Raw genomic sequence first — 242,257 nt, 5'->3', positions numbered from 1 at the left:
TGCACGCACGTGAAAATCGTACCTGAGCCACATGTATCATACAGACCAACATCCAGGTTTCCATCCGATGTTTTTATCTGTACCAACCAACGGTGAGGCCATGGCTTGTAGGTACCACCATAACACTAATTATGAGTAATAATAGCTTGCCAAGCCCAAGCTCACAGCTCCAGCGTGACACACACGCTTCCCAACTGCCTAATGGTACTGAAGAGAGCAGGAGTTATTTTGTGTTTATTTCCACTGGGGGCAGCCCATCCTTGTGTACGTATGGAGGAAAACCACCCAACACTGCAAATACGTGACTAATCTCTGGAACAGGCATCGTAAATATACCCAGGAAAAAGACCTAATAAGCTAAGCAGGCCTGATTCTCCTCCACTCAGTATCCTCCACAGTCATTTGTGTTATGACATGGACTATCAAGAGTTCATCACCTTTTTTAACCTCTGTTTTGTTCTGCACCACAGGTACATATAGAAATCAGAGCTACGCCACTAGTAAGCCCACTTAAGCTTTTGTTAGCCTATGTAGGAACTGCATGTGGTTCCTTCCTGCTACAGGAGCTAAGTTTCCTTCAGCAGCCACTCCTCATGCATAAGTAAATGTGGCACAGAATATTTGTGGGGAAACATGAAAAAGAAGTAAACAGGATGCTATTCTTAAACAAATTCTGATCACAGATTGCCAGTGGCTATATTTTCTTCCTTGCTTTCTTCCCCAAATCCTGTAAGATAATGTGATGACTAAGAAGATCACGAAACCAGCAGCAGGTTATTAGGCCCACTTACTAAGGGAAAATAAATTTAAAAGCATAAATTTAAGTTACTTAAAAAAATAAATGAGCTCAGCAAGCAACTCTAATCCTCAAAAACTGTATAGGAAATCCTCCGTTTCCAAAGTGTTTCCCCCTCCTTAGCCTTCCAGTTTTGTTTTGTTTTGTTTTGTTTTTTACCAGCACAGCTATTTGCAGGTGTTGAGGGTGAGCAGAAATGCAGCTGAAATCACTGCTTTGTATGGGCTGAGGAATGCTTCTAGCAGATTCCAACTAGAGAACAAGTCTCCTGTCTGGCCAGGCACTGTCAAATCAAAGACTCTGCTGTTTTACCTGACAAACTGTGTTGTTCTGCTGCCAAAACCTCCCTCTCCTTCCACACTGACCCTTTCCCTTCTGACTGTCCCAGCCTACCTGTCCTGTTCTTCACCCACTCCAAATAGTGGAAGAGAGCCCACCCAGTCCAAACAAGGAATTTGGATTTTCTGCCTAATTCCCAGAGCATTTTTTCAAGCACATCCAGATTCTGGTATACAAATCAGGTAGGTAAACCCAAGACTACCAGAGAGATTTCCCTTTTAGGTCCACTCTGCAAACCACTTCCCAAACCAGCTAATTAAGTCTTGGTCTTCGTCATATAATACTAGAAAATTAACCTTTTGTAGACTTACAGGCACTACGGAGAGAGTGGAATTTGCACTTGCCCTGGACTTACCAGCAGACCACGTCAAGCATTCAGTCACTCCATCCAGTCATAGCCAATTTAGCATATCCAAATCATGCAGGCCTCAAAAAACAAGCACAACCTACACACATGCAGTGACGACATCCCGACATCTGCTACTCCTCAACCCAGATGGAACTTGGCAAACCCAGGATACGGTTCGCCCCCTTTGCTGCTTACCTGCACGTTTTCGGCGAGTCTTTTCCTTTGCAACCTGTTTAGTTTGACGTAGATAATGTGGCACAAAACCAACCGGTTTAACGGGCTCACGGGGCACAATCATGAAAAATCCCAAGTAAGTAGGGAACTTTGAACTCGCCTGTTTACATCACCATTCTTACCATAATCCTCACTTTTGCCCGTTTTGACTCAGTTTGCTTTCTGGCAACACGCCAACTACTTCACTGAAGTCCTGAGAGATCACATTTTTCTTGTCAAAAACCAGTTATTTTACAAAATAAGAATATACCCTTATTCTGATACTATCTATTTTGGTTAACTCCTTTTACTTTTTACCTGATCTCCACTTGCCTCTAAATTCACCGGATTTGTTGTAAAGCTTCCACTTCCATCAAGGCCAGATTAGCGGGTCTGAGAGGCTTACTGGCTCAGCTGCGGTTTGCTGGTTGCTCTGCAGGTTGGCCAGAGAAGAACTAGCACACTTGAGACCTCTGTTCCACAGAGATTTGGGTTTTCTTTAAAGTAATTTGCCTTTTTGCTTGCAATGCAATCCCAAAGACAGCATTATATAGCAGCGAAATCACAATGTCAAAGTGTTACTTACACTTGGATCGCAAGAGAACAGTTTTGATAAGTATGCCCACTATTTTTGTTTGCTGTGGTGTCACCTTCTGTGGTGGGGGGGGACGACACACATCATTAGGAACATCTACACTAGCACTTCTCCCTTATGTAACGACGTAATCATTTAAGGTGTGATCACTGGTACTTACTGCAGATCAAAAGAAGACAGCTGATGAAACCGAAGTTTGTCTGAGTGCGTGAGATGACTTTTCTTGTTATTTCAATCGGAACGGAAAGTTTTGATCCTGCAGTTCAACCACATGCCTGCGAACTAAGCCAAACTCTCCTGTCAGTCACAAGTTTGCCACACGCGTTACACCAGAGTCACTCCAGGTGTAACTCTACAGACTTCCACGCAATCAGACCACAACAAATTTAACCCGCTGTTATCTTTTTCTTTAATTTTAACTAAATCTTTTATCCAGGCTTTTAGGATACGGCAGACACTTAAGTGGACATCACAACCTCCCTGTATTAAACATATCAAATAAGTTTAAAGAAAGGGAAGATGGAGCTGCCAAAAAACGTACTGACTTTGAAGAGCTGCACCGGGAGACCTGAAGACGGCTGGAGCAGAACGATGGCTGGCATCCCCAGGGAGTGAGCTCCACAGACAGTCCTGACCTGAGGAAGCTCTATTTTCCCAGCTCAGTCAGAGGGGACCACAGGATGAAGAACAAGACAGCCAGACTGTCCTTGACCGCCTGCCTGCCTGCCTGAGGAGATGAGTGATGGTCACTCGAGCGTTTGCAGGGAAGACGATTCTAGCTGTTTAATGTGTTACAAAACCAAGCAGCTTATCTAAGAAATGCAGAGAAGCCAGAAACTTTCACGGTCACTACTGCGTGCCCAAATCATTCTGAGCTCTGTGGGAAGGAGAAGAATGGATGTCTTCAAAACCACAAGCATTTACAACGAAACAAAATGACAATCTGTATTGTCTGTTAGCAACACTCAGCCCGCAACATCCAGCTGGGAAGTTCTGACATGCCCCAGTGAGGCTTAAGGATTTTAAAAGGTTTTACGTTACAAATTATTACCAACCATCTTTATCACCACAGAATTGAGAGTCCTAAGGTGCTAGCACAGGACAGTACAAATTGTTCAAAGATAACACGTCTCCGGTTCTGAAAAGCTCACAGTCTAAATAGACAAGTCTGGGGCTACACATCACTATTCGTGTTCCCAAAACAAAGTTCATACATCTCAGTTTTTTTCAAATTTGGCGCAAGTCAGTAGTAATGGAAACATAGGGGCTTCTGACAGCTATTCCATGTTGTGACTGCAAAGCCTGACAATCCTTGCCTAGGGCTTCCAGGCTCTACCTCTATACAAAAAATACACAACATCAATTAAACACACAAAAAGGACGAGAAAAGAACACTAATGAAATTAGCAAATCCAAGCATTCAAAAGCTAGGAAATACCAAAGCGAGTGTCAGCTGCACCACCTTAATTAATGCCCTTTGCATATATACCTTATAATGGATTTTAATTATCTTGAGTTGGTGCTGGCTTTCCACAGATCCCCGCTTCCTCATTTGGTTCACAAAAAGAACAACACTCACTCAAGGAGAGACTGGTGTCATTTTCTTTATGCATCAAATTTAGATAGTCTGAGTCTTAAGTGAACTGGAAATACAGATCTTACCACGACGCACAAACTCATAATTTGGATATCTCAGGGATGTGGCAGTAATCCAGCCTTTGAAGCAACAGCAGCTCAACTCCTTTTTTCCTCCTTGTTTCATGCATGTTCCAATGCCATATTCACTGCAAGCTGGCCAAACCTGAAGAAAGAAAATATTCATTTATTCTACATTTTTCTATTATTTTCATCATAATAGAACTTCAGCATGTCTTTCTTATTTTTATAATACCCTAGACAGGGGAGAAGTAATCTCTCCAGTCCTATAGGGAACATCTCTTGCTCAGTCTCAGTTTCTCACTTCCTATACATCCTGTCATTTCTGTTTGGTTTGTCCGATATATTTGTCCCCACGCACACCAGACTGTTTAGGTAAATCTGTCTCTACTCCCCCACAGCCAATCCAACACTTTCATAAGGCCAGTCCTAGTTTCCTGTTCATGTCCCCTCTCTCCCACCATCTTCTCATCCAGTCTCTGTCATTCTCCCACCCACTGTTTTATTTTGCTGTTGAAGTTCAGGACAATCTCCCCAGAACATGAGAAGTGAGACTCTTTTTCAAAGGCTTCTGACTTGGCCAAATTTAGGTCAATTTTCACGGGCACAAGAGGCGCAGTCCTAACACAAAGTCCATCCTCTTGCCAAACTGAAGAAACACAAAAGCATTTGTGTTTCTAAGATGTTTTAAAACTGAAAACCAACCTATTCTTCTCTTTTCATGCTGGGAAACAACTGAACAGCTCTGGCTGAAATTTCAGGGGGAGGTAGGGATGAGTCAGTTCAAGACAGAACCTTGGATGAAAAACATAAACGTTAATTAAAACTAAATAGGGAGCCTCAAACAGAGGCCCCATTACAACTGGTTAAAGGAAAATAATAATTTTTATTGCAAATTATGCTTTTTTGTGGTCTCCACATGAGCTGTGATTACCCTGGTAAGATATCAGTCACATTTCTGAAGAAATTTCACTGAATCACAGAATGGTTCAGGTTGGAAGGGACCTTAAAGATCATCCAGTTCCAACCCCCTGCCCTGGGCAGGGACACCTCCCACCAGACCAGGTTGCTCCAAGCCCCGTCCAACCTGGCCTTGAACCCCTCCAGGGATGGGGCAGCCACAGCTTCTCTGGGCAACCTGGGCCAGGGGCTCACCACCCTCACAGTCAAGAATTTTTTCCTGAAATCCAATCTAAATCTACCCCCTTTCAGTTTGAGGCCGTTGCCCCGTGTCCTATCATTACACTCCCTGATCCGGAGTCCCTCCCCATCCTTCCTGTAGGCCCCCTTTAGGGGAGTGGAAGGCCGCTATGACGTCTACTCGGAGCCTTCTCTTCTCCAGGCTGAACAACCCCAACTCTCTCAGCCTGTCAAATTTGCAAAGTTACGGTCTACTGACTCTTGACATCAGTTCATTAGATTCATCTCAGATTGCAAACACCAAGAGAGGGAATTAGGTTTTCACATGCACAAATACATTTTAAATACGTCTTGAATGCATTGCATCCTTTAGCATACAAAGGCTCCCTTTTTTTAATTTTTTTTCTCCACACTCTCTTTTCATCAGAACCAGCAGGATTCGTTTTCCATGGAGTATTACCAAGTCTAGTTTCTTGGTTCATTATAAGTCTGTGTCTTGGAATCTTAAGTATTCGTTATCCTTGTTACTGGTGGCTTACCAGTTTGAGATTGCGGAATTGGACTGGAGCGAGCGCTTTCACAAACAGTGACGCAGAACCCTACACAGCCAAGATTTCTTTCAAGTCCTAGCTCATAAAAAAGAAGCTCAGGCTCTGTCTCTTTAAGGTATATTTACTTATGAAAGAAAACATACATCTGGCTCCCTTTGCTGACCTTCAGTTTCAGTTTTGCTCTAACATGCAAGTTGGTTTTCCGTATCCTAGCTAGGCCTGATTTTCTTTTGGGGGGTTGGGCTGAAGATTCTGCCAAAAACAGACTAACCAAGACATGGCATTTCTGAGATCCTCTGTTTGATCCGCAGCTTAATTAAAATCCACTCTTCCCATTTATATTTATTGTTTAGACAAATTACGTAGGGTCAGTTTTCCTCTGGCACAGCCTAGTGAGCCCTGACACAACTGGTAACTTGATTTTGGCTTTTCTTTAAGATTGCTTCCCAGGTTTCTTGGAGGTTGTTACATTACAGCAAGGAAAAGTATTAATGAGAGCAAATAAGCCCACACAGGTTTTAGCTGCAATTCTAGTAACGTAACTGACATCATGACTGGAAATGAAGCCCCGAATCATGAATGCTACTAAAAGCATGGGAATCAAAGCTTAAAATAAACGTGTTTCATTTTTTTGCTTAGAAATCTTCTCCTACTTTGCATTTTACACTTACGTCTTTCCATTTGTTCTTGTGTCAACATTGTCTTTTACATTAAATAGGTCGTCTTTCTGCAGAACATTAGCTTGCTCCATGTATTCTGAGACAGCAACCAGAGACATTTTAAGATTTCATTTGCCTTCATCTGGGCGCATCTTAGCGCTGGTCCACAGTACGCTAGCAGCTGGCAACTGCATCCAGATGTTTTACCTCCACTCTTTCTGCAAATCTCCTCTTTTTAATCAACATTTTTTTCCTTAGGCCCCAGTACCTGCCTTTGTGATTCATACTATCGAACTTCACTTGATTTCTATCACCCCAATGCTCAAGGTTATGCAGTGCTTCCTATAGGAATTTCCATCCCTCCTTTGTTTTGATATTGCCTTCCAATTTTATGTCATCAGTAAATTTAATTAGCAGATTGTGTCTTGCCTGAAAATTAGCCCTGAAAATATTGTTCATTTATTGTTTTCATACATTTTGTTTGTATTATATTACTGCTTCTGGCTTCCTTATAAGCACTTGACAAGCCTATAACCACATAGATCTTATAAAAAAAAAAGTGTTTATCTAAGCGGCACAGTTGTTACTGCTCCTGTCACTTTTTCCATCAGAGATCTTCTATCAATCAGCTTTAAAATCGTCATTGTTCAGAGTTACAAGGCCACTAGCCAGACCGGGAAATTGTGATGGCACATTAGTCCAATTCCAACTAAAATGAAACAAACTCATTTGTCAAGTCCGTAATACTACCCACTGAGAAGAAAGGCATTGGTTCATGTTTCTCAGAACTATTTTTTCCCAAGATTTCTGAAAACTCATTTCAGTCACATACTGAATTGTTTTCTGAAATCCTGAGGGTTAGAAATCAGAGAAGGTGGGAGAAAATGGGTGTTTATAACAAAAAATTCCAATTCTGGGAAAGCAGTGGCATCACAGAAAATTAGCAATCGTCTGCAGTTATGCACTGGCTGAATCTGGCCAATTTTTGTTTAAAGGTGACATGGAAGTTCAGGCTTCAGAGCCTTTAATGTGGCACCTCTTACCAGGCTAAAACTCATACAAAGGTAGAAACAGAATAATTGGGAAGTGGCAGGCTTGTCACAGAAGTCGTTTCAAAGATACGGTGTCTCGATGTTGTCTTTATAACAAGTTCCCTCTTATTATCTGTCTTGAAGGATGATTCCTAACATCTTACTGAAGAAAGAAAGTCTCTTGATACTCAGCGCCCTCATCTCACCCTCATGAAAACTTTCAAAGCTTCAGCTGATCAACGTTGGGTCCAGCATGTCCACAGCAAACAGCAAAGCCATTGCCCTCCTTTACGGCACACCCAAGAAACAGCAACTGAAGGTAGAAAAAACCAGCCAACAAAATCATACCCAGTGACCTGAGCACAGACTGTGTGCTCTCTAGACAGCAGCTGGGTTACACTTTCTGGTATCACGGTTCTCAGGTTTACCAATAACTTGAATTGGCTGCAGGGGGCATCCTGGGGGGGTCCGTACTTTCCTTTGATCTCGTGACCACGATACAAACTTGGGAGCCAAGAGGCCTAGATGCTGCTTAGTCGCTCCACATAATCCACAGCCTTCCTGTCATCTCAGGCAAAGCATTTAACTATCTGTTGATTTACGACCCAGTAAAATGAGTAATTTTCTACTGCATCATGTAACAGTGCTGTGAAACATACTTTTAATGTTCATGTAATATTGCAAGATCATTGCTATTACTAATTCTTTGTATTACATTAGGGTTAGAGATCCCATCTGAGATCTGATTGCTTGCCACACTGCAATGATAATCCATACACCCAAGTGTTCACGCTGTAAATTGACCAGTAGAAGGATGCGGACAAGCAGAACAGGAATCAAATCAAGACCACAACACAAATAATTACACAAAAAGGATTAGATTGCACTTCTCAACTAACATACCAATGTTTTGCTACCAGATTATCTCATCTCTCTCAACTAAATTATGACTACTGTATAGAAGAAGACCACTCAACACCTCTTCTTACACTGGAAAAAAAATATACATTAAAGTACAAAATATAAGCGAACAAAAGATGTGGTAATACCCCATAGAAAAAGTACTGTATCTGCTTGAGTGAAATGAAAGGAACACAGTTCTGTTTCATAAGATTTAATCTTATTAAGCTTTCAAAGCAATTACGTGAATGCAATGATAAAGAGTCATGAGATGTCTCCTAGCGCTAGAAGCAACAACTTCACTACCATCAACTTCTGCCATGGGGAGCTAGTCACTCAAATTGATCTTCCTGTCTTAACGCTTAAGTTTTTCTTTGCTTCAGCTTCACGGCATCAGGAGCAGACAAAGAACAAATGCACCTTAGCGACAGGGGCTCCAGCAAAGATGAGCTTACAAAATGCTCTCTCTGAAGAAAACCACAACAGACACAAGCATGGTACAGCACAAAGGGAACACGTAAACATAAAACGAGGCATAAGTCAGAGTCATGTTCCTTTTCCACAGTTCCACAGTTTTTCCTTTGGCATCAGAAGCAGACAACATCAGGGCCAACTAAAAGCTGTGATCGTTCCCTTTGTATCTGTTTCTTCACTCACCTTTGGTCAAGCTTGCTGCCGCAGCTGTCTGATTCAAATCCTAAGACGGGTTGCCTTCTTTTTTCTCTTAAAATCTTTCATCACCTGTTCATAAAGAAAAGCAGAGCTCCCATTTGCTTTCTGAACTACGGCTATTGTATTTTTGAGGCTATAAGCAACATATGAGTCATTATCACTAACAACTGAGAGAGGGAGAACAAAAGACCTCACTTCTTTCCCACAAAGAAGCTTCTGGCACACTTGCTAACATACATCTTTTGATAAATGCTTTCATACTTGTCAAGCGAATGTGATGTCTGATAGCAGTTCAGAAGGGCACTTGGCAGGTGTATTGCCATTATCAGTGAGACGATTTATACTTGAATACACAGTGTACCTACAATTAAATTTTAATGCAAGAACTGCTTTGCCTGGGCTAAAACGCTGCTTTGGTCCAAAAAAGAACTACTGCTAGTACAAGCCCCCCTGCTCACACAGTACAGTGAATGCCACTCACAACCCAGGACAAAATCAAAAATGAGCGTGAACCAGGTTGAAAAGTCTTCACAGAGCTTCAGTCTTTCGCTAAAAGCAAGACAGCGTACTAAAGGACTGCTGGACCCCAAGTCTCTAACTCAGCCCAGCAAAAGACAAATACGTATTTAAATATATTTTAGTGCTACATGAAACAATACAGTCCCTCTTAACCTTCTTCCTAGCCTTGAAACCAGATTTGTACAAAAACACTGATTTGAGCCGCTGTAAATTGCAGTGGCACTCTCCGTGTTGGTTTTGCTCCGTGGCACTTTACAGAGTCAGGGAAAGCTAATTATCAGTGACAGCAACTGGAATTCAGTAACGTCTCTCTCTTTACAAGTTCAGCAGAATATTGTGTTTTGCTCTTACATAATTATTGTTCTCAGAAACACCCACAGGTAAAAAGATAACACAGCAATGGTAATTTTTGTTATCTATGGCACTATGCATAATAAACAGAGAATTCAGTTTGTTGTTTTGGAGACTGTTGTTCTAAATACGCTTGAAAACCAGCCATTTCGCCTCAGGGCCTTCTACTGTGTTTACAGCATTTACAGTTCTTAGAAATATGGTTCTAAGTTATCTTAGATAATTAAGTAAGGTATGTTTATAAGCAATTTAAAAAATTGCACGCTGATCTCCTTCAGGACATCTTTACACTTCTATCAGGTATAACTTATTTTTTAATATTAAAATATTATTTCAAACTGATGGTGCCCTTGCAGGAGTAGCAACCTACTTGAAAGGAAAAAGAAAAGGGGATACACAGAGCGCAGAATTACAACAGAATTACTACAAACATACCTGAAGAAATATCATTAACAAATAGACTTCCGAGGCCACACGAGTAGGATGCTACCTGCTTTTAAATGCATATATAGCCCACGAAAGGCGTAAAATAATGATCGGAGGAGCATGATGAGGCAGGGCATGTGATCCTGAAAAAAGAACTTGGGCTTGAGGAGACGTATCACCAGTGAGGAGACGTATCACCAGTGAGGAGACACACTACCTTGAAGGCCTGGCTCATTTCTGCAGACCTGGAATTTGGAAAAATATTTTGGAAGTTGGGTGCAACAGATATACTAAGACAATAAACCTTCACTTCATGGACTCCCTGTTCAATATAGGGACCGTGTTTTAAGGCAAACGGTTTGATTCCGGAACAAGCTTCAAAAAGATGGAAAGCAACAGTGTGTGAACAAAAGATGAAGGACTGCACACTGTGCAGTTTTTGTTAGCAAGTGCCACTTTACTGTCACGAATGGGGCTGTGGCAGCTAACAGCAACGCTTAACAAAGGCCAAGCCAAGGATGATTTTGTATTACATCACCCAGAGTGGGGAAAAAAAAACCACCCAGAAATGGGCTTAAAATACAAGAGTCTTGAAAAAATGTGAAGCTTTTTTCTCTGCCTTTAGCTTTTTGTTTGCTGTAGCTTTTAGCCTTTTGGATTATGGCTTTGAGCTTGTCTTCAAAACCAGGAAAGTTATGTGCTTCTGGTTTTAAATCAAAACTGACAGATATAATCGCGTGAATTCAGGATCTTGGTCTGAGGGGGAAAAGAGAAATGTAGTGATGCTAAGAAATTTGAGAGCTTTGGCAGCATCAGTTAACGCAAGAGTCTTTTGTCAACAGGACCTGCCTTCAAATCATCATTTACTTAAAACTAATCTATTTGTGCTCCGGTTGTATTCAAAGTTTTCTTTAAAATCCCAAGTCTACGCACTTCAGTAATTACAGGTAAGTTCCTACAGTAAAACATCTGGTTTTGTACAATGTTGAAAGATGTGTCTATTATTATGGAATAGTGATTTTATTTATATTAAATTGTGTATGTCTTGTGACATCAAAGATTATGAACTCCAGGTAGATGAGACTTCCTTTCTCCATGATTCATGTCATCAAATAAGATTGCTTGTTATATTTTTAGGAAAAAAAAGTGCTCCCCATCAAAGCTAGCAGCATGATCAGAAAACAAAAATCAGTGGGAGAACTCATTTACTGAGCGGGGTCGGCCAGACATGACTGAAGAGAAAATAAACCTTCTGGCCCTTTGGTAGGAGGCAGTAACCTTCGGTAGCAGAGTGGGGGAACAGACGGGGGTAACCCCCCTTCAGTTGCTGTTGCCTAAACCCAACAGGGTTTGCAAATCCAGATTTTCAGTCTAGTGGATGGTCTAGTCTAGTCTCTGAGATTCCACCCACATCAGTAAATTAAACAAGTCTGGGACCATTCTCTGCCCCTGAGGCCAACTGGCAGAGGCCATCCAACGTCTGTTCTATTACAGCCTCAAAAAGTCAGTGAAAGCACACAATCTGCCTACTGGGGATGGCAGGATGTATCCCTCAAACCATGCCCTGGAGCATTTTTGGAAACTGCTGATGGGCCCAGGCTAAAACCATGGAAGGATTAACGAGAATCAGGAGAAACAACTGAGTACCAGTGCTCAGGAACATCCCTGATGCTGTTTAATTTGCTGGTATTGGCAGAGCTTTAAAGAGCCTGTACATTTTTCACACTTTGATCTGCACTAATACCCTCATGGGGTCCTTACAGCAATAGCCCACACATGCCCTATTTCTTGCCCTAATATCAAGCACCCTTGGAAATATTGTCTAAAAGCTCACACTCGTGTCTACTGAGCAATCCCCCCAATGTCATCATCCCCGAGTCTTTCCTATCGCCCAGGCACCAGGATTACTGTCTGCAGAGCCGTATAGGTACAGCGGAGCTTCAGAGTGCCCTCTGGTGCGAGTCTGGCACCGATCTTCAACCGCTGTGAAAAGCAGACAGAAAGTGGTAATGTCATAGAATCATAGAATGGTTTGGGTTGGAAGGGACCTTTAAAGGCCACCTAGTCCAACCCCCTGCCATGGGCAAGGACATCTTCAACTACATCAGGTTGCTCAGAGCCCCATCCAACCTGGCCTGGGATGTTTCCAGGGATGGGGCATCTCCCACCTCTCTGGGCAACCTGGGCCAGCGTCTCACCTCCCTCAGCATAAAAAACTTCTTCCTTAGATCTAGTCTAAATCTCCCCTCTTTTACTTTAAAGCCATTACCCCTTGTCCTATTGCTACAGGCCCTGCTAAAAAGTCTGTCCCAATCTTTCTTATAAGCCCCCTGTAAGTACTGGAAGGCTGCAATAAGGTCTCCCCCGAGCCTTCTCTTTTCCAGGCTGAACACCCCCAACTCTCTCAGCCTGTCCTCACAGCAGAGGGGCTCCAGCCCTCGGATCATTTTTGTGACCCTCCTCAGGACCTGCTCCAAAAGGTCCATGTCCTTCTTATTTTGGTGGCCCCAGAGCTGGAGGCAGCACTGCAGGGGGGTCTCCCCCGAGCGGAGCAGAGGGGCAGAATCCCCCCCCTCGCCCTGCTGCCCACGCTGCTGGGGATGCAGCCCAGGATACGTTTGACTTTCTGGGCTGCGAGCACACATTGCCAGCTCACGTCCAGCTCTTCATCCACCAGTACTCCCAAGTCCTTCTCGGCAGGGCTGCTCTCAACATTCTAAACCTCCACAGCCACTTGCTAAGAGAAGCTGCGCTGAAGCTCTGCTTGAGCTTACCAGGGCCTGTGCTCAAAAAGCTTTTCCTGTTTGGAGGCACTACTTCGAGTTTCTGTATCTAATTGATTTCCAGTGAAGTTTTAAATGTCAGTGGAAAGCTACTGATTTGTGGGGGAAACCAACTAAACCACAACAGGGAAAACGCAGGCACATGGATTCCCTGACACACAGTTAGCTGAGCTACGGACTCAGCTCCTCTGCAATTATTCATTAAAGTGGTTGGAAGCGTTTGCCAGCACCTTCCAGCATGATAATGCCCAACTTCATCCCTGCGAAACCCATCCAAGAATTCTTGGCATGTTGTTACCCTCTGAATGACTCAGCCTCCCACTGGAAAAGAAAGTAGCTCAGGGAATTTTAGGAAGGAAGAGCTCTGAAACCATACACAGAGCTAAGAACAGTTTGCTGCATAAGTGCTACAGAAAGAGCAGGAAATAGGGGAGCTTGGGCAGAGAAGGAAAGTAGGAATACACACAAACAGGAAAGAAAATACAAGCACCGATACATGTGTAAGGGAAAATGGGAGAAAAGGATGTGAAGTGACTCTGAGAAGGGGAGAGAAGAAAGTGGGGAGTGTCAGAGAAAAGGAAAACTCTATACGTCCTGGAGTAGAGCAGGCAGGAGCATGAGGGAATCTGGTACGGAGGGGAGAGCAGACACGAGGATGACTTGGAATGAGACACAGAGCCGGCAGTGCCACGAGGAAGAAGAAACTGATGAGCTCCACTCGTTCAGTTACAAAAAACTATATGTTGTAAACTGAATTTTAAAATACATTCCAGGCTTGAATATTCGTTTTTACAAATTGCAAAATTATCTGGAAGTCCTATATTCTCACCTCTCAGTGGCAAAACACACAATAAAGCTGCTATAGGAGCGCACCGAAAGCAATTGTTTGGAATGACACTACCCTCTGCTGGTCAAAAAATACAGTTATGCATACACCAGGAAGGTAAAATATTTGGAGCTGGTCATACAGGTAACTATGGCTTGCTGACCCCTTATTCATGTCATTTGCACCATCTGTCCTTTTTTAAAAAAAAAGTAATCAGTTCCAATCCGCACTTCAGTAATCCACCTCGAGACCATGCTGTTAAACGACACACCCACCTTATTAGTCTGTGCTTTAAAATGACACATTCATGACTGGTCAGAAACAGCCTGGCAATAATTTTTATGTTCTCGGGCAGTCTGCAAGAATAGGAACAACACGCATGTCTGTGCTTAGCTCTGTAAACGAAGGAAGTAACGCAACACTAAATTCCCAAATTATTCCCAAATAAAACATAAAGCTATTACCAGCAATTTTCTGCGTTATCTCTCTGGAAAATAAGCTCTTCAGAACTGACACTCACTTTTCGTGTGTGCAACATAGCTCCTAGACCAACAGACTCTAGTCTCTAGACGTCACTTCAATGCAAGTATTTAATAAAAACCACTATACAGCGTGTAGGAAAGAAAAATGGAAGATAATTTTTCCAAGTTAGTGCTGACCACATCCATGATGGTGTACATTGTCTCCAATTAATTCAAAGCAGAGTGCATAAAGCTGTGGTCAGAGAAAAAAAAAAAAGAAAAAGAGACGCCTATATATACATATTAAAAGCCAGCTTTCTTAGCCTGATCCTTACTTCTAACAGGACATTCCTTAATTTCATCTGGAATCTTAAATACCTAAAGGATAACTGTTTTGTTGGGCTTTTTTCTTCCATATTACAGTTACAGAACATCACTGCTGAGAAAAGCAATTGCCTCTATTCAAGGTTTTCGTGAAGGTGCTTCCAGACTTACGTAATGAGTTAACACAGTCATGATGTCTCCTGCCTTGCCTCACTCACATTTCTTGACATCTGATCTTGTACAAACAATAAAAGCCAAATATTAACCACTCTGCCATTTTCTCCTTTCCTCTCTTTACATTGTCACTGTTCATCTGCTGGGGTTTTTTCCCCCCTCCTGTTAAAAACATCCCTATTTCTTATAGCCAAATGACCCCCTTGGAAGCTGAGCCTCTCAGATACTCTTTTAGCCCCAGAATTCTTAAGACCGGATGGTCTCAATGGTTCTATATTCCTGGAAATGACGAAGAGCTTGTCATGTTGCTCCCTCCTAGAGAAATGATTCTGTGTTTTGCAACTTTGATCTTTATGGTAGGCTGACCTTCAGCTAGAGGTAAGGGTTTGCTTTCATTGCTTGGAAGCAATGTATCTGTGTGTTACCTCCTTGCAAGAAATACACCGTGCAGACCTTGATCGGGCAAAAGTCGTTCTTGCCAGGCCATAAACTGTCATCTTTGATGCCACCTTGTGGCAAAAATACGGGATCCTAGAAATACTCAGCATTTGTCCCTCCTTGCAGGTGCATTTAACTGCAGCACAGCGGGAACTGCTGCCAGCAGCGCGATAGTTTTACAGTTCATAAAAGCAGGATTTTGGCACTCCTAAGAATGCGGCACCAGTCAGTGATGGAGAGGACGAAAAGCAGGAAAAACCACCATAAACCACATTTATTCTTTCCGCAGGGTGGAAAGTAAAGCGGTACCTCAAAGGACACATGGCACAACCTTTCGTGTGCTCAGAGCCCATGCGTTTATTTCTCTCTATCCTCCTGCAAAACGCTCGCCGTGAGAGGTACAACCTGCCTCAGACACGTAACTGCAAAACAGCACTGCAGGGAGAGACGGAAGGAAAACTCAGCCACAGCCTAATAAGACAGGAAGCATTTATGCCAATTACCTCACACTAAACTCACCCTTTTCAGTTACTAGGCACAAAAAATTATCCTAAAGGAGGCCATGCCTATTTTTCAGGGCCGTCCCGAGGCCATTTGGCGCCTGCTACGAACACCAGCGTTACCACCTTCTGCAGCATGAGGACGCCGCCTATTTTTAGCGTTACTTCCCCTGGAGAAGCCCCAGAATCCCCCCCACCCGCCTCCAGCACGGCGAGGCTCCCGAGGAGAAGGGAAAACATTCCCAAAGCCTTCAGCCGGGCTGAGGCCCGCGGCAGCCGCCAACACCACCTCGGTTCTGCCCCCAGGGTGACGGGCAGGGGCCACTCCTCACCTCACCGCCTCTTACTTCATAGAATCATAAAATGGTTCGGGTTGGAAGGGACCTTAAAGATCATCCATTTCCAACCCCCTGCCCTGGGCAGGGACACCTCCCACCAGACCAGGCTGCTCCAAGCCCCGTCCAGCCTGGCCTTGAACCCCTCCAGGGATGGGGCAGCCACAGCTTCTCTGGGCAACCTGGGCCAGGGGCTCACCACCCTCACAGTAAAGAATTTCTGCCTGAGATCTCATCTAAATCTCCCTAAAGTATAAAACCATTACCTTGATCCACAGTCCCTCCCCACCTTTCCTGGGGCCCCTTTAGGGACTGGAAGGGGCTCTAAGGTCTCCCCGGAGCCTTCTCTTCTCCAGGCTGAACGACCACCTTCCCTTCCCCTCAGCACCAAGGGCGGGAAAGCACCAGAGGCTCCCCCGCCCCGCGCCCGGCTCCGTTCGCCCCCCGCCGGCCGCCGGGCGCATGCGCAGTCCCGCAGCCCGCTCGCCCGCTGCCGGCGGCCGCCCCGGGCCGCGCAGCGCCCGGCAGAGGAGAAGGAGGAGAAAGGAGGCGACACCACCGCCTCGCCTCACGCCGCCGCGGGGACGGACCTTATTCACCAGCCGCTTTCGCCTGCCCGCCCCCGCGGAGAGGGCGCGCTACCAACCCGGCCGAGAAATTGGCTCGCCTCCCCTTCCCCCGTGCGCTGAGGGGAGGAGGGGAGCTCCGTCCGTCCCACCGCGGAGGGGCTGAGGGAAAGCGGAGCCCCCTCCTCGCCCCCCTTCCCCTCCCGTCCCTCTTTTCCACCGCAGGGAGAGACCTCCCTTCTCCTCCCCCCTTCCCAGGAGGGGAGAGGGACCCCCCTGCCCTCACCCCCCTGAGGCCGGCCTCCCCTGCCCTTTGCTCCCCGTCTCGACGGTGAGTCAGAGCCTCGCAGGTGGGGACAGAAGCTGGCTCCTACCTCGAAGGCAAAGGGTGGTCATATTCCCTCCCTCTCCCGCTTTCTTTCTCCCCTTAGGTGGCGGGGCTGGAGCAGGGCGAAGTCCTCCTTCGAGCTCTTCGGCCTGTCAGACTCTCGCCATGGCTGGCGGTGGGCTCGGGACCTCGCTCCTGCTGATGGCCGGCATCGTGGTGGCGGTGGGGCTGTGCAGGAGACTGACCCGCCGCCGGCTACGCTCCCACCCGCGCCTTTGCACTTTCCTTCTGGAGATGTTTAGCACCTTCCAGATCTGCGCCTGCACCAACGAGCTCTGCCTGCTCGGCAACGCGGAGCCGAAGCCGCACACCGGCCTCACGCTCACCTACGGCTTCACCGTCCTGCACGGCTTGACCCTGCCCGGCAGCACATGCAACCCCTGCGGCACCCTGCAGCCCATGTGGGGCGGTGGGACCTCGGTCAAGATGGGTGGACTCAAGATCGGCGCGCAGTTCGTGGCCGCGGTGCTTGCCAGGGTGTTTATGCACTTTCTCTGGAGGCTGGAGATGGCAGAGCCACATTATGGAGCGCTCTCGCAGGGCTGCGGCGACCCCATGCAGACTACAGAGATGCAGGCGTTCTGCATCGAACTGCTCTTTTCTGTCGTTTTCCAGCTGACCGTCCTGCGAGTGGAAAGTATTAATCCCAAATACAGAGTCCATTTGATTGCCCTTCTCATCACCATGCTCGTCTATGCAGGTCAGTCTTTTTTTTTTTTTTCACTCTCTTCCTGCAATAAAGTTGTAACAGAGGTGGTTTTTATTTTTCTTAAAAGTGTTAAGATGCAAAATTATTTTTCTCGGATTACAAATAATGCGTTAAGGAAAGCCTTTCGCCCTACATATACAGAGTTCATTGTGGAGTTTATGTAAAGTTTGCCTGGTTAGATGCCAGGGAGGTGTCGGGTTAAGAATGAAATGAGTTTTCAATTTAAAAGGATGTCAAATCTGCAAGTAAATACAATTAAGAGTTTCACAGAACGCTGTTCAAATATCTCAGTGAAGGATCATTTCATAATCCGACTTTATATAGCATGGGAGATTTCACACAATGTGCTCTGATTTCTAAGTGGCGTTGCGAGAGAACACCACTGTCTGAATCAGGAGAAAATGCTGATTGTGCAACGGCAGGGTACGGACCGGTAACACGGAAGTTTGGCTTTAAATAATGCATAATTCATACCAATGCAGCTTATTTAACTACGTTAAATCCTCTAATCAGAAGCAGGTATGGTTATTTGTGGAATGCATGCAGAATACCTCATGAAACCGCATGTAAAAAAAAAAAAAAATTAGGTGCCTGTTGTATCATGGCATTTACAAGAGTTTCCTGTCTCTGTGATGCCCTGTGTGGCAGTGTCCTTGCCTGATTGTCACCTTATGCTTCCCAGAGCTGGGACGCTGTCACTTGCGCAGCCTCTCGGGACCAGTGGGAAGGAAGAAGGGAGAGGAGTCAGTCTGAACTTCCTTCTGCTGACTGTTGATGCTGCTTGTTGTCCCCAGTGAAGTGCCAGAGTCATGTCACTTGTCACTTAAGGACTGCCCTGCAGGGCACGGGTTGTACTGGAAAGGAGATTCTGTAGGTTGGGATACCGGGAGATGAGAGGGAGATGGTTCCAGAGCTCTTTGCTTGTGCTCCAGCCCCCACCACAGAGGCAGTCACCCAGGAAATGATCAAATCCATTTATGAGAGAGGGAGATTGATTGCTCTTATCCACAGACATCTGGGATGTCACTGATGTCTTGTCCAAAAGGTTTAACTGTGTTATGCTGTCCAACATAATAGCATATAGGAGAATAAAGTAGAGTCGAATTTTCAGATGTATTAATGAAAAAACCTTTACTCATTATGTTTAGCTGAAATTGGCTAATACCTGAAAGATTAAAAGAAGTCCATGGAGAATTTTGAGAATTAATTTAGCAATTTGAACTACTTTCTAAAATTAATTTTTGAATGCAGAGGCACGGTGTCAGTCCATTTGAGCACGAAAAATATATTTCTGAATTGCTCACTGAAAGTGTAGCCAAAGATTATCCTGCCTCTTCTACAGGCATAGAAAGCTGGATTCCCGATTCTTAACATTCCTTTCCTGCTTAGCAAATAGTCACATAAAATAACACGTGTCACATTCCCTTTCTCTTCACTAGTTCATACAAAGGATTTATGCCCAGTGTCGTTGGCCAGGCTGGCCTCGTATCTTTTTCTAGCAGGAGAAAGCTGTGTACCATGTCCCCTTCCTTGTCATAAACTTGGACTTCTACAACCATCCAGTGCAGTCCATCTACCTGTGCTTCTAGGAAACATCAGACCAGCTGCGCCCAGGCCTCTTTCACATGCACAGTTTGTGCTGTTTCATGTGCAGAACACCCTGTGCTACCTGGACATTTTTCTTTCCATTTCTTTTAATCTAGACTCAAGTCTACTGTAAAAATATATATGCATTTCGGGGAGCACATCCTGAACCTACTTTCATCCCCTGCTTAGTGGAACATCCAGTTCTTTCTTGTTCACTCTGCTCCAAGCTTCCTAAGGGTTGCGCTCTTTGCTGTACACTCAATTTAAAAAAAAGAAAAATAAAGAGGCGAGCGGTCCTCCCCCTGCAGTAGTCCTGAGCTGTGTTTAGTTTACTGAGCACTCTGAAGATGTGGATTGAAGCCTCCTGAAGTAGAAGAGGGTGTAAACCCCCAAGATCCCTCTCGCTGAGCGGGAGCAACCTCCTGCTACTAATTTCTTTCTGTGATGAAGTCCCAGAAAGAAATTAATGGATCATAATGGATCTCTCTCTCAGTGGAAGGTTAGGTCAGTACACATAGGACACCTTGGAGGTTCTCAGACCTTTCTTGCTGCTTCTTTCCCTCTGCTCACATCTACACACAAGCATTCCCTGGGATATCCTCCATTCTCCTGCCCCCGCTCCGTTTTGAGGACCCCCTTCCCACCGCCGCCCAGCACATCCAAAGGGCTAGGCAACCAGTGCAAATTTAGGCCAACTGGTAATATTCTTCCTTTTTCCTACAAAAATAGCAAATAGTTTAGAATATTGTATGAATAATGATTTTTCAAACTTTTATTCAACGGATACAATGTTCTGGCTAGGAACTCAGAAAAGTGCATTATATTTACAAAATAAAACTCATGCTAATGATTTCTTTTTAGACTCTGATTTTAAAAACCAAATCAATTGTGCCTTCAGGATCCAGGTTTATCACAGTTCCGAATGAAGCAGAAATCTTAGAAAATACATCTCGTACATAGCGTGTCATATTTCATTCCATGAATTATGTTCTGCTATGAATTTGAAAGCTGTATCCTGTAAAAGGAATGATTGCTGTCTAAAAAGGGACTGGAAGAAAGAATAGCTCTTATTCCAGTTTTGTTTGGGTAAAATTTAGAAGGAAAGCCGTATCCCTCTGGCTTACACCCATCTAAATGTATTGATACACACACAGGGCTCAGAAACGTTGAATCGCATTTATACGGTTGACTAAGTGAAGTTGTCAGAAAAAATAAATGTGGATAGGTCGCTGTTGTGTGTACCCCATAAAAAGATACTTAGACATGCCATGCAGCTTACTCCAACAAATAACATCAGATTATAAAGTATTTTCAAAATTACAAGATGTTCATTTCGGTTTTCTTCTACTTTCTCATAGTTAAAAATATTTGGATTTTTTTTTTTAACGTTTAGTCTTACACAGATCAAATTTTTATAATAGCGCATACTGTACGCAAAAGCTCCAATACTGCATTCACTCTGTTTCTTCTATAAAATAGATGGGAAAAGGGAACATTATGTCTTTCCATATCGAGGGAATGATTCAGAAACTAAGGACACAGACCATATACATGTTGGTAAAGAATATTTCTGGGTATTTCCTTTCGGAAAATATGTAATTAGGGGAAGAAAAAATACATCTTTTGAGGGCTTTTTCATTTACAGGCAATATTGCAATGAAGTCAGAACTGGTTAGATGTTTCTGAGCCTGACATATCAAGGTAAAAATGACATACATATTTTTAATTCTGAGTTCCTAACTTTGCCTTTAGTAATTTCATTACCTCATCTTTTTAAGTTTTTATGTGTACAACAGCAAAGATGTTACACTTCTTTTGCCACGAAGTCACTTATCTTTTCTGGTACATAGACTGAAATGTTTAATAAATATTTTTAAATAAGATTATACTAGTGGCCCTGGCCTTGGTTGACATTCTAGTAGTTATTAGTAATGAATATTGAAGAAATACCGCAGTTAAAACTCTGTCTCATGTTTAATGTTCAGAAACAGCAACTGCCTCCTGAGAGTGAAATTCTGCTCTTGAATGTGTGTTTGTGGCTACAAAAGCAGAAGCAGTGAATTTATAAATAGATTAAAGCAAAGTAAATTATTGTAGATGGCCTTCCTGGCAACAGTGGGAGTTGTTAATGTGTCAGTGTGCAGAATAACAGCCGGCACAGTAAATCTGCGTGGCTGTTGAGAACAAGTGTAAAAACAGAGCAAACTGAGTAGGTCAACAAAGACTAAAACCTTCCCCAACTGTAATGACGATAAAAGAAATAATGAGTATATAGAAAGAGAAATAGAGGAGAATGACAAAGACCTCACTAAAACTTGCGGTAAATGATTGCGTGCTGATCACAAACAAGGATTGCAGCAGCATGATATTTGTACAAAGCATAAGTTCAAAGCTCATGCTAGCTTATTTGGGAAAAATCAAGAATAAACTTTAAGAAACTAAATAGACACAATCATATAATATTTTACGGGCAGAGATTAATAGAGAAAACAGATACGGGGTGGGTGGTAACTAGTAGTACAGAAATACAGATAATTTTGCTATGAGTAATGCTTTTTCTGCAGGATTGCCATGAGAGGAACAACATATGTCAGAATCAAAAACACTTACCTCCAGGTTTATCTGCAGCATAATTACAGTTTAGTCCCCACAATGCAATAGGTTTGGGTCTAGTTATTTAGAGAATGTTTAGGCGACTTCATTTACATCTGAAGTCGGAGGCAAGGAAAGATGCTTGGCTGCTTTCAGCTTCCTTTTTAAAGGGAGTGGAGAGGGGTTTGCTTTTATTTTGTTGAAATAACATATAAAATGATTGTGACGGGTTTTCCCACAGTTATTACCACACGCTAGAAATTGATAGCGTAATATTAGTGTTTTATTAAGAAAGTACAGAGGTCAGTTTAGCAAGAACAGCGTTTGACAGGTTTTTCCATTATCTTGCACGTGTGTTACGCGCGACCCGGGGATGTAATGAAAGCTCAGTATTTGTTTCCTAACATTTGTGCAATTTCTGTCTCTTCTAAAAGCGTGATACAGACTGCTACAGATAAAGCAGCTTATTGTTTTATCAATAGAAACATTCACCGTTAGCCTAACCCATCTCCTCAAAGAATATTTGCCAGAAAGAGATAAAGGAAGTTATAGCCTACACTTCGCATATTTTAAAGCATTTTAGAAAACAGTTAAACTGTTAAACGTATCATCTTGTAAATAACTTCAGCAGAGTTCATCTGTTCAAGCGGTTTCTACTAATCCGTTTTATTGCAGAGTGTGCGTTTCTTGTAGTATTGTGGATGTGCATTTCAATATTCATTTAAAATAAACATTAAGAAAGATGGTTTGATTTCATATTGTTTGCATTTTATTGCAGGTGGAAATCTCACGGGAGCAATATTTAACCCAGCACTGGCTTTTTCATTACATCCAAATTGTTTCTATGAGAAATTTTGGAGTTATTCACTAGTATATTGGATAGCACCATCCTTAGGTAAGTTCTTACTATTTTATGTATTTGAGAAAGTACATGGTTCAAAAAATAGCTGTTTTTTATTTGACAGCCTGCTCGTTTTCTGTTTTAAATAAAATCCAGAAAATAGTCCATTATAATTTATGTGTAGAAGTCATTCAGAATCATGGTTTTGTGTCGCAAATGTAAGCTACGTATTTTAAACTTGTTTAATACTGCTTGTAGAGCATGCGTAACACTCGGTTTTGTGAATCGAGCATCTAATACTGAGTCTTAACAGTTTTATTCACAAAACAATACCTACTGTTTTGATCAGGAAACAACCATATTAGGTTATATCGTTGTTTAGTTTAGATGTCACATTCAGAGTCTAAGTACTTTTGGGATACTTTGAGCAAGATAATGTACCTACCAAAGAACCACAACAGTCCAATTCTACGTGGAAAAGGGTTAGCGTTTAAGTTAGGGTTAACTAGTTAGTTATAAACCAACAGCTGTTTACTCTGGAGCGCGATCCTTTGGAGGCTGCCTGTTGTTTGGGACTTTATGTTTTGGTACTAAAATCCAGCCCGTTTGAGGCATGCTGCGTATTCACTGACCAAAGGCCCCCTTTAATATTCTAGCAGAATATGAAAAACGAGAAAAGGCTACCTGAAAGTAAATACTAGCCTGATTAAGTTAAAAAAGAGAAACATACAGGTTAGCATGCAGTTTCTGTCTCGCTTTGTGACAGTATGCAAGGACATGGAGATGATTAATTAAAAAACTCCCACCCACAGGTATTAGGACAAATGCTTAAAATATGCTTTCTCAATTATTACTATTGTAATATCACACCTTTTGTATCTGTATAGCGTCTAAACTTTGCAGTTCCCATTCTATGTTTTTTCCCCCATCACTGTTGGAAACAACCTGTTTAAGAATAAGGAATAGTGGTAACTGGATTTTTTTCTAACTTAAATTATGGTTTTAATGTGGAAGCTATTGATTTTAACTTCTAGTTGTGTGCAGATGAAAACGCTCCATGTTGATTGTTTACAGTTAGCCCATACAAATCCTGAGCTTTCTGCTTTGAGGGTATATAAAGCAGCAGCCTGCTAATCCCGAGTTCTTTCACGACTGTTAATCCTATTAGAAGGTACAGCAGCGACGAAGGTACAACAGCATGTGAAACGCACAGGGGAAACATCTGAAAGGGCTTCAGTTATAACAAATAACCTCTTTTTGTTGTTTGCATTAATGTCTGTGCATGTCCTACTTGCATTGACTCGCCGTCAAAAAGGGAGACAGAATTTTTAGTCTAACAAAACTTCACTTTAATACAGTTTTTTTTAAGTTAAGACGTCCAAACAGGATGACTGAACAATAGAGTAAGCGTGATAAAAGCCCATGCACGCTTCCAGTTGGCAGCTAATGAAATGTCTCAGGCAAAGCTGATGAGGATCACCTGGGTCCTAACAGAACAGGTGATGCTTCTCAGAATTCTGGTTTAGCTTTCTGGTATATTAACTGATTTCAACCTGATAACCATTTTGACATTTTCTAGGTTATAAACACTTGGGATTTAATATTTTGGCTGGGAGGCACTCTGAAACACCAAGTTCTGCTTATTTAGCAAGATGCGTCCTGCAGAACTGCTCTGCAGAAAGCCTTTAGGTGATTTCGGCTTGAGTAAGATAATCAGCAGATGTCAACACAAATGCAACCACGACCTGAGGAATTTAGAATGTGATCAGGCATTAACGTTACATTTCTGTGGAAATTCATAACCAGCAGTTTATCATTAGTTAGCATATAGAGAATACATACAGAATATATTGAATGCTGTCTCTTAATTTATGAGAAAGGAACCGCAGCCCAAGCAGTTGTAGAAATGTGAATGTTGAGGACACATCCCTTTTTGTGCAGTGTCACTACTGTAGCCAAACATTCTGTTACAGGTCTCAGGTCTGTGGATCACCTGAAGGGCCGAGTAGTCTATTGGTAATACTAAGTTTCTCATTACAAACCCAGGGCGCTTCATGGATACATACAGACCTTATCGTAGAAACCAAGAGTTGTAAACCAATGTACGGTGTCTGTGGTGGAAGTATAGAAGAGAGAGTTACATTTGAAAACTGAACTGATGAATACAGGAGCGCAGATCTGCAAATCTAACATGAAAGGACATTTGTCTGACACTTTCTGAAAATAAGATAATAGCAAGAGATTTTTTTTTTCTTTCAAAATTGGACCAAATGATGAGGCATCTAGAAAAAAAATACCTGTTATGATGATAATAAAATTCTTGTGAAAAACATTTCTGAGCAGAATCATAAAAGTAGACGATGAGGGAAGGGATAATTTAAACTTAGTTGTAAAAATTACTTTCAGAATCTATGTCAGCAGAAACACTGTTTCAGGCTTCCTAGAAACTGGCCGAGTCATAGTGATACGCTAATCTGATGTCTCACTTTTCCCAGCATCAGCATCTGAGATGGTTACATTACTTTGTTCTTATTTTGGGGAAGTCTGTTAGGGGTTTTTGTGATTTGCTGTGGTAACTACCGCATGCAGAACCATGGGCTAGCACTAGAAAGTTCAAATTGCCTGAGCGAAGAAGCGCGATATGATCTCGCAGCACATACCCACGAGGACAAGGAGACCGAGACCATTCTGTATAGACTGGATACCCTGATCTAGCTGTAAGCCAGTTCTTAACCATCAACTTTAAAACAATTTTCTTAGAAAGGACACTTAAAACGTGAGGGAGATTAATTATCACCTTCACAAGGGGAGGAGGAAGGGGAAGTTTACTTTTAGGGTAAACAAATCTGCTACTCGTTTATGATCTTTCATGACTATAATCTTGGAGCTGTAATTAAGAACTTACTTTCCAAAATGGCTTCACTGAAGTTTTGGTGCAGGTGATTCTCCAGTAGCACTAAACCAGCTAATTCCTGTAGTGAATATAGATGTCAGCAAGTGTTAACGACTTAGCATGGGCAGGCCTAAATTCTGCGCTGTGAACACAGAAGCAGGAACAGTGGAACAAAGACAGTTTCTGTTCTACTGCCAGAGGAAATCACGGTAGTTGTGTCCAGGCGCGATTATACCGTTAGCAGTGATGGGGACTGAGCTAATGCTTCTTTATGAGTACCAGGGAGATGGCAGTTACGAGTGGAAGAGTTGGTGACAAGATACGGGACGTGAGGGCAGAAAAGTGGGATGCTCTTTCCTGGACAGGTGCCAGCTTAGCGTTCTGCTAGGCTTCTAACGCTATAAAAGCAGCATCAGTGCCCGCTTCTCTAGATCAGTTTTAAAAAAGACTAATACTGTTCCTTAGAAGAAAATGCTTTTTCACCATCAGGATAGAAAATATGTGCCACAAAAGTCACTTAGCAGTAGACGTAAATAGAGGTGAACAAGGGAGGAGACTTCAGGTGAAACTTTCTGCTCAGAGAAGGTATTCAGAGGTTCCCATCAAGTTCAGCACACTTAAGTGTGGAACTTAACAAAGAAATCCGAATTGCAAGTCCACGTGCACTGAAGTGATCGGCATCTCAGGGACTTGGTAGCAAAGGAGGGGCTCAGCAAACAACTAGCAGAAGTCTCCTCCTCACAGACCCTGGTCCTCCGAGGGGCTTTCAGCTATGCAGACATCATCTGACACAGCAAAACTCTTCTGCGGTGAGTGAACACAATCCAGGAAGTTCCTAGAAACTGTCACTGATGAAGTCTAACTCAAATGCTAAAGGGCCAGTGAGTGGTAATCCTGTGCCTGACCTGCTCACAAACAGGGAAGAACTGGTGGTGAACGTGGCCTCTCGGGTTGGAGTCCTCACAAGAGTTCAGGGTCCAGAGGAAGACTGGGAAGGTACATAGCAGAGCTGTTTGCACTTTGGACTTCAGGAGAACAAATTTCTGCTTATTTAGGAATTGCTAGGTCAGTAGTAATTCCCTCAGAAGCTGCCACAAATGGCAGCAGTATCCCATGGGAAGGTGATTTTTCAAAAAAGCTTCCCTGAGAGCTCAGGAACACCTTTTGATGTGCAGGAAAACTTTTGAGGTAACTGTTCTCATTGGCAGACGATGTAACAGCAAGGCCACAAGTCGTGGCTTGGGGGGTTCAGAGTGGACCCCAGGAAAAGCTCTGGGAGAAGTGCTGCCCCATCCGCGGAGGTTTTTCAGGACACTGACCTATCTAGTAGCGTAGGCAATCGTCCTGCACCGAGTGGGAGATCCAACTAGAGAGAACAGAATCGCTTTCAGTAAGCATTTTTGTGATCTAGGAAGCTTCATAAAATACAGGCTATGGGTGAGGAACGCTGTCAACCAGAATCCTCTTAATTTCTGAAACGGAATATACTGATTTTTTTCCAGGAGAAAAAAAAAACAAAATGTGTCTCAATAAACTGTATTTAGGTGGCCTTCTTTGGACTCGATGATCTTTATGGGTCCCATCCAACTTGAGATACTCCGTGATTCTCACAGAGAATCTATAATCTCTAACTTTACCATTTTTCAGCTTCAGAATAAACCTTGAACTAGAACGATCTTCAAAAAAAAAAAAAAACCCCCGCTGTGCTATACCTGCTTGCAGCCCCTAAACCCCATGTGGTTATCAAAACAGACGCTGGTTATCAAAACAGACGCTGGTAGCAAACTCAGCCTTATCCCATCCTCTGAGGAGTGGCGGTTTGGCGCCTGGTTCAGTCACTTCTACGTCCAGCTACGGGGCAAGGAGGCTGATACCGCAACGGGCAGGTGCACACCTGGGATTCACCTGCTCAGGCTGCTCTCCCGTTGGCTTGGCTTATACAGATCAGAATTAAAACATTAAATATATAAAGAAAACCAAGATTAACTCCTAAGGATCACTGGCAGGGTCTGTTGAGGCTGTCTTTGTGAAAAACAAGGTGTTTGGAAAAGTACTGACCGCCTCGAGCCCTTTTAACAGAGAATTCCATTTTGCTGCAATTCCTGCTCTATTGCGCATCACACACTCAAATAAACATAATGTCTACTTTCAGTACTGTGTCCTTCTCAGACACATTTAAATAAAGGTCCTTTTTCTGTAATTTGTCTCTTCAGGTACAATACTTGTGGCTTTTATATGGGATGAAATCCTTCCTCGGATATCCTGAGACCTCAAATGCTGAAATTTGGCAGTACTACATTAAAAATACTTCCAACATCTGCAGACGTGAAGCTTTCAGAAAACTGTTGACGTTGACTGCCATGCCACCTTTCAGTTGTATTTTCAGATAATCACGTTTGAAATATTTGACTTACAGAACTTTGTATTCAAATACTTATTTTGTAATAGCGTATCGGGATTTTGAGAATATCTATCTGCCGACATTTTCAGTTAAGCCATCTGAATGTGAAGGACTGTTAAAACATTGCAACTTTGTCACTTTAGCCATAAGTGCCATTTGCTGACCTTGATTACAACAGCGTGCAACACTAATTTTAGACAAATACCAGCCCTTTCAAGGTTTGATTTGATCGGATTTCTTCCCATAGAAGGCCCCTGCAAAAAAAAAAAAAAAAAAAAGGAGCTGAAGATGTCATTGCTGTAGTGACCTCATCATATTCCTACTTGCAATGTACGTACCTCTGGCAGGACAAAAGGCTCCACGACTCCCTAGAAGAGTCTCCACAGCTCTATTCCAGAGGTACCCTACACCAAAATTAAAAGTCTGTAGGACCAGCATTGTTTTAGTAATACCCGAGTGCAGGTAAGTAACACCTCGCTTCCTTTCGGCAAGGCTCTACCCCATCCTGTCCCGCTACAGTCTGCTGAATGTTTGTCTTGGTTGGAAAGAGCGGTAATAAAGTACCAGAAAATTGTGTAGACGCACACACATAAAAGGGCTTTTTAGGCAACCCCCCCCTCCTGTTTTATCCGAGATTATACTGCTGCCTCTTCACAGGGTAAAACGGACACAGCGTATACAGATGAATCACGTGGAACTTGATTTGTCCTTGATTTTATGTCACTCTTACCAAATCTTTTTCTTACAATAAATGAATTTGCAACACAGGAGAATAAATAAAAGAGCTAAAACCACGGGAAAGCTGCGTACCCGAAGGGGCAGGACCATGCCCTTCCCCGCCTCAGCTGAGGAGGACACCACCCAGAGGCACCAGCCTCTGAAGTGCCATTTCAAACATCAGGTTTCTTCTTCCGGACGCATCTGAATTTTTATATATGCCAAAATGTCTTTTCCAAATTTCAAACTAAAGTCAGTTTTTCGTTCTGTAGTTACTAGGTTTGAAAGGAGAGAGAAGAAGGTCTCCAAAGATCCTAGGAGTAGGCCCCTTGACTCATTTCCCGAGTCCCCCTGGAGACCATACACTAAGAGGAAGGGAGGGAATGGGACAGGGTTGGTTTTTTTCACAGTAACATTATGAACCACTGCTGTTGTCAGCTGTCTTTTTTGCAAGAGTTTGGGAAGTAAATACTTTCATGTAATTTTTTTACTTGTTGCAATAAACTCTTTTCTCATTTTAATTTTCCAAGGTATGTTTAGGATTATATTGCAAAAGGAGATCAACTGTTTGAACATGCTTTTCATAGAAGAGTCTTAATCCACGACCCTGTATTCAGAAATTAAAATAAAATTGAAAAAAAATAGCTTGCTAATACGCTGAAGGGAACTGGAACTGCTGGGTTATCACTCAGCAGCACCGGGATGCTAGCGGGTGTAGGCCTGCTACAGGAAACCTATCTTTGGTAAAACTCTTCAGGGCAAGGGACCGGGCAGCGCCACGCTGAGCCTGATGAGGTGCCATCCTTCAGCTGCTTTTACGTTCAGCCGCTGATTTGTAACTCTGCCACAGAGAGCGGCGAGAACAGAAACCCAACGCACAAGACCTCTAAAACCACAGAATCAGAGTCTTCCAGTGCCGGAAGACTGCGCTCACAGCCCCCATGAATCACAGAATGGTTCGGGTTGGAAGGGACCTTAGAGACCATCTCGTTCCACCCCCCTGCCCTGGGCAGGGACACCTCCCACCAGCCCAGGTTGCTCCAAGCCCCGGCCAACCTGGCCTTGAACCCCTCCAGGGATGGGGCAGCCACAGCTTCTCTGGGCAACCTGTTCAGGGTCTCACCACCCTCACAGCCAAGAATTTCCTCCCGATATCCCATCTAAACCTCCCCCCTTTCAGTCTGAAGCTCTTGCCCCGTGTCCTATCATTACACTCCCTGAGAGGGTCCCTCCCCGTCCTTCCTGTAGGCCCCCTTTAGGGACTGGTATTTTTATACCACGTACTGCTTCTAGAACAGATGTTTTGGGAGGCTTCTACCCGTCACTTTCTTGCTTTACTGCTTTTTATCGCTTTTACCTATTTTTAAAGCAATCCATACCTTATATTTTTCTTCTCCTAGGACTTTGCCTTTACTGGTGTCCTCAAGTTTTTAGCCTCATTTCTTACAGAAATGAGCCTGACGTCATGAATTGATCCACAGGTCTCCTTTAAACCCATGAGGCCCACAGGGTAAAGGTCTCAAAAATAAACCTCAAAGAGCATAAAAACAGGCTGCCAGGGAAAAGAGAAAGCAGAGATACAAACCTACAGGCAGGCAAGGTCTGTTAGACTGGAGGCCCTACTTCCACATCCTTTCCGACAGCCTGCAAAAGCAAAGTCCATGAACCAAACGCTGGCAGCTCTGACTTGTGTCTACATTGTTTATAGTGGCATAATACAGAGTTTAAAAAAAAATAAAGATCGGTACAAATCTGGGCAATTAACAAGCAGTTGCTTTATTCATAGCCACCAGAAATAGAATATAAAATAAATATAAAAAAAAACCAAAACCAAACCTGTCTGTTTTAACAACGAACGGTGACTTGAAATGGCATAAACCTTCTTTCCTAAACTACGGTGCCGGTAGAGTTTTTTTAAGTGTCCCAAAATCTCACTGTGCGAAGGTTCTCCAAATCCCAGCACAAAAATTAAAGCCTCGCTTTGTAGCCTCCTTTGTTCCGCTGTATCCCTCACAAAAATGTGCATACATTTACATAAACAGATATCCGTATGTAGATACAGGGGCTAGTGAAGGCATTCTTCTAGAATGCCCCGTCGGGTAACACGCCGAATACCTCATTTCTTCAGCAACGTCAATAGTTCTCGACGCTATTACATCGCCACTAATTGGACTGGCATTCCTAACGAATATTCCACAAAGAGTGGTTGTAATTTTCGCACAGCTTGAAACCAACGCACGTCCCAACGTGCTACGCGAGACGGGACCGCTCAATACGATTCCGAGAGCGTAGGGCTGGTAAAGAAAACTCTTCATATACCAACATCATAGTAGTGAAAGAAAATTCACAAATCAACGTCAGATCAAATGAAAATGGAAAAAAGTTTACTACCACACTATCACTTGAATATTGGGGGGGGAAAAAAAAACACCTTGAATTTGCTGCCGTTGCCCCATGGCAAAACCACCACCAGCGAGATGGAACGGTACATGCGCCAGCAGGACGAAGCTCTTGGGAATCTACAGCTGGGTTCCGACCTTTGGGATGTGCCAGACTAATTCTATCTTACAGGCGCGCTCTGCGAATGTCCTGCCCTTTTATCCTCACGTGTCGGTAAATGATGAAAATTACTTCATTGGACTTTTTTTTTTTTTTTTTTGGTGATAGAAGAGAGTGGTAAAGCTCAGACGACGTCAGCTCAGGGTTGCCAGCCACTTGCTGAAGTAAAGGACTGAGAACTGCAACACGGAGTTGGTTGTGAGATACAAAAAAATCTTAGTTTATTTAACAACGTTGTTAAACATTTCATACAAAGACACAAAACAGTTCTCTTTTTCCGGACTCCGCAGACTGGATTCCATCTCCTCTACCACCCAAACTCTGCTCTCGGAGAAACGAAAGGGACAGCGCTGACACGATAAAGCCAGTTACTCAAGGGGCATTAAATTTAGCTTTGCTTTTAATCCTTGGCCAACCCTATTTCCTTTTGGTCAAACTTTGTAACATTTCTATTTCCGTTCTACTCCACCGATGCAATGAACAGGTACAAAAATACGGAAAACCCTAGGGCAATCTAAAATTCTCTCCTAATTACAGCTTCATTTCTGAAGTCCCAGAATTCCTACAAAGGCTTCTTTGAAATGACCCCTGATTAGCCCCATTCAGGTGTTAGATGCAAGAGGTTTTATTGTTTTTTGTTGTGGGTTTTGGGTTTTTTTGTGGGTTTTTTTGTTGGTTTTTTTTTTTTTAAATAACCCCATAGTGGTCAGAAATGTCAAACCCTGTTTTAAACATCTATAAAAGCATTTATAGACCTAGATGTCTAAGCTTAAGATCATTAAAAGAAAGGTTAACTCCCGATAGTCACTGCAATGCCTTCAGTTTTACAGCTTATTCTGGAAGTGCCACAAGAGGGATCTGAAAGATACAAAACACCAAGTTTACAGAATTGGCATGAAAATAAAAGCTTATTAACCTTTACAGAGCAGTTTGCAGTCCCAGAGGACAGCGCTTGACGGCGAACCCACTGATTTTCGGGAGGGTGGAGCGTCTTTGCCTGCGACGGCAGCTCTAAACTGAGGTCAGCTGAGGACAGCATGCGACGACAACCCGCAGCTGCGCCCTGGAAGACCCCATCGCGCCACCACGCGCAGACCACACCGGTTGCTTCGGAACAATTACGCAACCGCCCGATGCGACAGACAAAACGCCGCTTATTACAAGACCAGTGGAAACGTCCCACATCAATTGTCAGCAAGTCTTCCAGGAGCTTCAGCAAGCGACTGTCACATCTCGTTTGGGTAACGAGCGGGAACATGCAACACGAGCGTCCCACAAGGGCATCGCTTTAGGGGCAGGGCGGTGCGTTGCTCTCTAAAGGATCGCCAACAAGATGTTCCTGTAAATCGTTTTTGCAGTTCAGAAGGTTAAAAGGGCTGAGCTGCTCCACAAAGTACCGAGAGGATCACAGCGCGCTCCCCCTCTGCCCCCTTTTCAGAGCGCAGACCCACGCCAAAGTTGTCAGCAGGGTGATTAGCACAGACCTGCAAGAGCTGTTCTTGTCACTTCGCACCTTCAGTTGTTTATTGCTGCCCTACACCCTACGTTTTGAACCTACTTAAATTACATCAGCGCACAGGGGCTGGGGAGTGCCCGTCACACCCACAGCTCCCGAACTGCCACCTGGAGAAACGTCACCCCAACACTTGACGCTGCACTCGCCGACGGCTTGATCTGCCCCAACAGGCTCCACAGCTCTGAGCAGCGCGAGCAGAAGGACAGGGGGACTCCCTACACAGTCACCTCCTAATTAACGAATCTCCCACGGCCACCTGCCGCGCCGTGGAAGGCACGGAGTTAAGCAGCAGGAAGAATTCCACTGACCAAAACTACTTCTTTCAGGGTGTTTTCCACCAGCACTTTCAGGCTCCTCAGAGACCTGCCACCAGCCTCTAACTCTCCGTTATCCGGCTCAAGTTTAAACCGGGACAATACGCATTCAAACTGGAATTTTCAACAGCACAATTTAATTTTTTTAATTTATTTTTTTTTTATAAACCGTGGACCAAAATCATCTTGGAGATGGAGACATCAGAGCCAAGCTTTCCATTCACTAAGAGGCACTTCATCTACAGCTGAAGAGGTTTCCCTAATTTTAAAATATGCCCTTTATCAAATACGATAGCCACCCGGTGGAGGGGCAGCCACTATCTTGACTTATTTTTGTAAGAGCTCTTCCTAGCGTAGGAAGAGCAACTGAAGAGAAGTTTGAGCTCTTACACCAAACAAAAAATACTAATTCAGGACCGGCGGCAGTGGTCGAGATCAGAAATCTCAGACAAACGGGATTTCAGAAAGTCAGAAACAAAGTAAACCAAGCAAGGGAGGAGGAGAGCAGATGTGCATCACCCCTCCGCAACAGCCTGTTCTCAGTGACACTCTAATCCCTAACCAACTACTTCTGACCCATTTCCATCAGCTTTTTTCGGCATGTCTTCTCATTTGTGGCCCTTTCCTCCCCTGCCCCTCTCCTTTTTCCTCCCCCGAGCTTTTGGCTGGCCACCTCACAACTGTTTTCTCCGGCATTTCACAGTCCCACTTCCGAGAGAGGCAGAAGAACTGCGACAAAGCACCAGCCCTCGAGCAGCACGTGCCAACTGGGCGCTAGCGAGCACTGCTGAGGCAGGGGTGGAATCACAATCCCGCTGTGCCTCTGCAGCGCTGCAAACGCAGTCCCAGAAGCGGCTACCCTTCCTCTCCCACCCAGCGCCAGCGAGGAAACGCTGGCACATCTTGTAATGCCACTAACGGGAGAAAAGCAGTTCAGGTGATGGCAGGCAAGAGGGGACGCTGGTACAACCACCTCGGCAGGGTGCTGTCTCTCAGTAGCGCGTTTCTGACCACAGTCACATCCAGATTGCTCAGGAACTTCACCAGGAACTGTTCCTGCTCCGCTTACAGTGAAGGAAGAGATGGACTCGTGGCACTGTGAAGTGTTCTGCCCCCTTGAAAGGCCTGGGAAATCTTGCACACTAAGGGCGAAATAACGGATGCTAAGGACAGTAACTTCCCAGCAACGGCTCCAGCATTTATATATCAGTATCTAAGAGCCTTTGAGATCGGATAATTCTTAATTTACCAAACAGCTACCCTGTCTTCCAGAGAGACACGCCCGTGCGCATGACGGTTTATGCCGATAGGCAATTTTGGACAGGTCATTGAACATCTTTCCATACTTGTGATAACTACAGCCACCTTTTCCTTCTCTAAATCGCCACCATCCTGGCACCACAAGATACTTCCTACAGGAAGTCTGGAATTAAGCGCATCACACAAGTTACAGAGACAGAAGGCTCTGCAGGACTGAAAAGCATTGCTGTTGGAAGACAGAAGAACTTACAGCAGCGTACGTCCTCCTCAGTGATCCACTTCTGCGTCTTCAAACTGCCCCGCAACTATTGGTGCTATGTCCACCTCCATCCCATCTGGAAAACAACAGCCAACAGTCGGTAACGCTGCAGGCTCAAAAGCGGACGTTATCGCAGGAGAGAGAGCGAGTGCCCTCTGTTGACAAGAGATGACCAGAGCAGAAAACTCCTTTGCTGAACTGAAAGCGGCGCAAGGAAACACCAATGTGCTCACAAGTTTCTGGTTTTGTTCCAGCTCTCTCAGTCGGTCACTTGAAGAGTCACCACTTCCTACAAACTCATCTCACCCCGCCTTATTGTTAAACACCAGATTTAAACTATTTCATTTTTTTAAATGAAGTTTCAACGTAACAAATGCCATGATTCCTTTTAAAAGCTTTAATGACGTTCCACCAGAAAGAGGCCGGATCCTGTTCTGAAATTACTCTCAGCAATCATAAATGTGAAGAAAAAAAAAAAAAGGAACAATCGCTCTATACTACAACGTCAAAAAATAACAGAATTCCGAAACCGAGCAGCCCTGGGGATATCAATAATTGTAACAAACCAAGAAGCAGCACCGTAGCAAATAAGATCAGGAAGGCAATTAAAACTGATGAAGATGGCTTTGAGACACGTGACATATCTGTGGTTCAATTTATGTTAATTTTCAAAATTTTGGGGCTCAGAAACCTGACAAAATTTTCAAGTGAAGGGCACTGCTAAAAGAGGAGTATATCACACCCAGGGTTATCTTTACATTATATAAAGGTATTCCAAGTTGTGGAACAAAGAGAACCTGTAAACAACTGACAAAGCAAATAAAGATTAAAAAAAAAATCATCCATGTGGGATCAGAACAGACGAGTTATGATTCTGTTGATTACTCTAGGCAAGCTGATAGCTAGAAATCCACAACAGCCACACCATTTTTCATCCTTCAAAAGTGTCAAGCCGTACTAAAACACTGAGATTTATATAAAAAAAAAATAAATAAATAAAAGCAGCAATGCTACTAAACTACTTCCCTGTTCTTCTCCCAGGTAATATATCGCTCCAGTGAAAACAGCACGGAGAAAAGGCAAATTTTGAGAGATTAGGGAGTTTTCTGACAAAAGGAAACCTTACTCCTTAAACGTACGTTTGAACAACCAGCAGCATTAAGAGACAGTATCCTTCAGAAAAGCAGATTTTTTAAAAAATCTGTTCCAGTGTATTTCATCGATTCTGAATTCACACTGAACTCTGTAAAGACAATTATTAACTTACAATTTAAGGTATTAAAAAAAAAATACTATTGCCTGTTTAGAGCGGAAATTGCTTCCTAATCCCAGTGTAGACTGACAAGTTTAATTTTTTTTTTTTTAATTCTAAATCAACTTCGCCCTACCACTGTTCCAGGGAATCATATCAGGAAAGCCTGGCCAGAGTGGAGACCCACTGCTTTCACATCTTTTAGTCAAAGAAAAGCATTTCTTACCTTCAAACTCCCTTATCGAGTCTTCTGTTCTCACTCCAGCCATGTTGTACTGACTGCTGACGGACTGGGCTAACATGCCTTCTAACCTCTCCAGGGTGGCCTGACCTTCTGCAGTTAAATGCGACAATCCTTCTTCGTAAGTGTAAAAGCTGGGGATGTCACCTTGTTCTAGCTCTGCAAAAATACGTTCGTGTTTATCAGACCGGAGTTTAGGAGCCTGGATCAAGCAGGGGAGGAGGAACAGGACAACAGCTAGGCAAATTATGCTCCGATTAATTGACTGAGATTAAAAGGCTGCTTGTATCAGCTATGGAACATACAGAGTGACGTGAATTGACCACGCCATGGCAATGGCACTGAACTTGTGCTACAACATCCAGTGGGAACAGGAAAGGCTGATATTTGTGTCTTGGGCCTTTTGAATCATAGAACCATTTAGGTTGGAAGGGACCTTAAAGACTAGTTCCAACCCCCTGCCATGGAGGGGGTTGCTCCCCTAGAGAGACACCTCCCACCAGCCCAGGTTGCTCCAAGCCCCGTCCAACCTGGCCTTGAACCCCTCCAGGGATGGGGCAGCCACAGCTTCTCTGGGCAACCTGGGCCAGGGGCTCACCACCCTCACAGCAAAGGATTTCCTCCTAATATCTCATCTAAATCTCCCCGCTTTCAGTTTGAGCGCCTACCCCTTTGTCCTATCACTACAAGCCCTTGTAAAAAGCCCCTCCCCGGCTTTCTTGTAGGCACCCCCTCAGGTACTGGAAGGCTGCTATAAGGTCTCCCCGGAGCCTTCTCTTCTCCAGGCTGAACCCCCCCAGCTCTCTCAGCCTGTCCTCCCAGCAGAGGGGCTCCAGCCCTCCCAGCATCTCCGGGGCCTCCTCTGGACCCGCTCCAGCAGCTCCATGTCTCTCCTGTGCTGAGGTCCCAGAGCTGGAGGCAGCACTCCAAGTGGGGTTGAGAACGTTTTTGCTGAATTCCAATGATTTATGACAGCTAAACTACAGATTTTCTGCAGATTTCTGAGGTTTTACACTGTCCCTGTGTCACAAAGAATGATTCAGCAAGATGAATAATACAGAAGAAACTTCTTAAGAGACCAAACCATTCTCATGACAGATACCATAGGAGAAGTTCCAGGTATCCAAGAGCTGGTAGGGATTTCAGAAGAAACAACTGTTACAAACCGCGGGCCTCGACATCGTACTCCTCCCCTTCATAATCGTTGTCTGAATCTTCATCGTCTGGGTCTGGGTGCAGAGCTTGGCATTCACACATCGCTGAGAACATGGCTTCCACTGCAGGAACACAAACGAACACAAACCTCCCTCATTTCTCCACCAACACCCCACAACAACAGACAAGAAATCCTGGCCTGAGTGATCAAAGAGACTGAGAATATTCCTTTACCAGAACCACCGCTGAATTTGTATTTGAAAACATCACCCAAGCAGTCATGCAAGAAACAAACCCGGTTTGTTCAAAGCCTGATGTTTTACCCTCTCACCAGCACTTTCCATTATTTCACTGATGAAAAAGCCTTATCTCTGGACAATTCAGCCTGCGGTCACCCGCTGCAGGATTCCCTGCCGCTGCAGGATTCCCTGCCGCTGCAGGATTCCCTGCCGCTGCAGGATTCCCTGCCGCTGCAGGATTCCCTGCGGCATCTAATACATAAAATTCTTAAAACTTGGATCCAACTGCAAGCTCCACACCAGACGGGATACGAATGCTTTCCAGAGGTAGTGTCTGGACATTAGCATGTTCCTAATAAAATTGTCGCTGACTCACAATATCACTGAATTTTGTAATTAAAAATATGTTTCCCATACAAGCTCTCTACAAATGTATATAGATAAGATTATCTATGTCATGTATTTACATTTAAAAGACCCATTTTAAAGCACTGGAATTTCCCTTGAGAAGCAGCTGCTTGAAATATTCCAGCTTCAAGCAAAATAAAACAATTTACTTTGTTCTTCTCAGCACACAGAAATCAAGTAAATAGAGAAGGACACTAAAAGATCACGTCGTTTACACCTCCCTACCCCAGCGTCTGCCACATATAGCCAGGACTTTAAGCTAAAACGCGATTTCCTTCTTCACTTACAGGCTGATTTGTCACTAGGTACAAATCTGAATTCCGCAATGGGTTCAACGTCGTCATCACTGTCTTCCTCCTCCTCTCCTTCAGCCATGGGAGCCTCTTTTGTCCCCTCTTCTTTAGGAAATTGAAATATTTAAGAGAAACATGTTTATTTTGTCAAAGAAGTCGCGTTTGTTTATTCTTTCAGGAACACACAGGTAATCAAATCAGAGACCTGGACACAACCTGAGAGAGGCAGAAACACACCCACTCCCATCCACGCTATGGATATATGAGGCCCTCTCACAGCACCTTGACAACACGTGCAACACACACAAGAACTTTTCCATTTATAATTTTAGGACTTTAGATTTCTGCAATGGTCACATGATGTATTCAGGCACTTTAGGAAAGCTGCCTGACTCTTATTAAAAACAACTGCTCCAAAACCCAAAATTCACAATTGTTATCATTTACTTGCACAATGCTCTATATGTATTTTTTAAAATCACATGAATTTAACAGATCCTTAACACTACTGTCATGAGATCAGGTCGCTTCCAGTGTGGCCTCTCACAGAGGACTCTGACATTTACAGAAGATCTCGACTCGGTTTCTGACATTCCTAGCCAGCCAGCAAGATGTCAGAGGTAGAAAGCGCACCCACAGCCAGTGACAATCGTGGGCAAAACTGCGCTTCCCAACTTCTGCACACAAGCGAGCAACAACGTGATGTTTTACTTTCCATAAATATAAAAACCACAAAGAAGATGGCTTCAGTTCATCGCTTTGTGGCTGGGGACACGACACTGACAGCCTCAGAAGTGCAGAATTCTTTTCTGCAGAAAAAGAGGCATACAGTTAAGGCCGTTCCACCGAGAGTGGCTTTTATCACAAACAAAACTGGCACCACCAAGAATACGAAGAAGCCAAGAAGCTGCCAACCAGCTGCCCCCAAAAATGAAGTGTCCAAGGAAGCTGCCCAGTCCTTTTCCAACTGACACCCGCGGGCACAGCTTGTTACTGCTGAATCCAGCTCTTTGTTTTCAATGAAGTCAAGCTCTGACCGCCTTTTCTAAAAAAGGGGCGAGGACAAGGCACATGCCCACAGAATGCGCAACAAAAACTTTCAGAGGAAAAACAAAATGTACCCTGCCCAACTGAAAGAAGGAAGACTCCTGCAGCCAAAGAAGTGGGGAGGTTTGGGTTTAACACTTTAATCCAGCAGCTAAAATCCCTGGCCAGGGATGGACTTGAAAACTAAACAAACCTTCTACTTGCTGTAGAAGATTTACTGTAGCCAGAGTTCATATATTTAAAAAAAAAAAAAACCACAAAACAACAAAAAAAACCCCACCACACAAAGAACTCCCACAAACAATCAGTTTATTTAGGATTTCTAGATAAGAACTATCACAGGATATCCCTCTTTTCAAACCCCATTATCAGAATGAATTAAAAGCTGTAAACACCTTTCTTCAGACTAGGCTCAGGTCACTTCAAAATAAACACAAAGGAAAACGCGGAGGAAAAACCAATAGGTGCATGTACACATTCTCTCATTATTTGTGGTGACAGACTTTCAGAGAACATTAGTAACACGAGAGAAGGAAAAAAAGGAGTATTAATAGCTTAAAAACGCCTCTGCCTCCTCAGAGTCTTGTCAGTGCTTTCGGTATATAGACTATTTAAAGAAAAATTAAATGCCAGACTTTAACTACAATGACTAGTAGGCATGAAGGGGAAAGGAGACTTGCTCAATACTTAACACCCGCTACTCTTAAATTGAGACGGCAGTTTATCACACTCTTAAAATATTAACAGGTCTGCCAGAAGAAAAAATCAACGCATCAAAAATATAGAAAATCTTCATACAAACAATGGAACAGAAAGCTTGTTTGCTCTAGGTCAAAGCAAGACTAGTCAAAAGGTTGGATCTGTGGGAAATCTACGAAGATCCATTAAGCCTGGTAACATGAGCTGTTGCATTTTTTTTAAACAAGCTGCGGGAGAAAATGAATGAACGCTTGCAGGCTAATGGGAATCAACAGGAATTCATAAAGCCTGGAGAGGGTAGCAACATTAACATAAATTCAATAAAGCAAATATGATACTTAAGTTGGAATCACAGGGAGAGAGCAGAGGAACAAAATTATTTAAAACAAGTGTAAGAGAGCAGAGAATTGATTTTCAGCGGCTCCAGCTGTACGTATTCCCATGCTGAGAGCTCAACAGTACAGAAGCGACTCTGAACAAGGGCAAAGCTACACTTCTAAAATAACTGCTCTTCAGAGAAATGAAAAAGCAAATACAAGCTATTACTTGAATGAAGCATATAATTTTTAAAAACAAAATTTACTCTTTTTGAAGAAGAAATCGTGCCACTCGGGACCACATGGGAGCACTAAGCAACACTCAGGGTATACCTTCGAATTTGGCATTCACCATGACGTACAAGTGCTCACACGGGTAGGCGCTCAGGTCTCTGGAGACGGCATGTAAACTTATGGTGGGATAATCCAAGGTGAAGCCAACTCCGGAGTTTTCCAGCCAAGACAGGCGACTAACATGGAGGGGGAAAAAAATAAGAGACAAGTTAGAAACCAACAGAGGAATCTAAGGTACACAACTCATGCCTGCAGAAATGCACACCAACCCCAAGAAGTGAGTAATTCCAGTCAAGGCACTTACCCCACTCTCAGGTAATACAGTCCTGGACCTGCCCAAACAGGACCTGGCAACAGCATAACTAATGGCCGAGATAAAAGAAACCTTTTCTTAAAGAACGTGAAGCTGAGCACCCCAAACACATTTCAGCCTTATCACATTTACGCTAAACCCTGAATTTCCCTCCCTGCCTCTTCATTTTCTCCTCTCTGTGGGTATCTATCATCCCAAAGCTTACTGCAGAGGTTCCAGAGTGTGACCGATAACTCAAACTATTAAACGTTCTGTGGTTTTTCAAGATAAAGTGAATACTGAAAGGAAAGTCACAATGGTAATTTCTGGAGGATTATAGATCTGATGCGGGTATAGCCTGTATGTAGAAAACCCACCAGTTCTGTGACCAGCAGCGCTAACAAAGCCAGGTTATGGTTTTCCCCTCCCTCACAACTTATGTGCTATAACCTCTGCTTCCCCCCATTTTCACGCTGATCCCTAACCACATCAAGAGGCAGCACGGGTTGTCACCGCTGGGCTGCTACCGCCTTCCTATCAGAAAGATCAATGTCTTCCTAGCAGCTGAGAAATCAAACCCAACCCAGTTTTGGGTGTCTGTGATCAATGAGGTCAGACAGCAAACGGGAATACTGAGAGGCAGAAAGTGAGACCCCCACCACACGCAAAACTCAGCCTTCACAAGTTTTTCTGGAGGGACAAAACCCACCCCTGAAAAGGTCACAAAAGACTCCTCGCCTCAGGAAATCAGCCTGAGAGCAAGAGCTAGCGCAGTGGGAGCAAGGAATTTCTTTCCTAGCCTCACTCAGCCAGTTCTCAACATTTACAGCTGCTGACGTACAGTCAGTACACGGACCCAAGGCCGCATTGTCCGCCCAGTTCTCCCACATCACAGCACTCCTGCAGATGCTGGCGGTTTCTATTCATTACCAGCAACTGACTCTGGTAAAAGCTCGGCGACACGCTCGAAAACATGTTGGGAAGAAGCTGGCAGACTTGTACGTGCCTCACACAAAGATCTACTGAAAGCAAGTTACAAGGAAACTCAATATTACACGTGTTGAAAGCAGATGCTTTGTGAACAGAAACCCTTGTGTCTGCAACCAAACAAAACAGTAATTCCAGAGAGATTCCTCTCCAAGAGGAACGCAACATCACTAACAAGTTCAGGTGGGGCAAAAACGCCTCAAATAATATTACCTGGCTTATAAACGTTTCAAGGTCTAAAGGTTTTAAAAGACAATTCAGCCCTTGGTGCACATTTTAGATGACGTTTTTGTTCTAATATCACTCTAACACTCTTCCACTGCAGAAATATATTATAACTAAAGCACTCTTCCATGGTTAAAGAAAATTATGTTGCCTTTATCAACAAGCTGTCGTCTTGAACTGTGCAATGCAGGGAGGATTTAAAGGACATTACAGGGTTCAGATAACATCTTCCAAGATAACTTATTTCTGCCTAGTAAGAACACAGAGTGTCTATGTGATTAATGCGATGTGAGAGACTTCACAGAACCACAGTAGTTAATGACAGCAGAAAACCAACAGCCCTGTTCACTCCCCTGTCAACGGAAGAGAGGTGCCGTGTGTTTTTCATGTGCCAACCATCAGGGCTCCCTGGCAGTGCTGTTCCCTCCTGCGTTGTCTGAAACACCATTTACAGCAGGAATAGTGGGGACCCCCCTCAGAGCCTGCCCCTCACAGCTCTCTTTAAGGGCCTTCCTCACATGACAGCCCCCCTCATCCAACTCACAGAATTGTAGGGTTGGAAGGGACCTCTGGAGATCATCTAGTCCAACCCCCTGCCAGAGCAGGGTCACCCAGAGCAGGTGGCACAGGAACGCGTCCAGGTGGGTTTCAAGTATCTCCAGACACGGAGACTCCACACCCTCTCTGGGCAGCCTGTTCCAGTGCTATGGCACCTTCACAATAAAGAAGTTTTTCCTCATGTTGAGATGGAATTTCCCATGTTCCAGTTTGTTCCTGTTGCCCCTTGTTGTGCCACTGGGCACTACTGAAAAGAGTCTGGCCCCATCCTCTTGCCACCCACCCTTTAGATATTGATGAGATTCCCCTCTCAGTCTCCTCCAGGCTGAACAGCCCCAGGGCTCTCAGCCTCTCCTCATAAGAGAGGTGCTCCAGTCCTTTGATCGTCAAGGACGTGGAAGAAGGGGGATGTGGAGTCCCCCAAGTCCCCCTTCGGGCAGGTCCCGTCAGGGTGACCCCACAGTCCCCTCAGGCGACAGAGCCCCTTAGGGTAGCCCCACACTCCCCCCAGAGGAGAGGATCCACCCCGCCTGGTCTCCACCAGCTCCAAGGGGAGGCCCCTCATAAGCCGCCCCCGTCAGGAGAAGCCATACAGTCCCCTCACACAGCATCCCCGGTTCCTGCCGGGCAGCCCCCCCTCAGGGCAGCCCCCGCACCCCGAGGCCTACGGGGCTCCCACGAACCGTCACTCCCCACAGGCTCAGGTTCCGCTCCCCTCACCTCTCGGCGATGTAGAGGGTGCCGGCGCCCAGGGTGCGCCCCGCCAGCACCGCCTCCGTGTCGGGCTGCCGGTGGCGAACGCCCTCGGCGGGAGGCGGGAACCGCTTGAGGAAACTCATGGCGCCGCCGCCACCTCCCTCCTCCACCATGGCCGCAGCCGCCGCCTCGTCCGCGGCCGCCGGAAGCAGACCTCCTCGCCCCGCGGGGCCTCTCTAGGCACGTCTCGATGATCCCCGCCCGCCGCCATGTTGGGGCCGTTCCCGCCTTGACGGCGGCCGTCGGCGGCCCGCAGGGGAGGGGCCGGTGTTTCGGCTCAAAACGTCCGTGTTCCGGAGGGGGAGTCGCGGTCCCCCTCCAGAGCGATGCGGTCTGTGATTCAAGAGCGTCTGCGTCGGTCAGTTTTTTGAGTAAAATTTTCTTTATCTGGAACAAGAGAAGCACAGAGGAGTGCTGAGGTGGTCACTGGCAGTACTGCCCAATGACAGCTGGTGAGCTTTAGCCTGTAAATCTCAAAGGAAAAAACAAACGCAGCAGCTTTTTGGTGAACATTATTAGATGCTGGAAAGGGAATTTTAGGTGGATGGCCAGCACCCGGTGCCTGGTACGCATGGTACAGGGGTAGACATGGAGAAGAAAAAGAAAGTCACAATGACCTGATTTGCTTAAAGGATATCCAGCTGATTTCCCTCAGGAGTGACCAGCTTGAGGTCAGGAGCCCCATGCTGCTGCGGTGTGTACCTGGTGAGCCTTGGCACAAAGATTGCAGTGACAGGAGGGCTGCCATCCCCTCAAACGCTGGCCCCGCTTCTCCCCCTGGTTTTACACCATTTCTGCAGAAGGTTTCTCTTCTGGCACGTGCTACTGCGGTGAGAAACAGGGATTATACCAGTACAGTGTGGGTAAACAAATGGTAACATTCAGTCTGCACCAGTGGAGTATGTCACTGTCAGGGGATACTCCTGATAACTCCATCAGCGAGGCAGTGCCACTGCAGACCTCTCTTCTCCCTGACTTTTCAGGTTGGCACATGCTCCCGCCATAGCCACGTACTCACCAAGAGCCCGTGCAGATGTTACCTTGTCATGGGTTTCAGTCTTCCCTTTCATCAGTTTGAATTTACTTTTATGGAGTCATTTACCTACCTGTGCGCAAACCCAGGTTCTCACAAACACAAACCGATAATCAACAGAATTAGGTCTCCATCTTTCTCTTCTCTGGACTTTCCTAGTTAACAGTCATTGATAGCAAAGAGCCAAAGCAACACCTTTTGGGAAAAGAAAACGTGTGAAGAAACCAGGGGCAACAAGAACATAACGTGGTTCCATTAGGCTGAGCTTTCTAAAATGTTTTGGAAAGCTTCTCAGCCACACCAATCCATTTTGGGTTCTAATTATGCAAATAATTATTCATACAAATAACCACCTTAACCGAAATCAAAGCACCTTCCAAGATTAAGCGATATTTAAACACTGCTGAAATAGCTTGAAAAAACCATCAGAGGCAATAGGAGATGAGGAAGTTTCTTGACGACCTTCAAGTTTGCCATGCCAAACAAGTGCACACCTGGAAACAAAAATCTACGATTCCTCTGTGAATGCAGATCAGACTGTGGCAGCTGCTGGGAAAAGAGAAATACATGTAAGCACTCCCTCACCACACTTAGTGGTTATAAACCAATATTCGTGCTCGTGTCCATCCCCTAACACGGCTGTCCAGGCCAGCCATGGAGACCCCTCACAATCTCTGTAGTTAACTGGAAATCACACGACAACTCCTTTAGATTGTTTCAAATTGAGAGTTCTGAATGAAGTGTAATTAAGCCACTGCAGCGGAGCAATAGAATCATAGAATTGTTAGGGTTGGAGGGGACCTTAAAGGTCATCTAGTTCCAATCCCCTGCCATAGGCAGGGACACCTCCCACTGGATCAGGTTGCTCAGAGCCCCGTCCGACCTGGCCTTAAAAACTTCCAGGGATGGGGCTTCCACCGCCTCTCTGGGCAACCTGTTCCAGTGTCTCACCACCCTCATGGTGAAGAACTTCTTCCTAACGTCCAGTCTGAATCGACCCATCTCTAGTTTTAACCCATTCCCTCTAGTGAGAGGGAATACAGAGTTGGTTTCTCCTCCTGCACACAAATGCGAGTCTTTCTTGTGTCACGTAGTGCTCTTCCACAAGAAGACAGGAAAAAAGCTGGTTTAAACCCAGGCTGGGAAGATGGTTTTGAGGCCAAAGCATTAGGGAGGAGGAGAAATCTGCATCTTCCCCGTTTACAAGATCCAGATACTTCATACCCCAGTACTGAGTCTAGAATCTAACAGAAGGTCATGGTGGGTAGGCAGACATTTCCTGTCAGTTCACCAACAAAACACAATGGCGCTATTTGAAAGCTTTTTTCCTCAGCTTTAAGAGCTTTAAAAAGTAACAGTCCCCACACCAACACCTGAATGTTGGATGTCCAAGAGTGATTTAGTCAACCAGAGCTGTGTTTAGAGGCAACAGGGAGAAGCAGGTGCCTTCACAGGGTTAAGAGTCATCTTAGGACACAAGGTAAGACCCACCGCTCCCGGAAGACTCTCTCTCTCCACTGACTGCAGGGCACTGCCTGCTCTAAGGTGGCCAGTTCAGACTTAATAAACACCCAGAGTCCATCAAAAATGCAAATGTCAAATTTTGGCTCTTCATTCGGAGCAGGAGGATGGTTTTCACAGCGATTTCTCATCGCTACAGGAACACGCAGTAGCTTGACTATGACCACAGACACATTCAAAGAAAAAAAGATTGATGGGCCTCAGTGATTCACACGGAGGGAAATCACCCTTTGCTTTGATTCACTTCCCTCTCCCTGCCTTTTTCCTGCTAAAAGTCCTGAAGCATCGCGGGTGGCCATTGCTGTAGCCACATGTCAGAACATCTACATCTTCAGTGCTTCTCTGCAGGCTTCCGTCTAGTGGTTTTACACATCTCGGCCTAAATAAATGAACCTAGCTCCTCGCATTAGCACCACGGATGTGTGCTGGAACAGCCCGGGTATGGTGCCGGCTGCGAGTATGACCCTTGCACACAAACACGGGTAACAAATGAGGCACGTTTTCTCCCCGCCTGTAAGAATTCACCACGAATTCCACAATCACACGACTCCCAACAGCAAACGAAACGGATGCTGTAGCGTAAGGCAAGCACCGAGCCCTGTTCAAGCTACTGGTTTTTGTCGAGTGACTGCAACATCGCTATGAAATTAGATATGAAAAACAATGTAGAAGATGATAGAAAATTACCACAACTGCAAAAATAATTCCATCAGGTCTTCCCCGCTGTCAGCCAGAGCTGGTGAAAGAAAGAAAAACTCTGTCAGTTGAGCTGCCGTAACAAAATCGGCATAAACCATGGAGTTCTCCGTGCCCGTGGCAGGCAGCGTCACCATCGCAGGCTGGAACGATACGCGGCGGTCAATGCTCCGCTTATTTTAAAAGTAAAAAAGAAACCTCTCCTGTATGTGCACACGTCGCGACCATTAAAATTCCCTCGTTTCTTCAATACACATTATACTTGGTACATCAAGTTATTTCAATTTTTTTATTATGACAATTTACATGTCATATTTATATGAAAGAAATGACAGTAGATATTATAACAAAAACATTATGAAAGAAAAGTTACACAATTAGGCCTACAAGCTATAAAATGGCTTCAGGCCCAGCTTATACACAAAGAGTTCTGACCAGACTGTAGTGAGAGACAACGCTGAACAATTCATTAACAAAAATATTGGCACCAGCCTTAACTTTTTTTTTTTTTTACTTCATTTACAAGGAATACAGTATTTAAACAGTTGCGTACTGCAAATCTAAAAACGTTAGCTGTTAATAAACTGCAGTTAACCCTTTGAGCACTGAGGCCGCCATGACTTCCATTTAAAAAAAGTTTTTAACGCGTCGTGTTTTACATGCACGTGGTATTACTGGTGTGCGTGGGGGGGGAAAGACAGTGAAAGCACCACCCAATTTATGTGCAACAAGAATAACACTTCCAGTTTTTTCAACGTTATCCCCCCCCCCGCCCTCCCCCTCACACACACAGTGTGTGTCCCCTCAGTCCCTTCCCTTTGATATTGTAGCAAGTCGTGATTGAAGAGAGATTGAAAAACCAAAGTTCCGGACTCGAGAAACGCAAGGGTTAAACTCTACAGAAAGAGCTCAGCTTGTGGAACTTGACCAAAGAAAACAAAAACCGAGGCCGACTGTGAATGGGACCGTTTTTAAGGAACTCAAGGCTTCTTTGCAAACATACAAACAGCACACAGGAGCAAGACAAAACTGTATTTCGTGTAAGCGTATCTTCAACTTTACGAGACCTATCTGGCAGGTTGGATCTAATTCTCACAGGATACCGGAGGATAACCGTTCTGCGAGCAAGTAAGGTGTTCGGTGTTACCTGGGAGAAGGAATATGCCCGATGTCCGTCTCATAAAGAGGATCCGTGCCTACGTGAGAACCGTCGGGCATACCGAGAATGGTGACGTTACGCTTTTGAGTCGGCCACGTGCCGTCTCCTGCCTGCCGTAGGAGGGCTGTGAAACACAGGTAGGAACTAGCAACCGCCTTGGCGCTAACAACAACAACTCATTTTAATGCGAGTTAGGGGGAGGAGTACCATTTTAATGAATATAGCATAAGATACTGTACAAGATTTTAGAGTCCATATAACGAGTATGAGATGTCAAACTAAACAAAGCGAACAGTTTTATGATTTGATTTCCTTTTCTACCATTAACTTGAGTAGCAGATTAGTATCTATTAAGGACTTTTAACTGCTCTAACTAACAAACGGTGCACTGGTAACTAGGCCTATCGTATGCTTTAGTAGAAGGACTTTATCCCCATAGAATCATTTAAGTCAAGTTCTGACCGACTAATCTAGGTACTGCTAATCGGTTTAGTTGTGTGGGACATCGTAAGAGGAATAAACAAAGCAAACTGTGCGGACTCCGACCGATGCCCCCAGAGGCCAACTTTGTCATAATACTCTATGGACTGATCCAAATTTTCTCCACATAGCACTGATGGAACATTACCGATTCCCTCAAGGAAAGAGACCTCAAATAGATTTGCCTGTTGCTTCGAAGGTCAGGATGAGAAAAGGAGGGCATCAGGATGATTCCCCGAAACGGAGAGACCTTCCATTGGAAATACAGTCTTTAAAGGGCGAGTCAGAAGTCGGGTTTAGGCCTGCCCAAGACCTGTCTTGCAAATGGCATGGGTTTGCATACACATCTTTTCCGTTCCACTTCCCTCCATCCATTCCCCGTCTCCTGCTGTCGTTTGGAAGAGCATTCAAACAGCAGGAGAAAGCGACTCTGTCTGCACCCGGGGAACCAGTGAGACTGACTATACACAAAGTGCTGCAAAGTGCACAAAGTAAACCAACTGAGCGAACGGAGCCACTCCATCGTTCAGTCCTCCTTAGTAACCTTTGGGGTTATAAGTAGCAATAGTAGATATATTCGCAGACACGCGTGCCTTCATTAAGCACGTGTCCCCTCTCCTGCTCCTCAGCTCAGGTGCGGGGTGCCAGCATTTACAAAATGATAGTCAAAAACCCAAGTTGTAGGACTTCCGTTTAATTGCAGTTAAATCTGAAGCCTTTACACCGTGTATTCAATTATAAAAACGTCTCATCTACTTTAGAGTGTTCTATTCTTTCCCCCAGAACCTGTACACAATCATTTTTTATTTTTTTTTTTTTTTTTTTTAAGTGTCATACTAAGCAATATACATCTTTTGCAATATACAAAATAAGTTAAATTACTCTGAAGCGTTGGGACAATCAATTCCCAAGCACACGTTTTTGCTGTTTGGAACTACCCCGGTTAGTTACACCTAAGCTAAAATAAGAGCTTGGTCAGCGGTGCGCGTTTTCAGAAGTGACTAGTAATCTTCGATGCCTCCTGGGTTTTCAGAAATAGTTTTCAATTGACAAACATTTCTGAAGCCAGAGCTCTCCACTAGGTCTCAGAGTAGCAGGTTTAGGTCTCTAAAGCACAGACAGAATTTTTCTTACATCAGTATATACTGGGAAAAAAAAAATAAGGATCGTTTCTGTTGGATTTATTTTCTCTCTTCCAACATTTTAAGTGAGATATAGTCCCCGCCACAACTGTTAGGGAAGGGGAAGAAGAAAAACAAGACTACCAGGAAATGTGGGCTTCATCCTGCAAATCCTTATTTCAGACAATAATCTAAATGCTTCTATAGAAGTTACTTCAGGAATTGCAGAATTGTGCTCTTTCACATAAATTGTTAAGAGTTTCCCCCACCATATTCAACACACAACCAACTGTTTTGGTTGAAGATAGCTGACCTTCTTTATATATTGATATATTCATATATTTAAAGATTTTATATACCCAGTGAATTGGAAGCATACGTCAAATGTAAACACACGTGTAGGGTGTGCGCTGCACATTATATCCATGTTACAAGCCTGCGAATAGTAGTCACTGCACATGTACCCAAACCAATTTTCAAGGCCTACGTATCACCATTTTGAACTAGACGACACAAATCTCTTCGTCAGACCAGTTCCGGGGGCTAGCATTACTGCCACGATTTATTTAAATTGCTGTGTACAAAGTGAATTAAAAAAAACACAGGTGCCATAAAAATTCCTCGTTTCATTTTTATAAAAGAAGTCTGCGAAAATACCCAATTTGAAACAATTATTTGAAAGTTTAGACCAGGCCTTCCTATTGACGAGTATTGAAAACCAAGGCATAAGCGCCTGAAAACAGAGGTATAAAATGGACACCCTGACGATAAACTATCAAAATTAATCAACAGTTGAAGCATCTGGGTAACAATGTAGTTCAAATGATGGATGCGAAGACAAATCAGAACAAGTGTACCGCTACTATACAATTTTTCTTTCGTGAACATACTTTTTTTGTTCCTCCCGTGAGGTTCTTTGAGTCAGGTCTGTCACCAAGAGCTCGGACACAGCAATCGGGAAACAGAAGCGAACAGAAAACAAGTCCAACTAAGTCATAAGCTCCCGCTACACGACGAGGAACTGAGACACTTTAATCCAAAGAAATCTTGAAGGCGACGTACTTCAAAAATGAGCAATTTAGAAAAAAGCGTCTCGGTTTCTCTCAAGTGCTGTTAAAACAGAGCAATCTTTTCATTACGAAAAAATCAGGAAGATGGGGTAATTTTACAATGTAATTCAACATGTACGAAGTCAAACTGTCAAAAAGTTGATTGTTCAGGACGGATCTTCCACCAGATTTCAACACTAAGGGTTTTTTTTGGTACTTTGGTGGTGTCATTTTCCGTTTTGAAATCAAGAATACGCTCGGGTTTAGAAGATTGGATAACTAGAAGAGCGTGGTGAAACCGAGTTCTTAATTCGACCACCCTTCTGGTTAGATTAACACATCGCACTCGTTAATTCCAGAGCGGACCTACTGGGCCTTTCGTGTCGTGGACAGTCACACGAGCTGCACGCAGGAAAGCAAACAGCCATCCTTCATCTTCCCTCCGCTTGATTTACAGGTTCTTCCCCTCACCAACGCTACCTACACCGCACAGAGGAATCAATTCACTTTCTTCCCAATCAGTTACACTCTGAAGAGTTTGCAGTTAGAAAAGACAAAGCTTTCAGCGACAACCTGTGTGGAACGAACAAGAGTTTGTTGAATAAATGCCGTGTACATTCAGCCAACAGCTGCTTGTTCTTTACTGTTAAATCCACTACGTTAAGAAATTCCCTGGCCAGCTTTACTCCGTTTCTTCTATGGTTTGAGCTTCCTGTTCACCCAAAGCCACACTGAAAGACATGGAACTTCTGAGCTCCTGATGAGGACAGAAGAGCACAAGATTGTGAGGACACCAAAGCACCCAGAGGACGTTCCCACTCTGGAATCCCGTACACGTACTAGAACACGTAGCATGAACTCCGTGCGGCACAGTCAGCTGGCCTCACGTCAGAAAATGGCATCTTTCCAACCGGGAGACTGCACGTTTCCCACCAAGCAGGAAGCCTCAGAAAGGAGAGAAATACGAGGTTGAAAACGTTACGACTTTCTAGGGCACTTTTTGCAGTTTTTTACTTGCACAACATTCCCAGGGGTCTGCGGGGGAACTCTAGATCCTGGGGGATGAGGCTGTCTCGGATACCAAAGGTGTTTTCGTAGAAGACAGAAAAGTTGTTTTCGAAAAGTGACCTACAGAAAGTAAAACCTGGTAACAACTTGTCATTCCGCATTTTTAAAACGCGACGCTCCTGATGTAAGCTTCAACGCTCCAATTCTGCTTCCTGGTCTTTTCTGCTTTGACATCATTCCCTGCGTCAGTACTCAGTTTTTTCCCGGTTGGTATATTCCGTATCGTAACCCTTTTGTATTTTCCTACATTCACAATTACTTGCCCACTAAATATTTAACATTTGGGGTTGACTCTACAAGCAAGAACGTTTGCTACAGCACTGATCAGATGCTACAAGTCTCCATCAGGCAGCGGAAAAAGATTATGGCACCTGCCAAAACAAAGGAGAAACCATCGGCTGCACAGCGCGGCCGCACGCGACTCAGACCGCTTGCACTGCAAATATGAAAAACGCTCAGCAGTTATTAACATTGAAAAGTGGAAGCTGCATATTCCTGCTTGGTTCCAAACACGAGTGTATCAGAAAGGCAGAAGCGCTGCATTTCTGCATCACCTAGGCAAAGAAAACCACCGTAGTAGCTTAAAACACGACACATGCTTTTTAAGCACTCGTTCTAAACTTCTGCATCTTTTCGCTACCCTGTTTTAATAGCGGCTCATGAAAACTGTTAATCGTTAACATCGCTAAGGTGGAAAACTATTTAATCTTTAATGGAATTTAATTCTCATTTAGAAAGAGAGCGATTTCTCATTGTTTTGAATCACAAGGTTCCTTAGCAGAGCAGCTAATGAGCGAGTTCCATCTTTTTGCGCCTGTGCTGATTCTGGTTCGGTAGCAGGATACGTGCACTGCTACGGAGTCACGGAGTGGTTCCGATAGAACTCGTGGAGAAAGAGGTGGGGAAAGAAAAACAAGACTTTCAAGGCCAGAAGGTAGGTAATTTTTGGATCTAGGTTTCCTAGAGAGGTATTTAGTAAAGGCCTAATGCCGGTTTTATTACAAGAAAACAGAAGTGCTTAATGACTGACTAGTAAATACAATATAATGGAAGGGAATCAGGTGGGGCAGGAAAGGAGAACTCACTCCTCGGTGGCAGCAGCAGTTCTGGTGCATCCATTGCCGGCAATGGACATCAACACCAGTCAAAAATCCAAATCTCAGAGCAAAAGGATTAATAGATGTGACCTTTTTGGATTTCAGTGCTTGGCAGATCTGTTTGAGCTGTCCGTGAGCTACAACACGTACAAATGCTACAGCCTGCATCTGAATTCAGAGCACAGAGAAAACTGAATGCTACCCAAAACAAATTTCAGCTCTGCTTTTTATGTGCCCCATATGATTGGGTTTTTTGTCTTTTGTCATCCTTTTTTTTTTTTTTTTTCCTTGAAGAAAAGCACATATCACTTCATGCCTACTCAAAAGTTGATGAGATGTCTTGGAGTCAAGCGTTTTCTCTCAGGAATACTGCCTTCTTGAAATCAGTTGGTCACATGACAATTATTAAACTGTATTTTAAGAAAATTCTAATGGCCAAAGGCCAACACTACATTCAAAACCTGCTAATACATCCAGGCGGATAAGTAAAATCAAAACAAAAAACACACACAAACCCCAAACAGAAAACCTCCAAAAGGAAAACTGTTCCATTTGTTTACTTCAATTTGAAGTAGATATTAAGGACATGAATGGACCAGTCACGGTTTATTTGAAAATCCCTCAATCCTCTGATGCACTGTCATTCTGTGGTCAATGCCGTTTGTACAAAGGTATTTCGTTCAGAATGCTCCAACAGATGGTGAAACTCGAGTGGCCGGGCAGCTACCGCAGGGTCCTTTTGTCTGTAAAAGTTTTGCAGCACGTCAAGATGCCAGCCAACCTACAGAGTAACGTCACTTCCGGACGTCCTCCCCCTAGACACTGTGCCTCGAAGACCATCCGATGACCTGTGCATGAGATAGCTTTAGAAATTCATGGCTAGCGTGTTTCGACTGTCAAAAACTTCATTACAGTACACTTTACTGTACAAACACTTTAAAGGATGTTTATTAGGAAAGTCTGCAAGTCATAATGGATAGTAGAGTTCTTGTTTATGGTACCTTCTTGGCCTCTAATAATTCTCTTTGCCTCCAGTATTAAAATCAAACTGCTTCCATGAAGGTGATTACTAAAATGAGCTATGGTATGTTAACCTACAACTCACAAAATGCAACAGTACAGACATTAATTTTCTTTTTAACTGTCTGTTAAGTTGTAATCTAAGTTGTGAACATTTAAATATAATATATATCTCATATGAAAAAGCTAAAGCACAAGTGCTTCTGCACACCCCCCCCACCCCCAACCCCTTGAGCCAAACCCACCCCAGTTCCGGTTTGGGCCCTGACCGATTTGGAATGCTTTCTTAGGCCACCCATTTCCACAAATTTGTATGCACTCAGGAAATATAAAGTCAAAAATATACAAATCTCTTGTTGTTATAAGGTTTTTGTGAGTGAAATTACCCAGGACCATGGACTTGGAAGGAGAAGGGGAGGGGTAAGAGAGGGAATTTACAGCAATTCATCTTCAAAGTTCAAAACTGGTCACTTCACAGAAAGACTGCAGGACTGGTGAAATTCTTGCTTCTAAAAAGTGATACTGTAGTGGAGAATTTTCTAGGAAAAATAAAACAGCTTTTAATAACTGGCCCGCTGGTATGAGCTACCGTGGAATAAATTAGCACAAAAATGGAAGTCTTATAACTGTTCACTGTTACAGACGTAATCAACAAGGTCAGTCACTCTCAAAAGTTCATCTTCATCTTCCTCCGGCCCTACGGCTTCCTGCCCGCTCCCCGTCCCGTTGGGCGCCAAGCTGGCGCTGGCTGTGCTGTCCTTGGGGGCCTGGGTCTTCTCACTTGGCTTCCCAATCAAGTTCTCAATGGTTTTACCTGGGCTCTGTCCGTTGGTGGAAGGCAAGTCCACCAGGCTGTAGTCCAAAGGGCTCTCTACTTTCCCTACGTTATCAAAGTCATCTTCGTCATCGCTTTCTATCCGGTAGCAGTGCTTCTTGGTGTTGTCTTGGGGAGCTTGCGGTGCTGGCAGCTTATTTGCAGGAGCGGGGTTTTCCGCGTCGTCGTTAGCATTTTCGCAGTTATCTTCGTCGTCTGTTTCGATTCGATTCAGCCGTTTGCGGACGGGCCTCCCTTCGTCTTCCTCATCCTCTCCTTCTTCCTCAGAGTAGTCGTCTGTACTTCGCCGACGTTTTCGAATCAATCGCTTTGACTCCTTTGTGGATTCGTCATCTTCCGAGTTCTTAGATGTGTAGCTCTCTGGAATAAGCAGCAGACTTAAAGCCATTAGCAAATTTGCATGCAAAACAATTACACTTTTATATTTTTCATCTTCCACACTCATTAAAAAGCCATCTCTCTCTCTCTCACCACACACGTTTCCCTCTCCATCCCCAGGTTCCCCAACCATGTCAAAACACTTACATTCTTTTTACTTTTTAAATAAACTGCTCAAGTAGCAAAGACCAACCATTTGTTGACGTTCTGTTTCCAGCCTGAGGATTACCAGAGGCTTTGGAGGCAGGTGTATTCCCCCCCCTCCGAAGTGAAAACTGCGTGCTGGGAATAACGCAGAACTGTATCCCTCGTCTCACAGCGCCTTCCTTACACCCTTCCAGAAACTGAGATCCCAAATAATGGCTGCACTATCATAAAAAGATATATAGAGATATATATATAAACACACACACACCTGTGCTATAGCCCCGCCACCCCAAATTGTATACAACTTCTTCCAAAGCATAGGAACGCTGCCTAAATGTCCCTTAAAGTTTTGCTGCCCTTTAATGGGAGGCCTTTTTTTTGGCAAACTGGAATATTGCCTGTGCATTGGCAGCTTCTACGCTGACCCTCGACGGCTTAGGTGAGAAAAGACGGAGTCTGAAAAATCCAATGGCAAACGCCATTTGCCACCTCCTTGTGATTTCCTTTAGAAAGGCATGTGAATTGTCATTTTAAAAGGTATCATTTAATGTAGGTTCACGTTGACAGAGACTCTGTCAGAATTCCTGTGTTTTCAACATAATTCCATTCCCAGTAACACTGTTACATACGTTATAACACACCGCGGGAACTGTGGGAGAGTGCTGCAAAGGTACTAAATGGTGCGGATTTTAATATGCAAAAAAAAACAGTACCAAAAATAGCTGAGGAAACGGGATTTCATGGAGAAAAGACACTGCCAATCAGGCACTGTTTGAAGTCACCAGTGCAGGCAGCAAAAAACCTCAGGCACCACACAGCAGGTTCTCAGCACGGAGCCTCGTGGCACTTCTGCGAACAGGCTGTACTGAAGTATGAGATCAAGTTTTCAACATACTATATGGCTGCATTAATTACTTTGAATCAGAGAATGGTTTGGGCTGGAAGGGACCTTAAAGACCATCCAGTCCCACCCCCCTGCCCTGGGCAGGGACACCTCCCACCAGACCAGGTTGCTCCAGGCCCCGTCCAACCTGGCCTTGAACCCCTCCAGGGATGGGGCAGCCACAGCTTCTCTGGGCAACCTGGGCCAGGGGCTCACCACCCTCACAGCCAAGAATTTCTGCCTGAGATCTCAGCTCAATCTCCCCTCTTTCAGTTTGAAGCCATTACCCCTCATCCTAACACTACATGTGCTTCTAAAAAGTCCCCCTTCCGAGACTCCTGTAGGCCCCCTTCCGATACTGGAAAGCTGCTGTATATAAGGTCTCCGTGGAGCCTTCTCTTCTCCAGGCTGAACCCCCCCAGCTCTCTCAGCCTGTCCTCCCAGCAGAGGGGCTCCAGCCCTCCCAGCATCTCCGGGGCCTCCTCTGGCCCTGCTCCAACAGCTCCGTGTCTCTCCTGTGCTGAGGCCCCAGAGCTGGAGGCAGCACTGCAGGGGGGTCTCCCCCGAGCGGAGCAGAGGGGCAGAATCCCCCCCCTCGCCCCGCTGCCCACGCTGCTGGGGGCGTTTCTGGGCTGGCAGCGCACATTGCTGGCTCAGGTTGAGCTTCTCACCCAACCAACACTTGTTTCCCTTCATCTAAGAGGATCCTCTAACGCTCTGTAAACTCGGGTCAACACTTCCAAAACTCACCTAGGAATCAGAGGCCTGTCAGGCGTGGCTGATTTTCTGAGGAGGCCTGGCATCCACCGCAACCCGCACCGCTCAGCCCCTCTGAGAGCCCCACCTAAGGTCTCATAAGCTGGGCGCCCAGAAGGCAAAGCACCCAAAGTCAGTGGTCGCTTTTATAAAAGCCAATTTTACATCAAAGTGCACACCACGTGGCGTGACTGACGTCACTGAGAGCAGGCTTCCTCTGTACTTATCAGAGCTCCTTCAAACAGGAGACTGAGTGAGTCTTAACCACCAGCGCAAATACAGGCAGGGCACCAGAAGTAATACTCTTTCTCTTACAAAAGAGGGTCTTTAAAGACTCTTGGGATGAAGTTTAGTGACCTCTTAGCAGAAAAGTGGTGAAACAGTTACATTAGTGCCAATTTTGGAATCCCAGCACACCGTGCCAGACACAGTAAATTCAGACCTGGAAATCAGCATTAGGGACGAGGACGACTTTAAGAAGTGACTGTCACAGTGCATCATGAAGAACCCCTGGACTGTTTCAGAAGGAAACAGTTTCTGAGAAACGCCAAGAAGATTCTCCAAGATCTCTGAATTATAGACAGTTTTCTCTTCGTGCTAATGCTGACATACACCAGCTCCTGCGAACGGCGGACTGTTTATTTTACCTTCACTATCTGAAGTGGAGAGCCTGCGTTTATGAACTCTTCTTAACTCCTTCCCATACCGGACACTTTTCTGTGAGCCATCACTTTCTGAATCTTCCTTATAATTAACTTGTCTCTTCTGATTCCGTCTTGATCTTCTCCTCCTAGTTTCCAGGTAATCGTCATCACTGTAATCTGTGTAATCACCACTCTCTGTACAGAAGAAAACAGTGACGTCCATTATTCCATTAAACCAAAACTGCACAATTTAGATAAGCTTTAGACCAGCACCAGTAAAATCATGTGCTCTTCCAGCACAGGAGAGTCTCAACCATCATGCCGCGTTGCCCTGACCCGTTCCAGACTCATGCGTATGCTCCCCCATTCGTCACCTGTGTAGAATTCCTGGATTTTAAAATCTTCTCACGCTTTTCCCGTCTCCCTCAACTCCTCCAGAAGAAGGTTTCCTTCCAGTGTTTTTGTTCCCTCAGCTCTACTGGTGCCAAAGATGCCTCCTCTACGATCCCTTGTTGATTGGGGATCAACAATCTGTTGATCTGTTTGTCTACAAACCCCTTTGTTGAAACAGCCTTACTGAACTGGAGTTGATGATGCACGTTACCACTGACACTGGAAAATCCTTTCTGTTTTTAAAATTTAAATGAATTGTACTCTATTCGAACATTTTTACGACGAGGCAGATGAAAAACTACCAACAAGATGATGCTCCAGGTAAGATCGGAGTTATAGAATTTAAATTAGCCACAAAAATCACACTCACTTGATTGTAAGTTTGCTTAAAACAGAAACCGTATAGAAAAAAAAAAACAACTTACCACCGTTCATAGTTCTTCCTGCACCAGCTAGTGGCTTAAAGAGTTACATTTATTTACATCAGCTGAAAATAGCCTCGAATCAACTTTAGCTGCTTTTTCACTGAGCTGTGCCAGAACAATTATCCCAAGACACATTTCTATACGGGTCCCATACTGTTCCTAAGTTAGTGATTGACACGAGTCGCAGATGAAAGGGGCATCCTCTTTACTTCCTAAAAGTATCGGAGAAAGGATCCGAGCAAGTCAACGAGAACAACCACCTTCAGAAAGGAACTCCACCTCTGGAGACTGAAAACAAAGCCACTTTGTTTGTACCTTATTTCCTTAGCTCAAAATAGGGTTAAAGCAGGATCCTGAGGAACAATAACGGGGCAAAAGAGAGAAACACGTAAGACTACACTCTTCGATATGTATGGAACGATACTGGAATCAGCTGATTTTATCACAGATGTGTGTCCACCAAGAAACAAACAGTTGCTCCTGTGCGTTACAGAACAGATGAGCAATCTCTGTAGACTTCTGCCGGTATCTGCATTGACAACAGCTTACGATTAGTGCGATGATGCATTCAGGACAGGGAGACGGCGACTATTTTAAGTGCATATAGCTGCCTTCGTCTCTCCAGGCATGAACCCTCCCCTTTCGGAAACCAGTACTTCAAAGCAACTTACTCCAACGTGTTCATCATCTATATTCTAGAGAGACAGATAAAACACTGGAAAGGTAACGCACTGCAATAATTTAACACTCCAGTGTACTTAGTACTTTAAATTCACAGTAAAAATAAGTAAAAATAAGTGCTTATATATCACAGAATCACAGAAACTTCAGAGTTGGAAGGGACCTCTAGAGATCATCTAGTCCCACTCCCCTGCTGAAGCAGGATTGCCCAGAGCACATCCCTCAGGGCTGCATCCAGGCGGGTCTTGAAAGTCTCCAGAGAAGGGGACTCCACACCCTCCCTGGGCAGCCTGTTCCAGGGCTCTGTCACCCTCACTGCAAAGAAGTTTTTCCATGTATTTGAACGGAACTTCCTATGTTCTAACTCGTGCCCGTTGCCCCTCGTCCTGTCACTGGGAACCAATGAAAAGAGTCTGGCACCATCCTCCTTCAACCCACCCTTTAGATACTCGTATGCCATAATAAGGTCTCCCCTCAGCCTTCTCTTCTCCAGGCTAAAGAGTCCCAGCTTTCTCAGCCTTTCCTCATAAGGGAGATGCTCCAGTCCCTCAATCATCTTGGTTGCCCTACGCTGGACCCGCTCCAGCAGTTCCCTGTCCCTCTTGAACTGGGGAGCCCAAAACTGGATGCAGTATTCCAGGTGTGGCCTCACCAGTGCAGAGTAGAGGGGGAGAATGACCTCCTTTGACCTACTGGCCACGCTCTTCCCTATGCAGCCCAGGATTCCATTGGCCTTTTTGGCAACAAGGGCACATTGTTGGCTCACGGATAATTTACTGTCTACCAGGACCCCCAGATCTTTCTCCTCAGAACTACTTCCCAGCAGGTCCACCCCTAACCTATACTGGTGCTTAGCATTCTTCCTCCCCAGGTGGAGGACCGTGCACTTGCTTTTGTTGAACCTCATTAGGTTCTTCTCTGCCCAGCTCTCCAGCCTGTCCAGGTCACGCTGGATGGCAGCACGGCCCTCCGGAGTGTCAGCCACCCCTCCCAGTTTGGTATCATCAGCGAACTTGCTGAGGATACACTCTCTCCCCTCATCCAAGTCATTAATGAATATACTGAACAAAACTGGACCGAGTATTGACCCCTGGGGGACACCACTGGTTACAGGCCTCCAACTAGACTCTATGCCACTGATCACAACCCTCTGAGTTCTGTCACATAGCCAGCTCTCGATCCACCTCACCGTCACCTCATCTAGCCCCTATCTGGCCATATCTGGCCCCTTCTAGGACTGGGTCTCAAATGAAGAAGAAACGAGGACAGTATTCAGAGGAAGACGCTAATCACGAAAAGGTTTAAGTATTGCAGAGGTACTATTCTCTCACACTTCAAACCGTGCTAACAGAAAACGGACTGGCTGAAGGAGAGGTAGAATAAAGTGAATTATTCGGTTCTCCTGTGATGCAGGAGTCTTCAGTTATTAAGGATCAAAAAGGATAATTGTAGCAAGGAGAGAGTCAAGGTGTTATCGTTTGCTTTCAAGCCTGCCAGAGAACACAGAATGCTGTACAACTGAAGGGACCTTCTTCCATAAAACGTCAGGGAAAATGTCTCTTTCAGAAGCTTTTTCAAAGGTAATCGGAAAGTCTTCAAGTAGCTATAAAGAAATGAATTTCTGCCTCCATCCTCTCTCTTCCCTGCAACCACGGACGAAACAGGAAGGTACAGGGTAGCTGAAACTATCTACAGAAGTGGATATTTAAAACATAGCACAAACATTAATTTAAACACATCATTACTTAAAATGCCCAGAACCTAGTACTCAACACCAGTTTCCTGCAGAATATTCACAGCAGAACAAGTAGCAAACTGCCTTTACAAGCAAAGATGACATCTGATTTGACCAAAGCAAGCAAACGAGTGTCGGTCGTGACATGAAACAGACTTCCCCAGTACAGAGTATTTAATGTATCGAAGACATCTTACACTCACCAGATTCTCTGCTTGAATTGTCCTCAGAATCTTCATCTTCGTCATCTTCAGAATATTTTTTCTTGACTGTTTTCCTTCGTAACCGCCTGCTTTGCCTCATGGGCCTGGAGAGGTGTCTCCTGGAGATGCGGGCACAGAACTCGGAATCGCTGTCTTCGTTTGATGGTGGGTCATCTTCGCTTTCATCCAGATTTTCCTCTGATATAACAAACTCATCCTGCGATCTGTTCAACGAGAGACCCACAGGCAACAGAGATGGATATCGGAAACAAAGGATTGCAACATTTTACAAGCGATATATGCACAATAAGTATTGTCTTACACAGAAAAAAGCACAAATCTTACAGTAATAATGCAGAGCAAAGATCCAGAGAGAGCAAGCTGCCATCCCTGACGTTAGGTTTCAGTTGTACACTTGGGACAGAGCTTTACAGTGCCGTACACAGCAGATGGATATAATCCTCCCCCTCTGCATGCCCTGCTGAGGCCGCATCTGGAGCACTGGGTCCAGTCCTGGGCTCCCCGGTTCAAGAAGGAGAGGGAACTGCTGGAGAGGGGACAGCAAAGGGCTACCAAGAGGATGAGGGGACTGGAACACCTCTCATGAAGAAAGGCTGAGGGATTTGGGTCTTTTCAGTCTGGAAAAAAGACGACTGAGGGGGGATCTTATCAACGCTTAGAAATACTGAAAGGGTGGGTGTCAGGAGGATGGGGCCAGGCTCTTCTCAGTGGTGCTCGGGGACAGGACAAGAGGTAACGGGCACAAACGTGAACATAGGAAGTGCCACCTCAACATGAGGAGGAACTTCTTTACTTTGATAGGTTCTGACATAGGACAGATTCTGGAGCATTCATAAAGTACACTGCAATGGAACATCTGCACAGCAATAACTATGGATGAGCCTCCCCTGTGGAGGGGAAAGTAACACCCACCACGTTCTGGCAGAGATGAGCTGCCCTTCACGAACCCAGCACCATCCTACGCAATTTCTGAGAGTGAGAGTATCGTGTCTTAACACAAAATTGTCGCTCTCATGCAAAAGACGCATCTCGCAAACTCATCCCCTTGTAACACTCCCGTCGTGTCAAAAGGGAGCCAATGCTTTTTTAAAAGCCGTTGAGCGCTGAAGGTACATGGTCACTTGCATTTGTCCGCCAGTTGAATGTAAATTCCTCTATAACATCCAGAAGGCATTCATTCAGCAGAGGCTGGAGTTGAAAAATGCATGAGCACACTTTAACAGATCAATGTGCTATTAATTCTGGGAGATTTCCGCAAGCTACGCTCATTGATTGGAAATTTCCAGCACATTTAGCTCAGCTATTCAGGGCGTCACTGAAATGGCCTCAGCATGGTCACAGGTGAAAAGCAAAGCTCAAAATTTGCTTCTACGTTGTACAGATTATCCATACACTTAGGCAATTGACTCAGCGACTGGTGTAAAGCTTTAAACGCGGATGGTAAAGAGCTTAGACCTCACGTTCCGTTATGTTTCTTCACTGAGGCATAAAGGACGTCTAAAATTATTATTAAGTTTTTTAACGTTAGGAATTCCCCAGACCGAACGATGAGAAATTCCGTGGAAAGAGAGTTTCAGTTAGCCAGAGCAATACTCATTTAGCATTTAAAGCTTCACGCGACGCGTATTTGTTTTCTACACTATAAACCACTCCTTCGGCTGTTTTCAAACGCTACCTCCTAGAGAGCAGAAATCAAGAATTCATTTCAGAACCCGCATGTCGAGTTCTGTATGCTCTAAATGGGGACATTTTACTCTTCCAATTTCTAAATGACAATTAGGCCCATCAAAAATTGCACAAAATAGGACAAAAGGGAACAACCAGCCTCATTTTAGCTCCATCTTTGTTAGGGATTTCTGCTAGACACTCACGTCGGTCAGAGAACTGAGCCCCTCTGGCTCCATCACTAACATAATGGTGTTTAGAACCCCGCGGTGTGGCCTCAAACATACCAGTAACATTTCCACAACACGTTTTGCTTAAAATACAGATTGGATGATTTCAGCGCATGGATCCGGAGCGCAGTTTTTTCCAGTACAATGACGTTTCCCCTGGGCCGGGAGGACTTTTGCTGGCCCCGCGCAGTGATGTCCCCGCACTGGGCACATGCTCCTAACGATCGTTTCAGGGGCACTGCAGGGTCACAGAAGCCCGTAGCGGTCTGTGACTCGTGGTGGAAGTTCAATTGCAGACCTACCCATCGCTGATCTTGAATTCATCCTCACTCTCCTCTTCATCCAGATTACTGTCACTGTCCAAGTCGTTTAGTCGCCGTCGTTTCTTGCGCCGTGCTGCAGCAGCCCTTTGTGGTCGCTTGTTTTCTTTCCTTTCTTCCTCCAGGATTGTGGAAATGTCTTTTCCACGGTGACCTGTGATATTAGACATGTCTTTGCCTCTGCCGATGCCTGAATTCAGTGACAGAAAAGGGAAAAAAGAGCAAGTTTATTTTTCATTTAACTTTATACACATCTTTCTTCCGTGCCTCTCTAGCTTCAGTTTATTTTCTGTAACACAGAATATTTTTTTGTCATGCAAGACTCTCTCTGGAGTCATTCCCGACATCCCCCACTCCTAGCTGTGGTCACTTCGAAATACATGTGGTCCATGGAGAAGACAGTGGATAAGTGTCAACCCCAACCCACATTATCACACGCCAGTGCCTTTTGAGTAGGGCAGATATCAGAAAACACACTACACACCCACAGACACCCAATTTTCAGGTTGTCTGCGTAGATGCACCAAGCTGCTGGAAGCTGGTGTCTTTACGGAGGTGCCAAAAGCCAAACAACTGAGGGAGAATCCTCTTGGTGGCCGGTCACCAGTGGTGTCCCTCAGGCCTCAGTTTTGGGGACAGTTTTGTTTAATATCTTTACCAATGATCTGGATGAGGGGATTGAGTGCACCCTCAGTAAGTTTGCAGATGACACCAAACTAGGTGGGAGTGTTGATCTGCTTGAGGGTAGGAAGGCTCTACAGAGGGACCTGGACAGGCTGGATTGATGGGCCAAGGCCAACTGTATGAGGTTTAATAAGGCCAAGGGCCGGGTCCTGCATTTCGGTCACAACAACCCCAAGCAACGCTACAGGCTTGGGGCAGAGTGGCTGGAAAGCTGCCCAGCAGAAAAGGACCCGGGAGTGCTGGTGGACGGCCAGCTTAACATGAGCCAGCAGTGTGCCCAGGTGGCCAAGAAGGCCAACAGCCTTCTGGCTTGTATCACGAATAGCGTGGCCAGCAGGAGCAGGGAAGTGATGGTGCCTCTGTACTGGGCACTGGTGAGGCCTCACCTCGAGTGCTGTGTTCAGTTCTGGGCCCCTCTGTACAAGAGGGACATTGAGGTGCTGGAGCGTGTCCAGAGGAGAGCTACCAGGCTGGTGAGGGGTCTGGAGACCAGGCCATATGAGGAGAGGCTGAGGGAGCTGGGCATGTTTAGCTTGGAGAAGAGGAGGCTGAGGGGAGACCTCATTGCCCTCTAGAACTCCCTGAAAGGAGGTTGGAGAGAGGTGGGTGTTGGCCTCTTCTCCCAGGTGAATAATGACAGGACCAGAGGAAATGGTCTGAAGCTGCGGCAGGGGAGGTTCAGATTAGATATTCGGAAGAATTCCTTTACTGCAAGAGTGGTCAGGCACTGCAACAGCCTGCCCAGGGAGGGGGTTGAGTCACCATCCCTAAAGGTGTTTAAGAAACATTTAGATGTGGCACTTCAGGGCATGCTCTAGTGGCAGAGATTGTAGGTTGTTTGGTTGGACTCGATGATCTCAAAGGTCCTTTCCAACCATGAAGATTCTATGATTCTACGAGAACATTTTGTGGCAGTTGTCTCCAGGCAAGTTAAGGTGATGCAGAAGCACAAACCCACCTACATCCCTCAGATACTGCTGAAGATCTCTCCTTTGGTCCCTATGTTGCCTTAACAGGCAACAAAGAACATAATCTCACTTTATTCACGTACAACTGAGAAGTGCTGATGGATCTGCATTAATATTTTTAGGACAACTTTGTAGACCCGGTCTTTAAGGGTCCAACTGTGGACCAATTTATAAGCCAAATTTTTACAGGGGACAAATGTCAACAGCGCTAGCTGCCATTCCAATCTCAAACCCAAAACTTAGTAAATTAATTAATTTTAAGAGTTTTCTTGTCATGCTTATTCATTGCATTCGTATATCAAAATACATACAAGCAGAATTTAACTATCACGACCAAATACTTATTTTGGCAGCCTGGGATGGCCATTCCCAAGGGAAATTATTTAGTTTGATTCCGAAAATACCACAGTAAAAACCGTAAACTACAAAGTTTAAGGCAGAAGATTATATTTGTTGCCTCTCATATCAAAATAAATTTGGTCTCAATCTTCTTATCACCATCGCAATGAAAAACAAGTAACAGCAGAAACGTACCTCCTCCATCGGCCTCCTTGATATCGTCTTCAATTGCCTCATCAATTGCCTCATCGAATTCATCAAACCTAAAAGTAACAGCTTTCATTTACCACTTTGAAGCCAACCCGGATTAAATTATATTATGAAAACATACCTCAAAATATAAAACTGCTCTAAGAAATCACACTGCACAGACAATGGGCTGGATATATAATAAAATACCAGATAATGGGTCGGATTGATAATAAAATAGCCATTTTTTAAAAGGTGCGTTTCTTATTTCTACTCGCTGGCAGATTATTTATCGTCGCCTGGCTGCCTTACTATTGATTTATGGGAATAGAAACCCACTTTCCTTTTACATGACATAGCACTGCATTTAACAATATATAATTTGCAAGTTCTTTAAGATGGTTTCGGTGGCGTTTTTCACACAAAGTATTAGTCATTTTTTCCACCCCTTTTATTAGGTGACATACACACTACCAATCTGCAAAACAGACTTTCGGAAAAGCACCTATTAAAGTCAAATTATTCACCCTGTCTAATTTTTACTTGAAAACTTATTTCAGATAGCTTCTTCCTCCTCTTCTAGCTCATGGGAATTATACTTTATGGATCTGCAACATCCTAAACTGAACAGATAAAACATACTGCACGCAGTAGAGACAAATATACATATACACGGATAACTATAATGTAACGTCACATAACAAAAGCAAAATATTTGAGTATGTTTGTTCTGTGTCAGCTTTTATAAAACTGCTGAAGTCTCTACACACTGAACTCATTTAAAGGGAACAGCAATTGGAGGAAAAAGGATCCAGCCCTTTTACGCCAACGACTTCAGTTTGTTTCTTCAGTTATGAATTCCAACCCCGTAAGAAAGGATTGTTACCTGTATCACCAAATAGATCCCTTGAGACGTAACATGCAAAAGTACAAATTTTATTAACTATATAGGAAAGGCATTTTATCTAGATGCAAGTTTTTCTTCCTCGCCTTTTTAAAAAATCAGGTTTTTTGGTATTATTTTAGATACAAACAACTAACAATTGGACAATACGTTCATTAAAGATTCAGTTTCTCAGCCACAAAAGAAAGATTACAGTTATATTTATCTTGGTCCTCCACAGTAACCTCCAGCAGAACAACAACAGATCTAACTCCGCATTCCGCTAGTAAGGATAAAACACTTCCTCCTTTAAAAATGAGGTGATGGATTTCTGGTCTCCTTATATTCCTGCAGAAAAACCGCACGCTGGGTTCAAGGCAGCTCTACACAGCATGGAAGTAACTCAAATTATTCCATCAATAAGATCAGTTCCACGTTACTCAAACGCTATTTTCCCTCCACACCGCTAAAAAAAAAAACAAACCCTCTTTAAAATGTGAGAAATGACTTAACGCTTTCAAATCGTCGCTAACAAATAACCTGAGCTCAAACAGGGGCTGGCAACTGCTTGTCCCTTAGGTGTAACGGAACAGAATTCCTTCTGCTGCTGCTTTATTCGTAACGCAGATTTCCGCTAACCTGCTCACGGGAGGACTCAGCAGACGACTCGGGTGATACGAAGGGATTACAGATCCTTAGAGAACCGGAATGCTACACGACGCACATCTGTCTGTACGCGGAATAAAGCATTTAGCATTTATTCCCCCCCGCCGCCGAAGGAAAGCATACACAACTCTCAGTGACACCAGCGGGACTTCACTGCGGACATATACATTTGAAGTGACAGACTGACACCTGTAATATTTTCACCGGCTCAAAGTTATGCGTGTGACGGAGTCTGTAAGAAAGACTCTGTCGTTTTGTATCAGGAGACCGATTTTTTTCCAGAACAACATTATATGAAATGTTATTTCCAATAAAAATTATTGTCTTTGCACAACATGTGTCCTGCTGAAGTCGTGCCAGATAGCCTACGGGCAAGGGGTTTTTTTTCCTCCTGGTCAGATGCTGCCTGACCTGTCATGAACATAACAGCAAATCTATATGATCTTGCCTGGGGCATACTGTTCCTTACAGAAATACTGAATTTCCCGAAGCAGCAACGGCATTTTCATTAGCGTGACTTCTGCTGTTAATTTAAAAAGTCACCGAAAATCAACGGCTAAGCAAGGTCAGACTGAGTTTTCCGAACGGGCTGGAAAATTCAGCGTATACAAACACCGTGCCTCCCCTCAAGAGCAAAACCAGACTGACCATGAGTTTAGTCACGGTTATTGTTGGAAGGTTTTCAAAGTTGTAATGTTCTAATTTTTCATGATAAAGGTCTACATAGAGCAAGTACAGGAAAGGTAATACTTTTTTTTTTTTTTTTTTTTTTTTTAATATTCCTAATGCAGCTGGGACAAAAACCCTACAAGCTCTCAGGAAACCACATTCTTCCCTAATTCCCAAAGGCAGCCTGCTTGCCTGGCGGACTGCGGAGGGTACGGAGCATCTCAAGGTATCATTTAGAAAATAGTTTATAAAACATCTTAGTAATACACTGAGAACAAAAGATAATATTAAGATCACGCTGAATTTTGGAAACTTTAGTGACCTGTTCTACTTTCAGAACGCACAGAGCCTAAATATCTTGGAATTTTAATCTACTAATTGCATTTTTTTTATCACAGTTTCTTTAAAGAGTTACAGACCAGTTTTAGACGTACTGTCTCATAATTGAGTATTGTATTGAGAATGTATAATTGCGTTTTAAGTTTCATGCTCATTTCATGTAAAGAAGCCGTAAGGTGGGGGGGGAAGAGAGGGAGGAACGTAAGGCCTTTAGACACAAGCGTAAGTCTCCCTTTCATCAGAAAGCAGAGGCGTGATTCGCCTGCTTGAACTTACCTCCAGAAACTGCAGTAACACCAAAACCTTCTCCGGTATTCCTCAACAAAGCACCACATACATTTCATTTTTGTAAGGCATCATCCCTTCATTATACCACCTAATTTGCTTTGATAACCACAAGGCATAACCAGCATTCAGAGGGAAGAACAAAGCTCGGCCTCTCTTTTAAATATAAAAACGTTCACGAGAAGTGGCGGGTCGCTTGAGAAAGAAAGCGACAGTATGACTTTTTCTTTTACGAGGTGTTTAAACAAGCTGCTGACCTGTAGCTTATGCACTTTCGGGTTCTGGTAGACCTCCTTTCAAGCAGCTTTGATTTTGGCTTTTTGGAATCTTTCTTCTTTTCTTCCTGACCTTCAGGTATTTCTGGCTCCTGGTCACATAAGACAGAAGTGTCAAAAAGCTTCATCTGCCCCCTCCCTCCACGCTCATTATGGCTGAGCTCATGATACCGATACCCTCCAGGAAGCTCAAATGCCCAACACAACACATTTTGCCTTCTAATATAATGACTTGTTGCAGCAGAGTTGACGTGAACACTTGCACTTATCGCCCTCACTGGCTAGAAAAGTTCACAAATACAGAGTTTAAGGGTTCAGGCTGTTGCATCATCGTCTTTATCACCACCGAGATGATGGTGATAACCCCAGGACTATTAAATGCAGCAGCTGAACAAATTGCCTAGCACCTCTATATACCGAGCATGGGGACACCTTTACATGGTGCAGTTTCAATAAAGTTCCACGCAGGTTAATTTTATGATATTTCTACCCAGTTATTAATTAAAAAAAAAAAAAAAAATCTGCCCCCAGGGTGAATTTTTCGAATATTTGCTCCCAGCCATAGACTTTTTTGCAAGTTTAAATCTGTTATCATTTTCCTGTTATCCAGAGACAGGGGGAGAAAGCTGGCTTTATTACAGTCAGTTAGAGCGGAAAGTCTACGTTTAAAACAAACAAAAGCTTCATTTCAAACTCTCATGCAAGGAACAGATTATACAATTGCAGACGAAGGCATTTGGCTAAGACTTCAAGAGAATCGCTTTAAAGTGTATTTAAGAAGTGAGAAGAGGCTGTTCTCCGCACGAAGAAAAACATTTTCCTCTTCTGTAAAGGGAAGCCATATAAAAGCATCTGTTAATAAAACACTAAATGTTTATAGCTTTTAACCACATGTGACTTCAATATACATTTGTGGGAGGCAAATGTTACACTTCTAACAGATACTACATATTCCCTACGTACTGCCATAGGCCAGAAACATTTGTTTGCATCAGTTCCAAAGGAAAGCTACGACAGTTAGCTCGGACCTAGAGAACTATACAGCCGACACCAGACTTAAATAAACAAACTACAGAACGGTAAAGGACTGCGCTCGAAACCCAGGTGCAATGGGTAGGGAGGCAATTCTGCAATCCGTCGCTGGCAGAGGACTCTGGCACCCGGTGGCTCTAATAAAGACAATAAAGCTCCCCTGGTTTCTCTGCCAAATTCACTCCCAGACTAAAACGAAAGGTCTAGAATTATTTCTGACCTGCATATAGATTGATTTTTTCTTTCCAAGATGCTACTAGCACTTCTAACGTACCACTGAGAAACTTCTTGCCCGAGAAGTTTGGAAAAGAAAACAATAATACAACACGGTAACTTACCTGAGGTGGAATGATGTTCTCAATACTGATACCCACATACACCAATCGCTCTTTTCTTTAGGAGAGAAAAAATGAAAATAAGTTTACAGAAAGACTGCAGACTTCTAAAATAATGCTGTAATTAGCACCGATTGAAGCTCTTATCGCTAGGCAGAAGCGTCCCAAGAGGATGTTCCAACTGGAAACCGTTGTTTTAGTTGGAATTATGTGCTAAATCTCACATGATTACATTTTCCTGCATGTATAATGTGAGAGATTTCACAGAATCACAGAGTGGCAGGGGCTGGAAGGGACCTCTGGAGATCACCCAGTCCAACCCCCTGCCAGAGCAGGGTCACCCAGAGCAGGTTGCACAGGAACGCGTCCAGGTGGGTTTGGAATGTCTCCAGAGACGGAGACTCCCCCACCTCTCTGGGCAGCCTGTGCCAGGGCTCTGCCACCCTCACAGGAAAGAAGTGCCTTCTCATGTTGAGGTGGAACTTCCTATGCTCAAGTTTGTGCCCAAATTTCCAAGGAGTTCTAACAATCAACAGTACTTGAAGATTGCAGGCACCACAGAAATGATCGAATTCGGGTGTAAAAAGCAATTAAAAAACAACTGAAAAATAATAATGTTGTGATCAAGATTATGCTGTCACATCCATAACTACGACCAACCTTAGTGGCGCTGGAAGAAAAAATGGGCGTTCAAAATTACACTGAACTGGGAAAATTATGCAAAGATGGGATGCAATCCAAAATGGACAAGTGCCAGATTTTAGACCCAGGCAGGAACAATCCACTTTAGAAACACCAGGGAACAAATAAGTGCCTACGTAGCAATTCCTTGCCGGAGTAGAATAGCCCAAACAAAGATCAACAGAGTCAAGCTGCTGCGGAAACAACTATGATGACAGATGGACTGGTGAACAGAACAGCCGACAGGACGACTGAAGGGAGCTTGCCAAGGTAGTAGTCAGCCCTGTTCACACCCAGCCGTAGCGCTTGGTGCCATCGGACACCACACACACTTCAAGAAAGATGGGATCCAGCTGAAGAGTTCAGAGCCAGCCACTAAGAGTTACTGGAGGGCAGCAGACATGCCCTGGTGAGAAAGGCTGAAAAAAGAGGATAGATTGGTCTAGAGAACACCAGACGGAAGATGGGAGAGAGAACAGAACTCAAATACAACAAGGACACTTGTAAGGAGAAGTAGGCTCTCCTCCTCATCCACAGTACGTTACAGGATTAAATCAAAGTAAAATTCAAGTTTAGACTTCACTTGCCTCAACACTAGCATCCTGTATCATCTGAATTGCCCTGGGCACAACTCGGGCTCCTGGCCTCTACTTGCGGCTCCTGAAGGACACAAGTCTCCCATGGGTCTTGTCATATCTGTCAGTCCCAACTAGAGATGCCTTGGGTATCCAAGCACCTCGCAAACAGCACTGGGTGCTCGTCTTCGGGGTACTCAACTGAGATGTCAAAAAAGCGGCCTGTCAGGAAGAATAGCCAGGTACTAAACCAGACCAGAGTGGGAATCCAAACTACCATCACCATGGGTCCCTACTAGCCTTTTTCTAGGAAAACAAGGGATAATTTAAACAAATTAAGATACCAAAGAAAGTTGGTGGCATTTATTGGTCTCTGCAAGGACTCTAAAAGCAAGCCACATCTCTAAAGATTTTAAAATTATTGTGAATAATGGTATTTTAGACCATATGCTCTAAAGAAGAATCCCGTGGGGGGAAAAGGTATGAACTAGACATTTGCCAGCAGACCTCCAACTTTCAGGATCCAGCGAAACACGGTTAGAGTTGAGATGAAATCACCCAAGAACCAATCTTAACCTCCTCCAGGTTCCTGAGCTAAAGAGCCTCAATCAACCAGAATCAGACTTCAGAAGTTACAGCGGGTGGTTGCACAAGCACATACCACATGGACTTGAGTTGCAACAGGACGCGTCACGTACACAACTCATCTCGACCTGTACACAAACGCCTGAGATGAGTATTAATCCCAGATGCGTTTACTTCAAATGGGCATTATTTTTTGCAAATAGAGGGGTGTAAAAATTTTGTTTCCAATACCTTCATTAATTTCTAAAGGATCTAAGTAAATTTTCTGACTAGCCTTCTGCACTATCCAAACTATTATCCAAATAACCTCCTGGAGAACTCTTTACTGAAAGAATCTAGTATAATATTACTTTCTTAAATAACATGAACAAGCATGGTTCCTAAAGTAATACTAACAAGCGGATTTTAGGCTGTGTTACAGCTAAAAAGACCGTGAACTTTGACAACTCAGTATCATTAGATCTAAATTGAAATTCTGGCTGTGTATAGAAGTATTTGGTTTTGTCTCCTAATGCCAATTCTCCAAACTGATGGATCAAAAAAACCCCCATCTTCATCCATCTGAGCACCACAAGATTGGTTGGATGAGGAAGAATTTTGTCATACACTGTGCAAAATCACTACGATCTTGAAAACGAACTAAAATAACATCTTAAGGCAAGGCATGCAACTGCTAAAATGAGAAAGGAACTAGAAACGTAAATATTGTAGTATTCAGCAAGTATCTTTGATAGTTTCCTCCACTTCTCATTTCTTGTAATGCAAAACATCAAGAGACAAGAGAGATGCGAAAAATTCAGCTGTTTTTAAACACGATCAGTGAGGTTTCGAGACCTGCTTTTCTTCTGCCTGGCTTGAGCACACGCCGCTGAAGAAACCAGCAAATGAAACAATCCAAGTGCGGTAAAGGTCTTAAAATGAAACGCAAAATGAAGTATCAAATGCATTCTTTATGAGTGGGTAGCACACAGAAGCTCAACACTTTACCCAAGAGTTTAAACATTTGAACCAAGAGGGCTCCAACGGGAGGTGCAGATAAGCACTGACTGGTTACAAACTCTTCTGAATGAATCCAGAAAACATTTTCTCTCACGGAAGCAGCTGCAGAAGTCGCTACAGGGAAGTCATGAATGCGTGGATGAAAGGAAGTACTTATTCCACCTGATTCGGCCTGGGAGAAGCAGCCAAGGAGTCCCTAGAGGGATTTTCCATCAAGGAGTCGGAGAGTCTCTAACACGAAGTAAAGGGGAATCCATAAAAGCTTTAATGGCCACTCCCTCTAGCTGGTGGTAGGACATGATTACAGAAGTGAGCGTGTACGTGAGAAACCTGAACTTCAGCCAGGCTGGTGCGGTAGCACCTTGAATTCATGAACAGGGGGGGAAAAAAAAAGAAAAAGGTACGACTGTGATCTATGTATTTGTAAGTCAACGTAAAACCTAAAGTTTTCATTAAAAATGTCTGTGATGTAACGCTTTGGGGATGTGTAAGAATGTAGCTGAGCAGCTGAATGAATTTCAAGGAGGTTCCTGAAAGCTAGAGAATAACTGAAAGAGCACGACAGTATCACTAGTTCAAAAAGCATGATAATAACACTGGTTCCAAGAATCTATTAAGTGTGTGTGCCCATGATGAGCCAGTTGGTTTTCTCCTCTTCGCCAAAAAGACAGACAACACGTACCGCGATTTTACTGAAAACATTACATTAAAATATTTCCGTGCCCCAAACAAACAACCTGCTTTAACTTTCCCACCGAGCTGTAATAAGGACTATCATTTCTTCTAGCATTACAATTCTTCAGCCTTGTTACCTTAAAATTTGCTAAAACGTACCCCTGTGAAGCTGAAAGACTTCAATATTCAACTACTGTATCACAAAATCTTTTATAACCCAAGCTCTTTTCTCTTTTTAAGAGACAAAAAAAAATAAATTAAAATCAGTCTGATGATAAACAATCCAAAACATTAGGTTTATTTGGTATGAGGATCAGATTGCAAAATGCTTGTTAAACATCTGTTTCAGACACTGAAAAGTGCGATAATAGCAATTGTGCGCTCTCCTGTAACCGCTAAAAGATTGTATTTTTATGCAACACTAGGGATTTCAAGAAAGCAAGACAGACCAGAAAAAGCTGGCAGTCCATGTAATGTTTGCCAGCAGAATATTTACCAAAGTAGGTCCAAAAACATTGCTCACTAGTAAATGAGTCCACCATAAAGCGGAGCAGCAGACACAGTTCCTTTGTGTCCTCCACAGATGGAGGCTGTGTGTAAGCTGAGCTCGCTCATAAAAATAGCTAATAGTTTCATTCCCAAAGCTGCAAATTCAGGGGGATTGGCAAGCCGTGGATAATTTTACCACGGTGTGATCTAGCTCCACCCCGAGAAGCAGCCACGTTAGGAACAGTCGGAACCTGATCTGTCACTATCATTGTTGCTGCTGCAACAGCAATAAACAGGAGACTTAAAGAAGCTGAAAAACAGACTGGGATTGTGTTTTGGTCCTCCCAGCACCGAATTGCTACATCCCATGGGATATCACTGTACCTGCTGCAAATACCAACCTGCTCAATTACTTTCTTTGAAAGGGACTCACCTTCTGGTGAAACTTGCCTTTTAAGATCCAATTCGTGCACAGTTTTGTTTAATAATGCATACAGATGTTATCACACTTTGCAAAGTAGTCAATATATGTCCTAAAAGGTGTAAATTATGCAGACTGTGTTTCATGTCCCTCGTTTGCGGGTCTGAAAACTGCCGACAGGATGTTCCAAATATTAAGAATGTTGTTCATGGTTTGCATTTAGCCTTCAGAAAGGCAGGGGTGGACACAAAATTTCATTCAAAGTTGTAATTCAGCTGACCCCCTGCACTGCCGCAATTGCATAATCTTGTAAATTCGGCAAAGTTTAACAGAATTTAAAGCAACAAGACTCAAAAAACCCACATTAATCTGGATGACCTTTATACCAAAGTCAGGACTTAACCTTGCTTACAGCAGGAACTCTACGCACGGCTGCCAGCATTACTAACACGTGCAGCTGAACCAGTGCTAAAAACCACTTCCCTACTGGTACAGGAAAGCCAAGTTTACGTTCAGTCACCTTAACCATATACAAACGTATATAATAAGCAAAACAAATATATTTGTTTATAAGCAAAACAATGTATTTGCTTCTCTTTCCCAATTACTGGATTTTTCCCCCTCTTCTTGCAAGCTCTCCCAGCACTGTGCCACTGGTAATTAGTGGGAAGTCAAAACCGCTTTCAGCAATTCCCAGTCTCGTCGCGGCTTTCCCCCCCAGTCCCCAGTTATTTTAATGCCTGGTCAGTTATAACTACCCCTCTGCTGTGAATGCAACCAAACAATAGTACCTGCGTTCTGCGCGCTCCTTCTTTTTTAAGACAACATCCAGATCTTGTAATTGTTCTTCCAATTTCTCGCAGAGTAATTTCTAAGGGAACGAAACACAGTATTAGTTGTGTTAATAAACCAACTGTTTTCGTGTTGAACTAACGTTCAGACAACTTCATTCGCTATATTTGTCTGGAAGAAGGGGGAGTGGGTTGCTACACTGGAAGCTTCTCTTCGATGAAGAAGTCTTTACAACGAATACTGTTCTTCCTAAAACACGTGTGCTTCCCCAAGAACTGCTAGAGAGATGCATCCTCCCAGTTACTGGCATTTACTGTCGGAAGCAATGTGCCTAAAGCAAGTATTCAAGATGTTTAGAAGAAACATACTTGTAAATTAGTACCACGTTTTTGTTGGTATTTACAACTTTGCCTCCGAGAAACCTGAGGATTTCCCAGACACACATAATACACATACAGAAAGGCGAGCGTATACACACAGGGCGATACCGGGTTGTCCCTTATCTTAATCTTTGGAAAACGCGCGAGTCTGTGGACACGGCAATAAAAAGCAGAGATACGCTTCAGCATCATTTTCTTACCAAACGTTCCCTATCTTAAAACACCACTTAATACTCGAGGAGCTGTATGTAAAAATGACTTTTTTAAGGACAAACGGTGCCTTATTCCATGCTAATGCCCTCATCGTGCTATTTCCAAGGATGATCTTCCCGCTTTTACAAATCTGTCATTTTTCATATTAAAAAATTACTGAACAGCAACAGAGCAAGGAGATGCTCTACAGGCTGCAATCCCAAACGGTGCAAAGAAAACATTCTCACGTATTCAAGATCATCACTACTGAAAAACGCTCCTCAGATGACAACTAAAAATCAAAGCTGGGTACAGCCGTAGCAAGCCATGTCCAGCGTGGCTACCTTTTTGCAGGGCGACAGCCCTTCTGGCAAAGAATTTTTCTAAAAGCAAGGAAGGGCTTTGGGATCAGGCAGATTATTGTGAAAATGCGCATAAATGTTTCCCCATGAATTTAACAAGAGCAGCATCACACACTCTTCAGGCTTATCCTCCCTGGCACCATCCCTGCAAATCCTGCTATCTTAAATGTACGTTAAATGAAACTGGACACGTGTACTATGCTTTGGGGTTGTTTTGGGGAAGAAGCAGCTTCTAGCCTTCAAAAAAGTGTTCATACTTGTTTATTACTTCATAGTATCATAGAATCACCCAGGTTGGAAGGGACCTTTCAGATCATCGAGTTCAACCATCAACCTAACACTGACACAACCCATCCCTAAACCATATCTCTAAGCACTACGTCTGCCCGGCTCTTAAATCCCTCCAGGGATGGTGCCTCAACCACTTCCCTGGGCAGCCTGTTCCAATGAATTGACAACCCTTTCCGGGAAGAAATTCTTCCTAATATCCATCCTAAACCTCCCCTGGCGCAACTTGAGGCCGTTTCGTCTGGTCCTATCACCAGTTACTTGGGAGAAGAGCCCGACCCCCCTGGCTACCCCCTCCTTTCAGGGAGTTGCAGAGAGCGAGAAGGTCTCCCCTCAGCCTCCTTTTCTCCAGGCTGAACACCCCCAGCTCCCTCAGCCGCTCCTCACCAGACTTGTGCTCCAGACCCCTCACCAGCTCCGGTGCCCTTCTCTGGACACGCTCCAGCACCTCAACGGCTTTTTTGCGGTGAGGGGCCCAAAACTGGACACAGCACTCGAGGTGGGGCCTCACCAGTGCCCAGCACAGGGGGATGGTCACTGCCCTAGTCCTACCCACCACAAGGACAACGCTGGCTCTCCCAGCAGGGGAAACTACACTGTGAGGCTCATTAGAAATAGCGGCTTTCTCTAACCAGCTTCTGAGCAAACGTCTCTGAAGAAGGAGCAGCACTTCAGAAACAGCTGCTTGGCCACTGATCCATCCCTCCGGGATAACAACATGGTGTTTCTTTTGGGAAAAATTAAAACATTGTATTTTTAATACTATGTTAGTCCTGAGGCAATTTAACCAAAGATGGGAGAAGACCGGTGTGGTTGGAGATTCCCATGTACACGTCAGCAGAAAAAATAAAGGGAAAGGAAAAACACCTCACAAAACTCAGTTGTGCTAATGGACAAGAGGGAAGATCTTTGTCTTTACTAATGACCAAGATCTTGTTTTTACTAACTTTACATCTTCCTTTACTAATGGACAAGATCCCTAAAATCCATCGCTGCCTATTTTTAAACAGAAAAATGATAAAAGAACTAATTAAAACTCTCAACAAATCCCCACAACCGCAAGCAAAGCTGAAAAGGAGAAGAGCGAAGCCGAATCGGAACCGTACGTGCTGGCAAGGCGGGCAGAACCACTCTCCGTCAGGGATTATCATCAAAGGCGGGCGAAGGCAGGCTGTGTGGTATCCGCTGTCACACGAGTCACACAACAAAATCTGTGCAAACAAAATGAATCATGAGTACCTTTTGGCATTCGTAACGTGGAACAAGCTCCAGAACTATTCCTCCAGCCAACACAGAAGCGCTTTATAAATACTTTGGACTGTGCCAAACCCAAAACACCCCTGTATCGCTTATCACTAGATGCTGCCAGAGCCAGGGGTGGTTTTTATGGGGAAGTTTATGTGTCACAGTTTTATATTTTAACACCAGATTTACTCTTATTATCTGTTCTCAGGCACCTCGTGCTACTGGACTACGTAGATGGTGTGCCCATAATGTGCAATCTGGCAGAGCTTTCCAGATCCCGGACTAAGTGGAAAACTGCATCTGAACAAGAGGCGGTGTGAATTGTTTTCCCTGCACACTCATATCCACGCGAAGGAAACCTGGCCATTCCCTCAATCAGGATGATTTTATGTCCCAGACAGTAGAGACAAAGCCTTGCAGAGTCTTAGAGGTACCCAGAACTGGGCAACCACCACAGTTCATACTTAGCTGGGTAAAGCTTGAGACATCCCTTTCCATTAACAATGAGGAACAAAGCTGGCATAAGCTGTGTGAGCACCTACTGGAATATTGATCTCCAACATCCTAAATTTCGAACTTTGCCTCAACTACGCTAGGATATCTGTCACACACCTGAGAAGACGCTTGTTCTGCGGGCTCACAGAAGGACTGCACGTTACAATTTCACAGAATCACAGAATTGTAAGGGTTCCGAGATCGTATACTCCAACCCCCTGCCAGAGCAGGGTCACCCAGAGCAGGCTGCACAGGAACGCATCCAGGTGGGTTTTGAATATCTCCAGAGAAGGAGACTCCACCACCTCCCTGGGCAGCCTCTGGCTCTGCCACCCTCACAGGAAAGAAGTTTTTCCTCATGTTGAGATGGTATTTCCCATGTTCCACTTTGTGCCCATTGCCCTTTGTCCTGTCACTGGGCACCACTGAGAAGAGTCTGGCCCCATCCTCTTGCCCCCCACCCTTTAGCTCTTGCTGAGCATTGATGAGATCCCCTCTCAGCCTGCTCTTCTCCAGGCTGAACAGCCCCAGGGCTCTCAGCCTTTCCTCAGCACAGAGATGCTCCAGTCCCCTGATCATCTTTGTAGCCTCTGCTGGACTCTCTTCAGTAGTTCCCTGTCTTGTCTCCTCTGTGTTCATTGAGATTGTGGGCACAACCTCAAAGCCTCACCCAGATGAATCCTCAATGGTCTAAGATATACCTCATAAACGACAACACTTCAGAGGCGGGTAAACAGAAGAAAAAAGTTCCTTCTCTCCTTATTAAACTCATCTACTCCTACATACAGCCAGCTCAAAGGATGATGTACCTTCATATGCCACCAAAGCCCATCCACCACATCTGACACAACAGATAACAGAAGCTTTCCCCAAACGCCTACCAGCTCGGGGTGATTGGGAAGGCCACACTTCTTGCACGGCTCATCATCATCAGCAGGTGCGGCTTCTTCTTCCTCCTCTTCTTCCTCTTCCTCCTCCGAGTTTTTTTCACTCTCCGAGTCCTCACTTTCTTCATTACTGGAGTATTTCCACCTGCCACGTGTCCGCGTACCCGTCCACCGAACTTTGCTTCTCTATGAGACACACCATTTCAAAGAGAAAACAGAAAGGGAGCTTACCGGGTTTCTTCCCAGACCTTAAAACACACCCTTCCCTACAGTGAAGCGATTCATTTCAATCAGAAAAATTGCAGAAAATTTACAACAGAGCATTTCAGCGAACCGATAATCTTTCAAAGAGCCTACAAGTGCAACAGGATAGGTAGAGGGAGAAAAATTCATATCTACCAGTAAAGAGAAACTTTCAAATACAATTTAAAAGTAGGAAGTTAAATTTGTCACTCAGGCCTTTTTTTTTTCTATTTTGACAAAGTCAAGTTGCTCTAAAAATCCAAAGAGAATATTTTTTTTTTTTTCCTCCTCACGTACAGTTTGTGTCCTATATTTCACTTTAGGAACCATGCTTGCACTCTAACAGGCATATTAAGTATTTCTGTGCTTTTCTCTAAGACGGGCATACTTTTCTGAAATAAAATCACTGCACCTTTTAAATACGTAACTTATATCCAGGTCTTCTTTCAGATCTATAATTTTCCATCCTTTTTCTAAAGTGAAAACTGATTCAGGTGATGCTCTTTTTTTGCTAACCAAAGGGGCATCTACCCCTTTGTACCGTATCTACCTCGGTAAAACAACCGTATCTCTTACCAGGCAGTTACATGAATTTTCCACCTCTTTATTTTACATGGTGGAAAATGACACCTCTTATTCTCGAGATGTGTTAAGTTTTACCAGTGATTTGTTTAAAATACACTTTGAATGAAAAACAGAGTTCAATTAAAATTCAGAATATTATTTCGTATTCATTAGAACTACTTTCTGCAACTAGAATATTTCATATTTCAAGCAAAAGATGAAACAGGAGAACCTTTTCTTCCCATTAACTGTTTCTTGTGGACATTCTCTCAACTCCTTCCCTCCCCAGGCACTGAAAAAGGAAAATAACTTTTCTCGCTTTTCCAACCTAAAGCATTTTTTAATTTTGACTAAACAACTCATTGACCTGTATCAAGCTGAATAAACTAAAATGTACAAAATATTCTATTTCTCCTGCAGGACAGACTCAACCAAAGGAGTATTTGTCGTACTGGTACGATTTTGTTTCATGTTCTTAACATTAATTTCCAGCTCTTTATTCATTTTACTGTTCAATAAACTTTAGTAGCAGTACTACTACGGTACTTTAAATCCATGATAGTATTAGTTTAACTTTAGGCTTGCCCATATGTCATCATCATTTCAAATCTAGTTTTTAAAAAACCCTTCTTTAAAAGAAAACAGATATAAAATAGCCTATTAAAGATTTGGGTACTTTTCATCTCAAAATGACAGAAGCTTACTACTTTCAAACTTCTTCCTCTATCATATTTATTTTAAAATCTATCTAGAAAAGTCAGTATTTTTAGATCTCTGTGTCCTTCAAAAAAAGAGATCAAGTTGAAACTCCTTTACCAACAGTACTTCAAAATTAAAACTACTTGTAGGACTGACAACCACTATGATTTTATTTTCTTAAATGAAAATTTTAAAATTAATCCTTGACCTTTTTTTCTCCATTATGTGTATGACAACACTTTTCAGTCTAAATGTTATCATTCCTTGTAAAATCAGCTGCTCGTTTTATGAAGATTATTCAGCTTTGCTAAATAAATGAATGTCTTGGTAGAGCTACAAAAAAAAAAAAATCAGTACGGAAATGGGTAGCAGCGGAAAAATTAGTAGGATTTCAAGCTGATATAAAACAAGTACACTTAAAAAGGTAGATTTTTTGTTACTCGTTTCTCTTTTGTACTCCATATCCAGAAGAAAAAAGGAAGATAAATTAATAAATGGTGTTTATAATTATATAAACATAGAAGCAAACTATACGTATGCAATTTTAACTTATGTTATATGACACACTTTTAAGACCTATGCTGCATAAGCAAAAGTTTATCATGAAAGAAGACACCTCCACCCGAAGTAAAATTTATATCCCATGTATGAGAAAAGCTACACCTATCACGAACTCAGCAAAACAATAACTTTAGCTTCACCTAGAAACAGAAGTCATCATAAAATTTTTAATTCTTCACCATTTTTTGGTTCCTTTGTGGCTTAAGACCATCCTGACCAACCAGCCACCACCAAGTATCCATCTAGTAAATCCACAGGAGCTGGGAGTCTCCGTTCAGCCTCTCAGCCAGACTGACCCAGCTCTCAGCATTGCATTGCCTAGAAGAATCCACTTGAGATGACTTGGTCTACTTAGTTCAAGTTAAACGATAGATTTTATAAACTGGTAAGTCAACACTCTCTTAGGGGGTGTATTTACAGTTCTCGAGTCCGCTAACTGGGTTGCAAAGCCAGTTCCTTGCAAAAGCTGGCCAAAGGAACAAAATCCTCAATATTCCTACGTAAGTGTACATTCTCCTTATAAATAAGACTGCGGGTACTCTTTATTCCTGGGTAATAAAACTGTATTACCTTGTTAACCTTAGAATTTGACTCCTTCTCTTGTTTTTTTGCATCTTCCTTGCGTTCCGGTTTTTGTGCTGCTGCAGGTTTCTCCTCTTCCTCTTCGGGTCGTTTTTTGTCAGGTTTCTGATCCCGAGTCTCCACAACTTTTGGAGTAGGCTTAGATATTCTTGGAGATCGCCTTAATGTGCGGCCAATGCCGACCTCTTCTGGTGGTGTTTCTGTCTTTCTCTTCCGACTGGAGATCCTGATTGTTAATTTAATTCCTTCTTTCTGTCTTTCAGAAGTTATTTCTTTATTATCTGTTGCGCAGCTTTCTTCTTCAGAAACTAGCTTATATTTAAATTTGCTTTTAGGTGGTGGAGATTCCTTTTTACTCTCCGAGGAGTCCTCCAGATTAGAAGCATGGGCATCATCCAATGAATGTGGCTCTGCCTTGGCAGCTTCTGGCTCTTCCTCTTGTTTTTCAGAGCCGGATTTTTCTTCTACTTTGCTTTCCTCGGGTAGAGCCGGTTTACTATCGGAGCCCTCTTTTTCCAAAACAGGCTTCTCTAAAGTCACGGGAGAAGCAGATGATGGGGGCGTCTCAGCAGCTTTTGGAGAATCAGGTTTCTCCTCAGACTCACCTTTACTTTTCAGAGTCTCTTCATCAGAGAGCGCAAGCTTGGGCTGGTCTGCGGGAGCGGATGGATTTGTGGACTTCTCTAACTTCTCTAAACATTCTTTGGGTGGCGGTAGTCTGTCCTTTTTGCTTTTCATGGCTAGTGTCTCTTCAGTTGTTTTGGCACAGTCATCAGGGTTTGAAGACTCTTCCACTCCCGTTTCAGTAGCTGTGCTGTCAAGGGATTCTTTTTCCACAGGACTAGATTCCTCCTTTAAAGGCACTTTCTGATTAGAAATCTCAGAGACCACAGCCCCTACCTCTTTCACCACCGTTACCGCGTTTTTCTCAACCTCGCACGCTTTTATAATTTTGCTAACCGAGTCTGATACCTTTTCCCCACTTTGTCCATTTTTCTCTTTCAATGAGCCGCTGTCTTCCTTTGCGCTAGCAGAGTGTTCCGACTTATTATTTTGTATGACACTTGGGGTTATTTTTTCACAGCTAACCTCTCCATTTACTAGCACTTTCCCATCGGGACATAAAGCAGTAATTGTAGGGACTCTCTTAAAAGCTTCTTCTTCCGGTTTCCCTTCTTCCTTCAAGACATCCTTTGTAGGAGTAACGCATTTACATAGGGGCCCCTTTATTGGACTGTCGTAGTCATCCGTCAGCTTGATCTCTCGCTTTTTAAGCGGTATTTTTGCCTGCTGGTCATTTTTAAGTTTCTCGCTTTCTTCCACAGATTTCTCCACCATTTCTTGGGGAGTTTTGACATTAACACAAAATTCTAACCTCTCCGGCTCATGAACTGCTATTTTGTCGGTACAACTTTTTACTTCTTTTAAGTCTTTTGGTTCTATTTTGTTTTCCTTCACCTCTACTTTAACAGGCTTGACATTTTCTTTAAAGGAGTCACTTTCTTCTTTGACAGTTTGCTTTTCTTCATTGTATTCTGAAGGTTTCTCTAATTTTACTATTACTGGCAATTTTATAATTTCTTTTTCTTCCACCTTCTCCACTTTCAGCGTATTTTCATCTTCTTTGACCTCAGGAAGAGGAAGGCTTTCCGATTCCATTGACCGCTCCTCCACCTCCTCTTTTTCTTCTTTGATTTTTAATTGATTTTCTGTTGACAGAGAAAAACAGCTATGAAACAACCAGGGCACCTATAGGATTACAAAGAGCATCCAGCAAAATAAAGGCCTATCTATCTGAAAAACCCAACAACCCAAAGGCCCCCGCAAATGAATCTTCTCTCACGGAATTACTAGCAGTCTAGCTTACCTAATACCGTCATTTAATGAGTGAGTTCTCAATTTTTAGCTACAGAATCACAATTCTCTTTAATTATCTATCAAGAAAAACCTACATTTCAGAAGCTAGCAGAAGAATTCTAGTTTTATCCTTCTTTGTAGAGACATCTCAGCCTCTTCTTTAGTAGTACCACAGTACTTTCAGAGGACACATAAAACCTAAGTTCTCGGCGCACAAAGCATCAACGTGAAGTCTCACTTGAGTTTCTGGATTATTTCACAAACCAGGACATGGTGGAAGATTCCACGCTCTTCAAGTGAAATTCCACATAGAAATCAGTCCCCTGTTTGTACCCGTTTTTATTTCAAGCAATACTTAACTATTGTATTTCAATAGTTCGGAGAAAAGAGAAGACATCCAACATTATTCACCTAGATTCTGTAGGCAATGACTACATCTCCTGTGTGCTACCAAAACACAAATAACAGCCAATATTCTACATTCACTTCAACTGCCGTTTCTAAAACAAGCACAGACAGTAGCATATCCCAGAAAAAACTGCAGAGCTTAAGGAATTAGGTTATGCCTACTTTGCTAAGTCAGTTTTAGATCGTTAGGGCTTAAAGTACAGTTCCAGCGTTCAGAAGAAACCACGCATCTGTTTTCTTACTATGGACTTAAGCCTATTATTTATCATTACCGCAGCCTTTTAATGTCTCTGTTTTTTTTTTTTATTTTACCATACTTTTTGAGTCAGCTAGTGATGGAACTAATTAGGAAAAACCCAAATATAACAGCACTCCATAAAACATAACAGTATCTTCTGCCATCTGGAAGATGTTATTGCAAAGGTGCCACAACTCCAAACAAAAGGATGATTTTTTTCTTCTATCTCACCCCTCTCCCTCCACACAAGTGTAATTCTCTTCCAAGATGAGAGCCTCCCAAGTGGTTAGAAACACACAGGGGCAAGTACTTGACAGCTAACTTGGTTACATTAAAGAAAATAAGCATTTTAGAAACTCAAAGAGCAGTGAGGAAGAATGCATATATTTTATACTATTTTCCAATACACAGCATGTATCCAAATAAGCCTCAGCAATTAGTACAGCAGGGAGAGATGCATCTCTAAGGCACCGGGAGCGATAACATTCTCAAGGCTCACGTCTGGTTTTTCCCCCCTTCACAGAAGTGGTCCCCAGTCTCAGCCCTTGTAACGTAAAAGCTGCCTCTTTAAAGACATTTATCCGTATGGTGAGAATGAGATATTTTTTTCCATGTCTGTTTTCTTCCACCTTCCTTTCGTTTCGTTCTGTCTAAACTTTGTACAACCATTTCTTCCCGTCACCTGCTGCTTTCTCCCAAACTTCTAACATCAAGGATGACCAGGATCCCCAAACTTCTCTATACCGAAAAGCAACAGTTCTATAGTTCAGCTCCCCGAAATGCTCGTAAAGCATTTCATAAATACAAAATGACTCAGCCAATGCACAAGTTGTCTTAACACTATTCAAGTCAATCAACCAGCCTAGTAAAAAACCATGTAAGCTTTGGTTCAGTTTACCTTATTTTTATATTTATGCTAATTTAATGCTGTTTGGGAAGTGGCCAAAGCGAACAGGTACCAGGTCTTCCAATATGTTTTCACCGTACCGTAGAAGGGCTTTGAATGCAGTCCTTGGACTAACGGAGAGAAATACTAAAGCTGTTCAACTGAAAGTAGTACTCTCTGAATCCACTGACTGCACTTAAATCACTGCACATGGAAGTAATTCATTATTCACTACATGGAACCAGTGCCTAGGAGTGATTTTGCATCCATACACAGCCTAATGCAAGTACTGACCCTTCTGAACGTGACATCGGATTTGGGGACTTATCTACAGTGGGGACATTTATTAAAATGTTTCAAATGCCTCCTCCTGAATCCAATGTAAAGTAAATCCACATCTGAAGTAGAGATCTCGATTAGATGATTTAAGCCAGCTTGACCAATTTCTAGTGAGACAAAGATCAGTACTTGGAATTAATTCTGCAGTGTCAGTAACCGCACGGGTTATGTTGTCACTTATACGCACAGTTAGATACTGGAAATGCCTTGGACTGACAGACAATTCTGCTGGTGTTCATCATTTACTGCAATTCCTAGAGTAGTCTCTTCATGCTTCCACAACTCAAATTTTATCTAAATATTTTATTTATTTCTTCTGTTCTACACCGTTTGTTGCAAAGAACGAGAATAAAGCAGCGAGTCTTTCTCTTTGATGCTCAGAACCAAGATGGGCCTTGGCTAATGCCATATATCAAATTATCTTCACGAGATTTGAAGAAACACGTACTAACACAGTGGAAACCTTAAATCTTGTTTCTGATTGTGAAAATCTTTTCCCGTATTTTAACAAAATGATAATACCGGGTGGTAACTGGGGTAAAATTACCTGGGATAACAAATTTTTAGCTTTTCATAACCTGGAAAAGATCAGATTCTTGTCACACAAAATACTTCAGGCTAACTGATATTGATAGTAAAACCAACGCACAAACCAACAAGTCAAGTAAGTTGTTAAATATGTGCAATGACATGATAATAAGGAAGGAAAAAAGAACAGTGGAGGCAGCTAAGGACCACTTCACTTCTAAAATACTTTAGTATTTTAAATTGTTTTAACTTAAGCTCATGTCTTCTTGAAAAATCCTGTAGATTACGATACATTTGAGGAAGCAACCTGTATTTTTTGATTCAAACTCAAAAGCAAAAATAAACACCACACCCAATACTGTATTGATTTCAATCATGGCATTGCACAAACAGATTTCTTTTCTTTTTAAAATTTTAATGTTGCTAGAACAGGAAAAGATTGGCAACAGTTCAATGCTCCATAATAACATACAATGGTGACTATTTACAATATTATACAAAATGTACAGCAAAAATAATATTACTTAGAAAACACTTTATACACAGCTCTCTTCTTATAAATACTCTTGAGCCTATATATACACTAAAAAACCTCCAATAAAATTTATAATTTCAAAGTACTCAATATTTACTTGATTTACTTTGAACAGAAACATTTTTTGTGGTTGTCTTTTTTTTTTTTTTTAAGCCCTAATCTAACACAGTAACTTTTCATGAAGTTGAAAATTCTAACACTGCCACAGCACGACATTTAAAATTTGAGAAAAGAAGGCAGAAAACCTTGTGTAGGTGCTTCTTCACCCTTTTTGGTGTCTTCATCTTCTATGCTTGGGCTTTCACGCGATGAATTCTCCTGCTGAGAATTGCTGTTTTTCAACAGGGCAGGATCAATTTGTGCTTTCAAGAGCTCAAGGGTCTCGGCAAGCTCATTGCGGTTTCTAGATGACAGAAGAAAAAACATAGTGTCTGATAAGCCACTTAATCACCCCAAAGGGATTCATAAAAAATAAAACAAACGCCATCTGCTGAAATGAATGCTGCCCTGAAAACCTGATATACGAGCGTAGTTAAATGCCTGTCCCACCAGAGCGGCTGCAACTTCGCCATCAGACACCTTCCAATTTATCCGCACCAAAATCAAATCACTTTTTTTGGAAGGACCTTATCTATCTCAACTCAAGTTCTGTTGCGTCTGGATCCAAGCTCCTACTATTATTCTTTTATTTATTACCCTCTTACCAGTCCTCACTGCCTTTTCTTTGCAATTTCTTTTTTTCTCCCAGCAGAGAGGAAGCTGCAGTTTTCCGCTCATGCACCAAAACAGCAACCACATCATTCAAGTGAAATTTTCAAAGGCGGTTAAGTAATTCAGACACTTTTTGCAAGCATCTATCCTAAACACACGTAGCAAACAATACAAAGATGTCTAGAAAACTCCAGCTACTCGGGTTATGAGAAACTGTCTGTGCATCTCTACGCGTGTGAACCTCAGTGCACTGTAACTCCTTATTTAAACTGGAAATCTAACTATAAAAAACAACACCTTAATGTAGAATGAATTTAAGTGATGATTAAACTGACATTTTTTTCCTAATAGACCAGAATAATAAGGCTCTCGCATTTATTTTCTCAAAGTCACCGTTCAGCAATTTGTTTTCCCCAGGTTTACAGAAAAAAAAAAAAAATGAAGCCTGGAAGTGCAACAACCCTGAGATGCGGAATCTCACGGGTGTAAAACCATTTCAGATTTTACTACGCATTACCGTGTTTTTTCGGCTGTGAGCATGGAGCGTCAGAACTTTTTCAGCAGAAAAATTTCTGATTTCTGCTTTTGGCATTGATCTCTGGAGTCTATAACGCGTGAAGAGAGATAAACACCGCTCAGCTCCCAAGTGCTTTGTTTAGATACATTTACTTGATCCACCCGCAACAGCTGTCTAAACTGCACTGCTGGTGGTGCTTATCATTTTATGGCCCATTGATAGTGGTTTAAACAGTTTTGCATGACTCCCTTGGTTACTAAAGTTATGGATAGGTAAAGAAGCTGCAGGTATAAAAATTAAAATTTACAAACAGAAAAAAATCCACCTATGATTGGACTTTTTTTTTTAGATTTTTTTTTTTTTTAGATCTTTTTAAGTCAGAGTTGATTCTGCTGAGTCCAGTTTAAAATCCCCTTGGAAGTAAGCAAATTTAAAAAAAGAAGTTTACATGGAGAGAAATTAAAAATGGGTAACTGGGAGATATGCAAAAGATTTCAAACTAATTCTTTTTCCAGTAAGAAAGACCCCATAAGCTTTGCATAGAGTAGGACAGTGAAAAACAAAATACGTAACAAGAATCACAAAACCCATAAATTTGAAGCTAAAGTATCTTTAAAATATTAACAGACCAAACTGCAGCAACTGAGGCACTGAGCCACGTACGTATGTCAGTCTGCATCAACGTCACGCCCCTCATCTTTAGTGATCTGCGAGCTGAATTCTACTCCAGAAGATTTTTCATGCCTATTTGTTATTGTCAACAATTTTGTAGTTCCATTAAGTCAGAATTGCAATGTAATTCCCCCAAGATCAAAACTGTCCCTTTGTAATTGTCTTAATAGAGCAGAAGGCAGAGAAGCAAGAGTCCTCCTCCATCTCCTAAGGCATTTAGCTGGCCAGCGAGCAATGCGGAGCCATCGTCCTCTTGGTACCCTTTCCGTATATCCGCTGTAGCTTGATTATGCAGAAAACAAATTACACATTGGCTATTACCAACAAATCAGTGAATTATTTCTTTATATGGTTTTTCACTAAAACATACACGTGAAGGCAGAAAAATCCCACTGTCACGAATCCTACTCTGTGAGAAATGGAGATTTATTGAAATAAATTTCTGAATCCCAGTCACGAATAGCTAAAACCCCTAGAAAATAAGAAAAAAAAAAAAACACAACAAAAAAACAGGGAATACCTAACAATGCACTTCCACGTGGATCCATCCTGGTCATCCTGTTCTTCTATGTACATCCTGACATTATGCTCTTGATCCAGCTGATACCAATACATCAGGCCATCCTTGTCTCGACCAATGGGCTGAAGACGCATGGCATCGGCATCCTCCTCGTTAATGATATTCTTAAACTTTAGATTGTCATCAAACTGACATTCGCAGAGATACTGAAAGAGTGAGAACGTAGAAAGACTGTTAAAATATCAAAATATAAACAGAAATAAGAAAATCAGCTCATTTCTTTTCAGTGTAATTTGGAACTCCTTTTTAGGCGCCTCTGTTGGATCCACGAGTTAGCTATAGCTACTGGGTTTTTTTTTCCCAGACCATGTTGCTTTTAAATGAGAAAAATTTTAATTTTTTTAATTTTGTTTTCCTGGCCAGCTTAGAAAGTTTATTTTTGATTTTATTTTTTTTTTTACGTAGTACAAATGATCTCGTTCTAGAATAACGCACATATATAACTTGGAACCGACGCTGACAGTTTTCTCAAGACTTGAAAAGATGAAGTCCCACCTTTGCCTTAAGAATTCTCATAAACTTATTTAACTGCAAGCTAATAAACATTTTTAAAAGTGTACTGCATAGGCAAATAGCCACTGACAGTAAGTCCAAAACAATTTTCATACAAAGGGTGAAAAATATGCAAAGTCTTACATTCAGTTTGGGCCCAACCCACTACCACGAGCATCGTGCCCATGACCAGATCAGCTCCGCATTTAATACATCTATGGTTCAGTCAAGCTAAACTTGCAAGATGTTTCAGTGGGTGAAAAAGCAAAATCTTCAAGATATTTAAGTGAATATGGAAAAAGTCATTTAGAAACTTAATTGATGAACACGTACCTTCAGAATCCCCAGTTTGCATTCAACACTCATTTCTAGGTAGCCTTTTTTTTCCATCTCCCAAGCCCAAGTGCTGTTGAATTCTTGGCATATCTGTCACAAACGAAATAAGATTGCTAGGGTTAGTGGATAAAAGCAACTTTATTTTTTTTATTAATAGTACCTTACTGTAGTAGCAATGATACACGATCTCTGCAGGACTGTAGGTCAGAAAGCCTCACACAAAAATAAAAAATAAAACTGGGGTAGGTCAGGAAGCACTGGCAAATCTCCATGGAAGAGTATATCATCGAGGTCCTGGTCACCACCAGCTTCTCTAAACCTCTTAAACTCTGAACTGGGAAGGTGTCCTCGTCTTTGCTGGACAAAAATCTCCCATTTTTCTATTTCTGACTTGCCTATTTAGAATATAAATTCTCTTGAGTAGATGTGATATTTCTTATTAACGTGTCTTTACAGCAATTAGCACGTAAGCTGCCAAGCTCTCCTGGGGCCATGAAGTCCTACAACTGCACTGCAGATAACAAAGGCAACTGATACTCACTCCACGCTGTGGAACTATTATTCTTTAGAAAACGCTAAATATCTTGGGCCTCAAGCCATTTGATAAATATTTTAAAATATTCTAAGTAGAGTCAGTTTCAATTTACCTAAAGCAAATAAATTCCGTGACACCAATATGGGAAAAAAAAAAACCCCAAAATACGGAAAATAAAGTGGCAGTAGAGGATAAATAGATTGAATCAGCAGGAACTCCAATAATAATGGTGGAGAAGAAATTCCCTCTCCTCCTAAACAACTCAGATGTGCTTAAGACAACTCTTAGGAACAGAGAAGAGCTGCTTATGAACTCAGGACACATAGTGGGATCTCCAACGGATGAGGCTGTTCTAGTGGAAATGCCCATTACAAGGAGGCAAAAGCTAATCACAGCTCCAGCTCCAGTCGAGATGATTTTCAAGTGCCAGCTTTGAATCACGACTGTTCCAATTAGCACACGAGGTACTGCTGCCCTTCAGTCTGCAAGGAAGCGAAGCTCTGCTGAACGGACTCAATCCAAACAGCTTAGCCTCCCCATCACCTGGTTATTAAACACAAGATACGGTCACTAATCATAGAATGTGTTGGGTTGGAAGGGACCTTTAAAGGCCATCCAGTCCCACCCCCCTGCAGTGAGCAGGGACATCTTTAACTAGATCAGGTTGCTCAGAGCCTCATCAAGCCTGGCCTTGAATGTCTCCAGGGATGGGGCCTCCACCACCTCTCTGGGCAACCTGTGCCAGTGTCTCACCACCCCCAGTGTAAAGAGCTTCTTCCTAATGTCTGATCTAAACCTGCCCTGCTCTAGTTTAAAGGCATCGCCCCTCGTCCTATCGCTACATGCCCTTGCAAACAGCCCCTCCCCGGCTTTCTTGTAGGCCCCCTTCAGGGACTGGAAGGCCGCTATAAGGTCTCCCCGGAGCCTTCTCTTCTCCAGGCTGAACACCCCCAACTCTCTCAGCCTGTCCTCACAGCAGAGGGGCTCCAGCCCTCAGATCATCTTTGTGGCCTCCTCTGGACCCGCTCCAACAGGTCCGTGTCCTTCTTGTGCTGAGGGCTCCAGAGCTGGACACGAAGCTCCAGAGCTGGTCACTAAGCTACTTAAAAACTTGTATATTACATCTGAAAGCACCTTTCTCTGGAAATAGCAGCAAAAATAACCCTACATTTCACCCACCAGAAGTACAGATCAGCCGATTTGTGCTGTAAAACTCCACGTGGGCTACAACCAAGACTGATGCTGCTACCCATCCTCTGTCCCCAAGGCCACCCTCCGCCATCTCTAGAACTGACCCAAGGTTCTTAAGTGACCCAAGGGCAAGCCTGCAATTACATCGGCTCAGCCACAGCATGAATTGTACTCTGACATACAGAGAACGGTGAGGAGAGTGCTCTCTGGTCACAATGAATCCCTCTGGAGAGCAGTTTTTCCTGCTCCGAGGTTAAGGGACATTACACTGGTACTTTTCTGAAGCAAAGCCGAAGCTCACAGCGAGGGACAATCGCTCCTTGCTCACAAAACGAGGTTACTCCGCTTTCTTTCTCATTTTCAACGATGAAAAATGCTGGGAAACTGAATATGAAACCCCTTGCTAAGGGCACATGCCAGTCGCTGTTCATTACTTACTCATTAAGTATGAAAGCAACGATGAGAAGTTTCATGTGCTGCAGAAGGGTATGATTGTCAAAGCAACAGCTCAGAGACATCAGAGCTGATGAAGCATCTGTTCCAACTGAAATGACTACGTTTTGACAATTAAAAACCAGATGATTGTGCTTTCTCCTGACAAGTTCTGTCACAACCCTGAACTACACATCTCATTGATTCGGGCTGCGCTGAAACGTCAGTCTCTGCCTTCCTAGGGAGGGATGTTTCACACTGATCAAACACCTCCTGCTTGCGGGAGCAGCTGGTTTCTGCGTGCTAAAGAGCGGTCAGCACCTTCCCACCCTGCAGAAGAGACGCCGAAATGTGTGTATCTCCAATATTTCCAAAGCAGCTACGATGGCATCCGACACTTACTATTACCATGCTCCAAATGCTCACTTTAAACAACAAAAGCAGGGAGGTGACAGACACAGCAGAGGACTCTGCGTGGGTGGGACTACAAACACCTGAATTCTAACAATCAGAAAAGACAACGTGTTGAGAACGTGCCGATTTTGGGGTTAAAGGTTCCAGACAGACCAGTCCAGAGAAATCTCATCTGTACAAAAATGCAAAATACGTTTGACAATAAGCAAACAGAAAGCATTTTGTCAGGAGACAGTGCAGCCTGAATTAATTTGTCTACTTGTTTTCAGAAAACAGCTAAGCTGGGCAGATGTTCTTAGTTGTTAAAATATTTAGGACAAGCCATTTCTCTACCTCGGTCACATATAACCATGTACATTATCTCCACAAAGGAGAAAAGTCAGATTCCTGGAGTCCTACAGCCATTTTTTGTTCCAAAAAAAGACTAGTGTGTACACTGGTGAGCCAACTTGGGTGATTCACCAACAGAAGCGGGAAGGGAAAGAACTCTGAACTGCCATGTTCAGTTCCTATCCCAAAATATATTCACAGAATCACAGTATGGCAGGGGTCGGAAGGGACCTCTGGAGATCATCCCGTCCAAGCCCCTGCCAGAGCAGGGTCACCCAGAGCAGGTGGCACAGGAACGCGTCCAGGTGGGTTTTGAATATCTCCAGAGGAGGAGACTCCACCACCTCTCTGGGCAGCCTGTGCCAGGGCTCTGCCACCCTCAAAGGAAAGTTTTTCCTCATGTTGAGATGGAATTTCCCATGTTCCACTTTGTGTCTGTTGCCCCTTGTCCTGTCTGAAAAGAGTCTGGCCCCATCCTCTTGCCACCCACCCTTTAGCTCTTGCTGAGCATTGATGAGATCCCCTCTCAGTCTGCTCTTCTCCAGGCTGAACAGCCCCAGGGCTCTCAGCCTTTCCTCAGCACAGAGATGCTCCAGCCCCTTGATCATCTTTGTAGCCTCCACTGGACTCTCTCCAGTAGCTGCTTGTCTTTCTTGAACTGGGGAGCCCAGAACTGGACCCAGTATCTCCAGATGTGGCCTCCCCAGGGCAGAGCAGAGGGGGAGGATGACTTCCCTTGACCTGCTGGCCATGCTGTTTTTAATGCGCCCTAGCAGACCGCTGGCCTTCTTGGCCACATTGCTGGCTCATGGCCACTCGTTGCCTACCAGGACTCCCAGGTCCCTCTCTGCAGAGCTGCCTTGCAGCAGTTTGGCCCCTAACCTGGACTGGTGCATGGGGTTCTTCCTCCCTCAGTGCAGGACTCTACATTTGTGCTGGTTCAGCTTCATTAGGCTCCTCTCTGACCAACTCTCCAGCCTGTCCAGGTCTCGCTGAATGACAGCACAGCCTTCTGGTGTGTCACCCCCTCCTCCCAGTTTTGTGTCATCAGCAAACATGCTGAGGGTACACTCTGTCCCCTCAGCCAGGTCATTGAGGAATATATTGAACAAGACCTGGCCTAGTACTGACCCCTGGGGAACGCCGCTAGCTACAGGCCTCCAACTGGACTCTGTGCTGCTGATCACAACCCTCTGAGCTCCACCATTCAGCCAGTTCTCAACCCACCTCACTGTCCACTCATCCCTCCCACACCTCCTAAGCTTCCCTATGAGGATGTTATGGGAGACAGTGTCAAAAGCCTTGCTGAAGTCGAGACAGACAACATCCACTGCTCTCCCTCTCTGTCAGAATACCAGCCACAGCTTAAAGACGATTTTTTATGATGCTCTTTATAAGCATGGCAGTCAAATAAACCATAACTTATAAACAGCTGGTATATAAACAAAACATATTAATAATATATACATGCATAAATATTAAGAGCATGTAGGTTTCAATGTCCTCCACTTCAAGTTTCATCCTAAATAAAAAAATGGTCACATCTAGAATATATGTTGTTTATGTAATGTACGTATGCAATGTTTTAGCAAAGCAAGACATTATTAGTTTCTAACACAGGAAAACCAGGTCAACATCACCTCTCAGAGCATGCCAACGATACGCTGAACAATACTGCAGGCACCGAGGAAGAATGGTCTCAATGGTTCCAAACCTTTTCAGTTTTTCCTGCCTTTTGCGGCATTTCCCAGTACTCTTCGTTGTTTTTCTAAATTAATTATACCCCTTTGAAATGGGGACGATATTAGCATACCTCTCTAGTTATATTCAAATTCCTTTGTTCTTTGAGGTTCCTTTGAACCACTGGCTAGAATAAGCTTCAAGTTAGCTCTGGAGACTGTTAAACGAAGTTGAATTTATTACCGCTTACTTGGTCTTAACAGGAGCGTGTGGGAGGGTTCCCTCACCGCTTTCCCATTCTTTCAATGCCTGCTGAAGGAAGATTTTCCAAACTACTCCCTCAAAAACTTGTTTTCTCCCTCTGCTTTCTGCTTACCACGCCAGTGGTAAGTGGCGTCAGTGGGGTAGGTAAGTTCACTAGTCAGAGCTGGGTTTTCTCAGCTTGCTGCTTTACGGTACATTACGGAATTGAACACAACTCAGTAAGCGCAGTACTCGGTAATATACACAGTACACAAAGTTATATAAATTATTGAATTATTATTTTACAGCATCATCATAAATACTTGACAACTGGTTAAGAGGTTAGATTTAACCTAAGGCCCTTCGGCAGGTTATTTCCTGACGTGCTCCCCCTCCTACAAACATCCTCATCTTAAAACTACACAAACCTCAAGACAAATCCCTCTCTCTGTAAAGCTTATAGATGGCACTTCAGGGGACAAACTGCAACTGGATTTGCCACGTGCCATTATTTGTATCGTTGTTATTGCCATAATGTGGTAATTTCTAAATAAGATGCGATCGTGGCTGTACAGACAATACCAAGACTACATTTTTGTGGATTAAAAGACACATGGAATATATCCAGAGGGGAAACGGTAATCTATTAATTTTGAATATACGCATATTTTTATTTTCGGAAGCAGCGGAAATTCTTTAAACTGAAAAATATTTGCACATAAGCTGCCAACAAAGGCATAGCCACAATTAAAATATCAATATAGAATTAGGTAAAACAATGGGATGCTATATTTTTATGGATGCATAACTACATTTTCATTTTAGCTGTGCCATTCTAAGCATGCAGATATAAATCGCGGCGATACTTCCACTATTAACACATGCTGCAAGAACTCTCTATGGTTAGTCCCTGGTATGAACACCAACGAAATCACAATAATTAAATCATAGCCAAATAACTGATACACAAATGAATTGTTCTGTGGAAATCTCTCTGCTTAATTTAGCCCCTTTGCAGGCTACTAAATCTTCTTCATTTAGGGTCTTAATGCTCAAACAAGTATTTTATTATCAGGTATGATGGTAGACAATCGTTTACATGCAGAAGATATTGTCTATTTTCAGAGATTTTTTTTTTCCCCCCAAGCCTAGGCAGACTGAAAGTTAAGCTGGGACCTTACGCAACTGAAGTCCGGGCACACACATGGATGTTGGCCACACCACCGCCCCAGGCTGACCATAATTCATACCAGGGGATTGCTGACACGACAGCTCATCATCACCATATTCCAGCATCGCAGAATAAGACAACGCGCATATTGTACCTTGATCAAATATTTTTCCCATCTGTCTGCTGTGACAGACTTCCCAATCTTTCTCATCAGTTTCAAGTGAAGCTCCACCAATTCTTTTGGAACTGCAGTATTGAGAGAGAAAAAAAAAAAAAAAAAAAAAAGAAGTTATGAAGTCTGGTGCAAATATACTTCAATACTAAACACTGATAACACTGAAACACTGGGACAAATTGAGAAGTTTTATTTTATTTGAGGAGCCCTGCAACTGAGAGATGGAAGAAGGTTAATTTAATCACATGGGTCTTTTTGTTTGGAATTACATTTACAATGACCGATGATTGCCCTTCCTTAAACTCAAGGAGACAGAGCTCAGTGATAAATACGTAAAAGTTTTGGCGGCATTAAAACAACACCTGGACAGGAACTACACCAGTCCAACACCTACAGATATACTACTGCGAGCAGCGCACCTGCGGCTGCCTCCAGAAACCCCAAAGCCATCTTCTGCACCATGCCTGGAATATCGCCGAATCCAAGCTGGTTTTGCCCGGGCGCGTGGTATGGGAGAAACGTCCCAGAAACTCTGTCCTCACAGATGCAGCTTTGCCATGTACTTACTCTCTTTTGTGCTGGAAGGACAGAGAGGGACTCAAGATTCAGGGCTTGAGGGATGGAGGCCAGACCTGCCGCACCGGTGCCATCTTAGAATTACAGTTTTCTAGCCAAATTTTACTTATCTCTTAGTGTACACTCCTCAATACAACTTCAACGTCTCGTCTTAGCTCACAGCTGTGATTTATAAATCAATCTGGCACCACCAAGTGGCAAATCTGCAGAACATCAATTTTACAAGCTAGAGAACAGTATAACGTATTAAAAACATGCAACTGGTAATTATTAATGCAACTCTACATGTCGAGTGACATGAGCCTCCTTATTTGTTATGTGTTGAGAAAAACTTCAAGAAATGAATTTTTCAAGTATTTTTATTTCTACACTCTTCGCACACAATTTTATTTTCTGAAAGCATTTTCATTACTCTATGCACACGTGCTTTAAAAGTTAAAACCCAAGAACATTCATCATCATAATTTATGATCAGCTGGGACACCAAACGTGTTTGTTCTGAAGTAGGCATTACCGAGACGCTATTTCTTTATACATTTGAGCACCTCTGTGAATCTTTTCAATATTTAACTTGAATTCTCCTAACTGATATTTGCCTTTCAATCAAACCCTTCTGTTTTCAGGTGAACATAACGAGTTGGTAAAATATCACTTTGATGAAAATGTTTGTGTCATTTCAGAAGTACATCATCTCTGCTGGTTCACAACCGGAAATCTAACACACAAACTCACTTCTTCAATAAATACACAAAGTAGCAGCCCGGTAAATGTTAAATAATTCCTTTAAATGTAAGTAATTTGGAAGCAACTCTAAACCAGCCTGACTGTTTCCCTTTTATTCCATTCATAATTTCCATTATCATCGTATATTGAAAAAACCTAACACATCTCCTCCTTCGTCTTCCGGAAAATTGATGCATTTCATAATTTTAAAGGGCCACATATTTTAAAAGGAACAAGATCAAAGGTCTTAACCCAGATAGGCGCCGAGCACTTGGCACTAACAAAATTAAGCCCAAAGCGTTTCATACACATGAGCAATTCTATCAAAGTCAACTCATATAATTAAACCTCAAGCTTGTGTTTGTGTGACATGGAACTGAGCCAGAGTATTCAAAAATCTCGCTGGATCAAAGCTCTTGTTCTGCATCTTTTTGTTTGTTTGTTTTTAATCAGATCTCTTTTTAATGGGTACATGCTGATTTGAAACCTAAAGATGCCTGGGTGATTTGTTTCAAACAATCAAATCCCCAGTCGCCACAAAAATCTTTGCTAGAGTATTAGTCTGCGAAGAAAAGGAGAATGTTAAAAATTAAAAAATTGGAAAATAACTTTGCAGACTCTTGGTCAGCACTTATTGTGATTTGTGTTAGTACCTACAGAAACCCCAATTCTTTTCTGAGATTCCAGCATTTCAGCTTTTGCATTTCTAGGATCCTGATGATGTACCGCTGCGGTTATCTTCACAAATAAACATCACAAAACATTTCAAATTCACTTTCCATTCACTTATTATCCTTTTGAGATGTTTTTCGTGTACCGTAACAGTATTAATGACTGGATCTCTTGGCTGGCTTTTCTCCAGTAAGAGCTTAGAGGAATGGTGTTGCGCTTCGAGGAATCACACACTATCCTCCTTGCCCTAAGGACCGAGGTGGGTGTTTCGGAGAAGAAAACTGGTGTCCAGTTTGCAGGCAGAAACCAGGGAGTGTGCGACGCGCAGCCTGACCAGCCAGGGCGCCTGAACTACAGCAGGAGCCTATGGGACTGAGAAACAAACTACTGAAACCAAAGGAACCGTAAATAACGTATGGATCACACACAGCAGCGTATACCTGACTTGCCCAGAAATACCAGCTCAGGGAAGGGTGGTAGGAAGGCTAACGAGTGGTAGAAAAGCCGTCCTTCCCCAGAACGCTTATTTGGCAAGGAACAGAATGCACTAGTAAACACGACAAACGTTTCAGTCGTCTCAGGAATGCTTGCATCTGCCTAACTTTAAATTAACTTATTTTGTTCAGAATAAATAGATAATTCTTGACAAGAGTTCGTTGAAGTTGGACATCAATAAGGATCATTTTTACAACACCCTTCTAATCCTACTTGTAACATACCAAAGATAATGAACGTGAGATGTAATTACTCTTGGGTTGTGTTGTTTGCCCTTTTTAAAATAACAACGGTGGACTATCATCTCCTTTGTAAAATATCATCTCCATTCAAGTGGGACCTGCATCGCTCATTTCACGAACTCATATAATAACCTAATAATGCTTTGTATTTTTATTTTTTTTTCAATTTCACATAAGGGAAGGAACAACACATAGCATCTTTCTTGCATAACAGCCATTCTGTGTAATGTTTTGGCCAAAAAAGTGTAATGGAACTTATGCAAAAACCCCTAAATCTGAATGATATTCTCAAACTTTTATGAAACTTTGGTCTCTGTGGAAAGTCATACAGTAGCTCTCTAAAAGCTTCACAGAATACACTTGAATGGTGGAGAAAATGCCAGGACTCTGCGCACAGCGCTAATAAAAATTGTACAGCGCTATTTTAAGAGAAACTGTTTCAAAGAATCAAGTATAATTAAACCGTGGTGCCATCTGCTAGATATTCGAAAATATAGACTTTTTATAGGAAGAAGCCATGAGTCAGAAAGAATGAGTCACTGTATATACAATTATAGGGCTTCTGGTGGAGTTTAGTTAAGTCCTGCACTTTCCTGGAGGGCAGGCTCTTGTCTGGGCATCCCACTAAATCCTTTGAACACTGTTCTATCTACTCCGGCATTTCAGGGAACGTCCCATACATCAGTCACACAGGTCTAATACATTTGGGAAAGACAGAAAATTGAAACGGAAGAGAAAAAGTATGAACACGTGGAAAGCCCATCATCTGGTCAGAAAAGCTGTAACTTTCAAACGCCTGCACAACCGCAGATTAAAGGGCCGGTTGTGGGTATCCATTTACACCTTCCCATATAACCATAAGCCCATTTCACCTCTACTTATTTTCCCTGACAAAAATTAATATGCTCACAGCTGACCACCCCCCTAAACAAAACTGAAATAAAGGAGAAGAACAGAAAGTGTAGATGACAGACAAAGCCCTGGGTCAGGAGGGAGGAATGGTGGAACTTCTTGTTTGGAAAATGATTACAAATTAAAAACCTCGGCATCAGAGCAGATCTGGAGTGCTGGACACAGAGGAGAATATCAAAATGATGCATGGAGTCCCTGGTACTGATGGGGATTGCAAAGCCTATGCCTCCTCTCCTCCTCATGGGATAAGGCAGAGGCACACTGAACCCCTCCTGCTGTGGGGATTTATAGGGAAGGAAATGAGAAGCAATATTTTGGGATGCAAAAGCTGCTGGCAGTTGTCATGCTTTACGAACACAAACAGGTCTTCCCAGTTACATTAGTAAAACCTTTTTCCATGCTAACTTGTTTTGGCAAGTGGAAGAAAAAAAGTGACTCATAAGATACACAGAGCAAATATTTCTGTTAACAGTTTGCTCCTTTTTATCTTTCTCCCTTGACCAAAATTACCTCTGCACACTATGGCTTCACTGTCAAATAAAACCATGCTAAGCAGGTGGACAGCAGAGACCGACGGCATCATTTTATCTCCCACCAATCTCTATCCTACTCTTATGTGTATTAGCTACTGGCATCAGTTTTCCTACTTCCACCACATTCAGTTCCTTCCGCTGTCAATGCTGGAGGGAGTTGAACTAGAAGCACATGCAAAGGCAAGAGCATCCACTCAGGCACTTGGTGATGAAGAGTTACGAACGACATGCCAAGCGTACCACTTAGCCCACCACAGACTCACCATGCACTTAATTCCCTTTACAGACAAGCCCTTAGGCATAAATGTGCTTAAAACCAGTCGGCTGCATCCCTTATGAAAGGCACAAGAATACTCAATAGACAAGTGACCGCATTTCTAACATCTTTATTATTCTCCTCCATTTTTGTGTGCAAGTCTGAAGTCCCAAGAGCAATCTGAGGCAGCAAACACTTTGTCTTCTAGATTAGTTTCAACAGGAAGGACATGGACCTGTTGGAGCGGGGCCAGAGGAGGCCACAAAGATGCTCTGAGGGCTCAAGCACCGCTACTGCGAGGACAGGCTGAGAGAGTTGGGGGGGTTCAGCCTGGAGAAGAGAAGGCTCCAGGGAGACCTTAGAGCCCTTTCCGGTCCCTCAAGGGGCTCCAGGAAAGCTGGGGAGGGACTCTGGATCAGGGAGGGGAGCCATAGGACGAGGGGGAATAGTTTTAAACTGAAAGAGGGGAGATTTAGATTAGAGATTAGGAAGAAATTCTTTGCTGTGAGGGTGGTGAGCCCCTGGCCCAGGTTGCCCAGAGAAGCTGTGGCTGCCCCATCCCTAGAGGGGTTCAAGGCCAGGTTGGACGGGGCCTGGAGCAACCTGGTCTGGTGGGAGGTGTCCCTGCCCAGGGCAGGGGGTTGGAACTGGATGATCTTTAAGGTCCCTTCCAACCCAAACCATTCGGTGATTCTACGTTTTTGCATCTGGTTCATTAAACAACTAGTGAAACACGTGGGAAAAGAAAGGGGATGGGAACAGCAGCACCACCGGTTTATGGTAACATAAATATTCTTCTCTAGGAACTATCTAACTCATTTCTTATCTCAACTCCTAGTACAAGGAAAATGGGAGATCCTATAGCTGGGATTAAGAAGTTTATAGACCACAGAGAAAAATGATGGCCTTGGTACAAACTTGGCAAAATAAATAAATTGAAGGACAAAACCTCTAGTATGAACCAGGCAAGGAGTTAGAATGAACCTCTGACAAATAACTGTGAAAATAAGGAGCCCCATATTCAGGCAAATTTGGCATTAAAAAAAAAAAAACAACTGCGAAGCATTTGACCTCTTACAGTGTTTCCCAACATGAAAAAGCAGTAGTTTCTCTTCCAAAGGACAATTTAAAGATGTTATTTTTCTAGCTGACTCCCTTGATGAGTGTTATCATCCTAGCAAGTTGTGTGTCCATAAAACCAAAAAAGACATGCAGAAAAGGGGAAAAAAATGCAACCGCTCTGCCTCCCCAGTGAATGAAAAGAACAATCAAACATGTTGTAACTAAACTGAAGATCAAAACAGAAAGAACAAGTCACCAAGTAGCAGTTTTATATCCCGTTCCTAGAAAGATTTTGGCAGGCATTAGAAACAAACAAACCACGCTCACATTTAAACGACATTGTTATCCAAGGAAAGTACTTCAAAATGTGGATGCTCAGCAGCGAGATTGTTTTCATACAAATATCCCAGTACCTTTATATCTCTTATCTGTACAAATACCTATTAGAAGACTCTCCCGCTTGCCCGGGCTGTTGGGAGCACATGCCATTCTAACATCACTCAGCACAGTTAAGATTATCTTGCTGATAAACCCCATCCCAGCCATCCCCACGGATGTAACCCAGCACATCACCTCTTTCACTGCCGCTTGCGGATGAACTGTGGATAGTGCTTTGAACTGGGACTGAAAGGCCTTTTCCACCCCCAGTTCTTCTGGTAAGTTGTGTCGCCAACCTAACAGACCTTGCTATCAGAGCTGCGTACTGACTTCACTGCATTGGTCCTTGTTGCAACCAGGACAGGATATTAAAATTCAGCTCTAACATTAGCTATGAGGTTATTTTCAAATATTTAGAATTTATCGCCTATTTGTCAAAATTGTTACTGAGCACCCTTCCCTCCCATTTTTTCTTTTTCATTCTGCCTTCTTCCATTGCCCACAAATCAATCTGATTATGCTTGTGCTCTCTAATAGTCACGCTACCATCAGTCACCCTCTCACTCTACCTGAAACTGAGATTAAACAAATTGTATGTATTGTCATCAGCGTAACTCTTGAAGCTGGATTTAAAGACAACACCGATCTAAACAAAATCCCCTACACAGCTGTTTTTCAAAAACCCTTTAGCAGCTAGAAGATGGTTTAATCTTTCGCAAGTCCCCTCTGTTTCATTCTCTGCCTATTAGGTTTCTACCAATGTTAGAAGCCTTTTAAGCTAATATATTAAGCAACAGCAGAAAGGTTAACAAAAGCAAGATTGATGTTAGAATAAAGCATAAAATTTAGGAAGAAAAGCATGCTGTACTGCGCAATGAAAAAGAAATGGAGGCAGGAAAAAAAAATAAAAAAGGAAAATTACTTTGAAAACAATGCAGGAAAAAATAGTACATGATCTATTTTAGAAACTGGAAATAGCCCGGGAAAGGAAAGACAGCAAATAAAAGCCCAGTTTACTGCCACAAAAAACGTACTGAATAAAAAATGGGATCCAGTCCACAAACTCTGGACATGTGAACAGCAAGTGAGAAAAATCAGGCTGTGGCAGCAATGTGGAAACAAGCAGATTGCACTGAAAAACAGGTACTGAAAACACTTGAAATTTTACCAGATTGCTATTGTTCACAGTTAAATCACTTGCAGTGACCACACCGTGCATTTCAACCATCTAAAATCAACGGCACTTGACTTGCTGATCCCTAATTCATGCATAGGCAAGCACTTGACTCCGAAACTGCTGGGACCACAGCCTATAAAAGCGAAGACATGGCAACACAAATATCTTTCATTACGGCTAGTAAAAATCAGGAATTAAGATCTTCTAAAATGACTCTGGGATTCTCTTACCTGCTGAGGCATCTCAGTCTCCAATACAACAAGACTTTCAGACTAGGAGCAGAAAATCCTCATTTCCCTCCTCAGCGCTGAACTGTGTCATTTTAATTCTCAAATAAAGAGCGGGTGTGACAAAGGGGAAAGGTAATCACAGAGATTACACTTTAGTATGGACTCTGGAGTCCTCTGCAGCTCCTCAGTGCAAGTATGCACCCCCACAGCTTCCCGATACACTGGAGTAAATCCACTCCAGAGAGATTTTTAGTAGCATGGTGGTTTTTTTTTTCCCCTGGAAGACCCAGGCAGAGAAGAGCTGCAGCTGATGCCACCAGCATGCCCAGTTTGGGCACTGGGAGCCAGCCTTTGGAGCGTGTTGCAGAATACACTTACCCACACCGCAGAGATGTAAGAAGATGCAAGGTGCCCTGTTTTGCCTGTGTTAGGCACCAAGGTGTCTTACAGAAAGCAGAGTTAGGAACCCTAGTGAAAAAAAAAGCAGCTTGATCAGATGGGATTCTTCAACTCTACCACAGGAAATGCTGAAGAGGCACATATTCGGAAATGCAACCCCTCCCTGGAACGATCAGCAGCACAAAAAAGTCAATATTAAAAAAAAAAAAACAAAGAAAAAACAGAGCAGGTTTAATAAAAATTCAATATTTATTTAGCCTGGAGAAAAGGAGGCTGAGGGGAGACCTTACGGCTCTCTACAACTCCCTGAAAGGAGGGGGTAGAGAGGTGGGGGTCGGTCTCTTCTCCCAAGTAACAGGCAACAGGACAAGTGGAAATGGCCCCAAGTTGCACCAGGGGAAGTTTAGATTACATATTAGGAAAAAATTCTTCACTGAAAGGGTCGTCAAGCATCGGAACAGGCTGCCCAGGGAAGTGGTGGAACCGCCATCCACGGAGGTATTTAAAAGCCAGGCAGACGTGGTGCTGAGGGACATGGCGTAGTGGTGGTTTTGGCAGCATTAGGTGGTGGTTTTGGCAGCATTAGGTGGTGGTTTTGGCAGCATTACGTTAATGGTTGGACTTGATGATCTTAAAGGTCCTTTCCAACCTCGACGATTCTATGATTCTACAAAAATTAAGATTTACACCCAGATCTCAGTCTGGACTGAGGCATCTGCTGGCCATTACAGTAATGGAACACCAGTTAACGCTTACGAAAAAGGACGCGAGTGAAAAAAGTTGAGAAGGCAACATTTACCTTTTGATCTAACACTAGGTAGTCACACAGCCATTCAAGAAATGGTAAAATTGAATTCAATGCCTTCGTTCACTTTCAGAAGGTTCAAAATTACAACTCCCACTCCTAGGCAAGCAGCTAAAAAAGAAATGCAAGATTAAAGGGCCCAAAGAAAGAAGAAAAGGAAGAGCGAGATTAATTCCTGTGAAAAAAGGAGCCCGAGCTTCAGCCCCTATTCCTGTCTCCCAGAATTTTTTTTAAAGTATTTTGCCATTAAAATCTTGGAAAAGGCAGCAGCATAGCAGTGGGATTCATCTAAGACAATGCAGATATTTACACCTGAGCTGCTTCCATATAATCCATTTATAGCCCATGGAGAGAAAGACACTTTTAGGAAGAATCAGCTCATCCTAAAGTAAATACCTGCGCTCTGCTAAATACATTTGGTGAGATTAATTTTGTTGCAGAGTGTCTGGCAAGTTTTTACCAGTGAAAACCGACGTACGCAACGTCTTGGAAATACAGGAGTGTTATCAGGTACCGGGGGGTACGTGTCATTCTTAAACCATTACCTACACTCTTATGCTCCCCTTTAGGCACAGAATTACCATTGCGGATCTGACCTGAGTTCACAAGATTTACCCAGGCACAGACATTTCTGGCAGATAAAATCAATTCTCTAAGCATGGCAGTATTTAACTTCAAGAGAAAGAGCATGTATCCTGTTACATTAAACTAAATTAAAGTATCCTCAGTGCAGTGAAATAAGTGAAAATCAAGATTAAACATACGAGCGCAGAGTTGCATACATCAGTAGTTAAGGACGCTCCAGCTTCATTTAGCTTCATTCACGTAACAAATGTAACAGGCTTCTTTTAATGTGTTCTGCTACAGGATAACTTGAATGCAAGTCCTTTTTTAGTTCATTACATGAAAACAAGGACAAATTTAAATGCGTTTCAATTCCTTGCTTTGTTTAGTTACTACAAACACCACTCTGCTGTCAATTTTGCTAAATTTCTCAGGTACCGTCGGAGAGTTTTCTTTGGCATTAAGAGAAGAAGGATGTTGATTATGCTACAAAAATCACTTTCCCCTGTATATCTCACTTGAATAAATAGATGCTATTAAAATAATCAGAGCAGGCTGAATAAAAATCACTTTTCTAAAACAAGTTTCATTATCAAGGTTAGAGGAAATCATTCTTCAGTCTTCACTGGCGGGGTGGAATAAACTGAAAGATTTATGCTTTTTCATATACCAGATGAGAACTTCTATAAGAGAAATTTCTGCTCTTTTTTGTGTTCAACTTGAAAAATAGTGGGTTTTTTCTCCAGTCACTGGTGATCCAACCTGCACTTTAAATAAGTCTCATTTGTACTCTGGGATTCACCATTTCATCTTTCATTTACACAAAAACTTTACCGAACAATATCCACTAGTGAATGTTTCTTGGCAGTTTCTCTGTAACTGTCAAATATCACAGACACCTTTCTTGAAAACCTGGTCTTGAAAATGTAGGTCTCCCAATTAAAAAAAAAATAGTTTACTGGACCCTAAAGAAGTGCAAGAATGTAACCGTGCTACAAAGATGTACATTTTATATCTCACAAAACATTCAGTGGTGACCAATTTTCTGTAGAAAAATTGAGTACCACTCAGTAAGCATTTGGTATTCTACAAAAAGCAGCATTACATAGAAATATAGAATCACAGAATCATTGAGGTTGGAAGGGACCTTTAAGATCATTAAGTCCAACCATCAACCTAACACTGCCAAAACCACCACTAACCCATGTCATAAAATCTTCATGGTTGGAAAGGACCTTTGAGAGCATCGAGTCCAACCATACACACACCAAAACAAAACAAAAAAAAAACCCCACCCCACCCCCCCCCAAAAAAAAACCAACCACAAACAACCAACCTATAACCTCTGCCACTAGAGCATGCCCTGAAGGGCCAAATCTAGATGTTTCTTAAATACCTCTAGGGATGGTGACTCAACCACCTCCCTGGGCAGGCTGTTCCAGTGCCTGACCACGTCTCTCCAGTGCCTGACCACGTCCCTCAGCACCACGTCTGCCCGGCTTTTAAATACCTCCAGGGATGGCGATTCCACCACTTCCCTGGGCAGCCTGTTCCAATGCTTGACAACCCTTTCAGTGACGAAATTTTTCCTAATATCTAATCTAAACCTCCCCTGGTGCAACTTGAGACTGTTTCCTACGAGCATGAGTTTTCTTTAAGGATCAGCACAAGCAAACTTTGAAGTTGAAGCCAACGCCTGTCATTCTGCAACACAGAACACACTTCCCCGTCAGCTGGAAAGAAGTAACCACACATTTGTTCTGCTCTAAGGTAATGTCATTTCATTAACTTATCAGCAGTGCAAATGAAAATTTAAAATATTTTAAAGAAATACCAGAGATCCAGAAAAAGATGCACCCTGTTTCAGAGATTTGGGCTAAACAGTCATAAGAGCGCGACGTTTCTAGCAGCTGATGAAGGGGCCCGTGAAAGGTGGCAGTCACACAGCTGGATGAAAGTCATTCTACAGTTGAATTTGTGATCACAAGCCTACAATTTTACAAGTTTAATCCAATTAGCACAGAGTTTAAGGCTTCTTTTAAATGGTTTCACAGCTAGTAGCAACAACTTCTCCATTATTTGCTAAGAAACCCAGGAAGCAAGTGAGAATAGAAATTTAAGAAGCAAAACTGTCCAAGACAATTGCCTGACAAAGTGCTAGTAGTACATAAAAACACGCTGTGGCTTTTCAGCAGCTTTCTTAAGCTTAGGACTAAAATAAAGACTTACTTAGACTTAAAGAAAAAGCAAACCACTTATGTCGTTGTGCAAATTGATATCTGAATCTCACACAAAGAAGTTTTATTCCTTGAAACACCCAACTCTTGAGTATAAACTTTTATGAGCAAACTCATGTTTTGACCTGCTAAAATATCTACCCCCATTAACATAATCCTTTTAATTGCAAGAAACGGTTATAACTTTGGGGCTGTTGCAGCTTCACAGGGGTAGCCAAGACTGTTAGCTTTGGGGTCAACATTATCTACTGTCTGCCTAGGCAGACTCCAAGCCCCAGACCAGTTTGCCAGACTGGGAGTGCTGCCAGCGCTGTTACCTCTCCGTAACTCGGTCTTGGTTGCCGCCAGCCACCTTTTACACAACTTTTAATCTGAGCGAGAAAGAAAGATGAGTGTAACAGCCTGAAGGGACGATGAGTTTCTCGCTACCATTTGCATACTGCCATCACTCAAAACTCGTGTTTTGAGATACAAACCCTCCAACCCAAACAACCATGCGGAGATGCTATCAGGACTGGGAAGAGCCCGGCAGCTCCCGTTGTGGGCAGAAGGAAAGTGCCACAATATAATGCGCACCTCTATCTTCCCACTGAAACGGCTTCCCAAAAATGCAACAGTATCTGAAAAACACTAAAATTTGTGAGATCAGAAGATCCTTCCTTCCCTGTACAGGTAGAAAGAGAGGAGAACAAACCTTGGCAGCAGAAAAGGTGTTTATACATAGCCGTTGGAAAAGAAAACGATGAGCCACACACAGCGAGTATAATCCAGCACTGGGTTTGACAGTGACCACCATCTGCTGTTTCAGAACAAAACCCCACAGCACATGTATGAAATTACCTGCCCCCAGGTTATCTTTAAATCCTCTTTTTAGATACAGCCTGGCTTAACTTAGAAGCAAGAAACTTCACGCTCTTAGTTTTATTTTTAAATATTCTCACTACAACTCAATATCCACTAGTACCTAAATCTTTTTGAGCTCTGGCCTCAGTAATAATTTGCAGCGATTAATTGTAATTACGGAACATATGAAAGGCACTTAAATGTGAATTAATTTTAAATTTCATTCAATACACCATTTTCTGGTTTTAAATTATAAAAGGAACGCAAATGTCTAGGAGCCTTGCTTTGTATACTTTTTAAAATCTCCTCTGAAGTTAAAAATACCCTTTTTTAAACCCCCACCCACCCCCCAATATTTATACAGTCCTCCCAGTCCTACTGATCTGTCTGCATTATCTTTCAAGATGGAGCAGCCACAACTGAGCACTAAAATCAAGACGAAGGTACACAACCAACCAACAAAACGGGAGGTAGGCACACACCCGCCGAATAAAATATCCTCCAAGTTCTACACATGATTCTCAGCCCATTCTTCGTGCTACCTGGTGTTTTGTTAATTTTTAAACTCCAGCTCCATGTTAATAGAGGCGCTTTTCTCTGACCTGTCACAATATACCTAGAATATTGCGTTGAGCTAACAGCTAATTTAAAATATCCTGGAATGTATCCATCATAAACAGTTTTCCTTCTAATATATACTTATAACTCTGTTTCATTTGCAGTTTTGTTGCCCATTCACAATACTATTTTATCCACAGCAGTGCCTCCCCTTTGGCTGGATTAGCCATCTTTCACCTTAATCTTTTTTTAAATGACTCCTCTCCTTTCTGTTTTCTTGGCAAATAAGATTAACTGCCCACGCCATAAAGAAAAATTGAGGAATTCTACTTTACTTACACCACAGTGACCAAAAAAACCCACAGTCTCTCTTTCTAACCAGCTTCTTGCTGGTTAATCAGTTTAAGGTGTACGATGATGCTTTCCCTCTCAACCGGTGACCGCTTTGGATGCTGACTCATGTTCAGTACGGCTGGAACTGTTGGGTGCTGCATTCCTCAGTGTTCCTCTAACCCTCTGCCAGGGAGGGTTATCAGGGATGAACATAACGCAAATTCACTCCTCAGCCAATCCTAACTTAAAATCGACAGCATGAACACAGACCACGGCAACATCAGTTTGCATTAACATGTTGGGCTGTAGACTGCAACGACTAAAAACATCCTCTGTGGCTCACCTGACTCCTCCTGCCACAAAGAATAATGTCAAAGAAAGGGCTGGGCATGAAAGTTACTATTTTGGTCCTATCAGGTAAGGTTGCCGTGGAACACAAGTCAACCATTTTAATCAGTGACCTCCTTCAAAGACTTTGCCTCTATATGTATGTATCTGTCAAGCACGATCCATATAGCCATGCTTCAAAAAAACTATCCTTGCTTTCAAATAGGTAAATTTATTCAACAGCAGAGTATTTTTCTTCAGAGAATAACTAATACAACTATGAAAACTATGAAATTACAAGTTCATAAAGTTTATCAAAACCAGATGTAAAAGCTCCTTGCTTTTGATTCCCTAAATCTTTGTTACACTCTTTAAAATGTACTACTCACTTTGTCTTCCACTTCTGTGCTCTAATACGAGTTTGTCTATTTTTACCAGCTGTATTTCTAACTTTTTCAGAAAGCCAAACGAGTATTTAGATACTCACCCAGGCTTAGGCCCAGCAACTCAGTATGACTTCACATTATTAGCGTGTTCCAGTACCTCATTTCCGAACACGTCAGTTTTATCATATTTCATCCTTATTGCCAGACAGGCAGCATAACTAGAATAAAGATATCACAAATTAGCCTAATAATGACACCTTATGCAAAGAAGTTATTTAAGTTCTCAGCAATGTACTTATTTTAATCCTGATGATTTTAGACACCCACGTTTCCTAGATTTTTTTTTTCTTTTTACACAAGACAGTTCTCTGTCCACATGCTCTCCAAATCCACCTTGGACCTTTTAGTATCCTTCTTTCTGCTGCCAGCTATGAGTACGTTCTCCTGAACTTCACCAGCGTTAGACTTCCATCTTTCAAACAACTTCTACTCAGCATAAAAACTTGGGATATTTAGCCCTGACACTTATCTTCGCCATCCTACTCCGCTTTGTCAGACAAACACACATTCAGAGACCTCTACTAGCTCTGCAAGCTGCATCTAAGGCACAGTCAGCATTTTTACTCCTTGACTTATGGCTAGTCCTTCTGGTCTCCCGTCTTATAAAGGTCAGGTCTTCCAAAAGCTCCCTTCTTATCATATCAGTTTTTCTTACCTGCTGATAGCCTTTCTTAACCTTCACACAGATTGCTAACATGTTATTTAGGAGGTCAGCTAATACTGTCTGCTACAGAATTTGTCTAAGCTTAAATATGCATTTCAAGGGATAGTTTTGCCACTTACTAGAACTACCTTTTTGCAAAGCAGAGCATTTACCCGTTCACTTTAGGCCCAGCTCCAGCTAGTTTCCTTTTAGCTACCACCTCCAGGCAATACCGGGGGCATTTGGGTGTATTTTTTTTGTTGTTGGATCCTGCCACGCAGCCCTCCACCTTGGATGCTTTCTTGCAACGTATTGTTGATAACTGCAAGAACACCACAAGCTCTGGGATCAAACTAAAATTTCCACACTTCTATCATCTACTAATTAATAGGGCTTTTGTGAAGTATTGCAGTTTGTTCTCAGGAGGAAACCATTATAATCCTGCTAGTCATTAATACTAAAAGGCAATGAACGTGCCCTGGCACTCGTGCTACCAGATAGCTGTAGATGAGCTGGAAAACAGCCAGGGCAGTACCAGAGGGACACTGAGAGGAGTAGGCAATGAAGTGATTACTCACACACAAACTTTAACACCCCATTTCATTCAGCGTACTACCAATTCAGGACTTCGCCAACCAGAACTGACCACTAAGACAGAAAAACAGTAGAGCCTAAGACAACCAAAAAAGCCGCAGAGCTTCAGGCTGATAACCACCACTTTCTTGGAAAAGGAGATTTGCAAGGCTGGGACTGGTGAGGTGCAGCTTACTTGTTACTCCTTCTTCAAATATCAATCAAGCCTGCGAGTTCAAGGGTAAGCAGTGCTTTTCTCCAAGGTACTACAAGATTTAAATGATCATAATGGAAAGACATCTAATACTAAAGCACAGCTGCTGAAACACAGGAATCTTTAGAAATAGGCCTTCCCTCACTTTGAGAGATTGTTTGCTTTCCCCAGACCATTACAGACATCAACAGGGTCACAATTTCTCCTGTAGTTCTGAGAAATTCTCCACCACTTGAGCTTTAAGAGCTTTGTTTGGCTCTCGGTGAAGAGAAACAACTGTATCAGGCTGATGGCAAACTGCATATATGAGAGACTGACAAATGCTAGAGGTTACTAAGAAATACTTGTTAATGCTAAAGTGTTTGTTGAGCTTTTTAGAACAAGTAAAGCAAAGGAGAGTTCACTGAAGGGGAGAAAAGGTAATGAAATAGGGTGGAAAGATCACCCTAGTGTTATGAACAGCCACAGACCCTGCTGTTCCACACCTGGAACAAACTCTTACTGCAAGGCTGGAGGAAACAAAAAAATATACACACCTTTGTATGAGTTATTATTTCTCAATGATTTTAACATTTAGAACCAACTAGATGATTTTTATTTTTTATTGAACTCCACAGCCAATGCATTATTCTGCCCCAGCACCAGTGGCCAAGAAGGGAACGCTGAAGAGAGCCTGCAGCGCAAGGGGAGGGTGCTCTGCACCGCTGCAGCCTTGGCACCTTCTCCACCAGGGGACGGGTGATCTCCGCAGGGCACCGTGCAGTCCTGGTGCGGACTGTCTGCACCAGGAGGTGCTCCCGGAATGCAACTGCAGCTCTCTCTCCAGCCGTACACCTGCATTTCCTCCCAGAGGAGCGCAACAAAGGTTGTTCTATGAGGATACCAGAGGACGCTTGTCCCAACTACAGCAGACACACATAAAGCGCTGAATATCTCCACCAACTCCAACTACCATAAACCTGGAGGAAGGCAGCTGTACCACTAAGCGTTGTATGGCCCAAAGAGAGATCTTGATGTAAAAACGGATACTTTCAAAGACAACTGGCTCTGAGGCAGCAATGAGCCACAGTATTCTTCAGCAGGATATTTATTCATCATCCACTCTCCCATCATCTGCCCCTTCTTGCCAGTTCAGTCTTTCCGTAGCTCCTGTCCTCTCCTTCACCCCACACAAAGGAAGTCTTTATGTCATTGCCTTCTGCCTCCAGTAGGCTATTATTAACAAGTCACTAAGTAGGTTCTCTTTCCCCCCCTAAACCTACCAGGCTTCTGCACGATGGATGCAATCTATCAGCTACTGAAGAGCACAGAAACACCACAAATAGTTATTCTGTTTTGATCTTCCTATCAACAATACTATGAGTTTTCCAGAAGTTCCCATGAGCTTCTCAGTTTAGTACAGGCCACAAACAAGCTAGTCTAAATGTCAGCTTTGGGACAGGCTCAGAAGTGTGTGTACCAGGCAGTGGGCACTAATAATTGCACACATGTACCTGCCAACTGATCTTACACTACATAATACTAGCTTGAAGTGATCCCAAACAAGAGAAAAAGTTGCATTCACAGAAGGCGTAGAAAACTCAGGAAGCCCCTGGGTGACAAACATGGATGCAGGGAGAGTATTCTGTGAAACGCTTACAGCTTCTGCAGACCTCTGAAGTTGGCCAGGACAAGGTATAGCACTAGACAAGTATTGCTGGACAAAACGTAACTTCCAGCTTACATGCTATGATGGTGTCACACACAACTCACTTCGATGTTTATGAAGTTCTCTGATGTACCACAATACAGCTTCTTTCAGTAAACATCATCTTGCACTGGACAGAAAAATTTCCACCAGCATTCCCGGATCTTACTCACTTGTTCTGAAATCAGCCTTAAGACTGTGACTTGGAAGCAACGTCACAAGTTTTCCCTGCGGTTCTGTGCCATCCAAAGTGAGCTGGAATTCAACAAAGCCACGGACCAAAAGCCTACCGTTCTTCCTCGATGGAGGCACATGGTCCAGCAGAACCTGCATAACGCCTAGGAGGGCCGAGCTTTGGCAGAGGGCTCGGATATCCTGCCACAGCTCATCTGTGCCTGGAGAGCGGCATCCCAAGTTCCTTTTTTCCATTGCTCAAGACATTCTGTCATCTCTTTCAGATGGGCAGTGCTACTGGAAATACACCGAACTGCTTGTCTCCCCAGAAGTGCAGTGTTTTCCCGTCTCCTACATAAGATCGTAAGATGATGTGGAGTCTAGTTAAAACTGGCATTGCCAGGCTAAATACGAGAACACTCGGCTGAGCTGACATGGCAGCTCAGCGCATGTGAAGAAAGGAAGTCTCACCACAGAAAAACTAATAAAATAGGAATAGTTAAAGATATGCATCCATGCTTTATTATGAGATAATTAATTCCAAGGTAAACTTAATTCACTTTGTAAATGAATAACTGAAAAGCACGTGTGGGTAAGACATGCTGACCTTAAAGTCACACTAATCTAAAGTGACTGAAGTGTAGAAAAGAGGAGTTTATTCTGCATTAGAGATTTATTTGCCATGAAGTCGTCACAAGAATGATTACCCCTGCTACTTAGTTTCTCAGAATTTAACCCTGTTATGCTGTTCGAGAATTTCAGCTCCAAGCCACTGGAGTCTACCTTCAACAAATCGGTTAATTTGATGGCCAGAAACATTAGAGGTGTGGAACTTCCATCATACTCAAAAATGAAACAAGCATAGAAGTAATACACTGCGTTCTAAAGTTTACTAGATACTCTTTTATTCTCCAACAGCTTGTTGCTAAGTTAAAAATATTGCATTTCACTAACAGGTGGCGGATTAATGACATTGACATAAATGCTTTGGTTCAGTCCCTAGGTGCAGCGGGAAAGCAGCGATCTACTTATATTCCACAAATACACAAGTAAGTTCAGCCCGCATTCAGGTGATAACTACCTGACTGATTCAGAACAGCAGTTAAATTTCTTACTCATAAAGAAATGGGTGTGAAAAGATATGAACAGTCAGACCTGCGGAGCAGATGAAAAGTGTTACCTCTGACTAGCTGATACAGCTTTATGGCAGAAGCAAGCTTGTAATATCAACATATCCACGCACTTTATATGTTTAATGAAGAAGATTCAGCAATATATAGTGTGTGAATAAACTCCGCCCATCCAGCATTACAGACACTACCAACCTTAGATGTCAGAACTTGTTCAGTTACATAAAAGGACACCACACGAATTAATCTTTCCGCACTGAAACCAGTTAATAAATCTCAAGTAGAGTATCAATTATTAAATTTTAAGTAAAATAGTGTTTGACATTACTTCCCTATCACATTTATCACCTACTTTTAATACTAACCAATCTACTGCAGATATTACACGTTACTGCAATGTATCATGACTTCACTTAAGAGTCATACCAAACCCCATAACTTCTGATCAACAGTACACAAACTTGCTTGATATCAAACGTTAAATACAAGAAAAATCAATCACATTAACACAACACACTGCTTCACTACCATCTTCCTTAGAAACGTACCTAATCATGAGCTTGAAAGTCTGTCAAACTCCTTGTCATTAGGCATTGTTGGCTTTTGTTTGCTATATTAAACAGCTGCAGGGCTTCAGGTATGTTTCTCCCATACAGAGAGTAAACAGCTGTTTAAGCCAAGGTTAATTGTTAATTTCTTCAGAGAACGGTAAGAACCCTTAAGCTTAACGCTGTAAAGCTTTCCAGAGGTATGGAATGACAATAAAAAAAACCTTGACATAACCCACTGAAATAGATGAGTTGAGCATCCAAATTCATTTGAAAAGAGATGTTAGGTGTCTAGAAGATTTAGAAAAAATACAGCAGCTTGTAAAACATAAAACTTACTGCTTTGAAGCATGGCAGCTCCAAAAACTACTTATTTTTTCAGTTCTACGACGCAGTACCAGGTATTCTCTAGTGAAAAAAATTAAAGGAACTATAAATGGCTTGCACAGATTTTCCACAAGCTGCCTGCCATTAACCTCAGTTCTCATTATAAAGACAGAAAAGGGGAAGGGGAGGAAAGATTTACAGAAATGGACCTACCACCAGGCATCTGCACCTCATGACAGAATCATAAAATGGTTTGGGTTGGAAGGGACCTTAAAGATCATCCAGTTCCAACCCCCCGCCCTGGACAGGGACACCTCCCACCAGCCCAGGTTGCTCCAAGCCCCGTCCAACCTGGCCTTGAACCCCTCCAGGGATGGGGCAGCCACAGCTTCTCTGGGCAACCTGGGCCAGGGGCTCACCACCCTCACAGCCAAGAATTTCTTCCTGATATCTCATCTAAATATTCTCTCTTTCAGTGTAAAATGGTTCCCCCTCATCCTTTGGCTCCTCTCCCTGATCCAGAGTCCCTCTCCAACTTTCCTGGAGTCCCCTGAGGGACTGGAAGGGGCTATAAGGTCTCCCCGGAGCCTTCTCTTCTCCAGGCTGAACACCCCCAACTCTCTCAGCCTGCCCCCATAGCAGAGGGGCTCCAGCCCTCTCATCATCTTTGTGGCTCTATGTCTTTCTTTACACCACTTAAAACACGAACCAACATGTAAAGCATGTTTTTATTATCAAACTCCAAACAAACACAATATATTCATACAGAATTAAGGAACAAACTTCTAGGCTGTGTCAATCTGTCAGGGTGGTTGTCAAGAGACAAAGGAGATAAAGAAGCTAGAGCTGCGATGAGGGTACAGAAGAGTACCTCAGACTGGAAATCCACCCACCAAAACACACTTGCTGTTTCCAAGACCACCTTTAGCATGATCATTACCAGCAAGATTTTGATGCAAGTTCACTATTTTGCAGAAAGAATATGCAAAGCGTGCATACTTGTTACCATTTCAATCAAGAGCAAATACAACCCCATACTGCTAAGAAAAACCTGCAAAAATTGATGAGCCAACACAGCCTAACACACTTTAGAAGATGCCATTCACCTCTGCGAGAGGTTCTCCCATTCACACACTAGGGAACCTGGCAAACCAGCAAGCATTTTGCGTAGTCATGTGTAAAATTAGATCTCTGTTGTGCAAGCTAACATTCTACTAATATTTTCATTCACAAGAGACCAAGTGCTTAATTAACATTTATACCGATTCTGAAGCTATTTACCGACACAAAGGAGGCGGTGATTTGGTATCATGGTTCCTTAAACACAGCCCTAAATACAGATATAGTTCTTGCTCCCCTCTATCACATACATTTACTATTTAAATTTGCAACTGGTATTCCATAGCAAATAAAACTCTCAGTAAAAAAGACAGCATATATGTGTTAGAACAAGGAGAACAAGTGTTGGTTTCCTGTGATGATTTCTTCCAGTTTGTACAGTTTTGCCTTTGGAAGCAAGCAGAGGCTAAAGAGATACGGTACTGCAGCACCCTGTTGGGTGATCTGTACATACCTTAGTTTTGCATTTAAAAGTACAGTAATACAGGGGTAATGACATCTCCCAGCCCCCCGAAGTTCTAGTCAAAACCATATAATGGGTTTATTTTTAACAAATCTTAGAAGAAACAATTCACTTTGAGACATATCAGCTAGCAAATTTTGCGAGTTAACACTGTCGCCATCTTAACAGACACCCAACTTTATGCTTTCCAGAGAAGTTTAAGATTGTCACAACTGCAACCCAAGCCACAGCAGTGTACGTAAAGCAAGGATAACCATTCTCAAGGGGAAGATAATTATTCTTCAAAAAATAAAATCTTCACGAGATAAGCACAGGTGTCATTACTCTGTTTGACTAGTTGCAACTTTCAAATGAACCACCAGCTGGAAAAGTTAAGCTATTTTATTGCACAGCCTTCCTAAAGAGCAGACTAATTCCACAGCTACCAGTTTATCCCACCATTTAATAGCAACGGGCAAAATCAACACCACATATTCTTATTTTCCTATTCAAGCACGATTTATATTACCCACCAAATCACAACGAACATTTTACATTGATTCGCGCATTTCAAGACAAGACCATACCTGCGCACACACAGTTAAAACATCTAACCTGTTACTAATACAGGTAAATTTGATACCTAAACTAGTCAGACGACTAAGGAAAACTACTCATGCCCAAGCACTGCTGTCATTCCTATATTACCCCTCCTACCTAAGAATTTCAAGACAAATACTAAAGTTCAAGTGCTGTCTGAGCACTTAAAAATCTAAAATCCCTCTAAGAAATACTTGATAGCTTCCTAGCTGTCAACATCTGCTCAGCATCCCTGCAGCATCCCTTCCTGTAAAGGAAGGTTATACCTTGTTTCCTCAATAATGAGCAAGTTCTTTGTTCTAGTTATTAAATGAAAAGAAAACTTGACTGTTCTACGACTACTGAACAACACTCAAACTTGAGCTCCTAGTTCTCCTCGAGGCTCCCGATATAAAGAAAATAACTTCTACCAGCACCTTCAGACAAGAAAATATAGGATATGTTTAAAAAAAAAAAAACCAAACAAAAAAATAAACACTACCCCAAACCACTTTCGAAACTGCTGAGCATCAAAACAGTGTTAAACGTAATCAAGACAAAACCTAAACTATTGATTCCTTTCCTTGATTGCAAAATGAATATGGAGAGGACTTCTAAATAGCAGTTACCTGGCAGTTGAGATTGAAAACTTGGTCCAGATTCCAAGAAGTTCAGAAGAAAACACTAAAACACTTTGAGGTTTTGTAGCTATTTGCTTAGATTTTTTTAATGTATTATTGTCAATGCAAATCCACTGTCAAGCAATACTGGTACCAAAAGTGAAACTAACTGTATATAACTGAAATCAAAATCCCTTTTTCAATCCAAGGAACACTACATACTGTTGGTAAATAACAGATGTTCAGGAAAAAAAAAAAGACCACTTCAGTTTTCAATCAATGTTTAGCAACTTTATGATGTGTACCCTTAAAAACACCACTTTTGGGGACTAATTTAAGTAAAAATCATGTAGACAAATTTAGTCACTGCAATAATTTTTTCCAAAAGCATAAAATATTCCGGGTAACAGCTACCAGCACCACAAAGCAAGCCCAACGAGTTGGTTGCATCAAAGGAAAAAGAAAACCCCTGTCACACAAGTTATCACGCAGAGCACCAAGAATTACCCAAGTTTGTTTGTCACACCTCCACACTTACTTTCTTAGAAATGAGAAAATGCGAGCAAATACATCATCTACACCAGATGCAAGCAAATAATCCAAGCAATTTAGAGATTACATTTTCAGATGCCAAAACGATTCCCATTTGGGAGGGCTGTTCTAAAGCAGTGAGAATAACCTGCCCCCTATCAAACAGGAAGGGCAACACAGAGGAAAGTTTAAAAATCCAGCAAGTATCAAATCAACCCATAACACAAATTCCATAATGCAAGTCATTTGAAAGCCTTTTCGAAAAGCATTGTGCAGTAATCATTGTCCTACTGATAAACCCTCCAGTCACGCAATTGAAGTTATCAGGAAATATTTATTCTTTTTTTTTAATCAAATGCATATACTTAAAACACAGGTCACCATCTCATCCTTTAATGTTAATTTATTCTGCAGTTCACACAAGAAAACTACTCGTACACACCCACTTATGTTGTGTCACACCGTAAACGCATTGGTTTTCTTTACAGACATTGCTTTAAAAGGAACATTTTCATTAAAAATTCAAACTTTTCATTGCGTTGGTGGTTTTTATGAATAAGTTTTGGAACAGTTTAACAAAACAGTGATTTTTCTAATGAGTCCTTTATATACTGTAAGAAATACAGGACTGCTGGGGGAATTGGATATAAATACTTATTTTCCAGAAGGTTAACTAGAAGTTAGAGGATCTTACACATCTTTTTCATATTGATTAGGCACCAGACAACACGAGGAGACAGTACATTAATCTCATCTCATTATATTTCAGCAGTGGCTGTTATGAACTCACAGATAGGATGCCTGCACTTTGCAGAAAGCAACTTCCTTTATATGAGGAAGTACCTACATGCCAATTTAATACAAAAAAAAAAAAAAAGAACCCACACAGGGTGGGTTTGGTGGGGAGGGGGGTGAGAGTGAGTGCATTTTGGGGGAAAAGCAGGAGCTGTTGGACCAAAAGCAGCCCTGAGCTGGGCTCCTCCAGCAGCAGGAAGTTTCTATGGGGCCTTGCCGAGCATGCGCCGTGAGCTCCACAGTCTCCCTATGTGGCAAGAGTGCAGAGGCAACAACCAAACCAATAATAGAGACAAGAGAGCAAGAGCAACAAGCACCTTCCCCTCTATATTCCTACCGCCGCCTCCTCACAGCCCTCCCCAGGCTGCTCTCTTGGCCCGGGGCCTCCCACATCCATTGCACGGAGCAGGAATTAGAGAGTCTGGCAACCAAATCTGCTACTGGAGAGAGAGAGAGAGGAGGAGCAGCTTGAAAGAAAACAGTGGAGTGCATAACCCATCCCTCCACCTCGCACAGCTCAGGTGGCGGTGGGGAAGAAGCAAGCAGCCAGCTTATATCCCCCCCCTCCTCCAGCTACAAGAGGGGAGGAGAAGAGAGGGATGGAGATAGCACACAATGGCTGGCTGTGTTTGTGGGGAGGAGATGGCCTACAACAGCAGCCCTGGGGAGGGCTCAGGGCTTCTCTGTGCCCCCCCTCTCCCCGCCATTCCTCACCCACACACAGAGAAAGAGGGGGGGGGGGGTGAAAGAGGAGCAGGACGTCGCCTTGTGTGTATGCGTGCGTGTGTCCCCTTCTTATTTCAGTAGAGAAGTAAAAAAGGACACATAGATATGGGGGGGGGGGGGGGGGGTAAAGGGGCGGAAGGAGGGAGGCAACCCCCAAACTGGGGGGAGGGGAGGAGATGGAAGAGCCCAGCGTCAGACTGAACAAAAATAGTTATTTTAGCTTATCCCCCTTTCTGCAGGAGTTCTTCCCCCCCAACCCCCAACACAGACCTTGGGAGCAAAACCAGATAAACGGATCGGGGGGGGTGAAGGAGGGGTAGTCAGAGCTGGCACTGAGGCGGGGGGGGGGGCAGAACGGGGGGTTCCTTCCTCCCGTGGGGGGAGGCAGATCACACACACACACAAAAACAGCTGCTCCCCTCTAAATATAAAAGAAGGGCCGTGCTGAGGGGGGAGAAGGCTCCCTCCCCCCCCCACCCCCCCGGAGGGCCGCTCCGGGAATCCCAGGCCCCTCCTCTCCCCTCAACGCGCTCCACCCCCGGAGCCGGGAGGAGGCGGGGGGGGGAAAAGCCCCGGCCCCCCCCTCCGCTCCCCCTCAGCCGGCCGTGAGGAGGGAAGGGAAGGGAAGGGGGGTGAGAGAAGGGGGGAGTTATCCGGGCCGCTCACCCTGGTCTCCGGGCTCCTGCGGCGGCTGCAGGACGCGCTCCAGCTCGGGGAAAGGCAGCTCGGGCAGGTCCAGCAAGGCCCCGTAACGCTCGAGGAAAGAGCAGACGACGGCGAAGTTCGGCCAGGAGCCCGGGCAGCAAGGGCCTGCCGGAGGAGGGGGAGGCGGAGATGAAGCCGGAGGAGCCGCCGCCGCCGCCATCTTGGACCTGAGGATGGAGAAGGAGCTGGGGAGGGGGCGGGGGGAGGGAGGGAGGGGGCGCTGCCGAGCCGCGCCGCCACTATCCCACAATGCAACGGCGGAGGAGGGGAGGGGAGGGGGGCGGCAGCTAGAGCGGCGCCAAGGCGACACTCCCCCCCCCGCCTCGTGCGGCCAGGGGGAATGAAAACAAGGCGGGGCCGTTTACGTGACAGGGAGGGGGATGGGCCAATCGGAGCGGGCGGGAGGGCGGGGCCGGCAGGTAGCGCCGGCCAATGAGAGGGCAGGGGGCGGTCCCTCCCCTGCGGGAGAGGTGGAGCTCGCGCCCGGTGGGGCAGGGGTCGCGCGTGGCGGTGAGTAGCGGCCGTAACGGCCGTTAACGGCTCCCCTCAGGCTGAGGGGAGGCGGCGGGAAGGAGGTGAGGGGATGGCAGCTCGGCTCGGGTCACGGCCGCACGGACGGCTCGGCGCTCCCTGAAGCGGCCGCCTCCCTCCCGGCGGGGGAGAGAGGCGTGAGGCGGCGGGTCAGGCGAGGCCTTGTTTTGGGGGGGGGGGGGGGGTTTCAGGGCTGTGCCGCCCGCCCCCAGCGTCCGGGCCCCTGCCTCCCGCTCTGTGCTCGCTGGTGTACCCCGCCTTGCTTCTCTCGGTTCTTTGTGCGTTCCTCCTTCCTTCTCCCCGTCTTGTTTTTAAAATGCCCTGCTCCCCCCTAACTTCTTAAAAGCGCCCGCCCCTCCCCCCCGTGACCTCCCCAGCAAAATCGGATTACCGAGTTACCCAAAAATATTTTCCTAGTTCTTAAACTTGACACCTGCCTCCTCCGTACCCGGTTCACTTAACCTTTTTACTTGGCTTCCTGCTGTCAGTTTTTAAACCCTGACCTGCTTTTCTAGCTGCTGTATCGCTGCTGGGAAGTTGCCTGCCTTCGTGGAGAATCACTTCATCTTTTGATACCTTACAGAAGTTGTTCTGCCTGAAACTGGACAGTTGCCAATTTACTCTTTCACCTTTATCCTGTTTGATCTCAGGTTGCGCCTTGGATTTTATGAAACATTCTTTTCTTCTGCGGTCTCTCAATAAAATATTCTGTGGTGCATTGCTGTCGTTCACCTTTTTTATTATATTTGTTGCTGGTGGGTGCTACTCTGAAACAATGTTTACCCTCACAAAAGACAGTAGCGCTGGCTGGCAGTTTTAAAATCCGCCTGCTCGCCCCACTGTACTTCAATCTCAAATTTCTTCTATCTTGTTCTCAGCTATTCTTTTCTTCTGCTGTCCTTAGCCACTGCTTTGTTTCTTTCTTTCAGTATAGTCTCCTTGCGTAAACTTGTATTTTGCCTCCTTTTAAGCTCTTCTGCTTTCTTTACTTCCTATGTTTTTAAACCCTCATATCTTTGCTCATAGATTCCTGAGTCATTTCTCCACTTCGTCTCTTTGTGTTTGGACTACTGCGATTTACAGAAATTACTGTCTTAGGTTATATTTGAGTCATATAGTTCATGGTCTCTTTTGAGCTTAAGTGGTACTGTATGTTTTGGTACTGTACATTTTTCATAGTGAATAATTAAAAATACAACTCATTTGTCAGGGAGATATTTTCCTGCTCCTTGGTGATTGGACCATGCTTTGCGCCAAGAATGTCCAAAGTTTCTCTTAAAAAGTTTATCTTACTCCAATTTACGATACTCTCATTAATTCAGATAACCCAACCTTACTGATATTCTCTGGCAGTATTATGGGAAATAGTTTTAGATTACAAATTTTTATGTATGACTTTTAAATTTTGTTCATTTCTGCTATTTAATTTTCTTTGTGCTGCTTGGAAAAGGTTGTATGGAACCCTTGCTCTCCCATTTGCCATTTGTGCCTGTTTGATCGCACAGTCCCAGCCTTGAAATACTGTTTGGATTGGGAAATCTGATATTCCTCATCATTTTATTGTTCATTCACCTCTGTCTAACCTCCAGGTCTAATTCTGCTGTTTCCTCTTAAAAATAGCACAGGCACAAATTCTTTTCATTCTTCAGAGCCAAGTTCTGGTTGGTTTATTCAGCCTTTACTCTTTGATTGATGGGTGATTTCATTCTGTTGGGACTGCTGCTGGCTATTTCTTCTGCTACAATCTCCCTTCAAGCAGATTTTTGGAAAAATAGTCTTACAAACCTTCATTTGAATCCATCACATTGTGGATGTATAATGAGAGAATCTAGAATATGTGAATCCAAGCAAGTTTCACTCCCCTGTAGCTGCTTGCCTGGGTACGTGTGCCACTAACTTCAAAAAAGGAGCAAGGAAGAAAGAATTGCCCTGTTGTTCTGTGGAAGAAGCAGCTCTGGCAGCCTCAGTCCTGGGCCAAATCCAAAGTAACGCAGTTTTTACTTCATGCAATGTTTGAAACGTTTGATACTGAGATCCACTCCTGGCAATCTGAGAAGAGCAGGACCTGTCTGGCTGTACTGTGTTTTGCTGTAGCACGTGAAGATGGAAAGGGAGGCTTCCAGTCCTCCTGGAAGCTGCTCTTTCTTTAATTCATGCCACCAGGGTTCCTATGACTGATTTTTTTTTTTTTAATTTTTTTTTTTCCTGGTGAATTTGAACAATTGAAAAGTAAAGGATGAGAAACTGCATACATGAAAGGATCTGCCACTGAGGTTTTTGGGATCAGCCAGGAGCAGGGCTGTTTTTACTGCAGAAAGAACCAATTTTCTTCATATTGAGGGATTTCAGACCATCTTCCTTCTGAACTGGAAGGGCAGAAAAGTGACTCTGCTCTTGAGACGTGTCAGTTGAGTGCCATGCTGCTCTAACGCATTTCCAGGGTATCGCCCTGGGATTCCTCTCTTGTCCTCTGCTGACAGAATCCCATCGGCAATCAGACTGCAATGGCATGAGGGACTGTGAAGAGGGCGTAAGCTTTCATGGTGGCATTTGAGGCAGAGCCCCTGCCCTACTGATGCCCAGCTGTGATTGTGATAACAGGTCTAAAAATCAATGCGGTTAATACCGAAAAACGGTTGGTCTATAGCAGCGCTGATAAGCCTCAGATGGAGCACTCTGTCTAGTTTTAGGCAACAGACATCAAAGAAAAACGCATACCAATTGTTGGCTGCCAGGGAACAGGGGAAAAAAAGCAGGGATTTAGAAAATATGACTGAAGGGAAGTGAAGTTTATTTAATCTAAAAGAAAGGAAAAAAAGCTAAGAGTCAAGTCCTCAAGAAAACAGAAGGTGGTGGAAAAGACTAAGGTTAAGCTGTTCTCCTTGTCCACAGTAGAAGGGATTAGAAACAATGGTTTTAAGTTGAAATAACGAAGATTTCATAAACAATGACAAGACATTATTTGGGTTTTAACTGTCCTGAGATGCTACATAGGGAGACTTGGCCTCTGTAAGGAGTGAGTAGGGAAAGAAGGCTTGGTCTGTGGAAGTCTTAATTGCTGTAGCAATATGGCAATGCCATTGTTCTGTTCATGGCTTTTCTATTGCATTGGTTTGTTTGGGATTTTTTTTAACCTCATTTACAGCCAAAGAAACAGTGTATCTCTCAGATACTTTAGGAAATTATTATCATCTTCATTGTACATTTTAGTGAGAAGATTAAAACCCAGATGTGAGAGGATATTCTGGGACCTGATCCCTGTTGATAGTTTTAAAAGTTGAGCACCCAATACTTGTACAGATTTAGCATGTAAAATGATTTGCCCAAAATCCTGCACAAAATCCCCAAGAGGACTGGTAATTCAACAAATCTGCTGATCCTCAGTTCAATTCTGTTGTCACAAAATCAAGTGGATAAAGTCCGTAATAGCATTTCCTTCCTAGCTCCTTTGAGCAAGGACAGCATTTTCTGGTTTTATTAACGTGCTGCATATGTTAGCCTGATGTTATGTATTAAATATCCTTTTTCCAGAGTTTGGTTCAACTTTGTGATGTCTTCCCCTGAAATTGCTTCCCTTTCTTGGGGTCAGATGAAGGTGAAAGGCTGCTCTACAACGTATAAGGATTGCAAAGTATGGCCGGGAGGAAGCCGAACCTGGGATTGGCGAGAAACTGGGACTAATGTAAGTTTGCTGTTTACTATCCATCCTGCATTTCAAACAGGACTCTCAGAGCGGTCCAGAGAACAGTTATTAAACTTCCATCCAGAAATTCATGGAGCTGCCTTTTGGTTTCATTGAACTTTTCCTGTTGGAAACTCAGTATATGTTTCAGAAGTGCCTGTGTGGAGAGGTCAAAGGACACACAAGGCCCTACAGGTGACAGGGTGTACCAACTGTTGGCACCAGTCCTCACAGCTACCTGACCAGACCACTTCCGTACACCTTAGAGCTCTCAAACTGTGTTCTGCATCTGATTAGAGAGTGCAACTGTGATAACATGCTGGTAACAACCTTTATTTCAGACTGTGTAAACAAAAATTGTCTTCAGTGAGATAAAAAAAAAATTATGGGAAGTTAAAACAGATCAACAGTAACTGACCTTAAGTGCTGGGAAGACAACAGCGCATGTGGTTTAAGTTTATAGGCTTTTCCTTGGGGTCCCTTGTACTTATTTCAGACGAAAAATATGCAGATGCAGTGTCATATATGCTAGTTTCTCCATGAAAAGCTCACAGTCTGGCCAACCACACGATGACTTCTCTTGGTAGCCATATACTAAGTGCTTGCCCTCACGATTTTTAAACTTTATCTGTAAATGCTGTCAGAATTGTATTAAAGTACATGGAATGGTATTGACATTCCAGATTTAGAAGCAGCATAATGTCTAATGTTCCGAATGACATTAGGAACTCAATGATAATTCTTCCCGAATTAGGGCTTGCGCTAGGATAGCTGTATTGGCTAGAAAAAAAAAAATCCATATTTTCTAAGCAAAAGCTAAGGCACAAAAGAATTACATCCTGGTCAGGTCTTAGACCCAGCACCAGCAGCTGTACCCACCCAGAGTTTATTTTGACACAACTGGAGGGCAGAACCTTTGGTTTTGGAACTTCATCTATAATCTTTGGGGGAGCAGAACTTTTTTTAAGCTGTCAGAGTTCAGTTTACACAGCGTATATAACGCCAAGAGAAAGATAGTGCTGTCATGCAAAGTTATCTGTACCTTGCAGGTAGATAGCTGTGTATGTAAACTTTTTCAATGTATTTCATTTATGGTCTGATTATAAAAGATTAGGTTTTCACTGGCTGTTTGGAGGGGTGTGTTGTGTTGTGAGAGTCACTTTTTGTTTGTTTGACAATATTGTTTTCCTGGTTTATATGCACATGTGACAGGAGAAGCAGAACAGATATGGTAGCTGAAAAGTTCCCAACTAGTTACCAGCTCAGCCACACTTTGATATTCATTCTGAACACTTGAAAACTTTGGTTTCGAATTATAACTACCTACTAGCATTTAGGAGGATGTACTTTCTTTTAAAGTTTCTAACAAGGGATATCTTCAGGTGACAGGTAAAAGCTTTAATTCCATAAAAGTATTTAGAGAAGTCCTCCAATTGAAACAAGGAAAAAATGAGACTATTCTAAATTAAAATTGGAGGAGAAAAAAAAAAAAGTTGGGTTATTTGGAGAGGTAGGTTTTCTGGCATCCTTTGTATATAACCAGGAAGTAAAAAATACCTATTTAGGTTTTGCCTTCTGTAGGTCACTTGTAAATCTCCTGCTTTAGGTCAGTTCTGTCCCCTTGCAGCTATGAGGAGTTACGTGGTTTAGTTTAACATTGAATAGCAAGCAACAAATATGAGAATAGAACTAAGCTTTTCTAGACTGTGTCTCCAACTCTAGAATAACCGTAAAAAAGTTAATCCGATTGGCACTGGAAATAGTAGGATTCCTCAGATGCATTTTCTGCACATTTCTTTACGGTAGACTACAGTGTGCCTACTTTCTTGGAACATGTTTTTCTCAGGGGTAGATGGAGCTGAAGTTTGGGAAAGAAGCAGTGCTGGTCATGGCCCACACTCTAGTTGGAAATAAATTGTTTCCTTTCCTGCTCTGCTATCAGACTGCTATCTAGTACATAATTCTTTCATCGGGAAAATTGCATAACTGGCTCTGCAAGGTTCTGTAACTAAGCACTAATAGTTCTTATGGCCTTAACCTTTGGGGATGACAGGCAGCCTCCCTGGCTGGCTGCATTTCAGTGCCATCTGCTAATGGGAGAAAAGAAGTAGGAATTCTAAAGAAAGAGCAAAGAAAACAGGCAAAAAATTCTGCTGCCCTTCCTCTTTCCCTCCAGCTGTCAAATCAGCAATAATACAGTTATTCCCAAAACATGTGGGAGCCCCTGGATCAGGGCATCTTGTGTAACCGAAGAAAATCCTTTTGTTCCATGGTTTTAATACTCGGGAGTACTTATCATATGACAGCAAACCTTCCCCAGCAATCTAATTATTGTAATTGCAGTAAACCTTCTTTTTGTCTAAGTTTTGAGTCTGCTTTAAAGCCACCAAAGGAAATGCATTATCTGTTGTCATAAACGTGTACTTGCAGTGATTTGGTCTGAGAAAGCTCTGCATATTGAAGTGAATTCTGCATCCTAGGAGTGGATAGCAAATGTAAATGGACTAAGGGGAACCCAACTTGGAGAACCGTAAAGGTGAATTGTTAAGCTGTGCTTTGACCTTAATTCATTGGAAGAATGCAGTATTGTCTGGAAGTATATGGGATAAAGATGTATGGGCATCTCCATAAAAATAACATTCACCAGGAGTCCACCATGGTGTTGCCTACTTTGAGTGAGAAACTCATCTCAGTCCTCTAAAAAAACCTTAAGAATCCTACCAAAAGAAAAAGGGGGGGGTGGGGAAAATAGTATTTATGATTTAAAAGATGCACACACCAACAAGGGACCAAATTCTAGCCACTTGTTGTTGTGCAGTGTCTTAGTCTTGGCCGTATAGAGATAACATAGAAATCGAATCAAGGAGGAGAATTAGTGTGACATAATAATGTTTTATATTAACATTACAGGGGTATTTGTGGATCCATATGTATGTAGCACACTAGTAGTGAATGAGTGTATTTCTTTAAAAACTCAAATCAACATGCTGTTAAAGCTCTTTTTTTTTTTTTTTGAGGAGTTTGGTTTCAAATATTCCTTTCTCAAAATTCAGAAGAGTGCAGAAATTGAAACTGATAACTGAAATGAAGCTAACCAATATGCTTCAGTCCTCTTTGGCAAATGGGGTTTGCAAAGTAAACAAGAAAAGAATTTAATCATTTAAATTATTTGAGAAGCTTTTTGTAATTTAAGTGAGTAAACTTTGACTTGACACAATCTTCACTACAAAAAGCTTTTGTTTGTTTGAAAACAAACAGCAGTATGTTGCAATTTATTGATTTGACTTTAACTTTTAATATTTGTAAAATGCTAGTTGTTAGACATAAATGTTTTAGAAATGTATAATGCATCTCTTTATTTTTAACTGTTTAATAAAGAGTGATAATATTGCCATCAATTGATTAACTATCAACCTTCATCTGCGCATAGAATACCTTCTTTTAATTACCAATGTTATCTGCTCTGTGTGCACAGAAAAGAGGGTGGTGTTACATTTTGGTACCACTAATTTATGCTGCTAATCTACAGATAGTTTCAAAACACATGGAGTAAGCTTTCCTGGTGGTTGCTCTCAGTACACAGGCTGTTGTTTTCCTCCCCTGACACTTAGCATTCTCCAGGAGTGCAACCAGCTGACCTTGAAGAAGTTGTCAAGAAGGGTGTTAAAACTCTGGTGATCGGTCGTGGCATGAGCGAGGCTTTGCAGGTAGGTTTTTGTTCCGTGATCAACATAAATTAGAACTGTTTGTTTTCCCTCTCCCTCTCATTAGGGATGCCGGGGGGAAATAAATCTATGATGCTTTACTAAGAGGGGAAAAAAATGCAGGATGCTGAATTAGTATGACTGAGCTCCTGCAAGGAGCCGCTCTCTCCCTGAAAGAAACATCATTTGAGCTCCTCTGTATTAGTGTCAATGTCAAGCAGTAGACAGGTCTAAGTTCTGCAATTAAACAAGGAGAATTTTTTACAGTGTCATTAGTCCACCCCCTTAGAATGGGTTATGAACTAGCTCTCTAGCTTGCTGTAAATACTTGATAATTAGGCGTTTTTGTTCCTAATGTTGGCAGGGTGTCATTTCAGTAGATGAACTAGCTACAGAAAACTCAGAAGTGCTGAGCTTCACTTCATGAGAAAATTCTTAAGCTTTTTGGTGAGGTGAGTAACACCCCATTTAGCTTAATTACCTTTAGCTCCAGTTCTGGTTATTTTTGTAGGAAAGGGCTGCATTTTAAACCGTGTTAAGGAGAGATGGGAGGTATGTGTATACAAGCTTTATTTAAGAGAAAAAAATTTGTATCAATCTTAGAAATGTCTGAGCACATTATCAGTTTGGGTGCTATCAATTACTGAAGTGCATCTATCAACAAACACCATCAGGACCTGTTTTGTTTGAAGCCTTACAGCGTGAGGGGAAAAGAATCTAATGCTTGCTCTTCCCATTTCCTTTTCTCTTCCGAGGTTCCACCGTCGACTGTGGACTATCTGAAGAAAAACGGGATTGATGTGGTGGTTTTGCAAACGGAGAAGGCTGTGGCAGAGTACAATGCCCTGGCTGCTCGGGGTGTCAAAGTGGGGGGAGTCTTCCATTCCACCTGCTGAAGCGTTACAGCTCATTCCGCCTTCCTCAGCCGCAGCCAAATCACGGACACACCTCTCCGCTGAATCAAATTACAGTCAACAGAGTGTGGACTCGTGTGCCAAGGCATTTGTGCGCTGACAATCTAAAATGAAAGGACAGTTTATTAGTTCAGGATTTAAACAAATTGAGTGCTCACAAAAGGGAGCTGTTAATTAAATCATTTAATTACAGAACCATTTCCATATGTTCTTGAGATTGACCTAATCTTTCTCTGAAGACTGTCCATATTGTGGCTACTTAACTTTTCACCTGTTGGCTAAATTAAGATACTAGGTATTGAATACTTTTCTTAGGAAATGGCTGGAAATTACATTATTGGGTATTGGAATGCAGCCATAAAATACCTGATGAGCATAATCAAGTGGTAGATATGAAGCAGTAGTAAAGCAGCACTTTACCACCGCTGTATAAATAAGTTAATAATAAAATAAATTTAAAAGTGGATCCAGAACATACAACTTTGCCTCCTACTGGCAACTTCAGTCAGGGTGTTTGCTATGCATATCTGTTTGTGATGATTCAAGAACATAACATAATTTAGCACTTTTGAATTTGACATTGAACCTAGAAAAAGGAGGAAAAAAAAAGTCTATAGGGAATAAAAATAAAAGCTGGGCCTTAAAGAATTTTCCTATTAATTGTGAATTGTGCAGATTGAGTTGTGGAGTATATGTCTATTCAAAAGTCCCTATGTGCTTGAAATCATCGGAAAGATTGGTCAGAAACTAGAGTTTGCAAATGTTGATCTTCAGGAAATCAGTCTAAATTGCTGCCAGCGAGCTGGGGATGGATGTGAGAATTCTTACTGGTCATCATTATCAGATGATTTAAACGTTTTGCCAACAAGCCTATTATTACACTGAAACTATAACAAATTCTCATAGTTGCTGTTCTTGGTTGGCTTCTATTAATATTACTAGTTGACTAGTTACTACCTACTGTAGATTATTTTTTTTTCCCACCAGGCTTACGAATTCTTGGTCTGTGTGTATTAAGTCTGTGTCTATTAATGAGAGCACAAAGATGTCAGTACAAAAAGCCCTGAGGCACTCGGAGCTACCCGAGCAGCAGCAGAGAGGCTTAGACTGCCATGAGAACTCACCGACTTTCCCAAGACCCAAGAATAACCCGTCACAAAATCCTACGGGGCTTTTTTTTTCTGTTTATTTGCTCTAGTAATCGTTTAAAACCTGTTATCTGATCAAATACAATGTGGTGTAAAAGCAAAGGGAAAAGGAGTACTTGAAAGTTTTATCTTGCAAACTCCTAATTACAGCAATATTTTCTCTTAGTGTAGCTAGATTTGAGGCAACATCGTACCTAAACCAGCTGGAACTGCCTTTCCAGTTGCATCTGTGTTCTCTGACAGAGCAGCTGGCATCGTGCTCCTGGGCACTGCTGTGACATTGTTCTGGAGAACGTGCCTGGTGTGGAGTAGAAGGTGAACCCCTGACCCAGAAGACTCTCGTCATCCCACGAGGGTGCCAGTAAAACCAGTTCCTACCAATCCACAGAGTGGGAAGACTTTTTGCATTAAAGTGTTGGTATCTTATAGCAGAGGTGGTTTGATATATGATCACAGTCATATATTTGCATTATTTCATGAGCTTTTGGGCCTTAACGCAGCCTTAAATAGGAAAAGGCTTTGTAAGGCTTTTACTGGGAGGACAATTCCAGTTTAAGTACCGCAGCAAGCATGTTACACCGTGAGAAGCTGAGCAAACACCTTATCTTTCACCTCCAGGTTTTTTTTTTTTCCTTTTCAAAAATATTTTCATATTTATGTGGTATGTAATGATGAAGCCACATCCAACGGAAGTGCTTAGCCTAGGTCCTGCATTTGAGAAAAATATGGTGGGCTCCTCGTGCTGGTGCTCTGGGTTTTGTCCTCCCAGAAGGTGCCGGAGCAGCACAGCCCGTTTCACATTGCCAGGTGACTTCTAGAGGTGCGCCCTACCCGGCTTTGTGCTGCAGCCTCTTAATTGTTCCTTTCATTTGGCAACCGGTAGGATACAGAAGATTCCACTTCTCAAACGGGGAGCTGCAGCATGCAAAAAAAAAAAGGGATTTCCCTTTTTAATGGTAAACTGCAAAGTTTCACTGCCAGCAGTACAAAATTTTGGTGTCAGCAAGGAGATAATGAGCTGGAAGTCTTTTCCATCCGGATCGTCTATTGCTGCTCTCGTCACAGCTTCCCGAGTCGGCTTTGTCAGTTCCCACAAAAGCGGCTGCTCCACTTGGGCTGCTCCAGCCACTGAAAGCCCAATTTCCTTCTTGGTGCCTGAAATTGCTTTGCTGGAAACAGCTGGGACTGATTCATCAGAAAATTCAACCGGAGCTCAAAACGATATCTTTATTAAATCGCCGCATTCAGCTTCGAGCCATAAATAATTTGTTAAAATTACAGGCTTGTCGCCCAAATCATGGGAGTGCGCTTTTAGGGGGCAGGACTTCTCACATACGCCACTTTTCTGCCTCCCACCAGGAAAACGATCTCCCGGTCGGCAGTGAACTCCCACCCCGATGCTGGCATTAAAGCGGAGCCGCGGCTGGGCCGGCTGCCAGGAAGATTCCACCCAGCTGCTCCGCCGCCGAGCCGGCCCAGCCCCGGCCCTTATCTTTGTGAAGCAGCACACGCGTGAGCTGGCAGCCGGGAGAAACAGGCTGTGAAAAGACTCACAGACACGCCGAATGCAACACGACCGGCGTTGCCGAGGGACATCAGGCAGCTTTTGTGCAAAGCCTGGTATCTATGAGCCCTCAAACTTTCATTTCGAAGCCCTCCTAATATCGAATTAACAAATCGTGAACTAAAAAGCCTGCTCACACATTCCTAGTGCCTGCTACTAAGAATAAACTGGAAAACGCGAGTGAAATAAATTAAGATGAAAATGTAATTGGATTTCTGACTTGGTCAAAAGCTTTGAGAACTCAGACAGGCAAGGCAGGAATCCAGAGGAAACGCATCTTCCAAGATGATGTCATATGGTCCTGATTTTCTTTCGTCTTCCCAAGAACTTGCTCTGTACTTTTTGCAGGGACGGTACCCGCCCAAGTTCGTTTTTCTGTACTTTGAAAACTCAGATACATGAAAGCCACACCAGGCTCCAGTTAATATCTCATAATCTTCAATGTCGTTCCAAATACATTTGTGCATTGTTTTGAGCGTTCTTGACTTGGTAATTGCATTATTTACTTGCTAAGTTCTAAGAATTGGCCGAATGAATTTCAATGGCACTTCAGGATTCTGAATTTCCCCTTAAGAGCACTCAGAGCTAGCCTTCCCCCACAGGCAGACGCCATGTATAATTAAAGCTGGGGGGGGCAAAAAAAAAAAGGGTAAACACGACAACAGATTTTCAACCCACTAAACTAACATACGAGTTCAGCCTTTTCCTCTCTCTGCCAGATTCTTGACCTGCTTCCCTTAGGTCTAACTAGGAGGTAAAACGCGGAGGTGAGGGGTGTTTGAACATTGTTAGTTTTTAGCAAATTATTGGCCCTTGCTTCTAGATTGCTCGATCTCCCTGCAGCTGCAGCTCTGCCCTGGCACCGCGTTCCGACGCTGGCAAAGATCAGTGAGAACAGAATCTCCCTGTGCTTGGGTGGTTGTGATCCGAGTTCAAGGAAAAAGTCAACAGCTAGATTTAAACAACTACAACAACAAAAAAAAAATATCTCAGAATATTTACCTTTCATACAAATTTCCTTTCAGATTTTTCCCTCTGGTGGAACATGGTGTGAAAACGCATTTAAACGAGAAAGTAAGCTGAAATAGACGGGAGATCAAGGTAAGCAGTTTAAAAAAAGAACACAACACAAACACAAAGTAACAAAACAAAATCAAACATATATTCAGTAAGAAGGGAAAAGGTAGAGAATGGCCGCAAGAGAAAGCCCTATTAAAACATATTTATATAAGGCATGTTTTACCAGGGTCTGTAGTGATAGGACAAAGGACAACAGTTTTAAACTGGAAAGCTGGGGAGGTTTAGGTGAGATCTCAGGCAGAAATTCTTGGCTGTGAGGGCGGTGAGCCCCTGGCCCAGGTTGCCCAGAGAAGCTGTGGCTGCCCCATCCCTGGAGGGGTTCAAGGCCAGGTTGGATGGGGCTTGGAGCAACCTGGTCTGGTGGGAGGTGTCCCTGCCCAGGGCAGGGGGGTGGCACTGGATGATCTTTAAGGTCCCTTCCAACCTGAACCATTCTCCCCAATCTGCTTACCCACATAGCAGGGAAAACAAAGGTAAATTTGAATCTTGGAAAGAGTACAGTATTAAGGAAACAGCATTTGACATTGAATTTTTAAGATCATCAGTGTTACAGAACACTTTTTTTTTTCCCACGATGATGAATCAGTCATCTGCTTGAGTAGATGAAACTTAAGAAAAGGAGAAGCTATGATTTCTTCTGTAATTCAAACTAAGACTCAGAGAAAAACTACAAGATGAGCTCAAGAAGAGAAGCCAACTGTGGAACACTCTCATTAGGAGATTGGAAATGTTTGTAGCAGTCTTACATTTTCAAGTGGTTTTAGACATCTTGAAATTACAGATGAAAAACTTTTCTTCTCTGTGCCGACAGAGAAGGGTGGCATTCAGGGCAGCATTCAGGACTGAACAGGCGTTCCCTCGGGCCCTGGTCTCTGCTCCAACTACCAAAGCAGCAGCTGTGGCCTGGAGCATATGGAAAAAAGGATGACTGAGGGGGATCTCATCAATGCTTAGAAATACTGAAAGGGTGGGTGTCAGGAGGGTGGGGCCAGGATCTTCTCAGTGGTGCCCGGGGACAGGACTGGGCACAAACGTGCAGCAACTTGACCATAGGAAGTTCCACCTCAACATGAGGAGGAACTTCTTTCCTGTGAGGGTGGCAGAGCCCTGGCACAGGCTGCCCAGAGAGTTGGGGGAGTCTCCGTCTCTGGAGACATTCCAAACACACCTGGACGCGTTCCTGTGCCACCTGCTGTGGGTGACCCTGCTCTGGCAGGGGGTTGGACAGGATGATCTCCAGAGGTCCCTTCCAACCCCTGCCAGTCTGTGACACCATTTAAATCAGAAGTCTTTATTGGGATGACAAACCACAGAAATACTGGTGAAGTGCAAAATGGAGGGGGGGGGAAGCATGTAACAAGCTGGCTCAACTCACCACGGATCTGCATGGACCCAGCTTCATTAGAAGAGACTTGGAGGTTGTAGAGAAGTGGGGGGTCAGTCTCTTCTCCCAAGTAACAGGCCATGGGACAAGAGGAAACAGCCTCAAGTTGCACCAGGGGAGGTTTGGATTGGATATTAGGAAAAATTTATACACTGAAAGGGTTATTAAACATTGGAACAGGCTGCCCAGGGAAGTGGTGGAGTCACCATCCCTGGAGGGATTTAAGAGCCGCGTGGACGTGGTGCTGAGGGACATGGTTTAGCGGTGGTTTGGGCAGTGTTAGGTTGATGGTTGGACTCGATGATCTGACAGGGCCCTTCCAACCCAGACGATTCCATGATTCTATACATCAAGCCCTGTCCACTGGGAATTGAACTGAGGGTGCCAACGAGAAATGGGCCGGTAACAACTTGGCTGTGACATGTGCAGGAGGCTGTCAAAGCAGCGCCCTAAAGCTGAGATCCCCAAAACCAGTTTGTAAGAGCAGCAGCACTAAGAAAGGATATTTAATTCAAGAACACCTCAAGCAGCTTCAGTAGTTTTATAGTTATGAGCCTTCGGAGCACAACATGTCAGTGCTAAAAAATTAACTCAAAATCACAAAAAACTTACAATAATCTCTTATTAGCCCAGGACCAAGCCTGCATGAATGTTCACTCATATAATGAAGAGGGAACAGATTAGCATGAGTTTTCCAATTTTATTGTAGGAAAGCACACAAAGGGTTATTATTTACACTGATCTCTGTACAATTGGAAAGTATTTCTTCACTGCTTTTGTTTACTTGCTAAAAATGCACCTTTTTTTTTTTTTTAAAAAAACAATTGATTTATGAACATAAGTAACATTTCGCAGCTGCACCATAAAGTTTCACACAGTAAGCGCTCCTACAAAATCCTACCAAAGGATCAGCTGCAAGTCACAGGAGGTTCCTCAGTCCGCTGAAGCCTCGCACACGGGAGCGATGCGCAGACGCGCATCCCACAGGAATGCCAGAAGGGCCACGTTTTCAGTGAGTTCTTGTCCCTCCCTACTCCCAGCTCACCTCCTTCGGGGAACACCGACAAGCTGCCCGCCTGCTGCTTAACTGGGAGCCTGTCTGGCTACTGCAGAAAGACTCCGGCTGCCAAAACTGCTGCTGAATGGGAAAACTGCGCGGATTTTCTCATCTCGGTAAGAGCGGGTCAGGCCAAGATCATCACGTGGAAACAGATCCTGTAAAACTTTGTGGGATGGGGTTAGTAAATTTTCAACCCATGGTATTTAACCGCATTTTTCCTAAAGGCATATGAAGGCACAAGACACTTGGATTACAATTCAGAGATGTTTGACTCCATTTTATGTAAACAAACAAAAGTCAAGTTTTGTTGCTCTAACTCAATTAAACTCCATGTCCTGCTAATTGGAGTGCTGCTGCTTGCACCAACAGGTTCCTCCTCCCCCCTCACCGCAACCTGTGCCCTCCCCAAAACTGCACCAGCTTCAGCGCAGCTGTACGGGATGTAAAACGGCTCGGGATTTACCCTACGGCAACTGGCAATTCCACTTTGAGGTGCAGCTCCTACACAAGAACAACAGCACTTCAGAATATATATATTTTTTTTTAAAACTAAAAATTTAGGTACCAATGCGCAAATACAAGTTTTAGACATTAAAAAAAAACAAACCACAACTAAAAAAACCCCACACAAACCCCCCAAACTCCTTAACTTCATTGCAGAGTACTTTAAAAATAACATTGATTTCTGTGCCTAAGCATTTACACAGTAAATACCTTTGTAAATACAGAGCAGAAAACCTAGAGGGCTTGAAGAGAAGCTTTGGATAAGTGAAAACTGAAGATCTGGCCCAACGAAACACCCCTGGAATGCCGGCTGAGAACTGTCTCGATTTTGTTGAGCCAATATAGAAACACCCGCATTTTCTTGAAACTGTCCTCAACAAGCTGAACGACTCCCGTAGTGGTTTAGCTGCTTCTCAACACAGGAGACCGATCGTTCTTCAGCAGCTTTATTTTATGGTTGACTTTTTTTTTTTTTTACCCAAGTAGAAAACTGTTTTGGTTTGGTTCACTGTCGTTCCACGTAATCCAACAATCCCATAAATGTATTTATTTTAGCGACAGCCTTCACCGCCTGGCAGGTTTGGGCATTATGTACACTTTGACAGGTTTGCTGAAGGGTATGGTCCCCTCTATGCCGTTTTCAGATTGCGGGAGAGCCTCCAAGCTCTCGCTCCAGCTGGATTTAGGAATTTTAGCGGATGCCTTGCTCCTGTTGGAATTGTAGGCCAGCAGCAACCGCACTTCGATCTGACATGGCTCTGCAGAGGAAAAAAAGAAGAGAAGAACCCAAACATGACTCTCATCACACAGCGAACAACCGATACTGTACGAAACTTTCTCTCGTGTGTGCTGGGGAAAGTACAGAGCCCTTCTGGGCCGACCAGAATCCAGTCCGGTGTTCAAAAATACAACTTTGTTGTTATATTCAGCACAGCAGAACTAAGCACCAGTTTAGATCCATCCCCTCTCTGTAATAGCTGAAAAAAAGAATCTCACTAACAAAGAGCAACTTTCAACAGTAACCGTTAACAGTTATCCCAACACAATAATAATAAAATCATAAAAGACCACAAAAAGAGGACCTGCTACCTACATTTTTATGGCAGGATCAAGTAAATCCAGATGATTTAACCCAGGTTGGACGGGGCTCTGAGCAACCTGGGCTGGTGGGAGGTGTCCCTGCCCAGGGCAGGGAGGTGGAACCAGATGATCTTTAAAGTCCCTTCCAACCCCAACCACTCTGCGATTCTGTGATGTCTGAAAAGACTCCCAGCAGAGGAGATGACTTGAAGATTCTCTTCTGTTGGAGGTTTTTTATGCTGCACGACAGCCTGTTCCCCTCTTTTACCATCTCACCGGCTAGGCAGATATTCCTGATACTGTCCATAAGATGATTTCACTTTGTTCTTCTCCCAGGGGTCATAATGAAAAGAGGCTTTCACACACAGTGTGACTCGGAGCAGCATGCTGGACCACAGCCCCATCAAAACGTTCCTTTCTAAACTGAAAAACATGATCCCTTTAGCTTTTCTGTATGGGCTTGTACTGGTTTTGGCTTGAGATAAAGTTAATTTTCCTTCATAGCAGCTCGCGTGGTGCTAAGTTTCGGATTTGTGATTAAAACAGTGTTGGTAACACAGTGTTGACCAGTGCAATAGCCAGGAGTTCCCTCGCTTTTACCCTCCTGATTCTCTTCCCCGTCCCACCGGGGGGAGAGCGAGCGTGCACCAGGTGGTGTGTGGGGCTGAACTGGATCCCAGGTTCAAACCAAAACCAGGGCCACGTCACCGAAACCTAAATGAAACCTACTGAAACCCACATCATTTTAAGCTGCAATGCCCAGAACAGCAGCGGTCCCCCAGCTGGGACATCATCCCCCCCAGAGAGAACACGTGAAATAACCCTTCTCCCCACACTTAGCCCAGGGTCCCCGAGATTCACCTTTTTGCCACATGGTCACCTCTTACTTGCAGCTTGTAGTCACCGCTATCGCTTCTGCTACCCCTGTCAGTTAATCCGGGCTTTGGGCATTCTGCTTCCTAAGCACACACTTGTTACTGGCCTTCAATGATTTCACTTGTCTTGAACTCCGGCACTTTCTCCGTTTTGAATTCTGACCTCAGCCCCCGAACCCCTCCCAGCTTGGTTTCCTCGCCACATTTTATACACCCAAGTGCCAACGTCAAAGTTAATCGTTAAAATAATGGCAGGGGAGAGACCAGAACGGAATCATTTGGGGCCCTACTTAAAACGCCCTTCGAATGAGTGCTGCAGAAGCAGAAATAAGGATTTGATTCAGCTCCCTCTGGTACGGGATGAACCTTTAAATCCAGACACTCCCAGTCGTAGAAACAATACCATTTTTAACTCTCCAAAACAAAAGAAAGATCGCAGGATGAACAAGCATACCATGGAAGCGCTGTATAAAAAGTACGTGAGAGAACATGGCACTAAACAAAACTTTGTTGGTTAAGAAAAAAAAATAAGTCACCAAATCCTATTAATAACTGCTCAGAAAAACACCCCGCGTTTCAAGAAATGTGACGGGATTAAAAGAAAACAGGACAAAGGGAGCTGCGAACAAATGCTCTCCGCTTTTGTTGTTTGAAGTCCACAAGCCAATTACCGAAGCACTTCCATGGGGAAGCACCGATGCCGACTGCGACTGAACGTGAATGCTGGAGTCGCGTATTTCATCAGAGCTAAAGGATGTTTTTTTAGGGCATTAAAAGGGTGAAAGTTTAATCAGCAGTGAAATTATACCCTTGAGTACACACCGTTCCAAAGGTTCTCTGCCCTCCTCAAATACCTGTCAGATGTGAAACAATGAATTACAATGAGTCAGTTTACCATGACTCCTTGCCTTTAAAAAGGATGCAGACCTGACGCCTACAACCGATCTTGCTCCGCACAGAAACGGGTGAGCTCACCTTCAACATGGGCTCCCCTGTAAAGGCTCCCAGCACCGGAAGACTGCACTCACAGCCCCCATGAATCACGGAATGGTTCGGGTTGGAAGGGACCTTAAAGATCATCCAGTTCCAACCCCCTGCCCTGGGCAGGGACACCTCCCACCAGACCAGGTTGCTCCAAGCCCCGTCCAACCTGGCCTTGAACCCCTCCAGGGATGGGGCAGCCACAGCTTCTCTGGGCAACCTGGGCCAGGGACTCACCACCCTCACAGCCAAGAATTTCTTCCTGAGATCTCATCTCAATCTCCCCTCTTCCATTTGAGGAGTTTGAGCCATTCTGAAGCCATTTCCCCTTGTCCTATCACTACATGCCCTTGTAAAAAGTCCCTCTCCAGCTTCCCTGCAGCCCCTTCAGGGACTGGAAGGGGCTCTAAGGTCTCCCCGGAGCCTTCTCTTCTCCAGGCTCAACACCCCCAACTCTCTCAGCCTGTCTTCACAGGAGATGAGTGGTTGGACTCGATGATCTTAGTGGTCCCTTCCAACCAAGACGATTCTATGCACCTTCCCTCCCATGACAGCAGCCCCTCGAGTCACCTACGGAGCAGTACTGCCCCATCCACTGGGAGATGTAACTGCTCAAAGGCTGCGAGAATCTGATCAACGCGAAGGGCAGCACCAACAACAGCTGTAGACTCCAGGATCCCCAAAGCCCCCAAGATTGTGGGGGGTACATCCAACGTGCAGGAGACTGGGATCAAGCAAGACACACTCCTATCACAGAAACGTGCGGCGACACAATCACATGAACTTGTATCATTAACGTTACCTGTCCAGGCTGTGTGCGAGAGGTAGACCTGAGTTATCAGCCTGTGCCTTCCAGGACCAGGATTTCGGAAGTCAGCTGGTTTAGGATGGATTATCTGTGCTTGTCCATCTGGATACAATACCTATAGGGGGGGAAAAAGAAAAAAAAAAAAAAAAAAAAAAAAAAAAAGGAAACCACTAAATGACAGCTGGGGATTTGCAGAGTGTGCGTTATTTTGGTTTTTGCTGTTTGTGTTCAGGAAGGTGTGCTTTATCTGGGAGCCAGGAGCCCAGCTGCCCTAGATTTAACAGCCACACGCTGGCCATTCAGACCCACAGCGGAGGGGGGAAAACGTACACCAACATCAGCTTCTTCCTCTGCAGTGTAAGCACAGAGGGTTTCATTTCTTTGTTATGCAGTCAATGGGCATGTTTCACTTGGCATCATACCACACCTACCTCCTCAGCCGCGTTTCAAACTAGCGATTCGGCAGCAGGAAGAAAGTTCAGCTGTAAAGAGGAAGAGCCGAGAGCCCGCACGTTCCTGTACCGTTCAGAACAGCTTCTTTTCCTCCTCCTTCTCCCACTGCACAAGTTCACCAGCGCGTATTTGTGCTCACGGCCGTAACGTGCCCAGCGCACGTGAAAGCACAGAATGGCATCAGAGCGCTCAAAGCAAACTCTCAGGAACTGCAGGCAGGTCAACTCAGCGCGCTACGGACAACACTGGACAAGCCAGTTTCAGAACATGCGTTCAAAACGCAGAAATCCAACACCGTGACTACTGAAGCGTACAATTATCTGCAGTTTAGAAGCGCTGACTTCCTTACACCAACTCCCCGTCAGACGCAATCTTGTTTGCATTTATGACAAGCCACTGCTCACCTGAACTTTAACGGTTCCTTGGGGATCCTGCACGTGTTCCAGAGTTGCGTCAACATCCAGCGCGACTACCAACCCCGACGTGAACCTCAGAGGATTGTCAGATTCACCGGTAGGTTCAATGATATTGGCAGTAGCTCTATGGAGCTAGTGGGGGCAAAGCGGTTGGCAAAAATAAGGCGGGGAGAAGAGGAAGAAAGAAAAAAAGTCCATCATTACTGTTCTTAACGGAGAAATCGTGCACGAACTTTGGATGCTTTTAGATACTGCCAGGAATTACTAAGTTCTTTGTATTTTTAACAGTAGTCCCAAGGATGCCAGGCAAGAAGAAGAAAGCCTTTGAAGGAATAACACTTGGAACTGACCAAAAACCTGAATCCTAAAAGCTTCGCGGTATATTCGGAACTAAGCAGACGCTGAGACAGCCTGCGGGGATATTGCGTTTAATTCTCTGTGTTAAACTGACCTGCTCTGGGAGAGGAAGGTGGAGGAAGGTACTTTGTCGCAGCGTTGTCTGAAGAATCTTGACCACTTCCGAAGGCTTAGATGTCACGAGTCTGGGCATTAAGTCCAGCAATTTATCTACAAAACTGCCTTGCATATGTGGGAGCTCAGAGATGAAACACCTGTGTTAGGAATACATTAAAAAAAATCAAATGCTTTTTTCAATGTTTTCAACAGCATTGTTATTTTCTGCCGAGCTACTTAATCCTCACGTGTAGTTATAATGACAGAGTTAGATACGTAGATTTCTCTTCCGATGCGTGTCTCATACATAAGATAAAGATTATTTTGGCTAGTGATGTTGGGACCATACCTTGTGCTCAAACTGACCACGTCGTGGGGTAAGCAGATCTCAATTTTGATGTCCTTCATCCATACAGAGCCTAGCAGGCAAAGGAATCTGGATCCCCGAAGAAGGGAGCTGGAAATGCTGAGGTGCCCATCAACACCACGTTAATGGGAAGCGGATACTGTAGGGGTTTGTCCGCTCACATTACCCGTGCGGCTGTAATGCCATTTAGATAGTAAGAGTGCTAATTAAATGAGACTATGGGCAATTCCAGTACTCTGCACTCAATCTTGATGTCCCAACAAAGAAACAGTTGGGTGAAAGAGCCAATCCTGCTCGAGTTGCCTTGCAAACTTCCGAAATTGGTACTTCTCAGGGATGACGTGCATATGCCGAATTCTTCATGCTGTGCATCTGACTGATTAAATAGCTGACTCATCACAGGACCTAACATACCCGCGCACCCAACACGCGAGCTGTCTGACCTGCTGCTGCAGCAAAGTTTCCAGGATGGTTTTCCTCTAACGATATTTATGAGATGATTCATTATTGCACCCAGGAAGTGAAATTTTAATAGTAAACTACAATCAGTGGAGGGGGGGGGGGAAAGAAGCGAGTTCTAGAGGTCAAGAACAAAGAATAGAATCCCTTCTATAGTTTGGGACAAAAGCCTCTCACAAGAAGAACATTTGATATTTCTTATTCTTTATACAGGAGTAAAATCAGGCTACTACTTTTGTGGAATTCCTCACTGCCTGTAGGAGTCACCTTCCTGAAAACAGTGACGAGTTTTGCTGCTCCCCAGACTTGGTGCAAGGAAAAGACACGAAGCAAAGGAAGGGCTGGATTCACTAGCTACCAAACGAGCTAAGCGTTAGGGAATGGGTAGATTTGGTTCCCCCATCACTTAACCAGCCACAACCACCAAGCACATGGACCACGAATAAATGGGAATTTAATCAGAACTAGAGATGGAATTCTGCTCAGCCAACTCTGGATACCTATGTCACTGGGCAAGCTGCCCAATTCCCTTCTGAGCATCCTTAATCTGACCTATTTTAGACATCCAGATTTGGACAAAATAAAAGAAGGACCTCTCCGGTGAGAGGAGAGCTGGGCACGTGCTTCATAAGCTGTGGTCTACAAAGCAAACGTCAACACCGGGGCGAGATCACTCCCACCTTGAGTGTGTAGACAGTTCACTCACTCTCCCATTTAAAATTTAGAAGTCGGGATGAGGAAAGGAGAAATTCCTTTTTTGTTATACTCCCCGGGAATGCTCCTCCGTTGATCCCACATTTAGAAGGGAATCTACTTCTTGCTCTATCATTATCTCATGACAGCAGGCCCCTGCGTAGGACAGCAACAGGGGAAGGGAGATGGGAAGAAGTGAAGAACAAATGGAATATTCCCTGATGAAAACAGTGGGGAGACCTTGATAGAATCATAGAATAGTTTGGACTGGAAGGGCCCTTTAAAGGTCATCTGGGCGTTCTAACAAAGGGAAGAAGCCATGGAGTTTCTCACCTCTGAAAGGAATCCACTTCTTGTAGGAACTTTTCACACATCCCAAAAAGGGGTTCCACTCTGGAATGAAGATGACATTCCTTGTTTTAGTGTTAAATAAAGAAAACTGGTTCTATGGCTATAAGCATTTAGGTGTTTTGGAATCCAGTTCAAGCTCCTAAAAACCACAAGATCTTACAATTTTGAGGCCAGAAAGGCTGAGTCGCACAAACACTAGTTGCGGTTCAGTCAAAAAGACAATTCTTTTCTGATGCTAAAACCTCAGTAACTAATACTTAATGAAACAAACACAATTAATGCATTGACACACAACTTTTCCTCGTTAAATAGGTCCCAAATCTCAACTCTAAGACACACTCTTCTGACGTTTTTAACCTATTTACATGTTCATAGCTGAGAGAACTCAACCCCCTAAACACGTCTTCCCAATAATTTTGTCATCTAATTGATTATCGTGCCACACTACAGCTACACCGAAGGCAAAAGAAGGCTCTTCACACTGAAGTAGTTTCGCAAATCGTTATTGGCACGCCATGAAGTTTGATGCGTCTAATTTATCCTTGCTGGTTTTTTAAACAAAGCCTGAGGGAACCAAGATACAGCGAACGCTAAGAAGGTCCTTTCACCAGGTCAGCCTTACCCCCTAGTGGTCCGCGCAGTCACTATGAGCTGTAACGCCTTCGCCTGCAGTCTCATGTGGTGGATAATGACCACTTGTCTACTTTCCACGCCGCTGTACATGAACTCCATCTTATACGTTTCTTCCAAGATCTGTCAGACAAACACCACAGCGGTGAAAAAAACCCATCAGACTCTGCTAAAAACTCTTGCACAAGCACGATCACAGAGATTCTGGTATTTTTCCTCATACCAAGGATCACATTAATCCACGAGTCTCGTTCTTCTGGTGAAATTCTTCACAGTATAAAGTGGCACTTAATACTAAAAGGTTATCTTGGCTATATTAAAGAAACAATTCATGACACTTGGCCTGAAATCAAGCACTCCCTGCATTGCCAGTCTATCTTTTGACATTGCATTTTAAATTTCCAGGGGTAGAGCACTCGTCGACTGCCGCTGGCTACTCCGGAATACGAGACGTGAGCAGCACGACAGAGCAAGCCGAGTGGTCCTGCTCAGGTTTACATTTTGGAAGCTGATATGGGAACTATCACAAGATAAATACCATTCCGGGTTCTTTTAGATACACGGTAAAAAGCTTAGACAAGACATTGCGCAGTTTTACCCATCGTACTTTATCTGTCAAATAGACGGGCTTAAGTAGACAAGAGAAGTGCTCAAACTAACGCAGCTGAGCTCAGTATGACTGTATAGAAACCGAGAACTTGCAAGTTATCTAATAGGAAATATTCCCTCCCCTTGCGTTGACGGGAAGTGATCTACATGCACAATCACAACAGATAAAACTTCCCGGGGGATTCACACACTACTGAGAAGGGCAGCCGAGACAGACAGTTCAATTACAGAAGATTTAAAAAGCTGATAGGTTTTTGTTTCTACTCATCCCTGGGGACAGCTGTCAACAGCAGAGAAGGTTTCGATGCACAGCAGGACCTGCCTCTTATTACACCTTCATTAACTGAAGACTCAAAATGTCAGCGTAGTTTCCCAGCAGATCCATGAACTTGCTTTTACTCTGGATTTGTTTCTGGATTATTTAATAGCTTGCTTTCTCCTCTACCTTTGCTTAGGGCTTCGCTTCAGTTTTTCCAGGATCAGATCACTTATACGTCACAGCATCAGAGTAACTCAGACTGGGTGGGACCTCTGGAGGTCATCTAGCCTTGTCCCATCCTCACAGCAGGTCTAATTACTTACTCAGGGCCACATCAAATTGTGAACACTTCCAAGGACGGAGACTCCCCTCACCTCTCTGGGCAACCTGTTACAGTATTTAACCACCCTTACGGTAAATTTCCCCCCCCCTTTGTATCTAATCAGAATTTCTCATCTTCCAATTTGTGTCCGTTGCCTCTTGCCCAGAGCAGTCTGGCCCTGCCGCATCTACATCCTATGATGAGGCAGTGGCAGACAGCGATAAATCCACCCTTCTCTTCTCCAGGCTGGACACGGCCCGTTCCCTCACCTTCTCCTTGCAGGGAATGTGCTCCAGCCTTCCACCACTTCTGGTCCTTTGCTGAACTTACGCCAGTTTGTCAGCATCTTCCTTCTACTGCGGAGGCCAAAACACAACGCAGCTCTCCAGATGGGACCTCCCCAGAGGTGAATAGAGGGCAAGGATCACTTCCCCAGACCTGCTGGCTACGCTCTTGCTTTCTTAGCCCAGGATGCAGTTGGCCTTCTCTTTACTGCCTCACGTTCAACGTATTGTCCCATGCAGAACATCACAAGGCTCCTGTCACCCTGATTCCCTGGCCTGTCCACGCCAGCCTTAGCAGCCGTGCTCTCCAGCATGCCAACCGGCTCCCCAGTTTGGAGGAGCCTTATCACCCACTTACTCAGCCAGAATCACAGAATGTGTTGGGTTGGAAGGAACCTCTAAAAGGTCACCTAGTCCAACCCCCCCTGTAGTAAGCAGGGACGTCTTCAACTAGATCAGATTGCTCAGAGCCTCATCAAGCCTGGCCTTGTTTGGAATCCTGCCAGTTCGGTGAATTCCTTGTTTGGAATCCTGCCAGTTTGGTGAAAAGGAAACAATAGGAGACTGCATCAAAGGCTTTGCTAAAGCAAAAGCCCTCCCCCTCCACTGCCCTCCCCTCGTTCACAGCACCAGTCCCCTCATCATAGAGAGCAATGATATTGGTCAGGCACAATTTGCCCTCGGGAAATGCATTTTTGGCTGTTCCCATCACCTCCTTGACCTTCACTTGTTTAGAAATGGCTTTTAAAAGGAGCTGCTCCATAACCTTCCCCAGGAGCGAGGTGAGGCCAAGCACCCCACAGTTTTCTGGGTCTTCCTTCTTGCTCTTCTGGAAAATGGGTGCGATGTTTGCCTTTTTACAGTTGTCACGAACCTCCACCACTCGCCTCCCGTCTTTTGAAGATGAGAGAGATTACTCCACTTTGGGGAACTAAGATTTACTCGGACAGACTACGGCAGTGGAAGGTCAGAAGCGTGTTATTGTTGCATGGCCAAGGGAGGGCTCGTATCCGAGGACTTGCCTCCAGGCAGACCCAGCTGCTTCCACCTCACCTGTTTTGCTGCAGCAGATGCTAACGCGTTCTGTTTCAGGTACAGAGGAGCTGCCACGTTCCACAGCTTCTCCTGCAAGGCCTACAGAAGGAAACCATGGAATCATGATAAATAACCAGTTCAGTCTAAAAGTCTAAACATTATAACCCTGCGCTAGATGGGCTTGGGAGCAGGGAAGATGCCGTGCCCATCGGCTGTACACCAACAGGCTGGCTGAAAAAACAGGCCAAAGGAGTCTTTTGTGCTTTTAAATACAACACGGGGAACCATGGCCTCCAAAAGATGTATTGTTGTATAAATGCACAGAGATACCTATACAACTATAACTATAAAATAAGACTTGAGAAAAATACTAACAAAACTATGAATTAGAGACTGAGACAAACGTTGTACTTTTGAAGGAGAACTTTATGCAGAATGCAGTCGCTTATTAGAAACACAGTAGCCCACTGTGCTATCACCTGCCTGAGGCCAAGATCAGGCCAACCTTCAACTGCAGGCAAGAAGTGGAAACAATAACAACTGTCCCCAGAAACACACCTACGCAGGCATATTTCTGAACTTTCCCGTTGATAGTCTCCTCCCCACCAAAGATTCCCCAAGTTCCTAAGGACACTGAGTGTAAAAATCACCTACTGATACTTGTATTTAAAAAAAAACAACCAAGCAAACAACACCCAAGCACACCCTGTTTGCTTTTGGACGTATGTTACAAAAAATTAAGAAAGCCTGACTAGCTGATTTATATCACCGCCTCCTTTTTGAAGCTGGCTGCCCTTAGATACAGCGACACACAGGCTGGCTGTAGCCACAGCTCGAGAACATACGGGCTATATCCTTCACGTAGGCTGGCCCAGAATCCCGGCTAACTACCCCTAAAAATCACGGGATATGTAGAGCCTTTAAAGGTCTGGAACCTTTTGACCCCCAAGAGGCTGGGAAATGAAGATACTTTTTCCCCCCTCCAGCAGCTTCTTTCTGTTGGGGAAAGAAGCAATCGGAACGAAATCTACTGCAAAGGGCTGCTCTGACCCTTGGGTTCTCTCTGCCGTATCAGAGCTTCGAATGGTGTGATATTACGAGTTACTTTTCATTTCAGCCGCACTAGTGGCTCCTCCACATCACTGATGTCCTGTCTGTTCTACAGCTCAAGCCAGGCATGGCTGGTGTCGTGTTTATCTCCTCCTTCCAAACCGAGCGCTCCTCTTTGCCAGATACACAAACCATTGTTCTCTCAGCTAACAGACACCGCTTCCTCCAGCCAAACCCCGGAGAAGGGCAACAAAGCCACCTCCACATGCTGGTCCTCTGCCTGGATAGCACATTTCACTCTGGAAACAGTTTTGGATTTAGCTAGGAACGTCCTGAACTGTAACACCGCTCACCTAAAACGCCTTCTTCGGGTGATAAATGTAATTCCAAAGATTTGAGGGTTGACATGAGATATGCCAACTGGCAGTTCGGCAATTAGCAAAGAAGCTGAAATTCCTTCTCGGTTTTACATAACAAAGCTTCTATTAAGTCCCTTCTGGAAACTTGTTTGTTGCTTGCTTTAGTTCTTGCTTTACATGTGTACAAATTACATCCAAACACCTAAAGAACACCAGGAGACTAACTGAAGCACCAGCTGATAGCTTGAGAAGCGAAGCAAAAAATGAGTTGCTGTTTGCAGCAAAGCAGCTGCCTTCGCAAAGGGTTGCTGCCCTGGTGTCAACGCAACCACTTCATCCGCTAACGCCAAACAGACAGATCACTGCGGCACTGTAAAAGAAAGCGTGACTGATGTTTTGCTCAATCAAGCCTAAAGAATTCCTTTGGCACTGGTGCCCAAAGAGCTGTCTACAAAAGACTGTCTATAAAAACTCCACCTATAGCAGCAGTTTAACAAAAAGCACTTCGGGTGGCCACTGGCAAAGAAAGGTTACTCTTGTAACCCGAAAGGCTACAGAGTAGTTGCCTCCATCCTGGTTTCGGTCAGAAAATAAACTCTGCATTGGCAAAAAGCACATGAACCAACACAAGCCGTAGGTACGACGGCAGAGATCTGCACCGCCGTACTCACCGGCAAAGCTACCGCATTAATTATTTGCGACAGAAGGGATGCAGGAATATCAGAAATCCACGGAACCCGCACTTTCATCACACGTCAGTTTTCAGCACAAACAGCAAAAGGTGCAAGCGCGCCGCTAAGACGGACTGGGGCCATTTTTGAAGAGCAGCCCCAAAAAACCCCAGATGAAGTCAAACCTTGATGAGGAGCAGCTGACACTGAAGGTACGTTGCAGTGAAATCTGCCATCCCTGCCAGTTCTGACTGCAGTTCTCCAAGCCTCTGAAGGTCACTGAAGCATGTGGAAAAAAAAAGGAAAAAAACAAACCCATTGAGACAGCAAGTTAATCTAAACACACTCAGAACACAGCAACGGCAACGACGAAGCCAGCTATTTCTGCGCCTTGCTTTTTCTTACCCTCAGAAGGAGCACCAGAAACAGCGGGAAAAGACGCACTACGGAAGAGTTTGTACCTTGGGACTTGGCATCTCCTTTCCTCCTGGAGGCTGACAGGAGCGGAGCAGTGGAAGCCGTAAGTCTGTCAACCCACGTTACTCTGCAGCCCTGTGGGACCCACACGGCGTCGCAGTCCCAGATTTAACTTAAAACACTCCGGCCTTTTCACAGCAGCTAACGACCCATTTGTGTTACACTGCTGGGACATCCAACTATTCCCGTTGGCTGGGAAAGGTTGTTGGGAACACGCCGGGCTCACACAACCAAGCGTATCTGAAATCTAGCTGCCTTTTTAAAAACGAGCTGAAACCTGAGGTACTGACATTTGTCCAAGCAGCTGTTGCGCGTTGTCCGCTGTAAGTATTTCTTGTAAATTGTACAGCTATAGAAGTAGCTTTTAACTTCACATAGAAAAAACAAAACAAAACACCAAAACCCAAACCAGACAGTTAATGGATCCCAAAAAGGCTTTAGTTCTCTACTCTTGGACATGTTTTAAGATCAAAAGTGTCTATTAAGAAAACAAAACTCATTTTTGTTACGGAACTGAAAATAGGTTATATGATGTGGATTCAACATGTCTCTGTTCTTCTCTGTATTTTGCTTTGATCCGAAGCGTCCTAAAATCATCACTCTACTTCCGTGTTTCCTACGGTATTATTAAAAAGAATACTTTTTCTTCAGATGACCCCTTCCTTTCGTTCATTTTAGATGTATCTTTGTATTTACGACGCAATTCTGGAACTTTGGTTTTGCCAAACCTGAGTGCTCCCACATTCCAAAAAAAAAAAAAAAAAAAAAAAAAAGAAAAAAAATCCATGAGATTATCTGTATAATTTGCAGTCAAAGAAAATCTCTCGGAAGCAGAGAGGCCGTGCCTTCCTTCAATGCCACAGCAGAGCCAGACTGAGCCCTAAATAGCGACTCCATTTCATCTTTTCCCAGAGAGAAAAGACCGGACTCCCGGATGCTTCACTCCCATGTCGTACTCAACGCATGACAACACACTAACGGGGAAGACAATCATAGAATCATCATAGAATCATAGAATTGCTGAGGTTGGAAGGGACCTTTAAGATCATCAAGTCCAACCTTTAACCTACCCTGACAAAAGCCACTTCTAAACCATGTCCCTCAGTGCCCCATCTACCCTTTTTTTAAACACCTCCAGGGATGGTGAATCCACCACCGCCCTGGGCAGCCTATTCCAATGTTTAATAACCCTTTCAGTGAAAAAATGTCTCCTAATATCCAATCTAAACCTCCCCTGACGTAACTTGAACCCGCTTCCTCTCGTCCTATCACTTGTCACCAGGGAGAAGAGGTCAGCCCCCATCTCTCTACAACCTCCTTTCAGGTAGTTGTAGAGGGTGATAAGGTCTCCCCTCAGCCTCCTCTTCTCCAGGCTAAACAACCCCAGCTCCCTCAGTCGTTCTTCGTAAGGTTTGTCCTCCAGACCCCTCACCAGCTTTGTAGCCCTTCTCTGGACACTCTCCAACACCTCAATGTCCCTCTTGTAGCGAGGGGCCCAAAACTGAACGCAGTACTCGAGGTGGGGCCTCACCAGTGCCGAGTACAGGGGGATGATCACTTCCCTAGTCCGGCTCACCACACTGTTCCTGATACAGGCCAGGATGCTGTTGGCCTTCTTGGCCCCCTGGGCACACTGCTGGCTCATATTCAGCCGGCTGTCAACCAACACCCCCAGGTCCTTTTCTGCCGGGCAGCTTTCGAGCCGCTCTGCCCCAATCCTGTAGCGCTGCATGGGGTTGTTGTGACCCAAGTGCAGGACCCGGCACTTGGCCTTGTTGAACCTCACACCATTGGCCTCAGCCCATCGATCCAGCCTGTCCAGATCCCTCTGCAGAGCCAACCTACCCTCAAGCAGATCAACACGCCCGCCCAGCTTAGTGTCATCTGCAAACTTACTGAGGGTGCATTCGATCCCTTCATCCAGATCATTGATAAAGATATTTAAAGAGAACCGGCCCCAGCACCGAGCCCTGGGGGACACCACTTGTGACCGGACACCAACTGGATTGAACTCCATTTACCACCACTCTCTGGGCACGGCCATCCAGCCAGTTTTCTACCCAGCGAAGAGTACACCTGTCCAGGCCATGAGCAGCCAGTTTCTCCAGGAGAATGCTGTGGGAAACGGTGTCAAAAGCTTTGCAAAAATCCAAGTAGATAACATCCACAGCTTTTCCCTCATCCACTAAGTGGGTCACCTTATCATAGAAGGACATTAGGTTTGATAGGCGTGACCTGCCCTTCACAAACCCATGCTGACTGGGCCTGGTCACCCTGTTCTCCTGCATGTGCCGTGTAATGGCACTGAGGAGGATCTGTTCCATGACCTTCCCAGGCACCGAGGTCAGACTGACTGGCCTGTAGTTCCCCGGATCCTCCTTCCGGCCCTTCTTGTGGATGGCTGTCACATTTGCTAACCTCCAGTCAGCTGGGACCTCCCCGGTTGTCCAGGACTGCTCATAAATGATGCAAAGTGGCCTGGCGAGCACTTCCGCCAGCTCTTTCAATACCTTTGGGTGGATCCCATCCGGCCCCATAGATTTGTGCACCTCCAGGTGCTGAAGCAGGTCCCTCACCGTTTCCCTTTGGATTACAGGGGCTTCATTCTGCTCCCCATCCCCGTCTCCTAGCTCAGGGGTCTGGGTGCTCAGGGAACAACTGGTCCTACTGCTGAAGACTGAGGCAAAGACTTCATTAAGTACCTACATAGCTTCACTACCTCTTTGTAGTCCTCTTGAGTGGCCTGCCCTTCCTTCCAGAGGCCATAGATCCTCTTTTTTTCCCTAAGTTGCAACACTAGCTCCCTGTTTAGCCAGGCCGGTCTTTTTCCCCGACGGCTTGTCTTCTGGCACATGGGGACAGCCTGCTCCTGCGCCTTTAAGACTTCCTTCTTGAAAATCATCCAGGCTTCCTGGGCTCCTTTGCCCTGGAGGACTGCCTCCCAGGGGACTTTGTCAACCAGGCTCCTGAAAAGCCCAAAGTCCGCCCTCTGGAAGTCCAAGGTAGCAGTTCTGCTGACCCCTCTCCTTGCTTCTTGCAGAATCGAAAACTCTATCATTTCATGGTCACTGTTCCCAAGTCCATGATGTCGCCCCTCAGCTAACAGCTAGGCAGATATTCCGTTTCCCAGTCTTCCACGCTTCCCAATTCCACTAATGCTATTTCCTTGCAAATCTTAACCAGATTTCAACATCCCCGCAAGACAAAAAAAAAAAAAAACCAAAAATGCCTGTTGGAGAGATGGAGAAACGAAACCACAAAGACCGATTTGCTAAAAAGCCCGTCTGGCAGAGTCAGCTGCAGAGCCTGGGGGAAGAGCGTCAGGCTTGAGCGTGGTTCGAAATGTACGTCCCCAGCAGACACCAGCTCCACGAGGTCTGCTCTACTTTCCCTGCGGACAGCAATGATGAAGGAGGAGGGAGTGACGTCCCACCGCAGAATCCACTGCTGTGAGCTTCTCCCATCCCTCTCCTCTCAGCAATCAAACCACTGGTGCGGGGAACTCCTGTCCTCTGCAAAATAACCTCCAACGCTTTTGTCTGTTTGTTTGATCTTAATTCCCTCCTTCTCTTAAAGTTGGAAACCAGCAGCTGGTTTGATACGGTTCCTGGGTGGCGATCCCAGCAGGGAAAAAGCCAAGCTAATAATTTCCACGATTCCTACACTCCGAATCGAAAACATTCACAGCCTGTGAGGTTTCCAGACCTTCATCGCGCTGATAAGACTCTGGATGATCCGCCAAGACATTACCTGTTTCAAGCATTTAGTGCATGAAATGCTTTGAGACTACATGATTCTAGGATTCTATGATTTTGGGCTGCACAAAGTAGCTTCAACACAGCTGCGGACAAACCATACAGTTTTCACAGCTGGGTTTTCAGTGAGGAGCACAGTTTATTTGCCATCGCAGTGGGTGTGAAAGCGATTTACAGCTACGTATACAGCAGAGGCAGCTCTTTTGGAGGAAGGGGGGAAAAAAAAAAAAAAAAGCAAAGCTTTTTGGAATTCCGTATTCCACACAAAGCATTTTAGACTGTTTTCCTAACTCTCAAAATAAGGGTCTTTTCCTCTTCCCAAGCAGAGGAATCGTATTGAAAGGGTTCTTTTCAAGTGTTTTGTTTGTGTAAATCAATCCAGAGATGAAATGGAAGAGGCAGCATAAAATCCACATTCAGAAGCCACGTTGTGCACCCTTATCTATACGGCAGCAGACAGCAACACGCAATAATGTCGTCTATTCCAGGAAAATCTCTCTCTGATTTTCAAACTGATGAAGAATGCCAAAGTCCTTTAGAAGTGGGACCGGCGATAACACCCAACAAAGCAGCAGAAGGCCCTCTCCTGCTGAATGAAAGGCCACAGGACCTGGAAGTTAGAAGAGCAAAGGGGACAACCTCTCTCTTCCCACAAAAGTGAAACAAACAAACAAAAAAAAAATACCCTGAGCACGTACAGTAGAAATAATACGATCAAAACGAGGGACTCGTACAGGGGCAGAGAACTAAGAACGACACACAAGGCTGTCATCCCTGATAACTGAAAGTGTATTTTACCATAAGGCAACAGTCCAAGAAGGTCTTACCATACTCTGAAAAGATGTTCCCCTAAACCACACGCTAATTATGCGGTGGGGCAGCGCCAAGGGCAGTTTTGTTTCAAACAGGCCGTGAATACCTTTTTATCCCAATGCTCTCCAGAAGGCGGCTCAGACGAAGCGTCCGATGGCAAAGTACAACACTGATACTCAGAAGCAAAGCACCTGCTTCAGAGAAACTGGGAATCCTAACCCATCTTCCCACGACGCAGCCTTACCGGATGGTAAATTCCAGCAGCTCCTGTACGCCCTGCGGGTCAAGGTGCTGAAGGTTGTACACCCTCTCCAGGCTCTGATGCAAGAACTGCTGGGAAGGATCTTCATGCGGTGCGATACTGGGAGAGACAGGGGAGGACAGCAGCTTTCTACCTGGCAACTAAGCAAGAAGAAACACATGCACACGGGAAAGTCGAACACAAGTAACAACACTGCAAAATGCTGCCGCCTTATTTAACAACTACCGGTCGAGAGTTGGGATTTATTTCTCAAATTCAAAATTTCTATCAAGGATTTCAAGTCTACGTCTTTTATCTTTGCTAGTTAATAATCTCCATTTCATAATCCACTTGCAGCTAGAGATCTTCAGGTTAAACTTCAACATCCCTTTGAGGGAAACATCTTCCTCATCCACTAACCATGATACTGCGAAGTCCAAGACCACGCCAACCGCACTTCATTTTACGAGCTGTACTACGACTTACGATCGACTTCAGTCCCACCCGTACTTCCATGCAGGAACAAACACGCTTCAAAGCAGCAGAGAACATCTCACCCGCGAGTAAATTGTTTAGGCAGGGCACAAGTCAAATGGTGGAAGATCTACAAAGGCTAATCTCCCCTTCCCCACGCAGTGAAAGCTACAGAAAGCTCCCAGGAATCCCACCCTCCCAGTGTTCTTTCCTAACCAGCAAACCATGGGCTGTTCTCACTTGAGAGCAATAAAGTTATTATTCTCCCCAAAATATTACAAAATCCATACTGTAACAATTTAATATTTGGCTCTCCTTACTTAACGTACATTTGAATATTCATTCGCTTGGAGCTTGGGAGAAAAAAATCTTTTTAGAATCCAAGTGTTACACGTGAACAGCCATGGGAGAGACCAGTGATATTTGTAACAGAGCGGCGAAGTGCAAACCAAAGCGGTTCAACTTACTCTTAACGGAGGGACCAGATGAGAGAGACTGTCCCGAAGATAGGCGTAATGTCTGAACGTGTGATCAGAGAAGAGGGCAGGCATTGTTGGGCAACTTTTCGCAGCGTTAAAAATCAGAACCAGAACAGCAATGTCTATTGAAACGGATTGTTAAAGGAAAACAGACGACAGCAAGAAGAGCTCCTCGGGGATGGCCACTTAAAACAACAACAACAGCTCAACAACCCCTTCTTTGCTGGAGACTGTTTAGGAAGTTCTTTACAGTTGGAGAATGCGGAGCAAAAACCCAAAGAGGCAGCTGCCTGAGCAGATGAAAACAAAGCAGAAAGCACAAACGTTACAGGGTGAGCCATGCTGGAGGCAGGATGTTCATGCCAACGTGGGATGGCTCAGAGGCGACACAAAGGACAGGAGCCAGGGATTATAAATGCAGAACGTGCTCATTAGGTGGAGTTTCACTCTTCCTCAAAGCTCACACTCTGCTTACCAGTTTGGCACCCAAACACCACCTAAAATTAAACATTTACCTCTGAGTTTTTGAAAATTGCTGCATTTCCTACAACGCCCTGAAAAACATCTCTCTCACACAGACTTAAAAAAACCCAAAGAATCAGACACGGGAAGATGATTCTGCAATGGAGAAGACGTTTTCATAGTCTGAGAGCCTGAGAAATAGAGGGCAGCCAAAGGCTTAAATCAGTTAGCCCAAAGGCCGGGGCATTCTGGAGGGGTCTGGAGCACAAGTCTGGTGAGGAGCGGCTGAGGGAGCTGGGGGTGTTCAGCCTGGAGAAGAGGAGGCTGAGGGGAGACCTTCTCGCTCTCTGCAAGCCCCTGAAAGGAGGGTGTATCCAGGGGGGTCGGTCTCTTCTCCCAAGGAACAGGTGATAGGACAAGAGGAAACGGCCTCAAGTTGCTCCAGGGGAGGTTTAGGATGGATATTAGGAAAAATTTTTTTACACTGAAAGGGTTGGCAAGCATTGGACCAGGTTGCCCAGGGAAGTGGCTGAAGCACCATCCCTGGAGGGATTTAAAAGCTGGGCAGAGGTCGTGCTTAGAGATATGGTTTAGGGATGGGTTGTGTCAGTGTTAGGTTGATGGTTGGACTTGATGATCTGAAAGGTCCCTTCCAACCTGGGCGATTCGATGATTCGCCTGCACAGGGTTGACCCCAAGCGTAAGATCTCTAGCAGGAGAGGGTGAAAGGATCCCAAAGCAAAGCTTATGCTTGTCTGGGCACTCACCTGCACGGGGAAGAGGTAGGTTCAGCCACAGAAGGGACTGAATCCACATCTCCCACCTCCTGAAAAATCTTCTGCCTCTATGGGCTGCCAAGCATAAAGGTTTCCACTTGACAAACCAGTTTCTCCTCTTTACCCAAAAGCCTTTCCAAATTTTCAGCTGAAGCTATTCAGCTCGCCTGATTCAAATTTGCTAAGTGCTTTGAATCAAACAAAACAATGTTTTTAATTAACAGTTTACACTGGAAACGTACCATTGAAGCCTACCTTGCCCTTTCCGGCTCCCAGGCCTGTCTTCACATAATATATCTCCACAAAATACCTCCAAAACATTCTCTAAAATAACGTTCTTTGGTTCAGGGCAGGAAGGTGCATCGAGATAAATAACAGCTTTCTCCCCACCGCAATGTTCCTTCAATTCTCAACTCATTGGGCAAGTTTACTCAAATTATTACTCAACCACCTGACCATGGATTAACCTTTCTCTCCACCCGATTCTAGACCTTTTCAATTCTCACAAGGTACGTATTTAATCCGTACAGAATTTCTAGCTGATGGCCTGGGACTGGTAAGAGAAATCAAGAGTAGCTTCACAGAGGAAGAGAGCTGTTCCAGTCCAGCACGTCTCAGCATGCATCAGAAGTAACACTACATTCTGCAACCGCACAGAAGGGGAGCAAGGAGAATAAACAATGGAAAAATGGTATTTTGCATTTCCAAGGCATCTCCTATTGTTAAGGATAATGGTATTACAATAATAGTTTGTATTCTAAAGCACTAGAAGAAATAACATTAATATGAGGATTTCTGATTTTGAATTATTTCGAAGAGATGGTAAATATTTAACATTATAGGGATTCAGACACCACTGTACTAAGAGACAGTGCTGTTCTGTACTCTGCACAACAGAGAGGATGGAAGTTTTACTTAAAAAGAAAAACAGAAAGAAAACCACTCTTCTCATTTAAAAGCTAAAGCCTCTTCAAAATTAGCACAAACTAGACAAACGTTTTCACATCAAAGCACTCATCTGCAATGCCTAAACCTTGACAAATTGCTTGATAAACAGATTATTCATCACAGTATTAAAAAAGGCTAATTATACCACATTGGTATTTACGAAGATGGTTCCAGATAACAGTTATTCCATCACTTGCTGAGCAATAAAACTAAGCAGCAAAGGGATTCGGAAATAGCTACAGGATTGTCTGCTACGGTTTGAAACGGTTTAACAAATGTGAGCATCAGGAAAATACGAATAAAATCTATTACAGTCAAAGCGATCAAGTGGCTTCATTAAAAAGATACAGGCTGGGTCATCCATGTCTGGTTCTGGCGTGTCAAAGAACGGATGTGTGCTCAGCAGCTCTGGGACTAACGGAAGCACCAAAGTGGGATGCCTGCTTCCCAAGAACTTCAAGCATCTGGAAACACACAAATTGAAATATTTCTTCATGTGACGTACATTGCAAAATACAACATTTTACAGCATTATTCCTTTATGTTGTAGCGGCGCTTGGAGCTGGTGGTCAGCATCAAAATCCTACTGTCCACGTCTACTGTCTCTTCACGGCTGAGTATTTGCATTAATGTTTGATAGGATCCAAGAAAGCTGAGAAGACAGCTTGAAAAAGCAAGCGGTAATAAAAATTGTTTATTTAAACTGTCCAAGAAATAATAAACACCTGGAGCTATGCAACCCAAGAAAATCTTTCATACTCTACGCTAACAAATGAGTGTATTTTTTTTTTCCCCTTCGGAAATAAAGGAATGAGGAGGTAAAAACCCAATCAAATAACAAAACCCAAAACCTCCAAACTCACAGAGCAATGTAAGAGTACACTGGAACACCAAGACGACTAAAATAAGTGTTTCCAATCATACCCAAGAATTCCACCTCAAACCATGCGTGCTGGAGCATCCCTTCCTTTGTTACTTCCATTAAACAACCAGAAAAAAACCCCACACAAGTGTTCATTGGTTTTGCTCAGACAGAAAAAGCCCCTCCGACAGCACAATGCAGCCAATCCGCTTGTCACGACTCACACAATCAACCGCTGGTAAATATTACTATTTAAAGCGGTGTCAAGTAAGCACCAAAGGACTAGTTGCGTAGAAGAGATGAGGTTTTAAACTGCAGGTTGAGTTAATCTTTTCCGGGAATGCTTTGAGTGCTTCTAAGAAGGCTCTTTCCAGGAGTTGTCCTCAGTTCTGGATTCCCAGTACAAGCGAGAACAACAGAGAGTTTCTACGTCAGCCACGAGCACCTACAATACTCGGTATATCCACTATTCCAAATATATAGAGAGTAACAGGATTGTATGCCTGCAATACCTGTTACCTCCTTAGCTGGCTCAGTATTTGCCTAACGCCTCAATTACTAAAAAGAATAGGAAAATAAGGAGACACACAAGGCCACTGAACACACTCACTTCCATATGGATTCTCTGTCCGTGGGATACTTCGTTAGGTTTTTCAGCAGCTCCACCAGTGCGAGATGGATGCCTTCTTTAGTTGAGACGTTGGTGCAACACAACAGTTCATGAAGCGCTTCCCGAATGTCCCTTGAAGAATCCTAGAAAAAACCAACCACTCAACCACCTCTGAGCACCGAGAGGGAAGACGTGCCTGCGCACACCTTTGCTCTGAAGGCAGCAGTTCCTGTTCCTTGGCTGAATTAGTACTAGAGGCGCCTGAAAAATAGCGCACTTCTCTAGTTATCACAGCTAAGCACGGATGAAGTGACAGCCCAGGCAACTGCTGGAGGGTCTCCTGCTGGTCTCATCCACCCACGTGCTTCATTTACTGGAATCAATGGGAACTGCTTCACCGCTGACCTCCTCAAGCGGAGCAAAAATCACTATTTGGTTTGGGTGACGACGTACCCTTGACATGTCAACGGCTGGACAGAACAGGTTAACAATGATCGTCTATAGGATCAAGGAACTTGACCTAACTACAGGTTTATAGACGGGCAATAAAAGAAAACAAACAAACACACTTAGAGATTTGGTCAGGAACTTTGTTACAATCATATGGGATCCCTAATGTACCACTTCTAAAGTCATATTGCGCCCATTTTATTTTTTAGGCCAGGGCGGGTTTGTACAGAGGAGCTTACGCAATCTCCAAGCAGTATTTTTAGAAGTGCCGTGGCTGAACTCCAGCTTAATTAATTACATTCCTTCCGCCCAAAACCACCTTGCTCTTCCATATCAATGTATTATACTTCCTCGCTATCAGCATTTGTGTGGCACTGCTGGACAGAATGTGAAAATTTGACAGGATACAAGAACCGGCCACGTTTCAATGGTAGTTTTTTTTATTTTTTTAAAAATTATAATTTGCTAAGTATCAACAGCTCATTCATCACTGTCTTACACAAAAGAAAAAAGAGCAGCCCTCTTGTAAAAGCTCTTAAATGACAGCCAGCACACAGAAACGATCAAAGGAGGAAAGCACAGCAGGGCTGCTCAGCTGTTCCTGATTTGGGTGGTGGGAGGCAGACTGACCAAAGAGAAGACGTACTCTAAGGACTGGAATGAAACGACCATGGAGGTAACATAGGTGAGTTGCACGGACCACTGGAAGGGCAGTATGGAGACACGGGAGGCAGAAGAATACGAAAAGACAGAGAGAAGCACAACTCAACAGAACCGGAGACGAAGGACAACAGGAAAAGCCGAATATAAAGCCCAGTGAGAAAAGCGAGGAGTAGCTGGTAGAGTTAATCAGATAAAGTCAAAGCAGTGGGGTGAAAACAGAAGTTACCCCATCCTCAACAGTTCCATATTTACATTCTTGGAACAAATTTAGGGACAAAATTTAATGCTGGTTTTCCAAATCCTTTATTTTGATACTGGAAGACAGAAAGCAAGCAAGCCCCTTTCAGAATCAGACAAACCCATTGCAATATTAATCAGTCTCACACTTCAGCTATCCTAATACCTGATAATCACTACGATAATATAAACCATAACACAGGTATGATTTATCATACACGGTAAGTCAGCGCAGAAGCGCGAGACAGAACCCCAGTCTAACTACGACGTTTTTATACCTTGATGCACAAGTCCCCGGCCTGAACAAATGCAAATGAACTACATAAAAATTTGAGGCACCTAAAACTTATTGCTGCGTCTGCAAATTCATAAGCAGTTTGGCACAACAACTGTTCAGAGAGCCAAAATCTCTTCTCCTTCCCGGATCAAACCCGTCAACCAGGAGAAGAGCAGCTGACTCGTGCTGTCCCCTGCATCCCGGCTGAGCGCTGACTGGAAGGCTGCTGGTTGGGAAGACCCAAAATTATACATCAGATCATGCAAACAAACTCTCTGAACGCTCCGAAGAGAGATCTCAGGCCCGTGCCCTGTCTCTGCTTGGTGAGCAAAGGCGTCGCCAAAGCAGCTGAACAAAGGAACAGAAAGGAAATGAAGCTGTATTCGACACGAGGTGGCTCAGAGCGCCACAGCTCAAAACAGGGCAGAAGGAAACACACGTGAGGCAACAGCACAGTGATCAAGGGATGAGTTTTTAATCTGAAATTCATCTATTTCAAAAGCATTTTGTTGTCCTGGAGATTACAAGCTAATAGGCCTTAGGAGCCTTTGGGGGTGTTCAAAGTGGAAAAAAAAATAAATAAACAGTAACAAAAAAGGTGGAGAGTTTCAGCTCAGAGGAAGGGGCTGATTAGCATTATATGATTATAATACCTCAAAGAAAGCAGGAATGCAATTTTTTTCCTCCCGCAAGAATTTCTTACCTCCAAGACAGCTAACACGGTATCCAGCTGGTCTTCCCGCAGCGTGATGTTGTTGGAAATTTTTCTCATTGTGTGTATCGACTGCAATCTCACCTCCTCAATTTCATCGTTAAACATGTCAACCAAAAAATCCAGGCACTTCTCCGCAAAAGAAGGCGAGGACTGAGCCAACATACAAAGGGCTTCAACCGCAGCGATCCGAACCTCTATTCAAAAAATAAAATGGGAGGGAATTCATCGTTAGTGCTGTTTAAAAGGACATAGTACCCAACAGCCAGGCCTCGTATTATTCAAGGACTGGGCTAAGGACAGGAGATGCTAAGGAACCCCTGACGACGATGGAAACTAAGCAGGGACCCAGGCCATTAGGGACCTTTTCCACAGGCGAGTCTTCAAATCTCAAGCTTCACCACTGATACAGCGTGCGCTGCTGCCGTAAGCATCTGCGGAGGGACCTGCAGGTGAAAGAGAGGTCTCCTATCCCGCAACAAACGTTACCTATTTCGTAGCGCGTTTTGCAAGTGTAGCCATAACCCTGGTATCTTAAGCAAACTAATTTAGATAATTAAAGTCTGCTCGTTTTATTCTCCCTGGCGTTTTAATTGCTCGGAGCGCTCGCTGCATTTTTAACTTGCTAGGTAGCACTTTAGGGATTGCTGAAAAGCCCTAGAGTATCGGCGCTTTGGCAGTAAACAGAATGAAATTCCTCTGCTTCACGACTCTGGATTCCTCAAAAGAAAGGAAAAAGGTGCTTCATAATTATCAAAATTACTCAGAATTTAAGCAAAAAAAAGCATTAAAAGGTGTCTGGAGTGTATTCATACTGTAAAACATGGTAGGAATTTGAAGAATAGCCAAATATAACAAGCTTAAGTGGAGATGAGATTCTCTTCCCTGCAGCCATCCTCGCTAGCTTCCATAACATTTATGTGCCAGGATCGTAAAAATAAGCATTAATCTGACGTCTTGCAAACATTATTGTTTTAAACATACTTTTATTTTTCGTTCAAATTAGCTCATCTTGAAAACATTTACTCAAACTCGCGTGTAGCTTTTAGGCCTATTGTTCTTAAAGAGCATATTCGATTCCTGATGATTCTGATTAAGCAGAAAAATGCAAACACAGCAAGAGCCCTGCTTATTCTGTAACGAAGCTTTTGTCACAACTCGGAGTCCCCACCGTCATTAAGACCAAGGTACTAAGAGAAGAAAAAACATTTCACCGATATTGCTATCCTAAGCTGACACACTAATTCAGATTTAAGTTCCAATGTGGAATTCAAGAAATGAAGCAGCGCTGCAAGTAAGGAAGAAGAGAGCTCAACAGTATTTAAAAATGCTGTAGTGGAGGGAGAGACCTACGTTATTTAAAGATCTATAATTTAAAGATCTTTCCATTTTACCGCCATCAGCCATTTTACCAATGGTGTACCTACGGCACAAGAAAGCGGAGAACGTGTTTCACAGGTCCATGGACTGAGCCAGTGAAAAGATTTTTACTGTTAGTCAGAAAAAGACCAAAAGTTGCATTTTCAAGCTTCGGGGAGAGTTCAGCTATTAGGAAAATGTGCTTTTATTTGCAGGAGTCGTGGAACAATAAACTGACTTTTACAACACAATCTACAGAGATATTTTTGTTATGGTGGTTTTGTACTCTCTCATTTAGCCACGTCGTTTCAGTAACACTAAAAGCAAATTGAGGACTAACGTTCAGAGCTAGGCATTTTCACGGTTCTATGCAAATACAAGCCATTCTCAACAGCCTTAAAAAAATATGAATCTTCCCTTTTCCATGGGAAAGTTGAGTTGGGAAGGGCAGCACACAGACTTCCCTGAGGCCGTCAGCATGGTCAATGCTACAGCCAAACCCCGGAGCTCACGAACGTCTGTGTTCCAGTTTGACACTCGTAATTCATCCTCTTTAAAAGAGGAGATCAGATCTAATCTGCTGGAAAGAGACTACGGCCTCCAAGTCCACCATAGGAAAACCACAAGAGACCAACACAACAGCACTATGGAACAGGTAAACGTGACCTCAGACCGCAGCTATTTCCATTGAAGAAAAAGAATTATCAGTAACGTCGCTAAAGATGTAAGCAAGGCTTCACCTGAAATTTAACTACCTGAAAACACGCAGATCCAGTTACCAATTTTTGAGAATAATGCATTCTAGCTGGCCAAGAGGAAAGCTTTTAGAGCAGCAGAGACTAAAAGGAGCCCAGCCTGTTTATCCCCTTGCCACATGAAAGCTGTCTCTTAATTCATTAGGGAAGCCAAGCCCCAAGAGAAGCAACGACTGTTTAATCCGAAACCTACCACTGGCTAAGAACAAACAGGTATAAATTGGATAAAATTGGGCGGGAAATTAGAAAACTTCTGTTTGCTGGAGCTGGCGGATTCTGAAAAATTTTGAAAAATAGGTGGGTTTGTCTCCATTAGTTCTACCCTTTGTTAGGATGGAAGCTGCTCTGTTTACAAAATGAATGATTACTGGACTCCATGGACACAGCTTCCTTGTAGTGCCATGTTTTAAACAAGTTCAACAAATTTTGTTTTTCTTTCCTGCAGAAAAAACACCAAAGAGCAGCAACTAATGTTGCCAATTTAGAGCCACATGCAACTCTTAAATTTAAGTCAATAAAAAAAAATAATCCCAGTAGCTTTCTGCATAATATAATGATAATAATAATGTAACAACTTCTTAACAGGTATTTTACTAAAACTTTACCATTTCTAGGGAGCTATTTGGTTTTGGCTACTCAATGGAACATTTCTATCAAAAACTCTGTGCAGCGCTGTAGCAGCTTTGAAACAAACACCGTACCAGACATCGCAACGGAATAAAACGCTACCACCCCGAAGTCCACAACTTATTAAAAAAAAAAAAAACCCCACACAATAGCCAAGTGATCTAATTTGACACCAACCAACCAAAACCCAAACCAAACAACCAAAAGAGCCACCACACGCCTCCTCCTTCAGTCATTCCGTAGTAAGTTAACACTTACCATACATCTCATCTTCCAGGCCATGAACAAAGGCCCCGCAAGCTCCCGACTCAATCAAGTTTACAGCACCCGTATCGATTTCTTCTTTGGGAGCATCGTCTCCCCATTTTCTGCCACTTGAAAACTCCCCAGAGCTGTAGAGTTCTTTGGCTCTTTCGTGCGCAGTGCGCTTCCTCTGTCCAAACAAATCTTTCAATTAGAACCACGTTACTTTAAATCACAGAATCGTAGGATGGTTTGGGTTGGAAGGGACCTTAAAGATCATCTAGTTCCAACCCCCTGCCCTGGGCAGGGACACCTCCCACCAGACCAGGTTGCTCCAAGCCCCGTCCAGCCTGGCCTTGAACCCCTCCAGGGATGGGGCAGCCACAACCTCCCTGGGCAACCGGTGCCAGTGCCTCACCACCCTCACAGCAAAGAATTTCTTCCCGATATCCAATCTAAATCTATCCTCCTCCAGTTTGAAACCGTTACCCCTCGTTGTATCATTACACTCCCTGATCAAGAGTCCCTCCCCATCCTTCCTGTAGGCCCCCTTCAGGGACTGGAAGGCCACTATAAGGTCTCCCTGGAGCCTTCTCTTCTCCAGGCTGAACACCCCCAACTCTCTCAGCCTGTCCTCACAGCAGAGGGGCTCCAGCCCTTGGATCATCTTTGTGGCCTCCTCTGGACCTGCTCCAACAGGTCCATGTCCTTCTTGTGCTGAGGACTCCAGAGCTGGATACAGTACCAGTATGACCAAACAAAATACTAAATGGTTTTCCTGGATTTGAAAGTAGATGTAGCCAGAGGCTTGGTTATTGACAGAGACAGGCAAATGCAGAGAAAAGCAAGTACTGCCTTCTCTTCTATGAATATTTCTAATTGCCAGCAACTCTTTGTACTTTTGATGTTGGGAAAGGATAACTACTACTATATTTTAATTAACATAATCTTAGACATCCATTATAAGAAAAGCCAAACTGGGTCAGAAGAAAGGCCCGTCTAGTTAAGTATCCAATAACTGATCTGCAAAAACACATGCTATCACTTTGCAGCGCAACTTGTTAAACTGCAATTAAATACTTTAATGACTATCAATACTATACAGAGTTCAGCAGTGCTTAAAATGCGATATTCATTCGGCACACTCGATCTCCTTTCCCTCCTCACTGCAAAGAAAGCTGTGCAGCACTTTCTGTAATAGACTTGCCAAAGCAGGCCACAAAAACTAGCAGCTCTAGCTTCATTGTTCTTTTGTAGACAGAAAAAAAAAAAACGTAGTACCTCAAGCGAGTTGCTTAAGGAAGGAATTTCACTGAGAAGTTCTCCTCGTAGGGCTCAAGAGTCCCAGACTTTACCTACTCATGTCTCTTGAAATGTTTACGTCTACTGGTCGGATCTTGCAGGATGTTTCCATAAGTTCGCTCCCAAAACTAGGATGCGAACATTCCATACACAATAAATAATGCTTTTAGCCAAAAAGGCTGCCAGAATAACACAAACGTTTACCTCTCGTGTGCAAAACCTGAATAGCCTAGAGCTGTTTATTACGGGCTCAGCTAATGAAATCTAAAACTAGCAATTGCTTCATTGACTTTAATCTGAAAGAAAACCTGTCACCATCAATTAGCTCTCGGCAGCCCTGGGGCAAGGACATGGTAAACAAACACACTCGACATTAACGTACCTGTTGTGCGATTTTAGTACAATACACACAGTAAAAACAAAGCCAAACATTTACGTACCCTCAGATCTGACATGAGCTTCTTGTCAAGGGTCTGCTCTAAGAAATGGGAGCTAACTTGTTGCATAGAACCCTAAACAAAACACAAAACAAAACAAAAAACATCAAAAGTAAGAAACACAATTACTCTAAATTACACCATATAATTTCCTGATTTATCCCCAACACGGCATCCGATATTATCCACTCATTCTAATGTCAAGCTTTGTTCAATGCTTGACACTACCGTATGTACGTCAGAGTCTGAAGAAGTTCACTTAAGATGGTCCAAACATCTTATTTTCCCACCGAGGCTAACATGGTCTTTCTTGAATTCAGTAGGCTGACATGTCCTGCGCTGGAGAAGCAGGGGGAGGGAATTGCGCCAAGTACTTGTTGTTTTTCTGGGATACTCAACCCTCTACTCTCCAGGAAAGAGTCACCGCAGAGTTCAGCTGAGAAACTTTTGGGTTTCCTTGACCTCTCTCCCTTCTTTCTACTCAGAATTTTGGTAGCAATTTACCTCCCCAGTTTTTAATCCACCCCCCCATTTCTTTTCAAATACATGTGAAAAGTAAAGTAACATAACATAACTATTTTCAGATAGAAAAGAATACAGCTTACCAATAACTTAGCAGCTTGTACTCTAACAACCCAGGAACCATCACTAACCATATGACAGATTTTTCCAAACGCATCATCAACCAAGCGAATTTCTTCATTGGAAGAAGGAATCGGGACGATGCTAACATAGAGAAACACGAATCAGTACGCTGATCTTACACCACGCTGGACTGCATCAAGTAAGAACTGATGAATTCCTACGGATGTGAAGCAAGCATCAGGGGGGTTGGACTAGATGTTCTCCGAAGCTCCCTTCCAAACCCAACCATTCTGTCATCAGGAACCAAAACTTCATCCGGATCAGTGCATTCTTATCAGGTATCAGCAATTTGCACACATCGGTTTTCTAACAGCTACTCCTGAGATGTACTAGCACAAAACTCTCAAGATTAGGATAATTACTATGCCCGTATTTTGAATCACTTTGCGTACGGTACATACCTTTCAGGGTAAAGCTGACTGAGGACCCAAATCAGCTGAACTGCGGCACTACGCACTTGCTCGTAATCGTCCGCCAACAGCTTGCAGGCCTGAAAGAAGATTCACGGTCCAGAATACCTGAAACATCTCCCCCTGAGCTGTCATTCGCTCCCCACAGCGCAATTAGTATCCTCACCACGAATCAGTTAGGACAGATTATAAAAATCTAGTCTTCCTTTCTACTCCCTAGTATTTCCAAGTTTGGTTAGGTAGACTAGTCCTAACAGAGTCAGTCAGGCACACGCTGTAAAACTCCAGAACTGCCTGTACTGCGCAGGAAGCGCAAAATGGGAATCTGGAGGAGAATTAATTTGATACAGGCTTCAGTTGCGCAACCTTATTGACATAACAAACACAAGCTTCACGTGTACTCTCCAATGAACAAGGGTTTAAGACTTCAAGATTGCCAGATGACAGTAATAATTACATAGTCCCATGATTATCTCCCCCAATAAACAATACATTCCAATCAAAACATGCGCTTTAGTGCGTTTAAGCACAATAAGGTGCAAACCAGACTTTTATTGCCACTGCCATAGGGCAATAAGGAATACAGACAACCTAAGTGCAAAATACTCCACTCCTGCTCAGTGCCCTCCCCCTCCCAAAGCACATTGTCACAGAATCTAAAAGGCAAGATATGCAAACAAGTACAAAATAAATACAAATTAATACACGGTTTTACCTGACTGTAAATAGCCTGCTGTAATTTTAATCCTCTTTCGTGAAGCTGCAGCTACAGAAAAAACAAAAAAAACAAAACAGAAGAAAGCATAACTATAGGTTTAAGTGACAGAGACTAAGTTTTCACTACTGTTTTTTCTGCTTTGAGTAAACCTAGTTGCTTGCATTTCTTGATTGCTGCTATAATTAAAATATTTCATTATCTTGGACGTAAGTATTTTAAATAAGAACTTTGATTTCAGTATAATTTCTTTAAACTTCACAGCTATTCATACTTCGATTGATTAGGAAAATACAATTTCTATAAGCACCGTCTGTCCGTTCTCCCAGCCTTCACACAATTGCTCAGTGTTAGCCATATTAATTACACGATTATAATAGACATAGGTAGCTTCAAAATGGTTAGTTTACTACTGTTCCTGAAACACAGATCCGAAAGTAGCATTGCCAATGAATTTTCATGCCCTGTAAACCTTTTCAATTGCCAAACCAGAGGAATAGCAAAAACCGTCCTACTAAACATTGTTTTTATCTGAAATAAAGTAGTATCACGAATCTGACTTATAGACAAAGGGATAAAATCTGGTTGAACGCGGTCGACAAGAAACAGTTGCATTTCTATATCTGCTTCTTCAAAATGCAAGAAGCCAGTGATAAAATTAAAGAAAAAAACCACAGACCAGCAAGGAAAACCACAACCAAGAACCCCCGACATGGTTAGTGACCCTGAATTCATGCAGAGCGTTTGCATGCAAGAGCAGTTGTCTTTGCGCTGTAATTATAAATTCAAGGTCATAAATCTGGTTCTGGATTTGGTTGAACGCCATTGTGAAAGTCGCTCAAACGACTTTAAAAAACAATAATTGTACCAACAAAAATGCGAATGGAAAGAAAGTGATGAGTGCAGCCTCCAGCAGAGGGAGATCCCAGACAGATTCAAGTGAAATCTGATCTCCTCAAATGCATCCTGCTTCTTTCTTCGGAGTTTAATATCATTAATTCTAATTCCCTTAATTAAAATACTCTTGTTGACCATCACGTTAGCTGAGATATTGTTATAAACCTTAAGGGTAATAGAGAAACTTCTACATACCCACAGGCTACTCGCATTAAGCAAAATTCTCAAGCGCACGGTCTTCGCTTGTGTTTCTGCAAAGCTAAAAGCTTCTGAAGGGTCCCCACGCTCCAGCCCACGTGAAAACCAGCAAGACTCATAAACAATTAGCGAGTGCTAATGAACATGCCCATGGGGCAAAACATAGAAGTTTAAAAACAAACAAACAAAATAAATTCTTTCTGGACTTATCCCACAGGTTTCCTGTCATCAGCAGCTCCCTGTTGCATGTTGGAGTACTAGTGGCTTATTGTAATTACGGTAACCGATGCTGAATCGAGAAATACAGATTTCAGACTAAAAGTAAGAGCCTACATACACTTAAAAAAGTCTTCTACGTACACTCAAAAAAGCTTCTTCATCTATAGCTAAAACAGAAATCGTTATGAATCACTGAACTGCCCTTTGAGATCTCACATCACTCACACATTTCAAGACCTAGCTTATTTTTCCAGGTAATTTTGATATGCTGGGTGGACTTTTGCTAAATTAATTAAATAATCTCTAATCCAAACCTCTCTGGATTAATTTGCAGCCCCCCACCAGCTTCTGTATATAACCTAAACAGTTTATTCCACTGTACCAGCAACACTTACCATGGCTTTTATAGCCGCAGTCCTAACACGAGGGTCCTGGTCATTAAAATGATCTCCTATTATCTTCTGGACATCTTTGGCAGCCTGGCTTTCAGCTTCTTTTGCAACACCTTTTTCCACTGGTCCGAGACAGCCAATTAACTGAAGACACTTATTTCTTACACCATGGGAAGAATCTGTCAGATGCTGTGGAATGGAAGAGAAGAATAGATGTCACAGGATTCTTATCGTTCTTTCACCCCTTCGAAACAACAAATACTAAGATTCCCAGCAGTTAAAAAACCGTTAGTATCGTAACAGTTTGTTGAGAAAAAAGAAAAAAAAATTTAAGCACTGACTACATGAGTTTTTTTCTGCAGCAGGGAGAGAAGTTTCCTGCCCCAGGGAGGCTGCCTTACCTTGCAGGCCACCTCGACCAGTCTCATCCTGACAGATGGATTCTCTGGGAGTTTTGTGCCAATCACCAACAGGGTGTCCAGCAGCTGAGCAAGGACTTGGTGAGACTCTGCAAAACAAACCAGTGAAAGGCTGTGTACCTCTTTACTGAGCTCCTCACCAGCTATAAAATCACAGCCCCATCCAGATTGGAACGTCCTCCTGATGCCTTCTCCTTTCCAAGGCCAGAAGCAGCCCAGTTCCCTCAGCTTCTCCTTGCATATCACGTACTCCAGCCCCTGACCACCTTGGTGACCCTCTACTGAACTCACTCAACCTTCCCAGCACTTATCTGGCACCGGGGAGCCCAAAACTGGATGCAGTATTCCAGATGTGGTCTAACCAGTGCTGAGTAAAGGGGAAAAATCTCTTCCCTCGACCTGCTGGCTACGCTCCTGTTGGTACAGCCCGGTACGCAGTGAGCCTTCACTGCCGACTCATGTTTGGCCTACCGAGACCACCACAGCATTCTTACCTTTAAACTGGACAGATATGGGTTTGATGGGTGGACTGTTCAGTGGATAAGGAATTGGCCGGATATTTGTGTCCAAAGAGTTACAGTCAATGGCTCAGTGTCCAAGGGGAAACCAGAAACGACTGGTGTCCCTCAAGGGACCATATTGGGACCAATACTATTTAATATCTTCATCAATGACATAGACAGTGGGATCAAGTGCACCCTCAGCACATTTGCAGATGAAACCAAGCTGAGTGGTGCGGTGACACGCCTGAGGGACAGGATACCATTCGGAGAGACCTGGACAGGCACAAGAAGTGAGCCCATGTGAACCTTCTGAGGTTCAACAAGGACAAGTGCAGCGTCCTGCATGTGCATCGGGGGCAACCCCCAGTATCCATACAAGCTGGGGGATGAAGGGATGGAGAGCAGCCCTGCCAAGAAGGACTTGGGGGTGTTGGTTGATGAGAAGCTCAATATGAGTCAGCAATGTGCACTGGCAGCCCAGAAAGCCAACCATATTCTGGGCTGCATGAATAGGAGCGTGGCCAGCAGGGCAAGGGAGGGGATTGTCATCTCAAGGCGCGTGGAGGAAAGGAAAGCTATCAGAAGTACTCAGCATGGATTCACCAGGGGGAAATCATGTCTGACTAACCTGATAGCCTTCTACGATGGCATGACTAGATGGATAGATGAGGGGAGGGCGGTAGATGTGGTATACCTTGACTTAAGCAAGGCGTTTGACACGGTCTCGCACAGCATCCTCATAGGGAAGCTTAGGAAGTGTGGGTTAGATGAATGGACAGTGGGGTGGATAGAAAACTGGTTGAAAGATAGAGCTCAGAGGGTTGTGATTAGGGGCACAGAGTCTAGTTGGAGACCAGTGACGAGTGGTGTTCCCCAGGGGTCAGTACTGGGTCCAGTCCTGTTCAACATATTCATCAATGACCTGGATGAGGGGATAGAGTGCACCCTCAGCAAGTTTGCTGATGACACCAAGCTGGGTGGGGTGGCTGACACACCGGAAGGCTGTGCCGCCATACAGAGAGACCTGGACAGGTTGGAGATCTGGGCAGAGAGAAACCTTATGAAGTTCAACAAGGGCAAGTGTAGGGTGCTGCACCTGGGGAGGAACAACCCCATGCACCAGTACAGGTTGGGTGCTGACCTGCTGGAGAGCAGCTCTGTGGAAAGAGACCTGGGAGTCCTGGTGGACAACAGGATGACCATGAGTCAGCAATGTGCCCTTGTGGCCAAGAAGGCCAATGGCATCCTGGGGTGCATCAAGAGGAGCGTGGCCAGCAGGTCAAGGGAGGTCATCCTCCCCCTCTACTCTGCCTTGGTGAGACCGCACCTGGAGTACTGTGTCCAGTTCTGGGCTCCCCGGTTCAAGAGGGACAGGGAACTGCTGGAAAGGGTGCAGCGGAGGGCTACGAGGATGATTAGGGGACTGGAACACCTCTCTTATGAGGAAAGGCTGAGGGATTTGGGTCTCTTCAGTCTGGAAAAAAGACGACTGAGGGGTGACCTTATCAACGCTTATAAATACTTAAAGGGTGGGTGTCAGGACGATGGGGCGAGGCTCTTTTCAGTGGTGCCCGGGGACAGGACAAGAGGCAATGGGCACAAACTGGAACATAGGAAGTTCCACCTAAACATGAGGAGGAACTTCTTTACCCTGAGGGTGGCAGAGCACTGGAACAGGCTGCCCAGAGAGGTGGTGGAGTCTCCATCTCTGGAGACATTCAAAACCCACCTGGACATGTTCCTGTGTAACCTGCTCTAGGTGACCCTGCTCTGGCAGGGGGGTTGGACTAGATGATCTCCAGAGGTCCCTTCCAACCCTATGATTCTATGATTCTATGATTCTATGATTCTATGATTCTGCCCCTCTACTCCATTCTCATGAGACACCACTTGGAGTACTGCATCTAGAATTGCGGGGTCCCCAGCACAAGAAGGACACGGACCTCTTGGAGTGGGGCCAGAGGAGGCCACGAAGATGATCCGAGGATCCGAGGGCTGGAGCCCCTCTGCTGGGAGGACAGGCTGAGAGAGTTGGGGGTGTTCAGCCTGGAGAAGAGAAGGCTCCAGGGAGACCTCATAGCGGCCTTTCAGCAATTAAAGGGACTTTATAAGAAAGTTGGAGACTTTACAAAGCCCTGTAGTGACAGGACAAGGGACAACAGTTTTAAACTGAAAGAGGGTAGGTTTAGACTTGGACCATTTAGACTGGTCCAGTTTTGGGCACCTCAATACGAGAGAGACATCAAGGTGCTGGAGCGAGTGCAGAGGAGGGCAACAAAGCTGGTGAAGGGCCTGCAGAATAAATCTTATGAGGAGCGATTGAAGGAGCTGGGACTGTTCAGTTTGAGGAAGAGGAGGCTGAGGGGAGACCTCATCACTCTCTACAACTACTTGAAAGGACATTGTAGAGAGGTTGGTGCTGGTCTCTTCTCACAGGTAATTAGCAATAGAACAAGAGGGAATGGGTTCAAGCTGCAGCAGGGTAGGTTTAGGCTGGACATTAGGACAAAATTCTTCCCAGAAAGAGTGGTCAGACACTGGAATAGGCTGCCCAGGGAGGTGGTGGAGTCACCATCCCTGGATGTGTTTAAGACTCGTTTAGATGTGGTGTTGGGGGATATGGTGTAAGGGAGAACTTTGTAGAGTGGAGTTGATGGTTGGACTCGATGATCCCAAGAGTCTCTTCCAACCTAAATGATTCTATGATTCTATAAGGAAGAAATGTTTTACGCTGAGGGTGGTGAGACACTGGCCCAGGTTGCCCAGAGAAATTGTGGACGCCCCCCATCCCTGGAAGTGTTCCAAGGCCAGGCTGGATGGGGCTTTGAGCAACCTGATCTAGGGGAAGATGTCCCTGTTCATGGCAGGGAGGTTGGACCAGATGACCTTTAATCATTCCTTCCAACCCAAACTATTCTATGACTCTAAAAATGACATTAAAGCAAAATTAAGCTGCATCAAGTAAAGCACGCACAAACTGTGAATGTACCATAGAACATAAAAATGGACTTAAATGAAGCCACAAACAGGATAACCCACATTTTACTGCCCATTACAAACCCAATGCTAAGAAACTAACGCCTTCCTGCATTAGCTCTGATGAGCTCCTCTTCCAACAAGATTCCACTTTAAGCAAGACTGTCCTCTAGAACAGAGCGCTTCAGAAGCAACGGCTCTCACACAGAGATGCAAAAGCAAACTTTGCCCTCCCTTAAAATAAAGGTATACAGCGGGCAGGTCTGAGGAACATTCTTCTCCTCCTCAGAGCATGCTATTGTCTGTCATCATCCAGAAAAGCAGAAAATAAGTACTCTGAGCAACAATTCCCAATTATAAACTTCAGATGTAACTTAACACTGTTCTAAATGCTTAAAAGACAGCGTGATTCTGCCTTGATCTCAAGCACCACCTGAAAAGCGAGACTTACTCTCATTTTGAAGAGTGTTAATGGCATCATCCATAATGCAGTCTGGGGAAAATCCTGCAGTCTTCGATAACAAGCCCAGTAAGGAAGCAATCTTCAATCTTACAGAGGCATCGTTCTCCTGGAAGGAAACGACAGACACCCTCCGTCATTTTCCAGTTTGAAGAGCATAAAACATGACACGCAGGCAGGACCCATATATAATTCAGCACAAAGTTCTGAATTTTACCACGATGTAAATACAGAATGTTTACACGGCAACTTCCAGTACATTTCAAAATGATTCTTTTACTCATAAATCCTCAAAACTACCTTCATACTGTTTGAAAATCTAAAGTTTAAATAAATCAGGTTTTCGAGATGCCAGAAAATTCAGTGTTGATGTCTTTGTAAATTTTTAATGAACAAATGGGAGGGTTTTAGGAGATGAATTGAGACTGATGGTCTCTTGACTTCTGCTAAGCAGCGAGGTCTGTGGGCTACAGAAACCAACCGTTTCTCTTAGTGGTGGGGAGGAATCCTGCCAATCTGACAGCAATAAAAAAAAAAAAGAAACCCAACACAGCAAGGTAAAAAAAAAAAAATAAATAGAAGCATATGTTAGCTGCATACATCTACTCATTTAAGCAACAGCAAAAGCTGGCACAGGTGATAATTACAAAAATAAACTTCACAAATTAGTATTAATTTTAAAAGTTCGTGCATTTCAGAGTTATTATTTTCAGTCTTCTACAGACTTGTGCACACAAGACTTCTGGTCGTAACTAATTCATTGTATTGCCAAGGATATCCACTACAGGGTAGAAAGACAAAAGAAGTCTGGATTTCATGCTTAGATCTTATCAAGCAATTAATTGTGCGACGCTGAGGTGTGGTAATATTACAATTACAAATATTACATCTTTCAACAGGTGCAGAAATATTACAGTTACAAATTTTATGTCTTTCAACAGTGTTTTGGAGAGATTTCAGTGTCACACACACCCCTCAAGTGACAAATGCGATACCCATGGGTGTAATCTCTTTCTCAGCTGAGCAGCATTTTCTCTTTTCAGGGTCAAAATTACGAGCTTGAACAACAGTTAGTGAATGCATGGATTTCTACAGTATTGCGGTGTTTACACATTTGGTGTTTACTCTCCATTACTCACAGTCTTTTAAGAAAAGGACAACCCACTCCATGATTACAGAAGAAATCAATGAAAAGGGCACATCTAAAGGCACTTTTAATAGTCTCATGAATAATGTCGGCAGTGTTGTTATTGCATTACAATCTTAGAATCATAAAATGGTTTGGGTTGGAAGGGACCTTTAAAAGTCATCTAGTCCAACCGCCCTGCCATGAGCGGGGACATCTTCAATTAGATTGGGTTGCTCAGAGTCCCATCCAACCTTACCTGGAACGTCTCCAGGGATGGGGCACCTCCCACCTCTCTGGGCAACCACCCTCATTGAAAAACATTTCTACAAGCAGCCTCCAACCCCAGGGAGCATCTTCTCCCTCCTTCTAACGGTTCACGAGCAGGACATCAGAGAAAGTTAACCTTTTAACTTGCAGGTCTGATTGCCGTCTCCATGACCAAACCACCAGTAAGTGAAGATGCCTCTAACCCCTCGTCCCAACCACCTTCAGGAATCAGGAAGGGACTTTCAGGATCACCTCAGGACACTGTCTGAGGACACACCATTGAGGACACACCATCGCTGACAGCAACACCAGCTTACAGTATCCTGTCCCCCTGGCTTTCCCCCACACACTGCAACACACCACCTGCTCAGATGTGTTAATTCAACTGTCAGCAGGGCCACGGGAACTACTGGTGGGAAAATGAATAAAAAAGGAACAGCCAGATTATTTTATTGTTCCAGTTCAGAGGCCTTCAGGACCGTCTGGGGACCATCCTATCATAATATAAAGCGATGAAGGAGCAGGAGGCTGCAGCACCACCTTAAACAAAACAATGACACGACAAACAAATATGTTGTTACACAACTTCCACCATGGTTACAGCTTTCAGGGTTAGGTTTCTGAAAGATCAGTTCGAGTGCAAGTTTTCTGGAGATACTAAGAAATCGGTTCTTAAGAAAATAATGTCAGCCACAGGACTGCAACGCTTTTTAAAAGCCGGTTTCTGTAACAGGCTGTGCACCAAAAATGTGACCTCCTCTATAGATCTGAGAGTCTCTCTTCTAACAGAGGCTACAAAACAAACTTCAGACACAAATAACCTGCATTATTTGATGAGGAACCACAGCTGTCTTCACAGAAGAAGAAATAGGTCAGGTTCCTTAAGCTGTACACTCTTTTGAGTGGAGGTCAGTCCACTGAGGAAAATAAGTTCCCATCAAAAAAATGTAAACCAGTCTCAACACACAAGCCAAAGCAGGCAGAGTACAGAAATAGGTAAAATGCAGCTTAGAGCTTTAGTGTAAGTTCAAAGCAAAACAGACTCAACTGGAAGACAGACAGAATAGCACAAGGACATTTATGAAAAATATTTCAGCCTACAGTACAGCTCTGTCAGATGCAAAGAAGTTTTGCTTTATCAAGTGAAGGATCAGTATCTGGATACTACGAAGAGTATATTGCTTCTGTTATTTATTTGTTATTCTGCTGTTAAGATTTTTTTGTTGAAAAGTTTTTCAGAAGTGTGATTTTAAAAGTGCTTTGTTCGCACCATAAGCAATAGCTAAAGAGTTTCTCCACTGCTAGAACAAATTAAGAGCAAGGTAAGGAAACATCAGTCAAGAAGGGTTCACATAACGTTGAACCAGCTTTGAACAGCTGGGTTCCCTAGAAAACCTCTTGTCATGTCTCATGTCCCTTGTTCAGTTAATTTAACACTAATCATACAGGCCACCTGCAGGGATAACAGTCACACCGTTGTCACAGGCTCCTGAAATCATCAAAGGGACCTAGTAACATGATCAGGAATCACTTGGGTAAGGAACTGTAGTCACTCACTCTCCACACACAGGGCTTCCAACAGCCCAGGCTTTTGGCAACCGGGTCAGGACCAGGAGGAGCCACATCCAAGCCCAAGAAAACAAGACCAGCACACTTGGCTCCCAGCTTCATCACCTTGTAATAATGCTCCAGTAGGATCCTGACAACCCCTTCCACGCTCTCTACTTCCACGGGCTTCCTGGCAAACTGGAGCAGGTACTGCAAGGCATCTGCAGGTGAGGTGGCTTTGCACAGGTCGACATGGAGCGCCGCTGACTTACTGGGCTTGGTCAGCCGCAGCTTCTTAGCAGACAGGTCCTCATGCTGCTGCTGTGGGCAGAGGGACACAGCTCAGGAACACAGAGCAAATCCTGACCCACTGCTTCCCAGAGTGAACAGTGGCTCAGCACCAAGCCTGAGGAAGTTCCTACACCCCGCAGCAGTCACTGGTCTCTCCCTTATCTATCTTAGGAACGAACACATCTTCAGCTCCCTGTAGCTGCTCCTGTCATAGAATCATCTAGGTTGGAGGGGACCTTTTAGATCATCAAGTCCAACCATCAACCTAACTCTGAAAAAAGCCATCCCTAAACCATATCTCTAAGCACTATGTCTGCCTGTATTTTGAACGCTTCCAGGGATGGTGCCTCAACCACCTCCCTGGGCAGCCTGTTCCAATGCTTAATAGCCCTTTCAGTAAAGAATGTTTTCCTAATATCCCATCTAAACCTCTAGCAGCACAACTTGAGACCACTTCCTTTTGCCCTATTGCCTGTTCCTTGGGAGAAGAGACCGACCCCACCTCTCTACAACCTGTCTTGCTCTGGCAGCCCCTATCCCCGGGAAACGCTGTCTCTCTTAAATTTATGAGAAGCTGTTAAACCTACACAGCCAAATTCTGGCCCTTCCAACCCCAAACAACCAACCCAAGGCAAACGAGACTTCTCGCCTGCCCAACAGCCGGGAGCAGCCGAGACACTCGCTGCCATAAAACTCGCTGCCGTTCCTCTGCCGCCGGCAGTCATGACACTCCCCAGGCCGCCCCCTCCCCGCCCTGAGGAGGGCATTCTCCCGCTCCCGCACACAACCTGAGCCAGCCCCCTTCCCTCCAGGCAGCCCCCATTTCCCTAAACCCGGGGCCAACCCCTCCCGCTCCACACCGGCCACCCCGGCCCTGAGGCCCTCGCCCCATGGCGGCGGGCAGCGCTCCGAGGTTAGGCCCCAGGCTAGGCCGGCGGCTTCTCCCACAGCCCCGCGCCACCCGCCGCACCGCGGAGCTCGGGGCCGTTCCCCTCAACCCCGCGCAGCCCGGCGGTGGTGCGTTACCTGGACCACCTTGGTGAACTCCTCGTACACCCGCTTCTTCAGGTGCGCCGCCATGCCGCCGCCCGGCCCTCCGCGGCCGCCGTAAGCGCAACCCGGAAGAGAAACCATAGAGTCGCCAGCAGGGAGGCGGTGAAAGAAGCGTCCTCTCTTTCCAGCTGGAGGTCGCGCTCTATGGTCAAGCGGCCGGGCCCCGGCCGGGGGTGGTGGTGGCGTGGCCTCCCGTTGCCATGGGAACGCGGGCTGGACATGGCGGCTGCGGCCTGGGCCGCCCCGCAACCGAACCCCGCCAGGGGGTCGGCCTTGTCAGCCCCGCGCAGTTTTACCCCCAAATACCCACCGGTTTCGTTATTATTTGAGGTTAGACCAAAACGGAATAATGGAATCACAGCTTGCTTTGGGTTGGAAGGGACCTTTAAAGGCCATCTAGTCCAACCACCTGCTGTAGGCAGGGACATCTTCAACTACATCAGGTTGCTCAGAGCCCCATCCAACCTGTCCTGGGATGTTTCCAGGGATGGGGCATCTCCCACCTCCCTGGGCAACCTGGGCCAGTGTCTCACCACCCTCACAGGCAAGAATGTCTTCCTTAGTTCTAGTCTAAATCTCCCCTCTTTTAGTTTGAAGCCATTTCCCCTTGTCCTATTGCTACAGGCCCTGCTAAAAAGTCCCTCTCCAGATTTCTTGTAGCCCCCCCTTGAGGGACTGGAAGGGGCTCCAAGGTCTCCCCGGAGCCTTCTCTTCTCCAGGCTGACCCCCCCCAACTCTCTCAGCCCGTCCTCCCAGCAGAGGGGCTCCAGCCCTCCCAGCATCTCCGGGGCCTCCTCTGGCCCCGCTCCAACAGCTCCGTGTCTCTCCTGTGCTGAGGCCCCAGAGCTGGAGGCAGCACTGCAGGGGGGTCTCCCCCGAGCGGAGCAGAGGGGCAGAATCCCCCCCCTCGCCCTGCTGCCCACGCTGCTGGGGATGCAGCCCAGGCTGCGGGGGGGTTTCTGGGCTGCCAGCGCACATTGACGGCTCAGGTTGACCTTCTCACCCACCAACACTCCCAAGTCCTTCTCCTCAGGGCTGCTCTCCATCCATTCTCCACCCAGCCTGGATTTGTGCTCATGATTGCCCCCACCCAGGTGCAGGACCCTGCACTTGGCCTCGTTGAACTTCATGAGGTTCGCATGGGCCCACCTCTCAAACCTGTCCAGGTCCCTCTGGGTGACATCCCATCCCTCAGGCGTGTCATCCCGTCCCCCAGGCGTCTCAACCACACCACTCAGCTTGGTGCCATTGGCAAACTTGCTGAGGTTGCACTCAATCCCACTGTCCACCTTGATTAGGAATTATTGAAATCCATTAGCATAAAGATAAAACTTCGGAACTAGGGGATTTGGGTGGGAAGATGTCAGTAAATAAAGCACTTTTGTATCATTCAAAGAGCTTTTAAAAGTTATTTATTTAATATCCGAGAGATTATTGTCCTTAACTGGAAGAAATCCATCTTATAAGAAATAAAGGAAATACGATCATAATCGAATTAGCCATTATGGTTTTCAGAGTGATTAAAACCAAGCTAACAGCCAACTCCAATATAAAAATAAACTTTCAAATACTAAGATTTTTAAAACACGATGTGGGACCCAATGCATGTTCTTTGAAGGAGAATATGCACTGAAGTCCCAGGTTGTCGCTTCAATAGTGCTTCCTTCCCGTCAAATCCTGGTGGGTTTTCCCTATTCTTCCAGAAGCTTATATAGTTAGAAATAATATCGTAATAATAATGAATGTCATAAGAAAAAGATTAAAATAGTGCAGCCTGAGAGAGGAGTGCGTGTCCTTAGGTTATAAACTCCTCTCATCAGCGCTGGTATTTTTTGCCTTTTGTTGATCCAGGACCAGAGCTGAGGTTCTCTATCTTTTCTTCAGAATAAATAATAAATAACGGTAATAAATACATTGGCTAGAGAGTAGGCTGTCTTCTGGAGGAACAAGAAGAGAGCATGGGACACTGAATCCTTCTTTTTAACCTAGGTTCTAGTGGGGAAAGCAGTGAGAAGACGACTTTTTGCCTTCTCATTAAGGATCCAAATTTAAGTCGAGCATGTGTTAATGCACTGTCAGTGATTCCATTGGGAATTGCGCGTATGTGACCTGTTCCCATTTGCACTGAGAGACCAACTCCACATGTCCACAAGACATAACTGGGATTATTAATTTCTCTTAGGTTGAGTGAGGTTGGCTTGACCCTCAGATCTCGCTCTCTGAACTTACCTAATAGTCAGCAACGCTGAAAGAGTAAAATTCCTCCTGTTTCTGATGCCTTTTAAATCGTACAGTTATCCCCGAAAGCACGAGAAAAACGTGCTCTTTAATTTGGCAAACAACTGAAGGAGATCCTTTCATTGGGCCATGTGTTTTTTTCCTGTCTATCAGGTAGTCCATGGCTTAGTCTCCGTGGCCCAAGTTAATTTGTTTAACAATCGCTTTCTTCCATTCCCCATCAATGGTGGCACTTAGCTACCACCAGGTGAACAGGAACTTGTAGAAGTAGTCATGCGATTTGAAGCGAAAACCTTTTTCAGCAATGTGGGGCTGAAAGGATATTTTATACCCTTTGGCTTCAACGTCCATTTGAATGCAGTCCAGCAGATCAGAAATACTTGGCGCTGCCTTCCAGGGACCAAACTTCACCACGGATTTTTTATCCATGTCCAAGCTGTTCAAGGCATCCTGACATCTGGCCGCGTCCTCCTCAGTTTTGACCACGCACACGATGACACTGGACCGGCGGGACGCGACCGCTTCCGCCCTGGCGATGCGGATCATCAGTTCGATGTTCTCGCTGTAGTTGGGCACACGAGCCAGAAACTGCTTCCTCGCCACGAGCTCCCCGAAGATCTGCGGGGAGTCCTCAAGCTGCTTGATTAGAGGTTCGATGTCGTAGAACAACGCCTCCTTGTAGACGTCCTGGATGCACTGGGTGGGCACTTGGTTACTGCGCAGGTACTCCAAGATGTATTTGAAATAGGTGCCGGGCCTGTCGATGAAGAACCTTCCTTCAGAGTCAGTCCGGAGTTTGGGCTGGCCGGTGAACATCTCTGCCAGCTTGGAGCCAGGGTGTTTCTTTAAGGTGCTCAGCGTTGTCGTGTACATCTCCCCACCGACGTTTAACTCCACGATTGGTGACAACTGCAAGTATCACAAGGGGACAAAAATCCATGTGCATTACCTGTCTGAGGCTGTCTATGTGGAGATGTCAAGCAAAAGAAAAAAAATGCCATCGCAGCTGGAAATTGGAATGGTGGTGTGAAGAGCGGTATGAGCCCCCACCTCTTGGGGGACAGGTGGGAACATCCAGCCCATCTGCTAAAAGCAGATGCAGGGTGTTTATACGGCCTTCATAACCAGAGCAGCAGAGACTGCGACGTTTCTAAATGGCTGAGTCCTCACTACATCTTTGGGACATAGGAAAATGTTGTTTTCATAGAATCATAGAATGGTTCAGGTTGGAAGGGACATTAAAGATCATCCAGTTCCAACCCCCTGCCCTGGGCAGGGACACCTCCCACCAGACCAGGTTGCTCAAAGTCCCATCCAGCCTGGTCTTGAACCCCTCCAGGGATGGGGCAGCCACAGCCTCCCTGGGCAACCTGTTCCAGTGTCTCACCACCCTCACAGTAAAGAATTTCTTCCCGATATCCAATCTAAACCTACCCTCTTTCAGTTTGAAACCGTTACCTATCATTACACTTCCTTATCAAGAGTCCCTCCCCAGCTTTCCTGTAGGCCCCTGTTAGGTACTGGAAGGCTGCAATAAGGTCTCCCCGGAGCCTTCTCTTCTCCAGGCTGAACAACCCCAACTCTCTCAGCCTGTCCTCATAGCAGAGGGGCTCCAGCCCTCTCATCATCTTTGTGGCCTCCTCTTGACCCACTCCAAAAGGTGCACGTCCTTCTTGTGCTGCCCATTTTGCCACTAAGGAAGAGGGACAAGAAGTACCCTGCCCAGGGAAGCTGTTGGTGACTACAGGATTGGATGTCGATCTCCTAAATCCCACACAAGCATTGTCCCTGCTGGCCCCTGTCCTTCCAGTGAGGGCGATCTGAGCCCTCACCCTCCTCCCCGTGGGCAGAGGGACCAGGATAGAGCGCAAAGCTGTGCAGCTCCATTCCTCTTAACTGAGCTGGTGTTTTCTCTTCAAAGGAGGAACTAAAGCTCTTTGAAACTTTAGAAATGGGTGGAACTGGCTTCCACTCGTCTGAGGGTTTAGTTGTAAGTACTGAACCGAGACATGAAAGTCCAGCATGTCAGAGGTGGAGGACAGAAGCTGTTTAGCAAAGTGGTTTAAAAACGTATGATAGCTTTAGCTAGGAAGTAAAGGAAATACTTCATGCAACTGACGTGAATTAAAGAAGGAAGAATGTCAAGTTTGGATTTTTTTGTTTGGATCTATTTTACTTCACTGTGCATTAACACCACTGCCTGGCATGCCTGGAAAGCTGGACCTGGTGCCTCTTCTGACGACCTTCCTGATGGTTCAGTGCTGAAGAGCTTTAAGAGCCTCCCTTTGCACTGAGTCATTTTTTATAACAGTCAACAGAGAACAAGAAGAGGGAAGAAAGGAGGCAGTTATTTCTCCTCCCGCCGTCACTGCTGTAATGCGAGTCACATGCTTGGCCAGGACCACACCTGCCATTGGGAAGGTGTGAGTCAATAAACAACCCTTTTTTCCAGGAGCTAACTTGCTCTTTCTTGGATCCGATCACACAAGGATCTGCTTCAGTGCTGCTAGTCACATGCCTCAAGCGAAGCATGGAGTTAAGTCCTTAGCTGGATCCCACAGGTGCAGGCCCACGGGATGATGTGAGCTGGTCTCGCAGCTCACACCAAGAGAAGGGGGAGCTCCTGCTGCTCTCTCCCCTTTCCATCCTTGTACGTGCTTCTGTTGCTCACCTCCTGCCAGCTCTGCTTCTCCTTCATCTTGCTGAGCTGAATTGGCCCCCAGAGGATTTAACAAGCACCAGAGCTGGCAAAAGGAAGGGACTAGGAACAGACTACCTGGAGCAAGGGGAGACCTTTCACTTGAAACAGCAGCAAGGGATCAGATTTAGCGGAAATTTGCTCACAGCCTAGGCAAGACAGGGAAAAAACCAGAAGATTCAGGCCAAAGACCCAGCTGGAATATTGCTTTGCCCTAGTGTGGGTGGCTTCATCTCCAGGGCAATCATTTGCACTAGGGCCAAACAGATACAAAGAAAATTATTCTGTCTGGGACTATCTGGTGATTTCCACCCACTGAAGAACACAGCCCAAAGCCGTTTCTGTAGCGAAGGCTCTCAGATGCGTTATTTGTCCGAGTGATAACAACAGCTTTCCCTGGCAGGGATCATTTGACAGGAGGGTCTCATGTTTTTGAGCCTTTGCTCCTTTTTCAGATGGCAGGTCAGATGTTTCATGCCATTTGTCACTAATACAAATGGATAACATGTCCTTCATTAATACAGTAGCCCAACTAACCTTATGTTCCGAGATCTTTGATTAAGGGTTTTGGCCTGGGACCAAACTGGTTCCCAGCAGACTGGGAATACTGGCACCAGCTGATTCCCAGCTCTCTAATTAGCCAGTGAGGTGACGCTTAGGAAGTCATTCCACCTATTTGTGCCCCAGTTTCTTAATCTGCAAAACAGTTAACCTCCTTGGGGTAGCTGCAGTAACTTGCAACCTATACCTGAAAGGTGCAACACGAGGAGGTTGGATTTGTTAAAGACGGAGAGGTCAGGGGAAGAACAGAGAAAGCAAACTGGTTAGCGACAGACTGAGGGCAGAGAGGAAAAGGAAAACATCATCTGATCTTGTCTCTGATTTCTGCCTGGTAGAACGCTGCTTGTCTTGAGATTGCCATTGATTTTCCTTAGACCTAGAAAAACTACTGCTCCCAGCTGATGATTCTGTATGTCTACAACACAGGGCAGCTTTTGTGTCATTAGAGACTGTAAGAAACTGTTGAAACCCCCCCCCCCCCGCCGCCAAAACTCACAACAGGCTTTTACTTAGGGAGTCTGATAAATTAAAGTTAACATTAAATTAATTCCACCTCTTCTCAAAGGAGAAAAAGAACCACTGTGGTTATTTGCTGTTGCCAGATCTTGCGTGCCTGCGAGGGACGTGGCCCTTTGTGTAAGCAAACTGGTGCAAACAGGTCGGAGTCAGGCACAGCTTTTTACCTAGAGTCGTCGTCTTGGTCACACATCTGGCAAGCCCCGGCGTCTTCAAAATAGCAGATGGGAGGTAAAACCCCCCTCTAACGTAGCCCAAAGGGGATTCTCTGATCCCACTGGAGGACTGTGTCCCCGAGCCCGTACCTTACTCACCGTGTGCAGGCTGCTGGTGACCTGCTTCCCAAGGGGCTTGTGCTCCGGCGAAATGCTCATCTCCCCCGGGAGGTGATGGCTCGGTGGCGTGAGAAAACCTGCTGCTCTGTGCTCAGGTCCTGCCCCACACACAGGACGGCTCCTCGCCGCGCTTCAATCCTCTTTCACTTGGGTTTTTCTTCCTTGGGTCTGTTTTTTTCCAAGCTGCCAGCCCAGACGCTGCCCCGGAGGCTCCAGTTTGCTCCAGGCACAACCCTGGAACAGGTCGCAGGTGTAGGGAGAGGGGAGGGAACAGCCTGAAAGCGGAAGTATTTGCTCATTAGTTTTCTGGCAACCAGCGAGGTGCTGGGTGGACTCGGGCTGGCTGCCAGCGCACAGCTCCTGTAATGCTATCTGTGCGGTGACTAAGAGACAAATAATCCTTTCCAAAGGAGGCCCAGTGCCCAGGGCACCTCCGAGGAATCCCGCAACGTGGGGCTCTGCCTTCTGAACCGATTGTATCGAAACCAGAAATCATTTTCACAGCCTTTTGGCCTCCGTGCACTGCACGGTTTATCCCAAACCACCTCATTGATCCCATTTTTCATCGCCGTCGATGTCAGATCAGGGCGTCTACAATCTGTCCGAGGTGGTGGCGTTTTCTTCCTTGCCAATACAATCTCCGGGCACTGTGTAATTTGTGCAAGGTAAATAAAACCAAACCTGAATCTCTGCTTGAGCCTGAACTCTTCTTTTCGATTGCTCATAAATATTTGATTAGTATCTTTGCATGGCACTCTTTTCTAATATCCTGTATGCACCAAATATCGCAAGTGGAGAGCACCACAGATTTAGTGGTAGTGGGACTGTTTCTCGCAGCATTGAAACACTCACAAGGATGTCTGTGATCTTTACATTTTTTAAATGCAGAGGTTCATACCAGAGGGAGCCTAAATAACCTCTCCGGAACCATACCACAGGCCTGCAAAGTCTCCTTGGTTTTATTCTAGGTGTTTCTGAGTGCACTGTTGCTTTCAAATTTGTCTTCAGGCCACTCATTGTTTCCGCGTCTTTGTTCCGTTTGGCCGTGGACATGGTTGTCCAGAGGTGTAAGTCAACGTTTATGATGAGGCACAATATCTTTTATTAGATCAGCTCATAAAGGTGGATAAAAACATCTGTGCTTTAGGGCACATGAGGCTTTCTGAGGTCTGTCAGCTTCTGTTTCAGCTTGCTTGGGTTTTTTTTTTTTCCCATTTTTTCCCAGTTTTCCAGTTTGTCAGTCTAATAAAAAGTGTTATCTCCTCTACCAACCTTGCCTCACTCTCTTCCATTTCAAGCTGCTTCCTGATACCAGCAATCAAAGAGAAAATCTCAGACAAATACAGCGCTTCCTAGGAATCTTCCTGGGGGAGATGTTAATGATGAAAAGTGACGGCGTGGTATATAAGGAAACCATTTGCACAAAATCTGCATTGTGCTCATAGACACCAGCTTTGCTGGTTTTGCATCCTCCGGGGGTTTTGCTGGATCTATATCTTCCCGGAATAGAGCATCAATCTGACCAGAAGCTTGAGGCACAGAGGAAAAAGTGTTATAATTTGCACTGATTCACTCACCTTGAGAATAAAGCCAGTCCTCATCCAAGGCTCCGTCAAAGCTGGACCCAGAGTCTTTTGAACACTTTGTGCATTTTGCTGCTCTGAAGCATCAGTAATAACCTGTGTCTGAGTTACCTCTGCTGCTTTGAGTAGAAGGACTTGAATTTTCCCTTTGCCAGACCAGAAGAATTAATAGTGCTGGATGCACTAGGGACGGCTGCTTGGGAGCCCAGGGTTTGTGACTTGTCATAAATTTTTAAAAATCAATGCTTATTAGAAAACAGGGAGAGCCTGAAGATCTGCATCTTCTGCGTCTTTAATTCCTGCAAATCCCATTCTTTGGGCTGGCTTACGTAGGTGCTTCAGAAAATATCCCGGATGTAACTGACAGAGGTGGAGTTCAGACTCCTTCTACGCAGCACGTCTTCGATGCTGGAGGTGGTGACCTTTCCTTCTGCAGCTGCAGAACTGGATAGACAGGTGGACCGTCACCTCCTTGCTCCCACAAGCTTGTGACTAGGGAAGGGTGAAGAGCAGTAGAAGAGGTTCAAAAGCTCATCTGGAGGGCGTCCCTAAACCAGAATCAAGGATGGCTGATGGGGTTCGATAAGCAAAAGGACTAGTCATTAGCTGACGTCCACAAGCCTTTTCTACTGCTAGGCCAACCGCAGCTGGTCCTTCAGTCTGATGAACGTACTGGTCTGGTTCCCCCACTCTTTTGCTCCTTTTTTATGACTTGGCCACTTTTGCCAGCACATTATGGGACAAAGAATCATCCTGAAAGGCTGTGAAGTATTTTGGCTGGAAGTCACCATGTATGTGAAAAGTCTGATTGTTATTATTTGTGCTTCTTCTGAGACTTTTTAATCCCACCAACTGCATGACTTGCTTTAAGATGGCATTTTTCAGTCCTGCTCTACAAATTACTCCCAGTTGGACTTTTTTTCCCCATTTCAGTAAGGGTTTCATTTAAACTGCCAAATTCATCTGATCTCAAAAGAGACCTTAGGAAGAACTTCTCACAGCGCAAGCCACTGGCATATCGCTGCCTGACTATGGTGCCTTCTTTTTAGGTGGTCACACCAGAGGTAGCATCCTGGACCACACGTCTTTGGTGTCACAGCTTGCTGGGCGGGTGTCCGACTCTTCGTCAAAGCCCTGTGTGTCTGCACTAAGTGAAAACAGTCACTCTTGCAGTTTGTCAGTCCTCCTTTTACCCCATGGTCAAAGCCACGCTGAGGAAACCAGTGGGTGGGGGAGCAGCCCATGACAGGCAGAAGTGGGATCAGGGGTTTGGAGGGGACCGGAGGAGGCAAGGCTCTCAGCAGTCCATGCTGCTGGTAGCAGCTAGCTGAGGCTGGTTTGAATTTCATTCTTCCCTTGAGAAGGAAGTAAAAAGCCAAGACCATGAAAATCTCCATAGCCTCGGGCGACCAGGGTCCTGGGATTCCCACAACCGGCAGCTCCATTGTAGCTGCTGCTCCGCACCCCCTGGAGAGGTCTTGGCCACAGCTGTGCTGTTTCCGTGAGGTTAGTGAGGTTTCTCCCTTTGGGGAATGGGATTTGATTTGTATTAAGCTGGAATTTCCACCCAGGATCTCTGTTGGGCTTTATGTTTGTTACTAGTTGGCCTGGCTCTCCGAAATCCTTCATCCTTGGGGCCTTTTAAAGCTGCGTCTGATGCACTGGTGGTCTGTTGGGGATCCACCTGTTTGCTGTCAAGCAGAGAAAGAGAGCTTTGAGGATGTTTGTAGAGGAGATCTAGCAGGATCAGCAAGGTCCTGTCCTCAGAGGGGAGGCTGCTGAGGCCTATTGGAGAGGCCGGCTGCCCAAATGGCTCATGAGCCATGAGAAGGACATGGAAGAAGAACCACTTAGATGTTCTCCATTCCTCTCCTGGCTCCTCGAGCACAGCGATGCTTCAAGCCTCCTGCCTGTTCTGCTCGAGGTGACCGTTGGCCCTGACATTTCTTTTGTAGGCAATTCAAAAGTAGATTTTCCTCTGCTCACGTGTGTTGTTTTTTTTTTAAGGAAGAGGGATATTTCCAAGATTGTAAGGTTGACAGGAAGGGACCATCCTTTCACTGTCTTTGTGGAAAGGATTAGCCTGTGCCTGGACCTTGTTTGAGCAACCACAATATGAATCATAAGAATAATCATACTAATGGTGAGAACTTTGTGACTGCCAAAGAATGAATAACAATGACAGTGGCTTTGTGGGGAATAAATGTGTGGTTTTTGAAAATTGTATAAATATGTACATAACAATGAACTGGAGCATCTCTATGCTGGTACATACATCAGCTCGGAAGATAGTATTATCTATAAAAATATTTATAACAGATTTATTTCCTTAACGCATTGAATTGACAGCTTCTGTTTAATAGAATTGGGTCAACGACATTCAGATTTGGGTTTTATGCCCTAGTACAAGTAAATACACTAAATCCAAGGGGAAAAAAAATAAGAATGACATGCTTAAAACAGGAAGGGAAATGAGCATTTTGGATGTGGGGAAGCAGCTGGGAGCAGCTCCTGTTTGCCTTTCTGCTCTTGTTCCCTCTTCTCCAGGATCTAGGTTTCTCAAAGAGATAAAGCCCTTTTACTTTGGTCTGTTTTGCTGGAGCACGGAGGTGACAATCCATAGCTGATCTCCGGCCTTTGTGTTATATGCTAGCCGCTAGCGTTATGACTACTGAGAGTGATGATAGACCAATGGAAGGGGCACCTAAAGAAGGTGATTCCCAGGAGCCATCTGCTCCAGGGCATCTTAGTGGAGGAAATTCCTGTGAAGAGCCAGGTTATTTTAAGCAGCGGTGGATGGGTTAGCAAAGAGGGGAGGCAACAGACTTGGTGCGGCTCTTCTGAACAGTAGGAATGTGGATAGTATTTGATCCAACTGGGACTTGTCAGGCAGCCCATTCTCTGTCCTGGAATTTGCCAGGGGATGCACCAAGACAAGCCAGGTCTCTCACAAAGGTCATGGGAAAACCAGATATTTTTTTTGTCTTCTGAAATACATTCACTGTCTCCTGCAAATTGCCAGGTTGCTCTGGTGACCTGCGGTCAGCCTGCACCATTTGTGAAAATTTTGCTGAAAAGCAAAACCATCAGCATTTTTCTTTAGGTCTGCTCAGGAATTGCATGGGTGCAGCCAGGCTGGTGGCTCTGCAGCCCAGGAGCCGCTCCTAAATCAAACAGCCGTGCGCTGTGCAAACACCATCGGCATTTCTACCCGCTGCCTTCCAGCCGTTTATCAGCTCCACACACCTTCGTGGACCTGGGGAATGCATGGCTGGTGGCTTGTATAGAGGTCTGGGCTGGCTTTGGACAGGCCCCACGACACCATCAGAAGCCAAGGAGGCAAAATGCCTCCTGGCCAAGCAAATGCATGCACCATCCCCAGTGGATGAATGGGGGAAGGCATCCTCGGGATACAAACTTAACCACTCACATTGCCATCGGTTAGAACAACCCAACAGGCCCATCAGTGTTCATGTTCTCCTGATCCTCATGCCCATTGGCTTCTTTCCCGTGTTTATATCATGTTCAGCTTAGGTTGTTGGCTTTGCTGCAGTAAGGAGCCAAACTAGATACATCAGTGTTGTCTTCTCCCCGTCTTTATCTCCTCATGTGCTTTCCCTTCCTGAGCTCTCTCCCAGCCCTTGACATGCCACATGGAGGGTGTGGGGCAGAGCTGGGTGCCACTATTTCCAGGTCCCCGTCACACAGCAGTCCTACTGAACACGTTGGCATGGGTCCATTCAGCTGGTCACTCCCTCTTGAGAGACACCGGGTTGTCTGCAGTCCAAGTTCAGGCTGATGCTGTTGGTCTAGTCAGAAAAAAAAAGGTCAATCTGCAGAAAAGAGGATTATTTCAATGTAGTCTATGAAGGACAGCAGCCCAACCGGTGGGTTTATGCCTGGTCGTGTTGCTGAGGCTACAATGCGCTTCTCCCAAGCTGGCGGTAAGAGAGAAGAGGCTGGGCTAGTCATGGAAAACCAAGGCAGAGAGATAAGACTATTTGCTGCCAGCTCAATGCGCAGAAATAAGGAGGGAAAGAGACTGTAGGACAGTCGGTGCCTCCGGGGTGGTTTTGAGACCGGGCAGAGATTTAAGCGTGACTGAATTCAAGATAGTGTCTACCATTGCTCAGGATGTCAGGACAGGGGACGTGGTGGTGTTAAGGAAAGGGGAATATTAGTGGTTCAGTTTAAATGAAATTAATCGCTTAGAGTTAATCACTTAGTGCTAGGCCGCGTTGGCATAGTACTTATTTAGAACTTGCTTAGCATTAGTAGCTAAGGTTGCTGAAGCCTTAGGCTGCAAGCTGAGCGCTTTCACCGAGATAAGTTGAATTCGTATTGAATTTCTACTTAGTTACATAAAGGAAGGCCCTGAGACCCGTACAAACCAGGAGATAAGGAAGCTACAGCCAGCAGCAGAGGCTGCAACCCGATTAGAACAGTTAACGACCTGCCTGAAAACAGAGAAAGAATCCCTTGAGGATGAAGAAGACCCCAGACCATAAATTACCATTGGACCAAGGGGCGCCTGCAAGGCAGGTGAAGGACAGGTGCGTAGATTGTAAGGGTGTGATTGCCCAGGAATTTCTTTGTTCTGGATGCCCCTCCAGAGGTACACAGCTCGAGCTGTCCTAGCTGCCGTACCACTCAAATTAATTATTTCTTTTGGGATTCTTGCCTGAGACTCTGCTACTGGAAACCCAGGGTGAAGAAAACTTCTCTAACAGTGGGGGGATGCTTCAAAGCCACAGTGCGTTTTGTTATTACATTGTGAAATAAGTTTTATTTTCTGTTCTATTTATTTTCTGTTCTATTAGAGCTTCACTAAAATAAAAGCAAGAGCTGGAGTTCCTGCTTTTCTGTTTCTTTACAGTGCTGTGGACCTTCAGAGTGCTGCTGAGCAATCAGGGCCCTACTAAAGGGGTTAACGTGAGCACGAACTCATGACCAAGGCATGGAGCTGCCTCTAGGTGATGGGAAGAAACAAGGGAACCCTCTGCAGAGCATTTGCTCATTTTAGACTGAGACTTTTAGAATGAATCTTTTTAGATGAGTCTGTGATTTCAGTCTGAAGGATGTTATTTCACTCTTGCAGTGTGGCAGATTCACGCAACACGCGTGGAGCCTGCAGCCCAGGGCATGGTCGCAATCCTCCTCTCACCACAGATGCTCGGAGAGCTCCAGTTTCCTTAATCAAAAGTGCCAAGCCGATGGAGCACCAGTGTTTGTTCAGTCAAAGCAGCACTGTTTCAATAGATGAATTTGTTTTATAGTGGCCTGAAGAGGCAAGGGGACGCCTCCCTGTAGTGCCCAGCTCAGTAGGACTTCTGCAGGGTGGTGCGTCTGGGAGGGAAGGAGTCACCTGGAGGTGAGACCCAAACTCTGCTGACGGCTCCAACCCCCCTGTGAAGGGCTTCCAGCCCCTGCTTCCCCATCCAGTGAGGGCTTTGCTCCTGCTCTCCCCACAGCTCACAGGGATTGGAGACAAGCAAAGCCGTGTCTTATTACTCACCCCAGCTGAGCATCCCCACCTCCTCCTCTGCCCCGGCTCCGGAGGGTTCACAGCCAAGTAGGGAGGAGGCAGAATTGTTCCCTGGTGTCGCTGAGGCTGTCAGGGATTGCAGCAGATTGTCCCCAGGGCTGCGTGTGGTGGAGATCATAGAATCGTAGAATCATAGGGCTGGAAGGGACCTCTGGAGATCACCTAGTCCAACCCCCTGCCAGAGCAGGGTCACCCAGAGCAGGTGGCACAGGAACGCGTGCAGGCGGGTTTGGAATGTCTCCAGAGACGGAGACTCCACCACCTCTCTGGGCAGCCCGTGCCAGGGCTCTGCCACCCTCAGGGTAAAGAAGTGCCTTCTCATGTTGAGGTGGAACTTCCTGTGTTCAAGTTTGTGCCCGTTACCTCTTGTCCTGTCGCTGGGCACCACTGAGACGATCCTGGCCCCATCCTCCTGACACCCACCCTTTAAGTATTTATAAGCATTGATAAAGTCCCCCCTCAGCCGTCTTTTTTCCAGACTGAAGAGACCCAAATCCCTCAGCCTTTCTTCCTAAGAGAGGTGTTCCGGTCCCCTCGTCATCCTGGTATCCCTTTGCTGTCCCCTCTCCAGCAGTTCCCTGTCCCTCTTGAACCGGGGTGCTGGGTCCGAAGGGCTGGATGACTGTGGGCTGATGGAAGGGGTGTGCAGGTACCGACTAGGTCGGGGAGCTGAGAAATTGGAAGTCCAGGAGAGGATGGGATGTTGGGGAAGCAAAAGAAGGACTTTGGGGAGCAGGTTGGGATCCCAGCACCGGATAATGTCAGGATTACACCAAGCTTTTGCAAGGCGTGAGAGCTGTAGGGCTGGGGGAACTTCCATCCTAAAACAAACCCAATTCCCACTCGCTGATGGAGAAAATCAGATCACCTCCCCGCACTGAAGTGTTGCCTCCATGGCCAATGTCCCCCCGGTCCTCATGGGCTGGGGGACAGTAGCTATACAGAAGCGACAGCTGGTAGGAAACACAGGACATGTTTGCACAATTCTTTGCATTTTATTTACATTATCAAAGAGACTGATTGGGAGGGTTTAGGCACACACAGGAAAAAAGCATCGCTTCAAAGTTACAGATACTTTTTACAAAGCAATAACACGAAACACTTACTTCTGCCCTGCAGAAATCCCCCTGGGACAGGGGTGAGACGAAGCAGCAAGGTTGCCGACAGGATCGGCCGCAGGGCGAATCGGATGGTACAGGCAGTGCCCGGCGGGCAGACGGCCAAGCTCTGCGCTGCTCACGAAGGATGTTCCTTGGTGGGACTTGGCGCAGGAGAAAAACTGCCGCTGGGCTGCGGACAACAGATCACCCTGCGGGGATTACAAACACGGTTTGGCCAAGACGTCCTCATTCCTGGCAGGGTTTCCTCCAAAACAAGCATTAACATTGTAAAGTCCCTGTTAATGCTCCCTGTTGTTGCTGTCGCCTCTCTGTGCTCTCCGTGTCACTACAAGGACCTTGGCCATGAGCCCTGGAGGGGCACGGGGATTTCTCCCCAAGGTGTCTCAGGGGTGAAAGTCCAACCAGCATGGAGAATGGGCTTGCTTTTCAGACTAGGGGAAGATTGAAGTGTCTGTGAGCTGTTTGCAAGTGGCATGTCAAATTTAGACATTTAGAGACCTGAAAGTGCCAAATTGCTCCCTAAAATGACTCTGTTGCATTTTCCATCAGAGAAAAAAGAGAAACAGCCAGGGCAGCAGCATCTGACAGCTCCTGGAATCCAGAGCTCAGGGTCCTCCAACCACCTAGCCATTTTGTCCCTGGGATCTTTTGTGTCTGCCCAAGAGCAGTCAGGCATTGCCTGCGCTGTGAGCTGGGGTGTCTTGGGGACAATGTGGAGCTCACACAATGACCTTTGCTCAGGGGCACAGCTTGCACCAGTGGGAAACTGAGAAGGACAAACCCAGGAGCATGTATCTGTTGAGCAATGCAGACTCATAACTCCTGGGATTTGAGGGTGTGATGCAAACATTGGAAAACCACCCAGCTGATGGGGCGAGAGGACAAAGTATGTTACCCCTCAGCCAGCATCTCCCTTAGCACTGCATCTCCCCAAGCTCTTACCTCAGAGGCTGGGGGTGCAGGCTCAAGAGCTGGACTGATCTTCACTGAGGTTGATCTGCTCCAGGATCTGGCTGTACCTCCGGGTGAGGGCTTTGGTGTTTTTAGTGAGGTCTGTCAGAACCTGCTGCAAGCCATTGACGTGATGGGAGAGACGCTCTTCCAGATTGCCGTCTGTGCCCTCATCTAAGGCAGTATCAGCGTCAGTGACGGTCGCCATCGGGTCATTAACAGAGGCCAGGCCTTTCTCCACCACGGGCTTGATGGCCTTGAGGAGCTGGTAGCGCTCGTAGAGGTCCGTGTGGCCACCTGGAGCCGGGGCTGCCCCCTCCTGCTGCGGGAAGACCCCTCGGAGCAGGCTGGGGAACATCACCTCCTGCTCCATCTTCTGGGTGGCCGAGAAGTACTGCTCCATGGCCCCGCTCCCACGTCTCTGACTGTGCTGGTGTGAGCTCATCTTGGGGTGCCGCCTGCTCCCCGTCCCCACCGAGGGCTTTTTATGCAGAGCCGGGGACACGTCCCTCCTCTGCTGTCCCCTGCTGCCCTCTCCTGCCAGCCCCAGCCGGGCTGGATGGCTGTGGGGCCGGGCTTGGCTCCAGCCCAGCTGGGGCTCGGCCACGCCGTGTCCCCGGCTCTGTGCCATCTGTCCTGGCCCAGCTTCCCCGTGGCCTTCGCCCGGGCTGGCCGGGGATCCTGCTGTGTCCCCATGCTGTGAGCGGGCTGGCGGAGAAGGATGGTGGTGGGACCTCTCCCAATACACGCCATCCTGTCCCCACCATCGCTACTGCTCGTGAAGCACCAAGACAGTGGGGGAAGTGCCTGCCCCCCAGTGCGGGCAGGCTGCAGGCAGCACCATGGGAAAGCTTCATTGACTTGGGAAGTTTTGAGGAAGGAAAGGAAGCGATGGGTTTTTCTGGAGAGGGGGAGTCCCCTGTGAGCCCTGCTCCAGCCACCTCCCTTCTTCAGGGCTGGCTCACACAGCCCACCCATGGAGAGTGGCCTTGACCCTTGCTAAACACAGAAGGTGACAACAAACAAGTCATACTTGTCTGAGGGGGGTTTGCCCCAAACTGGTTATGTTGAGGAGGAAGATGACCATCAAATGGATTCAACAGCAACATGGGGACTTTGAAACCCGAGAAGGTGTCAGCCTGAAAGGAAGCACGAAAGCTGCCAGTGTGAGGGAGAGATCTTGAAGGGGCAGTGGAAGGGTCAAAGCCTGTTGGACACCGCCGAAAGCCAACCTGCTGGCATCCCAACTTCCACCCGGGCCTGGCCAAGAATCCTCCCAGTTGGCTGCTGTGAGCAGCGTGCAGCCATCTGCGGGCTGACAGCACTGGGGGGGACCAGGCAGGGACAGAGGCAGAGCCAGCGTTGGAGAGCCTGGAAGGCACCTCTGGGGATGGTCTAGTCCAAGGCCTGCTCAAGCAGGGTCGTTGCTGGCACTGTGCCTGTTTGTGCTTTGGGTATCTGCAAGGGTGGAGACTCCACCACCTCTCTGGGCAGCCTGGGCCCGTGTTTGACCACCCTCCCTGAAAGAAACGGGAAAGGTTTCTCTTCTGCTCAGATGAAGTTTCCTGTGGTTCAGTTTGTGCCCATCGGCTCTTGTCTTGTCACTGGGGCACCACAGGGGGGAGTGTGTCTCCATCCCCTCCGCACACCCCGTTAGGTCTCTGTACCCCTGGAGAAGGTCCCCCTGAGCCTTCTCTTCTGCAGGCTGAACAGTCCCAGCTCCCTCAGCCCTTTCAGCCCCTTCAGCCCCTTCACGGCCCTTTGCTGGACTCTCTCCGGTACGTCCATGTCTCTCCGGGACTGGGGAGCCCAGGCTGGAGCCAGCGCCCAGCTGTGTCCCCCAGGGGGAGCAGAGGGGAGGGATCCCCTGCCTCCAGCTCCTCCTGGCAGGCTGGTGGCCGTCTTTGCCCCGAGGACGCCTTGATGGCTGGCGGCCGACGTGGCCAAGCAGGGAGCCAGACCTGGGGGTCGCGGGTGGGAATTTGTGGGGTGCTTCCCCCTGTCAGCGCAGGAGCGGGCGACAGGCAGCAGCAGGGGGTTGGGCTGAGGCCAGAGCACCCCGAAGGCAAAGGCAGGGGGTGCAGGCAGGGAACCTGCCCTGCGGGAGGGCTGCGGGTGCTGGCAGCGCCCCCGTCCTTGGGGTGGTGTGTGGTTGGGGCTTCTGGGGACTGGGGAGAGCAGGGCATTTGGAATTTCTTATTTATTTAACGTTTTGGGTCGAAACTGTACTTTATCTCTTGTCCTCCTGATACTGAGCCTGCACGCCCAGGTCGCCGCTTTCTGGTTAATTAGATGTTGTTAAACAGCTATAAATAAACCTGCAATCCCGATTGGCTTCGCCAATGGGAATGGAGAAGGCTATTTCCCCGTGGCGGCTGGCAACAGCAGCGGTGCCGCGGGAGCCTTTCCAAGGTGATGTGGAGCCAGCATCCCCCTGCCATGCCGGAGAGGGCCTGATCTGCCGCGCCTGCCCTCGTCCTGCCAGGGACCGGTGCTGGGTGTTTCAAGGACAAAGACCTTTTCTGTGACCATCTCGTGTCTCTTATCGGCCCTGTCCAACAGCAGCGGCCGGCAGCAGGGCACCGTCGGGGCTTGACGCATCCGTGGGGCAGCGTGACGCAACGCCCTGCAATCAGATCAAGCAGAAGTTTCCCGTGAAACACCGGGGTCGGGGTTGACTGGCCCGACAGCAGCTCACAGAGAGGGACCTGGGGGTCCTGGGGGATTGCAAGTGGCTCATAAGTCATCAGCACGGCCTTCCAGCTGTCCCACGTCACAGACCGTTTCTGGGAACATCTTGCGTCCCTCATCAGTCATGTTCAGCAGCGGTGGTGAGCGCTTCCCTGGATGTCCCACTGTAACACTTCCCTGGGGCAGCACCAGCCCCTGCAGCTGCCCAGTGCACTGCCCAAGCCAAAAGCCATTGACGCAGGCGACCACTATCGTCTCCATGTGACACAGCTCCTGTCCTTCAGCTCCAGCCAGGTAGACCACCAGAGACACATCACCTCCTGCATGGTCCTCACCTCACCAGGAAACAGCATCCCTCCATTCCTCATGGTTCAACAGGGGCAGAGAAGCTGCAAAGGCGGGTTGGAGACCAGAGAGGTGGTGGAAGCCCCATCCCTGGAAGTTTTTAAGGCCAGGCTGGATGGGGCTCTGAGCAACCTGGTGTAGTGGAAGATGTCCCTGCCCATGGCAGGGGGGTTGGAACTACCTGATCTTTAAGCTCCCTTCCAACCCTAACAATTCTGTGATTCTGGTATTCTGTGTGAGACCTCAGTTCATCTTCCATCTCCACTTCTCCCCTAGGCTGTGCCATTGTGCCCCAACTTGAGGTGGCATTGCCATGGGGTTGGCTTAAGTGTCTCCCAGTATTCCCCTTGTGTTTCACTGTTTCTGGATAAGTCAGAAGGCTGCAGTGTTGCCAGGGCTGAGGAGCAACGTGGGGGCAGATCTGTTCTGAAGTCCTCACGCTGCCTTTGGGTAGTTGTGTTTGCCTGTGTTTTGGGGGGTCATGGTGCTCGACAGTCGCTTTCATAGATGCCGTGGTTGCCCTTCCCAGAAACTGAGACGTTCAGGGGCTTTTGTCCTAGAGCCAGGGTGAGCACTGGGTCCTGTCTGCCCAAAGCTGGGCTGAACACCATGGGACCCCCTGACCTCCGTTGGGCAGCAGCTGGCCGTCTGCCCTTTGAGCAACATAAGCGACATTGCCCGGAGCCGTCTGGATGCAGTGCAGAGCAGGGTTGGTGCCAAGCCCCCAGGGAGGTGCAATGAGGTCCCCAAGTCTCTGTGGCTGCAGACCCAGCATTTTGGAAAGCCTACCCCCAACCCCCATCCTCGTGTGACGCACATCTTCAGCTGTGGCTCAGGAGGGGGGACAATGCCACCACACCCTTTGCCCCGAGTGTCCCCATGTCATCCCTGGCACCCTCTGCTGCCAGATCCTGCCATGTCTCTGCCTCCCCTGACACCACCAGGGCTGTTCCTGTCCTTGCTCAAAGCCACCCAGAACCCTTTCAGGTGCGGGGCAGTGCTGGATCTGGTCCCCAGCTGCCCTCTCCAGAGCCCCTGTACCCCCACCTTCTGTCTACTTGGCCACAGGTGGCTGGGGTCCATGTCCCCACGGCCTGCAAACAGGGAGGACAAGCTAAAGCCAATGTGGTCTTGACTGCCAGGAGAAATGGCCTGAACAGGTGAGAGGAGATGGGAACCTCCAGCGGGACCCAAACCTGGGCATGGGGATGGTGTCCCAGGTGTGGTTGCTTCCCAGAGAGGCTGAGACCTGCAGCTCCACCTGGCCCTCAGGAACGGTCCCCAGGCTCAGCCCCACTTAGGGCAGCTCGGAGGCAGAAACCCTGATGGGCAGGAGACAGGAGTGAGGGCCTTTGGGGCACAGGGCAGCACCAGCAGCGGTGGAACATCCCTGGGCAGACCTTTGAAGAGAACCCTGAACCTGGTGACTTTCCTATATGGGTTGATGTCTCCCTCCCTCCCTCCCTTCTAGGGGCACAGCATCAGCAGGGCTCAGTGTTGGTCTCACTGCTGCATGTCTGGGCTGTGCGTGGGCAGATTCACACCCTATTGTGCACGGAAAAGAGGTGACAGCTTTTGCCGGTGTTGCTGTTGACACGAGGAAGAAAGTTTTTGGATGAGGGTGGCGAGACACTGGCACAGGTTGCGCAGTGAAGTTGTGGATACCCTGTGGTTGGATGAGGCTTTGAGCTACCTGATCCAGTGGAAGATGTCCCTGCACGCAGCAGGGGATTGGGCTAGATGGTCCCCGAGTGTCCCTTCCAACCCAGACCATCCTGTGACTCTGTGATTCTTTGTCCCTTCAAATTCGCCATCACTGCACTGGAAAGTCCCCTCAGGGCAGAACCAGGGTTCCCCTGCCCCACGCCGGGGCACTCCCCAAGGGCTCCAGCCAGGGCAAAGCACCACACCGGCAACGGCTTCTCAGGGCTCATTTTATTAGCAAAGAGTGGGGAAAACGCCCCTCAGAGTCCAGGTACCAGCTGGAAAAGGGCTCGGCAGTCGCAGGGACCGTTGGAGGTCAGAGCCACCGCGCAATGCCACCGCCTTCGTGCTGCTCTTTGAAAATAAAGAGGAGGGCACGAGGCGTCTGGCTCTTCTGATGGACCTCCCAGCACGACCAGATGCTTCTTCCTATGAGGATAAGGCACCATCTGGTTCTCGGTGGCTGCAGTTGTCTCTGGCGTGCGGTGCCCGTGCTGGGAGATGAGGTGCCGCGGTGCGGGGAGGGCAAGTGGGGCTGGGGAAGAGCCCGCGGTGGTCAGCGATGGGGACGTCCTCTCCTTTGTGCCACCAGCACCCATCCTGCAACGGCAGCTGTCCTTAATCCCAAAGGCCATCCCAAGGAGAGACCCAGTCCACCAGCCCTGGGACCCCGGACCCTGAACCCCCGGAGTCTCTGCACGGAGGGATGGGATGAGTCCCCTCCTTCAGCATGGAGATGGAGATCTGATGGCATTGGAGGGCCGGCCCCCAAGAGCTCCTCACCCCTGCAGTCTGAGGGACCTCCCCAGGGATATCGGCCACCCCTTTCCCCACTGCCCCTGGGCTGCGTGTCCCCCAGCTCTTACCTGGTGGTCACGGCAGGGTCACCAGCTGGGCTGCCCCTCGCTGGGGCTGACCTGCTCCAGGATCTGGCTGTACCTGCGGGTGAGGGCATTGGTGTCCCTGGTGAGGTGGGTGAGGACCTGCTGCAAGCCGGACAGGTGGTGGGACAGACGCTCCTCCACCTGGACATCCATGGTGTCGTCATCTGAGGATGTGTCGGTGTCAGCGTCGCTCTGAATCTGGTCGGTGATAGAGGCCAGGCCTTTCTCCACCACGGGCTTGATGGCCTTGAGGAGCTGGTAGCGCTCGTAGAGGTCCGTGTGGCCACCTGGAGCCGGGGCCGCCCCCTCCTGCTGCGGGAAGACCCCTCGGAGCAGGCTGGGGAACATCACCTCCTGCTCCATCTTCTGGGTGGCCGAGAAGTACTGCTCCATGGCCCCGCTCCCACGTCTCTGACTGTGCTGGTGTGAGCTCATCTTGGGGTGCCGCCTGCTCCCCGTCCCCACCGAGGGCTTTTTATGCAGAGCCGGGGACACGTCCCTCCTCTGCTGTCCCCTGCTGCCCTCTCCTGCCAGCCCCAGCCGGGCTGGATGGCTGTGGGGCCGGGCTTGGCTCCAGCCCAGCTGGGGCTCGGCCACGCCGTGTCCCCGGCTCTGTGCCATCTGTCCTGGCCCAGCTTCCCCATGGCCTTCGCCCGGGCTGGCCAGAGATCCTGCTGTGTCCCCATGCTGTGAGCGGGCTGGTGGGGAAGGGAGGTGGTGGGACCTCTCCCAACACATGCCATCCTGTCCCCACCATCGCTACTGCTCGTGAAGCACCAAGAGAGTGGGGGAAGTGCCTGCCCCCCAGTGCGGGCAGGCTGCAGGCAGCACCATGGGAAAGCTGCATTGACTTGGGAAGGTTTGAGGAAGGAAAGGAAGCGATGGGTCTTTCTGGAGAGGGGGAGTCCCCTGTGAGCCCTGCTCCAGCCACCTCCCTTCTTCAGGGCTGGCTCACACAGCCCACCCATGGAGAGTGGCCTTGACCCTTGCTAAACACAGAAGGTGACAACAAACAAGTCATACTTGTCTGAGGGGGGTTTGCCCCAAACTGGTTATGTTGAGGAGGAAGATGACCATCAAATGGATTCAACAGCAACATGGGGACTTTGAAACCCGAGAAGGTGTCAGCCTGAAAGGAAGCACGAAAGCTGCCAGTGTGAGGGAGAGATCTTGAAGGGGCAGTGGCAGGGTCAAAGCCTGTTGGACACCGCCGAAAGCCAACCTGCTGGCATCCCAACTTCCACCCGGGCCTGGCCAAGAATCCTCCCAGTTGGCTGCTGTGAGCAGCGTGCAGCCATCTGCGGGCTGACAGCACTGGGGGGGACCAGGCAGGGACAGAGGCAGAGCCAGCGTTGGAGAGCCTGGAAGGCACCTCTGGGGATGGTCTAGTCCAAGGCCTGCTCAAGCAGGGTCATTGCTGGCACTGTGCCTGTTTGTGCTTTGGGTATCTGCAAGGGTGGAGACTCCACCACCTCTCTGGGCAGCCTGGGCCCGTGTTTGACCACCCTCCCTGAAAGAAACGGGAAAGGTTTCTCTTCTGCTCAGGTGAAGTTTCCTGTGGTTCAGTTTGTGGCCATCGGCTCTTGTCTTGTCACTGGGGCACCACAGGGGGGAGTGTGTCTCCATCCCCTCCGCACACCCCGTTAGGTCTCTGTACCCCTGGAGAAGGTCCCCCTGAGCCTTCTCTTCTGCAGGCTGAACAGTCCCAGCTCCCTCAGCCCTTTCAGCCCCTTCAGCCCCTTCACGGCCCTTTGCTGGACTCTCTCCGGTACGTCCATGTCTCTCCGGGACTGGGGAGCCCAGGCTGGAGCCAGCGCCCAGCTGTGTCCCCCAGGGGGGAGCAGAGGGGAGGGATCCCCTGCCTCCAGCTCCTCCTGGCAGGCTGGTGGCCGTCTTTGCCCCGAGGACGCCTTGATGGCTGGCGGCCGACGTGGCCAAGCAGGGAGCCAGACCTGGGGGTCGCGGGTGGGAATTTGTGGGGTGCTTCCCCCTGTCAGCGCAGGAGCGGGCGACAGGCAGCAGCAGGGGGTTGGGCTGAGGCCAGAGCACCCCGAAGGCAAAGGCAGGGGGTGCAGGCAGGGAACCTGCCCTGCGGGAGGGCTGCGGGTGCTGGCAGCGCCCCCGTCCTTGGGGTGGTGTGTGGTTGGGGCTTCTGGGGACTGGGGAGAGCAGGGCATTTGGAATTTCTTATTTATTTAACGTTTTGGGTCGAAACTGTACTTTATCTCTTGTCCTCCTGATACTGAGCCTGCACGCCCAGGTCGCCGCTTTCTGGTTAATTAGATGTTGTTAAACAGCTATAAATAAACCTGCAATCCCGATTGGCTTCGCCAATGGGAATGGAGAAGGCTATTTCCCCGTGGCGGCTGGCAACAGCAGCGGTGCCGCGGGAGCCCTTCCAAGGTGACGTGGAGCCAGCATCCCCCTGCCATGCCGGAGAGGGCCTGATCTGCCGCGCCTGCCCTCGTCCTGCCAGGGACCGGTGCCGGGTGTTTCAAGGACAAAGACCTTTTCTGTGACCATCTCGTGTCTCTTATCGGCCCTGTCCAACAGCAGCGGCCGGCAGCAGGGCACCGTCGGGGCTTGACGCATCCGTGGGGCAGCGTGACGCAACGCCCTGCAATCAGATCAAGCAGAAGTTTCCCGTGAAACACCGGGGTCGGGGTTGACTGGCCCGACAGCAGCTCACAGAGAGGGACCTGGGGGTCCTGGGGGATTGCAAGTGGCTCATAAGTCATCAGCACGGCCTTCCAGCTGTCCCACGTCACAGACCGTTTCTGGGAACATCTTGCGTCCCTCATCAGTCATGTTCAGCAGCGGTGGTGAGCGCTTCCCTGGATGTCTCACTGTAACACTTCCCTGGGGCAGCACCAGCCCCTGCAGCTGCCCAGTGCACTGCCCAAGCCACAAGCCATTGACGCAGGCGACCACTATCGTCTCCATGTGACACAACTCCTGTCCTTCAGCTCCAGCCAGGTAGACCACCAGAGACACATCACCTCCTGCATGGTCCTCACCTCACCAGGAAACAGCATCCCTCCATTCCTCATGGTTCAACGGGGGCAGAGGAGCTGCAAAGGCGGGTTGGAGACCAGAGAGGTGGTGGAAGCCCCATCCCTGGAAGTTTTTAAGGCCAGGCTGGATGGGGCTCTGAGCAACCTGGTGTAGTGGAAGATGTCCCTGCCCATGGCAGGGGGGTTGGAACTGGATGATCTTTAAGGTCCCTTCCAACCCTAACAATTCTGTGATTCTGGTATTCTGTGTGAGACCTCAGTTCATCTTCCATCTCCACTTCTCCCCTAGGCTGTGCCATTGTGCCCCAACTTGAGGTGGCATTGCCATGGGGTTGGCTTAAGTGTCTCCCAGTATTCCCCTTGTGTTTCACTGTTTCTGGATAAGTCAGAAGGCTGCAGTGTTGCCAGGGCTGAGGAGCAACGTGGGGGCAGATCTGTTCTGAAGTCCTCACGCTGCCTTTGGGTAGTTGTGTTTGCCTGTGTTTTGGGGGGTCATGGTGCTCGACAGTCGCTTTCATAGATGCCGTGGTTGCCCTTCCCAGAAACTGAGAGGTTCAGGGGCTTTTGTCCTAGAGCCAGGGTGAGCACTGGGTCCTGTCTGCCCAAAGCTGGGCTGAACACCATGGGACCCCCTGACCTCCGTTGGGCAGCAGCTGGCCGTCTGCCCTTTGAACAACATAAGCGACATTGCCCGGAGCCGTCTGGATGCAGTGCAGAGCAGGGTTGGTGCCAAGCCCCCAGGGAGGTGCAATGAGGTCCCCAAGTCTCTGTGGCTGCAGACCCAGCATTTTGGAAAGCCTACCCCCAACCCCCATCCTCGTGTGACGCACATCTTCAGCTGTGGCTCAGGAGGGGGGACAATGCCACCACACCCTTTGCCCCGAGTGTCCCCATGTCATCCCTGGCACCCTCTGCTGCCAGATCCTGCCATGTCTCTGCCTCCCCTGACACCACCAGGGCTGTTCCTGTCCTTGCTCAAAGCCACCCAGAACCCTTTCAGGTGCGGGGCAGTGCTGGATCTGGTCCCCAGCTGCCCTCTCCAGAGCCCCTGTACCCCCACCTTCTGTCTACTTGGCCACAGGTGGCTGGGGTCCATGTCCCCACGGCCTGCAAAAAGGGAGGACAAGCTAAAGCCAATGTGGTCTTGACTGCCAGGAGAAATGGCCTGAACAGGCGAGAGGAGATGGGAACCTCTAGCGGGACCCAAACCTCGACGTGGGGATGGTGTCCCAGGTGTGGTTGCTTCCCAGAGAGGCTGAGACCTGCAGCTCCCCTGGCCCTAAGGAACGGTCCCCAGGCTCAGCCCCACTTAGGGCAGCTCGGAGGCAGAAACCCTGATGGGCAGGAGACAGGAGTGAGGGCCTTTGGGGCACAGGGCAGCACCAGCAGCGGTGGAACATCCCTGGGCAGACCTTTGAAGAGAACCCTGAACCTGGTGACTTTCCTATATGGGTTGATGTCTCCCTCCCTCCCTCCCTTCTAGGGGCACAGCATCAGCAGGGCTCAGTGTTGGTCTCACTGCTGCATGTCTGGGCTGTGCGTGGGCAGATTCACACCCTATTGTGCACGGAAAAGAGGTGACAGCTTTTGCCGGTGTTGCTGTTGACACGAGGAAGAAAGTTTTTGGATGAGGGTGGCGAGACACTGGCACAGGTTGCGCAGTGAAGTTGTGGATACCCTGTGGTTGGATGAGGCTTTGAGCTACCTGATCCAGTGGAAGATGTCCCTGCACGCAGCAGGGGATTGGGCTAGATGGTCCCCGAGCGTCCCTTCCAACCCAGACCATCCTGTGACTCTGTGATTCTTTGTCCCTTCAAATTCGCCATCACTGCACTGGAAAGTCCCCTCAGGGCAGAACCAGGGTTCCCCTGCCCCACGCCGGGGCACTCCCCAAGGGCTCCAGCCAGGGCAAAGCACCACACCGGCAACGGCTTCTCAGGGCTCATTTTATTAGCAAAGAGTGGGGAAAACGCCCCTCAGAGTCCAGGTACCAGCTGGAAAAGGGCTCGGCAGTCGCAGGGACCGTTGGAGGTCAGAGCCACCGCGCAATGCCACCGCCTTCGTGCTGCTCTTTGAAAATAAAGAGGAGGGCACGAGGCGTCTGGCTCTTCTGATGGACCTCCCAGCACGACCAGATGCTTCTTCCTATGAGGATAAGGCACCATCTGGTTCTCGGGTGGTTGCAGTTGTCTCTGGTGTGCAGCGCCCGTGCTGGGAGATGAGGTGCCGCGGTGCGGGGAGGGCAAGTGGGGCTGGGGAAGAGCCCACGATGGTCAGCGATGGGGACGTCCTCTCCTTCGTGCCACCAGCACCCATCCTGCAACGGCAGCTGTCCTTAATCCCAAAGGCCATCCCAAGGAGAGACCCAGTCCGCCAGGCCTGGGACCCCGGACCCTGAACCCCCGGAGTCTCTGCACGGAGGGATGGGATGAGTCCCCTCCTTCAGCATGGAGATGGAGATCTGATGGCATTGGAGGGCCGGCCCCCAAGAGCTCCTCACCCCTGCAGTCTGAGGGACCTCCCCAGGGATATCGGCCACCCCTTTCCCCGCTGCCCCTGGGCTGCGTGTCCCCCAGCTCTTACCTGGTGGTCGCGGCAGCGTCACCAGCTGGGCTGCCCCTCGCTGGGGCTGACCTGCTCCAGGATCTGGCTGTACCTGCGGGTGAGGGCATTGGTGTCCCTGGTGAGGTGGGTGAGGACCTGCTGCAAGCCGGACAGGTGGTGGGACAGACGCTCCTCCACCTGGGCATCCATGGTGTCGTCATCCGAGGATGTGTCGGTGTCAGCGTCGCTCTGAATCTGGTCGGTGATAGAGGCCAGGCCTTTCTCCACCACGGGCTTGATGGCCTTGAGGAGCTGGTAGCGCTCGTAGAGGTCCGTGTGGCCACCTGGAGCCGGGGCCGCCCCCTCCTGCTGCAGGAAGACCCCTCGGAGCAGGCTGGGGAACATCACCTCCTGCTCCATCTTCTGGGTGGCCGAGAAGTACTGCTCCATGGCCCCGCTCCCACGTCTCTGACTGTGCTGGTGTGAGCTCATCTTGGGGTGCTGCCTGCTCCCCGTCCCCACCGAGGGCTTTTTATGCTGAGCCGGGGACACGTCCCTCCTCTGCTGTCCCCTGCTGCCCTCTCCTGCCAGCCCCAGCCAGGCTGGATGGCTGTGGGGCCGGGCTTGGCTCCAGCCCAGCTGGGGCTCGGCCACGCCGTGTCCCCGGCTCTGTGCCATCTGTCCTGGCCCGGCCTCCTCATGGCCTTCGCCCGGGCTGGCCAGGGGTCCCGCACGTCCCCACGTGGGGAGAGGGGCAGCGAGGGGGAGAAGTGTCCAGGGCTTCTCCCAACCCATCCCATGTCCCCCGACACAATCACTTCTGGGGCACCGGGAGAGCGGTGCCAGCTCCTGCCCCCCGCTGCAGGCAGCAGTGCTGCTGGGGGGGCGTCACCTCTCCCCTCTCCTTGCTGCCATGCGCTCGGGACGTGAACACTCCGGGGACATTGAGCAACCCTCCTCTGCCACTGCTGGCCTGGAGGCGGTTGCAGCCGCCGGTGTGGGCAATCTCACTGGGGTTGCGCTGCCGCATGGAGTCCCATGAGGGATCCTGGGGACATGGGATGGGGACGGCAGTGGGGCCAAATGTGGCGATGGAACACTCCCACGATCGCTGCACAGAGCTATCTCTGCCCGTGGTGGAGCACAGACCGTGCCACCACCCCCCACCACCCCCATCCTGGGGCAGAGGCCACGGCTGGGACAACGGCCAGCATTGCCCGTGCCCACGTGTCCCTGCAGCGCCTGGCAATCAGGGAAAATTGTTCTATTTGGGGAAAGGCCACAGGGTCCCGTGTCCCTTTTGCAATCCTTGGTGGTGGCAGCTCTCCCACTCCCCCCCAACATGTCCCAGCCAGGTGCCCACACTGCTGCCTGTCCTCTGCCCCCTGACCTGTCCCCTCTGCCCCTCTTGTCCCTTCCAGGGTGGCTTCAGCGTTTCTGGGTGTCCTGCTGTGTGGCCCAGCATTGCACTGAGGTGGGCAGGTGCTGCCAGCCCGATGCTCTTGGGGTGTCTTGGCCACCATGGAGCTTCCTGGAGGTGCACAGATGTCCTGGTGTCTCCCCAGGGTGGGCACGGTGGGCTGCATTCACCCTGAGGCTGGAGCTTCACCATGGAGTTCTTGGAGGCAATGTTGGTCTGCAGCCACGAGTGACAGTCGTCAAGCTCTGCTGGGAGATGTCCTTCCCTCTGGGGACATGTGGGCAGGTGTCACCCCAGCCAGCCCCTGGGAGGGGGCTCGATGCCATGACTCCCCGCGGCATGTGTTTCCTCCTCAGGCATGTCCTCAGCCCATGGGGACATCTCTGACCCAGCGTCTCCACCTCTCCCTGAGGCAGCTGGGCCAGGGCCAGCCCAGAGCAGGGCTGTGCTCAGCACCCCGGGGCTCTGGAATCTCAGTCCCCTGCCTCTTGCTGGTGCCATGGGGGGATGTGACAGCAGGAGCTGCTAGGGACAACACAGGGACACTTGTGTGGTGGCATTTTCCCCCCTCTCAGCCATGGCTGGGGACAGGCTCCCCAGGATTTTGGTGGGTTGGGGGAGGCTTTCCCAAACACAGTGTCTTTGGAAGCACAGGCCCGAAGATCTCGTTGCACCTCCTGGTGGCCCTGATGTTGCTGAGCAGCTTCCCACGGGCCACCACCTCTGGGGCTGGGCACCCTCTTTCAGCTCAGCTCAGCGCCAGCCCTCTCACCCTGATCCTGCCATCACTGCTGGCAGTGGTGGCTCTCCCCAGCCCCTCCCCAGCCTCTCCCAGCAGGATGCGGGGGACCTGGTTTTGGCTGATGGGGTTCCTGGAGGCACAGGGAAGGGGTTTGGGGATGATTCATGCCCAAGGATGGGGAGCTGGGGAGTGACCTGGGGCTGCAGAGTACCCCTCCTGGAGTACTTTGTCCTGCTTTGGAGTCCTCAGCACAAGAAGGACATGGACGTGTTGGAGAGAGTCCAGAGGAAGCCATGATGATGATCAGAGGGCTGGAGCCCCTCTGCTGTGAGGACAGTCTGAGAGAGTTGGGGTTGTTCAGCCTGGAGAAGAGAAGGCTCCAGGGAGACCTTAGAGCCCCTTCCAGTCCCTCAAAGGCCTCCAGGAAAGCTGGGGAGGGACTCTGGATCAGGGAGGGGAGCCATAGGATGAGGGGGAATGGCTTCAAACTGGAAGAGGGGAGGTTTAGATGAGATCTCAGGAAGAAATTTTTCACTCTGAGGGTGGTGAGCCCCTGGCCCAGGTTGCCCAGAGAAGCTGTGGCTGCCCCATCCCTGGAGGGGTTCAGGGCCAGGCTGGATGGGGCTTTGAGCAACCTGGTCTGGTGGGAGGTGTCCCTGCCCAGGGCAGGGGGTTGGAACTGGGTGATCTGTAAGGTCCCTTCCAACCCAAACCATTCGGTGATTCTATGACAATGAACAGGTGGTACTTGTCTGAAGGGTGCTTTCCCCAGACCGATCTTTTTCAACCTAAATGAATTATGATTCTCTAAGAGGAGCGGTGGGGACAGGTCTGGAGAGGAGAGAGTGGGCGGGAGCGTGGCCCTGGCTGGGACATGTACGGGTGGTGGGAGAGCTGCCACCACCAAGGGTTGCAAAAGGGATGAGGGACCCCGTGCCCTTTCCCCAAATAGAACAATCTTCCCTGATTGCCACACGCCGCAGGGACACGCGGGGACAGGCAGTGCCGGCCGTTGCCCCAGCCATGGCCTCTGCCCTGGGATGGGGGAAGCGTAGAGGGGGGAACCATCCACACTCCCCCGAGGGCAGAGATGGCTCAGTGCTGTGGCCACAGGAGTTTCACATCACAGCGTCAGGTCCCCATCATCGTCCCCGTCCCCGTCAGGAGGGCCTGGGGGAATGGGACGTTTCTGGGGACAGCCATGGCTGGGACCAGCTGGCTCCTCTGTCCCCAGGATCCCACGTGGGATCACATGTTGCAGCGCATCCCAGTGGCGTTTTCCATACGTCTGCAGAAGGGAGTTGCTCAATGTCCCCGGATGGTTCACGTCCCGAGCGTGTGGAAGCAAGGAGAGGTGAGAGGTGACACCCCCCAACAGCACTGCCATGGGGAGGCCGGGCCAGGACAGATGGCACGGAGCCGGGGACACGGCGTGGCCGAGCCCCAGCTGGGCTGGAGCCAAGCCCGGCCCCACAGCCATCCAGCCCGGCTGGGGCTGGCAGGAGAGGGCAGCAGGGGACAGCAGAGGAGGGACGTGTCCCCGGCTCTGCATAAAAAGCCCTCGGTGGGGACGGGGAGCAGGCAGCACCCCAAGATGAGCTCACACCAGCACAGTCAGAGACGTGGGAGCGGGGCCATGGAGCAGTACTTCTCGGCCACCCAGAAGATGGAGCAGGAGGTGATGTTCCCCAGCCTGCTCCGAGGGGTCTTCCCGCAGCAGGAGGGGGCGGTCCCGGCTCCAGGTGGCCACACGGACCTCTACGAGCGCTACCAGCTCCTCAAGGCCATCAAGCCCGTGGTGGAGAAAGGCCTGGCCTCTATCACCGACCAGATTCAGAGCGACGCTGACACCGACACATCCTCGGATGACGACACCATGGATGTCCAGGTGGAGGAGCGCCTGTCCCACCACCTGTCCGGCTTGCAGCAGGTCCTCACCCACCTCACCAGGGACACCAATGCCCTCACCCGCAGGTACAGCCAGATCCTGGAGCAGGTCAGCCCCAGCGAGGGGCAGCCCAGCTGGTGACCCTGCCGCGACCACCAGGTAAGAGCTGGGGGACATGGAGCCCAGGGGCAGCGGGGAAGGGGTGGCCGATATCCCTGGGGAGGTCCCTCAGACTGCAGGGGTGAGGAGCTCTTGGGGGCCGGCCCTCCAATGCCATCAGATCTCCATCTCCATGCTGAAGGAGGGGACTCATCCCATCCCTCCGTGCAGAGACTCCGGGGGTTCAGGGTCCGGGGTCCCAGGCCTGGTGGACTGGGTCTCTCCTTGGGATGGCCTTTGGGATTAAGGACAGCTGCCGTTGCAGGATGGGTGCTGGTGGCACGAAGGAGAGGACGTCCCCATCGCTGACCATCGTGGGCTCTTCCCGAGCCCCACTTGCCCTCCCCGCACCGCGGCACCTCACCTCCCAGCACGGGCGCTGCACACCAGAGACAACTGCAACCACCCGAGAACCAGATGGTGCCTTATCCTCATAGGAAGAAGCATCTGGTCGTGCTGGGAGGTCCATCAGAAGAGCCAGACGCCTCGTGCCCTCCTCTTTATTTTCAAAGAGCAGCACGAAGGCGGTGGCATTGCGCGGTGGCTCTGACCTCCAACGGTCCCTGCGACTGCCGAGCCCTTTTCCAGCTGGTACCTGGACTCTGAGGGGCGTTTTCCCCACTCTTTGCTAATAAAATGAGCCCTGAGAAGCCGTTGCCGGTGTGGTGCTTTGCCCTGGCTGGAGCCCTTGGGGAGTGCCCCGGCGTGGGGCAGGGGAACCCTGGTTCTGCCCTGAGGGGACTTTCCAGTGCAGTGATGGCGAATTTGAAGGGACAAAGAATCACAGAGTCACAGGATGGTCTTGGTTGGAAGGGACACTCGGGGACGATCTAGCCCAATCCCCTGCTGCGTGCAGGGACATCTTCCACTGGATGACGTTGCTGTACGTCCCCTCCAGCCTGATCTAGAACACTACCAGGGATGGGGCATCCACAGCTTCTCTGGACAGCCTGGGCCAGTGTCTTACCACCCTCATCATAAATAATTTCTTCCTGATCCCTGCAGCTCCCAGGAGGGAGAGAGGGAGGGAGACATCAGCCCACATAGGCAAGTCACCAGGTTGAGGGTTCTCTTCACAGGTGTGTCCAGGGGTGTCCCACCACTCCTGGTGCTGCCCTGTGCCTCAAAGCTCCCCATGCCTTTCTCCTGCCCATCAGGGTTTCTGCCCTGGAGTTGCCCCAAGTGGTTCTGAGCCTGGGGACCATCCCTGAGGTCCAGCCCCTCTGGGGAGCATCTGCCTGTGAGACCCCAGCCCCATGTCCAGGTTTGGGTTATGATGGAGACTCCCATCTCCTCTCGCCTGTTCAGGACTTTTGTCCTGGTGGTCAAGACCATGTTGGCTTCAACTTACCCTCCCCACGGCACGGACGTGGACCACAGCCACCAGTGCCCGAGGAGCTGGAGGGGGGTGCATGAGGGGGAGCTTTGGAGAGGGGCTCTGGCAACTCTGCGGCTCTGGCAAGGATGGCAGGGACCCCTCCGGCGGGGGATGGCAGCTTGGGGCCGGATCTGGAGCCCTTCCACGTGAAAAAATGCCAGGCAGGTTTGAGCCAGGAGGAAGACAGTCCATGGGGCTTTGGGGAGGGGAGGCAGAGACATGGGTGAGATCTGACAGCAGGAGGTGCCGGGGATGACATGAGGACACTAGGGGACACGTGCATGGTGAGATTTTCCCCCTTCTCAAGCTATGGCTGTGGAAGGGCTCCCCAAGGTAATGGCAGGTTGGGGGGAGGCTGTGCGAAACACCGTGTCTGTGGCTGCAGGGAACCGAGGATCTCATTGCAACACCACCCCAAAAGCCGTGCTCTTCTATGAAAGAATCTGCCGAGCACCAAGTCCCCCAAAACATGGGCAAACACAAATCCCCCCAGCCAGCATGAGGACTTTGGAGCAGACCTGTCCTTGTGTTGCTCCCCAAAGGTGGCAAGGGTGCAGCCTTGTCTTACCCAGAAACAGTGAAACACAACGGGAATACTGGGAGACACTTAAGCCAACCCCATGGCAATGCCACCTTAGTTGGGGCACGATGGCACAGCCTAGGGGAGAAGTGGAGATGGAAGATGAACTGAGGTCTCCAACCTGCCTTTGCAGCTCCTCTGCCCCCGTTGAACCATGAGGAATGGAGGGATGCTGTTTCCTGGTGAGGTGAGGACCATGCAGGAGGTGATGTGTCTCTGGTGGTCTACCTGGCTGGAGCTGAAGGACAGGAGTTGTGTCACATGGAGACGATAGTGGTCGCCTGCGTCAATGGCTTGTGGCTTGGGCAGTGCACTGGGCAGCTGCAGGGGCTGGTGCTGCCCCAGGGAAGTGTTACAGTGAGACATCCAGGGAAGCGCTCACCACCGCTGCTGAACATGACTGATGAGGGACGCAAGATGTTCCCAGAAACGGTCTGTGACGTGGGACAGCTGGAAGGCCGTGCTGATGACTTATGAGCCACTTGCAATCCCCCAGGACCCCCAGGTCCCTCTCTGTGAGCTGCTGTCGGGCCAGTCAACCCCGACCCCGGTGTTTCACGGGAAACTTCTGCTTGATCTGATTGCAGGGCGTTGCGTCACGCTGCCCCACGGATGCGTCAAGCCCCGACGGTGCCCTGCTGCCGGCCGCTGCTGTTGGACAGGGCCGATAAGAGACACGAGATGGTCACAGAAAAGGTCTTTGTCCTTGAAACACCCGGCACCGGTCCCTGGCAGGACGAGGGCAGGCGCGGCAGATCAGGCCCTCTCCGGCATGGCAGGGGGATGCTGGCTCCACGTCACCTTGGAAGGGCTCCCGCGGTACCGCTGCTGTTGCCAGCCGCCACGGGGAAATAGCCTTCTCCATTCCCATTGGTGAAGCCAATCGGGATTGCAGGTTTATTTATAGCTGTTTAACAACATCTAATTAACCAGAAAGCGGCGACCTGGGCGTGCAGGCTCAGTATCAGGAGGACAAGAGATAAAGTACAGTTTCGACCCAAAACGTTAAATAAATAAGAAATTCCAAATGCCCTGCTCTCCCCAGTCCCCAGAAGCCCCAACCACACACCACCCCAAGGACGGGGGCGCTGCCAGCACCCGCAGCCCTCCCGCAGGGCAGGTTCCCTGCCTGCACCCCCTGCCTTTGCCTTCGGGGTGCTCTGGCCTCAGCCCAACCCCCTGCTGCTGCCTGTCGCCCGCTCCTGCGCTGACAGGGGGAAGCACCCCACAAATTCCCACCCGCGACCCCCAGGTCTGGCTCCCTGCTTGGCCACGTCGGCCGCCAGCCATCAAGGCGTCCTCGGGGCAAAGACGGCCACCAGCCTGCCAGGAGGAGCTGGAGGCAGGGGATCCCTCCCCTCTGCTCCCCCCTGGGGGACACAGCTGGGCGCTGGCTCCAGCCTGGGCTCCCCAGTCCCGGAGAGACATGGACGTACAGGAGAGAGTCCAGCAAAGGGCCGTGAAGGGGCTGAAGGGGCTGAAAGGGCTGAGGGAGCTGGGACTGTTCAGCCTGCAGAAGAGAAGGCTCAGGGGGACCTTCTCCAGGGGTACAGAGACCTAACGGGGTGTGCGGAGGGGATGGAGACACACTCTTCCCTGTGGTGCCCCAGTGACAAGACAAGAGCCGATGGCCACAAACTGAACCACAGGAAACTTCATCTGAGCAGAAGAGAAACCTTTCCCGTTTCTTTCAGGGAGGGTGGTCAAACACGGGCCCAGGCTGCCCAGAGAGGTGGTGGAGTCTCCACCCTTGCAGATACCCAAAGCACAAACAGGCACAGTGCCAGCAACGACCCTGCTTGAGCAGGCCTTGGACTAGACCATCCCCAGAGGTGCCTTCCAGGCTCTCCAACGCTGGCTCTGCCTCTGTCCCTGCCTGGTCCCCCCCAGTGCTGTCAGCCCGCAGACGGATGCACGCTGCTCACAGCAGCCAACTGGGAGGATTCTTGGCCAGGCCCGGGTGGAAGTTGGGATGCCAGCAGGTTGGCTTTCGGCGGTGTCCAACAGGCTTTGACCCTGCCACTGCCCCTTCAAGATCTCTCCCTCACACTGGCAGCTTTCGTGCTTCCTTTCAGGCTGACACCTTCTCGGGTTTCAAAGTCCCCATGTTGCTATTGAATCCATTTGATGGTCATCTTCCTCCTCAACATAACCAGTTTGGGGCAAACCCCCCTCAGACAAGTATGACTTGTTTGTTGTCACCTTCTGTGTTTAGCAAGGGTCAAGGCCACTCTCCATGGGTGGGCTGTGTGAGCCAGCCCTGAAGAAGGGAGGTGGCTGGAGCAGGGCTCACAGGGGACTCCCCCTCTCCAGAAAAACCCATCGCTTCCTTTCCTTCCTCAAAACTTCCCAAGTCAATGCAGCTTTCCCATGGTGCTGCCTGCAGCCTGCCCGCACTGGGGGGCAGGCACTTCCCCCACTCTCTTGGTGCTTCACGAGCAGTAGCGATGGTGGGGACAGGATGGCATGTGTTGGGAGAGGTCCCACCACCTCCCTTCCCCACCAGCCCGCTCACAGCATGGGGACACAGCAGGATCTCTGGCCAGCCCGGGCGAAGGCCATGGGGAAGCTGGGCCAGGACAGATGGCACAGAGCCGGGGACACGGCGTGGCCGAGCCCCAGCTGGGCTGGAGCCAAGCCCGGCCCCACAGCCATCCAGCCCGGCTGGGGCTGGCAGGAGAGGGCAGCAGGGGACAGCAGAGGAGGGACGTGTCCCCGGCTCTGCATAAAAAGCCCTCGGTGGGGACGGGGAGCAGGCGGCACCCCAAGATGAGCTCACACCAGCACAGTCAGAGACGTGGGAGCGGGGCCATGGAGCAGTACTTCTCGGCCACCCAGAAGATGGAGCAGGAGGTGATGTTCCCCAGCCTGCTCCGAGGGGTCTTCCCGCAGCAGGAGGGGGCAGCCCCGGCTCCAGGTGGCCACACGGACCTCTACGAGCGCTACCAGCTCCTCAAGGCCATCAAGCCCGTGGTGGAGAAAGGCCTGGCCTCTATCACCGACCAGATTCAGAGCGACGCTGACACCGACACATCCTCAGATGATGACACCATGGATGTCCAGGTGGAGGAGCGTCTGTCCCACCACCTGTCCGGCTTGCAGCAGGTCCTCACCCACCTCACCAGGGACACCAATGCCCTCACCCGCAGGTACAGCCAGATCCTGGAGCAGGTCAGCCCCAGCGAGGGGCAGCCCAGCTGGTGACCCTGCCGCGACCACCAGGTAAGAGCTGGGGGACACGCAGCCCAGGGGCAGTGGGGAAAGGGGTGGCCGATATCCCTGGGGAGGTCCCTCAGACTGCAGGGGTGAGGAGCTCTTGGGGGCCGGCCCTCCAATGCCATCAGATCTCCATCTCCATGCTGAAGGAGGGGACTCATCCCATCCCTCCGTGCAGAGACTCCGGGGGTTCAGGGTCCGGGGTCCCAGGGCTGGTGGACTGGGTCTCTCCTTGGGATGGCCTTTGGGATTAAGGACAGCTGCCGTTGCAGGATGGGTGCTGGTGGCACAAAGGAGAGGACGTCCCCATCGCTGACCATCGTGGGCTCTTCCCCAGCCCCACTTGCCCTCCCCGCACCGCGGCACCTCACCTCCCAGCACGGGCGCCGCACGCCAGAGACAACTGCAGCCACCGAGAACCAGATGGTGCCTTATCCTCATAGGAAGAAGCATCTGGTCGTGCTGGGAGGTCCATCGGAAGAGCCAGACGCCTCGTGCCCTTCTCTTTATTTTCAAAGAGCAGCACGAAGGCGGTGGCATTGCGCGGTGGCTCTGACCTCCAACGGTCCCTGCGACTGCCGAGCCCTTTTCCAGCTGGTACCTGGACTCTGAGGGGCGTTTTCCCCACTCTTTGCTAATAAAATGAGCCCTGAGAAGCCGTTGCCGGTGTGGTGCTTTGCCCTGGCTGGAGCCCTTGGGGAGTGCCCCGGCGTGGGGCAGGGGAACCCTGGTTCTGCCCTGAGGGGACTTTCCAGTGCAGTGATGGCGAATTTGAAGGGACAAAGAATCACAGAGTCACAGGATGGTCTGGGTTGGAAGGGACACTCGGGGACCATCTAGCCCAATCCCCTGCTGCGTGCAGGGACATCTTCCACTGGATCAGGTAGCTCAAAGCCTCATCCAACCACAGGGTATCCACAACTTCACTGCGCAACCTGTGCCAGTGTCTCGCCACCCTCATCCAAAAACTTTCTTCCTCGTGTCAACAGCAACACCGGCAAAAGCTGTCACCTCTTTTCCGTGCACAATAGGGTGTGAATCTGCCCACCCACAGCCCAGACATGCAGCAGTGAGACCAACACTGAGCCCCGCTGATGCTGTGCCCCTAGAAGGGAGGGAGGGAGGGAGACATCAACCCATATAGGAAAGTCACCAGGTTCAGGGTTCTCTTCAAAGGTCTGCCCAGGGATGTTCCACCGCTGCTGGTGCTGCCCTGTGCCCCAAAGGCCCTCACTCCTGTCTCCTGCCCATCAGGGTTTCTGCCTCCGAGCTGCCCTAAGTGGGACTGAGCCTGGGGACCGTTCCTGAGGGCCAGGGGAGCTGCAGGTCTCAGCCTCTCTGGGAAGCAACCACACCTGGGACACCATCCCCACGTCGAGGTTTGGGTCCCGCTGGAGGTTCCCATCTCCTCTCGCCTGTTCAGGCCATTTCTCCTGGCAGTCAAGACCACATTGGCTTTAGCTTGTCCTCCCTGTTTGCAGGTCGTGGGGACATGGACCCCAGCCACCTGTGGCCAAGTAGACAGAAGGTGGGGGTACAGGGGCTCTGGAGAGGGCAGCTGGGGACCAGATCCAGCACTGCCCCGCACCTGAAAGGGTTCTGGGTGGCTTTGAGCAAGGACAGGAACAGCCCTGGTGGTGTCAGGGGAGGCAGAGACATGGCAGGATCTGGCAGCAGAGGGTGCCAGGGATGACATGGGGACACTCGGGGCAAAGGGTGTGGTGGCATTGTCCCCCCTCCTGAGCCACAGCTGAAGATGTGCGTCACACGAGGATGGGGGTTGGGGGTAGGCTTTCCAAAATGCTGGGTCTGCAGCCACAGAGACTTGGGGACCTCATTGCACCTCCCTGGGGGCTTGGCACCAACCCTGCTCTGCACTGCATCCAGACGGCTCCGGGCAATGTCGCTTATGTTGTTCAAAGGGCAGACGGCCAGCTGCTGCCCAACGGAGGTCAGGGGGTCCCATGGTGTTCAGCCCAGCTTTGGGCAGACAGGACCCAGTGCTCACCCTGGCTCTAGGACAAAAGCCCCTGAACCTCTCAGTTTCTGGGAAGGGCAACCACGGCATCTATGAAAGCGACTGTCGAGCACCATGACCCCCCAAAACACAGGCAAACACAACTACCCAAAGGCAGCGTGAGGACTTCAGAACAGATCTGCCCCCACGTTGCTCCTCAGCCCTGGCAACACTGCAGCCTTCTGACTTATCCAGAAACAGTGAAACACAAGGGGAATACTGGGAGACACTTAAGCCAACCCCATGGCAATGCCACCTCAAGTTGGGGCACAATGGCACAGCCTAGGGGAGAAGTGGAGATGGAAGATGAACTGAGGTCTCACACAGAATACCAGAATCACAGAATTGTTAGGGTTGGAAGGGAGCTTAAAGATCAGGTAGTTCCAACCCCCCTGCCATGGGCAGGGACATCTTCCACTACACCAGGTTGCTCAGAGCCCCATCCAGCCTGGCCTTAAAAACTTCCAGGGATGGGGCTTCCACCACCTCTCTGGTCTCCAACCCGCCTTTGCAGCTCCTCTGCCCCCGTTGAACCATGAGGAATGGAGGGATGCTGTTTCCTGGTGAGGTGAGGACCATGCAGGAGGTGATGTGTCTCTGGTGGTCTACCTGGCTGGAGCTGAAGGACAGGAGCTGTGTCACATGGAGACGATAGTGGTCGCCTGCGTCAATGGCTTTTGGCTTGGGCAGTGCACTGGGCAGCTGCAGGGGCTGGTGCTGCCCCAGGGAAGTGTTACAGTGGGACATCCAGGGAAGCGCTCACCACCGCTGCTGAACATGACTGATGAGGGACGCAAGATGTTCCCAGAAACGGTCTGTGACGTGGGACAGCTGGAAGGCCGTGCTGATGACTTATGAGCCACTTGCAATCCCCCAGGACCCCCAGGTCCCTCTCTGTGAGCTGCTGTCGGGCCAGTCAACCCCGACCCCGGTGTTTCACGGGAAACTTCTGCTTGATCTGATTGCAGGGCGTTGCGTCACGCTGCCCCACGGATGCGTCAAGCCCCGACGGTGCCCTGCTGCCGGCCGCTGCTGTTGGACAGGGCCGATAAGAGACACGAGATGGTCACAGAAAAGGTCTTTGTCCTTGAAACACCCAGCACCGGTCCCTGGCAGGACGAGGGCAGGCGCGGCAGATCAGGCCCTCTCCGGCATGGCAGGGGGATGCTGGCTCCACGTCACCTTGGAAGGGCTCCCGCGGCACCGCTGCTGTTGCCAGCCGCCACGGGGAAATAGCCTTCTCCATTCCCATTGGCGAAGCCAATCGGGATTGCAGGTTTATTTATAGCTGTTTAACAACATCTAATTAACCAGAAAGCGGCGACCTGGGCGTGCAGGCTCAGTATCAGGAAGACAAGAGATAAAGTACAGTTTCGACCCAAAACGTTAAATAAATAAGAAATTCCAAATGCCCTGCTCTCCCCAGTCCCCAGAAGCCCCAACCACACACCACCCCAAGGACGGGGGCGCTGCCAGCACCCGCAGCCCTCCCGCAGGGCAGGTTCCCTGCCTGCACCCCCTGCCTTTGCCTTCGGGGTGCTCTGGCCTCAGCCCAACCCCCTGCTGCTGCCTGTCGCCCGCTCCTGCGCTGACAGGGGGAAGCACCCCACAAATTCCCACCCGCGACCCCCAGGTCTGGCTCCCTGCTTGGCCACGTCGGCCGCCAGCCACCAAGGCGTCCTCGGGGCAAAGACGGCCACCAGCCTGCCAGGAGGAGCTGGAGGCAGGGGATCCCTCCCCTCTGCTCCCCCCTGGGGGACACAGCTGGGCGCTGGCTCCAGCCTGGGCTCCCCAGTCCCGGAGAGACATGGACGTACCGGAGAGAGTCCAGCAAAGGGCCGTGAAGGGGCTGAAGGGGCTGAAAGGGCTGAGGGAGCTGGGACTGTTCAGCCTGCAGAAGGGAAGGCTCAGGGGGACCTTCTCCAGGGGTACAGAGACCTAACGGGGTGTGCGGAGGGGATGGAGACACACTCTTCCCTGTGGTGCCCCAGTGACAAGACAAGAGCCGATGGCCACAAACTGAACCACAGGAAACTTCATCTGAGCAGAAGAGAAACCTTTCCCGTTTCTTTCAGGGAGGGTGGTCAAACACGGGCCCAGGCTGCCCAGAGAGGTGGTGGAGTCTCCACCCTTGCAGATACCCAAAGCACAAACAGGCACAGTGCCAGCAACGACCCTGCTTGAGCAGGCCTTGGACTAGACCATCCCCAGAGGTGCCTTCCAGGCTCTCCAACGCTGGCTCTGCCTCTGTCCCTGCCTGGTCCCCCCCAGTGCTGTCAGCCCGCAGATGGCTGCACGCTGCTCACAGCAGCCAACTGGGAGGATTCTTGGCCAGGCCCGGGTGGAAGTTGGGATGCCAGCAGGTTGGCTTTCGGCGGTGTCCAACAGGCTTTGACCCTGCCACTGCCCCTTCAAGATCTCTCCCTCACACTGGCGGCTTTCATGCTTCCTTTCAGGCTGACACCTTCTCAGGTTTCAAAGTCCCCATGTTGCTGTTGAATCCATTTGATGGTCATCTTCCTCCTCAACATAACCAGTTTGGGGCAAATCCCCTCAGACAAGTGTCACCTGTTCATTATCTTAGAATCATAGAATGGTCTAGGTTGGAAGGGACCTTAAAGATCATGCTGTTCCACCTCCCACTAGATCAGGTTGCTCAGAGACCCGTCCAACCTGTCCTGGGATGTTTCCAGCGATGGGGCATCTCCCACCTCCCTGGGCAATCTTGGCCAGTGTCTCACCACCCTCACAGGCAAGAATGTCTTCCTTAGATCTAGTCTAAATCTCCCCTCTTTTAGTTTGAAGCCATTTCCCCTTGTCCTATTGCTACAGGCCCTGCTAAAAAGTCCCTCTCCAGATTTCTTGTAGCCCCCCCCTTGAGGGACTGGAAGGGGCTCCAAGGTCTCCCCGGAGCCTTCTCTTCTCCAGGCTGAACCCCCCCAGCTCTCTCAGCCCGTCGTCCCAGCAGAGGGGCTCCAGCCCTCCCAGCATCTCCGGGGCCTCCTCTGGCCCCGCTCCAACAGCTCCGTGTCTCTCCTGTGCTGAGGCCCCAGAGCTGGAGGCAGCACTGCAGGGGGGTCTCCCCCGAGCGGAGCAGAGGGGCAGAATCCCCCCCTCGCCCTGCTGCCCACGCTGCTGGGGATGCAGCCCAGGCTGCGGGGGGGTTTCTGGGCTGCCAGCGCACATTGACGGCTCATGTTGACCTTCTCACCCACCAGCACCCCCGAGTCCTTCCCCTCAGGGCTGCTCTCCATCCATTCTCCGCCCAGCCTGGGTTTGTGCTCATGATTGCCCCCACCCAGGTGCAGGACCCTGCACTTGGCCTTGTGCAACATCACTCGGGAACAGAATCAGATCCTGGTGACAAGGCGAGGACAGGGACCCAACTGTCCCACACCTCGGCACTGCACCGGGCAGGAAGCAGAGGTCATGGAATCATAGAATTGTCTATGTCAGGAGGGAACTTTCAGATCATCTAGTCCAACCAGAATGGCCCCCAAAGCACAGCGAGAGGCTTCCCTGGGGAAGAGGCGCTGGAGAAAGTGCTTTGAGACACTGCACAGCGGAGGAGGTCGCACCAAGCGCACATGAGGATCACAGCAGCGCAGGAGGAAGCCCGAGGAGATGCTGAAAACCAGCACAGGAGATAGGTAAGTTGATAAAAAAACCATTCACAACTGGAGCAGCCTCAACTGGAAGCTTCTCAAGCTCCAGAGGTGCTGAGCACCCTGCAGTGAAACTGAGAAGAGCTGCAGCTCTTCAGCACGGCTGGGAAACATTTGGGTTCGGTACGTAGAACCGGGAGCCAACAACCAAGTGAGAGAGTTGAAAGGTTGGACCCTAATCACCAGCAAAGAAAAAGCAACACGGGAATGCAAAATGGATGCGGGAATTAATTAGGGAGAGCATCTATTTTCGCTAGCAGGACAGAATTAATTTCACAGTGAGATTCTGGCTACAGCATCTGCAGGGGCTGGTCCAGAGCGTGCCCAAATGGCCAGGAGAAATGACAATGAGAAATAAAAAGGAGGAATTTACATAACTACTTTCTGTTTTTTGAAAAAAATATATGCTGTACGAACAATCTTCCATTTGCACAATTAGAATAACTGAAAAAGTGGTGAATCAAAGTTATCCCATCACAAATCTCAGTCATGTATATATCAACACACCATAATGGAACAGAAGAACAAGTAACTAAACACTTAAATATTTAATCGTAGCTTTTATTACGTGAAAGCGAGTAATGGTTCATTTTCCAAGCCATGGACGGTTGAACAGCTACAGCTGGCCCGCTGAAGTTCTCGGTGTGGAATGAGCTCAGCAGCTGCACCCTGCGACATGCCACCGCTGGCGAAATCCTCAGCGAACCGGGTAGAAATCCTCCAAAAGTTCTCCTATTTTCCTCTTTTCTGCAAGAGGAAAAGGGTGGGGGTGGGAAAACCTAATCAGCACTTGAGAGCGATTCTGAAGATTTTTAATATTAAGTCTTAAGGTTAACAAAGCCACCAAAAACCTGGTTTTTTTTGCTACCAACAGCAAACTATTAGCTTGCTGCATAAATGAAACACATAACTCCTTTTCCGTAGGGCTCTCCACAGACCCCCGTGAAGAGATCTCAATATTAACGGGTTTTTATTCCTACATATTCTTTCCAACACGGGATGATGTGGATCACAATCCAACAGCCAGAGTCACCTAACTGTGTTTTATTAGAAAATAAGACAATTTTCACCAAAATTTGCCATTGCGTTGCTGGGCGTAGTGACTACATTCGGTAAAACACTTTCTTCACCAAGGCTCTAAGCCAGCAAGAGCCAACGGCGCTTCAGGTTTCCCGCCTTTTCTATTTATTCTTTTTTCACTTGCTGTTTATTTTCTTAATCTTCATCACACCATTTTAGAATCTACATAGACTGCAATTTTACAAGAATAAAGGGTAAAGTTGTGACTTTTCAAGAATAAAACCCGTGATTTCTCATTTTCGTGACTTTATTTCTTCTCTAGTGGCACAAATTCGATCTATTCTTATTTTTTTTTTTGCCTCTGCCTTTTTTATATTAAGATAAGCTTTTAGGAGGAAGAGTTGGTCATCAAGGCAGCTGATAGCAACAGTTATTAGAATAGAAATAGCTAATAGAAAATATCTATTTTCATATCATAAAATCTTTAATACTGTTGCAACAGATTGTGAATAAGCAGGAACGAGTTAGCAGTCAGTACGACTTGCTAGAAAAGAACAGATTCCGCAAGCAGCCCAGCAAGATCTTTACATACATTAGCACTTACTAATCTGTACATTATGGCAGGCTGCGGACTTTTTAAAATACTAAGTTTTTATACCTGTTGCCTTAAAGTCTGCCGGGTGCTGCCTGACGTACTCAAACAACTCTCTGTCCAGTTTGGCATGGATGTACTCCGTGCGTTTAGCAAGGTAATAGCCGACAAACCATCCCACGGTAGTGAACAGGACCTGGCGGTGAACACCTGCAGCAGAAGGAGGAATGTCCCCCTGCCTCAGGCCCTCTCCCGGCCCCAGGCGGGCCCACCCGGCTTTCCCCAGCCCCCCCAGACACACGCTTCTCCCCCATGGTCAGCCCCTCCAGGTCCCTACAGCACCCTCACCTGCAGACCTCCCATGGCCCCTGCCAGCCCCCAGAGAGGCCCCCCCCTTACCTCAGGGCTCCTTCCCCATCCCGCCCCCACCATAGCCCTCAGGGAGTCACCCCAAATCCCCTCTGCCCCCATACGATGTCCCTTTCCCAGCTCCCCCACAACTACCTCCAACCTCTCACCTCAGGACTCCCTCCCCTTCGCTCCTGCCCCTACGACCCTCACAGAGTCACCCCAAATCCCACAGAGGATTCCCCTTGTCTTTCCAGCTCCTCACCTTCCCCCTGCTCCTATATCCCTCAGAGTCACCCCAAATCCCACATATTCCCTTCCCAGCTCCCCTCAATCCCCTCTAACCCTCCCGGCCTCTCACACCAGGGTCACTTCCCCTTCCCCCTGCCCCTATATCCCTCAGAGTCACCCTAAATCCCACATACCCCCTTCCCCAGCCCCTCACCTTAGGGCCCCCCCCTTCATTCCCACACCTACATCCCTCACAGTCACCACAAATCCCACGTACCCCCTTCCCCAGTCCCCCCACTCCCTTCTAACCCCCCCATCTCCTCATTTCAGGGCTGTCTCCCCTTGTACCCACCCCTATATCCCTCACAGTCACCCCAAATCCCAGATGCTCCCCTCCCCAGCCCCCTCAACCTCCTCTAGCCCCCCAGCCCCTCACCTCAGAGCCCCCTCCCCTTCTCCCCACCCCTATATCCCTCAGTCACCCCAAATCCCACATACCCCCTTCCCCAACCCCCTCTGCCTCCCCGTCCCCTCCCTGCAGGCCCCCCTCCCCTTCATTCCCGCCTCTACATCCCTCACAGTCACCCCAAATCCCATATAACCCCTTCCCCAGCCTCCCTACCCGCCCCCCAACCTCCTCCAGCCCCCCAGCCCCTCACCTCAGGGCCCCCTCTCCTTCTTCCCACCCCTATATCCCTCAGACACCCCAAATCCCACATAACCCCTCCCGCAGCCCCCTCTAACCCCGCCATTCCCTCACCTCAGGCTCTCCCTCCCAACCCCCGGCCCCTCACCTCATCCCCCCGGCCCACCATTCCCCTCTCCCAGCCCCACCGCACCGGCTCGGATGACGGGCCGCTGGTTGAAGCCGTTGTCCAGCAGTGCCGCCAGCCAGCCGGCCAGCCCCAGCCAGACCGAGCCCTTGTTGAGGAGGGGGGGAGGCGGCAGCGACCGCGACTCGTCCGGGAGGAACACCATGGCGGCCGCCCCGCCGAAGGTGACCGGGCGGAGCGGTGCTGCAGCCCGCCGCCTCCGCCGCGCCCGCCGCCGCGCACTCGGGTTCCGCCGCCCTTCGCCGCTTTTCGTTATTTCACCAAAAAAAAAAACCCCAAAAAACAACAAACCACCAAAAAACCCAACAAAAGACCCCAGCACAGAAACTCACCCCCTCACCGGATCGGGCGGCTTTAGCGGGGACCGAGTGCTGAGGGCTATGGGTGAGAGTGAAGCGGCTCGGCCCCACTGTGCGGTGCCAGGGAGGCAGGTCTGTAATTAAATTCGGGGTTTAATTAAACCCTAAAATCAAAAGACAGTTCCTTTTCAGAGCTTTTCTTGACAACAGATTAAAGGCTAACACCACAGTGCTGCTAAGGTTGTTTTTTTTTTTTTATTACTATAAAAATCACATTAAACCAGTTGCAACAGCACCAGGATTGACATGGAATCGTAAAATCGTCTGGGTCGGAAGGGCCCTGTCAGATCATCGAGTCCAACCATCAACCTAACACTGCCCAAACCACCGCTAAACCATGTCCCTCAGCACCACATCTGCCCGGCTTTTAAATACCTCCAGGGATGGTGACTCCACCACTGCCCTGGGCAGCCTGTTCCAACGCTTAATAACCCTTCCCATGAAGAAATTTTTCCTCATATCCATCCTAAACCTCCCCTGGGGCAACTGGAGGCCATTTCCTCTTGTCCTATCGTTTGTTACTTGGGAGAAGAGACTGACGCCCCCATGTCACTGCACCCTCTTCTCAGGTAGCTGTTGAGACCAAGGTCTCCCTTAACATAACCGTTAAAAAAAGACAGGTCCTAAAGGTTTCCATCCTCTTTCCTAAGCATTTATTATTTAGCTTTTCTCCACAAAAGAGGAGTTCTGGCTGTCACCGCTCTTTGGCAGGAGACACTGAAGTCAAGGCAGGCTCCTTGGAGGATTTGGGCTCTGTTTGTAAAGGTGCTGCTGGAGAAGAGCATGGAGGGTTTTTTTTGGGATATTACCATTCCCCTACCCAGAACAGCACCTATAGACGGATAAACACAAGCATTGCGGATGCCGTACCGTGCGCACAGCTTTGAGGCTTAGACCAAAGGCAGAACGCAGGTGGAAGCAGCGCTGAGGCACTGCCGGCAGTCACAGCACCTAAAAAGAGCATGGCAAAGTAATTCATGGAGTAAACAAAGCAGAAAAGTAATGAAAACTGGAGTGAAAAAAAGTGAAAATGAGCTCACTGGCCACGAAAAGTTAAAATGTGCAAGTTATTTTGTTACACAAATGGCCACAGCGACTACTCTACTGTCCACCCGCTGTCCTAACAAGACCCACACTGTATTTTAACATCCAAAATATTCAAAGAACACACAGAGCACAAACACGCCGTGGGTTATCCCTTCTGAAGGGGGCCACCTTCAACTAACACGGAAAGAAAGATAAAATCCATTCCTTCTCCCCTCCCAGTTTCATGTATCAGGGCTGGGCTCCAAACCGCACCCCCATTTCTAGAGCAAAATCTTGAGATTCTTATTATTTTTTTTTTTAAATGAGGAAAAAGTCTGCAGATATACCTCATCCTCAGTTTACTAGGGGAACTATGGACACTTGGTCTTCTGTCATGGTTGCAGTGTTACATGAATCGCAAATAAATACGATTATCCAGGCACATTCTTTTATATTGTTTAATGATGTTAAAACAATAGCAAATTGAGGCATATGTCTGAAACGAGGCAACCTGGTCTACAAAAATAAGCATGATTACACGAATATTAAAACCTCTTTGCAAAGACTGTATGAAAGAAGGAGATCAAAGGGACACAGACATACAAAGCAACAAACGTAAAGCTTCAGATTGGGGTGTTCAAGAGTTTGACAAAGCACCTCAGGACAAGTTTCCAGCTAGACACTACACCTTTACTCGTGCGGGCGTCCCTCAAAAAGTAGGGCTTAGACATGAGATAAAAAAACCTGCAAGAAATGCTCAGACAAAAAAATATCAAGTTTTTAATTTACATATTCCACAGATTGCAGTTACAACGCTCTCTTCTACACAGCAGTGATCCCTTGTAATTTGCCACAGTGATTTTTATTCAAATGCAAACAGTAACGGGAAAGCCGGGCAGGTTTTCCTCGGGACAGAAGTCTGGACCTCGTTAAGCTTCACAGTTTACCCACGGCAAGTGGCATCTCGCCGCACCCCAGGTTATTGCGACAAGCGCTTCTGATCAGAGGTATCCTCGTTGGGCAGTACAGAAGTGTTGGAAGAAAGACTCGGCGCGTGGCGATGGTACACGTACGCTGTGTTTTATCGAGAGTTGTAAGTCCTCGTGACAACCCCTCACCGTGCCCGATAATCCCCTCAAACGTGGGACTGGTCCCAACACCGTGGCTTTACTCAGCCTTTGGTCTGACAGAAATTCTCTCAGTCAAGACGGAGATGTAGAGTTTCAGCCACACGTACGTGACACCCAGGGCACAGTACACAGAGGTCAGCAACAGAGGGACGAAAGGGAACTGCCGTTTCCAGGGGGTCAGAGGAAATATAATTTCACAGAAGATTTCCAAAGGCACTAGTTGGATGAGGTAGATTGTTTCCAGCCAGTTAAGGAGAGGCCTCTCTCTCCTGTCAGAGGAATTGGAAAAAAAAAAAAGTGTTAAAATACATGATGTTAACTAAAAATAACTATTGTTTTTCAGCTATCGCTGGTGACCAGTGCAAAGAATATCCCCCGGTAGTTCACAATAAGGCTTTAAATAAAGGAAAACATGTGATAACAGAGACTACAGCTAATTTCCTTATCATCTCATTTTTACACCGAGTTCCAAGATGCCCTGGACTCCAAGTAGAAACCTCAGCAGCTGCTCTGCTTCACCTCAACTGAACAGAGACCTTCACACACACGTTTGTTACACGGAAGTTGTTGTACGTCCGGAGACTGGAAATGACACACTTATCTTAACCTCCGCCCCTTTCCCCCGCGCTTTCTGTAGTACATACGAGCCAATCTCTCTTGCAAAGGACATTGGTGGTCAGGCTTTGACTGTGGGCAGTTTACAGGGAAATTCATGTTCTTCTGCAATTTTGGGTTTTTTTTGGAAAGTCAGGAACAAGGAACTTGGCAAAAGCTCCATTTCTAGACAAAAAACTAATCCCCTACAGAGGTTTTTAGTTAGGGCTCTTGAAACAGAATGATTGAATTCTGGAATACTAAGGGAGGAAAAAAAAAATCAGACTGGTTGAAAGAGCAGCCTACAAAAAGCAGGTGACTGAAGTACTGCACAGAGGTTTATAGCATTTCCGACATCCTTCATTACAGCTTGGCTTTGCCATGAAACCTTTGGGAAACAAGAACATGGAGACTACAGGGGCTATAAGGACAAGCGCTGTCTTTGGTCAAGTTTTCAAGAGATCAATGGCCTGCAAAAATACACAGGATGATTTGGGCAATTACATGTTGTGACAACCAAGCATTTGCAGGAAATTTGTTGACAAATTACAGCTTGTAAATGCATGTTATTGTAACCTGCCCCTTCCACACATGAAAATACTAAGTACCACTCCAAAACCACACAGTAGTATTTGTTAACCATTAGCACTGACAAACAATCATCAGAAAAACTCACTGTAATAAGTGTTCAAATATCAAATTAAATCCTCACAGGCTACAGCATTGCAACTTTGTGCTTTAACAGCGCATCAAGCGGGTGGGGATTTACAGCCTGCTGGGACTAACCAGGTAGTTCTCAGAACTCAAACATAACAAGTACGTGCTATAATAATCCTAACTTAAGCCTTGCCTCCCGAGAAAAGAGGTAGCATCGTGTTTTGACGAGTAACACTTCAATTTGGTACTTCAGCATCATGTTGCTGCTGTTTGCCCATTACGACAACATTGTTCCCGGTGACAGAAGAAATGGTTTTGTCCTTGGCTTTGGGAACATGTTTCTTTAATTACCTGAATAGAGATTTCAACGAAGAGAAGCTATACACAGTGAACAGCAGCATAAGCAGTATTTTAATTGGAAGTTCTGAAAAACAAGGGACATAACGTACTTTTCAAATTAATTATAAAAACCTTTTGCCATATAAATTGCAGTATCTTTAAATCCTACTAGTCACACCTGCATTGTCCAATTGAATTATTTTCTCCAAACAGAACTAAATGTTTTACTGCTTAGGACACCCAAAAATAAACATAGATATATGCTAAAGCAAATGCCAAGCATTTGTAATACACTTGTTTCAATCATCCGTAAGCATACTGAATGCACTAATTATAATTACAACATGACAGCACTGCAAATAAGATTTTCCAATTAAAAAAAAAATAAATCAGGAATTACTGGGCTGGGAAGTTTAAAAAAATAAATGTGACAGCCAAAAATCAATGCTATCTAGTTCTAGGTTGTGGTAAATAAAAATTAAGTAATAGAGACGGCAGAGAGCTGCTCATTCCTCAAGGCAGCAGCTTCGCCATTGCAAATAAGCGGCATCATCAGACCAGAAGAGCGCGAGTGTCTGGATTTGACCTCTCCCAGAAGGATGACAATCAAAACATAGTGTTATCGTAGCTAGGGTGGCCTAGGGTTTAAGTGAAGCAAAAGGGGAGGTGGGGGAGGAAGGAAGGAACAGCTTTTGGTCACAAACAAATCTGTCCCTACACATACTGATAACTGATGCTGCTGCATGATTTTTTTTTTTTCAGTTTAAGCACGACAGCAGGAAGCAGTCACCTGGAAAACAGCCTGTCAGGTCTGTGGTTTCAAACTGCCTTTATTGCTTTTGCTTCACATGGTTGTGTTAGACAGGGGGAAGTATCGACTATGACAATTTCCCATTTCTATTTCAACTTAAAGCCTATGGCTCTTCCACTTTTTAAGCCAACGTTTCTTTTCACTAGTTGGAGTTCGGATTTATGGAAACAGGCCAACATAGAGCCTCCTGCAACTTTCAACTTATTATTACATAAAACAATCCAAAAACCATTACCTGCACAACATCTCTGGCAAAAAAACAAAACAAAACAACAAAGCAGTAAAATGAAAGCACAGAAAGAACACTTTACCTGGTGATGTGAACAACAACGGAAAAAGTGAGAAGTGCCCTGTGGTTGTCAGAATCAAGTAGATGCCAGCATCCTTCGCTCTCTGAACAGACAACAAGCTAAAAGTGACAAGAATTTGTTACGCTTCTGTCTTTTAGCAAAGAAACTTAACTTCAGCAAAACACTACACAATTCACAAGAGACCGAAGAACAAGTCAAACAGTTTCATAGTACCCCAGTCCCTGTGATGAAGTCTCCTGCTTCCAAATCACGTGGCCTCAGAGATAAAAATGCAGGAGAAAAATCAGCCGGGAAAGCCTTCCCCAGAACCACCACCCCCCTCCCCCAAAAACAACCATCAGAAAGGCCTGTAGTTTTCTACAAATGGTCTTTTTCCGTTGCCAGCTGGCTGCCAACATTGTCATCCCTACTTTTTCTGCTTCCTTTTGTTTTTCCAATAGTGTTAATTCCCTCCCTCCCACAATTCCCACTTCAAGGGTTTAAGCAGCGCTAAACCTCTCAACAGGAAAATACAGTTTGTAGCAATACTGGTCAGGCAGCTTACGAACTATAGCCTCACTGCTACCCACAACAGGCATCAAGTTCTTTCAGTAGAAACTGCGTACGGTTCTTGTCAAGCACAGTGCAGAAGGTCCCCTCCCTCAGCTGGCTCCTGCACAATCTACCTACTGTTTTAAATATGTACCAGAGCACTCATCGAGGCTTGAACTGCCCAGCAGCTAAAGGACTACAATATTTTTGCATTTGTCCCTGCCAGAGTAGATCTCTAAATTTAACTATTCAGAGAGAAAAAGAACTTCATTAACTACAAACGCTTGCCAAACTTGAGTATGACAGCAGTGTCAAATGCTTCCAGCCAGGCAAGCCAATTAATTTTTCTCTTCAAACTGCAAAGCCACAAGACGTGCAACAAATACACCTTGGACTTTTGGGGTGCGATGACTGTACTGCACAAATGCAGTAATAGGAGTGAGGAAAACAAAAGACCTTAAGAAAGCAGGCTGCTTTCGTCCACCATGTCACGCGAGTGAAACATTTTATCAAGCCTGCTCCTGAGCTGTCACTAAGAAAAGGAGGCTTCAAGGAGAAGCTAAATGGATTCTAAGAGCACAGGTCCACACGCAGCCTAAAATCTAAACCCCATTCCTTCATACATAAGCACAGTTTGTTTTGACTTTGGCTTTATGGGTTTTTGGTTGTGTTTTTTTTTTCCCCCCATTATTCTAACAGCAATAAAGTATCTGAATTGAAGCACAGAGATTTTCTGTATACCATGCATCTTAATACAACGCAGCATTCAAAGAGACACAAAAGCGTACTGAGTGGGAAGGCCTGTGCGTCAGACTCCTAAACCAATGGCTTAATCATCCCCAAACCATACCCTTCTGTTCTTGTGATCATCTGTAAATTAGTACAAAGCTTTGCTGTGCCCCACAGAACTGATACAGCAATCAGCTACTCCCCATAAAGCTCTACTTAAAGCTTCTGTCAATGCAAACTATTGTGAAGTATAAGCCAGTGTTAATATGTCGTAAGACACTGTTTGTTTGTTTAACAGCACACCGGTTTCCTACATATGCTGTACTAGCACCAGCACATTCTATTGCCAAGGCAGCCACATTTTATTGTGCCTGAAATTAATTTACTTGAAGTGCACTTAAACTTTACAGCTTAAGGCATTCTATAAACATGCTCATTTTCTGAAATATACTGAAAACAAAGCGATCCTCTTTGAGGATTCCTTAACAAGTGGCTGCAGGTTCAGTCTGGCCAGCTACTATGTAAAAAAAAAAAAATCACTTACCTTAAAGGCAGAATAGCAAGGAGTATTGCTTTTTCATGCACGTGCCAGCCAAACATGAAGGAGCTCAACGCACAAAGAACAAGGCACTGAAGAAAGCCTCTGGGCCCTTGAGGTTTAAACCAAAGACAGAAAACAGAGGGCTAGAAACAACAGGCAAAAACAGGACTTCAGTGAAAAGTCTGGCAATCCTGAACACAAACCATTGTCCAATGAGATTTTTTTTTTCCACGTTAATAAACACCACGAGACCCAGTTTGTGTTTGTGCAGCACAAGCATTAGATAGCACTGGAGGAACCGTATCTATTTAGATATGTGAGTAGAGCCTTAAGGACTCCATCAATGTAATAGGAGCGGAAAAGTAGACTGAAAAACTACAGCCAACTCCCTGTTATTTGTGTTGCGACAACTGTCTTTGAATCTATGCCACTAAACTCCTTTTATCAAAGGTACTACATAAAGGTGCTGAAACAAAGGTTTCCAGCTAAAGGCTAGTTGCTCGTTATAGTGAAAAAGACTCTGTATCCAGGTAATTGCTTATTGAACCTTCAATTCTTTGCTTGTTACGTGAAGAATACTAAGCTTACCTGCAGGTAATGCTGTTAGCAACACCGTAAGCTGCCCAAACAGTTCCGTCAGTATCTGTACTCACATCCTAGTTCAACTACCTTCTATCGCAAAAGGTTACTTCTAGTTCAGCATGCAAAGTGGTTTTGATCCAACATTGCTTTTAACAATCTTTTAACCACTCTAGGGTTGACCGGGGCCATAATTTTAGCCATATTGTGTATCCAGAAAGACATTAATTCCACATTTATCCTAATATTTTTTTTATTTTTGTTTTTAAAGAAAAATTTTAATTACAGGGCAACAAAGAAGTTATGTGAAGTGCATGCTAATCAAATAAAATCCACGGGGGACAAAACATATCAAGTTTCCAAAAAAAATGTTATTTGTTCTTACCAGTATAGATATGAAAGTACAGATTAATGTTGCCAGTGGAGTCACAGAAGGAAGGACAGTATGCTGAAATTCTTGAACCAGCCCTCCTGTCATTGAGGCTTTAGGAATTTTTGTGGGATCAAGAAAATTACACTTTAAGCCTAAAAAGCAAAACATAAAAAAAAAGCACAAACTGATAAATGTTAACAAAGAAAGTGAAGTAGCTGAATTGAGTACACAGACAAGTCTTTTCAAAGGATAGCAGAGAGGAATGATTGAGTTCTGACCTACTGCTGGGAACTTATCATGTACTGGCTTATGGAGACAATCAGGTGATTTAAGGCAATCTGAAAATTTAATTTACTACCTGCATTTCAAATGGGGAAGGAAGATTAAAATCCAGAGAGGTCTATCTGCATTTAGGCACCATATAGTAAGATGAGCATACTGTACCAAAAATTGTTAGTGCTTTATCCATGGCATTGTACAAAGCCCAGAAGTTAGGGGCCCAATAAGCATGGCAGAGGCCTCGCTTGAAAGGAAAAAGCCGTGACAGGACTTGAGGCAGCTGCCCCTACAGAAAACAAAAAAGAAGAAAAAGATGGCCTTTTTTAGATGAGACATGGTTTATATTTTTATAACACAGTTTTCTAATGGTTCAGGGAAATAACAGGTGAAAAGGGGGTTATTACCAACACTATGAAGGGACCCAGTGAAAGAGCAGAAACAAGACAGACGATCAATCCCAGGAGGGTTACGTGAAGCAAACTGAAACTTCTCCACTTGAGGGATCCATCTACAAGAAGCACAGGGATCATGAAAACACTGTTGCAAGTAGAGAGGGAGACAAAAGGTCACACAGATGGTGAATTGCTAGCGCCTATCTAAAAGAAACATACAACCTTTTATGTCAGTACACTCAGCTGCTTCCTTCAACAGTTAGTTTGCATTTACTTTTTCCACAGTGCAGCTCCTCCATTATACAAACTTCCAGTATTTTCTCTTTCAAGAGAAGCGCCTTCTCTGTTCATGTGAGGAATATCACACATGTTTTTCAGTGCTAAGAAGTGGAAAGGAACTCAAAGAAGGATTTTGAAATAGCTTCGGATGCTACCTAATCACTTCATAACAATAATTCTTACGGCTTCAAACTGCCACCTGCAGGTTGTTCTTGTTGGTTTTTCTTAATAACGATCTCCGTAGAAACATGAATTTTACATAAATGAATTTCAAAGATCTTTAAAGATCTTACTAATAATTCTGCTACCCAAGCAAAAATTTCATGTGACCCACAGACATTTCAGTCCAATGGTTTCTGCATATCTTGAATCTTCCCCAGGCCCCACTAATTAACACAATCCCCCAAAAGCAAGTGAAGAAAAACCCATCTTACCTGCATTATTTGCAGTAAAACAATAGGATCGCAACAAATAAATGCCATATGCTGGGGCCACATACACGTAGATATGTTTAAAATGCAGAAGAACAGCAAATAGAAGAGCGCCCTCCAAGTATCTTTTCTAAAGGAAAAACAAAACAAAACCCAAGCTTTTTCTACCTGTTCTCATTTTGTACAAATTTCTAATGATTGTCTGTTGTACTCCCGAGGTGACAGGACATTTGTCATAGGCATAAAAACAAATGAGTATTTACTTCAAATAACAAACTCAGTAGCATTAGGCACAACTAGTATGGAGAAGGAAACTATATTGTCACTTGGAAAACTGGGATACGCTTCATCTCCCCGCAGCTTCAGAAGTATGTTTCGAAGGACTAGTGACTTGGAAGAAGGTAAGATGGCAGGAAACCATGCTGCATTGCTCAGGTGTAACACAGAACTTCGCTTTCTCACAGGTAACTACAGTGCGACAGCATCAGCAAGCAATTATGGTGAGTTTCCAGTACTCCTCTTCCCTCCAAACTCAAGAAATAGTTAGACATGCAGCTTCGTACACCTCAAACTTCCAACCGCTCTCAATGACTTCATTGGGCCGCTCATATTGAATGGAATTAATGCACCTAAAATACATATGGCAACAAAAGGAAAGAGCCACTCAAGTTTACCTGGCATAGTCGGGCAACAGAAAGAAGCATCAGCCCAAACAGAAAGCCATTGTACTGAAAGTGAATATCTGAACTTGAGTCAAGGAAGGAATAAAGCAAGCTTTCTTTACTACTATCAGTTCACTGGGGAAGACTCAAACTTTTAAACAATAAATTCAAATTAAAATGGAACTTAAATCAAGAAAGTAGCCTTAAATTCACTCCACGTAGACATAAAATTATTACTTAACCATACCCGTAAGCACAGGCACAAAATCTAATACATTATCTTGATGAAAAGCAGCATAACAATCTGACCACATATATATCATGCAACTTAAATGATATAAACCAAAACAAATAAGAGGTTAATTCTCCACTTTTTTAATTTTTAAATATTAGTTTCTGCCTCACATTGATTAATGGATAGAGGTGGCAGCCCTCACTTATCACCTACCACTTCAAGCAGGCAACTTCACAAAGACTGCGACAGACAAAATTACTCCTTTCTATGAAAGAATTACTGGGTTCCCCCCCCACCCCGTTCCCTCCCCAGCTCAATCAACGCATGTTGTGTCAAGACTGACTCACGATAAGTGGACTTTCCAGAGGTGTTTTTATATCCTCCTTAAAAAAAACCCTTGCTAATTCTCATGTAACATTAACCAATTGAAAACAGCCTGAACATAAAGGACTTGTAGAAGTTTTCCTTGCTACGGGACAAACCTAGAACCACACCCAGGAAAAAAGAGGCTCCCTGCTAATACTGTAGGCAGGTGCAGGAGGAGCAGCCAGCGGGAACAGACATGCTGCTGCCAGGCTGGTCCTCCTGCAGTTCTGGCAAATTAGACCAAAAACTGAACAGTTTCTATTTTGCCAAATAATAATTCTAATGAAAACACAAAGCTATTCAAGTAACCCCAGAAACACAAATAATAGCGTTACTTGCTGGGATAGTAATAATAATATTCATGGGTTTGTGCCACACACTGTAACAGGTTGTTAAAAAAAAAAAAAACAAACACCACAAAACCACAAACAACCCGCAATGGTTTGAAAGGATACGATCCACAATTAACAACCCAAAATTCCACAAGAGCAGAACGGCAAGAATGAAGGTTGGTTTTTCCAGGATATCCTTTGCAGCTCGTTTCCCATTTACACATCTGCAGCACCTGAACAAGAGCAGAAGAAACACAAGTCCTAACTGAAACAGCTAACAAAACATTGTTCCTTTCAAAAGTTGTCAACTGCACTTAACCTGAAGAAAACTATTTTACTAGGATGCAAGGCAATGATAAAATTCTTGCTAAATTCACCAAGAGAAGACAGTTTCATGAATAAATTTTCGTTAAAAAAAGAAAAAAGGATTTTAAATTTCAATAGCTGTAGCTTTCCACATGCTAAAGCTTATGTTAAGTAAATTTAGTATCAGGTTCAAGACTCACGTTCAGTAATAACCATAACCTGCTTGCTATCAACTTCTCCTGAATGAACAACATATTGCTACATCTGAAGACAATGTACCAAGTTGTATTTCGGGTCCTCAGTTGGACATTAACCTCTTCCTGTCTGCCCCCTGCCCCAGCCCCCAATATTATGAGCTATTTCTGTTGGTTAAACAATATCTTATTGCTTCTCAGTGTGAAGCCGTACTGTCCATATTATTTTTGAAGGTAAGGTTAGATCAGATTAAAAAGTTGTGGATGGTTTGTGCTGAAATACTATTAGTAGAGGCACTTTAAGAAAGCCAGCTCCTGCACGCATTTGAGTCAAAACAATGAAAGGAAAAAAGTCACAATGCAAAGCTAGCCTGTTTCAAATAAAGTAAATAAAGGAGCTTAGGCAGTTCTCTGTTGCATTGGAGCACTTTCTACTCATTTTGAGAGCAGACAGAATAAAATAAGGTAAGACTGTTACAGGTTAAGGCAGGCAACATAATTCTCAAAACATCTTTCCCCCTCTACTGTTTAGGTGTAAGAAACACTTCACAAAGTCAGGACACACTGAAAACATACAATCTTGTTAAATTAGACTTGACATAATCAGTTTATCATCAAGAATATCACAAAACACTGGAGTAATTTAGCATATTGGATGATACTGGCATTTTATCACAAGTTTCCATTATGCTTCTACTCTAGAAGAACAGAGTAATAAAAGTGACAGGAAGAAACAGTTGGGTGCACTCAAACTGTCCTGCAACTCCTAAAAAAGGAACCCAGCGACAGAAACAAAATACCTGTAACGTGAATCAGCAGCTAATGTCTGAATGTGCACAAATCTGACCACACGTACAGCAATAGCACCTCCAAGAACAACAAAAAGTTATCTTGTGTTTATCAGCGTGTTCCAAATTTCTCCTTGAATAGGTTACAGCAACTTCGATACTTCCATGCATTTATAAGCTTATTTGTACAAATAATTATTTGTTGTTACTGCAAAAAAAGTCCATATACTAGTGACTACCCACTGTCCTAAAAATTAGAACACTAAGACTTACTCACGAACTGCATATATGAAAAGGATATCTGTAAAGATGACAGAAAATCTTTGGAAAAAGACGGTTGCGCGACTGGTGTAATTCAGATTTTCAATAACCAACATCTTGGGGTCAAAATACTTGGCAACGTGCGAAAGTGTATATTCAAACCAAGCAAAAAACGGTGGATAATCCAGGGTCCATTCCGAAGTTGCCTAAAGACAAGATTAAATAGTTTAACACAATCCATGCTCTTTACAGTCCTTCAGGTACAACTCATCACAGCAAATCAGCTGATGTATTTCATCTCAGTAGCCTCTATTTCACAGAAACTACTTCACAATAAAATAGCCAGCTCTATGGTGCTGAACATGATTTGAGCTGTTCTTCTGCAGCACTGGTAGAGGGAAGGGATGTCTTTTGATTAGAAGAAAAAGATTAAAGGACATTTTGTGTACCTGCACCTAACCAGTATATCACTGTCTGTTCTTTATAAATCAACTTACAGTAACAGGGCAAACATTAAAAAAAACAACCCTCAATACACATAAAATAGCTCACAGTGAATATCTGTCTACTTTAAAGGAATCACCAGCACAATCAGCCTTATTACAGTCTCAAAATTATTTTTACTTGTTACTAAACAAGTCTTAATACTAGTTAGTAAGACCGTATCAAGATCAAATAGTATTATCTTTTCCCATATGGACTGTTATTATGCCCAGACCAATGATTAACTCCTTGGGTGTGGAAACAGGAGAGGAGGATGGAGGAACAGAGCAGGTTGGGATGGAGTATATTTGCCAGTGTGCATGTTCCCAAATGCTTATGTTCTGCTGCTGAAAGGCATCCTATGCTTTGGCACTGGGATCATGCTGGCGTCAGAGAAATTTGCTTTACGGCATTCGAACAGCCTGTCAAAGTTCTGACTTGCACAAATCATTTACTCATGGATACACCGTTCCCAGACAAGGAGGAGTAATCCAGACTACGATATTTATCCCAGAACTCCAGGAGACACTGTAAGATAGACTCAGCCCACACAATTGTGTTTTAATCTATCATCAATTTAAAGGTGATTCATCTAGGCTAAAATCGATGCATGCTAGTAGTGCACCAGCAGAGGCTCAAAGCTTTAACACAGTGATTGATTTCATAATGTATATATCCATTTATATACCTCATTCTTTATCATAATAACTGCGCATCATTAATGACAAGAGCAAAGAGAGTCACAATTTAAGACTACCACGCAACTTGCTCCTGTGCTACACAGCCTTTCTAATAATCCATGTGCCTTAATTGTCTTTTCCATTTTGCCTTCATAAGTACCAGCAACTTCCACAAACAATTCTCATTTTTTAACTAAAACCTACACAGGGCCAACAAATCGTGACTGGTATGTTTTTGAACCACTGCTGTACAGCTGCCAACCATCAGTATCCACGGCACAAGCTTTCTGCAAATAAAAGGCTTTCTCCTCTTGCATTCACATAGGCTGACATACCCAATGAGCCTGTAATTTATAAACTGCTACAAAAATGCAAACGCATACTTACTTCATAGTACCACTGAGAGAGGGGTAAGTTGTGAGTGATGGCAAGCCAATTCCTATGTACTTCAAAATCTGTGGAATAACTACAGAAGGTTTATATTAAGGTCACATACATACACTTAAAGGACAAACATTTCAGAGCACATCACCACAGGCAGATAAAAAGAAAGCCCACATTGATCTGCCCTAGGACAAGACTTTGGTCAAGTATCTCAAACAGTAACAAAGATGCTGCCTGAACTTTGTGCCAAGAACATACACAGGTGACTACAGGACAATAATTATTTATAGCTTGGCCTTTTCTGACAATTAAAGCCAAAATACCAGGTTCTAACTGAATTTTTAATAGCAATTTGATTTTTTTTTTTTTGAGGGGAAAAAAGCTGCAGTGTCTTTTAAAGACAAAAAGCATTGTTTCAGAACATTTAAAAGCCCTCCCGAACAACAGCCGGGCAGAATGGACTGTAAGCACCTTCAGACACAAAACCAAAGCGGTTTCACACCGCCGAGAGGACGAGGAGGCAACGCCATCCAGCAGCTCCTCGCTCCCCACAAGCGCCCGAAGGAAATAAGAACCTTCGGGACACCGCGAGCACCCCCTCAGGACCCGCGGCACCAGGCCGGCCCGCGCCCCCCTCCCCGTCCCCGGCCGCCCTGAAGGGCAGTGGAAGCCAACAGCCGGCCCGGGAAGAGGGCTGAAAGGCCTGCCCGACTCCCCCCCTCAGCCCCAGAGCAGCTCCTTACTAGGCGGGGATGAGGAGGCACTTGAGAAAGGAGACGCCGAGCGCCAGAGCGCGAAACCAGCTGCGGCCGCCCGCCGCCATGACACGCCGCGCGCTGACAGACGGGACGGCGCGTGCGCGGCGGGAGCCCGCCGGCTGGGTTTAAAGCGCAGGCACCGCCCGCCGCGGCCGGTGCGCGTGCGTAGAGCTGCCCACAGACACCCCCCCCACCCCCACCACCCCCCCCCCCACACACACACCCCCGGTCGCTGTCTGGGGTGGGGGGCGGTCTGGGGCTTGGGTTGGGGGTCAGGAGCGAGGCGGGGTTGGGTGGTGTGGGACCAGGTATGGAGCTGACTGGTGTTGGGCCTGAGGGATGTGGGGTTGGGTGGTGTGGGACCACCCGTGGGGTTGGATGTCTGTGGGACCAGCTATGGAGCTGGGTGGTGTTGGGCCTGAAGTTTGTGAGGTTAGGTGGTGGTGGTTCTGGGTGACATGAGGTTGGGTGTTGTGAGACCACCAGCAGGTTTGGGTGTCTGTGGGACCAGGTATGGAGCTGGGTGGTGTTGGGCCTGAGGGATGTGGGGTTGGGTGTTGTGAGACCACCAGCAGGTTTGGTTGTCTATGGGACCAGGAATGGAGCTGGGTGGTGTTGGGCCTGAGGGATGTGGGCTTGGGTGGCTGTGGGACCAGCTATGGAGCTGGGTGGTGTTGGGCCTGAGGGATGTGGGGTTGGGTGGCTGTGGGACCAGGTATGGAGCTGGGTGGTGTTGGGCCTGAGGGATGTGGGCTTGGGTGGCTGTGGGACCAGCTATGGAGCTGGGTGGTGTTGGGCCTGAGGGATGTGGGCTTGGGTGGCTGTGGGACCAGGTATGGAGCTGGGTGGTGTTGGGCCTGAGGGATGTGGGCTTGGGTGGCTGTGGGACCACCAGGGGTGTTGGGTGGCTGTGGGACCAGGTATGGGGCTGGGTGGTGTTGGGCCTGAGAGATGTGGGGTTGGGCGGTGGTAGTTTGGGGTGACGTGGGGTTGGGTGGTGTGGGTCTCAGTGTGGAGTTGGGTGATGTGGGGCCTGGGTGATGTGTTTAGTGGTGTGGGACCACCAGTGGGGTTGGGTGGTGTGGGACCAGGTGTGGAGCTGGGTGGTGTGGGGTCTGGGTGATGTGGGGTTGTGTGGTGTGTGGCCTGGGTGATGTGGGGTCTGAGCGATGTGGGATTGGGTGGTGTGGGACCACCAGTGGGGTTGGGTGGTGTGGTGTCTGGGTGATGTGGGGTTGGGTGGTGGGGAACCACTAGTGGGATTGGTTGGCTGTAGGAGTTGGGTGGTGTTGTGCCAGGGTGAGGCGGAGTTGGGTGATGTGGGACCAGGTTTGGGGTTGGGTGGTGGTGTGTGTGGGCCAGAAGTGGGGTTGGCTAGTGTGGCACCAGGTGTAGGGTTGGGATGCTGTGCAACCAACTACAGAGTTTGGTGGTTTTGGGCCTCTCTCTCCTCTGGGCAGCTTCCAGGTATAAAGTGCTCTTTCAGAAGAAAAAGCTCAATTTTTTAATACCTGGAAGAAACTGCTAGCCGGAAGGTGGATGCATGCAAGGCTGATGCTTTTTTGTTTCTTGACAGCAAATCTTCATCTATCTAGGGATAGCATCTTGTAGGGGCTGCGTGAAATCATACAGAAAATACATAAAACTTATTTTTTTTTCCTGTATAGTAGCAATTTATTATGGTTTGTTCCAACTCAGGGACTAGAGGCAAGTTCAACAGTGATAAAGCATTAGGGTTTAGAAGGGTTTTCACTGAAGAAATGAATCCTCTGTTTAGAAATGTTTGAAACATAAATGCGCGGATGCATTTAAAATGGTTTTGATTATTTAGGAAGGCTTGTTCATCCAAGTTTTCTACAACTGCACTAGTTTTTGGGGAGCTTCCTACAGTTCTCGGCCACGGAGATGTCTAGGTAAGCATTGCGATGATGCACTTTTAAAATCCTTAGAGAGAGGAAAAGCTACAGATTCAGCAAGCATCGCTGCATGCACTTTCCTCAAGAAATGTACATCAGGCAGAGCATCTCCTGCTTCATTCATGTTTTATTTAGTGTTTTCTAAAATACATATTAGTAACCGTTCACAAAGGGGTTACAGGCAGAGAAATGCAACCAGATTTTTAAATGTAATAGCCACATTTCTTACCACAAAAGTGGTAAGAAATAAAACCCATTTTTGACACTTTCCAAATAGTATTCATTCAAAACCATGGCTTTTAGTGGATTGGGGATCAAATTCTGATCAATGGCAAAATCCTACAGTTAGGAGTAGGAGCAAGAAAGTAAGAGGGAGGGGAATGGCAAGAGGAGGAAGAGAAAAGGAATTATTCCGTACAGCCCTCCCTTACAGCTCTTTTTTTTTTATGAATTCTTAGGGAAACCATCCCTTGTGTTATTCCCAAGTGAATCTGAGAGCGTGATCGGTATATTTGTGTTCGATTCAGCCATTCTCACACAGAATATCTACATGACTGCCTGTACTAAATCACATAACGATGATTTAGTACAGGGCCACATATCAGCACTGCTTGTACCCTGCATGTTTATATCCATCAGCGTGTGGATATGGCAGTCATTACAGAATGGCAGTTAAATTTCAAAATTTACTGAAATTCTGAGCAGTGACACCACATTCAAAGGGATGGGGTGAAAAAGAAACTCCCCAAAGGATCTTCTTCATAACTTCTCCATTTAGCTGTGAAGTATCAGAAGATCCTAGCTTTATTTTCTGCGGTCCATGGCATGGACCCCACCAGCCTTTCCTAGAGTGGGAATAAATCTGATTGATTGCAGGTATTTACTGCCATTGAACTCATGCAGCAATTTATATTTAGCAACCCAGTTAAAATATGGGTAAGTACAGCAGGTGCATATGTTTGGTGATTTCAGGCACAAGCAAATTGAAGCAAAGCTGTCAACTCCTGACAAGTTACTAGCATAACTCTTGGCATGACCAATATTTAAGTTGCATAATAGGAGACTAAAACTGGAAGGGACCAGTGAGTCATTCTAATTGCAGCCTCCCTCCGTAGGAAAATCTTTGTCTCCGTTGTTGTCTTGCTGTTTTTTTTTCCTGAACGCATGAAGATTTTTTATTCTCTCCCTTCTAAATCCTGGGTTTCTTGTTAACATGTGAATTCTTCCAGGTCTAACTTTTTACACCCATTTCTTTTATTTCCCAGCCATCACCTGCAGCAACAAACACTCCTCTCACTGACTCCTAATGACCTTTAACAACAGCTGCATGAACTAAAGATGTCGTAGTATTTATGTATGGTTTCAGTCCCTTCATTATAACTGGACATTGTTAGATATTTAAGAGCTATCAAGCCTAAAAACACAGAGAAATCCATGAGTGATTCTTTCTGGACTCCACTAAGATGCTTCATAATAATCTTTTAATCATATAAGAAATCCCACTGTGCTATGCACATGCTCATATCTGAAAATGCCATTAGACTACAGCTAATAACTTATTTATCATCTGCCCTAATTCTCGTATTTTTCTGCTCTAACACTATTGATCGCTCTGTTCAGCGGCTCTCTTAAGGCCATTAAAAAAAAGTGCAGGACGGCATCATTAGGGAAGTGATGGTGCCTCTGTACTGGGCACTGGTGAGGCTTCACCTCGAGTGCTGTGTTCAGTTCTGGGCCCCTCTGTACAAGAGGGACATTGAGGTGCTGGAGCGTGTCCAGAGCAGAGCTACCAGGCTGGTGAGGGGTCTGGAGACCAGGTCATATGAGGAGAGGCTGAGGGAGCTGGGCATGTTTAGCTTGGAGAAGAGGACGCTGAGGGGAGACCTCATTGCCCTCCACAACTCCCTGAAAGGAGGTTGTAGAGAGGTGGGTGTTGGCCTCTTCTCCCAGGTGAATAATGACAGGACCAGAGGAAATGGTCTGAAGCTGCGGCAGGGGAGGTTCAGATTAGATATTAGGAAGAATTCCTTTACTGCAAGAGTGGTCAGGCACTGGAACAGCCTGCCCAGGGAGGGGGTTGAGTCACCATCCCTAAAGGTGTTTAAGAAACATTTAGATGTGGCACTTCAGGGCATGCTCTAGTGGCAGAGATTGTAGGTTGTTTGGTTGGACTCGATGATCTCAAAGGTCCTTTCCAACCATGAAGATTCTGTGATTCTATGACTTTGTAGGGGAAGATATTGAGGGAGACAGGCATACGGCAGAATCAGAACAGGAGTTACGCACCCGATGTGGGTGAAAGCACCTTTCAGACTTCAAGGCAAAAAACCTCACTAGATCCTTTCCTTGTTCCCAGGACCTTACAGCAAAAAAACCCCAACAAGTTTGTTCCTAGAGCGAATATTCCACTGAACAGTGAAATAATTTTTAGATGTTACTGGCAATAAATGCCAGGTGCTTTTCATGACTAACGATGGGATTGCGCTGTACTTAATATGGCTTTGTGCATGTTCACTTTTTTCTAATTCAGGAAAACTCTTGAGAAGAAGAATCATCGGTGCTGTTGACTGGTAAACAAAAGCAAGTTACACCTCTAGGGCTCAGAAAAGGAAGGTTAAAAAAAAAGAGCCAGCTATCTAGAAAAAAAGGGAACAAATGTTCTGGAGAGAGAACATTCCTATAAACAGTCATTATAACGTAACTCTCAGACTGCAAAATTAAGGAGCAGATATAAATTTAGCTTAGTGTGTAGTTTGAAATAGCAACTGCTTTTGTATAACATATGTTTGACTGCAATCACAAGCGATTCACTTACTGCTTATTTCCCATACTTGATTAGCATGCAGAACGACTGCGGCATTCTAAATAGGACCTCACACTTAAAGATGTTTATTCTGCTTAGCAATTTAGAGGTATCTCAAGTTTTTCTCCCAATGCTTGTGTTCACTCCTGTCTTTATACTTTTTGGAAATGTTGCATCTCTCTGCATATAGAAGAGAGATATTTTGCATCTCTCTGCATATTAATAAATGACAGAGGTTTGTGGCCAGGCGTATCTTTGCCTGATATAGTTACCTGAGCACAGAAAAATGCATGTTCAAGTCATCCATCTTTTGCATACCAGATTGATGGGTTAAAGCACGCCAGGAGAAGCCGGGTTCAGTTGTTCCCTCAGTCTGTAGGGATTGAAACCCCTATTTCCATGTCAGCAGAATGACCCCAGTTACTGTCTAGGCCAGGTTGGGGCACTCTTCATTTCTTGTTTAGACTTTTAAGAAACTGCATAACTGCTTTTTGTGTGGGTGTTGCTTCAGTCTGAAGAAAAGAAAAGGGAGTGGAGGCAAAGGGGAACAGTAAATGCTCTAGATTAAGCTATGCATAGTGCTTTTACGGACTCTTGCTTGCCTTTCACCAGAAAATGCAGCAATGATTCAACTCTCCCAGGGAATGTTTTTACTTTGCTAAAACAGAATGGAGCAGTACCGATCCAGAGCTCTAAGATCAGGCTCCTTCCAAATGAGATTTAAGCCCACTGTTCTTACCTTCGGATAAACTCAAGCTGACAGGAAACAAATTACTACAGATAAGTATTATTTTACTCCTGACATACAAAAACCCGTGTTACAGATCATACTCTCGAGGGCGTGGGCTAAAAAGAAATACTGCCAACAGGCCTCAAAAGTTCTGTTAGCATAAATTTGGCAAAGGCATA

The 242,257-nt window shown here is 46.0% G+C and overlaps 12 protein-coding genes and 1 long non-coding RNA gene across 27 annotated transcripts; 4 read left to right on the top strand and 9 right to left on the bottom strand.

Annotated features, from left to right (window-relative positions):
* Positions 1-2,585: 2,585 nt before the first annotated feature.
* On the bottom strand, positions 2,586-14,826 carry LOC134511949 (uncharacterized). The gene is made up of 5 exons (XR_010070010.1): positions 14,763-14,826; positions 14,082-14,162; positions 8,887-8,970; positions 3,955-4,093; positions 2,586-3,169 (listed from the first exon to the last, which is right to left on the bottom strand). It is a non-coding gene; the product is annotated as an uncharacterized LOC134511949 (long non-coding RNA).
* A 1,710-nt stretch (positions 14,827-16,536) lies between these two features.
* Positions 16,537-27,965, top strand: AQP11 (aquaporin 11). 2 transcript variants are annotated; one of them, XM_063326722.1, is made up of 4 exons: positions 16,537-16,935; positions 17,036-17,692; positions 22,659-22,775; positions 27,828-27,965. In XM_063326722.1, the coding sequence occupies exons 2-4, from the start codon at positions 17,098-17,100 to the stop codon at positions 27,878-27,880; spliced, it is 765 nt and encodes a 254-aa protein (XP_063182792.1). In that variant the 5' UTR covers positions 16,537-16,935; positions 17,036-17,097; the 3' UTR covers positions 27,881-27,965. The 2 variants fall into 2 exon arrangements, with proteins under 2 accessions (XP_063182792.1, XP_063182782.1); XM_063326712.1 differs by lacking the exon at positions 16,537-16,935 and having other exon boundaries at positions 16,942-17,692.
* CLNS1A (chloride nucleotide-sensitive channel 1A) lies at positions 27,958-43,547 on the bottom strand. Of its 4 annotated transcripts, none has more exons than XM_063326744.1 (7): positions 43,368-43,547; positions 40,625-40,761; positions 38,223-38,333; positions 37,300-37,410; positions 36,119-36,292; positions 34,632-34,716; positions 27,958-28,269 (listed from the first exon to the last, which is right to left on the bottom strand). In XM_063326744.1, exons 1-6 carry the CDS (start codon positions 43,514-43,516, stop codon positions 34,649-34,651), a joined length of 750 nt encoding a protein of 249 aa, XP_063182814.1. In that variant the 5' UTR covers positions 43,517-43,547; the 3' UTR covers positions 27,958-28,269; positions 34,632-34,648. The 4 variants fall into 4 exon arrangements, with proteins under 4 accessions (XP_063182814.1, XP_063182805.1, XP_063182834.1 ...); XM_063326735.1 differs by lacking the exon at positions 27,958-28,269 and adding an exon at positions 31,484-32,149; XM_063326764.1 differs by lacking the exon at positions 27,958-28,269 and adding an exon at positions 31,484-32,149 and having other exon boundaries at positions 38,223-38,330.
* A 10,429-nt stretch (positions 43,548-53,976) lies between these two features.
* Positions 53,977-120,474, bottom strand: RSF1 (remodeling and spacing factor 1). Its single transcript, XM_063326583.1, has 16 exons — positions 120,155-120,474; positions 95,592-95,683; positions 89,439-89,531; positions 88,554-88,759; positions 86,379-86,536; positions 81,331-83,051; positions 78,688-78,879; positions 77,173-77,277; positions 74,844-74,923; positions 69,631-69,685; positions 68,243-68,352; positions 65,150-65,217; positions 62,946-63,153; positions 60,728-60,951; positions 57,294-57,485; positions 53,977-54,842 (listed from the first exon to the last, which is right to left on the bottom strand). The coding sequence occupies exons 1-16, from the start codon at positions 120,351-120,353 to the stop codon at positions 54,268-54,270; spliced, it is 4,278 nt and encodes a 1,425-aa protein (XP_063182653.1). The 5' UTR covers positions 120,354-120,474; the 3' UTR covers positions 53,977-54,267.
* A 112-nt stretch (positions 120,475-120,586) lies between these two features.
* On the top strand, positions 120,587-129,219 carry AAMDC (adipogenesis associated Mth938 domain containing). 3 transcript variants are annotated; one of them, XM_063326645.1, is made up of 5 exons: positions 120,587-120,703; positions 124,256-124,406; positions 128,018-128,113; positions 128,475-128,562; positions 128,866-128,999. In XM_063326645.1, the coding sequence occupies exons 2-4, from the start codon at positions 124,275-124,277 to the stop codon at positions 128,535-128,537; spliced, it is 291 nt and encodes a 96-aa protein (XP_063182715.1). In that variant the 5' UTR covers positions 120,587-120,703; positions 124,256-124,274; the 3' UTR covers positions 128,538-128,562; positions 128,866-128,999. The 3 variants fall into 3 exon arrangements, with proteins under 3 accessions (XP_063182715.1, XP_063182695.1, XP_063182704.1); XM_063326625.1 differs by lacking the exon at positions 128,475-128,562 and having other exon boundaries at positions 120,594-120,703; positions 128,866-129,219; XM_063326634.1 differs by lacking the exon at positions 128,475-128,562 and having other exon boundaries at positions 120,663-120,768; positions 128,866-129,219.
* Positions 129,220-134,880: 5,661 nt separating this feature from the next.
* Positions 134,881-177,088, bottom strand: INTS4 (integrator complex subunit 4). Of its 3 annotated transcripts, XR_010069994.1 has the most exons (24): positions 176,974-177,088; positions 175,783-175,977; positions 172,704-172,821; positions 168,756-168,862; positions 168,358-168,543; positions 166,649-166,699; positions 165,925-166,013; positions 165,484-165,604; positions 164,882-164,953; positions 163,155-163,329; positions 160,147-160,352; positions 157,817-157,959; positions 156,693-156,808; positions 154,147-154,280; positions 153,209-153,366; positions 148,105-148,198; positions 145,858-145,938; positions 143,323-143,453; positions 142,683-142,742; positions 140,829-140,988; positions 140,366-140,509; positions 139,503-139,623; positions 135,975-136,522; positions 134,881-135,423 (listed from the first exon to the last, which is right to left on the bottom strand). XR_010069994.1 is itself a non-coding variant. In XM_063326597.1 (23 exons), exons 1-23 carry the CDS (start codon positions 177,079-177,081, stop codon positions 136,329-136,331), a joined length of 2,964 nt encoding a protein of 987 aa, XP_063182667.1. In that variant the 5' UTR covers positions 177,082-177,088; the 3' UTR covers positions 134,881-136,328. The 3 variants fall into 3 exon arrangements, 2 of the variants coding, with proteins under 2 accessions (XP_063182667.1, XP_063182683.1); XM_063326597.1 differs by having other exon boundaries at positions 134,881-136,522; XM_063326613.1 differs by having other exon boundaries at positions 134,881-136,522; positions 175,783-175,974; positions 176,974-177,071.
* A 1,343-nt stretch (positions 177,089-178,431) lies between these two features.
* Positions 178,432-183,590, bottom strand: KCTD14 (potassium channel tetramerization domain containing 14). Of its 2 annotated transcripts, none has more exons than XM_063329686.1 (2): positions 183,319-183,590; positions 178,432-180,147 (listed from the first exon to the last, which is right to left on the bottom strand). In XM_063329686.1, exons 1-2 carry the CDS (start codon positions 183,385-183,387, stop codon positions 179,476-179,478), a joined length of 741 nt encoding a protein of 246 aa, XP_063185756.1. In that variant the 5' UTR covers positions 183,388-183,590; the 3' UTR covers positions 178,432-179,475. The 2 variants fall into 2 exon arrangements, with proteins under 2 accessions (XP_063185756.1, XP_063185838.1); XM_063329768.1 differs by having other exon boundaries at positions 183,328-183,590.
* Positions 183,591-197,504: 13,914 nt separating this feature from the next.
* Positions 197,505-198,662, bottom strand: LOC134513156 (thyroid hormone-inducible hepatic protein-like). Its single transcript, XM_063329419.1, has 2 exons — positions 198,155-198,662; positions 197,505-197,888 (listed from the first exon to the last, which is right to left on the bottom strand). The coding sequence occupies exon 1, from the start codon at positions 198,605-198,607 to the stop codon at positions 198,173-198,175; it is 435 nt and encodes a 144-aa protein (XP_063185489.1). The 5' UTR covers positions 198,608-198,662; the 3' UTR covers positions 197,505-197,888; positions 198,155-198,172.
* A 4,456-nt stretch (positions 198,663-203,118) lies between these two features.
* On the bottom strand, positions 203,119-204,253 carry LOC134513108 (thyroid hormone-inducible hepatic protein-like). The gene is made up of 2 exons (XM_063329279.1): positions 203,770-204,253; positions 203,119-203,503 (listed from the first exon to the last, which is right to left on the bottom strand). The coding sequence occupies exon 1, from the start codon at positions 204,220-204,222 to the stop codon at positions 203,788-203,790; it is 435 nt and encodes a 144-aa protein (XP_063185349.1). The 5' UTR covers positions 204,223-204,253; the 3' UTR covers positions 203,119-203,503; positions 203,770-203,787.
* A 3,196-nt stretch (positions 204,254-207,449) lies between these two features.
* LOC134513017 (thyroid hormone-inducible hepatic protein-like) lies at positions 207,450-208,589 on the top strand. 2 transcript variants are annotated; one of them, XM_063329153.1, is made up of 2 exons: positions 207,450-207,939; positions 208,193-208,589. In XM_063329153.1, exon 1 carries the CDS (start codon positions 207,487-207,489, stop codon positions 207,919-207,921), a length of 435 nt encoding a protein of 144 aa, XP_063185223.1. In that variant the 5' UTR covers positions 207,450-207,486; the 3' UTR covers positions 207,922-207,939; positions 208,193-208,589. The 2 variants fall into 2 exon arrangements, with proteins under 2 accessions (XP_063185223.1, XP_063185131.1); XM_063329061.1 differs by having other exon boundaries at positions 207,452-207,939; positions 208,205-208,589.
* A 4,000-nt stretch (positions 208,590-212,589) lies between these two features.
* On the top strand, positions 212,590-213,772 carry LOC134512915 (thyroid hormone-inducible hepatic protein-like). Of its 2 annotated transcripts, none has more exons than XM_063328931.1 (2): positions 212,590-213,119; positions 213,374-213,772. In XM_063328931.1, exon 1 carries the CDS (start codon positions 212,667-212,669, stop codon positions 213,099-213,101), a length of 435 nt encoding a protein of 144 aa, XP_063185001.1. In that variant the 5' UTR covers positions 212,590-212,666; the 3' UTR covers positions 213,102-213,119; positions 213,374-213,772. The 2 variants fall into 2 exon arrangements, with proteins under 2 accessions (XP_063185001.1, XP_063184921.1); XM_063328851.1 differs by having other exon boundaries at positions 212,608-213,119; positions 213,386-213,772.
* Positions 213,773-219,335: 5,563 nt separating this feature from the next.
* NDUFC2 (NADH:ubiquinone oxidoreductase subunit C2) lies at positions 219,336-222,082 on the bottom strand. The gene is made up of 3 exons (XM_063328712.1): positions 221,826-222,082; positions 220,474-220,617; positions 219,336-219,542 (listed from the first exon to the last, which is right to left on the bottom strand). Exons 1-3 carry the CDS (start codon positions 221,962-221,964, stop codon positions 219,493-219,495), a joined length of 333 nt encoding a protein of 110 aa, XP_063184782.1. The 5' UTR covers positions 221,965-222,082; the 3' UTR covers positions 219,336-219,492.
* Positions 222,083-223,648: 1,566 nt separating this feature from the next.
* On the bottom strand, positions 223,649-236,745 carry ALG8 (ALG8 alpha-1,3-glucosyltransferase). Of its 4 annotated transcripts, none has more exons than XM_063326558.1 (13): positions 236,615-236,745; positions 235,875-235,942; positions 234,337-234,530; positions 232,899-233,008; positions 231,855-231,922; positions 231,184-231,310; positions 230,483-230,586; positions 230,244-230,364; positions 229,812-229,951; positions 228,851-228,990; positions 227,047-227,144; positions 225,937-226,009; positions 223,649-224,603 (listed from the first exon to the last, which is right to left on the bottom strand). In XM_063326558.1, exons 3-13 carry the CDS (start codon positions 234,438-234,440, stop codon positions 224,372-224,374), a joined length of 1,317 nt encoding a protein of 438 aa, XP_063182628.1. In that variant the 5' UTR covers positions 234,441-234,530; positions 235,875-235,942; positions 236,615-236,745; the 3' UTR covers positions 223,649-224,371. The 4 variants fall into 4 exon arrangements, with proteins under 4 accessions (XP_063182628.1, XP_063182608.1, XP_063182638.1 ...); XM_063326538.1 differs by having other exon boundaries at positions 235,875-235,953; positions 236,615-236,740; XM_063326568.1 differs by having other exon boundaries at positions 228,851-228,956; positions 229,812-229,910; positions 235,875-235,953; positions 236,615-236,699.
* Between the last annotated feature and the right edge of the window lie 5,512 nt (positions 236,746-242,257).

Source organism: Chroicocephalus ridibundus, chromosome 1 (genome assembly GCF_963924245.1).
Source record: "Chroicocephalus ridibundus chromosome 1, bChrRid1.1, whole genome shotgun sequence".
Lineage (NCBI taxonomy): Eukaryota > Metazoa > Chordata > Aves > Charadriiformes > Laridae > Chroicocephalus > Chroicocephalus ridibundus.
This window is presented reverse-complemented; position numbering and strand designations above follow the sequence as displayed.

Coding starts and splice junctions, on each gene's coding strand:
- KCTD14 (XM_063329686.1), bottom strand. CDS start 183,387: ATGAGCATTTCGCCGGAGCACAAGCCCCTTGGGAAGCAGGTCACCAGC. Junction 180,148..183,318: donor GCCTGCACACGGTGAGTAAG/GTACGGGCTCGG, acceptor TGATACTTGCAG/TTGTCACCAATCGTGGAGTT.
- LOC134513108 (XM_063329279.1), bottom strand. CDS start 204,222: ATGAGCTCACACCAGCACAGTCAGAGACGTGGGAGCGGGGCCATGGAG.
- LOC134513156 (XM_063329419.1), bottom strand. CDS start 198,607: ATGAGCTCACACCAGCACAGTCAGAGACGTGGGAGCGGGGCCATGGAG.
- LOC134512915 (XM_063328931.1), top strand. CDS start 212,667: ATGAGCTCACACCAGCACAGTCAGAGACGTGGGAGCGGGGCCATGGAG.
- LOC134513017 (XM_063329153.1), top strand. CDS start 207,487: ATGAGCTCACACCAGCACAGTCAGAGACGTGGGAGCGGGGCCATGGAG.
- CLNS1A (XM_063326744.1), bottom strand. CDS start 43,516: ATGGTGGAGGAGGGAGGTGGCGGCGGCGCCATGAGTTTCCTCAAGCGG. Junction 38,334..40,624: donor GGTGAATGCCAAATTCGAAG/GTATACCCTGAG, acceptor AATTTCCTAAAG/AAGAGGGGACAAAAGAGGCT. Junction 34,717..36,118: donor CTCGATAAGGGAGTTTGAAG/GTAAGAAATGCT, acceptor GTTGTTTTCCAG/ATGGGATGGAGGTGGACATA.
- NDUFC2 (XM_063328712.1), bottom strand. CDS start 221,964: ATGGTGTTCCTCCCGGACGAGTCGCGGTCGCTGCCGCCTCCCCCCCTC. Junction 220,618..221,825: donor GCGGCCCGTCATCCGAGCCG/GTGCGGTGGGGC, acceptor CTTCTGCTGCAG/GTGTTCACCGCCAGGTCCTG. Junction 219,543..220,473: donor GGCAGACTTTAAGGCAACAG/GTATAAAAACTT, acceptor TTCCTCTTGCAG/AAAAGAGGAAAATAGGAGAA.
- RSF1 (XM_063326583.1), bottom strand. CDS start 120,353: ATGGCGGCGGCGGCGGCTCCTCCGGCTTCATCTCCGCCTCCCCCTCCT. Junction 86,537..88,553: donor ACGTGGAAGTGCATTGTTAG/GTATTCCCTGTT, acceptor TCTGTCATCTAG/AAACCGCAATGAGCTTGCCG. Junction 65,218..68,242: donor CGAAAGTGCATAAGCTACAG/GTCAGCAGCTTG, acceptor TGTTACTTTTAG/GTTTGATGAATTCGATGAGG.
- INTS4 (XM_063326597.1), bottom strand. CDS start 177,081: ATGGTTTCTCTTCCGGGTTGCGCTTACGGCGGCCGCGGAGGGCCGGGC. Junction 172,822..175,782: donor TACTGGAGCATTATTACAAG/GTGATGAAGCTG, acceptor GTTTCCTTCCAG/GAGAACGATGCCTCTGTAAG. Junction 154,281..156,692: donor AGACATGGATGACCCAGCCT/GTATCTTTTTAA, acceptor CCGTTTCAATAG/ACATTGCTGTTCTGGTTCTG.
- ALG8 (XM_063326538.1), bottom strand. CDS start 236,694: ATGGCGGCGGGCGGCCGCAGCTGGTTTCGCGCTCTGGCGCTCGGCGTC. Junction 230,587..231,183: donor TTTTACTGCAAATAATGCAG/GTAAGATGGGTT, acceptor TGCTTCTTGTAG/ATGGATCCCTCAAGTGGAGA. Junction 230,365..230,482: donor TGGGTCCCTTCATAGTGTTG/GTAATAACCCCC, acceptor TGTTTTCTGTAG/GGGCAGCTGCCTCAAGTCCT.
- AAMDC (XM_063326625.1), top strand. CDS start 124,275: ATGTCTTCCCCTGAAATTGCTTCCCTTTCTTGGGGTCAGATGAAGGTG. Junction 124,407..128,017: donor GGCGAGAAACTGGGACTAAT/GTAAGTTTGCTG, acceptor CCTGACACTTAG/CATTCTCCAGGAGTGCAACC. Junction 128,114..128,865: donor GCATGAGCGAGGCTTTGCAG/GTAGGTTTTTGT, acceptor TTCTCTTCCGAG/GTTCCACCGTCGACTGTGGA.
- AQP11 (XM_063326722.1), top strand. CDS start 17,098: ATGGCTGGCGGTGGGCTCGGGACCTCGCTCCTGCTGATGGCCGGCATC. Junction 17,693..22,658: donor CACCATGCTCGTCTATGCAG/GTCAGTCTTTTT, acceptor ATTTTATTGCAG/GTGGAAATCTCACGGGAGCA. Junction 22,776..27,827: donor TTGGATAGCACCATCCTTAG/GTAAGTTCTTAC, acceptor TTGTCTCTTCAG/GTACAATACTTGTGGCTTTT.